At 37.9% G+C, this 285,704-nt stretch overlaps 19 protein-coding genes, 4 long non-coding RNA genes and 1 pseudogene across 44 annotated transcripts in view; 16 read left to right on the top strand and 8 right to left on the bottom strand.

The window, feature by feature from the left end:
- The window catches only part of LOC127987971 (ubiquitin carboxyl-terminal hydrolase BAP1), a 7,556-nt gene extending 1,875 nt beyond the window's left edge, over positions 1-5,681 (top strand). Inside the window, exons 6-17 of one of the 2 annotated variants that reach the window (XM_052590436.1) lie at positions 343-404; positions 524-666; positions 750-828; positions 1,154-1,292; positions 1,671-1,815; positions 2,049-2,230; positions 2,311-2,438; positions 3,208-3,701; positions 3,775-3,995; positions 4,084-4,176; positions 4,284-4,356; positions 4,739-5,681. In XM_052590436.1, the coding sequence (XP_052446396.1) occupies positions 343-404; positions 524-666; positions 750-828; positions 1,154-1,292; positions 1,671-1,815; positions 2,049-2,230; positions 2,311-2,438; positions 3,208-3,701; positions 3,775-3,995; positions 4,084-4,176; positions 4,284-4,356; positions 4,739-4,872 (1,893 nt within the window). In that variant the 3' untranslated portion in view covers positions 4,873-5,681. Of the gene's footprint in view, positions 1-342; positions 405-523; positions 667-749; positions 829-1,153; positions 1,293-1,670; positions 1,816-2,048; positions 2,231-2,310; positions 2,439-3,204; positions 3,702-3,774; positions 3,996-4,083; positions 4,177-4,283; positions 4,357-4,738 lie in introns of both variants that reach the window. The other variant, XM_052590435.1, reaches the window with a different exon arrangement.
- A 57-nt stretch (positions 5,682-5,738) lies between these two features.
- Positions 5,739-8,527, top strand: LOC127987972 (protein shisa-5). The gene is made up of 5 exons (XM_052590437.1): positions 5,739-5,857; positions 6,673-6,820; positions 7,629-7,789; positions 7,874-8,035; positions 8,123-8,527. The coding sequence occupies exons 1-5, from the start codon at positions 5,797-5,799 to the stop codon at positions 8,263-8,265; spliced, it is 675 nt and encodes a 224-aa protein (XP_052446397.1). The 5' UTR covers positions 5,739-5,796; the 3' UTR covers positions 8,266-8,527.
- Positions 8,528-8,599: 72 nt separating this feature from the next.
- Positions 8,600-17,124, top strand: LOC127987974 (protein shisa-5). Of its 7 annotated transcripts, none has more exons than XM_052590439.1 (5): positions 8,600-8,741; positions 10,040-10,128; positions 15,717-15,780; positions 15,859-16,023; positions 16,593-17,124. In XM_052590439.1, exons 2-5 carry the CDS (start codon positions 10,087-10,089, stop codon positions 16,745-16,747), a joined length of 426 nt encoding a protein of 141 aa, XP_052446399.1. In that variant the 5' UTR covers positions 8,600-8,741; positions 10,040-10,086; the 3' UTR covers positions 16,748-17,124. The 7 variants fall into 7 exon arrangements, with proteins under 7 accessions (XP_052446399.1, XP_052446398.1, XP_052446403.1 ...); XM_052590438.1 differs by having other exon boundaries at positions 8,602-8,741; positions 16,590-17,114; XM_052590443.1 differs by lacking the exons at positions 15,717-15,780; positions 15,859-16,023 and adding an exon at positions 10,262-10,426 and having other exon boundaries at positions 8,613-8,741; positions 10,040-10,183; positions 16,593-16,762.
- A 7,184-nt stretch (positions 17,125-24,308) lies between these two features.
- On the top strand, positions 24,309-28,198 carry LOC127986864 (protein shisa-5). Its single transcript, XM_052589124.1, has 5 exons — positions 24,309-24,475; positions 24,689-24,845; positions 25,758-25,879; positions 26,776-26,967; positions 27,047-28,198. Exons 1-5 carry the CDS (start codon positions 24,415-24,417, stop codon positions 27,208-27,210), a joined length of 696 nt encoding a protein of 231 aa, XP_052445084.1. The 5' UTR covers positions 24,309-24,414; the 3' UTR covers positions 27,211-28,198.
- Positions 28,199-30,173: 1,975 nt separating this feature from the next.
- On the top strand, positions 30,174-37,086 carry LOC127987991 (protein shisa-5). 2 transcript variants are annotated; one of them, XM_052590465.1, is made up of 6 exons: positions 30,174-30,269; positions 30,414-30,558; positions 31,444-31,603; positions 31,956-32,080; positions 34,147-34,359; positions 35,836-37,086. In XM_052590465.1, the coding sequence occupies exons 1-6, from the start codon at positions 30,189-30,191 to the stop codon at positions 36,030-36,032; spliced, it is 921 nt and encodes a 306-aa protein (XP_052446425.1). In that variant the 5' UTR covers positions 30,174-30,188; the 3' UTR covers positions 36,033-37,086. The 2 variants fall into 2 exon arrangements, with proteins under 2 accessions (XP_052446425.1, XP_052446424.1); XM_052590464.1 differs by having other exon boundaries at positions 30,411-30,558.
- Positions 37,087-38,282: 1,196 nt separating this feature from the next.
- On the bottom strand, positions 38,283-41,054 carry LOC127988589 (uncharacterized). The gene is made up of 4 exons (XR_008161756.1): positions 39,160-41,054; positions 39,016-39,064; positions 38,878-38,935; positions 38,283-38,712 (listed from the first exon to the last, which is right to left on the bottom strand). It is a non-coding gene; the product is annotated as an uncharacterized LOC127988589 (long non-coding RNA).
- Positions 41,055-43,496: 2,442 nt separating this feature from the next.
- Positions 43,497-44,846, bottom strand: LOC127988220 (ATR-interacting protein-like; annotated as a pseudogene).
- A 1,869-nt stretch (positions 44,847-46,715) lies between these two features.
- LOC127988587 (protein BTG1) lies at positions 46,716-48,050 on the top strand. Its single transcript, XM_052591367.1, has 3 exons — positions 46,716-46,888; positions 47,049-47,185; positions 47,448-48,050. Exons 2-3 carry the CDS (start codon positions 47,068-47,070, stop codon positions 47,783-47,785), a joined length of 456 nt encoding a protein of 151 aa, XP_052447327.1. The 5' UTR covers positions 46,716-46,888; positions 47,049-47,067; the 3' UTR covers positions 47,786-48,050.
- Positions 48,051-49,271: 1,221 nt separating this feature from the next.
- On the top strand, positions 49,272-61,604 carry ippk (inositol 1,3,4,5,6-pentakisphosphate 2-kinase). The gene is made up of 13 exons (XM_052591364.1): positions 49,272-49,499; positions 52,438-52,497; positions 53,054-53,149; positions 53,249-53,315; positions 53,499-53,620; positions 55,418-55,507; positions 55,785-55,843; positions 56,273-56,345; positions 57,682-57,961; positions 58,211-58,346; positions 58,760-58,862; positions 58,980-59,059; positions 59,149-61,604. The coding sequence occupies exons 1-13, from the start codon at positions 49,419-49,421 to the stop codon at positions 59,351-59,353; spliced, it is 1,452 nt and encodes a 483-aa protein (XP_052447324.1). The 5' UTR covers positions 49,272-49,418; the 3' UTR covers positions 59,354-61,604.
- A 5,450-nt stretch (positions 61,605-67,054) lies between these two features.
- ecm2 (extracellular matrix protein 2, female organ and adipocyte specific) lies at positions 67,055-77,862 on the top strand. Of its 2 annotated transcripts, none has more exons than XM_052591362.1 (10): positions 67,055-67,325; positions 69,539-69,788; positions 71,433-71,621; positions 71,743-72,465; positions 72,675-72,790; positions 73,908-74,043; positions 74,195-74,352; positions 74,653-74,792; positions 75,105-75,431; positions 76,965-77,862. In XM_052591362.1, exons 2-10 carry the CDS (start codon positions 69,548-69,550, stop codon positions 77,131-77,133), a joined length of 2,199 nt encoding a protein of 732 aa, XP_052447322.1. In that variant the 5' UTR covers positions 67,055-67,325; positions 69,539-69,547; the 3' UTR covers positions 77,134-77,862. The 2 variants fall into 2 exon arrangements, with proteins under 2 accessions (XP_052447322.1, XP_052447323.1); XM_052591363.1 differs by lacking the exon at positions 67,055-67,325 and adding an exon at positions 67,712-67,938.
- A 1,688-nt stretch (positions 77,863-79,550) lies between these two features.
- On the top strand, positions 79,551-84,660 carry LOC127988585 (asporin-like). Its single transcript, XM_052591365.1, has 8 exons — positions 79,551-79,843; positions 80,568-80,850; positions 81,628-81,740; positions 82,456-82,669; positions 83,045-83,155; positions 83,328-83,421; positions 83,490-83,628; positions 83,713-84,660. Exons 2-8 carry the CDS (start codon positions 80,598-80,600, stop codon positions 83,908-83,910), a joined length of 1,122 nt encoding a protein of 373 aa, XP_052447325.1. The 5' UTR covers positions 79,551-79,843; positions 80,568-80,597; the 3' UTR covers positions 83,911-84,660.
- A 4,201-nt stretch (positions 84,661-88,861) lies between these two features.
- Positions 88,862-92,439, top strand: omd (osteomodulin). The gene is given in 5 exon segments (XM_052590850.1): positions 88,862-88,886; positions 91,223-91,278; positions 91,280-91,870; positions 91,872-91,956; positions 92,071-92,439. Coding segments are annotated over 5 exon segments (945 nt in total). The 3' UTR covers positions 92,259-92,439.
- A 2,660-nt stretch (positions 92,440-95,099) lies between these two features.
- On the top strand, positions 95,100-100,281 carry LOC127988586 (mimecan-like). Its single transcript, XM_052591366.1, has 6 exons — positions 95,100-95,565; positions 97,777-97,843; positions 98,046-98,210; positions 98,898-99,100; positions 99,310-99,402; positions 99,490-100,281. The coding sequence occupies exons 1-6, from the start codon at positions 95,413-95,415 to the stop codon at positions 99,658-99,660; spliced, it is 852 nt and encodes a 283-aa protein (XP_052447326.1). The 5' UTR covers positions 95,100-95,412; the 3' UTR covers positions 99,661-100,281.
- Positions 100,282-100,392: 111 nt separating this feature from the next.
- Positions 100,393-115,354, bottom strand: LOC127988588 (uncharacterized). Of its 2 annotated transcripts, none has more exons than XR_008161755.1 (3): positions 115,207-115,354; positions 109,573-112,706; positions 100,393-101,849 (listed from the first exon to the last, which is right to left on the bottom strand). It is a non-coding gene; the product is annotated as an uncharacterized LOC127988588 (long non-coding RNA). The 2 variants fall into 2 exon arrangements; XR_008161754.1 differs by lacking the exon at positions 100,393-101,849 and adding an exon at positions 105,220-109,432.
- A 74-nt stretch (positions 115,355-115,428) lies between these two features.
- On the top strand, positions 115,429-123,339 carry nol8 (nucleolar protein 8). Its single transcript, XM_052591361.1, has 17 exons — positions 115,429-115,557; positions 116,132-116,279; positions 116,412-116,474; positions 116,592-116,670; positions 116,772-116,922; positions 117,020-117,088; positions 117,662-119,848; positions 120,572-120,748; positions 120,835-120,948; positions 121,034-121,124; positions 121,203-121,332; positions 121,411-121,494; positions 121,571-121,863; positions 122,047-122,182; positions 122,463-122,524; positions 122,726-122,808; positions 123,104-123,339. The coding sequence occupies exons 2-17, from the start codon at positions 116,159-116,161 to the stop codon at positions 123,161-123,163; spliced, it is 3,900 nt and encodes a 1,299-aa protein (XP_052447321.1). The 5' UTR covers positions 115,429-115,557; positions 116,132-116,158; the 3' UTR covers positions 123,164-123,339.
- Positions 123,340-134,932: 11,593 nt separating this feature from the next.
- LOC127988114 (uncharacterized) lies at positions 134,933-136,246 on the bottom strand. Its single transcript, XM_052590662.1, has one exon. The coding sequence runs from the start codon at positions 135,834-135,836 to the stop codon at positions 135,201-135,203; it is 636 nt and encodes a 211-aa protein (XP_052446622.1). The 5' UTR covers positions 135,837-136,246; the 3' UTR covers positions 134,933-135,200.
- Positions 136,247-136,694: 448 nt separating this feature from the next.
- Positions 136,695-138,793, top strand: LOC127988115 (uncharacterized). Its single transcript, XR_008161507.1, has 4 exons — positions 136,695-136,916; positions 137,654-137,853; positions 137,943-138,041; positions 138,335-138,793. It is a non-coding gene; the product is annotated as an uncharacterized LOC127988115 (long non-coding RNA).
- Positions 138,794-141,365: 2,572 nt separating this feature from the next.
- LOC127987879 (nischarin) lies at positions 141,366-159,048 on the top strand. 4 transcript variants are annotated; one of them, XM_052590260.1, is made up of 21 exons: positions 141,405-141,707; positions 142,248-142,331; positions 142,438-142,620; positions 143,938-143,986; positions 144,830-144,993; positions 145,161-145,256; positions 145,333-145,428; positions 146,500-146,652; positions 146,744-146,812; positions 146,919-147,104; positions 147,189-147,317; positions 147,391-147,504; positions 148,837-148,951; positions 150,229-150,347; positions 150,434-150,486; positions 151,155-152,468; positions 152,982-153,168; positions 153,913-154,063; positions 156,417-156,545; positions 157,545-157,706; positions 157,825-159,048. In XM_052590260.1, exons 1-21 carry the CDS (start codon positions 141,627-141,629, stop codon positions 158,451-158,453), a joined length of 4,263 nt encoding a protein of 1,420 aa, XP_052446220.1. In that variant the 5' UTR covers positions 141,405-141,626; the 3' UTR covers positions 158,454-159,048. The 4 variants fall into 4 exon arrangements, 3 of the variants coding, with proteins under 3 accessions (XP_052446221.1, XP_052446222.1, XP_052446220.1); XR_008161459.1 differs by lacking the exons at positions 151,155-152,468; positions 152,982-153,168; positions 153,913-154,063; ... (1 more) ...; positions 157,545-157,706; positions 157,825-159,048 and having other exon boundaries at positions 141,371-141,707; positions 148,837-148,959; positions 150,434-150,464; XM_052590261.1 differs by lacking the exons at positions 148,837-148,951; positions 150,229-150,347; positions 150,434-150,486; ... (4 more) ...; positions 157,545-157,706; positions 157,825-159,048 and adding an exon at positions 147,920-148,830 and having other exon boundaries at positions 141,366-141,707.
- Positions 159,049-166,644: 7,596 nt separating this feature from the next.
- Positions 166,645-201,876, top strand: LOC127987444 (stabilin-1). Of its 2 annotated transcripts, XM_052589775.1 has the most exons (70): positions 166,645-166,944; positions 168,226-168,246; positions 168,278-168,414; positions 168,495-168,610; positions 169,757-169,833; positions 170,410-170,479; positions 170,566-170,661; positions 170,790-170,900; positions 171,648-171,835; positions 171,925-172,055; positions 173,315-173,442; positions 173,558-173,634; positions 173,780-173,923; positions 175,134-175,271; positions 175,380-175,451; positions 175,538-175,651; positions 175,777-175,830; positions 177,344-177,424; positions 177,806-177,964; positions 178,120-178,182; positions 178,383-178,481; positions 179,320-179,406; positions 179,483-179,594; positions 179,722-179,908; positions 180,221-180,314; positions 180,492-180,647; positions 181,341-181,436; positions 181,582-181,677; positions 182,187-182,234; positions 182,359-182,486; positions 182,577-182,685; positions 182,765-182,842; positions 183,607-183,708; positions 183,815-183,919; positions 184,197-184,331; positions 184,413-184,541; positions 184,622-184,675; positions 184,761-184,874; positions 185,764-185,959; positions 186,053-186,148; positions 186,235-186,280; positions 186,357-186,436; positions 186,565-186,690; positions 187,061-187,134; positions 187,236-187,307; positions 187,407-187,526; positions 187,633-187,680; positions 187,770-187,850; positions 188,110-188,265; positions 188,927-189,058; positions 189,150-189,209; positions 189,284-189,460; positions 189,614-189,700; positions 189,954-190,100; positions 190,300-190,356; positions 190,752-190,938; positions 191,036-191,185; positions 195,037-195,141; positions 195,282-195,389; positions 196,310-196,503; positions 196,593-196,737; positions 196,817-196,950; positions 197,650-197,815; positions 197,902-198,008; positions 198,300-198,419; positions 198,573-198,722; positions 198,808-198,921; positions 199,389-199,535; positions 199,927-200,034; positions 200,139-201,876. In XM_052589775.1, exons 1-70 carry the CDS (start codon positions 166,891-166,893, stop codon positions 200,175-200,177), a joined length of 7,689 nt encoding a protein of 2,562 aa, XP_052445735.1. In that variant the 5' UTR covers positions 166,645-166,890; the 3' UTR covers positions 200,178-201,876. The 2 variants fall into 2 exon arrangements, with proteins under 2 accessions (XP_052445735.1, XP_052445736.1); XM_052589776.1 differs by lacking the exon at positions 168,226-168,246 and having other exon boundaries at positions 168,284-168,414.
- LOC127987445 (uncharacterized) lies at positions 188,808-193,276 on the bottom strand. Its single transcript, XR_008161209.1, has 2 exons — positions 192,027-193,276; positions 188,808-189,371 (listed from the first exon to the last, which is right to left on the bottom strand). It is a non-coding gene; the product is annotated as an uncharacterized LOC127987445 (long non-coding RNA).
- Positions 201,877-204,787: 2,911 nt separating the features above from the next.
- On the bottom strand, positions 204,788-222,371 carry LOC127988296 (coiled-coil domain-containing protein 71-like). 2 transcript variants are annotated; one of them, XM_052590957.1, is made up of 2 exons: positions 222,273-222,371; positions 204,788-207,067 (listed from the first exon to the last, which is right to left on the bottom strand). In XM_052590957.1, the coding sequence occupies exon 2, from the start codon at positions 207,024-207,026 to the stop codon at positions 206,019-206,021; it is 1,008 nt and encodes a 335-aa protein (XP_052446917.1). In that variant the 5' UTR covers positions 207,027-207,067; positions 222,273-222,371; the 3' UTR covers positions 204,788-206,018. The 2 variants fall into 2 exon arrangements, with proteins under 2 accessions (XP_052446917.1, XP_052446918.1); XM_052590958.1 differs by lacking the exon at positions 222,273-222,371 and adding an exon at positions 222,019-222,202.
- A 2,922-nt stretch (positions 222,372-225,293) lies between these two features.
- LOC127986971 (BTB/POZ domain-containing protein KCTD6-like) lies at positions 225,294-238,240 on the bottom strand. Of its 2 annotated transcripts, XM_052589251.1 has the most exons (4): positions 235,594-238,240; positions 234,416-234,501; positions 233,953-234,062; positions 225,294-226,803 (listed from the first exon to the last, which is right to left on the bottom strand). In XM_052589251.1, the coding sequence occupies exons 3-4, from the start codon at positions 233,977-233,979 to the stop codon at positions 226,117-226,119; spliced, it is 714 nt and encodes a 237-aa protein (XP_052445211.1). In that variant the 5' UTR covers positions 233,980-234,062; positions 234,416-234,501; positions 235,594-238,240; the 3' UTR covers positions 225,294-226,116. The 2 variants fall into 2 exon arrangements, with proteins under 2 accessions (XP_052445211.1, XP_052445210.1); XM_052589250.1 differs by lacking the exon at positions 235,594-238,240 and having other exon boundaries at positions 234,416-234,718.
- Positions 238,241-242,881: 4,641 nt separating this feature from the next.
- Positions 242,882-260,495, top strand: LOC127986951 (pyruvate dehydrogenase E1 component subunit beta, mitochondrial). Of its 3 annotated transcripts, none has more exons than XM_052589221.1 (10): positions 242,882-242,999; positions 243,097-243,156; positions 251,021-251,131; positions 251,216-251,278; positions 251,364-251,399; positions 251,482-251,767; positions 251,845-251,955; positions 252,287-252,528; positions 258,944-259,035; positions 259,315-259,456. In XM_052589221.1, exons 1-10 carry the CDS (start codon positions 242,964-242,966, stop codon positions 259,316-259,318), a joined length of 1,041 nt encoding a protein of 346 aa, XP_052445181.1. In that variant the 5' UTR covers positions 242,882-242,963; the 3' UTR covers positions 259,319-259,456. The 3 variants fall into 3 exon arrangements, with proteins under 3 accessions (XP_052445181.1, XP_052445180.1, XP_052445179.1); XM_052589220.1 differs by lacking the exon at positions 252,287-252,528 and adding an exon at positions 260,075-260,495 and having other exon boundaries at positions 242,895-242,999; positions 251,024-251,131; XM_052589219.1 differs by lacking the exon at positions 252,287-252,528 and adding an exon at positions 260,075-260,495 and having other exon boundaries at positions 242,915-242,999.
- A 3,197-nt stretch (positions 260,496-263,692) lies between these two features.
- On the bottom strand, positions 263,693-283,635 carry LOC127986950 (pyruvate dehydrogenase E1 component subunit beta, mitochondrial). 4 transcript variants are annotated; one of them, XM_052589216.1, is made up of 10 exons: positions 283,536-283,633; positions 283,379-283,438; positions 270,423-270,533; positions 270,276-270,338; positions 270,155-270,190; positions 269,787-270,072; positions 269,599-269,709; positions 264,887-264,978; positions 264,474-264,615; positions 263,693-264,113 (listed from the first exon to the last, which is right to left on the bottom strand). In XM_052589216.1, the coding sequence occupies exons 1-10, from the start codon at positions 283,611-283,613 to the stop codon at positions 263,968-263,970; spliced, it is 1,125 nt and encodes a 374-aa protein (XP_052445176.1). In that variant the 5' UTR covers positions 283,614-283,633; the 3' UTR covers positions 263,693-263,967. The 4 variants fall into 4 exon arrangements, 3 of the variants coding, with proteins under 3 accessions (XP_052445176.1, XP_052445177.1, XP_052445178.1); XM_052589217.1 differs by having other exon boundaries at positions 270,423-270,530; XR_008160999.1 differs by lacking the exons at positions 263,693-264,113; positions 264,474-264,615; positions 264,887-264,978 and adding exons at positions 264,985-266,771; positions 267,176-269,267 and having other exon boundaries at positions 283,536-283,635.
- Positions 283,636-285,704: the final 2,069 nt, after the last annotated feature.

The raw sequence follows: 285,704 nt of genomic DNA, 5'->3' as shown, positions 1-285,704 counted from the left end.
GGGGTTCAAACGTAATTTTACAAAGCAGCGAGAATATTTTTGTGCACCTGGGAATAGGTAGGTCGCGTTGCTGTCTATGTAGGGACAGAGAGCTCATGGATTTATCAGAAATATCTTAACTTGTTTTCTTAAGATGAAATCTTACAGGTTTAGAACGACATGAGGGTGAGAAATTAATGACAGAATTTTCATTTTTAGGTGAACTAACCCTTTAACTATTTGGTTACCTTTATCACTTTAAGTGATGTTTTAAAATGTCTGAATGTCAACAAAGTAGCATTAGCACACTTACATCTTCTCTTTGCCTATTTTAAAACGCGTCTTTATTGTTTGACTTCTCAGAGTAAAGGTTACGCCATTGGAAACGCTCCTGAGCTGGCAAAAGCCCACAACAGCCACGCCAGGTAGAGTCAAGCTTTAATATTACACGTCTTGCCCATTAACTTAGAATTAGTAGATTTTACACTAACAGATCTCAATCTGCTGTTTTGTAGTCATTGTTTTTGTCTTGTTTTCGGTGTAGACCGGAGCCGCGGCACCTGCCGGAGAAACAGAACGGCATCAGCGCCGTGCGGACAATGGAGGCATTTCACTTCGTCAGTTATGTGCCAATCAAAGACCGGCTGTTTGAGCTGGACGGTCTGAAGGCATATCCCATCGACCACGGTGGGAACGTAATGTCAATATAACTGTCTTTTGTGAGTTTCAGGAGAAGAGCAGATTACATGAATCTGTTTGTTTTTCCTCAGGGCCGTGGGGTGAGGATGAAGAGTGGACGGATAAAGCCAGACGGGTCATAATGGAACGAATAGGACTGGCCACTGCTGGGTAAGAGCTAAACTGACCAATATTCACATCTTTGGCCATCAGGATTTGAGGAAAGTGATATATAGAACTTATATATATATATATATATATATATATATATGCTTTAAAAAAATTACAGGAACACTTTCAGTTCTCAAAAACGTAATGTTGGATATCTACACTATACAGGAGTTTAATTGACTTGAAGGTATGCTCAGATTAAGTGTTCCTTTAATTTTTTTGAGCAGTGTCTATTTATATTTTAATATGAATTCAGATTATATAAAAACATTTAATGTAATTAAAATAATATGAAAACTAATGTTTTCTTTCTAATGTTCCTCAGGGAGCCTTACCATGACATCCGGTTCAATCTGATGGCGGTGGTTACAGATCGCAGGATAAAATACGAGTCTAAGCTGGAGACCCTGAAACGGAACCGGCAGATCATTCTGGATGGGCTCCAGCAGGTTAGGGAGAAAAAAGTGAGTCTTTTTTTGTGTAAGTAAAGTCAATATTTTTGAGTCTCAAAGGTTTTGTTCATTGGCACTTTCCATGTTATGGCTCGGTACAGCTCACTTTCAGGAGTTCAACAGTTCCTAGTACCTGGTGCTTTGTTTTTATTACCACCTCAGTTGTAGCGCACACAACTTGAAAAAAGAAATGGCTGTTTCGTGGTTGGTAGATAGGCACAGCTATAATGGTCAGTCTATAATCCCACCCACATTGAAGCATTACTAAACTGCAGTGGAAAAGCAAACCGAGTCAAATTAAAGTTGTCGAGCCAACCCGTAGCACACAGTGGAAAAGCACCATATGTGGTCAGTTGTGAATGTCTCAGTACACCTATGTACATGCTACAGGTAATTCGGGTGACCCAACAAGGTTCAGGCCAGGATCGAAAGCAGCAAGACTCCTCCTCCTCAGAAGACACGCCTCCTGCTGTGAAAAAGGAGGAGGGGCAAGATACGCCGATATCTTTGTGTGCAGAGCAGGCCACACCCACAGGTAACAAATTTGAATTTATCTTAAATTTATTTAAAATGAGAACCTTCTGATTAATACCTGTTATTGCCAACAATGACGTGTGGAGAAATAAGTCAGTAGGAAAGTTCTTGCCTCAAAACATAAAATAGTCAGTGTGAATAGGTTTTCATAGTTATGTATAAATATAGTTTAAACGTTATTCATTAATGAAGGGATTCAAAAAAGCACCTAAAACATGTCCCTTGCCACTTTAGAAACTTTGGAAGGTGCTGCTGCTCTCCCAAGTCCTGCTGGAAAAGTCAGACCTATGATGAAGCCTGCTACCTTACCAACAGGGGGTGGTCCGCCACCAGCCCCTCTACATGTTCCCAATCCCATTGTCCAGCGTCTGCCAGCCTTCCTGGACAACCACAATTACGCTAAGTCCCCCATGCAGGTGAGATTGTTTGCATTTCAGAATATCTGGGATAGCAAGCATGATATGGGCTTTCATTCAGTATGCTTGATGACTGACAGGAAGAGGAGGATCTTGCTGCAGGTGTGGGTCGCTCACGCCTACCTGGTCCCCCTCAGCCCCCATATTCTGATGATGAGGATGAGTATAATGATGAGGAGGAGTGCAGCACGGCAGGTGCTACAAGCAGGTATACAACTATGATAGTGTTCAAATTTGAACATATTTAATGTGTTCTTGCAGTGGTAACAAACCTCCAGTACTCAAGAGGGCGATAAGAGTTCCTTCAAATGTCTGTATCGTTAAACTAAAGTAAACTATAAACATAGTGGAAACGTAACCTTTATCTAACTTGATTGGCAACATTTTCGCTATGACAGTATTAACGCAACCTTTCCACTGCACGCCACATTCGGACACGACTGTCACATTTCTCCCTCTAGTGGCAACTTTCAAATTGGTCATGCAGCAACGTTACCTCGGCATATTTACCATGGTAAAAGGAGTTACTTTGAATGAATATAATTAATGTATGAATGTATTGTCACAAAATAAATGCCTCCCAAAATAAAAACGTAGTAGGTTTTATGGGGCCAATCAATGTAAATAATGATTTAATAATTATTCTGATGCATCATTTTACAGAAATAGTGTTTAAAGAATAATGTTAATGGTAATTCTAACCTTATGCTTATAGTTCATTATAGAATACATTGCATCCGGTCAGGCAGTCGCATGGGGTCTACCCACCTGAAGTTCAAATATTTTAATGCATCCGAAGCTCAAATCATATACGAAATGTCCGCATACGATCGTAACTCCAAGCAGCTACCGCACTACTCTCCACTGGAAATGAAGAACTTTTGTGTCCCTCATTTGTCGGAGATAGTGGAAAGGAAGCTTAAATAGTAGAAAAATTACTGTTTTGGACCTTTATTGGTTGTCTGTGTGATCAGCAGGGTCCGAAGAAAGGTTGGTCTACGTTCACGTACCAAGGGCCGAAGTGTAGTCGGTGCTGTTGCAGCAATGGAGGGTCAGTTAGCACTCAGCGTTTTAGCTGAGAAACTGAAGAAGGAAGTCCAAAGGAAGGACTCCATGGCTACAACAGGTTCCACATCTCTGAATGTACGCACCGAGGGTCGCACGGGTGGGATCAGCATCACCTCAGCATGCCAGCCATCGCCCACACCCAGTAACGAAAGCACGGATACAGCCTCGGAAATCGGCAGCGCGTTCAACTCACCACTTCGCTCGCCCGCGAGATCGCAAGCAGCTACGCGGCCCTCCAGCCCTGTGGTGCCCCACTTAAGTCGTGTGCTGTTTGGAGAAGAGGATGGGCTGATTAGGTTAGATGCCCGACACAATCGAGCTGTCCGGGACTTGGGGGCGCTAGTGAGCTCCACAATGCTGCGACTTCAAGAGGACGGCGTCATGTATGCCTTGCCAGCTACAGGTATGTGTTCACTATCAAAACAATGAGGTTTTAAGGGAATACTTTTTTGGATAACCGCGATCTCATTTGATAGAAATCTTGGAAGGGTTAAAGAAAGCAGGTGGTGTGGAGAAGAAAGAGAATGAAGAGACGACTGGTCCAGGAGGAGAGGAAGAAGTGAAGGAAGGACCTTCAGTGGAGATGAAACAGGAGGACGTCAAAGAATCAGACGACGTCAAACCGGACAAGGAGAAGCTGTCATCCACCAATGCAGAAACCAGCACCAAACCTCCTGGAGAAAAATACACCCCTAAAGTACGACATCAGAAATTAGTTTTCTTGCAGCGCTGTAGTGATGTTAGTGATGCAGCTTTCCATGAACTTGAGGGTTTCTTTTGCACAGGAGTTGCTGGCCTTGTTGAAGTACGTGGAAGCTGACATCGCCAACTATGAAGTGTGTTTGAAAGAAGAAGTGGAGAAAAGGAAAAAGTTTAAGGTAAGAGTTTGATTTAAGGCTACCGATGAACAAGAACGTAATCTCGCAGGACTCTCCGGAATGATTTCAAGAGAACCTGTATAGTGAAGCTTTTTGTCCATTTTCAGATCGATGACCAAAGGAGGACTCATAATTATGACGAATTCATCTGCACCTTCATATCAATGCTGGCACAAGAAGGTAAAAAAAACATTTTGTTTCTTCTGTGGAAAGCAAATTCAGATATTTTTGAGAATCTTCATATGCCACAAAAATGGCAGCGTGAACGTTCTGCTAAACGTCTCCTTTGGTGTTCCACAAAAGAAAGTAAGTCTCATGGGCTGCAATAACAGGCAGCTATTCCTTTAATCCAGTGGTTCTCAACCATGTTTAAACATTGCATGTGATTTTCGTAATCAAACATACTTGATTCAGGACAGCAGCTCATTAATAGATACTCCAAGACGTGAAATGGGTGTTAAACAAAGGAGACATTCAGAATGTGCAGTGCTGGGACGGGAGGGCTTCAGGAACATGGTTAGGAACCACTATTTTAATCAAATGTCCTTTTGGTGTTTTGTAGGTATGTTAGCGAGTCTGGTGGAGCAGAACATCTCCGTGCGTCGCAGACAGGGTGTAAGCATTGGACGGCTCCACAAACAACGCAAACCCGACCGGCGGAAACGTTCACGACCATACAAAGCCAAGCGCCAATAAATGCAAAAAAAGCAGCAACTCGACAACTCAATCTTTTCTGAAGATGAACAACGATACCAAACACCTCATTGACAGTATTAGATATTGACGAAAATATTATTTCTTTTTAAATCAAGCTTTGTTTCACATAATAAACTGCCCATGTACAAGTACATCACCACTTCCAAAGCAAATTGGTGATTCTCACCAGATGTTTAGAGATACCCAACCCTTTTTCATGTTGCCATTACTTCATGTACTGTAACAAGCTAATTATAAAACCAACAATCATTGGAGCACCATTTTGGGAAAATGAGTATCTTGACTGAGTACTGGGCTGGACTGATTCAGGCTAAAAAAAGATCCCAAGAAATACCAATCTCCAGAAATCCCAGATATCTAGTCAAGGTGCTACCAAAGATAATGGCGCTCCAAATTCGCTCAAACAGTGCAGGGCATGTCTGTTGTTAACAAATGGACCAATCGTCAATCCAGATGGGATTTTAGATTTTCAATGTCCACAGCCGTTTTTGTTCATAAGATAAATAGACAAAAAGAATCCAAGAAGTTTTGAGACTGTAAACTTGAGTTGGTTTGTGTATGTGTATTGGTTCATTTCATACAAATCATCTCAGCAAGAGTTAAAGAAGAAAATGTTTTTGGTTGAAGTTCTTCACCATTTTCTTGAAGATTGTTTTTATTGGTAAGGAATAGGCCAGTGGGTTTTGTCTCAACATGTTCTGTTTGTTTGTACATATGTATTTGTGTATCATCTGATGTCCACACAGGACTGTCAGATCTAGACATTGAAATAAATGTTTCGAATTACACTAGTGGCCTTGATTTCGTTTTTAAAAGAGTCTTGCTTGTAAAGGACTAGTTTTCAGACGGAAAAAACATCACCCACCCGGCCACGCCCCCTCATCGAAGGTGAGGAGCATCGCAATGGCTTCCAACATCCTTGGTTTTCTTCTCATGTCCGCAGGATTATTCACGACTACATTAGGTAAATGTATAAGGAAACGTTTTAAACTTGCTTTTCGAGTGAATCAAGTCTTTGAACCACGAATACACGACGGATGTCATGGTTGTTTGGAAGTACTGCGCACGTATTCAAGATATTTTCTAATTATTCCGGTATTCCTCTCTTTTATGTTGCACGTGTTTCTAGTTTGTTAATTATTTGTCATATTTTTCTAAACACCGTTTTTGGGCGTTTTGCACGCCAGCGAAAGCGTTTCTTTTTCCACGTGGGGACGAAGTACATATTAGTTTTGAAAATGTCCCTGTTGTTATAAAGATATTAAAATGATCAAATTGTTTCTGGTGCTTAAACTGTAAAATGAACATGAACGCTCCAAAGCAAAGATGTTCGATCCTTGAAGTTGAAAAAAGGAAGTGTTAATATTAGTCGAATCTTTTTAATGAATCAATCGAACCGATTCGTTTTATCTCTTGTACTGTCTATGGGTTTTATTAGTGTGACCGATTCGTCCTTCAACGTACCAGTTCTTTTACAGATTCTCATTTGGAAACGGCACACTCATGAACGAATACCAGTATTGAATTTTAGTGTTGTTTAATGTAAATGCCAATCTTTTTTTACATGTCTTTTTTTTTCACACATTTGTTGTTTTTATCATTAAAATGCGATTAAATATTGCTTATTTTATAATTATTAGTTAGGGTGTTTCTAGTGTCTCTGAAACACTTGAACAGTGATGCTTTACTCCAAACTTCCAAACAAGTGATTCAAAACACAAGTGAAAGAACTGAATTACTTTTAAAATGGCTCACATTTCCTCTGTTTTATTTGTTTAGGCTATGAGACATGCGGCATGTATAAGAGAGACTCGGTAGTCTGTGATTTTTGGAGATCTGAGTTCTGCTGTGGGACCTGTGATGAAAGCTACTGCTGCTCTGATCCACAAAAAAAATTGACTATTAGAGCACAAACTCACTGTCATTTGTAAGGAATTGCTTTTTTCTTTCTTAATATAAATCAGAGTTAAATGTTTAATATTTCTCCCTCACCAGATGTTACCAACTTATTCTGATATTTTTGTTATAGTTTATATTATTTTTCTAACTAGATTGTAAAAATCATGCACAACCGATCTTCGGTTTATTATTTAATTTAGTTTTTAAATACCAAATACAAAAAATAAATATGATATTCCATAGGGAAACCTGTTATTTATATGAACATTTGGTCACACTTTATTTTATGGTCCTATTCCCGCTATTCACAAACCATTAACTATGATTTTGCCTCAATAAACTCCCAATTTGCTGCTTATTAATAATTAGTAATACAGTTATTAAGTTTGGGTTTGGGGTAGGATTAGGAATGTAAAATATGGTCATGCATAATATGTGCTTTAGAAGTACTAATAAACAACCTATATGTTTATAATAGACATGCTAATAACCAACTAGGTAATAGTGAGAATTTGGCCACTAAAATAAAGTGTTACCGAACATTTTTATTTAATTTTTGGTATGGGCAAGTATATTTAAACATAATAGAGCAACACTTAAAAGTTTTGGACAAAGCTGCCATTATTCTGTGAGATTTGGAGAACAGGAACCCTAGAGGAAATACCTTCCTGCCATCATTTCCCTCTTCAGTCCCTAGACGATAAAGGATTTTTCTAGTGAATGTGTCAAATTCAATTACAACTATAGCTCTGTTTACTCATAAGTGGATGGCTGTTATATTATTATTTCCATTTGTAACCTATTATTTTGCTTCTTCTCCATTATCTGTCCAAAAGCAAAGACATCAGCCATTTGCCTAAACGTTCTCCTCAAAGCGACGCTGTTTCTATCGCTGCTGGTGCCTCCATAATAGGGCTTGTAGTCATCATGATTTTGTTCCTCATCTGCTGGGTTTGTCCACGCTGCTATCTCTATAAGAGGTTCAGAAATCCTAGCCGTAAGTCAATGTTTGCACGTCAAATTGGCCGAATGTTTTTATAACGTCATTTCAGCATCGTTCCACCTTTGATTCTTCACACAGCTGTTATTACGACTGCTACGGTCGTCGCGACACAATACCTTCCCCAGCCTTCAGCCGTCATTCAGGGCAGTCAGTACCTTCCCTGCCAGGCTTTGCCGAATAACCCACCTTATGGAGGCCAACCGATTCCAGCTGGACCACCACCCTCATATCAGGAGACTGGTAAGTTAAGTAAGCAAACGAGACGCCCAAGACTATTTGAGCCAAGATGGCGAACCATCAAAATCATGGCTGTCTTTGGTTTGCCAGTAGGTCCAGGGTATACTTTTCCATTCCATGATGGAGGACAGGCCACGCATCTTCTACAGTCATCGCTGCCCACAGACTACACCTCACCTCAACCAGCGTACAACCCTGCTTACACCGGTTCAGTCGCCAAGACCAGTAGCTAAATCCAGCTACTGTGGACACCATATTGTTCACCATAGTGTTTACACTTGCTTTGAACACTTGAATTTGTTTCTTTCTCTCTACTCTAACCAAAGATATTTCCATCGTAGTTATTGTGGCTCCTAGATCAGTACAGATATTTTGCGATTGTAAATGTACTACTTTGTTAACTTGTCTATCGATTCAACTTAAGCCAATCAAACTAAGCAAGAGTCAAGCTGACTATCAGAGTTGAAAAATAAATGATGCATCTGGTTTACAGAAGTGTGTCTGTGTGCATTTATAGAGTTGTGTATGTAAAATCAATATGATTCACACGTTACAGTGGTGGGTTTTGGTTTTGTTGAGAGTTTCTTGCATATAAGGGGAACTACAGCCAGTTATCAAGAAATACCAGGAAATACGCCAAAGGCACAATCAACGAGCTATTGAAGTGGACTTCTGCTCTTTCATACAGTTATATTCGTGGTGACAGTAGGTAAGTGTCTACATTTTTTGTTTAATCAAACTGGTAAACCACAGTAAAGAGAGTTTTCGGTATGATATTAAGATTTTGACTATAAATACAGAAGGCACTGTCATAGCCACACAAATAATAGATTACCAAATGTTATAATCCAAAATTTGTGAATTCAAGTGATGCTGCCCTCCAGGCCAAAATCAGTGACTTCATTTTATAATGCCTATGGGCTAGCTCCAGAAATTGGACATTTAGAAGATTGAAACCAGTGTCCTCTTCACCAGCTTGATTTTAATTTTTTATCTTTACAGTAAATCTCTTGTGTGTAAACCCCATGGTTAGTCTGACTGCTAGTAAGGAAAGTTAGATGTTCTTCATATTTAGCGTCTGTTACCATTACACATGCAGACTGCTGGAATACAAAATCATTGTTTTAGGTCGAGCTTGATTTGTGAAAACTTTCACAATCGCGTTTTCTCACGTGTCTGTTTTTTTTGCTCTTTCCCCATTTTCCTGCTTGACAAGTGTCATAATGGTGGTGTTTCCAAGCCATTAGCTAAATCATCTTATATATGGCTCTAATAGACTATTGTGATGTGTAATCTTTCACAAAATAATGGTTGTTGTACCCTTCCTTGAGTTCTTTAATGTTCTGATTTGAAGGTTTCACCGTATATTTCTTATCAGATAACCCTTTCCTGAGCCCTTTATTTGACAATTATGATTCAGACAAATTTCACAGTGTAATTTTGGTCAGTTAACCTTTCCCTGTGTCAGTATCACTATACTGATTTGTGAAAACGCTCACAGTTCAGTTATGGTCAATTAACCCTTCTCTGAGTTATGTAGGACTACATCACTATTATATCTAATTTAGCATACGAAAAAAAAAATACTCATGAAAATAATTTCCAAGCTTTAACATCTACTCTAAATGGTTATGTTCGATTGCTAAATTAATCTTTTGAACTGGTTAACAAATGTTATCTGAATGATTTGTTCATAAATCTGACTCGAGAACCATTTCAAAAACATAAGGTTCAAGACTTTTAGTTCTATTCAATGTATAGGCTAAAGATTTTTATATTCTTTGTAAGAACCAATAGCAAATCTCACTGGCTGTAACTCTTGCTGTAATCCTAACCATTTGTATTTAATTAACAGAATAATAAAATAACAATGCAACAAATTCTGACATTTTATTCTGATGTACTAACACTTTCAGTGGACAAACTGGTCCAATCCTTAGCTTGTCATTTATTATACAAAAGTAGAAACACTCAATTTCTAATGTTTCTTATGTTTATTTCCCCTAGTCTGTCCAGAAACAAAACCTTAAAATATTCAAGTCATTCTCCCCATCATGGAAGGCTCATTTGTTGTGCCCATGATCGTGTTTTTCGCAATGGCTGTTTCTATGTTCATCATCTTCTACTGCCTGGCCAAAAGACATGCACAGTGTAAGTGTCAAAATGTGTGTAAAAAGAGCTGCATGTGGGTTTTGTACATATTTAATGCTGTCAAATAATCTTTTGTAGATGTGCAGTCAAATACTACAGTCACGACTACACATCACCCACAATACTCATATCAACAGCCTTTGGCTAATCACATACAGCCAGCGTATGGGGCACATCCCATTCTGACTGGACCATATCAGCAAACTTATGTCCCGGGACCACCACCCACATATCAGGAGGCGGGTAAGATCGGCAAACATCTACCTGAAAGCTTACACCAACAATAAACATACAGCCACATTTGTTTTGTTTTTAGTTTTATTTTATTTTATTTTTGTGTTAAACGATAGGTAAAATAATGTGGAGGCTATTCATTTATTTGCTTTTATATCTGCCTATTTTAATGGTTTTGGGAAGCATAAAGTCTAACCCATTTTACAAGACCAAATGTTGAACTTTACTGTTTTAAGTGTGTAACAAAAAGTTCAACAAATTTGTTATACTTGTAATTCTTAAGACCCGCCTTTGCCTGTGTGCTCCGGCTCCAACAAGCAAGACAGCAACTAGCAGTCAGTTAAAATGCAGAGAGTAGAAACAGAGAGCCAAAGATGGTGGAAGCACTACTTTTTTTCTGTTTAGTGCGAAAACAGACACAGAACTGTTTGTTCACATGCCAAGAATAAACTCTTGTGTAACTACAGTGTGAGGTTTTGAGAACAGGATTGTGGTGACAGTAGGCGAGGAGAATGACTTTGCAATGGCGCGATTGACTCAGACACTGAAAACAAGAAACTTTACATTTGAAAATTGAAAGGACAAAAGATCAATCCTATCTTTCATTACCAAACAGCCAAAATTTTCTTTGCTGGTTTTTGTTTTCCAGCAGGTCTGTTTCCTGCTCCCTTCAGCCAGGCTGCATATGACGGTGGTCAGATCATGTACCCTCCACAAGCACCGGTTCAACCAGCGCTTCCCACAAACTACACTTCGACTCATGTGGAATCGCCAAAGACCAGTTAGCCACGCCCCCAAAATGGCCTGCTATCAATGCTGGATCACAGAGAATTGTTAGTTTCCACACTGCTTTGCCATTGGGTATTGTGCATCTACTACAGACGCTCATAAGACTGTTCTTTTTTTTTTACGCTCGTAAAAGTTCTACTGTCATTCATGTATTTGTCATGGCACTTGTATACTTTTGTTGGTCTGAAAAAAAAGTCTCTTAATGGTATGTTTGTTTGTTGTTGTCTCATACTATTTAGATACGCTGTTGTTTGTAAATGCTACTGCTTCTGTTAGTTTTTATATATGGTTTTAATCTGATTAAAGCTTTAAAACAGCACAGCACAGCAACCATACACGCGTCCATGTATAACGCTTCTCATTGCTATGTGGAAATAAGTGTAATAATGGAACAGTTTGTTGGAGCTGATCTGACGATTTGAATGAGAGAGGGAGAAAGAGAGAGAGAGAGAGATGCAGAGCTATTGAAGCAGTTGAGGAACAGTATTAGGAACTGCTGCTTTAGAAAATTGGTTTTGAAACTTGTGAATCCATTCGAATTGTTAGAAGACAGAATCGCAATTTATATATGAACAGATTTTTATGTGCACACTTAGTTTTCTCTTCCTCTTCTCTAAAGCAGCACAACATGGCATCGCCCCCTTTGTTGCATCTTCCCAGGGGCAGGGTTTATCTGGATTCGTGACAAAACAAAGACAATATCTCCATTTGCATTGAACTTTCAATGCTGCAACTTTGCAGTTATTGTTTATTCTCAAACAGCAACATTGCACACTAACATTAAAAAAGTGAAATTGTAATCAACCACCCCTTTAATACTAGTTTTACTTCCGATTGCTAGTTTTACCCCTTTCTCATTGCTAGTTTTATTTTATCTTAATACTGCTTTGGACACCATAGATCATGACATACTGAAATCATTACAAAACTATACAGGTATTCAAGGGCAGCCTTTAAGATGGTTTAGATCCAACCTGTCCGATTACAAACACATTGTTTATTTAAACAATCATCTCATTTATCACCAGTAAAATATGGAGTGCCACAAGGATCTGTCCTAAGTCCTCTGCAATTCTCAATATACATCTTGCCCCTTGGTAATATTATTAGAAAATATGGGATTAGTTTCCACTGTTATCTCAACGAGACCTGATGAAACTTCTAAATCTAAGCTAACAGAGTGTGTTAAACGCACTTCTAGGTGGTTGTCCTGCATCTCAATAAATAAGCTACAGGTAGTCCAGAATGCAGCAGCTAGAGTCTTTACCAGGTCAAAAATATATGATCATATAACCCCAATTTTACAGTCTCTGCACTGGCTACATATTAAGTTCAGTATCAGTACCTAATTAGTCTTCTACAATGCTACAATCCATCACACTCCCTAAGGTCACAAAACTCTGGAATTTTGGTAATACCTAGGATAGCAAAGTCCACTAAAAGAGGTAGAGCTTTTACGCATTTGGCTCCCAAACTCTGGAATAGTCTTCCAGCTTATCAGGATCAACTAAAGACTACATTTTCAAAAGTATGTGAAATATTTACACCTCGTGGCATAGAATCTTTAAAATATGTCCAAGAGATCTACACATCAGCCCGTTATTGTGGTGACATTTTCACGCCCCAAAACGTGACACAAAACAAAATGTACTGTGATTGGTTGTTTGACATGTCAGTCAAACAGCCTCATGGGTGATCCTTGGCCAATGAAAGCTGCCATCAATTCCAGACCTTTAGTACCTTTATACCTGAAGGTGTAGCAATGCGAGACTAATATGTTATCAAGGATAATGGCGTTCCAGATTTTCTCAAACAGTGCAGGCTATCATCATTGTTCATCATCTGCCGGGTCCATAACCCACCTTGTGGAGGCCAACCAATGTCAACTGGATCACCACCCTCATATCAGGGAGCTGGTAAGATCTGAAAACTAGATCACCAAGACTATTTGAGCCAAGATGGCGAAACATCAAAATGATCGCCATCTTTGGTTTTCCAGTAAGTCCAGGGTATACTTTTCCCATCCATGATGGTGGTCAGGCCACATATCCTCTATAGCAGGGCAGCCCAAATTGGTCCTGCAGAGTTTAGCGCCAACCCCAAATGGACACACCTGAACAAACTAATCAAGCTCTTACTAGGCATACTAGAAACAGTAGTGTTGAGGCAAGTTTGAGCTAAACTCTGCCAGACACCGGCCCTCCAGGATTGAGTTTTGGAACCCCTGCTCTAGAGTCATCGCTGCCCACAGACTACACCTCACCTCAACCAGCGTACAACCTTTCTTACACCAGTTCAGTCGTCAAGACCAGTAGCTAAATCCAAACTGTTGCATTCTGGAGTGTTATATATTTCTCCTCTGCTGTTGTTGAAATTAAATGAAAATGTTGTCATTAAACACTTACCCCCATGTCGTTCCAAACCAATTAAAACTTTGTTAATCTTTGGTACACAATTTAAGATATTTTGGATGAAAAACGGGAGACTGCCATGAAAGTTAAGTCCTGAAAAGTATGAAAACGCATAGTCAGTGATGGCAATGAACAATGATGGCAGATAAACTATTCTGATGATGTCTTTCATACTTTTCTGAACCCTGACAGTGTAATTCACTTGGGACAGTCTCAAGCCTCTCAGTTTTCATCCAAAATATCTTAAATTTTGATCTGAGAATGAACAAAGCTTTTATGGGTTTGGAACGAGATGGGGGAAAAAAAATACGGTAAGTGATTAATGACAAAATTTTCATTTTGGGGTTGAGTATCCTTTTAGTATTGCCATATTTATGATCTCTTGTTCACCATTAAGTTTACACTTGCTTTAAACACTTGAATTTGTGTCTTTGCCTCTCTATTTGAACCAAAAATGCATCCATTGTCTTTTTATTTTGGATCCTAGATTGGTAGAGATTTTTTGCAACTGTAAATTTGTTACCTTGTGAAATGTGTCTATCAATTCATTTCATGCCAATCAAATGTAGCAAGAGTCAAGATTACTAAAAGAGTTCAGAATTGAAGAACAAATTGTTTGTATCTAGTTTTCAGAAGTGTGTTTGGTCTCAGAAATGTTCTGTCTGTGAGTATTTATATGACTCTGTATTTAAAATCAATATGCTTCAAATGTTACACTGGTGGGTTTTGGTTTTGTTGAAAGTTTCTTGCATGGGAGGGGCACTATTGCCACTTATCAGGATTGTTTAGATACAACAGCAAGAAAAACATGGTTTAATTGGTCCTGCAGTCTCCGGAAATACACCATTAGGACGAAACAAGCGACTGAGGAGGATGAGTAGCTCTATGTCTACAACAATACGGTTCTTCTGAACTTTTATTTGTGGTGAAAGTAGGTAAGTGTCTAATTGTTTGTTTCATGAAAGACTGTAAGAAAAATCTGTAGATAATGTAAAAAGGTACTGGTAATTTGTTTCGGATGTTTTAAAAGCTCTATTTGTCACATTATTTCTTATATACACAAGTACTGCATGGCTGTTTAAAACCCCTTAACTGCCACTCACAGTTTTGAACATAGACTTTATAGTGCACGTTCCAAACTTACATTTTTATAATTCATGAATGAAAACATTTTGTAACATGATATTGATGTACCATTTACATGGTAATTCAATGTCTGATTTTAAAATGGGTTTTAAAGGATGAATTTTTAGATTTTAAGTTTTCAGTTGATATATAATGTCTGATGATTTCTAAAATGTGATAGAGAAAAAGGCAATGAGTAAGTCTTTTTTTTAAACAAAGATCAAAACACCAGTTATAATTTAGATTTTTGAGGGTGCACTCTTGTCATAAATTAATCTATTACTTTTCCTACATAATTTTTAACAAAAAACATTGGTAAAATATATATTTTAGAGTCTTAGACCTTTCCATATATAGTTTGTAAAGATTAGATTAGATTTCACTGTAATATAGTGAAGTAAATGTAGGCATCCCGTATACGGGACGGGGTGACAGTTAAAGGGTTAAATTCCTAAAAACCTTATTTATTGCATGCAAAAACGTAGAAATTATAAAGACATGAAGTGTGAACTTTAACATCTACTGCTCGGCTATGTTCTATTCCTGAATGAATCTTTCCAGTCAGATCTTTTCAATGAATCAGTCGAACTATCTGACAAAACTGAGCTGAATGATTTGATCATAAATTCAACTGATTGATGATAGCACACTAGGCCTATATCTGCAAGATGTCTGTTAAAGATCACTTAATCTGGAAGCATCTGATGTGTCAGTTTTGCTAACATTCTAAATCATAAACATCTTAAAGACATTTTCGAAATTTCTATTTGATTGGAAACGTCCTATTGATGTATTGGATACAGCGCTTAGCTTGTTATTCAAAGACTGATGTTATTCAACAGCTGAAACATGCAATTTCTAAAGTTTCTAATGTTTATTTCCCCTGATCTTTCCAGAAGCAAAAACCTATTTGAATAAATATTCAAGTCATACATCCAATGGAAGACATTGTGCCCCCATTAGTGTTTTTCGCAGTGGCCGTTTCTGTGTTGATCATCTTCTACTGCGTGGCCAAAAGATTAATAAGACATGCGCAGCGTAAGTGTCAAAATGTGTGTAAAAAGAGCTGCATGTGGGTTTTGTACATATTTAATGCTGTCAAATAATCTTTTGTAGATGTGCAGTCAAATACTACAGTCACGACTACACATCACCCACAATACTCATATCAACAGCCTTTGGCTAATAACCTACAGCCAGCGTATGGGGCACATCCCATTCTGACTGGACCATATCAGCAAACTTATGTCCCGGGACCACCACCCACATATCAGGAGGCGGGTAAGATCGGCAAACATCTACCTGAAAACATTACAACAATCATAATAAACATGCAGGCACTGAGTTTTATTTTTGTGTTAAACGATAGGTAAAATAATGTGGGGGCTGTTAATTTATTTGCTTTTATATCTGCCTATTTTAATGGTTTTGGGAAGCATAAAGTCTAACGCATTTTACAAGACCAAATGTTGTTGAACTTTATTGATTTAAGTCTGTAACAAAACATATTCAACAAATTTGCTATACTTGTAATTATTAAACTAGCAGCCAATTAAAATGCGAGTGGAAGCAGAGAGACAAAGATGGTGGAAGCACAAAAAACCTGAACTACTTTTTTTTCTGTTTTGTGGGGGGAAAAAAAGTGCAGAACTGTTTGTTCATGTGCCAAGAATAAACTCTTGTGTAACTACAGTGTGAGGTTTTGAGAACAGGATTGTGGTGACAGTAGGCGAGGAGAATGACTTTGCAATGGTGCGATTGACTCAGACACTGAAAACAAGAAACTTTACATTTGAATAATGAAGGGAAACCAGCCAAAATTTTCTTTGCTGGTTTTTGTTTTCCAGCAGGTCTGTTTCCTGCTCCCTTCAGCCAGGCTGCATATGACGGTGGTCAGATCATGTACCCTCCACAAGCACCGGTTCAACCAGCGCTTCCCACAAACTACACTTCGACTCAAGCCCCACAGAACCCTGATTATGTGGAATCACCAAAGACCAGTTAGCCACGCCCCCAAAATGGGCTGCTATCAATGCTGGATCACAGAGAATTGTTAGTTTCCACACTGCTTTGCTTTTGTGAATTGTGCATCTACTACAGACGCTCGTAAGACTGTGTTGAGAGTAAAAGTATTACTGTCATTCATGTACATTTGCCATTTCTAAGTTAATACTTGCTTTCTGAACTTGTTTTCTATTTACTCCAATGACCCGCTGTTTGTTTGTTTCTCTTCATTTTAACCTAATATGTGAGTGTAATTTGTTTAAAGGTCAATAAATGGCATCTTAAACAAAACAAAAAAATTTAAGGTCAAAAGTTGATGAATCATTTCTACGAAATCATGTGAAAACAGTCCTTTGTACACTTTTATTGTGGTTTTGTGGTCAAGCAAATCAACCAGTCACTGAGCCGACTTCAGACTTATGGTGAATAAATAGCAGAAATCTTAAACTCTTCTCTATTTGCACCATCTTACTGGAAAGAGACGTTTTTTTATTGTACATTTTGGACATATACTCTCATAAATAAATGTTCTTCATTGGTATAAATGGTTCCACGAAGAACCTTTGACATATATGGAACCTTTGCATTGCATGAAAGGGGGATCTTTTTTTGGTGGGGTCAATTATTATTTTTATTTTTTTGCATAGAACGGGTCATATTCACAGGTCACTTCCTGAATCTTCCAAAATTACAATTTTCATAATTCGGTTAATGATTGATTTTGACTTAACATCTATGATCTACTGAGGCACTGCACAATTCAGTGATTTCTATTTAAATCTTTTCTTTTTATCTTAATCTAATTGTTGATGTAAATCTTTAAATCGAAACCCTATCTTTTCTAACAATTGTTAGCTGAGGTTCACTTTTCTTGCACCACCCACCATTTCCTACAGAGCGAGGCTGTGGTATTTTTCTCTGTTGTGGTATTTTTCTCTGAAAAGCAGTTTGCAGAATGCATCCCCAGATTGATTCGCGTTACTCTTTGTTAAACTGTCACTTTGTTATTTAAACAGGAAAGACGCTTACCTTTTCCCCAAAGTTGAAAGATTTAGGGGTGCAATGCAAAGGGAATATAAGGAGACATTTACAAGCACAATTATTTAATTTATCAGAACACATAAAGTACTCAAGGTATTAATATTTTTGCTTCAGACTCTGTTTAATAGGCTAATTATTTAATTATGTAGCTATAGTTCTGTTAGACTTAAGTACATTAAGTATTCGACGTATAAAAGTTTCACAACAGCTGTTGAAGCTTTTACAAATTTAGTTAGTAAAACAAATAGTGTTGTCCTTAAATTGAAACAAATAGACTAAAATATATGGTAAGATCATGATAAAAGCATGGACGTAGTGTTCGGGGGAACCTAATGGACCGGATGACTGATTGCCTGTGCTGGATTACCTCCACCCCCCAATTTCCATTCCCTTGTAGCAAAGTCGTGTGTTTATGGTGTATTGATTATGTGCTTTTGTTGCTGAGGTGTTTTTCCTGTTCTCACCATGTGCTCCCAAAGGAGTATAGTCGGGTTGTTGTTGTTTTTCTCCTCACTTGTTATGTAATGGTGTATTTATTCCTCAATTCCCTGTCTTCCTCTCCTGTCTACCCCCTTGTCATATTTTATGTATGTTGTGTATATGTATGTATGGACAGGTTGATGGCTAATTTAGCTGGTTCTTGTGACTAGTGACAAAAGGGCTACTACTACTACTAAAGCAACCTTAGTTGAAGCATTAGGGGAAACCACTGTCATTCGCAGTTCCTTTTCAGATTGTATTGTGTATTTTCAGCTGACGTTGTTGGAGATGCAGCCTATTTAACGGCTATAAATGTTGTAAATATTTAACCGGTGTTATATATGTTTATATCTGGGAAAAATGTGAATTTTCCTTTCCTTTTATGTCAAGCTCATCAAAGTCGTCTAAAATTGCTTAAGAGTTTGGTGCTCTTGCAGCACTTGAATGTGTTAGAAGCCCCCTACTGGTGAAATAAAGACACAATCTCTAGTGTTTATTCTGTTACTAATCATCTAATTGTAATAGAGTATGTTACAGATTTTAGTCTTTTTATTTACATATTTAAATATAAAAAATGCTTTTTAATCTTATTTTCATAGTAGAGACAGATTCTTTTTATTGTTTTGAATATGATGTTAAGCATGTTTTAAATACAATCCCAGTAATCATACAGTAATTTGATAAACGGCATGCTTACTGTATTAATTTACCATAGTATTTGGCACCAGCCCTTACAAAAGCTAACCATGGTTTTATCGTAAGTGTGGTAACAATGGTTTTTTTGGGGGGCGTACTGACCGCAATTTGTATAACCACAGTTATGCTACAAATACCATGGTTAAACTGTGGTTACAGCAAAATCTCTTGGTTACTCATGTAACCTTGATTCCCTGAGATGAGGGAACAGGACATTTAATTACAATGCTTATGGGTTTCCCCATTCCTCCAGATACTACTGAAGCCTTACTGAATTAGCCAGTGAAATTGGCCAATGGCGTTCAAGCACACAACATATGAGGGGATCCCATTCTATATAAGGCAGCGCTTGTACGTTATCCATTCAGAATCTTGACAAGCAACGAGGTTACCTGAGTAGCCGAGATTCGTTCACTTCGACCTTGCATTTAAACTGCCGTGTTACAGCGATGGATCCTGGCTCGACTAAGTATGTCAAGTTTCACATACAGAAGAACCATAATGAGATTGGCACTCTTAACACAGTTCAGTCTACAGGACCTAGTTGAAACCATGTAAAAGTCAAAGAGGACGCGGCGACTAGACGATGCTGACCTCATCGTCCTCCCAGAGCTGCTTCTGTGTATAACTGTTGGCTCAAGCTACATTAATGTGATAATTACGTTTTGAATATGGATATTTATCTGACAAATAAACATTGATTCATACAGGAGGCCTTTGTTCATGCCCCAGAGCCTTGTGAGACATTTTATTTATGGATGGGTGCATTTTATTTAACTTATTGGACCGATGCATGCAACACCTGCTGAGTGATGTTAAACAGCTTAAAAGACCAAATAATTTTTTTTTAAATAACTCTGACTGGGTTCGTCTGAAAGAAGAAAGTCATATACACCTAGGATGACTTGAGGGTGAGTAATTTATTGCCTAATTAAAATTTTGGGTGAACTAACCCTTTAAAGCAACGTACCCTGGACGGTTTAACCGGAGTACAAGGAGACTGCAGCTGTCACATGGATCATGCTGTACCTGCACCACTAGCACATGATGCTTCACAAATGGATGATGTACACTCAAATGACGACATTGCAGAACATCAGGAAGTGTGCAGAAATTAACTGTTTGTTGGAGGAGAACAGGAGACTGAAGGAAGAGGATTATTTTAAAGACAATGATGTGAAGGTGAAGTACTTCAGAAGATTTCTGCTTCTGTTTCTTATGTGTTTTTGGTGCCACTTTTTGTCAAATTCTAGACCCTGAATATAAGACGACCGTGTTTTTTTCAGATGTATTTCCAAGAAAAAAACATTTTACAACTATTTTTTCCGGCTGTTACTTGAGTATTTCTAAAGTACGAATATAATGGTTGTTTTAATTCCTTAAACCTTAAATATTGCATGAAAATACTTACAAATTATAAAGACATGAAGCATGAACTTTAAAATGTACTCCTTGGCTGTTATTTCTGAATGAATCTGTCCAATCAGATCTTTTCAATGAATCAGTCGAACTGATTCCCTCACGTGAATCTCGCTTTACCAAGAAGATATCGATCCGCTTCAGTAGTTTTATTTGCAATAGGTCAGTAACTAGTTGGCATGTCGGTTTTTTTCTTTTTTCTATGTGGAGTAGTGGCTCAAATTAAAGCATTCTTTTCAGTTTAAATGTGCTCGCATGAATGGCCTTTACATGGTTATATTGTGTTTGTTTTATTATTATTCTGAGAATAAACAAAGTCTTTCCTCGCCTGAATTGCTCCACAACTTGTAACATTCTAAATCAACATTTGGAGGTGATAAATACTTCTCCGAGCCTATTAATCAACATTTGCATGCTGCCCGCAGGATAACGAAAGGACATCCCTGCCTAATTAATTTACCTGCTTTTATACCTATTTTTATAGTTTTGGTAAGAATAAATTCTAGCGCATTTTAAGTCTCTAACAGAAAGTTCAACAGATTTACTATAGCCTAGGCTACTTGTAATTTTTAAAGGTGCAATAGGAGATCTTGAAAAATGCTAATATTAGCCTGTTAGCTTCGAAAGCATACATCCTACCCTCCCTACAATCGCTATCCAAAGCCACGCCCCCGAATGCATTTACGCTCACAGACCAGAATACCAGACAACTTTACTACAATAGGCTACATCAGCGGTTCCCAATTCCAGACGATGTTCCAAAATGTAGTAAACCCCTGCTCAGGGAGTAGGGAGCAATGAACACGGTGTAGGGATCATATCGATTGGAACACAGTTCATGCACGTTAAACCACTTAACTTAATGATTGCTATCGGGATGTGAAGAGACTTTCAACCAGTATAACAAAAAAATGTTTCTGAAGACAATCATCTATTGCACCTTTAAGACCCGCCTTCGGGTGTGTGTTCCAGTGTTTTGAAATATTTGTTGTCTGAGATATTTGGTATCACAGAGGGGAGTAAACATGAATATTCATACGTTTCGATACGCTCTGAAACGACTCTGAAAATATTAGTACGTTTTCACCGGTTGACAAAAGCTTTTTAACAAGGTAATTACATTACTTTTCGAATTACATTTCATTTCGAACGAAGTTAAACAAGCTTAGAGTATAATTGTTTGTTTGTGCACAAAATGTTATAAATTGTTTGCGGAGTTATATGTTTATTCAATGATTAGAGCCACTGATTTGCCAGAGGTAGCCTACCGTTAGAACAGCTACAAATAAATGGGCCAACAGCTGTTAAATATTTTCTCAATCTTCTGTTTTGCTATTAAAAGTATGTTGTTTGATAAGTATATCATTTAAAGTGTGCAGCCTGTTATAGGCTGGCAAACCTGTGGGAAATGAGAAATGAGGAACAATATAAAGACTCTTGGGAAGTAACAACTTTAAAAAATGTGTCACATGGAAGTGCATGACAGTTTACATCCAGACTGCGGTTCGTGTGGAGAAGCTGTTTGTTTGTATTTAATGTATCTGTTACAAATATAAATGAGGCCACTATTGCACAGATACATGAAGACATGGGTAACTTTAGTTTTAGTTTTTTTAATCCAATGCAGGGAACGGTGGATTGTGTGTATGATGGCCAACATAATGTACTTTATCACTGTGGTGGTGAATCAAATCAAAAGCACAATATTAATAACATGTATTCTATATGATACAAATGTTGACTTATTTGACCAGATTTAAAGTTTTACTACATACTGTTCCTGAAACCTCACTTTCGGAATCAAGATAATCAAAGGTAATCAAACTTAGCATGAGCTAATAAAACATATTTAATGGATAAAAAAAATATAAGATACAATGTTGGTGGATATTCTACTAATATTAAAAACATGGGGATCGTTCTTTAATGACCTATTCTGCAATGGATATAAATTATCTGTTCCCATTGCATTTTGTCCACTAAATGTATTGATGCAGAATTCAATCCAAAGTCAGACGGTGGGTGGTGGTTCAGTACAAGTTCATAAGAGTACAAAGTATATAAAAATACTAAGTATCTTGAAATAAAATTAAATAATAGTAAATATTAAATAAGACGAGTCAGATGAGAAGAAGAAGCTAAACTCTGAATGGGGAGGGTGTGAGCTGAAGTCATGTCTCAGTGTAGATAAGAGACATTGGTCAAATGCCTCTAGCCTTTACAAAAATACCCAGATATCCCTTGCGGTCTAGTTTCGCTTCCTCTTTCTAAAGTCCAGAACGTTTCTACGTCACTGCACATGAGCAGTACTTTCCAAATTCAGTTTTTCAATTCGATCAAGTGTTTACATGTCCTCTCGGTCGGATTACAAAAGTGATTATCCACCCTTTACAATCCGAATGCCACTTCAATCCGACTGACATGTTTACATGTGACTTTTCTATTCTGATTGTGCTTCTAGTCTTATTACAATCGGATTAGTAGTGTCCATGTAAACGCAGCTAATATTCTCCTAATGAATGTTGTTCAGTTGCTTTGACGCGATGTATTTTGTTTAAAGGGCTATATAAATAAAGGTGACTTGACTTGATTTGACTATGCTCCTCCCAGTGACACCGAATATCTCAGACACCGAATATTTGGTGACTTAGGTCTCTGCAGAGCAAAAGTGGTTGTTTCTGACCTTGTGGATGTTTCCAGACTGCTGGGTGTTTTTAAATCATGCAATCAAAATGATCCCCCTTACCCAACCCCACCCCTAAATCTACCATCACTATGACGTCAGCCAATCAGGTATCATGGCCTAAAAACACCATGATCTGGTAACTCCCATTACTTTCCTGCAGACACCTATACTTGGAATATTTCAGGACACCGGCTCCAGCAAGCAAGACAGCAACTAGCAGATAATTAACATTTGAGTTGAAGCAGAGAGCCAGAGCTCTTAAAAATGCCTAAACTTCTTCTTTTTCTGTTTTGTGCTTAAACAGCTGCATAACTATTTTTTCACATGCCAAGAATACACTCTTGCGTAATTATAGTGTGAGGTTTTGAGAACATTAATTGTGAAATACAGTGAGCAACGAGAAATATTTTGCAATGGGACGATTGACTCAGACACTGAAAACAAGAAACTTATCATTTTAAAAAGTAAAGGGAAAAAAAGATAAATCCCATCTGTTATTACCAAACAATAGAATATTCATCACCTCAAGCACCATACAACCCTGATTATGTGGTTTGAGATTTGTTATGTTTTTAAAGAAGTTTCTTATTGTCATCAAGGCTGCATTTATTTGATAAAAAATAAAGCAAAAAAATAAATAAATAATAATAATAATAATAATAATAATAATATATATATATATATATATATATATATATATATATATATATATATATATATATATATATATATATATATATATACATATTGTGAAATATTAACGCAATAATTTTAAATGTTCTATTTTAATAAGCAAAGCTGAATTTTCAGCATCATTTCTCCACACTTCCCTATCACATGATCCTTTTCTTTTTTTTTTCTTTTTTAAAGAAATTAAGACTTTTATTCGGCAAGTATGTGTTAAATGGATAAAAAAAAGTGAAAGTAAAGATTTTTCTATTTTGAATAAATAAATGAAGCAGCACAAGTGTTTCACCACTGATAATAAATCAGCACATTAGAATGATTTCTCAAGGATCACGTGACACTGCGTCATAGCTTAGTTTTGAACGGCATTGCTGTGTATGTTAGAATAAAACTTCTGTTCTTAAAAAAAAAAAGATTTGGGATATTGTAACAAATCACAAACAAATGTTGATTGCATTGGTTAATGTTTTAGTTGACATATTCAACAAGTTTTTGACCGTTTTCCTTTCGCTTTCGTTTCCTCCAAGTGTTTGCGTGCAGACCGAAAACAGTAAAGAAGTGTCATTGCGTCTCGAGACGCGGACGCTGCGCGAGCAGATTTGGAAATAGGCTTCCTCAGGCACCAAGAGAAAGTGTTTTTATAGAGGAAGAGCTGCGCGATGGCGTCTACTTTAGCGCTTCTTCTTCTCCTTTCTGCAGGTTTATTCACGGTAAAAGCTGGTAAGTTAGACAAAATGTTATAAAAAATTTATAAAATAAAATAAAGTAACACGTTAAACTTGTTTTGGGCCGGTTTACCGATGGCTGCCAGGTACAAAAATCATTTATTCAGCGCTTGATTAAACGGTAGCTACTTCACAATGTTAATGTTAATAGCATTTAAATCCTTTCTCTTGATTGTCGCCTTTCTGCTGTTCTTGTGTTTGGTTTTAGGTGATGACTGTAAGAGCTACTTGAACATTAATAACGAGTTCAAGAATTGGATTAACTGCTATGGTCGGGAGCATTGCTGTGGATCCTGTAATCACAGATACTGCTGCTCCTCTGAATATTTTAAGTTATCCGAAAGTGATCAAAACCTCTGCACTTTGTAAGGACCTTTAAGTCAATGCAATTTTCTATAGCTACAGATGTCCGTTAGACACCTAAAGTTTCTTTTTCTACACCCTCATGTCGTAGGCTAAGATTATCTTACACTTTCTGAACACAAAGGACATTTTTCAAATAACCACCTGACTGATTGAATCATCAAAAATTACAACTTTCATGATTGGGTCAGTTTATGGTTTAATTTCCCTCATCATCCATAACTGTGATCTAGTGATAATTCTGTAAACCGAGACACTGACTGTACAAGTGATTTCTACTTTAAAGTGTCCTATACTGTTAATATCAGTTTTTGATCCTAAGCAGATCACGAGCCTAATCAAACATAAAGCCCTATCTTGAAATGTACCTGGCCTGTTCTTATCTCTGGTTTCCGGATCGTGTTGGCTGAGGTTTTTTTTAATCTTTTCTCGCAACTCCCACCATTTCCTACCGAGGCTGTGTTCTATTTGTGATGCATCTTGCAAAATGCATCCCACAGGTTGGTGTGTTACGCTTTTAGCCCTCACTTTGTTCTTTAAAGAACAAACATTTTAAGTCATTGCTTTAAAAAAAAGGTCAACTTGAAGATAAAGCATGATGCAACTTTTTTGAAGGGGTTAACATGGTGGCCTAGGCAAGACAGGACATGACCAAATAAGGGAAAAAAATGCAGAATCCGGATTTGATATTGTATATTTTTAATAGTCCCAGCACAAAGGAAACTAACCACAGCAGTAACCAATGTGTTTTCATTAAACCTGTGTGGTTTAATTAAATTAATAAAAAAATGGCATTTAAATAAATGAAGTGTTAACAAGATTTTAATATATTCATTAGATTTTATAGATTATACTAGTATATGCTAAAGAGCTTTTCTAATGCTTGTTGCTTCATGTTTTTATCTGTCCTTCAGAAGAAACAAAAATATTGTTATTGGCTCATTAATAACGGGGGGTGTGATCCTTATCGCTGTGTTCATCACCTGCTGCGTCTGCCCCTGCTGCTGTATCTATAAAATGTGTAGAACACCCAGACGTAAGTGTTTTAGTGTGAAAGGATTAGTCCACCGAAAACTGAAAACGTGCTCACCCTCAGGCCATCCAAGATGTAGATGGGTTTGTTTTTGGAATGGGAACAGATTTGGAGAAATGTAGCATCACATGACTTGCTCGCCAATGGCTCCTCTGCAGTGAATGGGTGCCGTCAGAATGAGAGTCCTAACAGCTGATGAAAACATCACAATGATCCACAAGTAATCCACACCTCTCCAGTTCATCAATTAATGCCTCACGAAGCAAAAGCTGTGTTCGTTAGAACAAATTTGTCATTAAGGCATTTTTAACTAGTCAAATATCCATAATATTGCTTTATCCAGTAAAAAACTTTCTTTTCTGAATCAGGAGAGAAATACAGACCACAGACCAGGCACCCCTTACAAGCAACAACAGTTATTTTACAGTTATTTTAAATATGGGTTTTGATGTGAGACGCAAAATGAGATGGATTTTACACTAGAGGACGTGTTATTATGGATTTATAATAAAAAAATTAAAATATTAATTGTTTTGTACAAACATGTAGCTTTTTGCTTCACTACATGTTAATTGGTGGATTGGAGTCATGTGGATTACTTGTGTATTATTGTGATGTTTTTTGATGTTGTGATGTTGACTGTCATTCTGATGGCACCCATTCACTACAGAGGATCCATTGGTGAGCAAGTGATGTGATGCTACATTTTTCTACAAATCTGTTCTGATGAAGAAACAAACTCATCTACATCTTAGACAGCCCGAGGGTGAACAAATATTCAGCATATTTTCTTTTTTTGGGTGATCAGTTCCATTACGGGGATTATATATTATATATTATTTAGGGGGCTGGTAAAATTGAATTGTAAATTGATTTCTGTCTTGTTTTTTCCCCCTCAGCTGTGGCAGGAGCTCATGTGACTACAATCTCAAATGCACATTTCATTCAGCAGCAGCCTGTAATGCAGGCGGGCCAGTACCCACAATACCAACCAGTGCCGACTCAACCGGGTTATGGTCAGCCAATGCAGACGGGCCTGTATCAGGGACAGCCATATGCACCAGGACCCCCGCCCTCATATCACGTGGCCAGTAAGAACACCTAGTACTCGACAGACTGAAACCATGTAGTAGTCTTTTCTGGGAAAGTATCAATTTTTTCTGTTTCCAGTGAGTCCTGGATATCCCACTGGTCAGAGTGCATATGACGGAGGCCAGGCCATGTACCCCATGCAGCCGCCAGCCCAGCCGGGGGTCATGTATATGCCTTCAGAAACATTGAATCAGCCGGCCTACAACCCCGCCTACGTGCAGCCACCAAACATCGCTTACTAAAGCGCGACCGTCTGTCAAACTGCTGGACTGTGGAGGTTGACGCATATTTCGCGAAGCAGTCAGAATGTGGCCAAAATAATGTGGATTATACAAAAATAGTGGATGTGTTAGACTCAGGTTATTACTGGTTTTAAATTGAGTTATTTTGCGTTATTACGTTTAGTAATTTCTTTCAGTTTAGTTTTCACTCCGTGGCAAACTGTGGAAAAATGTTTTTGGGAATTGTAAATAAAGCAAAGATTAGTTTTACAAGAAAATACAATTTCAGTCTTTCTACAAGCAATAAGTGAATTGTTTTAATGCAGTTTTAGTTGTTTTTTTTCTACTTTCATATTAATTATTAGATTATTATTTTAAAACTGAACTGAACTGTTACACAATATAAAATGTAAAGTTCTTTCGTTTCAGTTTACGTAACTCTGTTATTGAGTTTTCATATTTTCATTAACAGTGTTACTCATAAATATGATTGTGTAGGGGTTTACATTTCAGATGACAGTGACGGGGATTCCGTTCAAACAAAGTGTCAACAAGTTTTCTATTTTGAGTTTTTTTCCTTTGAGGGTCTAAAAAAATGCAACCGCACTTGAACAACAATGACTGTCACAAAATTTCCACAATCATGTCACGAGTCCCACTGACTTTCTGTAGCAAGTTTAAATGCACATGAAAGATTTAAAGCACAAAATGGCTGTCAAAGTAGGAAAAAAGTGTTGCATTTTTGATAAAGCAACCTTTGTTAAAGCATTATGGGAAACCACTGTCATTCACAGTTCCTTATTGTATTGTTTCAGGTTACACAGTTTTTTTGAGAAGCAGCCTATTTGTTTAACGGCTATACATTTTGTAAATGTTTAACTGCTGTTTTTTATGTTTTTATGCTTGAAAGAAGGGAAAACTATATTTAAAGGATGTCAAACTCAACAAAGTCATCCAAACCTTGAATGTATGGCGCAACCTACTGGTCAAATAAAAAAGAAACAATCTAGTCTAGTGTTTAGTCTTTTTACTTATGCATTTAAATATTATTTTGTATATAGGCTTTTTACTCTTATTATCATAGATTAGTAGATTATTGTTTTGAACATGATGCTATTAACGAATGACAATTGGGATAATTATGGCAATTAACTGAGCAGTTGCAATTGTTTTACAAAATACACTCATCTCTGCAGCAATGAAATATGTAGCACTTTACAATTTACAACCAAATCATATGAAATATCTAATTCATTTAACTTACACTGGAAACATTTGCTACACCTCTGGGCATTTTTTTAGGCATCCAAAACTAACTCATTTACCATGTACCAGAAAGGGAACCTTATTCTCCTTTAAATTATATATTTCAGCTCTGCAATAATGCTATTTCTTATCCTCAAACTGAATCAAAGTCAGCATACATTGAAAATGTACTCAAAATTATTTTGAACAATTCATTAATAAATGTTTATTTGATTTGGATTCTAAATGACATCTCTCTGTTGACATGTGCCACACTTCTTCTTTTGGTGTCTTGTCCCTCATATCTGTTTTGATGACAGAGCAACAGAATGTAAATAACTTACTTTTTTATTAGTAACACAGCACATGGTTGTGAATGACGCAATGTCTTGTGGGTGGCTGATTCACTATGGAAAGTGAGAACTATCTTTCTTTCACTGAACTCTTCACTCCTCTCATTGTAGCCGCCTACTCTTGTCTACTTCCACATCTAAGATTAGCATATGTGAACGCGTTCATTGAGATGAATTAGATCGAAAGAATGAATCATTAATGCTAAAGATTTAATATAGGCACAAATTTGGAAATTCCCACAAGAAGCATGCAACACTACTGAAATGTCCAAATTGAAGCATGACCGGACTATGAGATGTTCCTTTGGGTCATTAGGGTTACTTGCAAATAATTGATAAAAAAAAAGATGCATATTAACTGCAAATGACTTTAAGAATTAAACCAAACGATTAAAGTTGGTTGCTGATTGGATGGAGGCAGATCTGAATGTGATTGGCTGCATCCAAAACTGCATAGTTTCCTACTATATATAGTATAGGCCAAAAACAGTGGTATGTCCAAATTCACAGTATCTATCTACTAAGTACCTGACCAACTTCTGGTAAGATTGTGAAGTATGCATCCAATTGACACTTTATTGGAAGCTACAGTTATAAGATTTTAATTCGAAACTGCAAGGCAAAAAAGTAAATATGCATAAATGAAATATATAAATAATTTATATAAATAAATTCACAATAACGCACGATGTAGAATTTATATAGAGTAAATATTCATTTCATGCCGACTTTAAAGCTGTGGTAGGTAACTTTTGACGCTCTAGCGGTTAATAAACAGAACTGCTTGCGTCTTGCGGAAGAACATCGTAGCCGGAACTACTTCTCTCTGTTTATGTCTATGAAGAATCACAAAGGTACTGGGTTACTCCGCCGCGGTACCCCTGAAGCAATCTAAAATAGTCCGAATATAAACACTTATTATAGGTGCACCCTAGTGATTCAGGACAAGATAAAAACACGGTTTGGAAAATGGATTCATGGTGTACTCGCTTAATATATAAATTTTTCTACATTTTGAACACAAACAAAGTTACGGACCGCACCTCTGATTCAATTGGTTGTTTCTTAACGGGAGCGGATGAATTTCTGCAAATGGACCACTGGGAGGAGCCAGAGGAGCTTGATTTTTCCACAGATTATCTGTCTCATATTTTACTGTCAGGACATAATGACAGGTTTAATAAATATGTAAAAATATATTTTAACAAAAGTTACCTACTGCAGCTTTAAGTGCACTGGAGACTGAAGTCCTGGTGGTTTCACATGGAATTCATCACAGAAATGATTCATGTCTTTAAGGTTGGGAATACTACTTTTAGTTCTGACATATACAATCATGAAAATAAACGGTGAAATGCATTACTAAACTTTCGTTTTCGTTTTATCCATAAAGGCCCCAGTATGGGAGGGGCATTTATGGATTGTGAGATCCACTTTGTGACAGAATTCCGGTCCGTTATTCAGCCACTGAATCCCATTGTTGTGAGTGCAATGTCGTCTGTTGTGTCTTACGCTCGCAAACATTCATCTTTTATCCCGTGTTTACTCTCTAGACGTCACAGGCTTAGCAGTCTCGTGGTTAATATTTAAACCTGTGCTTTCCCTCTTCCTTTACTTTTAAAGCAGTACGTGGGAGCTGAAGGCGACTTCTCAAATTACCACATCCGCAGATTCCGCACAGAGCGAGCTGTTGAACGGAAGAGCGGAGTTATGGCGTCCACCGGCCCAGTTCTTCTGCTCCTGTCTGCGGTTTTATTCACGGCGACATTCGGTAAGTAAATAAAATACCTAAAATAAAGGACTCTTAGGGCTTAAGCTTATTCTTGTTGACGGTTTGTTCTGGTAAAACTACGTCTGCTTAGTATCTGGATCTACAAGCGACATGAAATGCGCTTGCACGTCAAATGTGTGTTTTTAGCACGTAAGCTATATTTTGTTGTTGTTTTTGCTTTGTGCTAAAGCATGACTTTTCTGTGTCATTTGTAATGTTTTTTTTATTTATTTAATGTTTTATGTATAGTTTTAGTACTAGTTTTTAAATGATAAAAAAAAAATTAAGTAAACAAAAAGATTTTGAAAAAGCACGTTTTGAAAAAGGTTCAGCCTTTCGACTTACAAATTTCACCCGTCATTCAGTGTGCTTGAAATTATTCTTTAAAAAAAATTCTACAGCTATTTTTTCAGTGTATTGAACATATAGATATTGTAATCGAAGTATCCAATGCGAATTTTGCACGAGTTTTGTGTAGGCTATGTGAAATGTTTGATCATTTTGAAGTCTTAGGAAGTTTCCGTATATTTGAAATTCATGTGATTCCCTATACCATTCTAAAATAAAATCAGCTCACAAGTGATGCAATACAGTTAATTACTTAATAAATGTAATTATGTGCATAAAACTCAAAAGATGAACGGTCGCAGAAAGTCTGTGCTGCTCATTTACATAAAAGAAAAACAGACAATTATTTACTCTATTAAACTCTTAAAAGCCATAAAAGTACCATTAAAATAATCTAAATGGCTATGTTCCATGTCATATTCCAACTAACTTGGGTTTGGGTGACGTAACATAGAATAATACATTTTAATTTGTGGTTAAACAAGCCTTATAATATATTTTTTTGTGTTTATTTCTTGTCTTTTTGCTTCTGTTTAGCCGATGATGACTGCAAAAGCTACTTTACTAGCAATGGTGAGTTTAGGCCCTCCATAGACTGTCGGTATAATCAATTCTGTTGTGGGACGTGTGATAACCGATACTGCTGCTTCGATCCATGGTCCAAGTTATCCGAAGAGAAACAAGACGACTGTTTTTTGTAAGCAGTTTTACTTCACTCATGTTTGAAAAAAATGTATTTCATAGTTTCATACTAACAAGAGTGCCCCAGCTGCGGGTTACTCTTTCTGTGTAGCTAGAGTCACCAAACTAGGTTTTGGAAATAAAGAGTTTCTAACCATAACACTTATTTTTGTTTGTCCGGACAAACAGATTGTGAAACCATTGGTTGAGTTAATGTCCCAGTGCAGCAATGTTTTGGTAGTGCCAAGGACTATTATTTACATTTTTCAAGGAAATCCATGTTCAGATCTGGATCTAATCGTGATTAGGTCACATATGAACCAATAAAGTGTGTTTCTAATGTGTCTTCTTCATGATCTGTCCTAAAGCAATGAGAATAAGAATGTCGTGGTCGGCGTGACCGTAGCAGGGCTTGTGCTCTTCATCACGATGTTCATCATCTGCTGCGTCTGCCCCTGCTGCTGCCTCTACAAAATGTGCCGAACACCCAGACGTAAGTGTCTACAATTGCAGATTGGATCCATTCTTGTTCATGTTTTCAAATTGAGACATGACGTAATTGTGACGTAATTAAATGTGAAGCCAATTGAAAATATTTGCCAGTTTCTCAAACTGAATCTCACAAAATCCATGTTAATTGCAGCATTATTTCCATGTGAAATACGGTCAAAAATCTCTAATATTATCTGCTATATTAGTCTTGTATACTATACAAACCAAAGTCTAAAGGTCTGAACGTGTTATAGTGAGAATATTTTCATGCAGAATCTATTAAATATTGGGTAAAAATATGACCTGGGCATGTTTTGTCCGTCTGACCCATGTGTAAGACAGGGTACAACACTTTTGCCCAAATTTAGACTTTCTCTGACCGTTTAGCCTATGCTACGAATGCTGGAATGTTTCTGTTGAGAGTGGAAAAACTGAATACTGGAGCATTCTGGGATTCCCCACCCAGTCTGACTCACTGTGTCCGCAGTAACCACAAACAGGGGGAGGAAGCGCCCATGTGCTACAGGAAGAGGCCTGCAGTGCTACAGCCACTGTTAATGATTGTGTCACAAGATTTTCACATGACAGCTTTAAAGTGCACTTAAAGTGCACTACCCCTTTCTTTTAAGTTTATAAAAGTGTGTGCATCATATGAAAGACTCTGTTAAATTCACTGACCTGCTAAAAAAGGCAACCTGTTTATTTGTTTTCTGCTTTAAGCAGCGTTATTTTAGCATCACTGAGATACTATTTTGAAGTCGTTCTTATTCTTACTTTTTTCCACCTTCTGATTTTAAAGTGTCATTTTTATTAGTTTTTAATCTTTATAGTTTTAGATATTTTAGCCCATTTGAAACTAAATGAAAATGAGAATTTTTATAATTAAGTATTTTAGTTTGTTTAACTTAGTAGTTATCTATAGTAACCCTGGCAGGAAATATGCTGTTGGTTTTATGTGAGGTTGCAGAACCGCATTTCTTCACAGGGTGGATTGGTGTTTTTGTCAGTTAACATGAATTATAATCTTTAGGGTTTTTGTCAAGTTATTTATTTACAATTGTGATATAATTAACCTTTTTTAACAATGCTACATGATATAGCCAGTGCCGATATCTGTAGCAGGGTGGCTAATATAACACCAATATTTATCTAACATAAATAGTTATCTAACATAATAAATGGTGTGGCTTCTGCTGCTTATGTGAGAAATCAATCTAGAAGTCTTGAGGTTTTACATTACATTTACATTTAGTCATTTAGCAGATGCTTTTATCCGAAGCGACTTACAAATGAGGACAGTGGAAGCAAGCAAAAACAACAAAAAGAGCTAAGAAATATAATTGCTATAACAGGCCTCAGTTAGCTTAACACAGTACACGTAGCAAGGGCTTTTATATAATATAATAAATGAAAAGAAAATAGAAAGGTTTTGATGCCAGAAGATTTTTTTCAGATTTTATTTTCAATCAAGCAGAGAAAGTCAGTGTGTGCACACTCTTTTATACAGTTTGTCCTAGGGATGCACCGATCCGATACTGAGTATCTGTATCCGCTCCGATACTGATCTGTTGGATCGGGTATTGTTTAGACGAGACCGATCCAAATCCGATATCCTATTGTGAATATACTATTCTGTGTTGTTAAGCTCCACGAAAATGCACCAAAACATTCTAAAGCCTCCAAATGTTCATGCACTGTATTCCAAGTGTTCTGAAGACGTTCCATAGTTTAATGTGAGTTTTAAATTCTAATTCACAAACTCTTCTGCTGCTGTCTGTCATCCTCCATTCGGCATTTAAACTGCGTGTCGTGTTCGGTAACGAGAGTCAAAACAATGAAACTCTCTCCAAGAGCAGAGTAACTGAAGTTTAACACTGTTGAAAGAAAAGGCTCAATAAACTACATGTATTTTTTGGTCAAATATATGTAGCCTTGGTGAGCATAAGAGACTTCTTTTTTTTAGAAACATAAAAAAAAAAAGCATCAGTCTTTCATATAATGTGTATGTTATGCATCGACTGTGAATCCCTCAACCCATTATTCATGTTCGTTTGATTGTTTCTACAGCTGTTATGGGAGCAACAACAACCACTACCGTCGTAAGCTCACAGTATCCTCAGCAGCCTGTTGCTCAGGGAGGTCAGTACCCACCGTACCAGCCCATACCGTCTCAGGCCGGCTACGGTGGCACACCAGCTTATGGAGGACAACCCATGCCTACAGGACCATATCAGGGCCAGCCATATGTAGCGGGACCACCACCCCCATATCAGGAGACCAGTAAGATAATACCACCTTGCACAACACAAAGTTCAGGCAGATGGGCAACATATATAAAATAATCATGATGATTTTGCTGGAAATGCTGTTAATGTTGCAAGATTTTATTTAGCAATAATTTGTCATTATGTAGTTTAGCAATCCTTGGCTGTCTCATGACTCGTGAGTCATGAGTATGACACTTGTTCAGTTCTTTGATTTCAGAAGAGTGTTTCAGTAAATAAGTTCACAGGGATTCATTTGCGTTGACACAAAAAAATGTTGCTTGTGGCACTTTTGATTTATTAAAGGGGTGGTTGATTGTGATTTCACTTTTAACTTTAGTGTGTAATGTTGCTGTTTGAGCATAAACAATATCTGCAAAGTTACGACGCTGAAAGTTCAGAGTAAACAAAGATATAGTATTTTAAAATTAAGGCAGTTTAATGCCTAAATGGGAAAAAAAAGATTTTATAGTCATGTAAATAGTACAGAAAAACAAATGTAATTTTTACATTAAAAGTTCAGGTAAGTATAATAATTATAATATAAAAAGAGTAAATTCTATATAAGTACTCAATTTTAGAAATAAAAATGTATGTTTACAAGGATTCAAGTAAAATATCAAGTTATGATACTGTTGTTCCCATCATGCACTGGGGCATGAATAATTAATAAACTTACACTATTCACTGTTTTAGAGTTGTATTTACACCGTTATGGACGCTTTTGTTGTTGGGTTTAGTATTGTGCCATCATTGTGTATCAGGTACAAAGGTCTCTGTTTATTTGGGTAATAACTCTATTGAGTAGACATATTATCTTTAAAAAGGATCGCAAGCTGTCTGCTTGCTTACTTAGATGTTTGTAAATAAACTACATGCTCTCATAGCATAATTTTTTTTCAGTACTATATTGTTTGAGTAGCCTAAAGTTTACAAACCGTAACTGTGTGAAATTCACTTGAGTATTCTGGATTTAACATAAAATAAAAAATTAGAAATTAAATGTACTTATTTCTAGAGCTGTCGCCACCTAAGGATAATTCTGGTCAACTAGTAGTCATTAATTTTAAGCATTAGTCGACTAAGCGTTTGTTTATTAATAATCCATTTAAATAATTGTAATGAGCCTTTAATTGCTTACATAGCCAAATAAGCACATTCATAAAGCTTGCCACAGCACACCGGCAGAAGTAATGTTTATGAATGTGTCTGGAAAAAAACAGTAAGGAGACTGCATTAATAATATTAATATTTTGATAAACTAGTGCTTTCCTTGTTCTCGGTTTAAGAAGATGAAGTCGGTGACACTGACTCATCGTCTCCACATAAGTTATGCGCCTGGGCACCTAAGTCGTGGTATTGCCAGCCCGAGATTCGAACCCACAACACTGGGGCTAGGAGTCAAACTCTCTAACCACTAGGCCACCAGTTCCCCCAAATTCCCCCAATTCATCGACTCATAGTGAAGCTGTAATTCTGCATGTGTTTCCAGGAGGCCCAGGTTATCCTGTTCCCTACAGTCAGGCCGTTCCCTACAGTCAGGCTGCGTATGATGGCGGGCAGGCCACGTACCCCATTCAACCACCAGTTCAGCCCGGCTTCGCTCACCCACCCCCACCAACAGACTACAGCTCGACTCAACCGGCTTACAACCCCCACTACATGGAGCAACCAAAGACCGGCTACTAAACCACAACCTGGATCGTTGATGGTTACGTAGTTTTATCCTACAATTGCGCAATGTACATCTACTGTTGACAGCATCCTCCAATCGGAGTTGGGAATTAAATGATCGGGATTCGCTATCAATGTGCGCTTGTGTGCTATCATCGTTTTCTTTACACTTAATTTTATATCAATATATTTTTATTTACTCCTGCTATTGTGCGTGACTCCAAGCCATATAATGTTTTCGTTTTGTTAGTCTTTGTCCACCAAGCAAAAGGGAATATGTTTTACCAGCCTCAGACCGTTTCGACTTGAAATGCCATTAAACGCCTTAAATATCACCAGTTTTATTTAACCTGGGAATTTGCACAAAACATTGACACTTAATCAGTTGGTGCATTTGAACAACGCCAGAATGCTGTTTAGATGTTTTCACGATTCACTTAGCATTCAGGTTCATGAATTTGTGAATGTTTGTATAAGTGTCCTCATGCTCAGAGATCCAGAATATGCCTTATTTAATACAGCTTTTGCAGCAAATTTACATGTGGACACCTTAAACACAATGTTCCCACCGTGTGTTTGGGTAATTTTATGGAATTTGGCTTTTGGCTGTTGTAGAAATTCCATGTTTATGAAGGAGGCGTCAACACGTTTTATATGTTTCCCTTGTGAACTCTTTCTTGAAGGTCTGAAAAGCATTTGAATTTGAGGAACAATGGCCTTAATGCGTTCCTGACTGGAAGCCAAATGACTTTAAATAATGTGAAGCACTTATTTTTAACCAATAAAAGCCACTCAAGGTCAGAAAGAGGGTGATATTGTAAGGCGTTTGGCTGCTTTGTTTGATGCTCTGGAAAATGCAGTGACATGCACTCCCATGTTATGAAGTTAGGTCAGAAGGTATCAACAATCTACAGATTCCTGTTGGGTGTGTCAGGTCACATTCTTGGTTTATTAACTGTATTGTATGTTAAAACTAATCAATGTTTTACGTTAAAATGTTCTATGTATGTAATGTTCTAAGCATCTCAATGTTTGCAACCGCAAATAAAGAAAAATTGTGCTGCCATCACTGTTAAATTGTCAGACATTCTCATTTAATATTTTAGGCAGAACATTTGTTTACCTACACAGGGGAAGTTAAGTGGTTTACAGGAAGTGAGTATACTTGTGTGTTGTTGACTAATTTTAATTAAAAACTACATTTTCGTTTCAAGATATTCGAATGATGCATACTCCATGTAGCATCTTGAAATCACACACTTCTTAATTGGTAAATTCATTACCTTATTTTACTAGGCTGCACTCTTGATGATTCTGATTGGTTAATAGCAGGATTCAGCCATTTCCAAATATTTAATAGCCACGCCATTAATCAAACCCCTCAAATGGATACCTGGACATTTATCATTTATTATCTTTTTTAGTGCGGTCTTTGTGCTGTGATGCGGTCAGAAACCAGATAGACGATTGTCCAGGTATCCATTTGAGTTTCATTAGTAGTTCAGATGATTGAAAACAACATTTTCAATAATCTTGCCTTCAAAAGGAAGATTTGATATCGGTCTATCATTTCTCAATATGTTGTTATCAAGATTGCTCTTTTTCAGGAGGACCTGTACAACTGCAGTTTTCAAGCATTTTGAAAAACGAGTCTGTGGAGTGATAATACGGACTTGAATGTAGGACCGGCTTCAGCCGAAACCTTGAAAGGGACTAAGTTTCCATTTCAGGGGATTGATTAATGCCGTGGCTGTTAAATATTTGGAAATGGCTGAATCCTGCTATTTACATTTACATTACATTTATTCATCCAGAACTTGTTGTGTCAGAGCAGAACAACAGATGACAGTCGTCTACATAAAAGTGGAACCTTGCATTTTCAATATTAACTTCTAGACTTTATATTATATTTATATATATATTAAATAATAATGGCCCCAATACAAATCCTTGGGGGACTCCCGTACCCACATTAAGTCTGATTTAATTCCTTCCACTTGCAAACACTGAATACTTTTCTACAGTAACGCACTTTACAATGGAAGTCTATTTTCAGTAATACAAAAATAATGAAAATTCCACAGGTGATATAGAATTAATTCTTTAATTTGGATCATTGGTCTCAGTTTTTAAAAGAATAACAAAAATCTGAGTAGACAAGTTGAAAATAATGTTTCTGAGCGGAAAAACTGACTTTGTGTTCGATCATTATGACCCCGTATCGTTTTCCATGTCTTCAACTTACTTCGTTTCAAATCAGCAGATCTCCTCCAGAGCAGAGCCAGTTCTCCCCTGATATAATGCAGTTTGATGCACTACAATGGACTAATTTCAAGATAAATGTTTCATATACAGGATGTTAAATGTGCAATAACAAATGTTCAAGCTAATCAAAATGACGTTAGCATCAATTACTTTAATCGAATGTAGAGACACAAACCCACCTTCGCTCTCAGACAGATCTGGGACCAGACAGAACGTGTCTCTAATGGTGGGAATAAACTGATCGTACATGTGCAGGACATCAGTGTTCGGAAATAGACGAGTCCTTCAACAGTAGCCAGTGCAGTAACATCAGAGCTTCTCACAGTACCTGCAATCCAGGACCCGTCCAGCTCTGATAACCCACTGTCTGACTTCCTCTGCCTTTTGTTTTCAGTCATTGTCTGTGTAAAACCACAACTGTCCACACCACCTGAGGACGAGAACATGTATTGTGTGGTCAGTACCAGAGAATTCAAAAGCAATTGTTCTGAAAATGTTTTTGGTGGTTTTACTTCAAAACAAACTGATTTTTTCAAGGGAAAAGGTGTTAATACACTTCTACACTTCTCAGTAATACACCGACAGGATGACTCACACAAAGCCGCCCTTGTTTCTGTTCTCCATGTGAACAGTGTGGTTATTAACCGGATGACCTGTTGACAAAGGAATTAGACTTTTAATACCACTTCTATTCAAGTAATGCATTGCAAATGAAATAATACAAGATAATGACCTCTAGTACTAAGCGAGTCCACACATCCTCAGAAGCAGATTTATCTGGTCTAGAGGTGATTTTGAGAAAAGGACATCGATCTAAGAGAAGAGGGAGGTTAATCATGTTAAATCATGCCAATACAAGACACTTAAAGACACTTACATTCATGCAAGTAGAGTTAAGTGGCCAACCCTTCATTAAAGACGATAAATGACAGAAATCTCACAGACAGATGGACAATACTGTAGGACTAGAGTCAGACAACACTTGACATCACCACCTGGAGTCTACATTTGAGAAATGAGACGGCAGTTTAATTAGTTTGATCATCATTACTATTTACCAAAATAATATTTAAAAATAAATAAAGTCTTTGTTTGAAATGAAATACTGACTACTGCACAAAATACTACATATACTAGCTGTCCCTCCAGAGGTCACATCTGCTGGTCTCACACAGCATTGAGGACGTCTAATTTCTGAAGTAATCATTCTAAAGTTAACTGTTATTATTGGAGGTGTAAATTACTAATTTCTTTCTTTCTTTGGAATATAATATTTACTTTTCGGAAACAAGGTTGCCTCAACAACGTATGCAGCTGACGGATGTGTTCCTCAGAAGACTAAAACGGTTGTTCTTCCGTCTGTTTTTCAAAGTATCATGAGAAACAGAACACAGTATGCAACATGAATACAGTATATAGTATCAAAGAGTAGGATGCTACATTAGTCACACGACATCACTACATTGCACATTTCATTTACTGCATAAAAAAGTAATCCATTTACATTTAATTGTATTATGTCTTATATTACACAGTCTAAGCAAATAATCAAGATAGTACAAATTTTGTTAGTCATAATTAAAATCGACAGATGTTGAGAACGCTGGATTGTACTAGCCAATTCAATCCAAAACCAAAGAATTGAGATAACATCTATTATACATGATTTCTCATTGAATATTTTAGATCACAATCGGCACTTAACCAATATTCCTCATTTTGGTTTAGTTTAATTTTAGGGAGTCCAAACACGCAATGAACTAAAACTAATAAGTAGTAAAAAATATAACAATAATAATAAAAAAGAAAAACTATAAAGAAAAAATAACTCATAAAAAACAACAACAATATTACTAAAACTTTAACTAAAATTACATTTCAAACAGAAAACAGAAAAATAAAATCTAATTCAAAATGTGAACAAAAAGTATGACAGTATATGGATGATCCTTAACCTCAAGAGCTGGTTGTCCTGTGCTCTCTCGACTAGCGAACTAAGCGTTTTCAAACAAGCGCTCTCTAGCGCCCGCCTCTGGCCAGCGATGGTAGTGAAGGCCGGATCTGCCAGCTGTAGGATCCTCCTGAGAAGAGGCAGCTGTGTCTGCGTCTCCCCGTTCAAGTGTTCAGAGGCACTGAGGAGATGTCCTCCTGATGACACAAAACCCCTTTCAGAGCCTCGCTGCTGTAGCACACCATATGACAGAGCGCTTTGATGTCTGCTGAGAGACTCCTCCAGACTGGAGCCAGACCATCCCGACAGTGAGCTGCCGTGGAGCGAGGTCTTTCCCTGAGCTCTCCAGCGACTGAGGGTGTGCGGATGTGGAAGCTGAGCAGGGGCAGGAAGTGCACAGCGGCCGGACAGGAGCGCTGGGAGGTTTGGAGAGCAGCATTTGGGTTGTGTGGGACACTATGGGGTTGATGGAGAGCTAATGCGGTCAGAGCAGACGCAGCCAGACTCGAAGCTTGAAGCAATCTTGATGGTGAAGCCATCTGAATTCTGTGGAGGACGAGCTGGAAGTTGCCAAAGATCCCCGAAAGAAAGAGGGAAGAAGAAAGAAATTAACTTTTTTTCAAGCTGATATTTAAAGACACTATAAAAATTGCCACAGGTTTTCTACCCCTGAAAATCTGCCAATTTAAGATTTTTCCCCCTCTATTACCTTCCTATTGTTTTTTTTTTTTTTTACTTTCAGAAATGAATAATTTATTATAAGTATTAGTACTTTTTTAAATAATATTTAATGTAATAAATAATAAAATAACAAATTATACTTTAATAAATTCAAAAGTATTATTTCAATTGCATGATGTAAAAATGAATACTAGTACTACTAGCAATAATAATAATAATAGTTATTGTAATTAATACAATAATCTACAATTAACTTAATAAAATTAATTTCACTAACAAAATGTTTTAATAAAAGCAAGGACATGATGTAAAAAGATCAATAATATACATTCTAATAATGGTTTTTATTATTATTAATAATACAATATTCTATATTTAATTTGATAATAAAACAACAAATCATAATATTTTAAAAATGAAAAAGTTAATATTATATAAAATATTATCATTAATACGAATTACTGTTAACAATGTTCTATATTTAGTTTAATAATAAATGAAATACAACAAATATTTTAATGTTTAAAAATGCATAAAGCAAATATTATGTAAAAATGACTGCTATGAACACTACTAGCAATAATAATACTAGTTATTGTTATCAGTACAGTATTATGTCCTATTTAATTTAATTAGTACATCCTTCAAATACAACCTTAATAATAAAATAATGTTAATAACAATAATATGTTAATAGTTATATAAAAATCTGCAAATGTCATGATGTAAAGTCTTTAAAAATATATTCTTTGGTAAAAAACAAAGTGTTCTGTATGGCTTTGTTAATGAACCATAGCAATCTCTGCTCATGTGACTTAAAAGTATATTTGATCAGCGTTTAAGAAGTTGACATAGTTCAAACCTTCCACTGGAAAATACCCCCCAAACAAATGATGCAATGGAAATTTCCGTCCTTACAGCATTGTATGATGAATGTTGTAAAAGTGGGCTGACGATTTCCCAAAATAAACAGCTGTATGTAATGGAAACTGATGTTTATAGTGGGTTTCTCATGTTTTCTGGACACTCAGAGGCGTGATGTGTTTAATTCGGATGCTCCTGTGGTTTACAGGACTGATGGACAGCAGGAGACACAGACACAGAGCGCTCGGCAGCAGCTTCAGTAACACACAGCCTCACTGCAACACACTGAGATAACAGAAACAAGAAGACATCTGATCAGCGGTTCACTTCCTGTTGGTGACCGGCGCCCAGGGTTCAGTCCAATCGTGCGAGGGAACGTTTGGACCGAGCTGGTTTACCATCTGACAGATGATATTAAGGGTCAAATGAGAATGGAAATACATCAGCAGACAGGAAATGTGCATGTCTCTGCTTTTTGCATTTGCCCTTTGTGTTTGTTTTCCTAGTTTGTTTTTTCTTATGTTTCAGCATAAAAAAATAAATCCTGCCCTCTGATAAATGGCCGTTTTTGACAGGAGATGTTTTCTTGGAGAATTCGGCTGAGAAGTTTCCTTTAGTCATGAACGCTTAACTCGCAGGAGAGTGAACACTGTGTTAACACAACAAACAACACCACGTAAAATAAACTCATATTTGTCTAGATCAGAATTTAGGTAACATTTTACTGCCAATAAATGTTTTTTTTTTTTATTAAAAAAACCGCTACAATTAATGAGCTCTATGAACAATGCATGGCAAAAAAGAAAAAAAAGTCCCTGTATACAGGTTTTTTACATTTTTTTTTTTTTTTTTGCCACAAGTCTATACATTTTTTTTACATCTTCACTATAGTGATAATTTTGACTTATGTCTGTTCTAGAGATGTTACAACTTGATAAAGCTCTGATTGGTTTTCTTTTGGAAATATGTTTCAAATTAATCCTGAATGCATTTATGACTGTAAAAGCACAATTGCAAAATTGATCAAAAAAATCGTTATAGTTTTTTTTTTTTTTTTTTGTCCATATCGCACAGCCCTAGTTTATTCAATAAATATAGTTTAAAATCTAGCTTCTGAGTACTAAGTTATTAACCCAACAATAGCGGGGTCAGTTAATTTTTTTGAAGTGGGCCGCGCAAACATATGTGTTTGGTTGTGTGGGCCGCGAGTTGAAAAAGGTTGGGAACCACTGATTTATATTATATTAAAAAGTATGGTGTTTACTTATTTAATATTTATAATAATTTTAGTAAATACAATAAGAATTATTATCATTACTACTATTATTAATATTAATGTTATTAAAAATGATATAGTGTTACTTTTCATTCATAGTAAATAATTAGAATAATGTAATAATAATTTAATAAACAAGTATTAAATAATAATACAAATTAATTTTAAATAATAAAAACTATTACTTATTTTATAATATTAATAATAATAAGACATTACATATATACAAATAATAACAGTACAATAACAATAATAATTTCTTATTTTTATAATGAAATAATATTATTATTATTATCACTATTAATATTACTAATAACATTGTTATTATTATTAAATAAGATTATTATTATTTAAATAAAAACAATAATAAAGTGTTTCTACTACTTTATATATATATATATAATTCATATTTTTACAATCTGTAGTATTATCACCATAAATATTTATGTTGCTATTAAAATAAAGTATTACTATTAATTATTCTTTATAATAATAATAATAATTATTATTATTTATATTATTATTGATAATATAATTTAAATATTTAGTACAATTTAATTACATTTAATTGAGCAAAAATAACCAAAAAGTCCAATGTAAGATGATGTGCATCATGTGGAGTGGAGTGTGTGCAAAGAGACGTACTAATATGAGCAAAAAGACACGCATAAATGAACACAATTTTGTAGCAGACAGTGCAGACCACAGAACAACCGTCTCTCATTACTGTTTTCTCTCATTACCATTCAACTCTGGCTGCAGCGACTGCACCTGCAGCGAAACAAGCCTTTAGCTGGATGTCGTCAATGTTTCAGTGGCTCTGTGGAGCTCTCTGTACCTTCCTGGACAGCAGCTCCTCGCGTTCGCTCCCAGCGTGAGCTTTCTCCTTCTCCAGGACCAGCTGGGTCTGCCGCTGCTGTTCCTTCTCCTGAATGATTGGCCTGTTTCAGGGAGCCGCGCAGGACTCGGATCTCTCCGTTCTTCATCAGGATCTCCTCCTCTTCCTCCTTCAGCTGAGAGTCAACAGAAATGCAGAGTGATAAGAACTGGCTTTTAAATCTTCAGTCATCAAAAACTAAATGACAGCAGTTTTGGCGACCCAACCTTGACCGAAATTTAGGAATAACCTGTATGATGAGGCATCTATATGAGCACAAATAAAGCATTTTTCTGCAAACTACAAAGAACCGATCAAATGAAGTGCATGCACCTTTTTCTTCCGGTCTGCTTGCTGCAACTCTTAACTGCTTACAGGTCAGATCTTCTCCATCTTTACTGGAACGTCCTTCCCCTGTAAGAGACCCAGAATTACACATTAAACTTCAATTTACCTTTTAGTTTAACCCATTCAGAGTCCACACAATGCAAAAATTAACTATGCAAAGAAATCAAATTTCAATCATTAGTTTTTATTAATACTATCCACTGTGTGAGACACAAAATAACACACAACTTGTTAAATTTCTAGTGTAGCCCATCCATATAATGCAGAAATGAGCTATGCAATATTACAAAAATGGTTGGTCTAAAATCAGACAGGGTAGAGTTTGTGAAAGGAGCATCCGAAGTGTCTTCTACTAACCGAACGCATCTTTTCTTCGTGCTTCTTTACTGTTGTTTGTGCTGCTGCTGATGTAATCGTCTCTGAAAGCAAATGTCCGTTTAAGGCCTGGGGCGCGATGATGTCAATCTGCTCCAGGTGGTCCTGGGTGAAATCCATGTCTTCGTCAAACAGGCCGGGTTCAGCTGGGACCTGATGGCCTTTCACTCTCTTGTTTGGCGGGAAGTTCATGTCAACGAGGTGCTTCTGGGAAATAAATGAAGCATCATCCATGAATGTTCAGTGGATAATTAATATGAAAATAGTCACAATAAGGAATAAGTATGTGTGTTCACATGTTTGTACATATTAGGATATGGTGTCATGGTTTTCAGAGAGTTCCTACGTTTTCAAAAATATGTTAATAATAGTAAAGAAAAACTAAAATAGACACTTATGTACAATTATGGCAGAGATGTTTACTAAAATGTGTATGTTTTTCTTTTTTAACTTTAAGATTTGATATTACGCCGCAGCTTTTTACGATGAAACGTTTTAACGATTCACTGCATTCTGAATAACAACAATATTAATTATATTCATTTTCATCTTGTGGGACAGAATAAACACACCATGTTACGTCAACAACCCATGAATACACAAACATACACACTGTTGAAGTTTGGGCAGACTAGGCTTTTAATGTATAAAATACAGTTAGTGCCATTTGAAAAATAAAATGATATCAGTAGTATAAACCAAAGACCCAGCTGACAATATGATAGTGCTACTGGTCAAAAATAATACCTAACCTTCATTCAACGGTCGTTTAAACATTACATACTGCGTTTACCATGGGACAAATGTGCTCAGATTTATCAGTTACCTGATGCTCGACATGCACGACCAAACTGTAAAACCTCCAAATAAAGTGCTACTCTAAACCATTAACATAAACACGAAATAGTAAACAAATAAATAACAGAAAACTGTGTGAAGTTGGAAACATTTCTGAGCTTTGCCTCTCATTCTGTGTTGGGGGAGGGTTCGTTCGGTTGTAAAGCCTCACCTGATTGGCTGAAGAGCGGCCCTGGTGTGTCACAACGCGCTCTGATTGGTCTACTGACCAGCGCACGTACGGAAGAACTGGTGGTGAGACAAGTGTCCTACACAAACGCGTTTCATTTAGAAAAAACACTCGAAGTAGTGATTTAAAAGTTATTATATTATCAAGTTTCCCTCAATGAAAGGTGTGTGTGGAAAGTTTTGGCATTTTGTTCATACACAATAAAATGTGGACGCTTGTTTCCGTCAAGGAAGGAAGGAAGGAAGGAAGGAAGGAAGGAAGGAAGGAAGGAAGGATGGATGAATAGACAGATAGATGGATGGATGGATGCCACTTTCTATCTCACAATTCTGACTTTCTAAAATAGAAACTAATAATTTTAAAGTGCATTGTGAGATAGTAATAATAATATAATCTCAAAATCGGGACCAACAAAGTCCGAATTGTAAGATAAAAGTACCACTAACATTAAAACTACCCCGTGGCGAAAAAGTGGCTTAATAAGAAACATAAACCATGAGAAAAGTAAATCGGATTGTCGTAATGTTATATTTAGTAACCGTGCATAAAAACGTAGACTTATAGTTGTACTAAATCTAAAAACCTGACCTTAAGGTTAAGCTACAATACACACTCTTTTATATTTTACATGCACCAATAGATATGCAACAAAACAGCGTTATAGACTATAAACACATTAAACACACACAATTAAATAGTTTTTGTTGTTTTGGAGTTTGAAGAGCCACTAAAAATGTCGCCGTAATTACATAAAATCTCTTTAATCTGAAAACCTTCACAATCAAGTCGAGTGCATGAACTTGTTCAATGCGAAACAATTTACTGAGACACACAGGAAGAAATGTAAATAAATATACATATATAAATTGCTAATATAATAAACTATGTGCAACATACTCTACAAACAGGTAAGTAATATAAAATGTAACAACTACATTGTACTTTGATGCGTGATACCCCGTCATGTTATGGAGGGTGACGTCACGGCGAGGTCGCGCTCTGATTGGCTGAGGCGCGTGGCTGCTGAGTGTTTACCATCAGAGCTCAGCACTGAAGCTGCACGTACGAGCTCGAGCCACCGACGAAGGAGGAAGTTCGTGGTCGAAAATATTGATTTATTTGTTCGTTTTCATCACTGCGTCGCTAAAAAGCACTCAACAGCCACTGTAGAAACACTCTGTGACCCTACTCTGAATCACTGGAACAGGTCAGTGGCGTTTATGTGGCGCTTTTCCGTGTTGTTTTGAACAAAGGAACGTGCCAAAGACCGAGACTAGGCCTGTTGAGTTCAGCTGATTGATCTCAGAAAACTCGTTTGTTTTCACTTTTGCTTGTATTTCACGGTTTCCTTGCGTTTCCCCTTTCAGCTCATGCGAAAACTTCACGATGAAAACCGAAGTGTCTACTGCTGCTAACTTTGTGACACGTCTATTGAGAGGAACACGGCTGCTTTCAGAAGAACAGCTGCAACAGTTCAGATTCTCTCTGGAAGAGGCTTTGGGGGGTAAGAAAGGATTGGACGTGATCTTTCCATTGTCTAGAAGTAACTACAACCGCATTGTGGTCCAAAATTTTGTGGTTTATGATAAAAACCGACCATTGTTTTGAACAAAGCAGATGAAGGTTTATTGCAGTACCAAAGTCCATTCACTGAAACTTGATCCATATTTTGCCTTCAAGCACCAGAGGCTTTGCCAAATAATTGCAAACACCAAGTCCATGTTTCATTGCACCAAAACCTAACATATATATATTTTAAATTGCAGATCATTATCAGCACCACTGGTTCCCAAATGCACCCTACCGAGGTTCAGGTTACAGGTGCATCCGGATCAACCACAAGATGGACCCTTTGATAGGCAAAGCCGCCTGTACGATCGGAATCGCCAAAGAGCGACTCTTTTCACTGCTGCCAAGCGAACTCACCATGTGGGTCGACCCTTACGAAGTGTCCTACCGGATCGGAGAGGACGGGTCCATATGTGTCCTCTACGAGTCCGCGCCTCCGTCGGACACAAACCAGCCAGACAGCTGCAAAGATGAACTGAGAATTGGACGGGCGAGTCCGTCCAAATCCTTCAGCATGATGACCTGCTCCAGCTGAAGAGCGGTTTTGTGTAATTAATTGCTCGTGGGCACAGTAAATCAGGCATCGCTCACGTTCGATTTATTTTTAAACCTTGTTTTTTTAAGAGATTTTTTTTTCTTTTTTTTTAATCAACGGTGAAATCTTACTCATCTTCTTGACCTCATGGTGAAAACAGATGTATTTTGATTAAATGTGTTTTCAGCTCCCTGTACAGTCCTGTTGAATATGTTTTTTTACAATTTCTATTAAAAGTTTTCTATGAATTTCTTAAAAAAATAAATGGGCTTTTGTGGTTATTCCATGTAAGTATATTTGATGCATCGATTTGATCAAAACATAAGCCATACATAAGACTCTCTATACTTACAATGTGTAGTCTTCATTTTTAATACTTTACAAGCAAGCACTTTACTACAGTTAGACAAGCTACACATTTTGCATCTTTCTTAAAATGGATTAAAACATTTACTTTTCTTAAAGTTTTATTTATATGGGATTTACATTAAATAATAAATTAGTATGAGTTACAAAGAAATAGGCTTCAAATATCACGTTATTAACTGAAAAATAACAACACAAAACAAGAACAAAGAATTTGATAAGAACAAATAAAAACATGTATCAATGTTATAACTTTTTGCATGGCAGTACTTTTTATGGATGATCTTAAATGAGATGTTTAATTTTGTTTGTATTTAAATATTTATAAGTCCTTTTAATTTCATTTTCTAGGTCTCCTTACATGTACATTTGAAATCATGCATAGTCATAAATGTATTACTTTAGTAGTCAATTAATTATTAAAAAACATGTATTGTCTTGACCAAATACAACAAACTTCGGGCTTTTTTTGTTTTTTTTCCTGTTCTTTTTATTATTATTTTTGGATTTTTACCTAATTTAAGAATTTTATTGTTATTGTTTGCCAATAAAAAAACCCTACAATCCCAACCTATTAAAAATATTTTCTTAAGTTCTTTAAATGCAAATTATATACAACAATTATACTAATCCTCACAAGGTACACAATTTTAAAAGTATTCAGGTTAAAAAATATATATTTATTTGCACTATTTATAACTTATGAAAACAAAAATAAAGTTTTTCTGAGCAAATAATCTACAGGCGAACATAAAAAAAATGTAAAAAATATATAATAGTATATCATTTTTCATAAAAGATATACATTTTGAAAAGTTTTCAGATAAAAATAAATGTAACATATTTTCAGTAATTCCAAAGACTGTATATACATTTAAATATATAATATAACTTGTGGTTTAATATGATAATACTTCTAAATCTCAAGTTTTTCTGTTGTTTTTCTCTGAGCACCTCATGTGTAAGCGAACAGAAAAAGGGAAGGAAAACAGCAATCATGTGTTCATGACGTCAACTGCCTTCAGTAGAGGACGACCATTTGATTGTCACTTTCAACATCCAACCAGCGGACGAGTTTAACAATGACAACACCTTCTGGCCAATGACAGCGCAGAGGGGGCGTGTCCTCGCGAAAGCGGTAGCGGCGCTACACCCGTCGGTGTGTCAGACGCGGATCCTCCAGAAGTTTTGCGCCTGACCCCGATCCTCTCGCCCGGAGCATCAAACCTGCGCCAAAACCCCCAGCAGCTCACGGTTCCTCTGGGTTATGGAAATGGATAAAATGGACGAAAACGACTGGAAATATCACGGGGAGGGCAACAAGAGTCTGGTCGTGTCTCATTTGCAGGTTAGTGTTCAATAGTTACTAGCTTTTAGCTTAGCCAAGATTCATTTAAACTCAATCAAATAGGAGTCAGTCAACAGGAACTCAAATCAAACTACCTGGAAACGACCTATACAGAAAGTTTGGTAGCTTTATTTTCCATCAGTTGACGGAAATAAACCTCTTCCTTGTCTTAAAAGGGTATTGAAAGGGCTTTAAAGCTAATAGCCCTAGCAGGCTAAACCAGGTTTCAATGATAAAGTCAATGTAAGTTACTACATGTGTGTGTTACCCATGCCACACCCACTTTATGAGCTCGAAAGTTTATTAAACTCTTTAATTGGCATATATATAGGAAATGTAATGCTGAGAGCCATTTAAATGAATGGATGGTCGGAGGAGATGTTTTAGTTTCTGGATGGTTCTTCTGAGCATCTAAAATTGGGTTTCTGTTGGAGAGAAGATCACATAAACTTAACATCTTCCTCATCCAGGCTTCAAAGTTCAGATTGGAAACCTTTAACAGTTCCCCCTTCATTGGGTGAATGATAGTGCTGGTCTAAACCGGTTTTATACCACCATGCTGAATGGGAATATAAAGGTTTATCCCTTTCTTTGGGGGAAAAAATACAATTAGAGACTAAAAAGATTTGCGCGTATTAATTTTTAACAATGTCATACTGATTTAAGGTATTACTTTGTTAGAATTTGGTCTGAGCGCTCTTGAACTCTTGTCTGAAACTCTCCTGTGTTTGGACAAAGTTGAGAAACTCTAAATGAAATCTGTTGCGCAGTCACATGTATTCTAAGTCATGGAAACTATATGTAAATGATTGATTTATCAGTCGGTTTTATCATGTAGTTGGCTCCTTTTGTCACTAGGATGGCAATATCAAGGTCCTGTTTTGTTAAGATCAAGGATATGCAAACGGATTAACCTTTGTCTGATTTCCCAGTTCATTTGGGATCGTCTGTACCATCATACGAGAAATAAACCCAGAACAAGCTGGCAGAAAAACGTGTGTAGTCATAAACACGCTGGATTTATTTTAATGATTACAACACGGAATTGTGCGTCCAATCACAAGAAGCTGCCGAGACAATGTTGATGTCATCATGTCAAAACTGGGTGTGGGGGAAAACGGGAGACGCTTTGATGCAGTTTTCCAACCAGTTTTAGAGTCCTGCAAGGGCTTGTCTGTCTCTATATGCTGTTTACAGACATTCTTTCATGCTCCCACACTCTTGTGTGCATTTTTGTCTTTCTGCCTGGTCTGGTTTTACATTCTTGGAGTATGAGCTGGACCACATCATTTTAATCAAATCAGCCTGAAAGAGTTAGGTATCTTATAAAACTATTTGTAAAGGCATTTTGGATGCACACTGACCGGGATGCTGGCATTTCACAAGAAATTCTTGCCATTTTTTTTTTTCATTACAAATAAAAGTTGTATACAAGTAATATTTTCTAATGTCTAATTGTAACCATTTTTAATGTTTTATCATCATAAAAAATAATTGTCTGGACAGGATGGTTTTCATTCTTGTATTATAGTTGGGTTATTATAATTAATAAAATGTATTATTACTACAATTAAACAATTGTTTAACAATTGGTTATTAAACAATAATAATAATACAAATTGCTATTTGAAATATACTTTAACTCAAATAATAATATATGGAAAACTTAAAGTTTGTGTAAAATGTAAAATCAATTCTGAGAATTGTTTTTGAACACATGAATGTTTGAAGGGCATTGCGGAAACATGTTACAAAGACTGTGAGCTATGTAGTAAATGTGGAATTTAACAGGTTTTCACCATTTTCGTGTTCAGGAATTATTTTGGGCGGGGCTAAAATCATGACTCGATGGGGAAACTGAGTCGTATGGCCCCTCCCCTACAACTATAAGACGTGTGTTTGAGTTACTGCCGTTTGTTACAACAGCCTAGAGCTTGCTAGCTAGCTTTCGTCACGTAAATGCATAATACCTGGATGCAATGATTAAAAAAACAGCTTGGTCTCCTCATTTAAATAAGCTGTGAAGGAAGACCGTTGAGAGAGACGTCAGCTTTTCCACGAATGGGCGTGGTTTCAGCACCCCCAGTTGACACGCCCCCATCAGAGAAAAGTGCTTATTTTTTTAAAGATTTCAGTAACTTAAATGATTCACATGGCGCCTTTTTTTCCATTTTTTTCAGCATACAAATATGTGTGGGTGGTTAATTACACATTTTCCTGTGCTGTGATAAACTCAGAACACGCATTTAATATTGACTTTACATGGCTTTTACGTTTCTTTTTTAAGCTAATGTAATTTTCTTTTAATTAAAATGCAAGTACGAAAATAACTAAAACTGGAGTCAAAATTAATAGAAACTATGTAGACTATTTTACAAAAACACAACAAAGTAACTAAAACTTAGGAAAGCTAAAAGGAAAGATAAATATTAAAAACGGATTAAAAAAATAAAACAATCTTGAATTACTTTTTTTTTTTATTTAGAGAAATTGCCCTTGATTGTTCTAAACGTGTACAAAAATGTATTTTCTTTATATATTTGATGTGAATTCATTAAATTCTGAGCGTCATCCCTTTATGTTTAACATTTTGAGAGGCAGAAGTAAGTTTTGTAAACATTGAGCAAGTGTGTTTAGAAACTGCATTTGCGTTTAAGCGGCCACCGGTTGCATCATTTCATAAAACAAACCGCCAGACACTGCCATGATGTCACCTTTACCTTTGTGGACCTATTTATGCCTAAAAGCATTCTGGGAAAACGTAATCTGCATTCAGTTTACAGCTGAGTGGATGTAATATTTGTTGTACACACAGGCAAACCCATTTAAAAGAATTCCCTTTTGAACTCAAGTAAGACAGGGATACATACAGTTTTCGAAGTCTTTGTGAAATGACTCGTGTGATTTCTGTTTTTAAACGCATCACTTCCTATTACAGCACTGTCGAGTTCTTCGTCTGCTGAAGTTTCCCTCCGAAGACTCTGCACATACACGACAGGTAAAACTTCCCCAAATCCACACCACCGAACATTATTACTTCCCAAATTTCTCTGATATGCACTATATACCAGTTACCTTTTCATACACTGTGAAAGATACCATACTATTAGAAGCCAGCTAGAGAACTGGAACATGAACACGAAATCATATTGTGACGCATATTGTGAGCAATATATATAAAACATGGCGAGAAAGACTTTCATTAAGTCGACAGATGGATAAATATTTGCAATAATGGATTGTGTTTGACTCACCATAGTATGATTTGACATTTCTATCAATGTAACTGGTATTGATGCACAAATGAATGTTTTATCAAGTTCTGTTGACGTAAATAGTCAGTCAATTTCCACAATCCTTAAGGTTAAACATAATATTTCTGTGTGTTTTCTTGCACTGCATTGTAAGTTATTTGAGTCTCTTATGAAGAGCCTGAAGTATGAAGAGTATCTGCAACAGTGTAAATGCAAATATGCTTCAATTGTTTGGTCTTGGTCTCTTTGCATTGATAAACGGTGTAGTGTCAGCTCATTTTCCTACCTCTTTCCTGCCAGACTGCAGAACAAGCTTTTCGACACATCCCCAACATCGTGGATTATAGTAAATATGTCATGAAGCCTTTACTGGGGGAGAAATACGTTCACAGTGGAGTAAGTCACAGTTTTAGACCTTTATGTACTTTATTACATTGTGATGCTTTAACACGAGCCTAGATAATGAGATGAAAATAATGGTTTGAATGTTCACAGGAGGTTGTTAAACTACCGCTGGACTTTGTGAGACAGCTGTCGCTAAAGGTCCAACAGGAACGACCTGGTACAAATTATTATTTATTTCTTTGCTTTAATTACATGACATGGCAGTGACATTGTAATGCCCCCCAAAAACCAACAGTGTTATGATAGTATTTTGATGGCAAAATCCAAGTAAAACGTACTGGTCCATTATGGTAATGTCCATTTATTGGAATAATGGTATTGTGATCTTTCTTTGACACAGAACTGCGCTGTGATAAGGTCATGGACACGTTCAGTGGGTGTGGTTTATGCCTTCCCAACCTGACCCAACTTCCCCTCCACCATCTCAGAGACCACAGACCTCCAATCTGCGTTGAGATTAAGGTAAACTCCACATTCGATTTGACGTGGTCTGAACAGATCACTTCTGTTGTGATCGTGTAGGTGGGGGAATTTACACATGCGGTTGCGATGTTTACCATTTATTCATCGGTTTTGAGCGGAAGGTTGGGCAGAGTACAACAATCTTATCACAAAAAAATCAGCTTAATTTACCACTCATTTAAATGCAAAAAATTGAGCTCAACCATATATTATAGTTATATATATTATGGTTGGATGTATGTCTGGTTTAAAGGAATTGTTCACTGAAAACTGGAAATATGCTGAAAATGTTTTTCCCTCAGGCCATTCAAGATTTAGAAGAGTTTGCTTCTTTATCAGAAAGAAATGTAGCATTACATCACTCAGCAATGGATCTTCTGCAGTGAATGGGTGCCGTCAGAAACAGCTGATTAAATACATCACAGTAATCCACAAGTAATCTCCAGTCAATCAGTTAACATCTTGTGAAGTGAAAAGCGGTGTGTTTATAAGAAACACACGTCTTTAGAGCGTCATTTCCAGCCAAAATACCAGCCCATAATCCATAACGCTTCCTCCAATGAAAAAGCATTGTCAGAATCCACCAAAATATTGTTTTTGAAAGGAGTTCTATTAATAGAAGACTCATACTTTAGCCAGAAGCAACCATTTTGCTTCCCAATGGAGGACGCCATGCGCTGAGCTGTTTTTGTTGTGTGTCATGGGTTTCATGATAAAGGAGGATGTTAAGTAAACGCGTAGTTTACAGGATTGAAAGACCATGAAATTCTGACTACATCTCCTATGACGACTTGTAGTGTTATCACCGAGGTCTGAGAAAATAGGTTAATGCCGTTATTACTGTTTTTCATGTTCGGTAACATTTTTACTCAGCTTTTAAAAAATGCCAGATAGTTGGCATTTCATAAGCGTTTGTCCAATCAGCGTACACTTACCTCACTGGTCGTTCCTACACAACCCTACTCTGAATAAGAGCTAAATGAGTTCCCCAAATGGAGTTCCTAGAACTAAAACCATTCTTAGATCATGAGGTGCGAAACACACCTAAAAGCCATAACTTCCGCCAGTAGTTCTAGGAACTATGAAAAGGTTCCTCCACTGCGAAAGCGCCCGTTTTGACGGCACCCATTCACTGCAGAGGACCCATTGGTTCATATAAAGAAACAAAACCTTCTTTATGATCATTTGATCAATAAATGAATAACTGCTACCATGGTCACAAGAAAAATGTATGTTAAATCTCATTGTAAATAAAGCATCTAAACTATAAGAAGCCTAGTTTACATAGTTTTTCTCAATTATGACAGTGACAGAATAGTTATACCCACGTTTAGAAAACATTGACTTTGGAAACTGTTCGCAAGTGTGCCAGGAACCTCGCCTTGTCTTTGGTGTCACATGTCTAAGCACGTCTGGTCATTGAACTTGCTGACAGTTGTTAATAAGTTTTTCTGTATCTTCATGGTGTTAAGAGTGTAAACGCTCTTGGGTTGGATTAGTGACAGTTGTTAAACTGCAAGAGTCTCACAACAAAGAACTGTTTTTTTAGGGGCAAGTATGAATATCTGTTCTTGGGGAAGTAGACCACAGTAGCTGAATGACTCGTTGGATCTATTTGTGTGGATTTTAATCACATGGTCAGTCAAACAACAGAGGGAGGTGGTGTGAATCTTATCTGAAAGGCTTGTGTTCATAAAAACAACTAAACTTCTGTATATAAAGCTTACTCACAACACTTCATCGTGTAACTCAAGATGCAAAGATACAATTACTTACATCTCCTTTCCCCTCCCCCAGCCAAAATGTGGATTTCTACCCTTTTCAAGGCACATAAGCAAGGAATGCAAGCGCAAAGTTTGCAGATTCTGCATGCATCAGCATTACAAGGCAAGTACCAATTAAACATCTAGTCGTTGCCAATTTTTTAAAGAAGTGAAGCTAGATTTATTAAAGCTAACTTCTGCTTTAACAACGACAAAAAAGGATGGTGCATCCTGCCATCTGTTTGTACTCTACGTCATCAAATAATCAATTCTTTGTGAGGCTCGGCTACAGAAGAAGAGCTTATGTTGCTGAAAATACAAGAATCCGTTGAATTCCCAAAGTTTCATTATGAAGCGACACGGTTTGTAAAGTTTACACTAACAGGTTTTGTTCTTTACAGTTAGCCAATGGGAAGTGGAAGCGATTGAGCAGATATTGCCCTCTGGATCTCTTCTCAGGGTGAGTAACTGCTTCAGTCACTCAAAGCAGGAAATCAGAGCTGGATTTATATCTTTCACTGATATTACGACCTTTAGCCAGCATTGTTAACAAGCCTAATTGACTGCGGCTAAGACATTCACTAAGCTGGTTGCGTCACTGCCCTGTGTTAAAGCAAATAATTTTTTACTTGGAAAAAGGAGCACGATCAACACATTTCCACTGTGAGACCAGCCCTACAATCTTTGCATGATGGTTTTGTACTGCTGCTTTAGTCACAGAAATGCTAGAAAACAAGATTTAGTTTTGTTGAACCAGATAATCTCTAATTTTGTTGTCATGTCGAAATCAAGATGAGTGCATGAACCCTAACCCTAACCCTAAATGTAATACCAAAAGTGAACTAATCTTACACACCTAAATCTTAATCATAAATATCTTGTATTCCAGGAGCAAACAGCGAATGTATGTTGCATTGAAGAATCTGTTAGAGGAACCACAAAACAACTTGAAAATCTTTAAGGTAAATATGAATTTCTGTAATTAACATTTAATAAGTACACTTCAGATTGAAGTCTGTAAATCTTCCCTAGACTTCCGTTGACAGAATGTTCAGAATTCGAAATGTAACTGACGGTGATGATGTGAACGAATTATATTAGCGTCCACACCAATGGACAATAACATTTTTCAGTTTTGACGTCTGCTGCCTAATATGTTTTATTTATTTCTTTTTGAATTTCTTTTTTTAAGTTTAGTGGATTCTGATTTGCTGTCAATTATTATTATTTTTTTATCATTCATTTGTTGGAATAAATCATTCTGAAATTGATTCGAACAATAACGTTATCGTTGTGGTGTGAACTTCCCTATTCTAGAATTGGAAAAAATATTGAAACATTTATCGTTATGCTTATCATCCTTGGTGCGAATGGGCCTTAATTTTTTATTTATCTTTATTTCTTTAACTTGGAAGTACAACTATCATAGTACTAATAAGCAAAATTAGTTTACTTTAGTTGGTTTACTGGTCTTAACTAGCCTCCTAGCCCAGTCGGGCTGCTTTTCAGAGGGATTTTGGCTAGTTTTTACCTGGAAACTAGCTTTGCTGACCATCTGATCACCAACTTAACCTGTTTTTTAGCTTATCTTAGACTAGCCTAAACCTCCAAAGACCAGCAAACCATCTGAAAAAAATAATAAAAATATTCACACTCCAGCTACTACATTTATATTGGTTTAATACATTAGAAATAGTTGATAAATAGAGAAGTTGCATTAAAGGGCGTCATTTGATGTTTTTTTTTAAAGATCATTATTTTGTGTATTTGGTGAATATGTTGACATTCTTTAATGTTCAAAAACACATTATTTTTCAAATACTGTACATCATTGTAGGTTCTCTATGCCCCGCCTCTCTCAAATGCGTTGTTTTCTACAAAGTCCCTCCTTCCGACAAGGGCAGTCTGCTCTGATTGGCCAGCTGACCCAGTGCATTGTGATTGGTCAAACACCGCAAGCACTCATCAGAATTGTAACGCCCCTTTACATAATCGCGAGCTTCAACTATCAAAATAAATGTAAAGACAGTTAGTAGAGTTGCGTGACTGACATGTGACGTAGTCATGTGTTTTTTTTGGGGGGGGGGGGGGGTTGGGGGGCTGAATGAGCTGTTTTAGGGGGGCAGAGTCTTAACTTTGATAAAGAATGTCTCTTTGGATTTGAGACTGTAGTCTTTGTAACTTTACAGATCTTCTTTATGCACCAAGAGCTTGTAACACTCTAAAGAGAAAAGGAAAAATTTAAATCCCATCATTATGACCCCTTTAATTCATTGTTTCTCTCATCTTTTTTTTCAGGGTGGAGAGTTGATATTTAGCTGTAAAGATGATGCCAAGCAGCAACCCGACTTGAACGATCTCATTCAACACCTTCGGCCTTATTTCCCTCATAGTAATGGCCTCTATAACAGCCACCAGCCTGGCAAAGTGGTCCTGAATGAGTTAATTCGGGTGATCTGCTCCGCTCTGCTCAGCGGCGGGGACTCGAATCGCTCGGGAGAGCCCAGGAAGGTGCACCTGTCCGAGAGCAGGCCGCACTGTGAAGCCAGTCCCTTCCCAAGAGACCTGCTCCGCAACGGTGAGGATTTAACCAGTGACTGTGAGAAAACATGGTTTAATGTCCTTCAAAATATTGCTAAACAAGTGCAATGGAAATCATTGATGAGTCACGATATATGCGTAGGTGTGTGAACTGGCTTGACACAGTTTACCAAAAATAAACTGCATTTCAAATGACACGTTAAGGGATTATTGCGTCATAGAAATGATGGTACTCATAAATCTGTTACCAGTTGAACACGTTGAACTAATCTTCGTGTGTTCACAGGTAACCACAGCCTCCCTAAAGACAGTGTCCTTGCAAAAATCCTCCAAGTCCAGATGATGGATAACCTGGATATTGAAGGAATCTACCCTCTGTACAAACGCGTGGAGCAGTATCTAGAAGAGTTCCCGAGAGAAAGGTGAATTTTTAACCGGGGATATTGAGTGCTACGTTACTAATCTATCAGATCAGTACTCCAGTGAAAGAACGTTTTGTTCCTGCCGAGTAAAGTTTATATTAGGCAAATACTTCAGATCTATGCAGTGCTTGCATGTACTGAAAGAATGTAATAAAAATTCAGAACAGTTGATGAATCCTAACCAGTTATAAAATAAGACTTCTAACTTTCCCTGAAAGACTGAACAGGCACTAGATGGTGCAAAAGACACATTTGTGAACATAAGTAGTTCAAGACGAGTCATGAGGCACCGCGGCCACATGGTGGTCCAGCATGTGGTCATAGCTGATTTCCATGCAAAGCCATATCATCTTAATGAATAAACTTGCCTAAAGCCGCTTTAAAATCCAATCAACACTTGTTTGTATCTTCAGAAACCGACTGCAGATAGATGGGCCTTACGATGAGAGTTTCATGGACACTGTGAAAAACTGTCCTACTGAAGATGACGGCTCTGTAGAATATGCAGTTGGGAAGGTAAGGCTGTGAACATGTGATGCTGAGAAGTTTAAATTTAAATGTATTTTGGTGGGAATTAAGAATCTTTTTTCCCCAAAAAACTATTTAGATTAACTCTCAGGTGTTACTTTCCAGGTTCATCAGTATAGAGTCGCAATGACTGCCAAAGACTGCTCAATCATGATCACGTTTGCACCTTGTGAGGAAGACGAGGAGTAAGTTAGATTTCACCCTTTAAAATCACTATTATATTATCTTCCTTGACATTTGCCATCATTGTACTTTTCGTTTGCTTTGTTTCCAGACTCCAGTTGAATTTGGAGAAGCCTCGTTTCACGTATTCAGTCTCCATCCTGGATCTGGACCCCAAACCGTATGAAGGCATCCCTCACCAGTACAAGCTGGACACCAAAATCGCCAACTACTACCTGCGGAGCACGCAAGCTCCGCCCCCCTCCAGCCTATATAAGGAAAGGCAGGAGTGCACGTTGCTCTTCCATGCTGTATGAGAAACCTCTACAAGTGCTGCTTGGGAAATACCTAGAAGTGAATCTGAAATAGTGATATAATTTAGTTTTTTTTTTCTGTTTGCTAGTCTGTCTAGTTGTTTGCCCTCCCAAAGTGTTCTGCCACGTGAAGTTGTCGTTCGCAGTTGTTGCCAGAGCAAACCTGATGTTTATCTTTTTGAGGGGCTGGTCTCCTAAAGCACAGAATATCTGAATGAGTCAGTCATTGGCTGTAAAAAGTGAGGACATTGAGGGTGTGTGTGTGTGTGTGTGTGTGTTTTTGTGCAGTGCTGTTGGGTGTTTCTCGCACGCAGTGGCGCTACTGTGGTCTCCAAGTGCCAAAAGTGGCTTACAGCGATTTTCCCTAATGAACGTTTTACCGCGCATCAGCTTGGCCGTGTCTGCAGTCGCTGTACAGGCAGTTTGGAATTCAAAAACAGACAAGTACTTGAGTTTTTTTAGGGCGGCTTCATCCCTAGAGCTCCTCAAACCTCTGACCTACAGTAGCAGGAGTAATACTGACAAGCAGACCTGTTGCATGCTAGCGAATGAGGTCGCGATAACACCGTCACTACCCGTAAAATAGATTTTATAAATTAGAAGATAAGCCTTATATTACTCGCTATTGAAATTTTATTTTTGTAATGTACCCTCAGCTAGCGTAACCGCTATATACAAATCAAAGTGTCTTATTAAACAGTAGTTCACAATAATATAAAAAGGTACATTGGTTAGTAACCTTCATGTCATCGCAAACCCATTTGATAGCATCGTTACGCAGCTCGTCAGTTCATTCTGACCAGCTATTGTGAAAGAACGCAACAATTTTGAACAATCTTAAGTGAATAACGACTGAAATTTATATCACTTTAGAAGACTTTGGAGCTTTAAAGCCTTTGGTCACAACGGTTGTTTTATGGCAAAAGTTATGTAACGATTCTTCAAATGTTTGGAAAACATTTTTGGTTGAACTACTACTTTAAAGTTAGTCCATCATCTCAAACATAAAACACCACCGTTTTCCCCAGAAAAACTGCTGTAAAATGAAAAATCGTCTGTGTCTGTCCATCAGCGACGGCTTTGTCTCTGAATTTGACACTGATATGCTTGGTTGTCATCTGTTTTTAAATCTCAGAGCAGAAAACAACCAGAGGAATCCATCCCCAGCAGCTTGAACACTACTACGGTTACATTTGGCTTTAGTTTTAATGGCTGTAATTGGTTGCAGGGCCAGACATTTTTCAGAAGTCGACCAAAGATGGACAGCACGCCAGTTTTTGTTAGCACAATAAAAAGGATGATCCAGCAGTTTTTCCAACAGTGATTTTTTTTTTCAGAGAAGAAGTATAGGCCACAGAAATGGTTGTGTTGAGTTAACGTTATATGAGTTGCGAGTTTGGCGTCTTTGATTGAAAAAACCACAGTAAGACGGTTTGTGCAGATTTTATGGTGTAACTAACACTAAAGATGGCACCTCAAGGTTGCCTTTCTCTGTTATGGGGAATATTACTGTTACAATGTACTGTGACGTGAGTAATGCTCACGCTTCTGTTTACCTTTTTTAGCGTGATGCAAACTGCGTCGGCTTTATTAACTCAAAAGTCGTCAATGCAGTTCCAGTCAGGCGAACAGTGTTTGCATTTTACATGGATGAACATTCAACATTGCCAAACTGTGTTCACACTCCCCTTTGTCTTAATGTGAACTGGTGTCAAAAAAAAGTATTAATACGCCTTCGCTGTGAGCGCTTTCGTTGTCGAACTGATGGCATTTGTTTGACATGTTTTGATGTGTCATGATGTAACTGATTGAAAAGTGCAGTTTCTCCTCAACAGACATTGTGGTGTATGCCTTTGTTTTAACATCATCTTACCCCTTTTGAACCAGAGAAATTGTGAGTCTGAGGTGTGGACATTGTGTTATTCTATAGAAATAAAGATCTCTAATCACTATGTAGGTAGGAATGGACATTAATTCTGTTATTAAGCAAGAAAAGAAAAGAAGATCACAATTTCTGTGATGGAATCTAATGTTAAAATGTAACTATTTGAAAATACAAAGTGGATTTTGCTGTCGAACATTTTGTATTCAAATTATTTATTTTTCTAGCTCTTGTCTAATGATGTATATTTCCTTACAGTGAGGGCATATCATGCTTAAAATGATTGACACGTACAGGTGACATCAATATGTAGTTCCTAATGGGTGATTGTACAGGTGTTTATATTGAATAAAAAGATTAGATACGAAGCTCCCACGGTGTGAATTTTGGCATATTTTTTGACTTCTCACGAACACACAGTTCTTTTCAAGCCTTCGATAGATGCTTCCACCCCATGAACCCACGGGAGGCTCTGAAAGTAATTTGAACCATTTTTCATCACTTTTTTTAGTGTCAAACTGAAAAACAAAATAAAACATTTTAGATCATTGTACTTCATTCTAAGACACTATTATGAATTGTACAAGTGTAAAATAATAAAATACTTGATTCTGTCAGTTTTGTATTACAAACAAGTCTTATGAGGCCAGCGATTTTTTTTTATTTATTCGTCTTATCATGATCCAGACTTAATTTTCTTGTGATCTTGACAACGAAAGTTGTTTTCTCGTCACAACTTAATTTTCTCGTGATCTTGACACGTGTTTACTATTTTTTTTTTAAATATTCTCATCAAATTTAACAAAATAAGTTTTTTCTCATTATCACGACTATAAAACTTTTTTTGTGATATCAACATAAAAGTTATGCTGTGATCATGATATGATTTTCATGTGATCTCAACGATGTTATACCCCATCAGTTATATTAACTGCTACCTAATGCTTCAGTAGTGTAACTTTCAGATAATAACTTATGTTAAAGATCAGGAGAAAACGTAGGACTTCCGTAATATTTTAACCATTCCCATGACTATTTTCATGTTTCTCCTTTAGAGTAGCTAATTGTTGGCATCATGCTAATCAAAAAATGCCTAGTTTATGAGTCTAGTAAAAATGGCCTTTGAAGACAAGCAGGATAAACTGGTTAACCCTGATGCAATATTATCCCTTACATACTGTATTTTTCACTCATCACGCAGTTAATCTTACCCTGGTCTGGCATTTTCAGCAGGAGCTCAAGCGATGGCTTTGCCACTCCTTCCATGGACACATCGATCTTCCAGACTATGGTCATGGCGATCCTGAGGGACATACAGCCATTGACTCTTTCTATATCCCAACCATGTGATCTGGATATATCAGTCGTGGTCACCAAAGAAAGATACAGGAACTTGTAGTCACTTGACATAATATATGTTTCATGTGCCTTCAACAGATGGAAAACAGCAGAAGCTACGTACCGCAGTTTCCATTTCACTTTCTTTGCTGATGCAACCTCCCCTAAAGGTTGAGGACTTCTTCTAATCATGAGCTCGGATCCGCGTCCCCCTGGAAGGCTGACCACATCTGGGTACTTCTCCTGCCAAACAAACCACTTTGTTTGTTAAAGGGATCAAAATCCCGACAGATTCCATCTGACCCGCAGCAACCTGGTTTCAAAACACCGGCCAACAACGAAACAACATATGAACAAAATATGTGGAGAAATTTACATATTAGAGATTTGTGTAATTGTAGGCTGAATTTGCTCCATAACAAGGCAAGAATACACTGAAGTCACAGTCTGCGACTGTCTGCACAGAGCTTTGATGTCTTACAGGAATAAATGACTCAAAAATGTTAAGATCTATTCCCCCAATGCCAAGGGTTTTGACTTTCTTTCATGTGACACAAAAAGAGAATTCGTCAAGAACGTCCTGGCTACTACATAATTAAATATTCAAATACAGTCAAAGTTAAAAAGGACAAGGGCTTTTAGTCTCCAAAATCACCAAAATAAATTGGTACATACTCTTGCCGAATAGCTTTTTTTCTTCCTCTTTTATAAATGGCCATGGACAAAAGTATCTGCTAAATGCATACGTGTAAATTCAAAAGTCTTCTGAAGTAATATTCATTTCATTATTCATTGACAATTGAGGCAGTAACTTGAAAACTGGATCAACCTAATTCATTAATGAGTACATCAGATCAGTTTCATAAATTAGATCGATTCATTGAGTAGATCTAACTCCGTTATACTGAGAAAGAATCCAGAATATTCCACAGAAACACACAGACATTTAACTATTCCTTTAATACACCAAGTGTTTTTTAATAATTAGTTGAGTTGAAGACATTTAATAGGCCTGCCTTCAGGACTCTAAACCACAGAAGAGAAGATTGAATACACAGAACCCTTTAAAACTGACAGTAAATAATAAAATAAAAGAAGAAAAAATGTTTCCATTTCTTGCACAAACCACTAAATACAGTTAGAAATTATACCCTTACTTACCCTGTCCCTTAATTACATATTAAACATGTAAAGGTACTAAGTATGTTGAAGTAAGTAATTAAGACATCTAATTAAATCGCTCTTAAATTTAACTCCTCATTTGTCTGCATTTCAAACTAGGTCATTAAAAACATATGATAATTCACACCATGTTCCTACAACCAACCAACAAAGACGTCAGAAAATCCCTTAGACAAACCCATCAGACTTTCCAGAAATTTTTTCCCAATTGCCACATAACACAGTTGGGAAATGCTGTCGGTTACACCATTAACTTGATGTTTCCTCTGGTAAACACCGAGACTTTCTCTAAAAGAATATCTCGAAACCTGTCTGAGTTTGTGATTGCGATGTTCCTTACGGCCTTGTGGAGACTAAACACTGTTATGTTCTTAGAGCGAGGCATTTACATTTTTGCATATGTTTATTTTTACACGTTTACGCATTGATCCAGGTCAGTCGATGAGTTGTGTAAAGAGTATTTACTCACAATGACTATATTCTTTCCAGTTTATTTCTTGCACACCTTTAGCACAGATTAAATTCATTTAAAAAAAAAAAAACATTTTCAAATATGTAGTTATAAATAGGCTCTAATGCAAACCCTTTTTTGTTGTTGTTGTTGCATGCTTTTACAAATCTTATTTTTGCTAGCTTTTTACATGAAAGATTTTGAACCTGTTTGGGAAAACTAGCATATAATTAAAGCATTTGCCACCCCCACCCCCCAATAAATACTGTAATAAGTTCATGAAGCTTTTTCTGTCAACGTGTTAACCTAAAACATTTAACAGTTATTTAAAAGACACCACCACTATTTTCGGTAAACGTGACAGAGGTCTGACCAAAGGTTTTCAAGGCTTCTTTGAACTAAGCCATTAATTTAGCATCCGTTTCACAACCCAACCATTATTTGAACTCTATACCTCTATTGTCTGATCCTGGAGCGACACGTTATACTCCCCGCGGATCTCTGTCAACAGTTATTAAAACACCAGACAGGACAACCAGAGTCTCTGGGCCTTTTTCAGAGGCCAATACTGGATTGTTTGAAAACCTAACCAGAGAAATCTGAAAAGCTGCAATCCTCAGACTCCGAGAACATTTTCGGAAACTTTGGAGTTGAATATTCAATCATTATTTAATTTACACCAAGGTTTGTTAACAGTAGATGACCCAAAACTGAATTGTCAATCGAAATGCCTCGAAGGTGAAATTCGAGGTACCCAGCAAAAAGGAAAGAAACACAAAACCGCTGACTACACACATGCCACTGCTGAGTGCTTTAGCTCTCTTGCAAAACATAAAATCTTCCATTATGTTAAAAAGTTCCATAAGGAAATATACTGAACCAGATGCTGAAGCAAACCGACATTACCGCAGTGGAAAGAGATGTCTGAACGCAACGAAAAAACATTATCGCGGTGCAAGGCATGTGTGTGAAACAGTCTTCTGGGTCTCAAAGTACATCTCAAATGGTCCTTGATATTATACAGACCATTCTAACCAAATGGAGTTAATCTGTGGAAAAAGTGATATATTTTTTAAAGACATCCTAAATTCAACATCCTCTGGTGAGTTTCTTCAAGAAAAGAACGTCGTGTTGGTTGGGTCTACAACCAAACAGAAACCAGAAGAACGTCCAATCCTCGTAACTCACCAAGATGTGAACAGTAAGTGTGGAAATGCATGGGGAATCCATTTTACTTCCATGAAAAGAGTAGATAGGGAGGGACTAGAAGTCGAAAAGTGGTTTCTGTAGGGCAGGTAGTTTATTAAAAGGATGGGATTGTCTTGCTAGCGTCATCTGAACAGGAAAGCCATTTGAAAGGCGGAGCAAGTACATTTATTTTGAAGATGGTATTTTTCCTTTGGATTCAAATACACTAATGAATCATTCACAATTAAGACAAGGAAAATGTATAAAGAAAGTCGAAGTATAAAGAACAGTGGCAGCTGTTCATTCCAGCTGGCTGAGTCACTAAGCTCCGGTCATTACCTGATGGCAAGTCAAAACATCCTACGGTGCTGAAACATCTTACACCATTCATTGCACACTTCAGTTAAACTCTCGTTTGATCTACGTCTCATAAAACTCATCTATTTATAGTTCTGTCGCTAACATACACATTACAACTCATAGGTTACTTGCACTAGATGAGATGTCGCAAGGAACGACAAAACATTCGCTCGTGTAAGAGTGATATCCGCCTTAATCAAAGGCTGGATGTGTTTGCGATTTAGCATCTCAGGAAATCTGGAGGTTGTTTAATTCTGAAAGCTCTGGAAAATGTCTAAAACTCATCTGTCCATCCGCTAGTTTGTCCGCGCTGAACCCGAGAATAAACAAGTATGGAGTAATTTCTGCTCATTAAAGACTATGCAGGGTTTCTTCAATGTTATTTACAAAATGTCAAACTTTTAAGTCCATAAACAGTGTTTGCACCAGTTTTAAACTTTTAATACTTTCATTCATAAACAACGAGTTAAATTTAATTGGCTGTCTGATTTGACAAATCTTCATAACGCATTGCTATTAAACTTGAGTTTAACACATTTGTCTACGGACAATGAATCAAACCTTCTAGTCACAACAACCAAACAGTTTGTTTATTTGTCAAATGATCTAAAATATAAAACGTTAATGTGATAAACGACTGAAATAACAATGGCGTATCTGTTGGGAGAGTGTAATATTTCCAACAGTAAAAATACACTAACTAGTAATCTTCACTTAAATCTTGTATTCTTAAATCTTTTACACAATAGTTAGGTCACGCAAAGCATGACTAGCTTCCCTCGGAAACATTGTCATTGGCAGAGGAAAGATATACAAACTAATTGGCCAGATTTTGTCTAAATCTTAAATTGGTTTGTTATCAGCTTCTGTTTTTACCGTTTATTATACAGACACTAATTGCCTTAATATATCCTTCAAGAGTTTGGTTTCTTTAAATAATGGACCACAGAAGAAAACTTTTGAGCATACCAATCTAATTATAGCACATGGCTGTTTGACCACGACCCCTCCATACAAAACTGAAAGACCAGAAAGCGGAGATTTTTCTTCTCGGCTCAACATGCCCACCCTCTGAAATGGGAGATGGGGCCGTCTTATTGGGCAGTAGGGGGCTGACTTGAAGACCCATCCAGAAAAGCTTGAAAACCAGTCCAGACGTCCTCTGATCAGCTTATTCAAGCAACACTGTGTGCATTTGCAGCCCATTTTCTGCACTTACACAATGTTTTTACAGAGACGTTAATGACAAGCCAGATGCTACCTCTTTGTTTGAGTACAGTACCCTTCCTAGCCTAGTAATTAGGTCACACAAAATCACCAAGTTCTTTCGCCTGAGAGAGGCAGTATCTTGTCACGACCCTCATTTGACTGAATCTTTCAGAGACAGAACTGGAGAAGTTCTGCTCGAGCAAGTCCCGACTAAACGCTAGAGCAGCCCCTGTCTGTTTTTGACATTTATCAGCGTCCTTGCTGCGGAGCAGACGCACACACACTTCTTGCGTTGCTGGCAAATCCCACAGCTTTTGCGGAAAGAGCGGAAATATTTGGCCTCACAAAACCGCCCGAAACCAGTGGTAACGTACAAACCAATCTCTCCTCTCTTTCAGCTCTCACCCTCAGTAATGTCGTAAAACACTTTCTGTATAACACGATAATTGTTTGCTTTTTCCATCCGCGGGGTGCATGACACATTTTTACGGGTTTATAGATTAAAAATTCTCATTGCATGCAGTTTGGAACTTTCTTCGCTAAACATTTGAGACGTTTGCAGATGGAGTGACGACAAATGTCTTTGGAAATAGGTCCGTCTCCTTGCTGAAGCGCTAGCGTACAGCTGCAGGACTGTGAAAGTGCTTATGTCTTTACTGTACCTGGTTTTCATTACAGCGTTGAGAGAGCGGGACCCCATATCATGCACCCCCCGCTAGGATGTTTTTACTCATGGCAGTATATTTCAGCCCTCTCGTTCTCTGTCTAAGCTGTGGGTTTTATTGAGTCTTTCCATCTGAGCCTGGTCATCCTACAGAGCTTAATTAAAACGTTTTTTTCTTTGCTTCATCTCACCGCAGTTCTGATTTAATGCTAACTGTATGACTTTGCCTCAGGGTCGGACTGACGCTTGTAGACGCCCCCTGCACTCATATCAGCGTTGCTCAGCTGTTGATTTTATTCTGGTTTCCCATTACTGTAAGTCAGGGTAACCGATGTCGTCATCTTTTCCACGTCTGGCTCGGACTTTTCTGCAAGATATTCAAACTTTGTTATGCAAGTAACAGATCTATACAAAAACTTCAGCATGTAAGCTAAAAATCTTTCTAACAGGAGGCATGATGCACTGATATATTTTCAAATAAAATACGATGGAATGGTAACAAACTCTTTGCTGTGTTTAAAACTTCAAACCTGTATTTCTGAATTACGAATTTATTAGTTTAAGTCTTGTGAACTGACAAAAAAAACCTATTCACAGAAATAATAAGATTTAAACTTATAATTTCTTACCATGTGAAAACAATGTAAAGAGTTTCTATTAAATTTCCACTTAAACTAATTACCAATAATTTAAAGGGATAGTTCGCCAAAAAAATGAATTTGTTGAATAAAGTTGAATAAAGAAACTCATGTTTCTGGGTGTTGCTGTCTATGCAGGATCAGAAAGCTCTCGGATTTCATCCAAATCAAAAATATCTTAATTTGTGTTTTGAAGATTAATGAAGGTCTTACGGGTTTGGAGCGATATGAGGGTGAGTAATTAATGACAGAATTTTCATTTTTGGGGGAACTAATTTAAACTAAAAACAATTCCATTACCATTCCACTAATAATTTTAATGTAAAATATGCCTGCAATTAAAAAACTGCTACCAGCTTTTTGTTTTGAATACAATGTAAAGAGTTTATGTTACTATTCTACTAATAATCGAAATTTTTACTTAAAATAATAACCATTCCACTAATAAACTAATCATTTGACTTCAATTTGGAAACTACTACCAGCATAAAGAGATTCCATGAACATTCAGCTTATTGAAATGCAATGATCCCGATTAATAACTCAATCTCAAACTCGATTCACTAAACCAAGAAACATCTCTTTCAGACATTTGACTGAAAGACCTGACGCATATAGGATTTTAATGATATTGCTACATCATCCAAAACCTTTTTTCAGCCAAGTCTTGCAAATTATATTTAAGTTCTAAATGACTGTTTTAATGAGCTGAATTGTGGCTGCAACAAACTGAACTGAGTGAACTGACCATAAACACTATTAATAAAACATGAAACAACCCAATGAACAGCAATATGTGCGCACATATGGCTTTATTGGAACGTTTGAGATCATTTAATATGGCACATTGGAATAACTTGAGTCAATGATGTGGAGCCAAACATTTACACAAACTTTTCTAAAAAACGAAATTTGCTCAAATGAGCTGTAGTTCCCATCACTACAACCCTAAATGTCATCAAGACCAAGTCTGTTCTTACTAAAAGTGGTGCTATGATTGTTACATTTGAACACAATACTTAAAACCTCCTGCAGTCCTCTAAACACCACCCGTCACACATCCAAATAACAGTTTTACTCCTTACTCTTACAGTAAAGGTGTTAAAGGCTACTATTCCATCAAAGCTGTCTGGCTCTCCAGGGTCAAGCTTTTAAAGGCTGGATCACCTGTGATGCCGTAACTTATCATTATGGAAATATGTACGCTGACAGTATACATTAACAGAGTTATATGAGGGAACACGTAGGGCTGAAATGCCTCTGTTTTATCCCACAGGCTTCAGCCATGAGACTAAACCTGATTCTGGCACTGTCATTCCTCGCCTGTCTGAACTTCAGCCTCGCAAATGATCAGAGACGTCCCTTGGCACGAGGTAGAAGACGAGGTGTTGGACCAAAACGTGCACGAAAACAGACATCTAATACCGCCTTGCAGCAGGGAAGAACAGCAGAGAGCAATGCACAAGATGGATCTATTTTCATTGAGTCGTACAAGGAGCCAAAACCAAACTACGAAGTGACTGCAGGTCAGTGTAAAGAAAGTTACAGTTTGTCAACTTAGAAACTATTCATAATTTAAATAGGGCCATTCTACAAAAAGTTGAATAATGACTAGTGGGTGACTTTTTAGACATAAAAATCAAAGTAATAAATCAACTGTGTGTGTATATACATTGAAATTTAACTGACTTGCCTTATATATTGTGCAATTGAACAACAAAAATCAACAAAAGCATGACATATCATTCAACCAGCAGTATTATATTCATCAGTGTAGATGTCAATGAAGTCTATTATAAGCGAAGGATAAGCAAGAGGGAGTTTGTATAAGAGATCTATTTATTTTTTTAAGAGTAAATGCTTTTTTTTGCAGTAGGTGCTGTGAAAGCATGATCCTTACTTCAACAGGCTGAGAAAAAGTAATACAAATGAAAGTATACATTGAGAGTCTTCAAACCGCCTTCTAGCTTAGGGTCACATTGGTTAGTTTATATGCTATAGTACATGACCATTCTGCCCAAGGTGGTAACAGTCAGTTCTGAACACGGACCACATGATTATACACTGACAACATGTGACAGTGTGAACGTGCAATTCTGTAAAAAACAAACATCCACTTGCACCACAGCGAAAACACAGATGGTGCCACCAGCTTTCATTGGTAAAAACAACACACTTTAAGTGTCTTTAGCATTAGAGTCAATAACAGATCTGTAATTAATTCTTAGCCTAAGAAGTGCGAGTGAAAGACAAAACATATGTTGTCAGTAAGAACCCAGAAAACAACAGAAATAAAACACTTCTTCCCAGCAGACTCATTTTACTACTGTATTACTAGCATGTGTAAACCATTGACGACTAATGGCTCGTTTCCACTGAGCGGTATGGTTTGGTACAGTGCAGTACAGTATGCAATCATTTCCGTTTCCACTGTCAGAAGTTGTGAACGGTACCAAAATAGCGAACCGTAGCGTATCACTTTTTTGTACCCTTCTGTTGGGGTCCCCAAAGGCTACCAAAAGGGTGGAGCTAAACTCACAGCAGAATGTTGATTGGTTGACTAGAATCGTCACTTTTTTTTTGTGATACAAGGGGATAACTCGTTCCGCTCTGCCGTGTGTCGGATTCTGTTGTCAATCAGTAGCAATAAGTTTTACTCATTATTTGAAAAATAATTAATCAGATCAACATAGAAAGTGGCAGCCTTGAGACATTTTCAAGGTATCGTAATGACACCAAAATTTAATCAGAACAATTCATTGGTCTGAACTGATTCTTTGTAATGATTTAGTCGCAACGTTTCCCAAACTTCACTCAATTTCACCCCAAAATTTAAATTGTTATAATTTGCTCACCCTTAGGATGCTCCACTGATGTCCTATGTTACTGATGTTACACAGACTATTTTAACAAGGTCCTTGTTACCTTTCTGGGCCTTAAATGTGCTAGTTGTGTCACTGTCTATGCTGGGTCACAAAACCCTCAGATATGTTTTCTGAAGATGAACGAATGTCTTACAGGTTTGGAACGACATGAGGGCGAGTAATTAATGACAGAATTTACATTGTTGGGTGAACTATCCCTTTAAGCAAAGCTAATTTTATGCTCCTGAAAGGTTGTATATTGATCACATTTCTACATTTCCTTCTTTTTTTGTATAACTATTCCAGCTAAATCAGAGCACTGTATATTTCGAGGCATCACCATGTACGATAAAACGGTGTGGTCGCCAAAGCCATGCGTGAACTGCCTGTGTTCCAGCGGTGAGATGGTCTGCGACCGAATACTTTGTCCCGCCTTGCGGTGCCATCTCAAATTTCAACCAATCGGAGAGTGCTGCCCAATTTGCATTGACCCAGGTTTGTAAAAGCAGCATTATTGAAGTTAAACCAAAGCATGGCATTAGAAACGCAAGTTTATTTTATATATAACTTATGTTTAATTTCTCCTTGTTTAAACTCTAAATTGTCACATTTTTAGTTGTCGATGCCCCTGACTTTTCCGGTGACCCTCCTTCTCCCATCGATCTTGGCGATCCCTATACTGAAATATCACAAAGCCAGAGAGATAAGAAAGAAAGACTAAAACAGGATGAAGAGGAACGGATTCGCAAAAAAGACGCTGAGCGCAAGCAGAGGAAGAAGCAGAAGAAAGAAGAAGCTGAGAGACAGAAAAAGTTAAAAGAGGCGAAAGAAGCCCGAGAAAAAGAGGAGGAGCTAAGGAGGCTACGAGAGGAGGAAGAGGAAAGAGCAGCAGCGGAAGAGAGGAAAAGAAGGATGGAAGAACAGCGGAGGGTTGAGGAGGACAGGGCTCGAAGACTGGAGATGGAGCAAAGAGAGATGATAAGAGCAATGGAAGAAGCAGCCGAACGTGCCAAGGAAGGACTCCGTGGAGATGAGGCCGCTGAAGACGAGGACATGGTTTGGTTGAGGGGGGACGTTTTCCAAATGCCACCAGTGCCACCAACGAGAGCAGCAAATTCTCCTTCTCTCTTAGCTCTTCAAGAGCCAACCGAACCAGTCGAGGAGGACCGCGAACTGGGCGAAGAGGAAACGGATGTAGTCGAGGAGGATTCGGAGATGGTTACCACATTGCTGCCTCCAGGTTGTTCGATCTCCGATGTCACTGTCACCTGTGAAAATGCTAAACTGACGGGTATCCCTCCACTGTCCATCCCTGAGCTCAAATCACTCAGCCTACAGGGTGAGGAATGTCACATCCCTGTATAATCCGCTTGACAGCTTGTAAAGAGATACAGGCGCTGCATTGGAACTTAGATCACTTACCTAAGACACATGCAAAAAATTAAATCTAAATCAGTGCATACGCCAGTATTTACACAGTGCACGTACATGTATACACATCCCAGTGAGGCTAATTTTGACAACTTGTCATGCATTATGAAATTACAGGCAATGAAATCAAAACCATCCCTGCTGGAGCATTCAATGGCATCCCCAACTTGGAGTGGATAGACTTGGGGAAAAACAAGATTGTGTCATCTGGCATAGATCCACAAACATTTAAAGTAAGTTCAGAATACTAGTTTACCACATACTGCAAATAACAAACACATAAACATCCTTTTTGGCAAAAGAAACGTTTTGACCACCCAAATGATCCAACTGCAATTTTCTTGTTTGTTTGTTGTTGTTTTTTTTAAATGCCACACATGTGGTGCGATACTTAATGGCTGTGGTGCAAAAAATTTGTCCATGCCAGTTAATCGCGTCAGACTTTGTGTGAAAATATCATAAAGGACCCCCAAAACATGTGAATAATGTCTTGATGTGATCTGTGAGAATGAAATATTGTTGCACTGTTTCTGGAATTAAAGTCTGCTTAACGTAGACAGATAATAAATAAGAAGTGTAAAGAATCTGACTGTCGACATGAAATGGACCCATTCTGAGTATAAATTTGCTCAGACTGACATGAACATCATTTTTTTTTAAGAATCATGCAGCATTCTGGAAGTTGAGATAATGTACTTTCCTCTGCTGCCCCTTTGTTGAGAAATTCATATGAATTACTTCATGTCTTCCAGCTGAACTTTAGGTGAATTAAAGAAGCAAACGTTTCTTCCATAACGGTTTACAGCCATGCAAAAACAGTACCATCTGCAAACCTAGCATTGATGAGCTCCAACAATTTCCTCTGTTCGTAGCCATATGGCTTTTACAGAAGTCACAAATCCTGCTCTAATACACTATACCAACTCGTACCTGACATTTGTAGTCATGCTTTTTTTGCACAGACTTTCATACAAAAACAAAATTCCATGGCATGTGTTCAAGAGAAACAACAGAGGGTATGTTATGCTAGTCTTTCCTATTTTCGCTGGGCTCTAACCAGTAGAACTATGCCCATCATATGAACAGATGGCAAATTATTGAAAAATGTGTAATATTTATACAGTACCCAGAATGTGTCAATTCATCAGAAAGGTCGGAGTTACGATCAGATATACAATAAAGACATAGATTTGGCATATGGATATGTATTACTAACAAAAGACAAGTATCCAAAGCGTTGGCAGAAAGTGGAAAACTTTCACTGAAGGATTCGAAAGCATATTGCATGTGACCTTTATTTTTCACACCTAAAGATTAATGACGTGATTTTTATGTAACTTTCTTTTAAAGGGTCTTAAATTCCTGTCTCGACTGTACATGGATGGAAACCTTCTGGAACAAATTCCCTCTGAGCTCCCACCAACACTCCAGGAGCTCAAGATAAATGAGAACAATCTAAAAGAAATTGAGGAAAACAGCTTTGAAGGTAAAAGAGTTACGCTAAATTGCTATGCATAATTAAAACATCTATAAGATGCTGACACTTAATCAACTAATACTAGCATTAGATGTTCCTTACCTAATGTTGTACTATGAAAGCACAATATTTTCACAAACTGCTTCATAATTCCTGGAAGGTCTCAGCAGTCTGGTTACTTTGGAAATGGAGGGGAACTTGCTCAGTGAAGGTAATGTGAATCCACAGGCCTTTAAGCCCCTCAAAGAGCTGAATTACCTTCGTCTAGGCAGAAACCATTTCCGTACCATTCCTCAGGGCCTACCTGCATCTCTACTGGTGAGTTTCGAAATGGAGAACTACTTCTCGAGTCAAAGAACATCAAGATTTCTGTCAAACAATCTTGTTCATTTAACTGCGTCCAAGTTTGTGGGCTATAAACCAGCACTGGTTTTACAGTATTTTTGGGAAACCAGTGGCACTTTATCAGCAATTATGACAAAACGACCCCACAACTTTACCACAAAGTAATCTGAAGCTGCTCAAGTAAAATTTAATTGCATTCTCAAGTAACGACAGTATCTATATATTTTATTCAATAAAGCAAACCGTTTACTTCATCCTCTCTTTGACTTTTAGGAGTTGTACCTCGAAAACAATCTGATTGAAGACATCTCTGAAACGGCATTCAACAACACCACAAACATTCACGTCGTTGTGCTAAGACATAATAAATTAGACGAGTCAAGCATTGCACCTTTAGCCTGGATTAATCACAGGTGTGTGTTCTCAAAAAGGTTAACAATGAAACCATTGTTTAAGCAAATATTGCTCTCTTTTGTTTATAAAAATTTGGCATAAAGAATGGAAATTGAAGTAGAAGACATTTGGTTCCAATGAATTTTTAGTGGTTAGTAAATATGTTTTTGCACTGAAAGATTGCATGCTAAAGTGGCACAACAGTTTAACACAATAGCTCTGTGGAAGAACTGAAAGGTGGTGTATTTTACAAAAGTAAAAAAACCCTTTCTGGATTTCCCCCCTTTTTTTAAACACATGAACACTTAGCCTTTTCTCACTGTATCTAAAAGGAACCTGGAATCTGTAGATCTCTCGCACAACAACTTCTATCTGGTTCCATCCTTCCTTCCAAAGTCGCTGGTTCACCTGGTGCTGGCTGGAAACCAGATCGAACGCATACCAGGATACGTGTTCGCACACATGGAGCCTGGCCTGGAGTACCTCTACCTCTCTTACAACAAGCTGGACGGTGATGCTATTGAGCCAGAGTCCTTCTTTGGCACCTTCAACACTATGACCGAACTCTGTCTAGACCATAACCAGCTTACGTCAATTCCGATGGGAATTAATGAGATGACGGGGTTACATTTCCTACGACTTAACAACAACAAAATAAGGTACACTGCTTGCCTCCTGCAAAGAGTAATGAGTTTGTCATAATTTCCTGTGAAGCAGTGGTCTATGATTTTGAGTAATATCTTAGATTTATATAGCACTTGACAATTTACATAGCTTCAAAGCAACTTATTTATTTAATTTATCTTGAAAAAGAAGTTTATTTTCCTTGCCAATTGCCAAATGATGTTTTTTTTTATTCAAAGGGATAGTTCATCCAAAAATTAAGATTACCTCATGAATTACTCACCTTCAAGCAATCCTAGGTGTGTATGACTTTTTCCCAATCAGAATTACATTTTAAAATGTCCTGGCTCTTTATAATGGCAGTGAATGGCTATTTTTTTTCATTAGTCCAAAGGAAGTCCAATAAAGTGCATCCATCCAAAAAAGTGCCTAACATGGCTCGGGGTTGAATAAAGACCTCCTGAAGTGAATTTATGCGTTTGTGTAAGAAAAATATCTATATTTAAAACTTAATAAACCATAATCTCAAACTTTCACTAACTATCATACTTATGTTCAGAGAGTCTAGCGGGTGATGTAGGCATACAAAAAGCTCCGCTGAGAATATGCTAGTCTCACGAAAACCAAGTTTTGTTTACAGCAAAGGAAAAACTCCTCCTGGATATTTCTGAAATCCTACAATATTTTTGTTTACAATCCTCCTAATTCATGAATTTTTGTTTTGTTTTGCTCTCTCCTGGGTGCTTCTGCATTCGTAACTTCTCAGGAGAGCTGGCGCTACACCTTCATCCAACATCATCCACTGGACATCACTCTCTTGTGAATGCACCTATGACAGCGGAAGCTAGAGATTATTGTTTATAAAGTTTTAAATACAAATATTTTTCTTACTCAAATGCATCGTTTTGCTTTAGAAGGCCTTTATTCAGCCCCTGGAGCTCTTTTTATAATGAATGGATGCACTTTTTTGGACTTCAATTGGACCATTGAATATCAGCAGCCATTCACCGCCATTATAAATATAATTCCAACTGTATTTGTCTGAAAGAATAAAATCATATGCACCTAGGATGTCTTGAGGGTGAGTAAATCATGGTGTATTTCTTATTTTTTGGGTGTACTATCCCTTTAAGGTTCATTATAAATATAAATAAAAAACTACTTCCCAATGTGGTAAGAAACAAGAAACTGCATACAAGAGTAGGGGTGCAATCCAATAATTAGCCAATAATTTGGCCAATAAATACTATTATCTGCACAAACATCGGACATTGGCCAGTTATTTAGAAACTGCCGCTATTATAAGGCTGACTATATCATGTCAGTCAAATGGTTGGGAAAAGGTTGTATGTGAAGAAAAGTTTTTGTGTGGTGTAATTCAAATTAATTATCATAAAAAGCAGAAGCACCAAACTACAGTATCAGCAGATTTTATTCTTAACAAATGGTATCAGTGCAGAAATTTTGTATTGATGCACCCCAATTCAAGATACATTTTCTGAAAATATAGATTCTTCTTTGTGATGTATGCAAATCTTTGAGATCCTGAGTGTTTTTTTGTCCAACAGGCACATATCAGAAGATGCCATCTGTGACCCCTCGAATGACGATGACTCTCATCTAGTTGCCCTTCGCCTCGAGAACAATTTCCTTGACCCCCGGAAAATCCCACCAACAGCTTTCTCCTGCGTCCGCTCCTACTCTAGTGTTGTTTTAAAGCCTCAGAGGATTAAGTAACTGCAATCTTGTGTTCCATTATTATATTCGTAACAACCACTAAAGACCATAAACATAAAGTTGATACCTGTGAAAAGTGCAGTTATCATGAAAATATAACTTTTTTTTGTCCCAAAAAAGAGAAATTGTCCCAAAAATGTCATTGACTCTCTAATTGGCATGCTTATGCTTAGGTCTTGTTTGATAAACTTCCATTTATAAGTCAGATAAGACTGAACATGATCACCAGCTCAATGCTCATAGCAGAACGCTGTCGTTGTTCGCGCCTGTCTAGACGTGTCTTTGTAAGATGCATGAATCAACTGTATAACAGTTCAACAGGAAAAAAAAAGTAGCAGACTATAACTTTGTATTCTATGTTGGGATGTATCTTATTCTTGTCATAACAGTATTAAGTTTGTCTGTCGTAGTGAAGAAAAACAGAATGCATGAGTTTTCTTAAGTGTTTATAAAAGAAAGCAGCCAAAATCAACATGCTTACATAATGGATTTTTTACTTTTTTTTATTTTACTAAGGCAGGACCAATAAAGGACGTTTACTACTGAGAGAACTGTGATGCATGATTGAAAGATATCTACATGGTTCAAGTTTTGCATTTGCCTAGTTTAGAATTGAGTGGGAAAACCAATACTGCTTCAATTAAACATTTTCCTATGTATTTTTCTTTTCACGTAATCACTTATTTTACCCAGATGTTAGAGTTAAATTAAACTTATCACATCAACAGATTTCCTAAAATGCCTATTGTATTTCTTTCTCAAAATATCCTAGTATAACGCATCTGTGCTCAACAGAAGTCCTGAGCGAATGGAATCACTGCAGACCGAAGCACATTAATGAACCCTGTAAATGATCTGCCTATGACATCATAGTCTTCCGTTCCTTCCGAGATTCTTCTAAGATTCCGAGTTCTCACTCCATCATCGCCAGTGAAAAGGGGACGACTGCTGAAAAATGCCTCTGAGGTTGAATTGGGGTTTCAATGATTTTAGGCTACGACTTAAAAGAGGGGAAAGAATAAACAAACCCTGGAAAGGGGAATCATCTCAGAAGCTTTCCATGATTCATGTACTAGTCACATGGCTTTTATCCAATCTTATTTCGAGGGGTAAATAATCAACAGCCGAACCACCCTCTCCTGGTGTCTGGGTACTGTTAGAACTTGCTGTATATATTTTGAGGACAAGCAAAACCTTTGGAAAACTGCCAACATATCTCAAGTATTTGCAAGGTTGAGACATTACCAACGAGATCCTACACATTACAACAAATGCAATTGAAGGCGTGAATGGCAAAAGAATTAGAGAAAGATTTAGGGGAAATTATTGGTATTTCATCCTCCTTCCTGAAACTTGTAACGCCATTTCTACCTTTCCTAAACCAATTCTCTTTCACATCTAGATAACATAAGCCATAGAGACACAGCTTCACTGGGGGAAAAAAAGAGAGAAAGATACATCAGCAAAGCTGTGAAACCGCCAACATATCTCAAGGCTGCACAAGTTTTTGCAAAGTTGAGATATTTCTAACATGGTTTTGCATGTCATAACTTTACAACAATTAAGACTGAGGGCATGAAATATAAATAATTAGAGATAGATTGAGCCAAATTATTGGTATTTTATCACTCTTTCTGAAACATTCTTGAACCGTTTCCCCCTTACATCTAGCATATGTAATAGTGTCTACATTATTTTAATTTACGGCACCAACTTGACACCACAAACATTTACTGGTTTGAGGTTGGTTATCATTTCGGAAGGAATGCCGGCCAGTGAGACTCTGAACGGAGAAACCATGAGACATAGGAACTTCCATCATCTCAAAACCCCCAGCCAAAACCAAGCATATGTGGCGCCACCAGTACTGCCCCGTGAATAGAGAGGGGTTGCGTTTTGTGCTGCTGTAAGCAAACAGCACCGTCAAGTCTGGAAAAGCTATTATCTAACATTTAGGCCGAGATTAAAGGTCCCCAACGACATGGGAATTACAAGATTTTACACCGATTCAACAATGATTTAGTCAGGATAACATGCATTTCCCTTCCAAAAAAAGTGAATGTGAATTATTGCTCTTTCTGGCAGTTCTTGAATCAATCAATCATTCTAAATAATCTGATGGGATTCATCTCAAGTAAAGCAGAATTATCTTTAATGCCTAGCAATTTAAGTTAATTTATATTTCTCACTAAAAACCCCATTTTCATCTGGAAATTTTATATCACAATCAAGCCATTACATCACCAAATTGAGTGTTTTATCTAAAATTAGAAACTCAAGAAATAACCTCACCAATTATGCAATATTATGCACTCTAAAATATTTCAATACGTCAAAAGTCCACCCACTGGCAATGTAAAGAGTGAGAATACCCCAGTCTGGCCATTGAAAATTTAGGCGTACAGAATTGGCCCCGTTTCAAGTGCTGATGAGAAACATACGGCCGGTAACAATGAGAGTTCAGTGCTTGTTAAGCATCCAGCAGAGCTGCGTTGAGTTCCTACCCCTTATTCCCAATCTGCTCCTTGATCCAGCAGCATCTTTTCCATCCCCATTCATTCAAGGATCTCATGCTTTGACGAGTGTGATCTCCACCTTTCGGCTTTTGTGCACGCTGCATTTAAGAACCTGTGCCTCAACAAATCCTGACGACAAAAACTGATCTCACCCCTGGAGGCTTACTTGAAGCAGGATTATACAGATTCAGCAGGTAAATTGCTTTTATCTGATTCTAGATTTAGTGATTTCACCTCATTAAGTTAGCTCAATTTCATATTATGTTTGAATTGAAAACCAGACTTTATCAGAATTTATCTGTGACTTGTTTTAAAACAATATTTAAGTTTTATTATTCTTTACTAAAGGGGTTTCTTTTCTATTTTAAATAATAAAATGGTTGTAAAATATGAAAATCATACCAAATCCAATTTCAAATGATTAGTCGCCATTAAATGTCATGTGGATCGCATCAGAAATATCTATAAACTGTGAGCCACCTTCTCATTCGTTGATGCCTAAAGGCGTCTATAAACTAGATTGCTCTATAAACAATTGTTCAAGTGCAGCTGGTTTATTGTAACTTCTCTTGCAAACAATTACAGCAGTCATTAACATATTGTCCTCTTAATTATTAATGCAACTGAACCGAATCGGATTCAACATTTTGCAGCTAGCGAAAAAACAACAACTGAAAAACAATCAAATGATGCCCAAAATATAAAGTGCTATGCAATTCATTCAGTGAGGATATAACTCTCTTTTAACCTGTGATCAATTCCTATTGGCCCATTTCATTGTGATGCTAACTACTAATCCAATCAGGTGCCTTTGGATCCAACTTACTTTTTTTCAACCTGTGGAACATACAAAACAATGTAACATCTGCATGCCAAAATGTGAACAATTTGTCAAAGCGCTTGTGCTCATGTTCGCAGGGCTAAAGCATTTATGACTGAAGCTGCACCATGAAGGTACTTTTACTACTCACCCTGCTGACGTTATGTCACGCCAAACCATACACGCATATCAACGTCATGGATTTCATCAAGCATCATGATATCATGCAACAAGATGTGGGTAATTTTGACGATGACGACGACGACGACGACGACGATGATGTCGACGATGACGATTACGACAATTATGATGATAACTTTGTTTCGGACTGTCCCGAAGGGTGTCGGTGCTCAAAGAAAGTTCTGCAGTGTTCAGATCAGGGTAAGAACTACATGATACTACTTTAAACAACAAAGACAGTTCGAGTCTGACTCGTCATTTTAGGACGTCGTCTTGTATCACATAGCTACGATTTAGATTTTTTTTTTTAATGTTTTATTTAATGTTTATTTTATTTTTATTTAACAGCATACTGTATTTTGGCTGTTAGAGGGTTTGTGGCGATGCACATTAAGACGGACGTTTTAAGATGCATTAAGAAAGTATGGATGTTTGTTTCGGCTGCGTGAATAAATAAAAAAGTGAATCTCGCAATTCTGAAGTCGCAATATTGAGAAGAAAAGTCTGAATTCTGAGATATAAACTCGCAGTTGCAAGAAAAGGTCAGAAGTGTGAGATCATTTTTTTTGTTTTACAAAAGTCTAAGATGTAAGCTCAGAATTAAGAGCGAAAAAAAAAGGAGTCAGAATTGTAGCAAAAACAAACTTTCATAAGAAAGCGACACATGTATTACAAAAGTAATTTTAAAAAAAGCATTTTAAGAAATTCACGTTCCGTGTCAGGTCCCATTGAGCTCTGTCTTGGTGTTTTTGAATGCAAGTAGATGACTAAGAAACACATCTGATCTGGATTATAATGACTTATTTGTCAGCTAGTCCCTCAGGCAACCCACAAAAATGTGCATCTTTGCACATCACTATAATAAAGAAGAATTTATAGCGTATAAAATCTCACTCAATCAGATCATTCAAGAAGGACAGCCTGATTGAGGTAATGAACATTTTATATCAGTTTTTCATTTTCTTTCTGTTTTTACAGGTCTGACCAAGGTGCCAAAGGACATTCCTGCAAACACGCTGCTCGTCGATCTCCAAAACAATGACATCACAGAGATCAAGGAAGATGATTTCAAAGGCCTGGATAATCTCTATGTGAGCAGTTAACACCCTAGTCAAATGCTTCTAGGAGTTGTGTGTTTTTATACTGGGTTTACACAAGGACATCTGGAGACATGCAGTGGTAGAGGGATTATGTGGAAGTCTGGACACATATTTGAGTGTTATTGATATTTGCATTTACTGGGGACTGTCCCATACTTGTGGTAAATATTTGCTCATGATTAGTGGTAAAACGGTTAAATGTTCTTGCTAAGCAAGAAAGCTAGAAAGGGAATGAAATACCAAGAATATAAAAAACAGAAAGAGCCCACATCTTGCAAACAACAAGACAAAATTTGTTTCAGATTTTCCAGAAAATTCCAGAATATATAAAACTGATTATCCAATAATAAATTAATTAAAATAATCAAGTTGTTGGTTTTTTTTAATGGTCAGGACAAGACAAAACTTTATTAATATTGTTATGGTTATGTCATCTACAAAAAATACTTCAAATTAATGATATTTAATTTGCAATAATAGCTGGTCCATCTTCATAAACTTAGCCAGGTAGAAAGACACAAATGTCCACCTTGGACATTTATTGTTATATGCAACAACATGCAATACATCCCACAAAACCACTGTTTAAATTCAAAGTCATAAAAAAATTACAATTCTGATTGACTGGTTGCAGAATTCTGTTTTAAAATGGCAGCTATAAAGTTTGTGGTTAAATATCTCTTTTATTCCCTTTCTGTATTTGCAGGCCCTGTTTCTGCTCAATAACCAGATATCAAAAATTCACCCAAAGGCCTTCCGCAACATGAACAAACTCAAGATTCTCCACCTGTCATACAACCTGCTGACACAAATGCCTGAGAACCTTCCCACGAGCATTCAGTCCCTGCGACTGCACGACAACAAGATCAGCCGACTTCCAAAAGGAGCGTTTAGAGGAATGCAAGACCTAAATGTTTTAGGTAGGTCTCCTAAGTGACGACCTTAAATAAACACGGTCTGAGTCATGCTAAGCAGTTAGCGCACATGCTACAACACATTGAGATGTTCGTCATGACCTGGTTAAATCTGGTTTTATAATGAGATAAATTATCTTGTGCTCTATGTCTGACAAGAACAAGCTTAATTCAATCTACTGATCTCAGGTGACTTTCAGTTAAAGAACATTATGATCTGCATGTACAGATTACATCTGAATAGATTATACTTAAAAATATGACTCTGGGTATTGGTTCAAACCCAACATGGAGTGATCCATGACTTTATAAGTCACATTTTCCAATGTAAATGACTTATTTGCTTGGAAAAACAAGTGGTTCTCTTCCTTGCATCTCTAGAACTGAGTGCAAATCCAATCGCAAACAGCGGGATTGACCCAGAGGCTTTTGACGACATGGCGACCCTCTACTTGAGAATAGCTGAAGCGAGGCTTACAGCTATCCCTAAAGGTATGTATTTACAAAAAAAGGAAGACTTCTGTACCTGAAAAAAAGTCTTAAAAAGTGCTTACAAATTTCTTCTTCAAAACTAAATGTTAAAAGTGCCATTTATGAGCAAAAAGGGTTTCTAAACAACATATAAGTCTCATAAAAGAGATGTTTATTCATCTAAATCCCACAGATCTGCCATCCTCCCTCACTGAACTTCACTTGGACTATAACAAGATTGCCAAAATAGAGTCGGAGGATTTTTTGAGACTGAAACGTCTACAGAGGTAAGGTAAACAAACTCCATCTTGTGGTCCAAAAGAGAACTCGACTTAAAGAGCGGTGTCTTCTCCAGGCTGTGGCTCGACTTCAATCAGATCAAGTCTGTGGAGAACGGGAGCCTCAATGCCATTTCCAAAGTCAGAGAAATTCATCTGGATAACAATAAACTGAAGAAAGTTCCCCCAGGCTTGAACAGCCTGAAATATCTGCAGGTAAAACACAAATACGCACGCAGTTGGCTCATTGAGTACACATGAAGTGCATGGAGATTTAATCACCTTCACTTCCTCTTTTAGGTGGTGTACTTACATGCCAACAGCATCAGTTCTGTTGGAGTAAATGACTTTTGCCCTTTGAGAACCCGGGTTAAGAAATCCCTCTACACTAGGATCAGTTTATATGCAAACCCAGTGAAATACTGGGAGATCCAGCCGCCCACTTTCCGGTGCGTTTCCAGCCACAATTCGGTGCAACTGGGTAACCACAGAAAGTGAGAGAAACTCTACCGATGTGCACCATGTTTCCACTAGAGGGAAGCATTATAACTAGTCATGAACTTCATCCTAATGTAATAAATGATCATTTCATGTCCTCATGGTGAAGTACAGAACGTAACTTATCCAAAATCCAAGAGTACGCACAGTGGCTACCGACTCGTTACTTGAATTTGGTGGGGATTTCGAAGACTTTGAATTCCAGTAAAGACAGAATCAACTACGCTGTGTGCAATAGTTACAAAGGCTTTCATTATTAATCGTTTACACTGAAATCTTTTCGATTCCTTATAATGACTGAAGAACCATTTTAATTCAGATCAGGTGCTAAATAAATTTCTTCCCATGTATTGAAGGTCTCAATTTTTTTATTTTTTTTGCTTGGCTGTCTAGAATCTAAGAAAAATAAATCAAACGTACAAGGCCAGCGTGTTTATTGTTCTACTTCTTGTATTTTAGAGAATGGGCATTATTCATTGGTGCTTATTAACGGTTTTAGTGATAACAAATCTAATATTGCATGCTAGAGTTTCATTATATAACTTTTTATTCATTGCCAGTGTTTTCTCTGAAATATTGGACGTAGACATTGTCATCAGATCTCAGAAATCTTACAGTTTACACAACAGCGTCCCTGACATTTGCGAAACTGTACTTAAAGCAAGTGCTTTCTTAGCCAGCGGTGCTGTGTTATTTGTTTCCAATTCAGATATTGTTTCCTTTGAAAAATAAAGAAAGTATAAAACAGTACATCTGTTTGGCCTCAGAATGTGTACGTCTGTCCAGCAATAAGACAGAATACCAGCAGATGGAGACTTGTGTATAAGGATTGGGGGGAAAAAACACTGCAGCAACTGGATAATTCAGTAAAACCAGCAAAATAATGACTCCATGGAGGGATACTGGGCTTAATTTAGGCAATAGTGATGTTTTGTTTGTAATCAAGTTAAATCGTTATGTTATATAACTATACAAGTATACAACTGAATGAAGCATGCCAACCTGTAAACGCTTTAGTCCTACTGAACCAGTCCTGGATAATACAGTTTTGTTCATCATGTATGCATGTTAATCGGACAACAAATTTGGACTTTGCATTGTGCACTCGCTCTAAAAAACTAATGAGCATGCACAGCGAATGCAACACAAGCAAAGTATATAATCACTACGGTATTATTTAATTTAGCATTGAGACTATAGCTCAACTACACAAAAATTCTATTCCCCAAATTCCGTCTTATTTTATTAGATTATTTTTCTTCAAAATTAATTATTCTCTGTTTTAATTTTTCTGGATTGCATTTTTTCAATTAAAAATTTTCAGACTCAGTTTTAATGGTCCAGTTAAAGTTAATTAATCAAAAAGCATGTCTAATGAATTTAAATCATAAAACTCTTTTACACTTTATTTTTTTAAACTAAATTCTGTTTTCCATTAATTTTCTAGATTCAATTATAATAATTTTATAAAATTGTAATAATCTAAATAATTGATTTTATAAAAAATAATTTATTATTTGATATTTTAAAATAAAATACAGCATTGTGTATTTCTATTTTTTTTTTATTAAATAATCCTTACAAAACTGTAAACAATAATTTTCGTAGTAGTAGTCCTATTTCTGTCAAAATTTCTTTAAGTTCAACAAAACTTTTATTTTGAAAGTTTGCTGTGAAGACCTGTAAGTTTTTGTTTCTATATGATTTGATGATAGTTTTTCTCAAAAGAAATGGTAAAATACTCAAGACGAGACTCATAGAGCAGTTCTAGAGATTGTTCATGTGTTCCTGTTCTCATATCTGAAAACTCATTGAGCATCAATCATGCGCACTTCAGTATGTGTGTAGTTCATGAAAATCTGTGTCTGCAGCATTCATTCACACAGAGACACACAGAAAACGCAGGATTTATATTTAAATATTATATCTGCAGCTTAATATTCAGACACTAATCCACATTGAGTTTTGACTTGAGTGTAATGACCTACTTTTCATGTCTCCATTCTAAATACGGCATATTCAGTGACATTCAGTGTTACACAGTAAATTCCGTTTTTATGACTGGATTCCATGATTTCGTCTGCGTTTTCTGCACTGCAGAAATAATAAGACCCTGGAACTGTAACTGTACATGTAAACATACATAATAATACACTCATAAAGACAGTTACTTGCTGCCACCTACTGGTAGAACAACATAAGGTACAGACGCATAAACAGACAAATGGAGTAATAAATAGTGGATTAAATAGTGGAGTAATATTACATAATTTATATTATTTAATTAAAACAATTTCTTGTTGTTTTGTATCCCTGGGATTTAATTTGGGTCTGAATGGGTTAAGAAGTGGGGGAAAAAACAACATAGAGGGGTGGAGGCTAGAGAGAGAGAGGCTCTGCTCAGGAAACATATGGAACAAATCTTCAGGTTGGCCTGATCTTCTGCTGCCACGTCTTGCATACCGCCGTCTCCAAAAAAAACTCACAACAGGTTTGGATCATTTAGATCTTTGAGCCCCAGAAAACACCTGAGGGATTCGGACACACACATTTGAAACGCTTTAAAGCTAGCCCCGATACATCACAATTAGCGTAAAACCCTCAGATGTGAACAATTCTGCACAGTTTCCACTTCTGTGATGAATCAATCATCATTACATATGTGATATTTTCAAACATTATTGTAGTTTGAGCCATCGGATTAATCAAACCTATTTTTCAATGTTAAGGTTTGTTTTGAGCTAGTAATTGGTTTTGGGGTCTCGAACTGTACACGTCTTGCAAACGTGAAGTCGACTTGTGTAGAGTCTGAGCTATGAAGAACTGAATCTAGGTTTAGTTTAGATCTTTCTTAAACACACCTCATGCTTTTTTCCCTCCAGTCAATTTCCCTTCGGAGTAAATACCTTTGAACTAAGGCAGAAAACCACCACCCAGCTTGTTTTTATCAGCCAGACTTCAAGAGCGCCTCCAGACGACTTACCTCCGTCGGAACATTTTCCGTAAAACTTCTGAAACCCTGTTTTGTTCAGTCACACATTTGTGGATTCAGGGTTTTTTAAAGTTTCAAATGATCCATAAAATACAACTCATGGTACTTGTATGCAGGTACAACTATAACAAATGAAGACTACTTTTTGCGTCTGTCAAGATTGAGACACTTATTTGACTGGAAAAATATTCACCACATCGTACCTTAGTCATTAAATGAAGAGCGCTTTCACACTTGGTCCGCTTGCCTGATCCGAAACTGAGTTTGCTTACTCCCCCTGCCCCCACTGGACTGTGTTCATATTACTATATTTGGGAACGAACCACAGTTCGTTTGCGTCATCAAGCCAGAAGCTGTTTACCCTACTGCTTAATAACGACGGCGCTGGAGAAGGCAGCGCACAGTTGCGCACTTCTTTCTTTAAATATATATTTATGTTTTTGAAACGTTTGTTTTGTGTCCAAATCTTCAGTACATAATAACAATTACGTCTGTCTTACAAATGAACTTCAAATGCTCTAAAGAATGCTGAAGGCGAACAGAAATGAGACATAGCAGCACATCAGTCACGTCAGCTTTTCACACACAAACACTCATGTTTATCGACTGCATTCACATCAGCAGCGAACAGTACCGGAGTTCACTCTACTCAATCTTTTTAAGCGGACTCGGGAACGAACATCATCCAAACTAACCAAACTCTGACGACAATCAAACCGGGGTGCGCACCAGAAGTACTAGTGTGAAAGCACCCAAAGTCTCTTTCTTCAATGCTTCAACTTTAAATACAACTAATTAGAATCAACTATAGAATTACCGAACACCCATCATTAAGATTTACAGGCATTGAAGCACTGCAGTAAAAACTCAAATGTGATTGCAAACGTATATTTACAATTCCTAGTCAAGAAAGCACAAGTGTGACAATTAAAATGCAATGCATGTGTGCATTTGCATATTTCCCAGAAGGAATAGCTGTTTTAATATTTGCATATTGCTAAAGAGCGTTGCCCATGCTTGTGTAGATTGCACGCAATTGCTCATCTTTCCCAAGCCTGGGATGCTCTTTTAAAGTCACGTATTTACAACCAATAAGCCCAGGCTGAAGTTTATCAAAGACCGAGAAATATGGCTTTCCAACACAATAAAGCTTTTATTTCACTCAGTTTTCAGCCCCTTCCTCACAAAAACGGCCCAAAATAACCTCTTGGGATCGTAATCCTGATGGTTCTCTTTTAAGTGTGTCAACCCGCAGCAGCGTTCATGCTGCAGAGACTTCTCAGCGTCTGCCATGTGGGCAGCAGCGAAAACAAATCTTCCAGCTGACAGAATGAGTGCTGAGGGGTCTGTCTAGCCAACTCTGAAAAACCAAAAAACGCCACTCTGTAGACGGGTCCTGAGAGACCGTCTGTGGTTTAACTCCGATACAGTACAAGCACTGGAAAAAGTAGTCATGTTGCAGAAGGCCTCCATAAAGCGAGCTAGAAATGTCTAAACCAATTAAATTGAACCCACTTAATTATCGCCAATGCCTTTCGGGCCAGTTTTGCCGACTGTCGTCTTCCTTCTCACTTAATAAATCATTTTTGAGGAATACTAGCTAGTTCTGGTTTTCATTTACTATATACATACAGTATATTCTATAATATTTATTATACAGAGACAGAGAGAGTAAATGTAACACTTTAACATCAGCTGCAATAGCGCGACACCTGTAATGAGTCTGGCCTTAATTTTGCGGGTTCAGTTTTCACTGTTCAATGGACTGGATACTAGGCCATTCCTTCCTGAACAATGTCTGGAAACTTTAACCTCACCTCAACGCAACAAAAGGCGGAAAAAGAAGAATCAGATGAGACCACGAGGCTTTACTGAGGCCACCGAACACATGCAACCAAACGCTTCCAGAATCATTTCCACAGTAAAAGAGGAAGATCTCGATCTCTCCCCAAACGCCTGATGCTGCTGCGGGGGAAACCACAGAGTAATCGTTCACGCTCGTCCCAGGAGAAAATGAGTTCAAGCCGAAGGGGTCCTCTGCTGCTGAAACATCTTGGGTGCTCGGCCTCCCACTGAGAGAAAAACGACCCCACAGGTATGACATCACGATTTTAAAGATCGTACACTGACACTGAAATAAGGGGACTACTTTAAGACCGATTTTATATAATTCAAATTCATGTCTGCAAAACGAACTGCTTTAAGCATAAATATAAATAGATATATTCATCTTTCTCTTAATTTTAAGCAACCTAAATTCAATTAATGTAAAATCTATTTATACCTAAAACTTGGTATGAGAAAGCACAGTTCATGTCAGCATTATTTTTTTTATCACATTCAAAAGGCCAATTAAAATCGAAACACTCCTCCAGATGTCGTTTTCAACTATGAAAGGGATTACTTTGATTGCTTAATGAAAATGAACTTCACATTATTTAATGGAGAAATGTTAAAATCATAGCCAGCACAGCAATCAAAGTTCTGCAGAAGACAAGGAAATGGCTACAGAGAGAAACTATGTCATACTGAGCAGTTACAGAATTTAAATTAGATTTAAAAATAATTTTTAACCCGCTGTATTTTCTGGATCACTTTTCTAGCTGCTTTGCCAGCTCATATTATAACTATGACCAAACTGAAAGTGTAGGAGAATATTACATCAAATACAAAAAAATAAAAACAAGAAGACAGAGTTCTTTCATATTGCAAGGGTGTGTCCGCCTCTCCAGAATGGTTGTTTTTGTTTAGAAGGAAAAAAAAACATAAATATCTATTAATACTAGCTTAGTCAACCAGTGAGGTTTCACCTGCGGTAAAACCCCTGCTGAGATAATTGATCCCAGACATTACAACGCTAAACAAATATCAACATTTACAGAAAAAATGTCATATTTCCCAAAGTATGCGCAATTAGAGGTGTTTAGTTTAGTTTGTTTTAGTTGAGCACCAAACCGCGTAAGCAGAGCAAAAACGTGAGTCTTGAAATCTCATTTTGGATTATTTCAGCTGCAATCACTTTCTATTCACATTTCTATTTCAGTTTTTTTGGTGAAACCCAGTCCACATTAAAGAGTAGTGTAATATAATATTGAAGATATTACTATTATATTGATTATTTCAGTCATTTAAGACTAGTGGTCAACCGATATGTGTTTCTTGACAGCCGATGCCGAAGCAGGGGGGGAGGGGATAGCCGATATCATTTTTTCTATTATTATTATTAATATTTAAGAAATTTGAAATCATTTGACAATGGATTAAAAATTAGATGTGTAAAAGAAACATACTTTAGATGACAGTATTTTTCACAAATAAATAAATATTTAATAAAATTATAATACAAAAAAAAAGGGCACTCAGTATTCTGGGAAGTTTTTGTGCATAGGGAAATATTTTTCAAATAAAGCCAGGGTAACACTCATTTTACATACAGCACACAGTGAAAATGACCTAAATATGACAGTGGGCGAATGCATAAAGTGCAGCATAATTTGAAATCACAAATTTAAAGCATTCAATTCACACGGACTGAACGTCACACAGAAAACTGGCGATCATGCTGGATAAAAATGCAAACTTAAGAAGATTTCACAGCTGGAGTTTTGCAAGGTTTGTGAAGCTAAATGTTCATTAGTCATTCAAAGATTTGTTTAAACTATATAAATGCAAATTTACTTAATGCTGACGGCAAACGAGAAAGTATGCAAATGTTTGCCTTTCTATTACTAATAGGCCTAATATCAAATAAATTGTTATACTACTTTCTGTATACATTAATTCCTTTGTTTATCTGATCATTAGACAGACTTCTATCCGCATTAAACAGAACTGTTAAAAACGACGAACAAGAGAAACAGTGTATGCACTGTGTGCACTCAGACGCTGCCGCTCTCAGCGCCGTCAAAATAAAAGTCCAGCTCGAACACATAGAGCAGAAAAGCTTATCGGCCAATGCCGATATTTAAAAAAAATCAAATATCAGCCGATATATCGGTCTCAGCGATATATATCGTTCGACCACTAGTTACGACTGTTAAATCAATGTTACCAATGTTAACAAAGTTTAGCATTAGCATTCCTAATAACCGTGTTCTAATTTTCAATATACAATAAATTTTTGTGTCTGTCCTAAACAGGTTAAAGGGAAAAACCAACTAAACCATGAAACCATCACACATCTTGACAATACCATCTCTGCTTTTGCTTTCTGGAGTTCTGGTACATTCTCAAGACTTTGAAGTTGTCTTTTTGATCACAGATGGCTCTTCACCTGAAGTTCCTCAACTTTCTGTATTTTAACACCTTTCTGTGCTTTAGCGAGTGTTTCTGCCTATCCTATTGCCATGTATTGCAACCAAAACCCCAAGGCGATTGATTCCCAACATCCCTAGACACATCCGCCACTTGTACATCCAGCATAATGACATAGAAGAGACAACTTCAAAGCCTTTCATCAATGCCACGTCCCTGAGGGAAATCAACCTCAACTACAACAAGATCCAATCATCTAAGGTGGATAAAGATGTCTTTAGTGTACTCCTTCAGTTACACCTTCAGCATAATAATCTGGAAGACATTCCTACTCCTCTGCCAAAAACTCTTAAGAGGCTTCATCTCGGCTTTAATAAAATTTCAAAGATGCCAGCTGACGCCACACGCAAGCTTATGAAATTTACAGTGCTGGATTTGTGCAGCAACAGACTAACAGATGCAAGTATTAAATGAAAGATCCTATCTGGCATGAAGAGCCTCATGCAAATCAACATGTGCAACAATAAGCTCAAGTCTATGCCAGCAGACCTTCCAGAATCGATCCAACAGATATAGCTGGAAAACAACTCAATCGCCTCCATACCGGAGGGCTACTCTAAGAAGACTCCTAATCTTTTATCTCTTCGCATGTCGCACAATAAACTCAAATCGATTGCATACAGTGCCTTTAACCTGTCCAAACTGATGGAGCTCCAAATTGGGCCATAACCAGCTCTCCAACCCGTTTTTTGTTCCCAGGACCTTGGAATATCTTTATCTAAACCACAATGACTTTAAAGGTAGGATTAAACTTAAAGGCACAAATGCTGTAAAATAAAACAAAAGGTCTCTTCAAGAAATGTTAACCACCACATCCTTAAATCACTCAAATAACGAGATATGTCTCTTTGCAGATCTGAATATCTCTCTGATGTGTCCATCACTGGATCTTGGGAACCCTACGATGCTGACCTATATACGTCTCGACAACAATAAGCTGAGAGGACCAGTAGACTACTGTGCTTACAGATGTTTCCCAAGGCTGTAAATGATATTTTATGGAAACCAAAGAAAGGACGATGAAGAGGACTCAGAAACTTAAAAAATATGTGAAACCCGAATGACCAAAGGCAACAAGGCTATCGACTTGATAGATTAGATTGATTTTTGAGATGCGTCCTACTTCAACACACCAAACTACTCAGTATTCAAAGAATAAAGGAGGATTTATAATATTGAAATATTATTGAAGATACAGGTATTAGTAAACATTCCGTTCATTGCTGCTTGAACTTTCTATTTGATTTTCTGCTTGCATGGTTATGCATCTCACTCAGCAGAAAATCTGGGCAAACCTGAATTGCAACGTATGGAAAGTTCTGATTTAAAGATTGCTTTGTTTTGCACACTGTCACTTTTCTCTCCATAAATACAATAAGCAGCAATGCAATGCATGTGAATTCCAGCAAATGTAATAAATAACAAAGCTACTCTTTTTTTATGGTGAAATGACTACCAAAGCTGGAAAAGTATAAGGATCCGACACAAAGCAAAAAGAAAAATAAACAATATAGCAATGAGTTTTAATTGAATGAAATAAACATCCCGTTAAAGACCTTGGGCACTATAATTGAAAGACTCGCCCAAATGGTGGCATTTATTAGTAGATTAATTTAAAGGGATAGTTTACTAAAAAGTTAAAATTCTGTCATTCACCATCACATTGTTCCAAACCTACACACTACACACGATGCGACAAGATTCCAGTGACAAATAATTTGGCTGTCCACACCAGACATAATATGAAAATGTGATGCAACAGAATCTATAAGATATCAGAGCCAATAAAAGCATGTGTGGGAGGGCACTTTCTGGAAGATGGTAACAAAATGGATATGTTTATTTATATCCCATTTCATAAATATTAAACCTTTTTAACATCATTAAATGCACATACTGACCGATACCATCTTTGTTTTGGATTAAGGTTGTGGAATCGCTTTGAGTTCGCAGTTTTAACGTACATGTTTGCTTGAATTTGTTTTCAAGATCTGAGGTAAACTATGTTGTGACTTTTATTATGACAATAAATGTGATGAATATTTTCAAACTCACATTAGACACTTTTAACATTGAATAAAGAATGTAATCAATACCTAGTTTGTTTGTTGTTGCTCCAACCATGACATTGCAGAAATATAAACCATTTCTAAAATATACATTTTTGGTGTCGTCGTCGTGGCTGGTTAGGACAAAAACTGTGATTAACGTGAAAAAGATATCTATTATCGCGTGTTTCGGCATGTGTGTTTAGGACATGGTGTAAATCCTTTGTTAATTTTTGGAACACAAATTAAGATATTTTTGATGAAATCCGAGAGCTTTCTGACCCCGCGTAGACAGTGACACAACTACCTCATTTAAGACCCAGAAAGGTAGTAAGGACTTTGTTAAAATTAACCATTTGACATCAGTTGTTCAACCTTAATTTTATGAAGCTACAAGAATACTTTTTGTGTGCAAAGAAAACAAACAAAACAAAAACTTTATTCAACTATTTCTTCTGTTCCATGTCATGCTCCGCTTTAAGTCTGACAAAGAACCCAGATGCATTGTGGTATTGTTATGATCACACGTCGGATTCTGACATGAAAGCCCATAAATTGTTGAATGAAGTAATTATTTTTGTTTTCACCATACACAGAAAGTATTTTCGTACCTTCATAAAATAACGGTTGAACCACTGATGTCACAAGGATTTTTTTAAACGATGTCCACCTTTCTGGGCCTTGAATGTGTCAGTTGCATTGCTGTCAATGGAGGGTCAGAAAGCTCTCAGATTTCATCAAAAATATCTTCTGAAGATGAACAAAGATCTTACTGGTTTAGAACAACACGAGGGTGAGTAATTAATGAAATCAGATTATTTGGTAATAAATAAATTATTGCTTAGTTTGGTTGATCTCTACTAATTATTCAGACTTCTATGATGAACTAGTGGTTAAACTAATTAATTATGAAAATAAGTATTTTTGCACTTTCTTTTTCTTTTCTTTTTTGTGTACAGGGCTTATGTTTACATTTTTGTAATGCTCCAAATCAAGTCATGTGGTGAAGAAACCACCTTGACAGAGAAATTAACCACAGAGGACCAGCAGTTTAAAAACATCTGGCCGTAGCAATATCTGGCCCCTTTCCTAGTACAGTAACTTTTTACAGGTTGGCATAATTGTTAACACACCTGTAATGTTATTCATACTCTATTTCCATCTCTTACAAGTTTATTTCGAGAGGGGCCAAGGTGCCTTTCGTCTTGTCTTGAGGTGCAAAAAGGAGACTAAATAACTCACATGTTTCCTATTAAACATGTTTTTCTTCACTTTAATCTTCAAGTGTCTGTTTTATAGAGGGGCTTTGTTGTACTTTTGTAATGCATTGTATTTGGTTTTAATGAAATGTATCTAGGCAAATGTATCTTGTAAATGACACAAACAAACTGAAAATAAATCACTTTAAATCACAGTTGGGATATGTAGAGATGGAGAACTCGTAATTAAAGAATTTGTTAAATCCGGATCCTAAAGTCCCACAATCTATCCCAATTACCACTGTCCACCCATTATCTTGTTGCAGATTCCTGCAAAACTAATCCAGCTACTCTATTTTCTAGTGAATGCGCTGTAAAATGCTGACAAAGCTGGATCCAACACGAAGCCAAAATTAAAATTAACAATAAAGCAAGGCTGTTGAAAGATGGACAACTATAATCAAAGAATCTGGATCCGATCTATCCTGATGTCCTGTCAAATTTCTGTGCAACCATTGTCCTCCCACTGTCTCTAAGCTTCTCTGAGAAGCCTAAAGATTTATTAGAAAAGCAGAGAATGAAAGAAGAGCCAAACATGCCTCAATATTCCAAGAGATCAGCAAACTGAGCTACAAAGCAAAACTACCAGTCCTTTTCATTGCCTTCTGCTCTGTTTTACGAACTGTTTTTTTTCCCAGTGGACCACAAACATGGCCAAACCCTGCAGGCAACACAGTGGTCTGATCAGCTCAGATGGGAATGCAAAGGGTTAAGGTCTGTTCCATAAACTCCCACTTAAGGATCTCCTCTGGCAGCCTGTGGTGGGGCTTAAAATCCTGATTTGACAGATCACATTTTACTCACAGGCACCAAGAAAATAGCCAACCACTGCCTGCACTGCGCTTCTGCTCTTTAACGTGGCAGAACACATCCAGAGTCTTTAGATACAATGGGGACGAGGCAGCGAATGCTCGTATCAGCAGTCATATTTGCATCCTGGGTGCTCTCAGCATCTGGTGCACACTATCACACTCACAGGCATCACAGACTGCAGGATGTAGCACTTACTGAGGAAACCGATGTGAGGGCACAGAGGAATAAGGTAAATGTTGTATTTTTATTCCATGATTTATTGTTATTTTACACAGGGGCTGACAGAACTGATTGTTTAGAAATGGGTTTGTTTTTGTCTACTGCTTTTCCAATTTATATATGCTGTTTTAAAAAAGCTTGTTAATTTGATTTCATTTCCATTAAGCTTAACTGAACTTTCACCCATTTCAACATTCAGCTAAACCACATATGACTCATTAAATCTAATGCAATATGTAAAATGTATATTTAAAAAAAAAAAAAAAAAAAAAAATATATATATATATATACCAAAAACAAATAATATAATATATACTATAAAAACTAACCAATTAACAAACATACATGTCACAAAATTTTTATTACTAAGATTATTTATGCCGTTGCAACTGATTTATTTATATATATATATATATATATATATATATATATATATATATATATATATATATATATATTATACTGTTCAATGTAACTAATGATTCAAAACTACATGTATATTCAAATTTCCAGTAAACTGTTACTTTTAAAATTTATTTGCTTTAGCTTAACTAAATTATACCGCACATTTACAGATCTACATATGTTACAATACCACCATAAAACCAGATTATTTCCGTACACTGACAGGTTTGAAACCATACAGTTTCGTTCAAATAAACAAAACTCAACAGCTGCCCGGCACTGTGTGGAGGCTCTGATTAGTCAGCGATCTGTTCTGGAGGAGTTCCCTCAGGCTCAAATTCTCCCACCCACTGCTTCACGCTAACTCATGGGGTCAGACACTGTCAGGGTGATTTAACAGACGCCTGAAGACACACAGGTCCAAACAGATGCTCGTCCCAACATGCCAAAAGAGATAACAGTTATTCATGAACAGGATGTAAAAGGAGTAGTTTTACTCAAAAAATAAGTCATCATTTTCTCACCATCATGTCATGAGTTTCTTTCGTCCATGAAACACAAAATATGTTTTTAAAGCTTCCAATCTTTAAAAAGCATGCAAACAAATATGCCTAAAGTGCCATAAATATTTCCCTTAACACTCATGTGCTTTATTGCACATCTCCTGATGAAAAGATACAAATTAAAGTCATTACTCAAAAAAAATAAAAAAATACTATCTGTTCACTGGAGGGGAAAAACAGTTCCCTGGAGGGGAGTGTTGTCAATGAATAAGATAAATGTATTTTTTCATGTAAAGTTCTCAAAATGGCTTAAAAAGACTTAAAAAGCTCTCTAGTCACTCTTTTTAAACTTTTATGGTCTTATGAAACTTGATGACTTCAGTTAGGCTATCCTTTATTGTATCTGGATACACAGGAGTTTCTCCATCCATGAGAATTTCTACAGAAGAAAGTCATACAGGTATGGAAGCATTTCCGCTACTGAATAAAAATAAAAAATAAAAAGGTAATTGTGACTTTCTATCTCACAATTCAGACTTTTCGTGACTTTTCTTCAGAATTACGAGTTCTAACGTCAGAATTGTGTGATATAAACTCTAAATTTAGAACACAATTCTAATTTTTTCTCAAAATGTTGAGTTTTTATATCTCTCTATGCTTGTGAGATATAAACTCACAATTGTAAGAAAATAGTCTTTTTTTCAGCTTGGTCTATTTGGACTTTATATCTCACAATTTTGAGAAATGTCATCAGAACTGTAAGGAACAAAGTCAGAATTGTAAGATATAACCATGCCACTGCGAGAAAAAAGTCAGAAAAACCTCTTTTATTTTGTGGCTAACCATATACAGGTTTGCATACTGAATTAATTATATATTTTTTTATACAAAAAAAGGTAATTGCAACTTTTTATATCAAAATTCAGATTTTTTTCTTGCAATTCAGATTTCTTCTCCAAATTGTGAGACATAAGATTTACGAGATACAAGATTTATGAGATATAAAGTCCAATTCTGAGGGGGAAAAAGACTAACGATTCTGACTTTATTTCTCATAATTGCGCATTTATATCACACAATTCTGACTTTTTCACAGAACTGTAACTGTAAGCCACACTTACCTAATTAATTTTTTATTCAGTGGAGGAAATGGACTTCCATATGTTTGAAACAACATTACAGCAGAATATTTATCTTTGAGCAAACTTTTTGTCTTAAATTACTAATTCAAAGGCTAGGAAGCAGATGTTCTACCTGAATGTGTTATTCTTGTCAAAAAACCAAATGTACCAACTAATGAAGCCATTTTACAGAGAGCCCTTCTGCCTGCCGACACCCCTGATGACTCTACCCCATTGCCGCCTGGAGGAGACCCTTCAGGTAATGAACAACTGACGCCTGGTAAACTGTCGGAAAGGAATGAGTGATGGGCTATTTTTAAAAACCACATGTTGCTCACAAGAGGCTTTATTTGTTCATTGAGTGAGTGGGAAGTGGTAAAGAAAAGAAGCAACATGTGTTTGCCTATCCACCTAGTTTCATGAACTTCCCCATTATGAATAAAATCTTGTACACGTTCCAGACCTTCCAACTTGTCTACTGTGTGTGTGCCTAACTGGATCTGTCTACTGCGAGGAGGTCGACCCAGATATGACATCGGTGCCTACTCTGCCAAAGGAGACAAACTACCTCTACGCTCGGTACAACAAGATAAAAAAGATAACAGCCAAAGATTTCGGAGATATCGGTGAGTTCTTCCTGACTTGACTTGCTCTGGCATTCCTGTTGACCGCCCTTTTCTGTTGGGGGAACAAATACAATTCTTGTGGACAGGATAAGGGATTACCCCGGAGGAGAGCAGGAGGCAAACAGCTGCTTCTTTTCAGAAACAACCCAGAATCCTTTTCACCCAAAAGATTTCCAAATGTTAAGGGACATGATATACAAACCGCAATGTGGTCGCATGAGATTGCGAGCTCTTCCGTTGCATACAGACATTGATAACAAATCTGAACCACAACATCCTTTACAATATGCGTGTTGACTAAAACATACACATGTGCTATACTAATCAGTTTGCAGCAGTGCATCATGGGTACGACAAAGTTAGCTAGAGGGACAAGTAAGAGCTTTCAAGGGTCCCATGCATCAAAGGCTTTCAAAACACTATAATATTATCTTATAAACCAAAACGAACAGAAAACCACTATAACTAAGAAACAGAAGTGTAGTCCTCTACTGCCAAAATGTATATTATAATTTGTTGAATATATATATCTATATGATATGCACACTTGACGCTAATAAAACACACAGACTTTGTAAAATTTTGTAATTTCTGAGCCAAACTGTCCAGTTGTTTAAAATATACTTTGCTTAACCTTCACATTATAAATGAAATGCTCTTCTGTCCATTTCCCTTCATCTACTGTAGTGACTCTGAAGAGAATCGACTTCACTGGAAACATCATTTCTGAGATTGAAGATGGCGCATTTGCTAAGCTTACCATGCTAGAGGAGCTCTCGCTAGCCGAAAACCAGCTGGTCAAGTTACCAATGCTTCCGGCCAAATTAGTCTCCTTCAATGCTAATCACAACAAACTGAGGACCAAAGGAATCAAGTCAAACGCTTTCAAGGTAAAGAGCCACTGTTTGAAAACACTACTAGCCAACCCAAAACCTTTTGTTTTTGGGCTTAGACATTCTGAAGTGACTTTTTAAAGGCCTTCATTTCTAGAAAGAACACCTTCCTGAATTGAATTAAGCAAGACAAAAACAGCCTTATTTGCCAAAACCCTGTTGCTCTTAAAATTTTGACTTAGAATCCTGAACTTCTTTGCTTCCAGAAATTAAGCAAACTGGCACATCTGTATCTTGCTCATAATGAACTGGAGGCCGTTCCTCTCATTCCAGAGACTGTCCGCACACTTCACGTTCAGGTTAGAAAGCTGAAAATCATACAAAGATTATTACACAATCCACAATGTCTTGAAAGACTCTAAACCTCTGTACCGCTGTGTTTTCAGAACAATAACATTTCAAGCGTGACCCCGGACACCTTCTGCAAAAGTAACAACACGTACTACATCCGCCCCAACATGAACGAGATCCGTATGGATGGAAATCCCGTCATCCTTGGCCAGTACCCCACCAGTTTCATATGCCTGCAGTCTCTGCCAATTGGGCGATACCAATGAAAACCAAATGGAAGGTAGTCTGCAGTGAGAAGTCTTCTGATGGCCAATGATGATGGCTAAAACCGAGAAGCAAAAGTCATTCAATCTCCTGGTGCCTGAGCACAGACGAATGTACAAAAAGTTAATACCATGAGAATCTGTATTATATATCTAATTATGTAACAGCTGCCCAAACACTTAGATTTTCTTTTGATATTGACTTTGTAGATGAACCTAAACCACAAGTCTTTGAAAGAACAACTTTATATCCATTGTAAATAACCACTGGGGGCTACTGCTTAGTAAATGTGAGATCATGAAAAGCTGCAGTCAAGCTTCTAGTGTTCCTCAGAACTCTGTGAATTTCTGACACTTTCTAGTACTGTTAAAATGTCTTACTTTGGCTGAAATTAAGATGCCTGTTAAATGAAATAGAGGGCGAGGAACTCATTCCAAGTTCTGAGTCACTGTTCTTTCCCAGCTGACTTTTACTTTAAAATTCTGAATATTATTTATATGCTAAATTTGTAATTACTACCTATGTGTGAATTAAACATGAATAGACTGTACAGTAAAAACATTGTATGAACTCAACGTGTAATGTTCACTTTAGTTGTTCAAATACACTTTTTTTTTCTAAAACCTTGTGACTGGTTTGCTTTTATCTTTTATAACAGCTATGTCAGACAGCAGTTAAAGACCAGAACAACTGTCTGCAAAATTGCAAACCAATCAAACCCAAAGATTGTGCATGCAGAAAGTTCTGGAAAAAGTGGGGTAATATTGTTCCATTTAACCGGCCAAATTGGCAGCCATTACAGCACAATGGTCCAAGCAAATAATGGAATGTTTTTCATACTGACTCAAAGGCTTCATTCCCAAACTTTCACTGCCATCAAGTCATGGAATTTGTTCCCAATCTTGCATTCAGCAATCTTTCTAATACTTATGAAAGTCTTATTAGGGGGAAATATGAATACAAATCTTACAAATTAAAAATGGAGAACTTTGTTATTCCAGGTAGAATCTTTGATATATATATATTTTTTTTTTTCTCAAAGAAATTAAATAAATCTAAGAAATCAGTTGTCTTTGTTTTGGTTTTATATCTTATTACAGTATTAAAGGCCCTCTGTATTCCAAAGATGTCACCCTTAAAACACATTCTTCTGAAAATAATTTGCTCATACCTTAAAATACTTAAAATGCAACTCTACAAACTTGTCTCATTTACTCTATACGTGGATGTATGAATATGCAAATATTCAGTTTCACCAGCCAGGGCCTCCTGATCCATGGATAATGACTGATAAAACTATGTTTTTACTATTGGACAATACAGTGGAAACTATCAAATTTGTTAAAGTTACTAATTGACAATGTTGTGTCTTCAAAATGCCCTGAAGAAACGAATAAAGCCAAGTTTTTGATTGTAATTTGCTAATATGGGAGAAGTAGGTCTGACTCCGGGTTACTTTTACACTGTTGCAGCAGGTTTTAATTCAAGTTAGTGCTTCTAAATTCCCATGAAACCATGGCTTCATGTTTTTTTTTTGCTCAATTTTATTTTTGGTTTTGTGCTGGTTATATTGGTATATTTTGCATGCGATCTCTATGATAATGTTTACCTTGAGGCAGTTGGTGGGGAAATGGCTGCATTTGTACAAATACAAACACATCACTGCTACATTACCACAATAACACTGGCTAAATAATTGTGCAAATATCAAAAAAGACACACTATACTGATAAAACACAAGAGAAATAAACTTACAAAGAATCTATCCCTTGACATGATTGGCTTTTGAATGTGAATTTGTGACATAGCATAAAAAAAGCCAAAATAGCATTACTCAAAATGCTTCAATTGAATATAAACTTTATAAACAGCAACAAAAGTCTGAATACTACGCCGCAAACAACTGAACAAATAACGCCACAACCAGTTAGAGAAATTTAAGTCCCTAGAGTCCCCATTTTGGTAAGTTTGTGTGTAGCAGCCACTGGAGTTTGATAAAAGTCACAATTACTTTCATGATCAATCACTTCAGATGCAGAATTGTGCCCATACATAGTTGGTTGAGGACCTTATTCCCTGCTTCTATTGCTGGTTACCTAAAAGTGCTGAAAAGTTTGACACCTCTCCTCACATCCCTCAGAGAAAATTCTCAAAGTCCCGAAGAACGAGAAGATCTTTTGTGTCCTCCACTCTGCAAACAAAACATTAGGTATATTAATACCCCAGAGAACCCATCATGGTGTTGCTCACTTTGGTAAATGATACATTCTAATTAGAGACTGTTATATTTGATTATTTGATGAAAAACATGTTAATATAAAATTCAGCATAAAATAAAGAAGGATAAACTGTGTATTTGCGTTTAATCCCCTTCACAGGCTGACGTTACGAGACATTGTGAGTTTTTCCATAGATTTACTAGGGGCCCAGAAACAGTGGCACAGCACACAACTTTCCATGACTCTCGAGTCTTGTCTGTGAAAGGCCAGTGTTGTAATGAGCGATGGAAAAATGGTAAGTCTCTCAAAACTAAATGGATCTACTCCAAGAGTAAAAGACAGCAGCTTAATGGCAAGAGTGGGAGAAAAGGCTCCCTGAGTACATCTAAACACCAGACAATTAATGTACGCCTTAAATTTTTTGAATTTGGGTGAGCTGAAAGTATACAAACATTAATCAACCATCTGGTTTGACTGACGTCTAACGCTGTTTAAAAGAAACCACAGACAAATCACCCTCGCCGACGGATCTCATTTTGTAATGTGGGCAATTTCCATCGTATGCATTTCAGATTTGTTGATTGGGGACCTTGAATCTGACAAAGTCATTTTAAACCACGCTTTCCTAGAATGCTAACCTATTAAGTTCGATAGACTAAACATACTGAATGCCAGGAGCAATCTACAGACCGATTAATGCAAAATCAATGTTTGGCTCCTTTGTATAATTTCACTAAATCTGTCCCTTCAGTTTTCTCATTTGTCTGGTTAAGCAGACAAAAACCTGTGGCATGTACTAATATTAGACGTATAGGTTCCAAAAAACACATTTATTATGTCTACCTGTGTGGTTGTGCTTCATTTCAAACTTCACACTTGACAAAAATCAACAGAACAAAAGTTGTAAACATGGCTAGGGCACACAGTAATGATAGCACAAAAACTCAAAAGTTTTAGCACATGCCTGAATCCACTTATGTACCTGACCACAAGATTGCTCATAAAATTCTTCTTAAGTTTACATGAACCATAATGGTTATAAAATGCGTCTTCCTGAGACGCAGAGACAACTCAGACTTATGCGAGAATCATTATCTCCAGTATTTTTCCGACTCTCTCGTGCCAGGATAGACTCTCAGACCAGACAATATGATCCAGATGTACATTCAGCGACCAGGAGGCTGGCTGCACTTTAGAAACAGACCCAAACAAATTGCCGCCAGAACAGCAGCATTACTTCAAACTGTAATTTGTCATCCCAGCCAAAAAATCCTGCAACTAAGTGGAACAACTGTAGGAGATCTTATATTATGTCTTCAGAAAACAAAACTCCAAATTCATTAGCAATTCAATCATATAAATCTAATGCATTCACATTTGAAGTAATATTAAATAGACTGTGAGATCTACAGTGGTAACCAGAGGGTTGTTGGTTTGAATATCTGGGGGAAAAAAAGATGAATTAATGGGATAGTTTACCTAAAAATGAAAATTACCCCATGATTTACTCACCCGCAAGCCATCCTAGGTCTATATGACTTACTTCTTTCAGATGAATACAATCAGAGTTATATAAAAAAAATGTCCTGGCTCTTCCAAGCTTTTTAATGGCAGTGAATTGCTGTTGATATTCAACAGTCTAATAGAAGTCCAATAAAGTGCATCCATCCATTGTAAAAAACAAAACAAAAAAAAGTACTCTACATGGTTCTGGGGTGTTAATAAAGGCCTTCTGAAATGAATAAATATGTTTGTGTAAGAAAATATCCATGTTTAAAACTTTATAAACCATAATCTCTAGCTTCCGCTAACAGTCATACGTGCGTTCACGAGAGCGTGGCGTTCCAGCAGACGTAGCATAAGCTCTGTGGGAATATGCTCATCTTGTGAGAACCAAGTTTTGTTTACAGGAGCAAAGGAAGCTTTGTTTAGAAAAGGAAAACAAGTCTCCTCTTGGCTTATATCAAAATTCTCTGACATTTCTCTTTACAAATCTTCATTTTGTACTTCTAATTCATGACAGGTGTTTTGTTTTTCTCTCTCCTCTGTGCTTCCGGCAATCAGCACTTCTCATTGGAGCCTACGCTACACCAATGTCCTACGTCATCCACTGGAACGCCACTTTTTCGGACTACATTCACTGCCATTATAAAACTTGAAAGAGCCATTACTCTGATTGTATTTGTCTGAAAGAAGAAAGTCATATAGACCTACAATGGCTTGAGGGTGAGTAAATCATAGGGTAATTTTAATCTCTGGATAAACTATCCCTTTAACAGCTACCAAGTACAATAAAGCTACACATACTGTATGACATGAAAGGATAAACCTAGCAGCTGGATAACAAATTGACCATAAGCATGAATCTTTCCCACTAGAAGTCACAGGTTCAGACCTCAGCTCTCTTATTTCTTCAAGTATATAGCAAGTAATAACACATAATCTAAATAAGCTAACCTTCTAATTATCTCAGCTGTGTTTTCTGTGGATAGCTGGAAATGTCAACATCAAAAGGTGTTGCACTGATGGGAAGTGTTTTGTTGAACTTGTTCTTGCCTTGCACTGTGTTATTACAGATTACACTTTAATCCCAGAGGTGTCTGGTGGAGTTGTGCAGACTCTCCTGCTTTACACAATCCAGAGTGACCTACAGGTGGTCCACATGCTCACTTTTTACAGTGCACACACTGTGGGGTACTGTTGGCTGTCGATGTCTTGCTGGTGCCATTTGTTGACAGTTTAACGAGCGGGACATGTTACGGACCGCCACCATAGCACTTTTAAACAGTAAATCCACACATCATTATGTTGGGTGCAGCATTCTTTTGGACTCAAATGACAATCTCATTACAGTCAATAGCTTGCCTTGAAGCTGCTCTGTAGGAACTTTACCACAAAAATAAAACAAAATAGAATGGAACAAAAATAACAATAAACAATAAACTGCCTGTTTCAGAAAGGAGGTTAAGTGAAAACTCTGAGTATGTTAAACCTGAAATGAGGGAAACTATGGGTTTTCGATTTCAGAATGGGAGGTTTGTCAAACCTTTCTGAAAGAGAGGTAATTTATACTCAGAGTCAATTACCATGGTTACTTACTCTATGAACCTAACCTGGTCAGGAGCAGGTTTTCTTCGGTAAACCCAGAGTTTTTTTTTCCCCCTTTTTAAAGCGCAAGCAATGTTTAAATACTTCATTCATTCATGCACACTGCAAAATACTTTCCTTACTAAGTATTTTTTTCTTATTTCAAGTACAAATATAAAAAGATAATCTTAAATCAAGATGGATTTTCTATATAAGAAAATTATATAAGATATTTAGTCTTGTTTCCTGGGGGGATCTAAATTAAGTGCATTTTACTTAAGTAAAATTACAAACCCGATTCCAAAAAAGTTGGTACACTGAACAAATTGTGAGTAAAAAAGGAAAGGAATAATTTACAAATCTCATAAACTTATATTTTATTCACAACAGAGTATAGAAAACATAAAATGTTGACATTGTGACATTTTGAAATGTCACGCCAAATATTGGCTCATTTCGGATTTCATGAGAGCTACACATTCCAAAAAAGTTGGGACAGGTAGCAATAAGAGGACATAAAAGTTAAATGTACATATAAGGAACAGCTGGAGGACCAATTTGCAACTTATTAGGTCAATTGGCAACATGATTGGGTGTAAAAAGAGACTCTCAGAGTGTCAGTGTTTCTCAGAAGTCAAGATGGGCAGAGGATCACCAATTCTCCCAATGCTGCGGCGAAAAAATACTAGAGCAATATCAGCAAGAAGTTTCTCAGGGAAAAATTGCAAAGAGTTTGAAGTTATCATCATCTACATTGCATAATATCATTAAAAGATTCAGAGAATCTGGAACAATCTCTGTGTGTAAGGGTCAAGGTCGAAAACCATACTGGATGCCCTTGATCTTTGGGCCCTTAGACGGCACTACATCACATACAGGAATGATACTGTAATGGAAATCACAACATGGGCTCAGGAATACTTCCAGAAAACATTGTCGGTGAATACAATCCACAGTGCCATTCACCGTTGCCGGCTAAAACTCTACAGGTCAAAAAAGAAGCCATATCTAAACATGATCAAGAAGCGCTGGTGTTTTCTCTGGGCCAAGGCTCATTTAAAATGGACTGTGGCAAAGTGGAAAACTGTTCTGTGGTCAGACGAATCAAAATTTGAAGTTCTTTTTGGAAAACTGGGATGCCATGTCATCCGGACTAAAAAAGACAAGGACAACCCAAGTTGTTATCAGCGCTCCGTTCAGAAGCCTGCACCTCTGATGGTATGGGGTTGCATGAGTGCATGTGGCATGGGCAGCTTACACATCTGGAAAGGCACCATCAATGATGAAAGGTATATCCAAGTTTTAGAACAACATATGCTCCCATCCAGATGTTGTCTCTTTCAGGGAAGACCTTGCATTTTCCAACATGACAATGCCAGACCACATACTGCATCAATTACAACATCTTGGCTGTGTAGAAGAAGGATCCGGGTACTGAAATGGCCAGCCTGCAGTCCAGATCTTTCACCCATAGAAAACATTTGGCAAATCATAAAGAAGACCTAAGACAGTTGAGCAACTAGAAACCTGTGTTAGACAAGAATGGGACAACATTCCTATTCCTAAACTTGAGCAACTTGTCTCCTCAGTACCCAGACATTTGCAGACTTTTATAAAAAGAAGAAGGGATGCCACACAGTGGTAAACATGGCCTTGTCCTAACTTTTTTGAGATGTGTTGATGCCATGAAATTTATTTTTATGAAATCAACTTATTTTTTCCTTTCAATTATGCATTTTCTCTTTTTAAACATTTGATATGTCATCTATGTTGTATTCTGGATAAAATATTGAAATTTGAAACTTCAACATCATTGCATTCTGTTTTTATTCTCAATTTGTACAGTGTCCCAAAGTTTTTGTAATCAGGTTTGTATATGCCAGTGTGGTAATAAAAATAATCTTAATGCAAATGGTAAGCAAGATTAAAATCTACCATGGCTCCGCCCTACAATGTCACACAAGGTTAAATACAATGCATGTGAATAACATCTTCAGTGGTGTAGGCAGTAACGTGTTGTGCAAGGAGAACTAGCTTGCAACGCGATTGATCGGGTTTGAGTCCAGCTTTTGCCGAGCTCGTTCTTCTCACTTTTCCCATCACATATCACATTGGAATTTATTTTCAATAAAAATGAAGAAAATGTTCTAAAAGTGGAAGTAAAGTGCCTAACGAGTGTTTAATAATAATACAAGTATTTGTAATTTTAATAAATATAATAATTTACAATATGTTATTATTGCATCCTTTTAATGTATAACAATACTGAGGTGCAAATAGGTCTAGTATGTATCTGCAAGTATAAAGCATAAATAGCATCTAATTATTATTTACACTTAGCATATTGCCAAGAACTGCTACTTTTACATGGTAAATACAATATATCACAATTTTTACTAAGTGTAAACAGCATCTACAGCTATTTGCACTTAGCCCACTGTAAATAGGATCTATTTTTTAACCTTTATTTAACCAGTCAGAGTAATTAATAACAAGTTCTTATTTTCAAAAACAGCCTGGCTAAGAAAGTATTTTAATTCCACTGAAAATAAATAGCCACTGACGTATTCTTCTTACTCAATTGGCAGATCATTTGTAAATGTCAAATTGTAAATTATTATTTTTTTTTTTGCCCATGAGATACCATGAAAATTAATAGCCTATTAGTCCAATAACCTACTGTTCTGCCAGTTTTCACCTGTGATATTATAACAGTGATATAAGAATTAAACTTGTATTGAGTCTTAAGTATGCAGACGGCTTTTTGGCGGGAGCTGTTGCCACGGTGAATCGTTATATCAGAATTAGGGCTTAAGTGCTAATGGGTAATTAATAATTAAAACCCCCCAAAAAAGCCATTAAATTCCATGTGCACCTAAAAAGCAGTCATAATGAGACCCTCCACCATAAAGCCTTAAACTACCAGAAACTGAACCCAGAGAAAAAAACCCTCAGCCAGCTGGTCTCAGAACTGACTTTACAATCCAAAAACCCTAAATCAAATCATTAAAACATCTGATGAATATCTACAACATTGGACAGAAGCAACAGCTCAGCAAAGTAAATTAAAATGCTATCTGTCTCCAAACAGAGAATATAAATTGGCATAAACACAGTGGCAGACCCTAAACTAAGAAAAGTCCTGACCATGTACAGACTCATCAGAAGAAGACAGATTGTGTCCACACTGCACATGATATGAAGTGGAAACAGAACTGCACAACATTTAACAACATGCCCTAATTATACACAAATTAGGGAAACATTCTTCCCCAATTCACAAACCAGCACAAAGACTTCAGGTACAGCAAAAAGGACAAACTGTCATACATTCTGGGAGAAGCCTCAACAAGCTCTAACCTGGCTGCAAGGTACGTCAAGTCCTGCCATGATAAAAGGAGAAGCAGTAGAACAGAACCACAAGTCACAGCCGGAAGAAAACACTGTACAACACACAAACTGACATGACAGGATTTAGTCCTTCTCCTGTCTCTTTATTAAAAATTTTATTAGTACTTTAGTTTTACTGTATACAGATATATAGACTCTATACGATATATAATTCTACTATGTTTATTTAAAAGTGTCTATGCTTTGGTAATGTTAAGATACTTTTTTACCATGCCAATAAAGCTACTTGAATCTTGAATATCAGAGCTCCATGATCATGGCTTTTCTTAGTCGTGGTGCACGTGATAAACTCAGAGTTAACCTACTCAGAGTTGACTGAACTTATATAATTCAGCTATTCTGAACTCAAAAACTCAGTTTCCCATCTCAGATTAAATCAACTCAGAGTTCAAGTTTCAACTAAGAGTTAGTTGGACCTTCTTATTGAAACGGGCCCCATAATGCAATGGAACAACAACAAAAAACTCAACAAAACAGAGTACTATAAAGAATACAAAATAAAACCGGACATACAACATTTTTTATAGAATACAACAGAATATAGCAGAAAATAGAACACAACAGAGAAAAAAGAACAAACAGAATACAACAGAACAGAAGAGAGAACAACAGAATAGAGCACAACATAACAGAACAATAAAACAGAACATGATAGAATTTCATCTTTCACAAATGATCTTTCTTCAGAGATGAAGTTACCACAGATATGGACCACATGCCTAATGATCAGAGACATTTATTTGTTCATTTGGCCTGGACCACGAATAAACAAATCTTTCAGCTACAAGTATAACAGAAACCCCTCAAACACATAAACAAAGCCCTTATTCATCTAACGATGGAATATTTTTGAGGTTATATTGAATTTTGCTAGTACACTGACTCATATGAATAATTCTCAAGCGTATACTGCCGTCAGTCAATCAGCCAGCAGTGGGATCTAACCTGATCTCGCTGCAACACTTGTTAATCAGTCCTCAATGAGAAAATCAGACCTCTGCGGGAACTCTCCCACATCGCGCTGACAACAGCTGGTCCGTGTTCACTCAGCATCTTGCTAATGAGCCACACAGATACATTTATTTCCCTTGTATGGAGTTTGTTTGGATTTGTATCTTTTTACAAGACTAACATAAAGCAGAATGCTCTTCTTTGTTCTATAATGTCTGGGAATTCAATTGTCTCATGTTTACTTACACTGTAGGTTTTATGATGTGTAACCTATTGCGCAACCTGGATGTTCTCCTAATGGGATTTCTGTTGTTTTTTTTATTTCTGCAAACAAACAAGATACCTCATTTTGTGAAGAGTACAAATTATACATGGAATCTGCTTATTTTTAAATGTGAAAAATAATTGCATTAAAGGAACATTTTGTCCAAATATTAAAATGTACTCACCCTCAGGTCATGCAAGATTTAAAGTTTTACCAATGGATCCTCTGTAGTGAATGGGTGCTGTCAGAATGAGAGTCCAAACAGTTGATCAAAACATAATAATCCACAATTAATTAACAGTACACCAGGTAATTAGTTAACGTCTTGTGAAGCAGAAAAAGGCATCAGTGTTTCCCATACATTGATTTATTTGTGGTGACCCACCACAATTTCAACACTGACTGCCACAAATAAACATGTTAACAAGAGCTCATCACATTTCAAAGTTAAAAATATTACATGGGTGTTTTTATATGAATGTATCTTTGAAGGGAACCAACTCTCTTCAGGAAAAGTTGATTAATTTTCATTTCATTTCTCCTATTATGCTTGATAAAGTAGATTTCGCTGTGCTGCTCTGTGTACAACAGTTACAAGGGAAAACGCTGTATTTCTGCCACCCCAAAAGCGCCACCTGCTGGCAGAGAATGAATTTCTGTTCTCAATAAGCCCGTCTGCTGTTTTATTAATACATATATATTTCCCTCTGGGAAAATGCCATCACATGGAGTGTAAGTCTGTGGCAAACACTGATGTGTGTTAGTAAGAAACCATCATTATGCAATTTTAACCTAAAACTGTTGCTTCTGACCAAAATATGATCCATAATACGGCTTCCTCCAGTGAAAAAGATCATCCCATTTTCCTCTCACATCAAAGTCCACCAACATATTTGTTTAGAAATGTTTTCACCTGTAAACTGTGCTAGATCTGTGCATATTTCTCTCCGGATTCAGACAAGACCATTTTATTACTGGAGAAAATATTATGGTAGTGGACGTTAATTGGTGGACTGGAGTATTGTGTATTACTTGTGCATTATTGTGATGTTTTTGTCAGCTGTTTGGACTCTCTTTCTGACGGCACCCATTCGTCTTGGATGACCTGAATTGAAATACAAACACACCATTGATATTAACCAGCTACCAATCATAACTCTACCTGGACACAAATGCAGAGAAATCTTTGAATTCAACACCATCCACGATATTGAGCTCTGTAACTCTCATGAGCAGTGCATCATCCTCCTGCAATACAACACAGAGATTAGACAAGATCATAAATAGTCTTGTTAAATAATCTTGAACTTATCTGCATTTTTATATTACCTGTCATGAGACTGATGGTTTATGGGATTTTCTTTTCTTCAGGAAAAATATTTTTTGTTGTGAAGACTGGAGCACGAAACTGCTTTTACTTCTTGATATGCTTTATATAACACTTCTCAACTATTCTCATTGTAAAGATTTTCACTCTGACTCAGCTTTGGATGTTCAAACACAAACAAAACCTTCATTAACCGTCATATTGATCTTCCCCACAGGCTGCCAGTTTAAAATAACTCACAGAGTGCCATCAGTCACCAACCAACAATTCTATTCTAAATCATTTAATGCGACTGTGTAAATATTTGTGCTAAGGAGGGCCCTCAAAGAGTTGGATTCATGCTTGTCATGAACATTTCAGAGAAACAAGGAGAAACTATAACTATAAATGGCAAGTCTAAATAAGAAAAGTTTTAAGACTAGTGCACAAAATCTCAGATGTTGAAAAGAAATGTCATTGTTAAAATGGAAACATGCTGCTCTCTAGTGTTGAGTATAAGAATTATCATCACAGTCTTCGCTGGTTCAGATAACCTTGAACTGCATGGAGTTTAAATTATTCTAGGTGATATGAGAGAATCTCAGCACTTTACCACATTTTCTTAAGTAAATTTAATGGCACTTTATAATACATACATGTCATGATGCTGATCACTTACCTTTCTCCTAAACATGGTTTTGAAGAATTGTAGTATAAAGGGTTCAGGATTTAAACAAATCCCAAACCGTATGAACGAAAAATCTTTGCAATCACTGCTAATACAAAATAAAACCAAGTAGTAACTGATTTACAGCATCTTAATATGAACTTTTTAAGCTTTGAAGCAATACTAAGTAAAGTGTGGCGCTCTAGCGGTTATTAAACAGAACTACACGCATCACGCGGAAGAACATGAAGTGACCGGAACTACTTCTCTAGGTTTATGTCTATGGCGATTCACGCAGGTATGTGTTACTCCGCAGCGGTGACGACCCGAACAGGCTACAATAGTCCAAAAATAATCACTTATTATAAATGTACAATAGTGATCTGGGAAAAGACAAAACGTCAGTTTGGTGTATAAATTTATGATGTACTCGCTCACTATATTTAGCAAATTTAGAAGACAAAATTACATAGTGGGGCTTTAAGGCCATGTCTTGTTTGCAACAAACCCTGACTACATGTTTGTAAAAAAACAAATCCATCATTAAGGCATTTTAACTTCAAACCAATGCTTTTGGCCAAGAACTCCATAATCAATAACACTTCCTCCTGTGAAAACCTCCATATGCTTTTCTCTCCCAATTCAGCAGAGAACTTTTTCACTGGAGAAAGCAATATGAGGACAGAGAACTAACAGAGGTCTTAATGACTGATTTGTTTATTACAAACACAGCTTTCTGCTTCACAATTAAGGAAAGGCAGTCATGTGGATTACTGTGATGTTTTATCAGCTGTTGCTTCTGACAGCACCAATTCACTGCAATGGATCCATTGGTGAGCAAGTGATATATTTCCTCAAATCTGCTTCCAGAAACAAACTCATCTACATCTTTGATGGCCTGAAGGTGAGTACATTTTAAGCAACTTATTATTTTTGGGTGAACTATTTCTAAGAAAAACCCAAAATTTATAAAATAGATTATTACTAATGGTTTTCTTAAATTAACGGGTTTGCTGCAACCAGCTGCGATCCCATTCATTTCTGTCTGTTGTCTGAGGTTTTTCTTTCCGGCTCTCTGACTTTTGCGATCAGCTTTGCAAGAGTGTTTTTGTGCTCCTCCTCTTTCCTTACAGACTGACTCTCTGAAAGAAAAATGTAATTCATTTCATCCATTCTTCAAGTAAAACATATGCATTACAAATATGCATTTTCATGTCACAGAAAGACATATGTTTTGCTCAGTTTAGAGAAAGGTCGTCCAAACTACCAGTATAAACTAACCAATATATAACATTATATAACATTTCAACAAAATATAATTTACAATAAACAAAAATTAATTTCACTAACGTTACATACATTATTGTAGGAGATTTATATCATAGGCTCTTTTATAAATTGTCACTAACCGACAGATTTTCCTAACAGCTGTCCATATGTTATTTATTTACCTGTATATTGCTTTATATAGTTTCATAATGTGTATGGAGTGAGTTTTGGTTCTTTATTACATGCGAGAAAATAAAAGATCTGAGAGAAAAAAAAAAGGTTGAGAGAAAAAGTTATCACACTGATAGCAAAAAAACATTTCATGAGAGAAAAAAGAATATTTGAGAGAAAAAGTTTTCATGCCAATAGCAAAAAATAATAATATTGAGACTAAAAAAAGTTTTGAGAGAAAGTATTTTCTCATAGAACATAAAAAATATACATTTGAAATTTTTAAAATTATTTCTGAGAAAAAAAATCTCTCTCAAAATACTTTGAAAAAAACTCTCAAATATATATGTTTTGCTATCAGTGTGAAAATATTTTCTCTAAAAAAAAAAAGTGTTTCTCTCGAAACGCTTTTCTTTGCTCTTGATGCAATTTCTTGCTCTCGTGTCAGGATTTTGCTTTCACTGTGAGAATTGTGTCATGGGCGGGGCCACGTTCCTATTGGCCAGTCGGGTGAGCATCGTCTCGTCTTGGGAGTCGAACTGATTCATAACACCACTGTTCGGTTCACCTGCATAGATGCCGCCTCTGCCTTATGGCTAGTTAAGTTGAGCACAGACACTCCAATGTTTGGGTAAGATGATGACACACAGCTGGCTGAGCAAGTTCAGTATCACTGAAGATTAAACATTAAAAAATAGCACTCATATTCATGAATGAACGTGTATTATATTATTTGCTTGCTAATCGCTAGTAAAGCTAACCAGCCATCATGCTAGGGAAACTTGCAAACTCACCTGGTTTATACTATGTTTAAATCAAATGCCAAATTAATGTTTTGATTTAGATAGTTTCACGCCTTATTTAGTGAGTAGTGAGCTAGTTTCTACCTTTGCACTTGCTAGCCTCAAAGCACCTGAAGAGTAACTGCTTGTTCTTACAACCTCCCGCACAACTTTCAACTAACGTTAGTATGCATGGAAGGTGGCAACCCTACAACTAGCTAACGTTAGACAGTGATTGACATACCGTTTGAAAGATTTAAAAGAAAAAATAATTACCATGACAGTACAGGCACAAACATATTTGTGGGTTGCTAATGTAAGAGTTAGTCCTAGACCTGCAATTTACCTTGTCAGCTCTAGACCTCAGCTAGATGGTAAAAAATATTTAGAATAAGCCCCGTGTAGCTGAGTTTGCGAGCTATACATGCAGTGTAGCTAAACATTTGCAATTAATTTGGCATTTGATTTAAACATAGTATAAACCAGGTGAGTTTGCAAGTTTACCTAGCATGATGGCTGGTTACTAGCAATTAGCAAGCACATAATATAATACACATTCATTCATGAAAATTAGTGCTATTTTTTAATGTTTAATCTTCAGTGATACTGAACTTGCTCAGCCAGCTGTGTGTCATCATCTTACCCAAACATTGGAGTGTCTGTGCTCAACTTAACTAGCCATAAGGCAGAGGCGGCATCTATGCAGGTGAACCGAACAGTGGTGTTATGAATCAGTTCGACTCCCAAGACAAGACGATGCTCACCCGACTGGCCAATAGGAACGTGGCCCCGCCCATGACACAATTCTCACAGTGAAAGCAAAATCCTGACACGAGAGCAAGAAATTGCATCAGGAGCAAAGAAAAGTGTTTCGAGAGAAACACTTTTTTTTTTTTTGAGAAAATATTTTCACACTGATAGCAAAACATATATATTTGAGAGTTTTTTTCAAAGTATTTTGAGAGAGATTTTTTTTCTCAGAAATAATTTTTAAAATTTCAAATGTATATTTTTTATGTTCTATGAGAAAATACTTTCTCTCAAAACTTTTTTAGTCTCAAATATTATTATTTTTTGTTATTGGCATGAAAACTTTTTCTCTCAAATATTCTTTTTTCTCTCATGAAATGTTTTTTTGCTATCAGTGTGATAACTTTTTCTCTCAAACTTTTTTTTTTCTCTCAGATCTTTTATTTTCTCGCATGTAATAAAGACACATTTCTAACTCCATACATAATGTTGAGTGTAAATCAGATGACAGGAGCTCGATTTGACGAATCAAATAAAATCATCAAGAGGTAAAAAAAACCATCTAAAGTTATAAATATGCATTTGATTTCTTATATGGATTTATTAATCTGTGTAGAACTTATATAACTTATATCAAGATTGAAAACAACGTTTAAAGGAATAAACTTACTTTAATGTTCTTCTGAGGTAAACACTGCAACTTTATGATGACTCCCGCGTCAACACGGAGCATACCACATGAGAACTGCAGGGGAATCGTATCCTAAAACATTTGATTGTTGATCATAATAAGAGCATTATTATGAAGTGATAATTTATTCGTATAATTATCATCGCGTATGGTAGAAATTGAAAAGTTGTCTAATATTGCGTTTCTTTATTCCGTGAGTACGTTTCGTCGATGGAACTTTCCACAGCGTTGCGTTACATTCGCACGCGGAACCAAAAACACGTCCACGGTGTCCCAGCGGAACAGTTACCGTGTAACATCAGTGTCTACATGTGAATCTTTGGCGTGATCGTAAGTCCGTTTTGAGTTTATGATAATACCTTTTTTTCTGCCTTATGGAATATTTTAAGGATCTGTTTAACGTTGATATGTTGAAGTATGACTCAGAAGTATTGAGAAATTAGGATCATACCGTGTGTACTTTTGTAAGAATCATATGTTCATGAAGAAAATAATTTAACAGAATTTTATACTTATTTTATGTCTTTTGCAATGCAGTTAAAATGTTATATTTTAATTAAATAATTGGTGCTTATATTTGTGTACAAGGCAAATAATGATACGTACAGTACTGCATAATCTTTAGGAATTTATGTATGTACAATTATATTACTTTAAAAAAAACATGATCATTTAATAATTATCTTTTTTGTAAAAATAGAAGTGGAATCATAACATCATGTGGTGCCCCCTTGCAGCAATTATTGTCTGCACATTTGACCCCTCAATAGTTATATATAATATTGAGTCCATCTTTGTCACTCTCAAGTGTCCGTTATGTTCACAATACTATGATTTCATTTTTTATGCATTCCTATATGGCGACCTCGGTGTGGTTCATTATATGTGTTTTGATGGTACACAGAAGGGGTTGTTTGCATGAAATCTGGCCATGAAGCGGTTGTACATCGGCGGTCTTGGTCACACAGTGTCCGAGAAGGACCTCAAAGACAGATTTGGAAAATTTGGGGATGTGTCAGATGTGGAAATCGTTACAAGGAAAGATGAGAATGGTAAGAATTCTATTAAAAAAAATACATCTATTAAAATGCAAACCGAATTCAATGTAATATTTCTATTACATTAACTGGGTACCTGTTAAATGTTATTCACAAATGCACAATATCTTTCTGATCTTTTTGCAGGAACTCCTCTGAAAACATTTGGCTACATCAACATAAACATCACAGATGCTGAATACAAAAGATGTACGTATAGTTATTTAATAAATTGCCAAGCTATTTAATAAATAGCTATTTAATAAATTCTCTCTTGCTTTCTTTGTCATGATGCAAATCAATCTGTACATTTGCTTTTTTATACAGGTGTAGGCATCTTAAATAAATCCACATGGAAAGGTGGAACCTTGCTTATTCAGTTGGCAAAAGAAAGCTTTCTACACAGGTAAAAACTTTCTTCAACAAGTCAATATTTTGTTACTTATATATACACACACACACGCACACGCACAGATTCTGTATTGCTTTTTTTTTTTTTTTTTAAAGACTTGCTGAGGAACGACAGCAGCTGGTTGAAAAGGCCAAGACACCAAAGATCATCCCTCAGGAGAAATTAGTGGATTCGTTTAAAGCGGCCGGCGTTGAGAATTTCCACATGAAAGCTGCCGTTCCAGGAACTGAGATTCCCGGCCATAAGGTCTGTGTGATTTTCTTTTGCTAATAACTTTTGTCCAGTTGTAAAAATGGCCCAGATGCTGATTTAACATTGGTTTCGTGTTTATCCACTTTTCCAGGATTGGGTCGTGAGTAAATTTGGGAGGGTACTTCCTGTCGTGAATCTGAAGGGTAAAGGAAAGAACAAGATATCCTTTTCCATGTCAGAAATTCTTGGAAGATTTACTGAAAAGAATTGACACAGATATGCTTGCAAGTGCACTTTTGCTTGGAGGAACAAGTCATTGAGATGTTCGTAATCCAAACTAAATTAGTTTTTATTGGAACATACTTTTTTTTTTTGTTTATTTTATGTCCTCATCTCCCTTTCTTTTCTGCTGACATTGGCTTTTTGTAATGAAGTGCCAACTTTTTTAAAATATTTATATCTGGTATCATTATGAAGAGCAGAATCACAATAAATCAATAATATAAAACTACCTAATTTTGCTTAATCGCAATATATAATCAACGCAGTTAATAGTGTTCACAGTCTACTTGATTATGTGTCATTTGTAACTAACTGCATGATTCTTACTGTACATTTCTGTTATAGTCACCACTAATAACGTACTCCTAAATATGTCGAAACTTGAAATTTTCTGTAAAGCTGCTTTGCAACAATTGGTATCGTGAAAAAAGTGCTATACAAATAAACTTAAATAGTATTGAATCATCATAGTTTCAATGTAATTCAATATCTACCCTTAACTCTTGAATACGTCTTTAAGTATGATCCATCCAAGCACTGCCACAACATCAAGAGACTGGAGACTGTGGATGACGTCACGTCAGTGTCCAAGCTGACATGGGAGATTAAAGGTGGAGATGATGAAATCAGTAAGAAGAGGCGAGGGGAGTTTCCTAAACAGAACACGTGCCCCAAAAAATCCAAAATAGACTTGAGTTTGTTTCTTAGTAATTTGGCTCAAAGAAATGGAATGAATGCGGCTGCCACTGGAAACAAAAACAAAGTGGCGATCCAACAAAATGGACTGTCTCCTGCAAAGAAAGGAAAACAAAAATCAGTTCGTGTTTTCGACAACGACTCTGACACTGAAGATGAAATCAGAATGTTGGTTGCTCAAGAACATTTGAAGAAGCCTAAACAGATCTCCATGGAGGATGACGACGACAACCTGGAGGTGGTGGGAGATGATTTTGTCGTCAAGTCTAATGTTGTCTGGGGTGGAGTGGAACAAGATGACGTGAAAATGTCCCTACTGACTTCAACAAAAGACGATGAGGACTATGATTCTGCGGACACTGATGAAATACTCACTCGGAGAAAGACCCAAACACAAGTTGAATCTGCACCTGTTACTCAAGATTCCCCAACAGGATCCAGTAAAAACCAGTCCGCATCTGAATCTGATGATGGGAGCTATGAGGCAGATGATGATGACGATGATGATGATGATGTTAGTGTTGATTCTGATTATGAAGCCATGATGGGAAACTGCTACCGTTTAGATCTTTCCCTAGCAGACTTGGAGCAGCTAGCTAAAAAAGCAGAGGTGATTTCAGATGATGAAAGTGTAGAAGAATCCAAAGGCGAAGCCAAGACCCCAAGTGCACCACCCAAAAAAACTGGCAATAACCCAGAAGATATTCTCGCTTCTCTTCTTGGAGACGACACCCCTGAGAAAGAAAGTAAGAAGAAGAAGAATCAGGTCAACACTGTCTCTCTTCCTGCTTTCATTGGAACGAAGGATCTCTTTGGAGATCCTGAGCCAAGCCTGAAAAGAGTCGCTCCAAATATAGACAGTGAATCTCCTAAAAGACTCAAACATGACCTGAAATTGAAAGAACAAAGCATCCCAGAAGATAAGCAGTCTTCAAACCGTCGATCTCAACAGAAATTATCCACTTTAAATGTACAAACAGCCTCAAAAAAACTTGAAAATAAAGCGTCCATCTCAAAAGAGGATTCTTCTAGTGAAGAATCAGAAAGCAGTGATGATGAAGAGGTCTTCACTTCTAAGACATCTTCAGCGTCACAATCGGTAATCCCTGAAACCGAACTAAAGACTGTTAGCTCTAATTCAAAGACTCCAGTCAAACCCAATCAGACGAAGACCTCCAGATCCTCCAGCAGTGACTCTTCTAGTGAAGAATCAGAAAGCAGCGAGGAAGAAGATAATGAAGATAGTGCTGGAGTTTTGACTTCTAAAACCCCTTCAGTTGCACAATCTGTAAAAACCATCTCTAAAACCAAACTAAAGACTGTTTCCTCTAACACCTCAAAGACACCAGTCAAACTCAAACTCAAACTCAATCAGACAAAGTCCTCCAGCAGTGACTCTTCTAGTGAAGAATCAGAAAGCAGCGAGGAAGAAGATCATGCTAAAGTCTCCATTTCTAAAAGGTCTTCAGCATCACAATCAGCGAAATCCGTCCCAGAAACTGAACTAAAAACGAGTAGGTCTAGTAACTCAGTCAAACCCAAGCAGATGAAGCCCTCCAGATCCTCCAGCAGTGACTCTTCTAGTGAAGAATCGGAAAGCAGCGAGGAAGAAGATAATGCTAAAGCCCTCGCTTCAAAAACATCTTTAGCAACACAATTGGCAAGAACCATCCAAGGAACTGGACTAAAAAGTGTAAGCAATAATAACTCCGTCAAACCCCAGCGATCAAAGACCTCCAGATCCTCCAGCAGTGACTCTTCTAGTGAAGAATCGGAAACTAGTGATGATGAGAAGTCTAGAACTCCGACAAAAGATTCTAAATCTTCCAGTTCAAAGAACGTTCAGGAGAATGTTGTTTCACATCAAACAGTTCTTCACCCAACTTTGATAGATGGCAAGAAACAACAGCAGGACAACCAAAAACGTCTTGCGGCACTGGAGCAACGACAGAAAGAAAGCGAGCAACAGAGGAAACTCATTCAAGGTGCTCTGTCGAACGTGGTGAGTAGAGGTAGTCCAAGGTTTGAAGTATTTTAAGCGAGGATGCACAATGAATCAGTAAAATGTTGGTTTTTAGGATGTTTTTAGAAATACTTTTTCTTTTTATTTAAAAGTATTATTTGTATCGTATATTTGTTAGTTTTCATGCTTGTTACTTCTGTGAACATTTAACTCTTTTAAAAAGTTAATCTATTGTACTGTACATTTATAATGCTGTGATGCTTAAATTCAAGTGTAGAATTTAGAAAAAGTAAAGTAGAGTTTTATTTTTAATTTTTTCCAAACAAAATAGTTTCAAATTTTAACATTGGCTATTTCTTATTTGATGCCATTATTCATAAATTAAATTGTAAAGAAAAATCCTGCACCGTACCAAGGCTTGCAAAAAATTTAAAATAGAAATGTTTACGATTTTTCGGTCACTTGATCTTCATCATAATTATGTAATTAAAACTTTGCTAATCGTAAATACATATTTTAGTTTTGTAAACTTTAGTTTTTGTCTCTGTTGGCCTTTGTGTTTTTAGTATGTTCTCATTAAGTGAAGTTCATTGATTTATTGTTAAATAAATTAATTCTTCCGTTATTATTGGCTTATCTGTATTGGTCTAAATTTTAATATCGTGTTACAAATTCAAAGTCCTGAATCATTGAAAATGTAAATGGTCTAGTATTGTTTTGAATCTTTTAGTGTTACTTAGTCTTAAACATGATGTTTTTCAGGATGCGGTGAAAGTGGACAAAAGCAAACACATTGTGTTTGATTCTGATGATGATGATGATGAAGAAGAAGAGGATAAAACCACAAGCAGACCAGAACAACCACCAACAAACTTGAAAAAAAGCCTCTTTGAGGATGATTCAGGATCTGATGAAGATCAACAAACGTCCGAAGAAAAGGCAAATATGGGCCAAGTTTGGAAATTGGAAGTTTATTTTCTTGAATTCTTTGATTTGTTCTTCATGTTTCCATCATAATTCCACAGAAGAACAACCAGCCAGGTGGCAGCAAACTGTTTGACAGTGAAGATGAAGACGATGGTTCTGAGGATAAACGCTTCCAAATCAAGCCCCAGTTTGAAGGCAAAGCTGGACAGAAGGTTTGGATTGAGAGTCTTTATCAGGATCGAGAGAGATTTAGAGTTTGTTTGGTTTCTCATTCATCTGTCCTCATCTTTATTTCAGCTCATGGAGCTGCAGGCCAGATTCGGAACCGATTCAAGATTCCAGGTCGATTCTAGATTTCTGGAAAGCGATGGTGAGCCTGAAGATCAAGGTAGTTTATTTATATTAACTATATTCTTGGGTTTCATTGTATTTGGAAAGAATTGTTCACCTGTTACTAATATTTCAGATGAAGCGGCTCCAGAAAAAGATGCAGAAAATGAACTTCTTGAGGAGAAAAATAAGAGTCTAGACATCCTCCAGAGCATCTTAAACACCAACATACAACCACCAAACACCAGAAAGGGAAAGATGTTCAAGTATGCCGACTTTGGATGTTCTTTGAGCATTTTTTGCTCTTTTAACTTGTTTTTCAAGGTTTATGTTTGGCTTTGCAGAGATGTTTCCAGCCTGCATTACGACCCGACACAAGAAGAGCACACTGCTTTTGAAGCCAAGACAGAGGAACCGAAGAAAGAGAGGTATTACATCAACTTATTTAGGGATTTTAGACTCGTTGTGACTTGGTTAAACATTTGTGTTTTTGTTGCTGGACAGCAAAGCGGCGAGACGAAAGAAACGCATAGAGGCTGAAAAACTCCCTGAGGTTTCTAAGGACGTTTACTTTGACATCTCGGTGGATCTGAAGGAGGTCTTTGGGACGTCTAAAGAAATCCAGGAAGAGAAGGAAACCGTTTCATGGGATAAAGAGGAAGAAGATACAGGAGATCTAATGAAACAGATGGAGGTTTCCTTCACTTCTAATGTAGAAGCAAATGAAGATACTTCAGGTGGTTTCAAGTTCTCCTTCTTTGAAGAAGACACAGCTGCGGAGACGACCACTAAAACAGGTGCACTGATCATTTATGTCATTTTTCATTGTAGTTAAAATATTGGGAGTCCCTTTGCAGGATTGGTTTTTCAAACATTTTCATTTAGGATTTTCATATATTTATTTATGCCTTTTTTTTATTTTTTATCTTACCTTATTATATCGTGTTGGAGTATAACATAATAATTTTTTTGCTAATCAGATGAGTACAAAATCGAGACTGTAAAAGGAGCCAAGTTCTCTTGGCAAGCAGACCCTCGTTTCCAGGACAGCAGTTCAGACGAGGAAGGAGTGGACGAGGTTGAAGAGGACCAATCCGCTTCCAACAAAATCAACGAGTAATTCTGTTATCATTTAAACTATAATGTATTTATGAATCATTTACAGTTAGTGCTTGGTTGCACAAGGGATGTATCACTAGAAACATTTTTACATGCCAAACCAGCTTAAATGTATTGAGTTTCCTTAAAAGATAATAACAAAATCCGCTGATTAGTCAATATCGAAAATACTGATGGAAAATCTTGGATACTAAATTTACGTTTAGGATTATTATGTAAAATACAGAAATGTTCAAATGAAATAAGTCCCTAATCAAATAGTTTTCATTTTCTGCAGGGAACCGGCAACATCAAAAAAGACCTTTTTCTTTTTCTATCAAAATGACGAGCGGTTAAAAGGTGAGATTTAAACCATTCCTCTTGACAAATCAAAACATTCATGATCAATTAATCAATCACTAATAACCACGTTTTTAAATGCTCAATCAAGCCTGTGTGTGAGGTTTAATTCAAATCGATTTTTAAGGTTATTTTTGTTTTTTTCTATCATTTTTCCTGCTTTCTTTTCAAACACTCTGTGTACAAATCTCTTTTCTCCAGAGGGGCCAGGAATGTTTTGTAGAAGTATAAAATTACAGGACCAGAGGGACGCCTGGGAAGAGAAGAGGACGTCGCTCAGAGAGGTACCACAGATCTCAAAACTGATTTATATGGAAAATGATTAATAAAAAATCCTAATTTCAGTTCAACCAAAGCTAAACGTTTCATTATCCCTCCTACTAAAATATGAAGTAATCTGTAAATGCACTAATAGTTTGTGCATATTATTAAAACACAAAATTTTATGCTTTAGCTTCTAACTTATAGCGAATTCCTAGTTGAACTGATTTTCGAAATTGTTTTGTGACGTTTAAAAGTACTGAAATCTGGTTTGCATTTTTTTATTGCATGAATTAAAGCTGGTTTTCGTCCCAACAGGAGTGTCGCAAGAAACACAGAGATGCCAAAAGACGCCAGAGGCCTTCGCTGAAGACCTAAACAATTTCAAGTATTCAAAGACATTTCTTTACAAGGAAGATGACCAGTTTTCAGAGACATTTTTGCCTATTCTGTTTAATAGATGTAATTTATTATTCAAAATGACAGTATCTAATGCATATTCTCTTTGTATGATTGAAATGATTTGAGAGAATAAATGCTGGTTTGTACCACTAGAGGGTGGAGTGATAATACTTTCGTGACCGTTACAGTTGGCTTTAGTGTTTGTTTTCATTCCCTGCTCACTTTCTCCAAACCACAGGATCAGCCCACAAAGTTGTTTTCTAGAAAATCTACTCCGTGCTTTCTACATGTTTGCACGTGCCACATTAAAGCTCTTTTAGTAAATATGTTTTGCACATGAAAATGCTAACTTTTTTTGTTATTTGTTGGCGATTCTTGCATGTAGGCGCTCAGAAAAGACACGGTGTCTGCACAGTGTCGACAGCTACGAAGCCTTTTTAAATTTGGGGAGAAAATGCATGCATTTGTATGCGCAAAATTAATTACAAAAACTCATCAGCCTTGTCCTAGATAAAGTCAAGTCAATGTCAAGTCAAGTCAGCTTTATTTATATAGCGCTTTAAACAAAATACATTGCGTCAAAGCAACTGAACAACATTAATTAGGAAAACAGTGTGTCATTAATGCAAAAGACAGATAAAGGTAGTTCATCATTGAATTAAGTGATGTCATTTCAGTCCAGTTTAAATAGTGTCTGTGCATTTATTTGCAATCAAGTGATATTTGATCTAGTGATATTTGACCTCTGGTGTTTATTCTTACCCTTATCTGCAGACTCAAGCAGTTTCCACTAACTAGGGCAGAAGGTTAACTGAAGCCTTTACTATTACTTTACTCTTATGCAAACATCCAAAAATGCTTAAAGATTTAAAGTTATACATGAATGTTTTGATAACAGACATTTTTGTCATTTTTGAAATGTGTGTTTAATATATGAAATGCATATATTGTAAGAATTTAGGTTCAAATTCGCATATGTACAGGTAAAAAAAAAAATAAATTATATATAATATACATACATACACGCACATATATTTTAGGTATTGTGACGGTTCACTTTTTTAGCATTTGTAAGCATTTTTTGGATGTATTGTAGTTCAAATTAATGTTTTGGATGAATTGTAGCATGTCTCACTTATAACGCAATTTTTATTAGACCATGACATTTTTTAAGTCACTCAAGCTCAGGCCAGTTGGCAGTAAATGTGTTTTAACATAAGCCTGTGCAAGGGTCAATAATGAAACGTGCAGTCGCTCAAGGAGCAAAAATCTTGCACTGTTATTTTCGTCTACTGATGAAACCCTTAATAAATCTACAGGATCCATTCAGCTTTCCCCAGCTATCATTGTGTGTGTATGTTTTCAAGTATATCATTGTACCATTGACTCTTTGCTTGATTGACGGTGGTTTTGATCACTATAGGCAGAACTGCACGTATGGGGTTCTGAACCATAGTCATGAACACTGTGTTCTCTGCGTAAACAGGACGCTGTGGTTTCCGATTTCACTGTGACATCACAGCTGTGTGTATAGCTCATGAAGGAATAAAGCAGCTGTTCTTCAGTGACACAAGTCCCCCAAAACTGCCATTTTGTGTTACTGAGTCCTGTTTTTGGCCATAAACTTTGGGTTTTTTTTTTTTTGCTGGAACTTTCTATATTTAAAAAAGGGGGCTTTGTCATGATGTTAATATGTTTTGAGTCATTATTAAGCATGTTGCTAAAGCTAGGATGTTAGAGTTAGCATGTTGCCAATGGGTTTTTAAAAAAAAGTGTTATTCTGGTTTCTAAATATTGCTTGTTCATTCTTCAATGTGTGTTTGTGTGAGTTTTTACTCGCTTTTCAAAAAACGTAAGTTAACTTAAATCACTAGGTAAATTAATAACACCTCTCCTCAACAAAACACACGATCTGAGGGATAATTAATGTTCCTATCACAAATGTACAAGATTTGAGTTGCTATGTGATTCTGTGGAGATAAGAAATTTGATGTTGTTCCTCCCCACATAAAAAAATATTATAGTAATTTATAGTGTTTTTGAAACGTATAGTAAAGTACTTGAATCACTTTGTTCTGGTTATATAGCAACCACACTAATATAAAAAAAATTACTTTACCCAATGCTTCAAGCTTTTAGTTTTCTACAGCTATAGCGTATAATATACTAAACTACACTACAGTTTACTGTAGTAAAAACTAAAGTATATTACAGTATGTATTACAGTTTATCAGTTCACTATAGTAATACTACAGTATGCTGTAGCATTCATTTGCAAAGTGCTGTAAATACTATAATATATACAGTATAGTACACTTGATTATGGTATGGTTAAAAAACTTACTATAAATAACTAGTATTTTTTCATGTGGGTTAGATTAGCATTTGGTGTCTTCATCTGTTAAAGCACTAGTAACAGATGTTTTCCTAAAAAGCTAGCAATTAGTCCTGTCTGTAAGTTGAAACAGTTATGTAAAACCAATTTTGGTTCTACGAACTGTCTTTATTTACGAAAGCCTCACATTTAGGGTTTGTGATGCTAGCTGTAATGCTAATGTGTGAATTGGGGGATGGTAAGCAAAAGCAGTTCTTCATTCTCCATTTTAACATTAACTGAGGACAGTCTCCTTTAATTTTAAAGTCTCATTCTTGTTTTGTTCCCCCCCCCCACTAGTTTAACGTATGTTAGAAAAGATTAGCAAGCTGTTTGACAGATATGAACGAACACTGGTTGTTCTTACGACATAGGGAGGCTATTTCTGAGCGGGAAGGAACCAGAATGTGTGCTGGTATTAAATATTTACATTTTACTCTGTAAATTCCTGTCATAGTGGGAATAATTTCCACAGTTACCTGCTCCTAATGCCAGCTCAGAAAGACAAAAGTCATGTGGCCAGCCTGCATCTGACTAGAATAACAGCCCTTCCCCCAAATGACACACTGTGCCTACAAGTGCAAACTGAGAGGTTTTACAAACATATCGAGCTGCTTTAGACTTCATATCTTATATAAATACACAAATTGTGGATATTCTTTCACCAAAATATTAGCTTTGGCATTGCTGGAATTTAATGATTGATTTAAAGCTGCAGTCTGTAGCAACAGATGCTATTGTGCAAGATTTTCAATGATCGGTCATGCGTTAACTCAACAACAACAAAAAAAAAAAAAACTAAAAAGTCAGTACTTTTCCATACTTAAAGGTCTTGTGTGTTTTTCACCCCAAACACTCCTCCCTCTGTTCCTCAAATCCCACCCCGTCCTGCCTCCCAACTTCTCAAAGAGGACTTGTTTGGATCTCTAACTAGTAACTATTACTGTACTGTTCACATCCAAGCGTAGGGCTCGGATAACAGCAGCGTCATCCATGATAGGACGGCGCTAATATGAGAGGCTGTCATCAACGGCCATTTTAAAGGCTTCCTGCCCTCTGATTGGCTGTTGCTTTGGCTAATCAGGTTAGTGTGTGGCAGGCAGGGGAAATCAAAGTACCCCCCCTTCCAACCCCCCTTTGATTTACACAAACACAAAAAAATGAGCTATGGGACAAAATATAAAAAAGTAGGAATTAACGGGGATGTGTCGACTGGCACTAAAATTAGCAGTGTTTCAATATGCTTGTTGCAGCAGGATGAGGTTTATTTACTCAAAGGCGTATAGTTAGTTAAGGGGAGTGCACTGTACGGGTGGATCTTGTTGCACAGTAAAAAAAAAAGTGTCTTAATTTAAGCTTCAGTCCTCGGTTTCATGTGTAGCCTATGTGCTGTGTAGTTCACAATGGAAAAACTCATTCTTGAAACACAAGAGGATGATTTTTGTGAAAAAAGTTGTACTGAATGTTTGTGTTAGAGATGCAAACAGTGTGTTCCAGAAGTTTGAGACTACTAGTAAAAAGTCTTCTATTTTGCATAGTTTTCATGATTAATCATGTTTAAACCATATAATTTATATTTAAAAAATGCATTGAGTTAGAATTTAGTTTAGTTTCTTTGTGTTTTGTAATATTTTTATTTATAGCTGTGATTACAGTAAATCTAGTAAAGATACTCAAACTTTTTACTACAAAAGACCAAAAATTGAGGGATGTGAGTTGAAATGTTGCATTATGTCAAATGGTATTATTGTATTTGTAATTTTTGTAGGTAGTGGTAATTGGTAGTGGTAATATACATTTTTTTGTTGTATTAAATCTCAAATTCTCTACATTTCCATGCAAAAAAATTAAAAAGAAAAGAATTATGATCACCCATGTACATTTTGGGGGTTTTACAGTAAGGTTTCATAAATGTTACTTTATAATTTTACTGTAAATATTACAACAAGTTAGTTTGTAAGCATTTAAAAGTGTTGAAATGCCTTTAAATTGATGCTGATTTACTGTGCAGAAATCATATTCTGACTGACTTTAAATAACTGTTATGATTGTAATAAAGCATCTGTTTCCTGTGGAAGACATTAGATGAGTCATTTCGAAAACGCCTTGAATATCCAGGAGCCACCCAAAATAATACAGACACTGGTCTGTTAGGGAAACCATTTACAGTAAAACTAGTTAGCGAGCAGTAATGCACAAAAATATTTTGATTTACTTTACATATGCAAAGTAAATGTTCTCCAACCATGATTTAATTGTATTTTGCCATTTAAAGTTACTTTCTCAATGCAATACTGTGTTGTGGTTTCGCTATATGCAGTTGCTAAGATGTTCTGAAGGTTTTTAGCATGTTGCTACCTGAACCATTTTTAGCTCTGTAGATATGGCTCAGGCCAAATCAAACTAAATCTGAGGAACAGTATGCTTCCCTTAACACTGCCTAGGAAAACACCTAAAAATACGAAGGATTTACCTAACAATACTGTTGATGCCGTCAGATTGTCTTCTTGGAATCAAAGTGGTTAATTTAAAGAAGTGAGAATCACATCCATAAAATGACATCAAGCATAACTGCAGCATGGGTACAGTCACAGGGAGAAACCAAAATGGCAGTGTTGACACGACAGTCGTATTGTTACACAACATTTATTAATTTATTCATGTTCTTTTGGTTATTGAAAATAACAAATTTTTTTTTCTTTTTGGAAAATATAATAAAATAGATCTAAAACATGAGAACATAAAACTAGAAATGTTACAGTATAATTACAGTAGAAACATTACAGTAGCATTTTTTTATTAATTCATCACGATTATTTTAAATATATATATTAAAATACACAAACACTTAACAAAATTAGTCCATTTAAAAATAAGTCTGAAAATCTAAAAAAATAAAAGCTAATTAAAAATAGGATACATTTTTTCTATGGATTTTTTTTTCTTACAGTGTATCAATAATTGTAAAATAACTAGTCTTGTTGTAATGTATAAAGGCTACATACAGTACTTGGATATCTATGTTTTATTTAAAGTCATATCAAAGTTTTTTTTAATCAGTGTTCATCATCAAACTCTCAATCTAATAAGAAGATATTTAATCGGGGATTCCCAAAGATCAACAATTTATTCCTCTCTGACAATGAAAAACCCCATTTTACTTTCAGAAGCTGGTGCATTTCTGACAAAAACAGTCCCGCTGATCCAACACCAGCCCTAAAAACTGCTTCAGGCTGACAGAGACAGATCATCGGCATGAAATGGGGCCATTTCTGTCGCATGATTTGCTCAATATTGAGGGTAGGAGGCACTTTATTGTTAGAGACGTCTGTGAAGGAGAGGAGAGGAGAGGATATAGAGGGAAAGGGAGGGGGCGTAAAACATGAAGCACAGCCTTTGGGCCTGTTAGGCGATTAAGCTACGTGCGAGAGCAAGAGAGTCGATTGGGATTGAGTGTTCTCTTATATCATTATCTCGCTGAGTAATCCTGCTTGCAGTGTCTTTGGCAGCGGGGGAAGGGAACGGACCCACATTCACAACCTATGGGTCTTGCCTTCACCTTATCTGCTGCATTGCTCAATGATGCTTTTGTTGCTTTTTTAGAAAAATAGACCTTGTTTGCTCTGCACTGAATGTTGTTCAGCTAAAGTCATTCACATTTACATCTATATGTATTTGACAGACATTTTTGTCATTGGGTTGAGTCATTCACAGTGCATTCAAGCTACTTGTTCGTTAGCAGTTAGCATTAACTGTTAACAGGAAAATATTCTTAAAATGCCAAATTCATTGAGTTAAACAATATGGTACTGTTTGCCATGCTGAGAAAATGGTTGATTCTTCTGGTTGGCTGGTTGGTTTAATCTTGTCAGGCCAGTGTTACACCGGTTTTATCTGGTTGGTCAGTTGGTCTTCTTCTCTGACCAGCTGAGACCAGCCCGGCTAGCAAGTGGTCAAAAGCCTTCTAAGAGGCCATTTACGCAACAATGTTTTAAGCCGAAAATAGGAAACTTTTTATGCATTTTGCCTGTTACACAACAGTGGCGGAGTACACGGTATTGTTGTTAGTACTCAAGAGTTTGCTTCTTCAGCAAAGTGTTGATTTACTTCAACAGTATTACAACCAACAGTGGATACGCATCATATACAACATATAATCGTTTTGAAAACGTTGTGGTGTGTACGTGAAACTTTTTAAAAATGCAAGGGAAGAACTTTTCAATTTTTGACTACACTATAATCATTTTTATTCTTAACTGTTTTAATTCATTTTAAATAAATTTTAAAATCATTTTAACATTTTAAACATTGTTTTTAATGATGTGATTATTATTAGTATTTCTTTCATGATTATTTTAAATCCTTTGTATATGTAAAGCACTTTGAATTGCAATTGTGTGTGAAATATGCTATGAAAATACATTTTACCTTGCCTGTACCTTTTCCAGCTAAGAATGTAATTCCCCCAAAATTGAAAATTCTGTCGTTAATTACTTACCTTCATGTTTTTCTAAACCCATCAGACCTATGTTCATCTTCGGAACACAAATTAAGATATTTTTTATGAAATCTGCCAGCTTTTTGACCCTCCATATATACAGCAAACGAACTACCACGTTCAAAACCAATAAAGGTAGTAAGGATATCATTAAAATAGCCCATGTGACATCAGTGGTCCAACTGTAACATTATGATGCTACAAGTATATTTTTTGTGCACAAAGAAAATAAAAATAGTGACTTTATTCAACAATTTCTTCTCTTCCGTTTTTTTAAGTTTAAGCCGCTCATTAACTGTGTGAATATTGTGAATATATGTCGAAGACTGACGCGGTATAGAAGAAATTGTTAAATAATAATCGCTTTCTTATGGACTTGTTCTATGGCGTTTTTTTTTTGTATAAATAGTTCAAAAAGTGCGTTTACATTAAAATTTCACAAAGAAAAACTGCACTTTAAATGCCTGGATGTTACACTGAAATAACCGAAAAAAACTAATGGTATGTCCCAATTTGCATATTATGCAGTATGCTATGCTGTTTTGTTGAGTAAACAGTGTGAGTAGTGCTTTCACACTGAAAATTCCGAAAAAGAAAAAGTGCTCTTAGAAATGCACAGATGATGCACTTAAATAACTTTTAAAAAAGTTGAAGGAGAGGGGGAAGGGCTATCAGACTCTGATGATGAATGACAAAATAAACGTATAAAATTCATTCACTACACAGTTGAGTACATAGAACATTGTACATAGTGCATGTTTAGTGCGTCATTTGGGACGCACCTTGTGAGTAAGTTTGGATAAAAGTTCTCTCATATGCATAATGTAAATGTCAATGACTTTAGCGAAACAACATCTACATAGTGCAAAACAAGCAAAGATTACTGATTTCAGCAATAAGGTCTCAGATGGCGCTAACTGCTAAAAAATTATTCAAGATCTGAGATCACTTTACATAAAAGTTTCTGTCAAATATATATATATATATATATGTAGATGTAAAGGTCAATGACTTTAGTGCAACATCTATTTAATGTGCAGTTACTAATTGAAGCAAAATGTACATATTTATGATGTTAACTGCTAATGAAATGCTAAAAATGTATCTTCAATGCATGGTTAGTCTCTTTGGATAAAAGTGCATGTCAACAACGGAAATGTAAATGGCTTCACGCAACAACATGTATTTGACAGACAGTTTTATCCAAAGTATGTTTAGGATACATTGTCACTTGTCAGCAGTTTATTAGCAGGTAGCACTATACCATTTTAAGCTATGCTGTATTGTGAATATAATCACAGCTAAGGGAGGTGCTAACTACCATAAATATGTACCTTACTGCTTAAATCAATAACATTTTCATATCCAAACAACCATATAGCCATTTTCAAGGAATAAAGTTGGGTGACTTTCTAAAATGCTTTGTTTTTAAAGCACACACTTTACATTGCATGATGATTCAGTGACATTTGATGGTGTGAAAACACTCTGGATCATGACAGCATGCTAGTTTGTATTGATAACTCGCTCGGCCTGTCAAACAGTTATGAGTCGGTCTGACATGCCTCTGGTGTTGCAGGCCATGACATGTCATTGAGAGAGAAAAAGAGGACGTGATTGTGCACCTATTCCACCCAAAGTTTACACCACAGGTCACATATTTGTTTCTATAGCAAAGGCCTTTGAGAGGAACCCATCCCCCACAAAACACACAAAGATCCAACCCAGCCCTCAACTGTTGCCAGGCTCTCTGCATTTAAAGGTACAGTGCACATTTTAGTTTGCATGTTAGAAAGCATGTAAAGTTTTTCCATTTCTACTGTAGTATTAGCCAGTGCATATTTTTGCATTTTCCAGTCTTGACCACTTTTGGAATGATCTGTTATTGATTTAATGTTTTATATGCAACCAAAGTACAACTAATTACAACTAATTTCTTTGGTGTCAGTCTCCACTGAGGCTTGTTTTGCTTTTAATTTCTTGTTTATTCAATAATCATTAACTTATAATATATTTTGCCAATGACAAATGTCTCATCAAAATCTTGACACATTTATCTGTAGGAGACACTGTTATTTAAAACAGCTTATTAATGATTTGTTACGAAATTGCACAAGGTTTACAAATACTTTTTTTTATTATTGAGTAATGTCTACTGATTATTTATGCACAACAGCATGAGGAATGGGTATTAAATAAGGTCATTGTTCATTTAATGTTGGCTTTCAGTATATAAATTTGAAGTACTTTTATAAAAGATGAAGAAAAGGAGAACGAGGCATGCATGGAGAGCCAGGTTTAACCTTACAGACAGAATCTTGTGTTGTTTACTAAAGTTCCAGCTTGACTGTTAGCAGCCGTTATCTTGTTCTTCCCCTCCTCCCACCACCAGTGTCATATGATCAAGATATTCTGCTTCTTTGCAACCTTATCCTTCCTTATTTGAGAGTTTCAGTTTGAAATCTATATTGGAATTCTTCATTTCCTCCGAAAATGTCATTTACATTTTGTGTTTGGCCCAAAATAAACTTTTATATTAACTTTATCAAGTACAAGTATTTCATGCAGTTCCTGAATCACTATGTGGTCACAAAACCAATGAGGTCATTATAATTATACATTAATTATAAATATGATGCAAAACACTGCCCAGATATGTCATGCCATCTGCCCATTTTCAGAATGGGAGCGTCCTTTCTTACAATGATCTACATGTTATATCATATTTATTTTATACTATTTTGTTTGGTGTTAAACCGCTTTGTTTACTGATTAACTCTTCCGCCAACCTTGATCACAAACTACCACACACATTTGATCTAAGACCTTGAGCCCTGGTCCAAAGGGCGGCGTTGCCTCATTCGACACATACATGTCCGGTCCCAAAATCTTGTTCCTGGCATAAAAGCTTGTATAATCTTGAACCAGTTGGATAATGCGCATGTGTTTGAATAGAACAATAGAGGTAAAAAGTTCAATGTACTGCACTGAGAAAGTGTTAAGGTTTAAGATTTAATTATATTATTGTTTAAGGGAAAGTGTACATAGGTGCCGTAACCAAAAGTGACCAAATGTACTTTAAAAAAAACTATTTTAATTACTAATAAGAGTACAATTATGAATGAAATCCGTCATTCATGTCCATTCACATCTATCTATCTATCTATCTATCTATCATGGCAAGTTAACACATTTCTTCACAATCTTACGACTGTAATGCATGATAATTTAATATTATAGTATTTGTTATACTGTCTTTTTTTGTGGAGACTAATATTTACTCATAGTTTAAATAATTATTTATTTTTACATTTTAGTAGATTTTAGTAACTTTGTTGTGTGTTTTGTTTTTATTGTGTAACTATTTTTAAATGTCTATATAGTTTTAATTTTTGGTTTAAGTTATTCATTATATTTATTTTTAGTTAACATTTATTTCAGTTAAATAACTTTTCTTGGTTTTAGTTATAGTTAACTATAATAACTATAGAACTATAATAACTAATAATTCATAACAATAAGATGATAATGTCTTTCTGAAATTCATTCAGTCCATTTTAATGGAGCCTATATTTAGGATCATTAAGTTTCACACACACACACACACACACGTTTGTTTTTGTGGAAAGTGGATTCATCCCATAGGCGTAATGGTTTTTATACTGTACAAACTCTATATTCTATGTCCCTACACCAACCCTACACCTAACCCTAACCCTCTCAGGAAACTTTGTGCATTTTTACTTTCTAAAAAAAAAAACTAATTCTGTATGATTTATAAGCGTTTTGAAAAAATGGGGACTTGGGTTATGTCCTCATAAGTCACCCTCTCCTTGTAATACCGGTGTCATACCCATGACATTATACAGAGTTGTGTCCTGATATGTCACAAAATCATGCACACACACACACACACACATATATATATATATATATATATATATATATATATATAGTAATTTTACATGAATATTAGAAACATTTCTCTGAATTATTGTGAGGTCATAAAAATAATACTTAATAATATATAATAATATCTATAGTTTTAAATAGATCATGTCACACCTGCCACGTCAACTACTCAATAACACTCCATACTTCAGTAAAATCTTCTTTTTTTTTTTTTTTTATCTGCAGTTAATTGGCTTCAAATGAAGCCAGTGAATTGAACACACAATACTGCTGGTTTGGACCTGAAGAAGTTGCACCATAATTATCTGACATGGAGTTGGCAAGCTGCGCAGGAAAGGGGCTGAACCGCTGCTGATCAAAACACTCGGGTCTCTATTCACGAGAAAGATTTCACTGGAGCCTTTTTGCATTTTTATTGACTATTGGGGCTCTAAATTTCCTTATTAACACCGATATCTTGTCATATACAAAAGACCAGAGATGATCATAGGTCTCATTGTGTGCTGTAAAAATGGAAACCTAATTAGTGACGCAGATTATGTGCTTATATAGACACTCTTTTGCACACACACACACACACACACACACACACACCTTTTCTCATGAGCTTTGCTATTGTTCTTGTGTCAGATCTCTGAAACCCAGCTCTGCTGTACTTGAAGGGTGTGTGTGTGTGTTGGAAAGAAGCTTCTTAAATGTTACACAGGCATCATATTTCTGTTACGCCTCTACCTTTTTACCCCAAAATATTTTGATTACCGTCTCATCCTTTCTAACGTTATAAGGCGCAGTACATTGATTTATTCAGTTTTAACATCATTACAAACATAAACCATGCCAAAGGTTGAGAATAATTATCTCTGACAACTCATTCTATACATTTTATAATTGCAGGTCATTGTCCACCGATCAAAGTATACCCAAAATGAATCACGTAATAAAAAAAAATATATAGACCAAGTTTAGCAAAATGTCGATTTATTATGAAAAACATTCACATGGGATTTAGTTTTGCAGTACAAACCACTGCTATGTTTGTCAAGAGTGATCAAGTGAGCTCGATGGTGATTGGCTGGCTGGTCACACTCCTACTTTTGGACCCTTTCCCCATCCCCCCCAATAGTATAACACATCACAGAACAAACAAACAAACAAATGCCTCTCACATTGCAATCCACAGACTTAGATGTTAAAAACAGTGATGTAAACATGTTACCTGTGGCAGGTGTCTAAATACATGGTGCCACAGAGTCACAGAATTCTTTGAAGTCCCTTTGCATGAAGTCTTCGCTTTGCATCATATCGTCTTCCGATGGGAAATACTGCATGCTCTCCTCCTGGTTGAAGCTGAAGAAGGAAAACGGCTGGCATTGGTTCATCTGTCGGGCGTAAAATGTGGGCGGCGAAGGCAGATCTGGACTGTCCAAAAGTGCGCCTCTAGCGTTCTCCAGAACGCACAGGTACGAGTCCATATCCGCAAAGTCCATTTCGCAGTCGGACCCGCTGTCGGTGCCAACAGAGTCCGATCGCATGTGCATCATCTGGTATTTCTCGTGCATGAGGAACTGGTTGGTGTTCCTGGGCGCTCTCATGCCAGGCGCTCGGTTGCCTTTCACATTGGCAGGACGCAATGAAACCAGAGTGCCAGACCACCGAGACAATCTTGCTCGATGCCTGCGCATTTCTGGATAGTGCGCCCTCCTTCCTGGCCTCTTTCCCCATTTGTGCCACTTCTGTTTAGCGGCGCCATTGGTTCTCCTCGACTTGCTCTTGGGTTTCTCCGTCTCCTTGATGGAGGGTCTGTTGCTGTAGACCTCCCATTGGCATATCATGCTCCTTCCGCACATTTTCTCAGGTTCTAGCATCAGCTGTAGTGCGCTCTCACATAATCTGGAGGGCAACAAAGGCTGTGTCTTCTCCTCGCTTAAGGGTTTTGGTTACTCGTGCCTCTCTACACGAATCACCCCCTCGGTCGTCTACCTTTTTACAATCTTTTCCGATTTTTTCTTTGTCACTGGCTTTAGATGGCACATAGCCTGGCGCAGTGCCCTCTGTATAGGCAGCTTGACGGCTGATCTGAGATCAGTCACACCCCTCCTCAGCTTTTCCGAGTAACCAGTGTCTTTTTTTGCTTCAGATTGAACGCAGAATCGTTGTCTAAATGTCTGAGGAGTGGAAAGATATGTGTGTAGTTTGTTTTACTTTGGATAAGTGCCAACAAACTACGTTTTCTCTCCGTCTCAAACTATAGTCGATCACGAAATGACAGTTGACATCTACAGAAATCCGCGGCTAGTGGCTTATTTATAGTGTTCGGGCGCGTCAAACTGCTTCGAAGGGATAGGGGCGTTTCATTCTTTCTTGAGGTGAAGTATTTAAAACATGACTACAGTTTTATCTAGCAACATCATATATATATATGCTAATTTGCATTTACACTTTATGTCTTAAAAAAAGCTTTCCTTTTACGTGAAGAGCAGCGACAACACCGTTTTTCGTATTGCAAAAACCCTCCCTCCGTATTGCACCCCTCCGGGAACAGGATGGTTCGGTCCATCTCGTCTCCGCAGCCTGCTGTTCCAGGATCAGTTTTTTTCAGTCATAATCCGCGTCTCATATATCGTCAAGAAAGCACAACTGCTCTTAGATCAGCTGAGAGACGACAACACGACAAAGAGCGTGCATACGTGATGTATGTGAAAGATGTGAGGACAACAAACTATGCAGCAGGGGTTCAGATAAAAAATCGGCAGCTGGCAGCAGGAAGTGGCTGCCATTGACAGCCGGAAGGCAGTAACTGACAGCCGGAAGGCAGTAACTGTCAGCCGGATGGTAGGCGGGACCTGCCATTCGGTGGAAGCCAATCAGTATCGACCAACGTGGGCGCAACCAATCAGATATAACTGCACCCAAACGCTTCAGTAATGGTTGCGATTGATCAAACGGTAAGTTCAGAAATTGGTCATCGGAGTAATTAATGTTTTTTTGCGTTGTAAGTTTGATTTTAATTGGTATCTTGGTGAACGACTTGGTAGACTTGGTGTCTACTTTGGTTTAATTGTTCAATGAAATCTAATTAGTGGTAGCAACGTTGTTTGTGTACCTTGTTAGGGGCCTACCATTAACTTCAAATTACGTTTGACGTACCATTAAATATTAACGTTTGTTAGCGTGTTAACAGTCTATTGAATAATATAAAAGAATGTTGTTTGACTGGAATGATAGAAGATACATTTGCAACACTAACCATATATTTTTGCATGTTAAGTCTTTCAGGAGATTGTGTGATATACATTAACTTAAGAGTTCTTAAAATAAGTTTTTTTTTTTGCACTATTGAGGTGTGTTTTCTCTAATACTATGCATGTGCAGAACTGTTCTGTGTACCAGTTGAAGTTGTAAGCATGTGAATGCAAAACAATTATTTTTTTTATTTATTTTTTATTGTTATCTATACAAAATATAATGGACCGGTTCATAATTCCTTATAACTTTTAGGTCTAGTTTCACAGACAGTGCTTGGATTAAGCCAGGATTAGGCTGTAGTTAAATTTAGAACATTGAAGTAGCTTTTGTAAACATGCATTTAGAAAGAAAAAAAAACACATTACTGATGTGCATCTTGAGACAAAACCATGGCACTGACACCTTTTTTTTTTATTTTTTTTGTAATACCCAATAGTTGCCAGATGCTGTCCTGTTGAAAATTCTTCTTTACGTGATCCTGGAGGAGGGGTGATGCTACATTACGAAGTCCGTCTTTGGTTTGTTCCAAATTCAGAAGTCTGCTGTACTGTATACAGACTCCTTTCGAAAGAGGGCACAATCCAGCTGGCTTGACTGAGTATCTTCTTTTACAGATTTGATTAGAGGTTTAAAAAGGTGCCATAACATTACATTTCTCAGTTGCCATGTCTGAATGTTTATCTTTGTAATAATGCTGTTTTCATGCTCCTCATCTCAATATACAGGTGGAACAAAATGGAGAACAAGTCTAAGCCATGTCAGGAATTCAACAAAATGTACACCCTGCAGACACTGCGACGAGGTTTACAACAACTGCTTACCAGGTGTGCAAATTATGCTTGAAAATGTAATCACTGCTCTGTACATGATGACAAGATGCAATGGGAATAATCATTAATATGGCTGTGCATGCATGTCTACTGTTAATAAAGCAATTTAGGTATTAAAGTCACCATTTTCTTATGAATAGTAAAATGCAGCAGCTAGAGTTCTTCCTAGAATCAGGAAGTATGACCGGATTAGCCCAGTTCTGTAAACCCTGTACTGGCTCCCTATCAAACATCTTATAGATATTAACATCTTCAATTATATTAATCTGTTTCTTTCTTATTCGAAGGTCACTGCAGTCACCCGGATCCAGTACGTATCCAGACCAGATGGTGGATCGCACCTAGAAAGGACCTCTACAGCCCTGAAAGACAGCGGAGACCAGGACAACTAGAGCCCCAGATACAGATCCCCTGTAAAGACCTTGTTTTTTTTCTCCATTTTGTCACCGGTGGAGTTTTGGTTCCTTGTCGCCTCTGGCTTGCTTCGTTGTGGTCATTCATTTACAGTGATATCATTGACATGATTGCAAATGATTCCACAGATACTATTTAAACTGAACCGAGCTCAAGGATGACATCACTGAACTGAATGATAAACTGCCTTTTAAACTGACTACAAACTGAGTTTACTAATGTCCTTCTGCATTATTGACTGACACACTATTTTCCTATTTAATACTGTAAAGTTGCTTTGCTTTGAGCTGTATTATTAAAAGCACTATATAAATAAACGATGCTTGACTTGACCATGTTGCAAGAGGAAAATGAGGGGAGATGCACATCCACCCTGGGTTTTACAGTGATTGGTGCAAGATGCTGGAGAAGTAACTCTGTATACCTCATCGGTTCTGATCTAAGAGTCTTGAAAATACCTCCGGATTGTTGTTAGTGATTCTGATTGATATTTTAGTCTGCTTGCTTACTGGATATATTTTATACGGTTTACATTGTAAAGCACTGACTTTGACAACTTACTAACCCAGTTACAAATTTAACAGCTACTTTATACTATATATATATATATATATATATATATAGTTGTTTCTTGAAATGCTACAAATATAACCGCAAATTATGATTTTAAATAAAGGTCTCTGAGAGACTCCTCTCTTTTCAGTCATTTGTGTATATAGCCTATAATAAATATACAACATACACCCAGTAAGTGCCACTCTCGTATATAAATATAAATTGTTTTATTTCACACAAACAATGATACATGCATAAACATTCAGCTGGAAATTAACGTTTAGCAAAATGATCTTATTTCTTTGTTTATATTTGATCAATATTTTAAATCAAATAATATACAATACTGACCTTTATACTTATTTTAAAAAGTATTAAACATAATCATAAGTGTATATAATTATTTATTTGTCTTGTTGCCGCCGGCAGCCTCCTCCAATTTCCAGGTATTAGCGACAGCTGCCATCCGGTTTTATTGGCAGCCACTTCCTGCTGCCATTGACAGCCACTTCCTGCTGACAGCTGCCGATTTTTCGCTGAACCCCCTCTCAAACTATGGCTGTTCTGTACGGTTATGTCGTTGTCGATATGTTAATTTCTCAGTTCAGTTTTGGACTTGTACGAAGACGCACGCTCGATTACCTCATTAAGATATTAAATGCACAATAAAACATACAAACTCAATTTCTGATTATTTATCCATGATATGGCTAAGATTTTCCGTCGATGTGGCATTTGTTTAATCAAGTCTAAAAGCGAACGATTTAGCCGCATGAGTGATTATTATTTTAGCGGATAAAAATGCTTACTTTATGACATAACCGCATATAAACACACCTGTCGCTTTGTTGGAAGAAGTGACACTTTTTTTCCATTCAACCAACCTCGAAAAACCTTTGAATAACAATTAAAGAGGTATGTTGCTTAAATATAGTAATGAGTTGCACCCACTGCTCTAGATATAAAGACAATCTCTATTATTGTGGTTGCTCTGCGTTTCCGTATGAAAAAGGGAAGAAAAAAAAAAACGAGATTAAAGACCCGTTTTCCAAAGATGGTTGCCTTCGTAAGACAGCCTGACTTGAATAAATAAACAAATAAATGAACGAGTGAATGCATTTAATACACTTTCTCGAGTAGCGGTGAAGTAGTGAGGAATGAATTAACTCACATAGATAGATAGATAGATAGATAGATAGATAGATAGATAGATAGATAGATAGATAGATAGATAGATAGTACATTAAGTCTATTTTAACTTGTGGAGGGTCCATCCCAGTAAACACAGAACGTGCCCCAAATGTTTCTGTTCCATATGGTTCACATGTATTATTATTATTATTATTATTATTATTATTATTATTATTATTATTATTATTTTGTTTTGTTTTGTTTAAAGAACCGAATAAGAACATTTGTGGGAACCAGAACATTCCGAAAAAATGTTCAGTGTGGTTTACCAACCTTCAATTGTTACTGAATTTACATATGGGAACAAATGGTCATATAAGTTAAATACATATTTTGTGTAACAATTGATAGCATTCTATGCAGTCATCATGGCTTAATTATTATCATTATTAATGTTTTAGACTATTTATAATAATACTTGACCGATAATTTATTTACTTTATATACATATACATAAGCCTACATACATACATAGCCAACATATAATTAAAACGAATTTATTTGAATCAAATTTACAGAATTATTACAGTTTGTATGTTACAATTCGTGTTATTTTTGATTATTTATTTAGGTTTTTTTTTATGCATTAATTGGTTACAATCAATTAGTTGTCTCTGAAGCCCCTAGAGGATCCTTGTGAAATTGCAAGGGTTTCGTGTGATTGTGATAGACTGACAATACCCTATGTTCTGTAAACGTATGCATTTTGTGTATGTATCTGTATGTGTATTTTAAAATGTTAAATAAAATGTGTTTAATATTAGAATCTAGCAAGTATTGCTTTATATATATATATATATATATATATATATATATATATATATATATATATATATATATATATATATATATATTTTTTTTTTTTTTTTTTTGACTTTTATGAGCTGTAAGCTCAAACCATCAAAAAAAAAAAAAACTTGAATGTATTACTGTACATCTAATGACTCTAGAATATCTGAAAGTTTACATTTTTTTATGTATTATGTCTGTCCTCAGTGTGTTTCCCTACAGTCTACCACAGTGACCCTCAGCCTGTGTGTGTTTACATCTTAAACACTCTGGTATGAAATGTTCACATGTTCTACTTTGTTTCTATACATTTCATTTGTTATACTGTTTTCTTCTATTGTCTAGATCTTTTCATTGCTATTATTATATTTCTGCACTCATATTCCAAGCTCTGGCAATATTGTATTTTTTTTACAGTCCTGCCAATCTGAATCTAATGGATTGAGTAGTAACACCCGCACGCGGTGAGGGGCGATAAAGCTCTCTCTGAGCGTGAGCTCCGCGGTGCGTGAGTGATACGAGAAGGCGGTGCTTCGCTCCCCGTTGACCACAACAAAGATGGAGGAGCTACATGACAGCTAGCTCTGCATTTTTCATGGCGACGCGTTCAAACTCTGAAGTGAAGTGAAGATGGACGCGCCGCATCTACCGGAGCCGTGCGCGGAGAAACGCGTCCGTATCGTCGGATCCGAGCTGGTGGAGAGTTACACGGTCAGCATCATGCGATTCATTTGGCTCGCGCGTTTAGTGCAAATTCATCTTTATGATGATACCAGTTTTTGAATAAATGCATGAAAATTATTTATATTGTTAGTTTTGGTGGTTAAAATATATTTATTTGATCAAAAGATTACTTGTGTAACGTTAACCTTTAAGATAAAGTAGACGTTTTAATTAAGAATCTGCGTTGCATAAGAGCGAATTTTGGTTTATAACACATAAAATATATATGTGAATCATGTATCAATGTTTACATTAATCCCGTGCTTAATTGTTAGTAATTAATAATAATAATAATAATAATAATAGTGGTTAATACAGTGTCAGGCCACTTTAATTATTTGCATGCTTATTTGCATAATGCACAATGTGAGTTATATTGTTATGAATTGCATGACAAAGTGGAGCGGTGCTTGTTGGTTTGCAGAGATTAGTTACCCATTTATGAGCAATACCAGTTTATAAAATCATATTGATTATGAAAAACAAAGGTAAAGATATTTGGTTTTTAAACTCAAATCTATTTTTCAGGTTTACATCATAGAGGTGACTGTTGGAGATCACAGTTGGACTGTGAAGCACCGATACAGCGACTTTCACGATTTGCATGAAAAAGTGAGTTACGACCCCTAAAGCAACAGATCAGACCACAGATATTAACATTTAGTTGGTAAGTCGGAGCGAGTGACTGATCAAACTGATTAAATGTTGTTGACTCCAGCTCACCGCGGAGAAGAAGATCGATAAACATCTGTTGCCGCCCAAGAAGATCATCGGCAAAAATTCGAAAAGCTTCGTGGAGAAGCGACAGAAGGAGCTGGAGGTCTACCTCCAAACGCTCCTGAGCAGATTCCCTGCATCCACCCCCAAAGTCCTGTCTAACTTCTTACTCTTTCACTTATATGTAAGTTTTTATGCTCTAAGAAGCTGAAGATTGTAAACCGAAGATTCCTTTGCTTTGTATCTGTCACATGATGGTTAAATGTTAACCGGAGTTTGTTTGTAGTCCTTCTAAAGCGGTCACATGCAACTCTTGCTCTGTTGCTTTCATCACGTGAAGATGAATCGTGTTGCACTGCATGCTCTGATCTCAGCCGTATAAATGGTTTTAAGAAACAGCAGGGCCTGTTATCTGGCTGGAGGCGATGACAGTCGAGTTATTGATATTGATCTCTGAAAGGCTTTAGTGTTGTTGAATAGGCACGTGACCGGAGTGAGTCGTTTTGGAGAGCTGAAGTGCTTTATGTGTGTGCATTTGTCCTAAATTGGCTTTCGTGTTGAATTTGTGCAAGTCAACATCCATTAGTACTCATTCACTCAATATACGTAGACCGAGAAACAGGATATCATGAGGTGATCGGAGTTATTTCTGCATTTCTGGCGAGATCTTTCAGGAAATGAGTTGAAGAAGCACCACGGGTAGTTCAACCAAAACTAAAGACTTGTGGAAAATGTCAAGATTTGGGGAAATGTAGCATTATATCAGTGGCTCACCAATGGATCCTCTGCAGTGAATGGGTGCCGTCAGAATGAGAGTCCAAACAGCTGATAAAAACATCCCAATAATACACAAGTAATCCACACCTCTCCAGTCCATCAGTTAACATCTTGTGAAGAGAAAAGCGGGGTAAATGTAAGAAACCAACCCATCATTATGAGATTTTTAACTTAAAACCCTTTCTTCCGGCCTCTATCTATAATTTTGCTTTATCCAGTGAATACATTTTCTCATCTGAATCAGGAGAGAAGTATGCACAGATCAAGCACCGTTTACAAGCTAAACCCATTCTAAACAATTGGATTATTGTGATGTTTTTATCACCTGTTTGGACTCTCATTCTGACGGCACCCATTCACTGCAGAGGATCCATTTCTCTAAATCTGTTCTGATGTGGAAATAAACTTGTCTACATCTTGGATGGCATGACAGTTTTCATTTTGTGGCCGAAAAGCTCCCTTTAGACAGGATGTCTCGAGGAAATCAGAGTCATTTCTGCATTCCCCTGATACAATCTTTCAGGAAATGAGTTGACGAAGCACATGCAGATCATTAAACTCATTCCAGTGACGTTGCTGTTTCAGCTGGAGCAGTTTTTGCAGTTTAGTCAACGAACAAGGCCAGTGGTTATTATTTGTGGACGTTTGAAATGAGCAAATGTAATAGCTGAATAAGGTTTGTTGTGAGAGTTTCCATCTTTGACTTGAACTTCATTATTTTCAGGAAATCAATGGAATTGCCGCTGCCCTGGCTGAAGAGCTCTTTCACAAGGGTCTGTTTTTATTCATTCCTAGAATTGTTATTATTGGAACATTTCATGCATTGGCTGAAAAACAATGAAATGGGCAGTATTATAAATCTATGCTATTATAATAATGCTCTGAATGAGACTTAAGCATGCATAAGTGAAATCGGGCATCAAATATTTTAATTTAGAAAAGGTTCATAACTGCACTCTGATGATACCTTTAAAAAAAAAAAGGTATCACTCTCAGTGATGTGCTATAAAAAAAAAAATGCAAAAAAATTATAAAATAATCGTACATGCATTTTGTTCTGCAGTCCCCATGTTGAAATTAATTTTTAATTAGTGTTTTTATTTACATAATACATAATATGAGCAGCTTTACACTACAATGCACTTAAGTTTGAGGTTGGTAAGATTTTGTTTTTTAAATCTAACAAAGACTGCATAGATTTGATAAAAAAAATCTGTAAAACTAGTAAAAATAACTAGTTTCTATTGAAAATGTAAAAAAATAAATAAAATGTAATTCACTCCTTTGATGCAAAGTCTCCAGTGACACATGATCTTCAGAAATCATTTTAATATGCTTAATCGCTGCTCAAGAAATATTTCTTATTATTTCCAATGGCTGAAAATGGCTTAACATGCATCATTGCATTTATTATTAACAGGATTCTTTAATAAACAGTAAGTGCAAAAAGAAATCTTATGAGTTCATTTGAAGTAGAGTTTCTTTACTTTCACTTTTAATCAGTTCAGTACATCCTCATTCAGTGATTTCTGCGTATGTGTATGTTTCTACAAAAGTTTTGCATGCCATCAAGCATCAGGATCTCTCTAATGTAGTAGTTTTGTCTCTTCCTCTAGGTGAGCAGTTGTTGGCTGCAGGCGAGGTGTTTCTCCTCAGGCCGCTCCAGTTGTACGCCGTCACGCAGCAGCTAAAACTCGCCAAGCCAACCTGCGCCAACGGAGATGCCAAAGCTGACCTGGGACACATCCTGGACTTCACCTGCCACCTCAAGTACCTCAAGGTTAGAGTTTGTCACTTAGCAGTGTATATATAAACTGGTTCACTGTTGCTATCTCAATTTTTAGTGTCTCTACTGAAAATATAGTAGTGGAAGTAGAAAAAAAATTCAGGAAAAGTGTCAGAACTCTTATGTTTTATCTGCTTCTGACGTTAAATCTTCACTCTCAGATCCCTGGAATGAAAGCAGCGGTGGGGACGAGTAACATAGAGGAGCAGAGCCTCCCGTTTGACCTGTCCATCTTTAAATCGCTGCTTCAGATCGAGGTGAAGAGACTCACGTTTTGTGTTTTGTGAAGGCCCGTGGACGGCGAAGTGTCTAACACTTGATGTTGATTCTCAGATCAGTGATTGTGAAGCTGGACAGATCAATGGTCTGCCTTCCCTCAAGCCCACCCTGGCCACACTCAGCATCCATCGCTCAGCCAGCAGTATGAAGGTACGCTAGAAAATGATAAAAAAAAAAAATGCAGTAAAGAGTATTAAGAACTAAGAATGGTCTGTTACAAGGTTAAAAGGATGTTTTAGTTTTTGCAAGGACAAATTCTTGAAACCAACTAACCTCTAAACTAGGGCTGCACGATGTGTCATTTAAGCATCGATATCGCGATGTACGAATCCACGATAGTCACATCGCAGGATGTGCGATGTAGGCTGTCGTAGTTGATCCGTTATTCATTAACTTTAAGCTATTTGTTCCCGGCCCTTGACGAATGTGATTCGCGGAGAGCGCGCGCGCGAGAGAGGGAGAGAGAGAGAGAACGCGCGAGCGCGCGACAGAGATAGAGAGAGAGCGTTAGAGAGAGAGATAGAGAGAGAGCGTTAGAGAGAGAGATAGAGAGAGAGCGTTAGAGAGAGAGAGAGAGAGAGCGTTAGAGAGAGAGAGAGAGAGAGTGTTAGAGAGAGATAGAGAGCGTGCGAGAGAGAGAGCGCGAGCGCGCGACAGAGATGCAGAGAGAGCGTTAGAGAGAGAGATAGAGAGATAGCGTTAGAGAGAGAGAGACAGATAGAGAGAGAGCGTGAGAGAGAGAGAGAGTGCGCGACAGAGAGAGAGAGCGAGCGTGAGACAGATAGAGAGAGAGCGCGAGCGTGAGACAGATAGAGAGAGAGCGCGAGCGTGAGATAGGGATAGAGAGAGAGAGCGAGCGTGAGATAGGGATAGAGAGAGAGGGCACGCGAGAGAGAGAGAGCGAGCGAGCGAGCGAGCCCCGACCGCACGTTCACCGTCTTCAAACAACACGAGCGCTGTCTTGCTCTCTCTCCCTCTCGCATATTAATCAATTGACACAATGGTGTCGATGTTTAAATAATTTAAAATGAGAATATAAGTGTGCTGACCCCATTTTTGTTTGTAAGAAAAAATTAGATTAGATTTCATATCACAATATATATCGCAGAAAAATAAAATATCGTAATGGCATTTTTTCCCAATATCGTGCAGCCCTACTCTAAACCATTTGATTGGTGCTTAAAGTTATTCAGATGACAATGTACGCTTCATCTTCAAAAGGAAATCTTGGTTCCCGAAGCGTCTGAATTTGCGGAGTGGGAACCTGAAGGGGTTGATACTGAGAGTCCTGTGACGGCGATCATTCCCATGTGGAAGATGCTCACTACTTTAGACATGAGCCGAAACTTCATACGCTGCATTGACGAGTCGGTGGTGAGCATTATATGAAATACATACCAGTTTTCATTCAGCTTTCCCTGTTGATCGCAAAGATTTGAGCTTTTCCTGTTCTTTTTTGACACAGAAACTGATTCCTGAAGTCGAATTCCTTGATCTCAGCTATAATGAGTTGTCTCTAGTGGAAAACCTCCAGGTGTGTTGTCTCTAGATAATTTCCTAATATTATTTTTAAGGTGCAAAGCAGGATTGATGTTTAGAATCCAGTGAGTTTTCAGTATTTCTTATTATTTTCACTGCAGCATTTGTACAACCTGGTTCATCTGGATCTGTCCTTCAACAAGCTCACGGTGCTGGAGGGCGTTCACACTAAACTGGGGAATATCAAGACTTTGAATCTGTCTGGGAATCAGCTGGAGACCCTTTCCGGCCTCAGTAAACTTTACTCCTTGGTTAACTTGGATTTAAGCAGCAACCGACTAGCACAGGTAGTTTACTACAGTGTTTCCTCAGACGTTGGTTTCCTGACACCAGCATAAGTTTGTCTTCTGGTTGTTGTTTTTTTTTTGTAGCTGGATGAAATTAAAAACATTGGCACTCTTCCCTGTCTGGAGAAACTGTCTCTGGCTGATAACCCGATGTGCATCATCCCAGATTACCGGACTAAAGTTCTGGCTCAGTTCTGCGACCGGGCCTCCGAGGTATGGGTCTAGAGCTTTTCATCGAGGGTTCGGTCGGTTTTCTGTTTGCTTATAATTCATGTTTGTCATGCAGGTGTGTTTGGACGGCACAACCACCACAGAAAAAGAGCTCGACACAGTGGAGGTGCTAAAAGCCATTCAGAAAGCAAAAGAGGCCAAAGACCGAATGGCAAACAATGAGAAAAAGGTATTTTTAAGATTTTCTGTTTGCTTTTATTTTTATTTTTTGATGCAAATTAAATGGATAAAGGGTAATTTAGTTCTAATATTATAATAATCGTTACAATATCATAAGAACATTATTATTCATTATTACTATGAACATTTATTGTTAGTCATTTTTGCTAGTAACATATTTTCTTCGTTTTGCTTTTGCTTAGAAGGAATTAAAGAAAACCAATTAAGGAAATAAAAATTACGTAAAGTCAAGTTGACAATGGAAACAAATTCACGTAAAAGCTCTGCTGAATAAAAAGTTATGTAAGAGGTCCTAATTCAGTCTGGCAGGTTAATGGTTTTCTGAGTAAAGTAATTATATTTGTGATATATTTATAGCGTTTTAAAGGAGTGTGCTGATTGCTTTTTTTGATTAATTGTGACAGTTTGTTTTAGGTGTGAATCGGCCTAAACCTTGATATCAGACATGAGAAATCACCAAAGAGATGATTCATTGCCTGGCTTTATTTGCTCACATTGATGCACTGGTGTGTCAGCATCGATTACATAACACATATTTTCCAGTGGAGTGAAAGACACGAGTTGTGGCGCCTTCTCCTGGCCAGAATCTGATAGTGACTGGATGTCATCCACGAGTCACATGTCTGCAGTCGTGCTGTGTTAAATAAATGTGATTACGCATCAACTTAAAATGTGCATATGCTATTGTAATATTATAGTATATCTTAAACATTGCAGTGCACTCATGACTCTACTTTTGGCAGAAAAATACTCACTACATCAGTAGAGCTGTTCAGTTTCGAGTATTATTTATTGTTGATTTAAATCATTTTGAACTATTATTCACATTATTTTCTTTTAAATTAAATTTTAGACTCAAGAAAGCATATCAGGCAGAATCATCTATAATAAAACGGCATATGTAATGATTGCGAATATAAGAGAATGGCAGTGAAGCTTTGAACTGTTTGAACTGAACTGCTTTATTAAATTAAACATACAAATAGTAGTTATGGTAATAACACGACTGTACTACTTTGGAAATACTAACATTGTGTCCTAACCCGGCATGATGTTATGATCACCTAGGAAGCAATATTTTGCATTTAATGTTGCAACAAGTTTTTTATGGAGCAGGATTTGGACCATTGAAATATAAGTGTGGGTAGAAAAACTGATTAACGTGGTGATTTATGGCTTGTCATTCTGGTTTAGAGCTGTTGTAAGATTTCAAATGAACATTAAGATGTTTACGATCCCTCACTATTACCTCCGGGGGTCTTGAATTAGTCACACTGTGTTTTTGTGACTAAAAGAGGAGCCTTGATGTTATTCTTGTCAGGTGAGTGACGTCCCGGGACAGGCGGCGGGCGGGTCACAGTCGTCTTCATCCTCTCTCGTCGCGCAACCCTCGTCTTCCTCGCCCTCTCTGTCTCGTTCCTCCTGCTCCAGTCAAGGTAATCATGTATGTATCGCGCTGCTGGGACGAGGTGGGGAACACAAATGGAGAATTAAAAGTGAAGTGTGTGGTTTCAAACACTCCCATCTGTCATTTTTGGGATAAAACAAAATAGGGTTAGGGTTTTTTTTAACCCTAGCCTAAACTTCTGCATATAAAAATAGCCTAAAAATCTGCATATAAAAATGGGAGAGGAGAAAGTATTATCAAAAATAAACAAATAAATACACACTTTACCTTTAATATGAAAAAAAGGCATGACGTATTTAGATAATTAGCATGCTCTGTGTTGCCATCATTTGATTGGATTTTTTTTTTTGAATAATCAGACAGTATTGAATTCTTATGACGAATCTGAAGCTATTGAATTTTAATTCCTTATAAAAAGGTTTTCTTTGCACCAGTGGATTGTTAAATCTCATTTCATTTACATTTCTGTTCAGTTACTCCTGCATACTGACTTATTGCAGCTCTGCCGCCCGTAATTGCGTTTCAGAGATTTGGTGCATCCGTTCCTGCACTGCAGATGAAATAAATCACGTTCCATCAGCATTCCTCAATGATTTTTCTCATATCTTTGCTTTGAATGAGCATAATGGGCACCCGTTTCTTTCCTTTGCAGTGTTAAACTAGCTTAAAAGTTGAATTTTGTGGTGGTTAATTTGCATGTGTTGCTCTAATAGCGATTGGGCCTGATTTATAAAGCATTGGATCCGCATTTGTCTCCTGAGTGTTAGTTACTAAGCAACAGCCTCGGGTTGTTTCATAGACTTTCCGTTTTAGCAAACAACATCTAAATATTCAGCGTTACGCACTACTAAAAATGTGATTGTGAATGAAGTTTCTCAAATATTAATGGAATATTATTATACTCGTAATTATCTATACATTCGTTCGTAATCTATATATTCCTTTTCATTTGCATATAAAACACACTCTATATGGGATTGTATAATGTTTAAGAATGTAATTAATATACATGCACATATATGTGGGGTATGTATGTATGTAGTGTTTGACTATTTTTAATTCTTAATTCAGTATGCATCCATATATGGTCTAATTAAAAGCCGATCTAGTTTTCTTCACGCTATTCTGCTTTTTGAATTTTAATTGTTACTATATCACCCAACATTGATACAGCATATATTGCCTGAACAAACAAATCAGATCACCACCATCCATTTTCATCATCGCCGCATCAAATTGTGCTGTGTGAACTAAACTTTATTGACTAAAGAATGATTTTTTGCTTTCCATCTATCTCCCATTCAGAAATAACTACTTGTAAAGAAAAAGCTTTTATTACCAAAGAGATATTAACTCCTGTGGATTCTACATTTACCCAGAGATGCTATGATGTTTACAACTCAGCCTGTGATATCATTCCACAGGTTGGTTTGTATTATGGCACATTTAATTAATTGATCAAATGGTTTAAGCAACCAACAAGAACACAACACTGGTCCTTTTTTTGCAGGTGAAGACTCAAATTGATTCCAGTTTGTCTTTGGAGGTCACCTTTGAAAGCAGGTCAGTTCTTATATATAGATTTTTTTTTTTTTTTGCTATACCGAAGCATACTTGTATCCCATAAGTCTGACCCTGGACCACAAAACCAGTCTTAAGTAATGGGGGTATATTTTTAGCAATAGCCAACAAAACATTGTATGGGTCAAAATTACCAATTTCTCTTTTATGCCAAAAAACATTAGGATATTAAATAAAGATCATGTTCTATGAAGATATTTTGTAAATTTCCTACCGTAAATATGTAAAAACGTAATATCTGATTAGTAATATGCATTGCTAAGAATTCATTTGGACAACTTCAAAGGCGATTTTCTTAGTATTTAGATTTGTTTGCACCCTCAGATTCCAGATTTTTAAATAGTTTTGTATAAATCTCAATTGAAAAACTGACACTTAAGACTGGTTTTGTGGTCCAGGTTCACAAATGTGGTTGCAATAAGTTGACCGAGCAGTTTTTTTTCTACGTTTATGTCCTTAATTAGAGTACATTTTTGGCCATTTAACTTATGATTGACAGGTAGTAATAAAAATGTTACTAAAATATTTCCCCATTGATGCAACTTCCAGTTCATGAAGAGTAAGGTGTTGAAATGCTAAAAGGATGAGCATTTATGGTTTTATGTTCAATATTCCAAAGCTTAACCCGAAAACGCTTCCTTCCTCTTTAGCCCCTGTTGCTGTGAAGAGGAATGGAAACCTTGGACATCAAATCTTTTGAATCTCTTTGTACCTCAATCCTTACTGTCCTACACTACCACCAACCAAGAGTTTACCAATCAGCTTTCTGCTCACATCAACCAGGCTAATAGAGAAGAATCAACTCCGATACCTTGCAAGATTGTGTCTCTTGAGGACACCGACCGAGGCAGTCCTCAAACTGGAGATGGGTACTTTGAGATGACAATAGATGATACCAACGAGGTCATGGGTTGTTCCTCTTCGTCTACCATTCAGGAAAAAATACCAGAGGATGAGAAGAAGGAACCTGCTATTGATAATGTAAAAATGGTGATTTGGTCTCTTTGCATCAGTGTTGGAGAAGGTTTGAGTCAGCGGCCATGTTGTTTGGTGGCAACGGACAGCTCACTTGTGGTTTTCCACATAATGTCAGAAGAACCAGTGAGTACTTTGGAAGAATTAATGGAGAACCTTGAGACAGACTTGGCTGTGCCGTACAACAACATTGAGACCTTTCAGTTTGATATTCCAGAGGTTTGTTTCTCCGTGAAGGTCAAGTCAAGCAATACACGATGGTTCTTTTTCTCAAACGCCCAAAGTCTGAAGGAGATGCACTCTTGCATTGTTTCACATGTGAACCTAACTAATGAGCAAGTTTTGAACCTCTCTAACACTCAAGTGTTTATCCGACAGTTTCTGAACTCTTGGGACTTTGAGGAAAGCGAGGACCGCATTAAAGGTGGACACTTGATCCATTTCCTTGATCTAGAATCATCTACCTCTGACAAGAACGTAGCAAATAACTCACAGCTCCCAAAGAACTCCGTAACCTTGGATGTATTATCCCAAGTCGGCCTGTTTGAAAGCAGTCAGAACCAAACCTCCAATCCCATGATTCTTTTCCTGACCTCTCGGCACCTCTGCATTCTCATGGTAGACTTTGTCACTGTGGCGTCCCGGGACCCTTCGGAAGCAAGTGCGATGCGGAGCTGCTCCAAAGTAACCCGTATCCCACTCTCCTTCATGCTTCTCGACCCAAAGCAGTGCTGTTCGTGTAGGGCTGTCTCAAACTCTCGCCGTTTCTACGATGAGCATGTTGTAGAACTGATGGCAGGTCACGAGCGCCTGAGGGTTGTTTTTGCCCTTCCAAAAGACAAGTTCACATTCCTGAGAGACTTCAAACAGCTTCGCTCCAATCTGAGGGAAATTAAGACCATCGCTCTCCAGCACACCAAGAAAGGACACTTGAAAGTGCACAGTTGTCTCGCTCCTGCAACAACCATGGAAAGAATACCTACCTGCAGGTAATGGGGCTAATTCATTACCAGTATTTTCAAAGATATGAAAAGATGCCATTTTAGCTCCAGTCCTAAGCTGTAGACTGGAATCTATCTGAAAAGTTTTAGGATCAAACATTGTAAAGGCTTTCAGCATATGTGCCTTTTAAAAAGAGACTTTCAGAAAGAATATACTGGTCTATATTTGACTACATTAGCATTTTACAGACAATAACTTCATTGTCTGCCAGTTGAGGTTGGGAATTGGCACCATCATATTGTTTAAATTGTAGCTATAGCTGTTAGCATTAGAATTGTCAAATAAATCTTAACCAGAATTTCATTGGACTAGACAAGAAATCCCAACTCAAAAAGTGTCGCGACGTACAGCAAAGCAATCTGGCACATCACATTAAGGAGACACAAAATGGGGGCAGGTCTTTACCAATTGTCAAAACGTATCCCTAATCCTTAGTTTACAGATCAACCATCTTTACTGGGTAATACCAAATGCATATTGTACTTCTTTTTTTCCCACAGCGTCCCTCAGGAGGTGTCAAGGCCCCACCTGACCCTGTCTCTGCTGTATCCAGCCAAATCCCTCATTCAGCAGCTGATGGAGGACAACCAGTGTCCCTCACACCTCTCGCTCTCCTCCTCATTACTCCTCATCTCGTCTCTCAATGGAGACCAGCTCGTTCACTTCTTCCATGACAATATTGCAGAGGCAAGTCATTTGCGCATTTTGCAGATTCAGATCCTACAAGGAAATTTCCTGGATGTATGTGCTGTACAATGTTCCCTATTGAGGCAATATCTCAGGTTTTTCCTGTGGTTCTGTTGTTGTAGTTACTCTATATATTCCTCGATTTGTCCTTCCGGTCAACCCCTCTCTTCCTGTGTGCGCTCTTGGTTCCTGTGCAGTTGTTTATTTACTTTGTGTTACATTTGGCCAGCTGCCTTGTTTTCAAGACTGCTATCTTAACCTCTTTTTCACTCATTCCTATTAAACCAGTGTCTTGTTTTTATAGGATATCCTACACTGGATCTAAACTGTAAACAAACACGCCTAACATTCAAAGTTTGTAACATGATCAGTAACCCTCAATAGAATCCTTAATGTCCTACACTTAAAGTGTAGTTCACCCAAAAATGTAAATTAACCCATAATTTACTCACCCTCAAGTCTTCCTAGGTGTATATGACATTTTTGGGTAAACTAACCCTTTAATTTGAGGTTTTATAGATTATGTGGCTGTTTTCATGGACCTGTCCTGTATTCAAAACGATATATTGCATGGTTCAAGTTATCATATCATGTTCACAGCACAGAATGCATGGAAGAAACAATTTTGACAGTACATTTGAGCAATTGTAATCCTTGACTAAGCAAATACTGTTAAATAATCTGCAGTATTATGCAATGAAGAGAGAGAACACTTAGGGTGCTTATCTCACTGTTTGCATGCAGATGGAGAATGAAGAGCTTAAACAGATCCTGTGGACGTCGGTGCTCTTCTACAGATCTCCTGATTTGGAGACGAGTGCCTGTGTCCTGCTGTCCAACAAAGCCATCTACTTCATCCTGGATGATACGGCATCCTCACTCACCAACCAGTCAAGTGAGAAAAATATTTACTTATGGTGTCACTGATGATCCTCCTGGCTTTCCTTATACACCGGCTGTTGTAGATGTCCTGGAGGGAGGGAAGCTCACCACCAACAATGTGGCTGGCAGTTCACATGACCCTTTGCAGAGCTTTGCAGTTGCCAGCGGTACTGTTTCCAAACCAAGTAGTGATGTATCCAGTCAGGATACTCTACAGTGCATGTGTAGAATGTTCTGAGGAAGAAGAGGCGTTGATGTGCCTTCTTCAGCACTGCATTAGTGTGTATGTAGACCATGTGAGATCCTCATTGATGTGAATGCAGAGGAACTTAAAGCTGTTTACCCGCACCACAGGTGTCTTATCGATGGTGATGGGTGTGTGTTCTCTGCTCTGTCTCCTGAAATCCACCACCAGCTCCTTGGTCTTGTCGATGTTGAGTGAGAGGTGGTTCTCCTGACACCATTTATTCAGGGTTCTTACCTCCTCTCTGTAGACCGTCTCATCGTTGTTGGTGATCAGGCCTATCACTATTGTGTCGTCAGTGAATTTGATGATGACGTTGGGGCTGTGTGGCTGCACAGTCATGTGTGTACAGCGAGTACAGGAGTGGGCTGAGGACACAGCCTTGAGGAGCACCAGTGATGAAGATCAGTGGAGATGAAGTGTAGTTGCCCATTCAGCTGGATCCTGGACTTCCTGACAATCAAAAGTCAGGCGGACGTCTGCCTGTCAGGAAGTCCAGGGTTCAGCTGCACAGAGATCTGTTTAGTCCCAGAGTTTGTGTAGGGTGGAAGCAATAACATCGTCTGAGGAACGGTAGCAGTGATATGCAAATTGTAGTGGATCCAGTGAGGCAGATAGCACAGAGCAGATGTAGTCTCTGATGAGTCTCTCAAAACACTTGCTGAAGATGGGTGTCAGAGCAACAGGCCTCCAGTCATTCAAGCATATGATTTCATTTTTCTTTGGTATGGACACAATGGTGGATTTTTTGAAGCATGAGGGGGCCATGGACAGAGAAAGGGGAAAGGTTAAAAATGTCTGTAAAAATGTCCGGCAAGTTGGAATGCACATGCTCTGCGCAGCCTTGCAGATATTCAACTGTTCGAAGGATTGGGTTACATCTGCGACATAGACGGAGAGAGTGTGCAATCACCTCTTCTTCAGTAGCCGCGGGAGCACTCTCTGTATGGGCGGTGTTGTGAGACTCGAAACGAGCATAAAAGTGATTTAAGCTCATTCGACAGAGACGGCAATGTTCACAGTAGCTGGTTTATATCCTTTAAAATCTGTTATGTTATTGATGCCCTGCCACATGCTTCTTGCATCATTGGTGTTGAATTGTTCTTCAACTTTGTTTATATATTGTCTTTTTGCGGCTTTGATGGATTTCCTGAGATCATAACTGGCTTGTTTGCGAACGTCAGTGTTTCCAGATTTAAAAGCAGTTGTCCACACTGATAAGGCTGCTCGAACATCGCTATTAATCCACAGTTTTTGGTTGGGGTAGATGCGGATTGTTTTTGCCGGCACTACATCTTCTACACACTTCCTGATGAAACACATTACAGTTTCGGAGTACACCTCTATGTCGTCATCAGACGCTGCCCGGAACATGTCCCAGTCCATGTGATCGAAACAGTCCTGTAGTATAGCGTCTGATTGGTCTGACCAGCATTGGATTGTCCTGAGGGCGGGTGCTTCCCGTTTCAGTTTCTGCCTAATGAAAGAGTGATCCAATTTGCCAAAAGGTGTGCTGGGGAGGGATTTGTAGGAGTCCCAGAAAGGAGAGTAGCAGTGGTCCAGTGCACGATCACCATACCTGTGGATGGTGATGTGTTGAAAATATTTTTGAGATATTGTTCTGTAGTTGGCTTTGTTAAAGTCCTCTGTACCAAAAAAAAAAAAGCCACATCTGTGTACACGGTTTCCTGCTCCCTTATATTCCCATACAGTCCCTTAAGTGCCTGATCTGTGTTGTTTGAGGGGGAATGTAAACAGCTGTGATAATAATCGCTGTAAATTCCCTCGATAGGATGGTCGACACAGAAGCATATGAAATTCCAGATCAGGGGAGCAGAACGATTTAATAGAGTGTAGGTTCCCCTCATCACACCACAAATTGTGGTCCGGTTAGCATTGCGTTACATGGGTGTGTCTATTGTAGACAGTAATACTAACAACATCCAAAACATAGAACAACAAAATAACAAGTAAAACATATGAAAATATGCAGAGTTTACTAGGAGCTGCCATGCTCGCCGCCATCTTGGAGAGGTGTTCTATATGCTATTCTTTATGCTGTTCTAGTCAACAGTCTAGATAGACCATTAAAATCTATTCATTAAATTGATTGATCTTGCAGTGATGTGGACCTGGCACCCGTCCGAGCACAAGGACACCGATTTCCTCTTCTCCTTCTGCTTCACCCTAAAATTAAAAGACCTTCAGAGCATCAATGTGGGCTTGTTCGATCAGTACTTCAGAGTCGTGGGTGAGTTTGCTTTGACCAAGATCTCTTCTCTACACATTTTTCATCCCAAACGAGTCAAAGATATACGTGATTGGATGACATATTTATGAAGCTGACACCAATTGTAATCATCAGCTTAAAAGATTAGTTACATTTTCTAGATCTTTTTATTCTGGGAGTGAACTAATCCTTTCAACAGAAGGACGGCAAATATATAATATATATATACAGTGGTGGCCAAAATTATTGAAGAAACATGAAGAAACCGAACAAACTGAGACAGACTCAATCCAGAAGAACTGTGGCAATGTCTCCAAGATGCTTCAAGAAACCGTTCTGCAAAACTACAGTACTGTGAAAAGTTTTAGGCACTTGTGGAAAAATGCTGTAAAATGAGGATGCTGTCAAAATAATGTCATAAATAGATTTTCCTTATCAATTACCTTCTATTAACCAAATTAAATCAGCATGTGTGAGCATCCTTTGCGTTTAAAGCAGTTTTTCTAGGTAGATTTACCGATAGGCTTCTGGAAGCGTCTTTGTTCGGCTTCTTCATGTCCCTCCAGACAGACTGGATGATGATCAGATCTCAGACCACTGGATGTTGTCGATGTTTAGAAATGTAAACTCACGCAAAAGTTGTAGTGCGCCATTTTTAAAACCATTTTTAGCTGAAAAATACAAGTGTTCTTATAATTTTGGCCACCACTGTGAATAAGTTACACCGAGTCAGAGTTTGGCTGGTTTGTTTTGTGCAAAAGCTTCATAAATTCAACTCTGCTAAGGAACTAAATAGCATTTCATATTGCTGCTTCTCTCCGGAGAAATTGTGAGAAGATCGCATTTTTGGCATTTGTTCGCACCAGACCATTTTGTGTATGTTTGGTTATACAACCCAAATCAGTTTCCAGTTTTAACTTCTACTCTGAATTAATTTATGCTGCAATGAACCTGAGATCGAAAACACTTGAAGTTGAATAGTTTATATAACCTTAATAAGAATGACCTTTCTCTCCAAAGGGCCCTCGGCTGATCAGATCATTTCCTGTCTGACCCGTGACGGTTACGGCACACACCGGTTCCTGCAGCAGCTGATGATGGTTTTGTCCTCGCTGGAGAAAGTTCCCTCTCCAGAACCATCTGAGCTGGATTTCTACTCGCAGTTTGGAAACAAAAGCACAGGTTTGCCTACTTACACTGTGAATATTCAATATGTCACTCATGCTTATCTGAACATTTTGTCTGGATGTTTAGTAAACTATTTTTGATGTTGAAATCTTTGCATTTCCTCACAAATCAGGTAAAATGGAGAACTATGAACTGGTCCATTCCAGCAAAGTGAAGTTCATATATCCAAGCGAGGAAGAGATCGGAGACCTCACCTTCATTGTAGCGGAGAGGAAGACCCCTCAGGCCCCGTCTCATTCCTTCAACATCCTTTTGTACGTGCTGGTATTCCAGGTCCATGTTGTTCCAGGCCAGTCGGCCCAGAACCAGACTGTCCTACAACCCAAGACTCTTATACTTACCAGCACGGATGTCTTCCTCCTGGATGAAGACCACATCAGCTATCCGCTACCCGAGTTTGCAAAAGAGCCTCCACAAAGAGAAAAGTACCGCCTCACGGATGCCCAACGTATACGCGACCTGGACCGTGTGCTAATGGGCTACCAGACTTACCCACAAGCCCTCACGCTGGTGTTCGACGATGTCCCCGGCCCAGATCTTTTGTGCCACCTTACCATGGATCATTTTGCGGAGAGCGACAGGAAGGGCGACAGGACTCAGGGGATTGGTGGAGCTGAGGGGGAAGTGCACTGGTGTATTTTCGTACCAGGAGCAGACTGCAGAGAGCGGCTAATATCGCTCTTGGCTCGCCAGTGGGAGACGCTGTGTAGCCGAGAGCTGCCAGTTGAGCTAACAGGCTGAAGTTGGGGGAAAAAAAAAATGGAGAAATTGCAATATTCACCTACACAGTATGATGATCATTTCTTTTAATGAACGTTTTTTTTTACAGCTTTGACACAATGCATCCTGGGAAGCTGTATTGTAGAATCCACACGAGTGTAATATATATATAATTTTTTTTTTGTCTCAGGCTTTAAACTTAGCTTTTTTTTTTGCTGCTTTTCAGAAAATGTATCCGCTGCTGTGTACAATCGGCCGTGCATCATGAAATGTGAAACGTCTGTTATAAAGTTTTGTGCAGTTCAGTGTTATTTTAAGCAAATTTGTTGTTCTGTGGCAACAAAATGATTTTCAGATGGCTTTGAATGAATGGATTATATATATTAGTCTTTCATTTTCTTTTTATCTAAATGCTTCTAAATTTTAAAGCGTTATTTAAATTTTAGAAATTACTAATCTGTGCATTTATTTGTACAAATTTGTACAGATATTCAAATGGAAGACCACCGAGAACCTGTTTACAGAGTGCTTTTAACTTCATGAGATTATTCACCATGGGAATTCAGACTGATCAAGCACTTAGAATTTTTTTTAAATAAATGTGAGTAAATGTAAATTGGTTTTATTTATCCTGTTTTTCTTTTCTTTATTTAATGTCCAAATATTTAGTTTCATCAACAAAATGGAACAAAATCCTAAAGCAGAACATGACCCACCTCACTCCCAAAAAATAAGCATAATGGAAATCCCAGTATGTAAAAACACCAAAACAAAATCTGGAGAGAGCTATATATATTCAGGCTGTGAATTCAAAAACCGTTTTTGTTTGTAAAAGTAATTTCTGTTTATGTATCAGTTTAAATAATATTTCATTGTCGTCCTGTCAAGAACACAAATTCTACATCCAACACACGCACATACAGTAAGGTTCATATATATTTGGACAGGCACAATTTTGATAATTTTAGCCACTGACCAAAACCAATTCAAGTTAAAGTTATACAATTTAATATATAATAAATACAAAATTGAGTGTTTTCACTATGTCGGAGACACACTAGCTTTCCCAAGGCAGATGAACTTAGACTGGTTACAGTCATCCGGGTTTATATGGCCGTTCAGTGCTGCCAATCACAACACCCACTGACCCAGCTAACCAATCACAGCGCATTTGGTATTTCAGAAGGCGGGCCTTCATTTGATACAGGAACTATTTGAGCTGTTCTTGCCAGACTGGGGAGAGAGGTGTTGTAATAATGTCAAATATGTGAATAATTATGTGTTTTTCGAGCAACCTAATATAAGAGCCTGTTCTAGTACACCACTAAAACAAAATCAAGACTTTGTAAAAGAGCCTAATAGGACAACTTTAACGAATTACAGATCTTTAATATGTACCTCCCCCCTTTTTAAGGAACCATAAGTAATTAGACAGTTGACTCATAAGCCATCTCATGGACAGATGTGGGCTATTCCTTCATTTTTTCTATGTAAATAAGGTAAAAGCTCTGGATTTGATTCTAAGTGTGGCTTTTGCATTTAGAAGCTGATGCTGTGAACCCACACCATGCAAGTGAAACAGACTATTAGGAATCAAAAACAACAAATCTATCAGAGAGATAGCAGGAACATTAGAAGTGGCCAAATCCAAAACAGTTTAGTACATTCTGAGAAAACATAACGCACTGGTGAGCTAAGCAACATAAAGAGGTGTGGACGTCCACAGAGGACAACATTGAAGGATGATCGGAGAATCCTCTCTGTGGTAAAGAAAAACCTTTTCACAACATCCAGCCAAGAGAAGGATTCTCTCCAGGAGGTAGATGTGTCACTGTCAAAGTCTACAATCAAGAGAAGACTTCACCAGAGCAAATACAGAGGCTTCACCACAAGGTGCAAACAAGACCAGATTAGACTTTGCCTAACAACATAAAAAAAAAAAGCCAGACCACTTTTGGGAAAGTATTCTTTGGACGGCTGAAATTAAGATCAACCTGCACCAGAATGGTGATTACTGATGCCGTGACAGAGGACAGAAACAGCCGGAAGAATTCTGAAGTGTACAGAGATCTATTCTCTGCACAGGTTCAGTCAAATTCAGCCAAGCCGATTGGGCAGCGCTTCATAGTACAAATGGACAGTGACCCAAAACATACAGCTAAAGAAACCCAGGAGTTTTTGAAGGTAAGAAAAGTGGATTATTCAGCAATGGTCAAGCCAGTCTCCTGATTTCAACTCATCTGAGCATGCATTTCACTTACTGAAGAAAAACTAAAGGCAGAAAGACTCACAAACACTCAGATTCTGAACAATATATATATATATATATATATATATATATATATATATATATATATATATATATATCAAAATTATATCATTATATTTATTTGTACAAATACATTTGAGCCTCTGGAAATGGGGAGAATTCCTAAGCATTTTATGTAAGATTTTTGTTCAACCCCTTGCAAACCGGAGTGGACCACCCAAATGCCGTCATTCTACACAGTATGTGTGCCGGAGCAAGGTGCTGGATCTTGACCAGATCTGAGCCAGTTCTGCTTTATCTGGTTTATTCATGACTGACATTGGGCCTTCCTTTGGCTTGCTTAAGGCCCATATTTAGCAAACAGGAGCGGACCGCCAAAGTGGCATCATTCTTCACAGTGTGTGGACTGGAGCAAGGTGTTGGATCTCAGAGGTGGAGAGTCCAGGGGTCAGAAAGTAAAAGTCCTGCCACATTTTTGCTCCACCCATGAACTCAGCAGCTGATTTCACCAGAGGAGGAAACAAGTCATTCCTTCCAAGTCACAAACTAGTCTCAACTCAAATCCCAAGTCCTCAAAGAGTTAAAGTCAATGAGATAATTAAGAGACTAATTAAATGATGATTGTGCATTGGTGATGAACACCTGCTGTTATTGTGCGTTACAGAGGATCAGATGCTGATGTTTTATTGGTTAAAATTATGCCACCATCATGGAGATCAGTGTTTGCTTCAGTTGGGCTCTTGACCTTTGGTTTCTTATGTTAGATATTTCTCTGTAAAAGTACATGTGCTGTTATAAAACAGTGCGATCAGTGCTGTGCAGAAAACCGTTACTAGCCGGTTTTACATGATGAAGTAATTATTAGGCATCAGCCTGTTTATTTCCAAAACGATTTTATGTATTTATTATTAACAAATGTTCAGTTTTTAAATAACCTACCTTGTGGAACCGTTGGTTTAATCACTATAATGAATACATTTCCTATTGTATGTAATAAATATACATTTTTCAAAATCTTTTCCTAATAAGACGCACAGACATCATGACCCAGCATATGAATCTCAACAATGGTGACAATCAACAAAACGCTTCAAGCTGAAGTGCATGCTGGGTAACACCATAGTAAAAACTCTGATTATGCACTGTAGCATGAATAATTATTGTAACCACTGTTGAGGATCATATGATAAGTGCTCATGTCTAAAATCCCGAGCCTGTACAATTTTTTCCCCCAATATTTAAGCATTACAATAATATTTGTTTAATAGGACTTTTTTTGTAGTTCAGTAATTGCTGAACATAATTTAACAAACCAAAGAGAGACACCTTCATGAAGTTAATTAAAATGTTTTAGATGAAAAAAGGGCAATTAAATTTTCTACTTCAAGCTTTTAATTCAGCAATGTGTTAATGTTTACTACGTAACACAACAGCAAGCGTTTAAAAGCAAATTACTTTGAATTATTAAAAGGGTCAAGAGCCCAACTAAAGCAAACACTGATCTCCATGATGGTGGCATAATTTTAACCAATAAAACATCAGCATCTGATCCTCTGTAACGCACAATAACAGCAGGTGTTCATCACCAATGCACAATCATCATTTAATTAGTCTCTTAATTATCTCATTGACTTTAACTCTTTGAGGACTTGGGATTTGAGTTGAGACTAGTTTGTGACTTGGAAGGAATGACTTGTTTCCTCCTCTGGTGAAATCAGCTGCTGAGTTCATGGGTGGAGCAAAAATGTGGCAGGACTTTTACTTTCTGACCCCTGGACTCTCCACCTCTGTTGGATCTGGGCCAGAATTAAATTCAGTGTTGCCCAGATTGGGCCAGTTTTGGTTTATTTTATTTATTGTCATGGCTGACATGTGGCCTTCTTTTGCCCTGCTTGTGGGCCAAATCTGGCAAACAGGAACAGACCGCCCAAGTGCTATCATTAATGTGCGGCAGATGAAACGGTCAGGAGTTGGCCTGATCTGGGCCTGGGAATTTTGCTATCTGGGTATAGATAAAATTTATTTAATTTAGGAAGAAAAATCATAATCCTTGGAATTTGGTAGTAAAATCGGGCTTATTTGTTATTATTATTTGTGTTCCTGTAGCTCAAGTGGTAAAGCATTGGTTGTGGGTTCGATTCCCCGGGAACACATGATAGGTCAAATTTTATACCCTGAATGCACTGTAAGTTGCTTTGGATAAAAGTGTCTGCTAAATGCATACATTTAAATTTAATTAAATACATTTCATTTGCAAAAATAAGAGTTTTGCAAAGAGTACTTTTGTATTGTAGTGTGTATTTTTGTTTGTTTATTTATTTCTTCTTTTTGACGTGACAGTACTGATTATAAGTTCAATTAAAGAATATGTTCATTTATGGCTTCCAATATAAATATGTATTCCTATATATTTATGTTTTATGTATTTTTAATGTTCTTTTGTTTATTTATTTGAATATATTTATTCCAATATATCAATATTATATTAATGCATTATTACAATATATTTCATTTTATTTACTGGTTTTAAAACCTCTTCTTTAATCAACAAGCCCATGTTGTTCCCTCAAAGAAAGAGAGTCAGCAATATTCCTGCTTTGAAAGCCAGTGTGCACCGGGTCTGTTACTGAGACACTGATGGTCTGATTGACCACCAGCAGATCGCTTACGAACAAGCACACAGGGTCACGCAAAAGAACAATGCTTGGGGGAAACTGACAAAGCTGGTATTTTTCAGCACTGTAATTAAGAACACGACGTGTCTTACACAAATAAAAAAAGGGCAGGAAACATTTGCAATGTTGCTGAACTGTGCTGCTGAATTAATGTGTCCAGCGCTGGTATTGTCAGTCTGACCCCTTCACTTCCTGTTATTTCTTGGTAGGCAAACTCTGGCCTGGGTGAAGGTCATGCTGGATTCACTCAATGCTTTGTTTCTGGGAAATTTTCAGTATTAAAATACTGGCCATTTGCTTAGTAGCATTAGCTTTGAAGCACTCTACTAGCCTTACGACTTCGTAATGTTTTCTGTATGTTATGTTTGTTTGTGTCAAGCTGAATGAGTTTGACAGATTAACCCATCATTAACTCATCTCCACCATTGAAAAAAAGTGGTTTTATATCATAATGATGACTTTTTCTTGTGTGATTAAAAGCTCATAGTAAATCTAGATTTAAAACACATCTCTTTCGCCAAGCATTCGGATAATGCATCTCATAATTTGTGACTGCAGTTGTAACTAAACAAATGTGCATTATTATTCTTTAGCTTTGGTTAAACAAATTCATTTTACTTCGTTGGATCAGCAGCTATGCTAATGATGTCTCTATTTGTTTTTGTGTTTTGCCACTGGACTTAAATGGGTTAACTAGGATTTACACAAGCTCCAGTCTAGATCCAGAACACCTGAGAAGAGATGACGCTGAACCTCAGAGGACTTCAGAGGATGCCAACCCTGAAACAACAAACAGAACTAACAATTATTGCTACTTATGCAATCACATTATAATTGCTGTTAATAATGTTCATCGTCTGGCTGACTACGTCTTGTATAAATATTTCTGAAAATTCCTGTCATAAGCACATAAACTGACAGTCACCACTTATAAGCTACTACTAAATATTGTAGAAACTTAATTTTCGGTAAAGTTGCTTTGCAATGATTTTTATCGTAAAAAAGTGCTATACAAATAAACTTGAATTGAATTGAATCTAGGCTCGTGGACCTCTCTCACTTCCTTTCATTACACTGTCCTATCTAAATAAAGGCAAAAAATTAACAAACAAATAAAAAAAAATGTAGTGGTTTAAGTGCATTGCTATGCATTAATGTGGTTGCCAGGTTGTTGTTATGTAGTTGTTAATGAGTGGCTTAAAGCATGTTGCAGGGGTGCTGTTGGACTTGCCAGAGCAGTGCTTTATTGTTGCTAAGGTGTTTTGTGGTTTCAAGGGTGTCCTGGTTGTTTTTTTTGTATATTGTGGTTACTTGGCTAGTGTTTTTTCTGCTACGCCATTGCTGCTTCTAAGGTGTTGTGTGGTACTGCTGTGGTATTGTTCTGCTGGAGCATTCCAAGTGTTTCCGTGAACTGCCGTGGAGCTGCTCGAGGTTTCCACATGGTTGCTAAGTTGCTGGATTTCTTTGGGTGGGGGGTTGCCAGGGCAGTGCTTTATGGTTGCCTGCGTGATTTTAGGTCTTTGCAATGTGCTTACTATTAGGGATGCACGATAATATCGGCACAATATCGGTATCGGCCGATAAAAGCTTAAAATGACCATTATCGGTATCGGCCGATATGAATATTTCTGCCGATGAGCCAAACCGATATTCTCCAAGTGAAATAATTGACCTGTTTTTCAGATGTGAAAGTCTGTCTACATTTGTAAAATAATAAATTTATGGTAGAATCAGTACAGAAGAGATACATGGATTTCTCTTCAGTAAAATTAAAGTTTAAATATATCAGTATATATTTGTATATATATCGATATCGGTATCGGTATCGGCATCGGCCAAAATTATTTTGAAAATATCGGCATATCGAATATCGGCCAAAATCCAATATCGTGCATCCCTACTTACTATGATTTAACTATGTGGCTGCTAAGGTTGTGTGTTTTTTTTCATGCTCTGTTAAGTAATTGATCAGTTGTTAATGTGTTGGGATGTGGTTGTGAGGGGTTGCTATGCTGATGTTCTAAGATCTTCTGGAGTTTTCGGATTGGTTTTAGTGCATTGTTATATGGTTCCAAGGGTTTAACTTGCTATGAGTGACTTTTCATGATTTGCTAAGCTGTATTCTGAATAACTTGCAATAATAAAATGCAACGTTATGCAGTTTCTAGGGTGTTATAGGTGATTGCCAGGGTGTTGCAAGTTTGTTCTCCATAATTTTTAGTGCATTTCTACCAATTGCTAAGGTGTAATGACTGTTTTTGTGCATTATTGTGCATTATTTTCTAGGTTGGCTGCATACCGACATAGAGCTCAAACCCAAGACTGGTCTCTAGATATGGCCTGAGTCTCTCTTTCTGCCTGTTTTATCATTTGCTTTAAGGGCTAAACCATTTTATGTCAGGACAAGTTAATACAAAATGAGTTTAATATTTTACAAACATCCCAAATTATTATGTGGCAAAAACAACAGTTAACTAAATAGTTATAACAAAAAGCAATATAATGACCATTTTAAACCTGATGCCCTTATAATTCTTTTAAAGCAATTTTTTTAGATATATCTGTCAATAGTATCACTATTCAGCAGACAGACACAATAGCAGGAACTCTCAAAGTCTCAAACTGATGACACAGCAGTGCTGCAGGGTGAACGCTGCTGTTTTTTTCCTAACTATATAGAATGTCTGCTCTCCAGTTTCTATCTACTGTAATCTAACTGAATTGAGCCATTTGAATTACATTTGTTTTTGTTTTGTTTTCTACAGCTGCATTAAAACTATAATTGTCCAAAGAACACCTTTCTTCAGGGTAAAAAAGGAGATATAAAAGTTTATGATTGTTCGAACTTCACTTTATCATTCCTGTAGCTCAAATGATAGAGAAATGTGCTAACGACTTCAAGGTCATGGGTTCGATTCCCACAGAGAACGCCAACTGATTAAATATTTTAGATAAATGTGCTACTAAATGTTTGAATGTCACTGTTTAAATGTCTTGTTTTTTTCCACAGGTTTCTCACTTTTGATAAGAAGTCGACTTCAACTCTTACCCTAGTGCTACTGGCACTTGCTATTTATGTGACCCTGTGAAGTAAAATAAAAAAAGTGCTAATTCTCAGTTTGCCATTATTAAATTCTGATGAAATCTACAATCTTGTCAGCTGACAAACATGGACTTCCCAAACCTTTACTGAGGCGATGCGGTAGAGGAAATCCGGAGATTTTCCTGTCAGGAAAAGATGTTTTTCTCACCCCTTCTCTTGCTTGAAGCCACTGTGTGGTCACATCAAACCTCTCTAGCTCAGTGTCAAGCTGTACGACATGCAAATCCTTGAAAGTACATGAGTGAAAAGATCTGAATTAGGTTTCTCTGGAAATGTTAGAAATCGAATACATCCTGTTGTGTACAGTGACTGGTAATAGTTGTCCGTCTCAGGAGAAGCAGTTCTGTTTGTGTTGCATGTTTATCTGACGACTTTTCAGGTTTTTTTTTTACTGGCTTTGGGGAAGCAGACATGCCTTATCTTCTCATTTTGGGACTCATGCTACTGTGGACTTCAAACATTCAGGCAAGTTGCACGAAAAGCAGTTGCTGACATGTTTAGGTAACTTTTTACATGATTTGTTAAAGGTTTTTTTTGGACATGTACCGTGGTAATACCAATGTATTCATTGAAGGACCATGTAAATACTATACTATGTGAATATGGACTAAAAATTACTATGGTATTGCCATTACAAGTACTAACAAAGTGTCCAAAACATATTGATACTTGCATGGTACCATGTCAACTTTGTAGTATTTTTTTAGCGATTGATCACTGTACCATGTTACCGACCCATTACACTTTTGTAAGTGTGGTATCATTTTTAATTAAGAATATTTTTTTGGACATGCATTATGGTAATACCGTTGTATAATATGTAAATGCCTAGCAAAAAGTGGTGGTACTATGGTACATTGCTGATAACAGATGGTAATAAAATGGTACTTTGATTTATACTATAATTATTTACTATGATAGATAGTAAGTTTGACCGATACATTGAGGGAAAGTTGCACGAAAAGAGGTTGCTTTCGTCTTTAAGTCAGTATTTCAATGATTTATTAAAAGATTTTTGTACATGCACAGTGGGAATACCATGGTGTTTATTTAAGGGCCATGTAAATACCATACCATATAAATATGCAATTAAAAAAATACTATATTTTTGTATTTGGACTTTTTATATGGTACTCCCATGAATACAATGTTGCACTACAGTACATACCCAAAACAAATAAAAATACTCTTAGTCCCATGCATAAATTTTGGTATTTTTTTGTAACTGATTGCTGAATTGATGGTACTGGCCTAGAATGTGGAATGGTATAATTGTTAATATATAATTTTTTTTGGACATGTACTGAGGTTATACATATTTCTTTTAAATGCTATTCAAATGCCTTACAAAAAGAGGTGTCACCATCGTACATTGCTGAAATCAGATGACTCTTGGATTTTTACTATGGATATACCAAGGTTTTTAGATACAAACATTAGTAATTAATGATAGTAGCCTATTGTAGGCTACTTTGGTGCAAGTATGGTAGCCTACTCTCAGGGTACATGTCCAAAATACATGGTAGCCTACTTATATATGTTTATGGTAGGCTATATGATATGAATATTATATTATCTAGTTTTTGGACGTGTATCATCACAATTCCATGATATTGTGATGCTATTAAGTACTTTTTACTATGGCATAAACATTTAAACTCGTGACTAAAAATGGCAAGCTACTTTACCACAGAGTATATTCGTGTTTAAATAATATTTTTTTTGCTTACGTTTTTAATACATTAGTGCACATTCTGCACAGTAGCGATATGACATGCTTGTTTTTGTTTTTATGTCGTTCCAGGCCGGTTCTAATCGCTGCGATGAGCCCGTAACAGTCCTTCACAGGACTCCCTGCACGTCCTGCGCCGCTTCCGCCGCCGTCGTCTGCCCGCGAGGGTTCAGGAAGATCACCCAGAAGCCCGAAATCTGCAGGTGTGTGATTATCCAGGCTTTGATTATCCAGGGCGTTCGCTCAGAATGCTTTGCGTCTAATGTGTTCTGTGCTGTTTCAGGTACGTTGTGGAGATCGGCAGTCGTCCAGTAGAGCTGTCAGGGTGCTCTCATAGCTGTCAGGTTGTTACGACCGTCCCCCACTGCTGTCCTGGCTTCTGGGGACCCCTGTGCTTGCGTGAGTTACCATGACTTAAAAAGTATTTCTGCACTTGAGATTTTAATGAGTACTTTCAAACAATTAGAAAAGTTCCAAAATCCAAAATAAAAGTTTTCGTTTACATGAGTGTGTATTGTGTAGCCTATATTTATTATGTATCTGTAAATACAAACAGATGCATGTATATATTCAAGAGCAATTTTATGATTATACATTAAATATATTTATATATCATATAAGATATAATAATATAAATACATAAATGTATACATGTAAGTATTTTCCAAATATATACGGAATGTTTGTGTATTTATATATACATAATAAACCATACACATACATACATAGGCCTATATTATGTGATGTGATGTGATGCGATTAATTGTCGTACATTTTAAGCATTAGTCCACTAATCACATGTTTATTAATAAACCATTTAAAGGGATACTGCAACCCAAAATGAAAATTTGTCATTAATAACTTACCCCCATGTCATTCCAAAATCATAAAAGCATCATTCGTCTTCGGAACACAATTTAAGATATTTTGGATGAAAACCGGGAGGCTTGTGACTGTCCCATTCACTGCCAAGTAAAATACACTGTCAAAGTCCAGAAAAGTATGAAAGACGTCATCAGAATAGTCCGTCTGAATTTTATAAAGCAACAAGAATATTTTTTGTACACAAAGAAAACAAAAATATTGACTTTATTTAACAATTTGTCTTCTCTGTGTCTCTCCCCATCACTGTAGCGCCATGTTGGAGAGTATGTGCTGAACGCAGACAGCTTATGCTCATCTGTGTCAGTCGTGCCACAAGGATTTTGTTTTTAACGTGTATTTACGATTTGATTTGAATTAAAACAGCACATCCTTGTGGCTCGACTGACACAAAAGAGTGTACGCTGCCTGCGAATAGGATATGAAATATGATTTATTATGACAAATTAATACGAAATTCAAAATTCATTCAAATTTATAAGATGTAATTGTCCTAACATTTTTCAGACCATCAGTTTCTTCTGAACTTCAGTTAAGTGTGGTTATATGGTTGCATGTATGAACAGGAAACCCTGTGATTGCTGCTTCAAATCTACATTGCTTTAGGTAAGAAAGTATCTACTAAATTACACATTTTCTAATCACTTCTGTATGTTTTTCCAGCTTGCCCTAGCTGGTCCGGAAAGATGTGTAATGGTTATGGTACATGTGACTCTGGAAATGGCACCTGTGTTTGTAATGTAAGTGTTTATGAGTTACGTTCTTTTACTGAAAGTAAATTTTAAAATATTTTTTAACTAAATTTACTTTTTTCAGTATAGATGCACATCTATTTATTCATTTGTTTACCTTGTTTTCGCAAGTAATAACACAAAATAAATAAATAAATAATATGTAATAGATAATACTAATAATGTAAATTAGAATTGCTTTTAAAAACATCTGATATATTATCTTAATTTAAATGTTTTTGTTGAAATAGATGCATATTTATTAAAGTTTTATTAAAGTGATATAAAATAATAAAAATCTAAGGTTTTTGATTTCACAGTTTTTTTTCTATTATTTATTTAAGCCTTTTTGGGGCAAGTAATATCACAATAAAAAATAATTAGCAAATAAATAAATAAATATATAATCTGTTCTTTTACTTACATTTTAGGTTAATTCAACTTCAATTGAATTTTTTTTAGTGAAATTTATGTTTATTCATTTATTTAAATAAGCTTTACTCAATGACATTTGTATCTAATACTATCTACTACTACTACTACTATTACTACTACTAATAATAATCATAATAAACCATCTTTCAGGAGGGATATAAAGGTTTTGCATGCGAGAGTTGTTCGAATGAGAATACCTATGGAGACCACTGCCATTCAGGTCTGTTATTTGTAGGGATTTCTGATATCACAAGCTAATAATCCCATGTTTGGAGACAAAATTGTCTAATTGTAAAACTGTTGTAGAGTGCAGCTGTGCGCAAGGAAAGTGTAACTCAGGACCAGACGGTGATGGTGAATGTTACTGTCAGCCGCCATTTTCAGGACCAAAGTGTGATAAAGGTAAATTAGAGACTCTTTCTGTAAGCTTATCTACCCGTGGTGCAAAAAAAAAAAATAAATATCCGGTTAATCTTAGTAAATATCATCATGCTGGTTTTGTTGAATCACTCTAATTGTTTCCTGTGCAGTTTCTTCGTCATGCTCAAACTGCCCGGCCTATTCGTATTGTAAGGGAGACAACACAAACGCTGTGTGCGAATGTCTTCCTGGATACAAGAAGAATGGAAATGCATGCATAGGTACTTTAAATGTTTAGCGACACGTAAAAAATATTACATTATATGTTTGTTTTGTGTCACGTTTTGTAAATGTTGGTTCATATTCAGCTCATTTTAAGGCAGGACGTCCCAGGTGAACAGACAGCACCATATTTCCCCAGCCGATTTATGACATTCTAAACTTCAGTTCTCTGAAATGAAATTTAATTAAATATTTGCTTACATTTTCCAGAACACTGGATAAAGCCAGTTCAAAATAGATTTAATTTATTATATAATTAAATAAATTTAATTTCATAGACATACTAGAGTTAAAACTTTTTACTGAGGGGATTTTGGATATCTCTTTTTATCACTCAGAAGATACAGTCGACCACCAGAAAATATAGATTTTAACCACGTTTTTAGGAATAAAGTGTTATATAAAAGCAAACGAATGATATATGAACAAACCCCACGGTAAAATCCTTCAGAATATAGATGGGAATAAAACTGTAAGTTTTGGTGTATGTGAGTGCTACTGAAGTGGAGGAAAAACTTTTTTAGATAAAACGGCTTTTAATATATGTGCTGTAATAGACACAAATAGATCAACTGCAATAACATTTTTGGATGTTTTCTTTCTACTAGTCTGAAACAACATGTTATGAAGAGCCAAATAACGCCAAAATCTCAAAACTGAAAACAAAGCTGTTTCCTGTTGTGTCTTGACTTCAAGTTTCTCAATCCTAGTTCCTATATGCCTCATCAGTTTCTATCCTGTTCCAGGCGTGTGTTCGCCAGGAATTTGCGATGCTAACGCGAAGTGTTCATTTAGCGGTGGGAAGTTTCAGTGTGAGTGTGAAGAGGGATTCAAGGGAGACGGCCGACACTGCCTTCCCATCAACCCCTGCGAAACTAATAACGGGGGCTGTCCTGTAGAGTCCACTCTCTGTGAATTCACAAGCCCAGGGAAGGTGAGCAGTGCACTGTGGGATAGAATCTGAAACTAATGTTGAATTCAATGCATATTTGTATTATGAGTTCTGTGTGTGTTTCTCTCCAGTCGAAATGTGTGTGTTTGCCTGGAATGGTATCGTCCGACCCGTCGAAGGGCTGCACACAAAAATCGGCCTGCGCACCGGGTTCATGCCACGTCAGCGCCCACTGCGAGACCAAGTCAGACGGCATGCCCAGGTCTGTCCTGCTGCTTCCCTCATGATGACATGTCAAAGGCAGCTTTCACTTCCTTCAACGCCACCACTGTAATGACTGAGAGAATCTTACAAAAAACCTGTCCAACTCCATCTAGGTCATATTTCACCCCCAACAATAAGATTATTGAAAATTATTCATATTTTCCATAATTTCAATATTCACATTTTTTATGATATTTAAACCATTCCCCCCACACTTTTCCTCCTGCATTGTCTTTGTTGAATAACTAAATAAGCTTTAGTTTTATTTTTTTAACAGCATTACAACTACAATGAAATACTCTTTAGCATCAAATATTTTCTGGATCTTCTCTGTTTTTGTGTTCTCCATCTGTCAAAGGACATTTTAAATTTTTTATATTGTAATTTAATGCTGAATTGTATCATTACAAATTTATTTATTAAAGTAATTACAGTCTAAAGATAATTATTTAAACATCTGGATGCATTACAGTAATGTTAAAAGCAAATAATGTAGAGAATTTTTTTTAGTTTTTGTCAGTGCTGCAATCCAAAAATAGTCCTAATTTCGAATAATGTTGCAATGCAAAAATGTATTTAAAAAATTTGAAATTAAAGACCATTACTTTGTCTATAAGGGGAAAATGTGGCAGTAGTGAGCAAAAAAGCTATTTATATGGGCTTTATTACCTTTCAAGTACTAGTAGGCTACTAAACATTATTATTATTATTTATTTTTTATTAAACTTGTTCTTAAGAGAAGTTTCTTAAACATGAAAAACTGAACATCACTTCGCTGAACATTATGGAATTGTTATGTAGATGTTGCATTAACTACTCAATGGCTCTCCTTGGAAGAAACATTCATGTATGACATATTTTACACACATATGTGTAGTAATATCCTGAATCGTGTTGATTATGATATTATTCGTAAAAAAAATAACCAAATCCCTTATGAAAATGAACCATGGTTTTATTAGAGTAAAAGTGTAGTAACCATGATTTTTTTTTGACACATTGATTACCATTTGTATAACCACAGTCTTACTACAAATACGAGCGTAGCGTAGCAAAACCATGGTTCATTTGGTTTTACTATAGTAAGCATGATTTCTTTGGTTTTATCTGTCATAAAACTATGGTTGTTTTCATAAGGGATGACCATGTCACGAGATCACTACTGAGAGGTTCTGTCGCGTCATAAATAGCTGGGATGTTTCTCTCAGATGCTCGCAGAAGGCCAGGGCTATAAACCGAGTCGTTTGATTCTTTCAGCTGCAGCTGCAATGTTCAGCAGATCGGCGATGGCAGACGTTGCTATGGTAACCTGATGGAGCGAGTTCTGGAGCTGGACAGAGAGGGCGGTCAGGCAGGAAACCTCACTGGAAGCGTTCGGTTCTTTGGTGCGTCTGCAGAGAGCCCCAGACCTGCTTTCCCACCCTTTTTTTTCTCATCCAACATTGAGTGAACAATTGAGTTTGTTTTATCCGTTTGACAGCAGTGTGCTGTGTTTTTCAGAGCAAGCGTGTGAGTTCACACTCAGCCAGCACGGCCCGTTCACTGCGTTCATTCCTGCGGGACAGAATCCTTTCCAAGTGGGTTGAAGCAGACTGAAAAACACCCAAACAGTGGCCTGGCAGTTTGTGTTTCACATCCTCATAATGTTTCCTGTTTTTTTTTGTGTGTGTGACAACTTCCTGTTTGTTGCGAGCAGATGTTTACATGTGCTGTGCTCTTCAGACGCTTGCAGGAAAGTCCTCGACCGGCGTCCTGAACGCGGTGTGCAAAAATCACCTCATCCTCGGACAGAAACTCTACACCGATCTGGAGGGGAAAGACATGTGGATGTACGGAGGAGAAAAAATCAGATTCAAAACAAAAAAGGTGTCCATCCATGCATCCATCCATCCATGCATCCATCCATCCATCCATTCATGCATCCATCCATCCATGCATCCATCCATCCATCCATCCATCCATGCATCCATCCATCCATGCATCCATGCATCCATCCATCCATCCATCCATCCATCCATGCATCCATCCATATCCATTCATCCATGCATCCATATCCATTCATCCATGCATCCATATCCATGCATCCATCCATGCATCCATCCATCCATCCATCCATGCATCCATCCATCTATCCATCCATCCATGCATCCATCCATCCATCCATGCATCCATCCATCCATTCTGATCCATTCTATCATTCTATTATTATTGATATCATTCTTTAATTGTCTATCATTCTGTCTATCATACTAGTTACCATTCTACATCAGTCATTCTATCTATTCTATCTGTCGTTCTGTCATACTCTCTTTCATTCTCTTTGAGGTGCTGTCTATCACTGTATCTACCATTCCACCTATCATTCTATCATTATATTGATCGTTCTGTGATTGTCTACTGTTTTAGCGTTCCAACTGTCATAATTTACATTGTTCTATCTGTTGTTCTATCATTCTTTCAATCGTTATATCATACTATCTATCATTCTTTCTATTGTACTGACATTTTGTCATTCTACATCAGTCATTCTTTTGTTCTATCACACTATCATTCTTTATAACATTCTATCTGTCGTTCGATTATATATACTACCATTCATTTTGTTGTTCTTTATATCATTCGATCTGTTGTTTTATCATTAGGTATATATCATTCTATCAATCGTTCTATCATTCTATCTTTTATCGTTTGCTCTGCCTATTGTACTGTTTATAAATATCTTTCTTTTCATTCTTTATATCGTTCTATCCTTCTATTGTTCCATCTGTCAATCTGTTGTTCATATCATATCTTAAATTTTTTGTCAATCTGTTGTAATATACTATTTATTATTCTGTCCATCATTCTGTCAGTTTGTCTCTCTATCAAACTCCACATTGTTCTATTTTACAATGTATCATTCTTTCTATTGTGTTATCTAAAACGCTGTCGTTCTGTCTGTGGTTCTGTTTTTCTTTCTATTGTTTTGACACTATCTGTGTCTGTCTATTGTTCTGTCCATCTTTCTCTCATCAGTCTATTTTTCCTGTCTGATCTATTCATGTATTCATCCATTGATTTGTGCACGTGTCTGCAGCACTTTATCCTGATGAGGGATCCAGACGTGTTGTTTACTATACTTGAGAGCGATATCCCAGCATCCAACGGAATAATTCATATAATTGACAAGCCCTTTACTCTTGCTCACATCGAGTCTTCAAACAACAACATAGAGGTAAAGCCGTTCAACCTGTTTTACAAGCAGCTGATCTAATAATATCTGGTGAATGACATACAGCACCGACCTCAACACCCTCTAATGTAGATGTTCTAATGTGTCAAGTTCTCCTCAAAGACCATCGGGGAGATTTTCAGAGAGGATGACAGGTTCAATCGATTCCTGTCTCTGGTTGATGTGAGTGATCTCCTCTCGTGCTCCTTTTCTGCATTTCTCAGCTGAACCCAAGCATTGAGGACATTTTTTTTCTCTTTCTGCTGCAGAATTGTGGAACTCTGTTGCCTTTCAGAGGTTCAGGTCCACTTACAGTGTTTGTTCCAACCAACACAGCCATAGACAAATCCAGAGATGGAAGTATTATGTACATGCTGAACGACGTGAGCTGCCATTATATAAATAACATTTAGAACAAATGTTTACTCAGTGTTTTAATCAAATCTTTAGGATATTCATATATTTGCTCATATAACACACACTGATCGTTCATCTCTTTGTTTTAAAGGCCAGACCAAAGCTTCAGATGCTTCTGAAGCACCATGTGTTCTCCCAGGCCGCTGTAAGTCTCCTTTGACATACAAAATCATTTCCCACAGTTAATTTGACTTTAAAATGAGGCATTTATGAACGTTGCTTCCTATGAAATGGTTTGACGAATGCAATTTCCTTGAAATTGGAAATTGGGGAAGCACATATTTGCTTTTCGTCACACCTCCAAAGCTTTGATTTGCTACATGCTTTTCGCAAGAATGAAGTTAGCATTTAGACAGCAATACTTTTGGACCATTTTCCAACCTCTTTTTCAGAAGGTAGCTGTATTTGTCAGTGTCTAGCAATGCATGCTAACAGGAAAAGCTAATGGACATTAATTCAAATCTTTCAAATCTTTAATTAAGGATGTAAGTGCAATATAATGTTTAGGTCAGTGAGTTTTAAAGGGGTTATAGGATGCCACATGCACTTTTGCAAGTTGTTGAACGCATGAGCACAGTCCCTGAGAGAGCAGCTCAGAAGAGAGGGGCGGGGTTAGCAGAGCTCATTAACATTTAAAGGAAAATGCTACAGAACGACTTGCTCTGAAAAGAGGAGTTTTTGACAGGGTAAAAAGGTGTTTTTTACACTACCAATGGGAAATTTTAACCAAACTATGTCATAGACTTTTCATTAAAGTCCCCGTGAAACGGAAGTTACAAACGTCTTTTCTCCAGTGTTGTGACGTATTTCCGAGAGAAACGGAATAATAAATGAGGAAAATAGTGGGCGTGGCTTATTTTCCAACTAGCACCTGATTGGATCTAGATAAGTAGGTGTGTTCAATTGCATGAGACATGGTTCATTTCAACTCACCGTCGTCAAACTTTGTGAGGTACCAATGGTGTACACTTACGGGACAGCGTTCTCGGTTATTGACAGATATCTCACAAACCCCATTTCGTGTTCTGTACAATTTTTGAAGCATTCGTGCGTGAAGTGCTTCGAGCACATCCGGGACCAATCTGTTATCTCTCCTTCCTCGAAATGTAAAAAATCGAGCCATTTGGACCATAACGAGGGAATTTTGGAAAAGGGAAAAGTGTTCCGTGAGTTCCACAACCAAAAATGCACCTCCTCGCCATCACTCCTTTACGCGCTGTCAATGCTCGCAAACACACAGGCAGCCTGTCTACTGTCAGTTGGAGGGGCGTGGTTACGGATTAAGCAGACACCCAATTCCTCAAGCCTATGTCATCAGTGAAGGTCCTCCAATGCAGAGGGGAGGGGCATTTTCAGATTTTGATTAAAGATTATGAAGCCAAACATTTTTTTCGTGTGGATTGACTCGCATGGATGAATTGTTCTGCACAAAACAATCAATTTAGGCGAACAAAGTAAATATAGTCAATTCTGATTTCATGTGGACTTTAAGACCCTAAAGAATCATACCAACCTGTGGAAAATGGGCATCCGATGACCCCTTTAAAATAATATTAAATGTATGTTTTTCTTAAACCAGCACATTTGGTGAAATGTTTGGCCCAGTTTCATAGTTGGGAAATTAATAACATACATCATGTCAAATATCTTTGCATTAGGTCACTGTGGACCAACTTGCTAGCATGTCTGGGATTACAACAATGGCCAATGAGATCTTAAGGATCAATGCCTCTGAGGATGTAAGTGAATGTGCTTTTATTATTGCATTGGCTGTAACTCCTGATGAGAATGAGACATTTTTATGAAATTTGGTACAATTATGTTGGGCCTCATTCTGTTTTTAAATTTAAATTAAAATTAAATTTATGCATGTAGCAGACACTTTTATCCAAAGCGTCTTACAGTGCATTCAGGCTATACGTTTTTACCTATCATGTGTTCCCGGAGAATCGAACCTCCAACCTTTCACTTGATAAAGCAATGCTCTACCAATTGAGCTACAGGAACAAGATGAAATGAAAAATGAAAATGAAACATTTGGTGACATAGTGACATTGTAATAATGGGAAATTTAAAAATGACAGAACTGTTGGTTTTACGCTCTCTCACTCAATCCACAGGGAAGAGTCTTCCTGGGCGATAAAGGAATACCTCTCGAAACGAAAGATATTGTCGCATCTAATGGAATCATTCACCTAATTGATGGACTTCTTGTACCTTCCTCTATAGTTCCCATAATGCCCCATCGGTGTGACCTTAATGGGAGCAGAATCTCTATTGTAGGTGCTCTTTTATGCGTGACTACACATAGTGCTTGCTAGCAAAACAAATATTCAACACCATAATTCTATTCAACATAATTCTATGGATAATAAAACATCTGTGCAACAAGATTCTCTATGAATTCTGTGAAAAATTGTGCTTCTTTTCATAGGGTACCTGTGTTAGATGCAGCCATATCCATGAAACACAATGTCCGCCTAGAAGTGTTGCTCTGGTATAAGATTTTTCAATTATTTATAAACTATATAAGCAATTACACATTTATAATCGATACATACTTATTAAATGACTTTTTAAATGAATGTATTTTCAAAATTACAACAACCAATGGAGAAATTTAAACATCAGCAATGTTTACAGCAGAGCTGCATCATTTATTGTCCCGAACACTGCATCTGGGCTTTTTTCACCTAGGCAAATCATTTAAGAGGCTGCGAACCAATTCCTGATCGCCGATGGTCGTATTCTTCACTTGAGGAAGGCTGTGCCAAATACTGCAACATTACTGAGAGGGTACGAAAACAAGGTCTCACATTCCACATGCAAACACAACATTCCATAAATGTCTGCAATTGTTGTAAAATGTTAAAAACTCCATTAGTTTTCTACAAAATAGTTTTTTGACTGTAACTTATAAACCTTTCAAGACAGATCTATACAAAATAGTTTTTTGACTGTAACTTATAAACCTTTCAAGACAGATCTTTACAAAATAGTTTTTTGACTGTAACTTATAAACCTTTCAAGAGAGATCTACTATATGCTACAAGGTTAATCATCTATCGTATATACTTCACATGAAGCTATCAACCTGCATTTTTTTTAAGTAATCCCATTTAGCAGCAGAATTCATGATGAAAAACTACATTACCCATGATTCTGTACAAAACATTCCACAAGAATTTGTACATAGACGCATTTTTTGCAAGAATCTCAAAATATATTGTTTCTACTGATATAATCAACAACTTTAAATGAGTAGTTTTAGATTTCAGTATTGTTTAATTTGATTATGTCATTCGCAGTGGTTCATGGGATTGTAGTTCCGTTAAATACACAGTCTTGTACCTTTTTACAGTCTTTTTGCCCATTTATTATTTCTTAGCTTCAAATCAAAGTGTGTAATGTTGTGATTCTTCTCGTGGCTAGCTGGCTTGGTTCTCGGTTTGTAACTTTTTTTAATGAAGACTTATGACTTTTAAAAAATTATTTTGGGGAAAAATAAATAGCAAAAATGCTTCTGGAACCAATGCCACTGAAAACGTGGGCGGGCACTAACGCACTCATTTCTAAACAATTATCTGTATGAATACGGAAGTTTGTGAGACGTGTGACATCTTGTTTATTTTAGACACCACAGTGTTGCAGTGGTTTCTATGGGCCAGACTGTAAACCGTGCATTGGGGGTTTCCAGCACCCTTGTTATGATAAAGGGACTGTAAGTATACAAATATGTACTCTATACTGTCATGACTGGATATTCGGGCGTTTATTTGTCTAATGTCTGTTCGTAGTGTTTTGACGGCATCAATGGGAACGGCTCCTGTAAATGTGAACCAGCGTTTACGGGTGTAGCCTGCCACCTCTGCTCAAACCCCAACAAACACGGAGAGAACTGTGATGAAGGTGATGTTATATACCTTATATTCTTTCATAATGCCTCCTTCTGTCTCTTTTTCCAAAGCGTAGCTCTACTAGTACAGTACCATTGCCGTGACCTTCTCCTCTGCTCGTGCTCTGTTTGCTCCTGTAGACTGCCGCTGTGTCCATGGCGTGTGTGATAACAGACCTGGCAGTATGGGGGTGTGTAGGAGAGGATCCTGTCAGGAGGGCTTTTCAGGGGAGCTTTGTGACCAGACCCCCACACCCTGCAATTCAGACGGCGTCCTCGAGCACTGCCACATTCACGCTAAATGTGTCTACAACAACGATCAAACCATGTTAGTGTCACTTGAGCATAGTGTGTAGATCGTTGTAGACTGCAATCTTGTATTTTATTTTAATTTGAGCAAATATAACTTTAAGTTATTGTACATGCATTTGGCAAATATTTATTAGTTTCTTTCTAGAAGGTAATTTTATTTATTTAGTTTAGTTTAGACAAAATGTTTAACAAATATGTAACTTTTTTTAAAACTTTTACTCTGCAATGCACATGCATGTTTTGTTTTGTTTTTTGTCTCGTTTTTTTTCTCTTATTAATCTGCATCAATCTTTGGCATGTTATTGATCTATCGTCCATTGTGCTATAGGTGTGTTTGTCTGCCTGGATACGATGGAGATGGTTACACCTGCACTAAAACCAATCCCTGCCTCCAGCCTCAGAGAGGAGGCTGCCACGTCAATGTGAGACAGATGTTAATTTCCCTTTTCCAGCCTTTAGCCCTCACATGTAGAAATCTGAAGTGATGTCTGCCTATTTTTTTCATATGAAAATGATTTCCAGCATTGGCTAGGCCAGTGTTTTTTAACCCTAATAAAAATAAAGATAATAATTTTGAGTTTAACATTTTTGTTTTATAGGCCAGATGTATGTATGATGCAGGAGAGGTGAACTGTGTTTGTATGGAAGGATGGACAGGCGATGGACGTCTTTGTGTGGGAATCAATAACTGCTTGAGTGAGAGCCGTGGTGGATGTCATAAAAATGCAGAATGCACATTCACTGGACCAGGACAGGTAATACTGAACAAACTGTGAGGATACAGTTAACATGTAGGACAGAAAAATCACAAAAATATCACTGGAGCTCCTGTTTGAAAGTCTTTTGCATCTTGGAGTTTCACACATGTCTTCTCTAGCCCTCATTATGCTCTTCGTCAATTTGACACAAACACATTTATTAGTTTTGGAAAATTCTCATTATGTTTTTCTAGAAATTGCGTTCCTGTTTTCACATTTACGCACAATAATTTTGTTATGCCAGTTTTTCAGATACGTACCTCAGCATTTATACTATCGATAGATGATTTTATTTGAATACATTTGTCAATACATACAAACATTTATAAATATATACAAGCTGTGTTGACACATCCATTTTTATTTGTTCTTGCATGCAAATTTTGTTTGGAATCAAAACAATGATCCCATGTCTGAGCAAAAGTATATAAAATTAATAAAATAAAAATTGATATGCTTTTTATAATTTTTAACAGTTTTACAGAAAATATTTTTATTTTCATTTTTGAAAGGATTGATTTCAAAGGTTTACTATTTTTTTTTCTCCAAAGGAATTTTTATAGAAAAATCTGAGCCTTCAGTTATTATCATTCAATTATTACTTCAATAAAACTGAGAACTTAAGTATGAAAGAAACATTACTATTATAAACCCAGAACTGGGTTTTGTTAAACCTATTTCTCTGTTTAGAATGAATGTAGCTGCATGAAAGGCTACATGGGAGATGGCGTCGTCTGTAACGTCGTCAACCCCTGTTTGTCAGATAACGGAGGCTGCCATTCTCTGGTCTGTATTTCATGCTTGCAGATTAATCTCTTAAATACATCTGTACATCTCTGAACAACCTGTCAAAATACGGATGCTGGTGAAATTATATTTACATGCAAGAGCTAGCGTGTAATGTGGCGTAACAGTATGATAATGTGTTCAGGCCACGTGTAAATTAAAGAGCCCAGGAATACGTGAATGTGTGTGCCGAAGCGAATATGAAGGCGATGGACTCACATGTTACGGAAACATGCTTGTGGTAAGATGACGCTTTAATGCATTTAATTGTAAAGATGTAAATTAGTTAGCAACAACATTGTTTTAGGCTTTTAAAAATGCATAAAAAAGGTCTAGTAATAAACATTAGCCATTTTTTTTATTTTTTACATTTTATTTAAATTATTAAATGTTAGTACGAAGAAGGAAACTTATATAAAGCAAGCATAATTGTTTTCCATTATTTTTCAAATAAACACACCATACACAAACCATAAACGTTCAAAATTATATTTTGACTGAAAAACAGCATACAATTCTATCAGTTAGAATGAGAGTTCATTGAAAAAGGAGATTTTTTAGTTGTTATTTTTAAATGAACAACAAAAGCTCAAAACACAAATAAAATATCTTCAATACTTCATATATTCAATTTTCAAACACAAAACATTTGAATATAACATAAAGACTCATACACAACTATGATTTGTTCCTAAAAACTGATTTTGATCAAATCTTTGATCATGTTTTCATTATTGTTTTTATTTTCAGCAACTAGATGGAAACGCTGAGTTTTATAATTTCAACAGCTTACTTCTAGTAAGTTCATCTTTACCCCAGTAAACGGTCCATTAGTTAATTTACAATAATATTTTAGTAACAATGAGAGTATGAAAACAAATAATATAAAAATATAATACAACATTTCGGTGTTCATCTGTAGAGGCACAAAGTGATTGACAGCGACAGCAGAGTCACGGCTTTGGTTCCATCTAAAGCTGCTTTCAAAAACCTCAGCAATTCAGAGGCATCGTTTTGGTATGACTATTACAGGCTTCCTCACCTTCTGAAGTAAGTGTTTGGATCGATATCACAAACTGATTTCTGAGGTTTTTAAAAAACATCTAATAAATGCATTTTTCATTTGCAATTTCTGTCTAGAGTCCATTTTTTAGATGGGATATACACCTCTGAAGCCTTACAGCAGCTGGTTGGTAAAACGGTACAGACTCTAGGAAAGACTAAATGGGAGGTCAATAGCAATGGCAAGGTAACTGTCCCACCACTCATACCTTAAAGTGGCCATTTTTAACTGCTCTGATGTGACCTGTTAACCCTCATGTTCCCAGGAGCTCATGATCGGCAATGCTACCATCCTCGCACCGGACCTCAAGACAATAAATGGGTGCATTCACATCATTGACACGGTAATTTTACTTAAAGCAAATATTACAACTTTTTTTTTATTATTTTTTTATCAAAAGTTTTAAACTTTGTTTTAATTTACAATAAATGAGAACGTTTGTTGGAGTTGTAGTCACAACAGACAGGGTCAAACACCAGCAAGCAATAACATCCGAGGCACAGGCAAAAGAATAATCCACAATACAGGCGATGGTCAGGGCAGGCAGCAATAAATCAAAAACAAAGGTAACAGTCCAAGGATCAAAACATGAGGAAGGCAAAATCTAGGAAACTTGGAAGGGCTGAACATTTAATCACCAGTGAAGACAGAGAGTGTGTGTGCTACTTCTTGAAAGTCTTTCTAATGTGAGACGGCTGTGAACTGATGATAAGATTTAATGAGTGACCTTTTTATCATTTTTATTTGCAAGAGTATTGCAAAAAACATCTAGCGAGTAATCTAGAGTGAGTAATGCAATGCAAATATTCACGTTTGGTTTTAGGTGTGAACACACAATAAGAACATGTACTGTATAACACCTTAGTAATTGCATAGCAACAACAAAACTTACATTAAAAACACGTAGAATGCCTTTGCAACTGCATAGCAACAATCTAAAACATTAGAAAAATTATTAGCAATGCCTGACATTTTTTATTTATAAACACTCTGATTTCCTTCTTAAAATTATCTGGCCTAGTTTGGCCATATTAATACCCTTTGTCTCTGACATATGAAACATTTCTTAATTGTCTTAAATTTTTACTGTAACAAATTTTCTTACAGGTTCTTCGACCTGCTCTCTCTGATGTCCCTCCACCTCCTCCTAGTTTGATGGAGTTCCTGAACAAAACACCAGAATTTAGCCTTTTCAGGCAGGCGGCTCTGGTGTGTTTGATCTAGAAATATAACTTACTCTGTTTTCAACAACAAGAGTTACAGAATAACTTTGTTGCATAAACATAGTTGCCTCTGTTTTTTTTTTTTTTTTTAGCTCTACAACTTGGAAAAAAATATCCCAACTAGAGAATACACCATTTTTGTCCCAAATGACAGTGCCATGCAAGAGTACCTGAAAAAAACCAACTCAACACAACTGGTGAGTGGAACGTTTAAAATAATGCTAGACATTCATACTCTAGGGCATTGGTCTTAAACTCATTTCCTGGAGGGCCACAGCTATGCACAGTTTAACTCGAACCCTAATTAAACACACCCAATCAAGCTCTTCAGAATTACTAGAAACGTCCTAGCTGGTTGGAGCTAAACTCTGTAGAACTGTGTTCCTCCAGGAATTGAGTTTGAGACTATTGCTCTAGTGAGACACTTTAGTCTCACTCATAAAATTAACTGATGAAAGTGTCTCTTTTCAACAGAGCTTAGACGTCGTAAAATATCACATAATTCTAGGCGAGCAACTGTTTCCTGAACACTTGGGCAATGGACTTTTCAAAAACACGTTTCTGGAAAATGGCACTCAGATCATGTTTTTTGTGGACATTGATAATCAGGTATTGCACAACCAACGATAGCTCATATTCTGTACAACACTTAGATGAAACTAGTCAAGACTAACTAGTCCTAAACTCCAGACAATGGCCAATGACGTTCCCATTAACGGAAGCTTCACTGAGACGAGGCATGGCACTGCGTTCGGGATCCCACGTGTCTTAGACCTCCACAAGAACCACTGCAGTAAAGATGTGATTTTAAAGATTTCTGTAAGTTTCTATTTGAATTTTATATGGTGAATCTCAAGTGGCATATGGACAACGTTAAGGAACGTTTGCTTTCTTTGCAGGGTCGCTGTGGAGATTGTAACACTGAACCTAAATGCTTCTATAATGCCAAACCTGTAAGATGACGTAGAGTTCTTTTTTTTTTTATTAGTTTAACGTTTATGTGAATTTTATGATGCATCTTTCTGTTTGTTTCTTCAGATACAACCAAAGTACCCTCAAAATATGAAGTCAAACTGTAAATACAGGACACGAGTTGGGAAAAAGAGAGTGAGTGTGCCAGGTTGTCAAATTGACTGCTTGAGAACAACAAAGGTACCTCATTTTCTACTTTTTGACATAAAAAACATACTAAACAAGTTCACAAACTAATTTTCCAATGCTTCCCAACATGCATTGTCATGTTGTACATACTTGAGGGAACTCAGACCTGAGTTCCGTTTCAGATCCTTCCATTTCAAATAGGAATGAAATATGTTGAGAGGTTTCTGTCCCTCCACTGAAGTCCAGGATACCAAATCTTTGAAGATCCAAAAAGCCCAAGAAGGCGTCATAAAAAGAAACCATATCAAGGAGTTTAGTCCAAGTCTTGAGAAGAAATTTGAAAACTTTTTAAATCAGGGGCATCCAATCCTATTTCCAGGGCCACTTTCCTAAAGATTTAGCTCCAACCAGCCTCCAAGACATTTTTTTCTGGAAGTTTCTAATGTGTCTGAATTAGAATAATTAGAATAATTAGGTTCAGAGCTGAACTCTGCAGGAACAGGTTTGGACACCCCTGCTTTATATCTTCATATATTTTGTATTCATTAAATTAACAATTTTTCATCTCGATTTCAAACTGACCTAGATCTATCCACAGCCTCATAAAAAAATCTTACAAAGTTGCTGTTAAACAGTTTATTATTCAGGTAGCAATTAACACGCTGATACTTGCACCTCAAGATATCTTTCGAACTGTTCCTCAGTCTGGACAAAAACTGTATAATATTATATACTATGTCTTTGCTACAGCGCCCGCCTGAAAATGCAAGCCATTCTTGCTCTCTGAACACTACAGTGTGTTAAATCAAGATTGCGTAGCTAGAGATTCCTGCAATTATGTATTTCAGACCAGAGTGTTATGTACTGGTAGTGGGTTTACACTTCAAAATTCAGATTCAAAGCTGTTTCAGATTCAAACCTCATGATAACTTTCTATTAGGACCATTCCTGCTGTCCAGGATACTTTGGGAATGATTGCTCCAAATGTCCTGGAAGTGTAAATAACTGGTGCTCCAACAACGGTCAATGCAAGGATGGGTTGTCTGGCAGTGGGGAGTGTCTCTGTAATGAGGGCTTCCACGGAACAGCCTGTGAGATGTGTGAACCTGGGAGATATGGAAAAGACTGCAAGTCTGGTAACCTCTACCAGCAATATTTTCATTATACAGTCTTTGTGTAGGCATCCTGTTGAAGCCTTATTCAACAAACTCTTGGTTTTCATTTGACAGAATGCCATTGTGAACATGGCAAATGTTTGGACGGTTTGGACGGAAATGGGCAGTGCATTTGTTTCAAAGGTTGGAAGGGAGTGAATTGCTCTGTTGGTCAGTATTAAGGTCAAACTTATTTTGTCAGTTAGCATGTTTCTCACCTCTGTGCACTTGACGTCATAAACTTTTCTCAATTTCAGTGGTAGTTAATGATGCCTGTGGTGGAGTTTGTGATGTCAATGCCAAGTAAGTATGGAAAACAAATATAAGAAACATTTTTAACACATTCATCACTGTTTGTAATGCAGCATTTTTCTTCCAGCTGTATCTCAGGAGGTTCAGGAGCTCCTCCAACTTGTTCCTGCATAGCTGGTTATAAGGGTAACGGGACATTCTGCAAAGGTGTGTTTGTGGTTCTTTGTTAAGTTTGTCATTTAAGTTTTTTTTTGCCCCAGTGAAATCAAAATTCACCTTGTTAACTTTCCCAAAACACATTCCGGGTCTTATTGTGAATTATTTGTGTTCCACAGAAATTGACCCTTGTACCACAAACCACGGAGGATGTTCCGTAAATGCAAACTGCAAAAAAACATCACCTGGTGAAAGAAGCTGTACATGTAATGCTGGCTACATTGGTGATGGGGTTATGTGTCTTGGTAAATGTGTGATTTACATCCTTTAATATCTAAATGGGTAGCGTGGTCTAGTGGATGCATGGAATTGGTGTTTAAGATTTGATTTATAAATCATCGCTCAAAGCATTTGTGCAACATTTGTCAGTTTAGCATTTAGCATCTTCATTGATCCATCCTTTGTGGTGTTTTTATTCAGTTGGTCTTAGCCTGCTTTTTATTCTTTCTTTGATTTTAATTTAGTATCATAATCAGCCTTGATTAAGATTTTTTTGTACTATGTGATATGTGCTTAGGGTGTCCCTCAGGGCTCTGTATTGGCCTCAATTATCAGTTTTGCATTGTATGTATGCATTTACTTGTTTAAAGCAGTGTAATTGTGTTTTCACTACAGAAATGGATGCCTGCTTAGTGGACAATGGAGGATGTGACAAAAATGCTTTATGTATGAAAACTGGACCAAACAGGGTTTGTGTCACTGATTTTAGCACATGCTTAATAACAGATGTTAACATTACAAAGATGTAAAGATACAAAGATTAAGATGTTGAACATTACATTTGTTTCAGGTTGCATGTGCATGTAAGCCTGGCTTTATTTCTCAAGGTCATAGATGTCTGTCAGTTAATCCTTGCCGGAAGGTAAGAGAATTCAAAAACAATATTACAGCAAATAATTGTATTAAATCATCATCTGATATTAGGTATTTTTGTATGCAAAACATTTATATTTTATAACAGAATAATGGCGGTTGCAATATTAATGCTGTTTGCAAATACCTCGGAGATGGGGAACGTAATTGCACATGCTATATTGGCTACAAAGGGGATGGTTTTAACTGTGCAGGGACTGTGAGTAGAGTAAGTATCCTTTGAGATTAATTTTAGGCTAATTAATAATGACTGACAAAACATGAGAAACAACAACTTCTGCTTTTCAAATTAATCTTATAATTGTTTATTCAAGGAGCTTCTTCGTATGCCCGAGGCAGCTTGGCTGAGAAGAAATATTGGTGTAAGCACAGATTTAAATTTGTGATAGAGTATTATAATTTTTTTGATATATTTGAGATATATTAACAACAATAATAATGTGTGTTATAGGTAATGAGAGTCCGAGATCTGTACAGTAAAGGCCCTTTCACTGTATTTGTTCCTCATGCTGATTATGTGGCAAATGTTTCGGTATGCTGCACTGAATCACACCAAAGTATTCTTACATTATAAGTATTATATTGGTATTTATTGGATTGTAAAAAGTAGGCAATACATAACAAGCATTGTTTTTCAAAAGTTGTGTTTAAAAGTAATGCTTGCAAGATCGCGAAGGCAGATTTCTCTTAGAAATAGCATAAACCATCGAATCAAACATTTGCACAAATTGAAGATTTTGTGATGACTTCATTACTTTTTTCTGTTGTCATATAATTTCTTGTCATGACAGACTCTGGAGATTGAAAAGTGGACGAATTCAAGTCACAGTTCAGAACTGCTGCGGTACCATATTGTCAGTTGTGAAGAACTGCGCGAGTCAGACCTGAAATCTGTTAAAGAAGTGGTTACCAGTAGCGGATATAAATTACGCTTCAGTGTTAGAGATGTGAGTCACATTTTATATTTTCAATATTGGATATTTATCTGAACCAGAGTCAAAAAATTAAAGGGATAGTTCACGCAAAAAAGAATAATCTGTTATCATCTCAAGGTTCAGAGAAACCTCAGTTTCTTCTGTTGAGAACAAATACTTTGAAAAATATTGGTAATCAAAAAGTTGACTGTAGCTATGGAAGTCAATGGCTACTGTCAACTGTTCGGTTATCAACATTATTCAAAATATCTTCTTTTTTTTTGTTTAGCAGAATAAAATACTCAGTTTTGGAACAACTGCATGGTGAGTAAATGACATAATTTTCATTTTTGGGTGAACTATCCCTTTATTAATGGAAAAAATAATTAACAAAAAAAAAAAGCCTCCCAAATTCAAGATACTGGGGTGAAACACACAATTATTCGATCTAAGAAAATAATAAAACACTGCCAGATGCAGCTTCTGCGCCACATTGCAAGGAAAAGATGGCTTCTGGTATTACTCTGATTATATAGGTTAATTGAAGAAGTATAACAATTTGACAGTATGAAAGACACAGTATGAACAGATCCATTTAATAAGTTGATTACAAAAGTTCCCCTTGTAAATCAGTTTCCGAAGTGGAAAAGTTATTTTCTGACTCTGATCTGAAGTGTCTACTTTTGTCTCTCAGGGCATTGTGTACATCAACGATAAGACAAAGATCCTCACCAGTGATGTTGCGTGCTCCAATGGAGTGATACATTTCACAGACAATGTCCTCTTTCCATACGATCTAACGGGCAAGGCAAATATCTTCACCAATGTATGTAACTCAACCGATGTCCACCATTTTGTAAGTTCCAAAAAGTCATAAAAATGTCATTCTACAAACTAAAATTCAATTTATGTTGCAGTTGACCATAACCCAAGCTGCTGAACAATATGGCTTCAAAATCTTCAGCAAGCTCCTTCAGGTAATATTGATTCTGCACTTCCATTTTTGTTTTTGGACTACATGCCATTTTCTTACAAAAAATCTTTCAAACAGGATGCAGAATTGATGCATGTGGTGCAGCATCGACCCTTTCACCCATTCACCATGTTCTGGCCAACGGATGATGTTTTTAACAGTCTTCCTGAGGACAGAAAGAAATGGCTGTACAGTGAAGACCATCGTGATAAGTTACAAGCCTACCTCAAAGCTCACATAGTCCGCGACCAGAGGGTATGAGACTCCAACATCAGTGTAATTCATTTAACTGAAATCAGTTAGGTTCAAAGTACCATGGTATTACCATCTGATAGCATCACCGTACCATGGTACCGCCATAGTACTTTCCTTAAGATTCACAAAACGATTTTGGATGTATGTTTCCAGATAGTTGCTGTTGCTCTCCCTGCTGAGAAAAGCATGGAAACACTGTTTGGATCCAAGCTCACCTTCAGTTGCAGCAAAAATGTAATTGTAAGTATTGGCAAGTTGGAAAAAATTTGAAATGTTAATGATTTATTTATTGTTTTTGGTATCAATGTTTTACCTGTTATAAAGGTATTCATAATGTGTGCTATATCGAAGTTAAAATGCATTATAAAGACTCAAATCTAAGATTGGAAACTACATCATGCATCGTCACATATTAATTTGATGCGTTCATTGTCATTTTAGTGATTTACAGTTGGATAGTAAATCTGCTCACGTCTTATTGGCTGATTTTCAGGGCGACATATTAATCAATGGAAACAATGCCAGAATCGTAGCGCGGAACATGTTGTTTGATTCGGGAATCGCTCATGGAATTGATCAGCTTCTGGAGCCGCCAAGCATTGGTGCTCGCTGCGACAACTTCACAAGCATAGAGATAAAGGTACAAAACTTTAAAACGAAATCAGATTTTTTATATCTTCAAAAACTGAACAAAATAAACAGTAAAGCAAAAGGACCAGCTAGTTATTGATCAATTCAGTTTAGTTCTACTACTGCTGCAACTGGTGTTTTAAAGTGATTTTAATATAAAAACAAATGAGCAGTCCTAATGTTGTTGTCATACTGTTGTCTGTCTTTAGGGACTCTGTGGTTCTTGCGATATGCCGCCCAGGTGTCCCCTCGGATCAGAGGACTCAGTGAGTGGATCTGCGTCTTGTTGATTTATGGTTATGTTTTTTAATCAAACTTTAGCAGCAGCACATTATTGAACTTCTTTTTGTTATTTTTGGGTTCTGTTTCATCAACAAAACCTTAGCAGCTAGTGCTTTACACTACATTTTAAGCAGTCAGTGCTCTATTGACATACTTTTTGTTCTGTTTTGGCTCTGTTGCGTCACACAAAAAACGTTAGCAGTTAATGCTTTATTGACTTACTTTTTATGTTTTGGTCCGGTTGCATTAACAAAACTTTAGCAGTCACCACTTTATTGACTTACGTATTCGCGTATTAAGTGAAAGTGTTTTCTGTGGTAATCAATCACATTTATCCACACATAGCATGCCTTGATTCAGACTGATCTCTTTTTTACAGAATAGAACTGGCATATGTAGACGACTTTATACGCCTTACATGTACAGACGGCCCAGTTATCAAAGGTTGTACTCATTTGGTTATGGATACGACTCATACAGTGATTGGATTGGCTGTAATCGGGTATGCATGAAAATGTCGTGGACTGCTAAATGCTGCAAAAACCACTTTGGAAGAGACTGTCAAGGTGAGAATTTAACACACAAAAAGCAATAATTTCCTTGAACGTTACATGAAATGATGCAGCCAATAGGTCTTAAACTGTTTGTTGGTTTGTGGTTTAGTGTGCCCTGGCGGACTCGAGGCCCCATGTGGAGAGCATGGAGACTGTGATGACGGGCGCACTGGCACAGGGACGTGTAAATGTCACAAAGGTTTTAAAGGCACAGGCTGTGAACTGTGTGAAAACAATCACTTTGGGCCCAACTGCACAGGTAACCTGTTCAAAACATGAATTTTTCCTAAACGGTTCCCAATTCCTTATCCACAAGTGTCAGTGAAGACTAAGTGAACAGGCAAATCAAAACAACTCAACTGTAAGAACAATTATGCAGGATCCAGGTTGAAAAGAAATTGGCTTTGAGAAGGAGACAAAATGGAGTTTCGGCCAGTTGGGTAGTGCTATTTTGACTGCGATATAAAACTATCCCTTTAAATTAAATTAATGTAGTGTACTTTTTTTTTACTCAATCAAGATTCAAAAAATTCACCCTGTCTGTCTAGGTAAACATGTCTGTTTGATTTTTATCATTTTAAAATGAGCTAGACCAGACATGAATAAATAAAGAAAAAAATTCTAATATTTCAAGGTAATAAATTAGTTTATATTTTCTTCTCTATTTCTTTCCAACTTTATTTTTTTAAATATATAAGTTTTTATTAAGACATAAGTTAGTCCTTGAATGTTGTGTTATGTTAGAATTTACAAAGGTTTCTTTTATGTTGGTTTTGTAGTGTTACCGTTGTGGTGAAGAGTAGAGCTTGTGATTAGGTTGAGGATTGACGACTAAATTTGAGTGTATTTGCCACATTATATCAGTTGAAAAATAGAGAACATTTGAATTACTCTCTAATTTTAAGTTGAGAAATATCAATATTCATAAGATATTGAGGTATGAGATAATTTAAGGCAAATGGAAATGTAATTTAAAATTTTATGTAGACTTCAAACATCACTTAAATGTTTTTGTGTAATCTGTTACAAAATATTTTTTGAGTTCTGTGAACTTATTAGGGTTTACAGTGTATAAGTTGATGGACGTGGTTAAAGCTCACCTGAGAGGTGTTGTTAACGGCAAGTGTCCGGGCCACTTTCTGCAGTTGACGCAGTGCCTTGTCTAAAGGATTGGTTTGGGACGGCTGGTTGACTTTTGTGGATTCTTAATCTGTCAGAGGAGGTAGCAGTCTTACAACATACTGAATCTCCTCTGCCTCCTAGAAACACCACAGAAACAATGAAGATGCAATTAGGACAAGCCCTGATCGCATAAATTAAATCACAATCCAGTCTGTTATAAACTGTCAACATTTATAAGAGATATATACATTTTAAAGTTGTCATTTTTATCTGGTATATGAGGGTCACATAACAAGAGACAACCAATGAAATAACAATTACACATGAACCAAGAAACCAATCAGAACATAACATGCAGACAAGGGCATCACAAGACTGTAGAGGAAAACAGATGATAGGAAAATGAAATAAGGAAGATATAAAAATGAAAGACATGAAAACCTAAACCAGAACCAAAAACAGACCATACAGAGAATTAAATGGTTGCAAAAAAAAAAAACAAAAAAAAAAAACAAACGTCACAATTTTACTGTTTGTGGTTAAAAATGGCCACATTGAAATTTAATGGGAAGCAAATTTTATCTAGTGGAATCATTTGATACTGCATCCAAACTAAATTTTACTTAAAACTATTTTTTTTTTGAGTTGTCAACCGCCACTTCTTTTCACTCAGCCCTGATCTATCTTGAATACCAAGGGAGCTATGTGAGGATGCTCTTCATATACTTTCGTCATCCTGGGCAGACTGATCTCTAAACTAGCTGACTTAGGCCTTTCCCAGCCCATATGTCACTGTATCAAGGAATTTCTTACTAACTGCCCCCGCTTTTCCACTACACAGTACCAGCTTGACTCGCCTCGCCTCGACTCGCCTTTATTTGGTTTTCCACTTTGTAAAAGTTGTACCTGTACCTGCTTCCAGGCACTTTTGTGACATAAAAACACGGCAGACTGCTGATTGGTCAGAGAGAATCGTCACTATTCACTGTGTCATAATTGCACGATCCAGACGGAGTAAACTCTCCTATTTTTTTCAGCAGTTTTTCATTTTGCTGCCCTCAGCCTCTCCTGAAACAACATTTGTCTTCTTACTGTGAGAAACAGCCACATCCTAAGTATCAATAACAGCATACACTCAATTTACTCCATAGTCCTGTGTGTGTGGGTATTGGGTGTGTGTCGGGTAGAAGATGATTACGTCATGGCAGTTTCCTGCGGCGTCGCTATGACGACCATGTGTCTTCTCCAACTTAACACTCAGCACTGGCGTCCCACAGGGCTGTGTGCTGAGCCCACTTCTCTACACCCTCTACACACACGACTGTGCTCCCACTCACCCCACCAACACCATCATGAAGTTTGCAGATGACACAACCATGGTTGGACTTATCTCAGGGGATGATGGGACAGCCTACAAGGATGATGTCCAAAGACTGACAGCGTGGTGTTTAGTGAACATTCTCATCCTGAACTCCTTAAAAACAAAAGAACTCATAATAAACTTTCGTAAGAGCATTGCAGTGCACTATACACCAATGGGGACTGTGCAGAAAGGGGTTCCTGTTCCCAAGTTCTTGGGCACACACATCTCTTCAGATCTCTCATGGACTACTAACTGTGTGTACACACCACCACTGTTGAGAGTGTCAAAGTGGCCAGAAGTCATTCATTTCAATGTGAGCTGGCATCGAGCAGCGGCAAGCAGCGGCGCGGTTCGACTTGGCCAATGAGAGCGTCGAGGAGAGTTAAAATCAGGGCAACTTTATGGTAATGAGCTATGATGTGGTTTGGCAGCAACCAATCAGAACGTAGAAGTCCATCGCTTGAGACGATTCCAGAGAACGCAGCTCCGACCACATCAAGCAAAATAGAGGACAGGTTGTTTATTGCTGTGGCGGGTTTGCAATAATCTATCACGTGTCCCTGTTTGCGTACAGGGACATAAAATATAAAATAAAAATTATACGTGGACCAAAGTGTCTGAGATTGTTCATGTTCCTGGTGAGTTGCTGATGTGCATAATGATATAGGAATAATTATCTAATAATATAATAAATAATAGTACAGTAGTCCCAGTTTACTTTTAAGCAGATTTCCCTGATTATACTTACATTAAGTAATCTTTATACTTTATTACCTTTATGGTGAAGTTGTGGCCTAGTGGTTAGAGAGTTTGACTCCTAACCCTACGGTTATGGGTTTGAGTCTCGGGCTGGCAATACCACGACTGAGGTGCCCTTGAGCAAACCCCCAACTGCTCTCCATGTGCCGCAGCATAAATGGCTGCCCACTGCTCCGGGTGTGTGTTTACTTTGGATGGGTTAAATGCAGAGCATGAATTCTGAGTATTCTTTATATTTACTTAAGTAATATTTTTAATGCAGGACTTTTACTTGCATCAGAGTATTTTTACAGTGCTTTATACATTATTAGGTAAAGGATCTTAATAATTCATCCACAACAATATTTAATGAGGCTAACTTATAACGTTACTCTCATTGTGGTTAGTCTGCACAAGATCAACAAGCTTGTTTGCTTTGCGGCCACTTTAAATACAAGACAAACATTCGATCTACATCAGAGCATCCACGAATCTTTCTGCAGTGTTGTTAGCAGGGTGGCTAGAGTGTGAACGCACAGTAACACCACTCCAGTGGTTAAGAAGGCACAGTAGAGACTCCAATTCCTCAGAGTCCTCAAGCAGAACCACCTGCAAGAAAAACTGCTGGTGTCCTTCTGTCACCGCTCCATAGAGATCGTACTGCATCTCTGTGTGGTATGCCAGATAATAAACAAATAATAAACAAAAAAATAAATATATACATAGAACATTTTACTAAAATGACATTACATGTCCATATTTACATTTATTGTAAGATCAGTATACATTTATACATAATTTTACATAAAGTTTTTTTTTTTTTTTTCAGTACTGCTCAACATTGTGCTAACAGCTATAATGAACAGTTTATTCATCTTTTCTCACAGCATGTAACTGCACCAGCAATGGCAAGTGTAATAGCGGCCTGGACGGTGATGGCAGCTGTTTCTGTCTAGAGGGGTGGACGGGTAAATACTGCGAATCAAAAATCGGTAAGAGCAGGCCTTACATGGAAAACTCTATCAAATGTACTACAACTATAAAATAGATGCATAGGATTGTAGAAAACCATAGAAAATATTTGAGACTTGTTCAGTAGTGAATACACTCTCTTTTCCCTGTTATTTAACAGAAGTCAAGCTGATTTGCTCGCCAGCATGTGATCTCAATGCAGTGTGCCTCCCTGAAAATAATTGCGAGTGTGTGCCGCCCTATGGAGGAAATGGCATTAACTGCACGGGTATGAATCGTCTGTTGTATTGGACTGATTGTGAGATGCCTGTCCTGGATTCAGATGGCCTGTATATTTATATATAAATATAAAAGAAGAGAGAGCTTCCAATAGCAGCTTATGACATGTAACCTTAATGCACTTCAGAGGGAGATACATTTACTTAAGAAGCACAATGACTTGAGATTTTGAGACTTGTTTTCTGAAGAATGTATTAAAATTACATGAGTTTATGGTTGAACAAATAAGTATGTCGATGGGGTAAAAATGTTTTCTTGTTTTTCCTTTGAATGAAGTATATTTTTCTCACCCCCTAACGGAACAGATTTGAATGTTTTAGCCTTTTTTCAATTAAATGAATGTACTGTATTTCACTTAGATAATGTTTTTTATTTAACATTTTGGATTTTTGGATTTTACGATATGGCAATTTTATGGAATGGTAATTTTAAATTGGAAATTTAATTTCAATCTACCAAGAGCAGTGCTTGAAGACATGCTTTTTTGGACATTAAATAATTGCGCAAATCATTTTAATACTCTCCTCCTATAAATTTTGCGTTTGTAAGGGAAACTCCTACAAATGCATATTCAATAAGGTCCTGTGCAAAAAGAATTGTGTCCATGCCTTTCTAGCGCTAATTCTTCACTGCACATATTTAGTAAATCCTGACAGTACTATTTTACCGCCAAAAAACTATTTGCGCTGGTTTGCTGATTTGCTGTTCGTAAATCTGGCCTTTTTTTGACAAATATATCAATACTAAATAGTCAATTTTTCTTTTTAGGTAAATATATCTTGATTTATGAATTCTTAGATTTGATTATATTAGAATTATATTTTGGGGTGTGTAAGTTCATAAAAGTCTTATTGTGAATGCTTTCAATGTATAAAATCCATTTTAATTGTGAAATGTATGTGTTTCTAGCCCCAGATTTTTGCAGTGAATATAACGGAGGCTGCCATGAAGCAGCTGACTGTTTGCAGAGCGGTATCAATGTTACCTGTTCCTGTCAGGCCGGATACTCTGGAGATGGCTACGTCTGCTCGCCCATCAACCGTTGTGTAGAGGAGGCGAACGGTGGCTGCAGCGATTTCGCAGAATGCATTTTCACTGGACCTGTATGTGGAAATTCTACTTTTTGTTAATGTAATCTAATTTGACAAGAGTTTTTGGATAAACAAAATATGTAACATTTACCTTGTGGCAGAATGAGAGGCGCTGCGAATGTCTCGAGGGGTATGTTGGAAATGGAATCCAGTGTTTGGAGAAAGTGGTGCCCCCTGTTGACCGCTGCCTGGAGGACAACGGTGGCTGCGACCCCAAAGCCACATGCAAAGACCTTCATTTCCATAGTATGACTTCACAGTGATTTAACTGACAGCCAAATATTTTGAGTATTTAAAAACAAAGGCTTTTATTCTTACGTTTCAGCGAAAACAGCGGGTGTTTTCCACCTGCGCTCACCTGAGGGGAAGTATAAACTGAACTTCAGCCAAGCACAGGAAGCTTGCGAGGCTGAGGGAGCTACTCTTGCTACATTCAAGCAGCTCTCTGAAGCCCAACAGGTGACTTTTTAACCCAAACTTAGCTGTACATACCTTGCATTTATGCTACTGTGGTGAATAAGAGCAACAGCCTTGGAGCTTATGTACAGTCACATTAGAGAATTTCACTGACAGAAAAGGTCCACTGTTCATAGTCAATAGATTGGCAATGTATAAAGCACAGCTCACACTAAAGTCACTTTTAAGCCAAGCAGAATGGTTTTGTTGGTCAGTGTGGTGAAATTTCATGACCAATTTGAACATGAGCAAAATCTGCAAGATGAACTTTGTCGCCCTCACACACAACTCCCAAATGCACTGATTTTTATTGAAAATTTACTGGATTTTACCAACAAAATTTGAACAAGCAATGGTAAATTTTAACGGACCTTTAGTCATTAACAATTTCTCAGTTGGTATTGTTGTTGGTATCAGAATGAATTTATTTCTATCCAGATCTTAAAGTATTTATTTTCTTCACCACAAGTCTATTTTTCTATTATACATTGCATAAAAGTTTGTTGAATTCAATTTGGTAGATTAAATTATATTATAAAATAAATATTTTTGTATCTTTTCAAATTTCTATTCATTAAATAATAATAAAAAAAAAAATATTAAGCAGCACAACTGTTTTCAACACTGATAATATTAACACTTGAGACTGAAGTAATGGCTGGTTAATTTACATGATAAGACAAAGCTTTTTTATTGTTCCAGTTGGGAATGCATCTATGTGTGGCAGGATGGATGGACGGGAAGAAAGCTGGCTATCCGATCCGGTTTCCTTCTGTTAAATGCGGTGATAATCATGTTGGTATCGTGCTGTACAAAGAGCCAGTCAATGCCAGTTTGCCGTATGACGCATACTGCTTCAGGATGAAAGGTATGACCCTCAGGAAATGTAATTTGAAATTTTACTGTACCTGAACAGTCTTGATGTAAAAACGAGAGCCATTTTTTCTTATACAGAGGTGTCTTGTGAATGTAAACCCGGATACATTGGAAATGGAGAGTTCTGTAATGGAGACTTGGCCTCGGTTGTTGCCACCACTTCCAATTTTTCTGTGTTTTACACAGTAAGTAGCCTGTTTCCCTCTAAAAAATAATGCCACTTCCTGCAGAATGATGTCATCAAGGAACTGGCTTTGTACTGGATGGAAAGATAGCACGCAGGCAAAAACTGGCATAAAGTTATTTACCAATTACAATATATTCCCCCAAAACATGTTTTGTTATAAATATTCTGATTAAAGAATAGGGAAAAAAAACAAAGCTGAAGTGAGTTTTTCACATAATTGTTGTCAATACAAATGTAGTTCTGTTCAAAGAGGAATATCCACGCATTTCCTGTTGGTTTCCTTCTACAGACTTTACTGAAATATGCAGAGGATGGTGAGGAGGGCAAGAACCTGCTGAAGTCTCTGTCAGATAAATCATTAAACATCACAGTCTTTGTACCTCAAAATGACGGCTTCTCTGCAAACAAGGTGATTATCGATATAAGCCTAAAATGAATTCTCATATGAACATTTTTGAATTGCATCTGAGTCAGAGAAAGAAAACCTACAAAGAAAGTGGGAACCTGTTGGACACGCTCTTTCTCCGCTGGCCTTGAGTCTAACGTTTGTTTCCTTTTTTAGACCTTGTCATGGAGGGATTTGCTGTATCATATATCCAGCATCAATAGTCTGCACTTCTATGAAGACTTGAAGCACAACACCGTAATCCCGTCCCGTCTGGGTTCTGATCTAGTCGTAACAATTCCCTCCAATTCCACTGGTCAGGCTGAGGTAAACTAACAATAGCAGCTTCACACCACTCAGGCCACATTTACTGTACATAGTCAAGAAAACTATATTTTTATTGGTTTCACAGAACTCACAACCTCAAAAATTGGTGAATAAGAAGGTCATATTGGCCTGGAACATCCCAGCCATCAATGGTCTGATCCATGTCATTAATGGGCCTTTCAGAGCTCCAGCTTTTCAAGTAAGTGGCCGCTTTTGTAGAAGTATAATAAACAATAGAGCATATTTGAGAACTGCTTTGCTTTATGGATGTACAGGCAGAATATATATATATATATATATATATATATATATATATATATATATATATATATATATATATATATATAAATTAATGGGTAACTGCATTAACACCAATGGATTAAATTGCAGCATTTATTTTTAGCTAAAAAGCACACTCCCAAGCCTTCTGTTAAGCAGTGAATTTATTGAAAGGAATTTTTGCTCATCATCAGTCATCAGACAAAGATAACACCTATGACACATCAGACTAGTTAAAGCACGTCTACATCCTGTTTGACTAACATGGACGTTTGTCTGGTCTTTTCAAAGCAGTAGTAATAGACAGACACGCATAGCTTTGCCAAAAAGCTGGACCTCGCTTACAATTCCCAGTGAATTTTTTTAAGTCATCAATGGTGTTTTTAGGTGCCGGCAATTCTTCCAATCACACAGTCCAGCGGGGTCGCAGTCACCACTGTGCTGATTGTCTTTGCCATTGTTGGCATTGTTGCTGGGCTCGCATACTACGTCCTCAAGCACAAGAACGACGCCTTCCGTTTCCAGTATTTTAAGGTTTGTTCATGTAATGGAGATTCGGATATTTAGGTTGATGAATAAAGACACTTTACCATCAAACAAAATGTCTGACTTACTCGTCTGGACTTTTCTACATCCATCCCTCCATCCCTCCATCCATCCATCCCTCCATCCATCCATTCATCCATCCATCCATCCATCCATCCATCCATCCATCTATCTATCTATCTACCTATCTATCTATCGTGATCAATCGGGATCAATCTGTCTCAAAATTGATTTTTCTTGTCAGTTCCAAAGTTCTGGACTGTCTTTATAATTAAACTTTATATTGTGATCCCACAAAACTAAATGAGGTACATTTAATTTGTGATGTATCATAATCTACTTTCAGAGATGAATGAATGTCTTGTTTATCATTCAACAGAATGATGATGAAGATGGTGCTTCCACAAAAGGTGGTGGAAACCCCGCTTTAGTATCCATCCCAAACCCTTTATACAGCGGCTACAGGGCATTTGCAGAGCCATTTGGGGTAAATATAGAAAAATATCCTTCTGTGTGCTTGTAATTACATGCATTTCTTTGATTGTTACCACTGGTCAAACACAGTTGTCCTAATCAATATGTTTCTTTCAGGATCCAGCTGCTACAGACACACCCAACCTGATTGACTAGCACAGACATCAGCGCCGACCTCCTCTCCCTTTCATTAACTGAAATCAGCTGGCTGGAGGAGGTGGTACAGCACCTTTGTATATGGTTAAACCTAAAAATAAAAGACTCAAAAGCCCTAATTATGTTCTAGACAACACCAGCCAACTGTGGTGCCTTCAGTTCAACAAAAATATCTGATAAAAACACTGGGTGCATTTGTTAGTTTACCTGTTGTTGGCCAATCGCAAAGGAAATCAGCTGTCCAGGGACTAAACCTGGGGTCTAATTAATGTCTCCAACTGCAATGCATAATCCCAAAGGTCTCGTCAACATCATAGAAGGGTATTTTTCTCTTGTTCGATCATACTAAAGATGACTGAAGCGTAACGCAAGAGGGAGATGGGTGGAAATTTCCCTAAGGAAAAAGACCACCTGTTCATACTACTTGACAAGAAAACAACAGTGTTGATTTTGACCTGCTATGGGAATGGAGAAAAAGTTTAGTGTGGAATTTGATGTCATTTTGTATGTATGAAAAATTAGTCAAGTTTGCATGGTTTTTCTGCTCAAATAACCCCCCACCCCCGCTAAAACAAGTTTTATCTAAAGTAGGTGCACATTCAGAGCTCTAGTTCTTCATAAATTAAAATGACATTCACACTTTGACATGTTAGAAAGCCAAGACCAATCACAACCAAATATGCATATTGATTCAAGAAAGCAGACCAATCACGAACATTGGTTTGCTTTTGAATTACAAACATTGCAGTCAAAAAGAGATTTTGAACTAGCTAGTGTTACAGTTGCAAAAACCACAAACAGATGAGGCATCTACAATAGAAACACTTACCAAATACAGCTTAAAAGGACTGTGTGTTGTATGTTAAGCAGCTCAAGCTAATTCATCATAAAAACTGTAGAGAAAATGTAATAAATTATGGGGATGTTATGTTTGATTATTAGCAATGCAGTGCTGCATTGCAAATACTGTAGTAATAATGTAGTCCATCAATCAATGACAGAGTGTGTTATGCCTCATACAGGAAGCCTTTTTGGGATACAAAAACAGACCTTACAGCTTTATAGTTCTTAAAATGGATTGTAGACTGATTTTTAAGTAATTTTATGAGCAAATTTTTGTAATTTGGGAAATTGCCTGGGGACTTTAGGACCCAGGGCTAATGAGGACTGCAGTGAATTCACAGCTGGGCTTTCCTCCACCATTTTTCCAGTTCCACTCATCTCCCATCCCCCATTCTCATAGCGCTCTTTCTCAACAAAGCACGACACCCATCCCCACTCTAGACAGAGCGTCTTCTGGGTCACAGAAATGTGTCGTGTCGCACCTTTCATTGTGTTTGCTTTGAAATGTGTGAAAGGAGGAGACTACAATGTAGTCAAGATAACATGTGGTGCTTGTCTGTAAGATTAAAAAAAAAAATCTTTGAAGTAAATGTTGAGAGGGGATCAGGTGTTAAAGAAGAATTTGCTCACTTTGCGTGAGCTAAATCAAAATGCACCTGTTGTTCACTGAGAAAATGTCAACTTTTGAAAGAAAAACTAAATATTTGGCCCAAAACGAGTTACGTAAAAGTCTACAAACACTACACTGAGCAAAGAGGTAGAACAAAATAACTTGTGTCTACGAAATCTTGCAGATAATGACCAGTATTGGTTCCAAAACGTCTTGCCAATTACATGATAAATAGTTAAAATTAAATTTGTTGTTCCAGTGTCTGTTTTTATTACATTCGCCATCGGTTTCTATGAATGTGGCCAGAACTGGCTGTCCACCAAAACCACATGCCCAGAACAGACGTCCCAGAGGCCTTCGGTAGCTACCGAGAGGCATATGTCTGCTCCAAAAAGAAGTTGCTGTCAGTAATCTGAAGTTCCCCCATGCCAACCAGAATTCTTCAAATGCCAAAGAATGAATGCGGTGATGAGACCAGACGTTTAGGCCTTGTGTTGGTTTGATGGAGTTGGTTCAGTCTCTACATATTTATTGTGTCCCAGTGCTATTTTATTTTTATTTTTGTGAAAACCCAGGACCCAATATTTTTTTATTATCTTTCTAGACAAAAACACATCTTTGAGCCTAAACAATAGGTCCTACAGACAGAAAATTTGGTAGAATGGAAGTACTCCCAAACCAGTGGATTGTTTCGGCCCAACTGGGAATGCAAGGGCTTAATGTCAATGGATTCATTGAGTAATTTTTTTTTTTTTTTTTTGCAAATGTTACTTTTGTAAAATAATACAAAATTTAAGCACAAACCCCACCCACAAACGATTCTAAAGACTTCATTGGTTAACTCAATCACAATGTTGACTAGACACAATGCTGAAACAAATACTTAACCCTAACCCTGACATTAACCCTAGCATTACTGTTCATACATGATCTTGATGTTTGGTTGACCAGTTGAATGTTGACCAACTGAAGAGAAAGGGTTTGTGCTTACCTGTGTTTTTTTTTGGGGGGGGGGGGGGGGGGGGGGGGGGGGGGTCATGGAGTATGTTCAAGGCTATTTGCCAGATTGTAATCAAACTACATTTAAGTATCCGGTATAAGCTTTGGTACAACCAAGGAATGGTTCACTTTGAGAACACCTGAAAGATTTGATGGGACTCAGCCACTTGTTGGCAGTAATATGGTGCTAAAACATTTGTCCAATCAGTTTGAAATGTTGTATCCAATTTTGTTTTGAAATATAGCGACTGTTAACAAATTCAGTTGATTATCAATGGTTTGATTATTAAGAACTATTGGTGTTCCTTATGAAAATGAAATTTTCTTTTTAAATATGGACTCACAGTAAAAAATGAGGCACTACAGTAAGCATCATTTATTAATTCTTGCAGCTTTATTTTAATCTGGCCAGACAGGGATTTCTCCAAATTCACATGCTCATTCCAGAAGAAGCAGGGAAATCGAGGCAGATGACAGATGTTTGAAATTATACACAACACAACAATGTCCCACCCATTTCAAAAATGTAGCAGAAAGATTTTGTTAAAACTCTAATGTCTGGAATTTGCCTAGTGGCATGTGAGATTTTAAATTTGATTTACTGAAACGTTGAAACTGTGCGATAAGAACTGGGCCCATATTCACAAAACATTTTATCTTACCACTAAGAATTCTCCAAAATAGCAGTGAACATTTTTGCGTAGGGTGTTCGCTCAAAACCTGTTCCCAAAGATGCACAATTTTTTTTTTTTTTTTTACTAAGGAATAGAGAGAAGTCTTAAACTAAGAGCAAGGCTGGGGTTGACCTCGTTGCTATGGATGATGTCAGTGTGCTTACTAACTATGCACACAGTGATTGGCTGATAGGGGAGGGGTCAGATTTATTCATAGAAATATTGTAAGCATGATATTATGTTGACATTCAAATAAAGGTTAGTATAAAAAAAGTATATGTTCAGCTAATTGTCAGCCTCTTACATTTATGCTTTTCGTAAAAAAACAATTAGCGGATATGCATATAAACAGTTTTTTTAATTAACAAAGAATAATCATGGCTGATAGTACTACATGCACACATTAAAGAAAACCAAACTTGTTTCAAGAACAGCTGTTACTTCTTGCCCAACTGGTTAATGAAATCAAGAATATAATCAAAGGGAAATTTAGAGTTGGGATAACCTCCAAAACCAAAGGCGATATCTTTTTAAAAGCTCATTATCATCAAATGTTTCTAAAATGTTTTTGTTTCGAGGCAGTGGATACAGGCCCAGATTTTTAAAAATGTCCATGCATTGAAGGTAAGCTCTACATTGCTTGGTTTGGTTTTGTGAAAAGAATGGTGGTGGCAGCTTATGTCTCAGGGAAATTTCCACTGATTGGCTTCATTACTCTGTCTCTCATCCAGGTGGATGCTGCACACTGGTGGAGGATTCTTCTAACGCAATTAAATTCCAATTTTTTTGAGCATAACTGTGAAAAAAAAAGACCAATTCAAAAGGATTGAATAAATGTAATCGTTTCTGACTTTTAATGGATTCATGGGCAAATATTACATAATATGGTTGAATTAAGAAACGGAAATGGTTTAAAATATTAAATATTTATAGGTACTATAAAAAAAATATCTAAAATTTTCAAAGATACAGCAGTAAAAATAAACAACAATCTTACACTAATTATTCTCCGAGTTTGCACAGCAATACGGCAGGAAAAACTAAGCATTACTCAGAGGTTTTAACGCTTAAGAAATGCTGTTCGGCACATGAAACAGTGCCCAAAACCCCTCTCAACTGTGGCAGCAACATCAGTATGGCAACACACCAATGTTCAAAAAACAATGAAATATATTAGTAACAGTAATCACAATAAGCAATTAATCTGCTAAATAACATCTGCCAAGTTCATTAGCCAAACAGCAAGTCATTTACGGTTGCCAAGCAACTTGGCTTATTAATATAATATTGAATTTGTGCGGTTTGTTGGTGTGTACATTAGATGTTTCAAAAGTGCTTTTAACATGGCTTATCCAGTCAGAATTTATTGCAGGAACTACTCATTTCTGAAATGGGATTTAGCGCCATTGGCCAAACAAAATGCAACTATGATTTTTTTCCACCAATAATGTTGCCCTTAAAAAACACTGAGACTCCAGACCAAACATTTTTCAAACAGATTTTAATTCACAACTCGATAACAGTAACTAAAGATACAACACTGACATTTACAGTTTTTGAGTGTCACAGATTCAACTGGATGAAAATAAAAACTGGTTGACCGGAAACCAAATTCTCCTTGTATTTTGCATGTGAATGAAAGGGTTTTGTTTTAATGAAACCCATATATTGGTTAATTCAAACTTAAATTTATAAAAAAAAAAAATTAAATGTTTGCCTTGTGGCACCAATAAACTGCTGCATTGCCATCTTCTACTTTAGTTTGAATGAGACCTTATGAACCAAAGGCCTTAGGCATTGCGGAACGCAAACCAAACTCCCATCTCTCTTCATCCTTGACCAACCAACTTATGGATGTATGGAATGAACAACACGAACTGCAGAATTAATGACGACAATATTTTCATATTCAAGTGTTTGAGGTACGTTCAATCAATGGACAAGCTCGTCCACTTCTTGACGGGATGCTGAGAAGTCATAAAATTAAGCATTTAGATTTTTTTGCAATTCTTTGTGGTCATGGCACCAACAAAACTGTAAAGAAATGAAAAAAAAAACAGGGTTGGCACATTAAAAGAAACACTTGAGGAATTTATGAGAAGTGGAGTGCAGAAAGAAACAAGTACATTAAGAAGGAAAAGTACAAAGATTCAGTTAAATTTCACTCTTCTCAGTCTAAGGCCATTTATTTTGCCCTGAAATTAAATTAATATACAAAAGTGCCCCCAATTTGAACATTTTAGAGTCTAAAGAAAAATATCATATGCAGTCTATGCCGGCAGACTAAACATGTTATACAAAAAAAACAAAACTGGGTGACACTGACATTAGCAGGATCCAAGGACTCTACAAATTCAGTCTGTTCCAATGATCCAGTGAGACGTCAGTCCATGCCCACAGAATTCCAACACAAGAAACATTCTAGGAACTGCATAGTCATAAATAAGGGTTTGTACATCAGTCCAATCCTTCAGAAGTTAGATAAAAATACACAAAAGAAAGGTAGGTTGGGATGTGTTGGGAAAACAAAAATACTGTGAGAGTAGAAAAAAAACATCCCATCTTTGGATTATGATGTCAGTAACTACTTAATTTTGGAGGTAACTGCAATGTTTCCATCCAGAGAGAACCTAGGGTGTGTGTCCACAAAACGCAATTTGCAAAACAAGAAAAGTTAACAAAAGAGGAAACAAAAAACGATTTCCCACCAAGAGTCTATACAGAGTCAACAAGGGGATGGATCTGTATCACAGGCGACAAGTTAACTTGCAAGATTTTTTGTGCCTTCCTTCTCACCTCCTCGTCTGTGACCGAATCGTCTACTTTTATAACCTTCCATTCAAGACCATTACCATTCAGTCTAGAAACGTCTTGGCCATTGGTGAGTGTAGACTGGGACCAGTTATAGCTTTGGAAATGGAGTCTCCTCACCGAACCACTGGTCATCACATCAGCTTTACCTTTATAAATGCTACCATCTTTAAGAGCGAAACCATTTTGACAGACGACTGGGGCAGAGTCTCCAATAAGGGCATCGTCTACTTTGAACGGACATGACAAAACACGTTTGTTGTCCAAGGCAACTACATTTGATATCTGACTGCCATTTTCCGTTGGAGAGTGTGGGATTCCAGAGAGATCCGGTGGCCGTCCCAAAGCAAAACTGGGGGCGCTTTTAGAATCCGAACCAAAGTGAATTTGCAACCTTGCGGTGTGGCCTCCGGTCAACCCCTTTATGTTTGTTAGCTTGAGGCACTGCTGCGCTTGAACAGAATGTTTATCTAGCATTGCCGATCTAACATTCTGCTTAAGACTGTCCACCGAGAGATTGGTAAGCAGAATCTTGGGTTGGTTATGAAGAATGTTCTTTGCTGCTCTACTGAGCATCGCGTAATTCACATCCTTGGACTTGCTCAAAACTTTCCGCCCTCGCTTCTTGGAAGGTTTCTGCACTCTCTGAACCTTGCTGCCAATTCTGGAAGAGATTGGCTCTGTGGTGCAAGACGTGTATCCATACACATCTTTGCTCCTCAAAATCACAGGCTTGGCTCCCTCTTTCCTCAGCTCTTGAAGAAAGGACCCCATTTGTCTCTCGGTGTCCGAAAGATCCTTGGACATGGGGTTAAAGACCCTCAGGGCCTCTTCAAGGGCAGATTGTCCAGCTGGGGCAAATCTGGCCCAGGAATGGACTACCCTCCCCATGCCCTGCTCTTCACAATTCATGGTGCACCTTCACAGCTGGTATGCATAAGGACTTCAGGTGTCTGTGAATATGAAAAGGATATTAAGGTGATGAATTTAAAAAAAAAACACACATGAACTGCAGTTTATATTATCTAACACAAAGAGCAGTGTAAATTCTGCAACACTAGCACCAAATGGATTAACAAAAATATTAGTGTTTGATCAAAAAACAGGTGGTCTTGTTCCAAGCACCCAATAATGATTGAGCTAGTAGTCCAACTGGGTTATCCATAACTTGCTTGTCTGAAAAGTTTGCTGATAATTTTGATTGTATCTTCCTAGATGTAGACCTAGATCTAAACAACTTACTCTGGATCAGTCAAGATTGGCTGGGATAATTTAGTTTGGCAAAACAATGTTTTTTAGTGTTTGCTTTGGGTCAAAACAGTACTATGACTAAACTAATCACAACATTCTGGTTATGCAGTTTGAACTGTCAGTTTTTCAACAGTTCTTCAAAAGTGTACTTCAACTATAATACTCCACTAAATAATCAGTAGCTGGTAGGGCTTTTATTCCATACAATCAAAGTTGCATGAATAACCATCTCGAGAATGTTTCGCGGTTATTGACTTCAACTGTGAAATGAGCATTTACAGGTGTTCAGGCAGTTCAGGTATTAGCCTCAGGCTTAATTTCTTACAACAACGTTACCTACAGGAAGACTGGCCAATTTTATTGCAAACTGTTCTAATTCCCTTAGACATAAGAATCTCTCTAGCTATCAATGGGAAATGGATCTGAACTCACTGCTTTCCACTTCAAAACAGTTCTACAATTTCAATCAATTGCTTATTAAATACTTTGTCATGTTGTTAAGAGCAATGACTTTTGATAGACAATTTTCTGTTGTAGTTTCAACATTGCATCTACAAATGCTTAGTAATTTTTATAATTTAGGTTGTTGAACAAACATACACAGGAAATAAGACTTAACGTTACTTTTAGTCATTATTTTATTTGGGTAGCACACATATTCTGAATGTTTTCGGCAGAATTCAAATGAGCCATTTTAATCTAGATTACTTCCAAGATTACAGTGAGATTAATCTAGATTAAAGAAAAATTAATCTATGCCCACCACTAATATATAAATATTATAGTTTTAAAAAGGGAAACTTCTATATTATATTCATTTATTAAACACAGACTGATATATTTAAAATGTTTATTTCTTTTAATTTTGATTAACTAAGGAATATCCCAAATTCAGTATCTCTGAAAATTTTAATATTGTGAAAAAGTTCAATATTGAAGACACCAGGTGCCACACTCTAATCAGTTAATTAACTCAAAACACCTGACAAGGCCTTTAAATGGTCTCTCAGTGTCGTTCTGTAGGCGACACAATCATGGGGAAGACTTGACAGTTGTCCAAAAGACGACCATTGACACTTTGCACAAGGAGGGCAAGACACAAAAGGTCATTGCAAAAGAGGCTGGCTGTTCGCAGAGCTCTGTGTGCAAGCACATTATTAGAGAGGCGAAGGGAAGGAAAAGATGTGGTAGAAAAAAAAAAAACGTGTACAAGCAATAGGAATAACCGCACCCTGGAGAGGACTGTGAAACAAAACCAATACAAAAATGTGGGGGAGATTCACAAAGAGTAGACTGCAGCTGGAGTCAGTGCTTCAAGAACCACTACACACAGACATATGCAAGATATGGGTTTCAGCTGTCGCATTCCTTTTGTCAAGCCACTCTTGAACAACAGACAACATCAGAACCGTCTCGCTTCAAAAAAGGACTGGACTGCTGCTGAGCGGTCCAAATTTATGTTCTGTGATGAAATAAGAGTCCGGAGGAAGAGAGGAGAGGCACTAGAGCTGAAACAACTTATAGATTTAAATAAATTAAAATCAATTATTAAAATCGTTGTCAACTAATTTAGTCATCGATTAGTTCCTAAATAACTTTTATTTGCCGTAAGCGGCTCATTTCGCTTCTGCCCGAGCACTTTGGAAAGAAGGAGATAGCGGTGCGCCTAGCGTTTTTTTCCACGCATTTTTAGGCGCGATATGTGAACGGCCCATAAGACTTTTATTTGTGCAGATTCTCCAGTACAATGTTGTTTGCAAATGTTTAGTCGTAAAAGCTGATAACATTGCTTTTTAACAGTAAACATTTAAAGCTTTGCAAACATGTTCTGTGATCAGTTTGTCGTTTACCAGTTCATAATTCAGTCTTGCAGCCTAATTGACTGAATGAGAGAGGTAAATGTTTAAATGTATTTGAAATGCACTTTTTTACCCTAAGTATTCACTGCTCTTTTTCACACAGCAGTTTTTTTGTGTGTGTCCAATTATTTTTTCTGGACAACCTTCTGATGGATTTTACTTTAAAATGTGAGTTCCATTCAGGTTTCATGCCATTGTCACTTTTTTTTTAAGGATTGTTTATGCAGCGTAAGCTATAAAGCTGTTTCCCAGTAAATAATAAAATGCAATGTACAGCAATTTTATTCTGTTTTATCCTTATTCTTCGTGAAAATATGTTCTGAAAGATTCCTTAAGCACATTCCTTCACCACTGCCATGGTGAAAACTAGTGCTGCAACAACGCGTCGACGTCATCGATTACGTCGACTACAAAAATGCGTCGACGCGTCACACTGTTTGTTTACATCTTGCGTAATGGCATACTGGGAATGGAGAAAGTTGCATTCTATCACAAAAACTATTGAGACCATTGTTATCAAAAGAATGTGAATACTTTAAACACAGGACAAATAAAATGGCCCTTTGTTCCCTTTGTAAAACCGATATGGTGAACCACGGCAGCACAACTGCGATGTGCAAGCACCTCAGAGGAAAACATCTTGGCGCTCTCCGGTGTTGAGATTATTTAACTGGTTACCGTGTAATCTGGTGACCAACTTCCTGGTATTCCTGTGCTTGCGGCATTCTGAAAAGTTGAGATGTTTTTAACTCGATGCGGTGCGGACGCGCCTGGAAAACGACCGCGTCGCTTCCATTATAAGCGCGCTTATCGCGCTCCTACACTGGAAATAACGAACTTGAGCGTGCAATAGACGTTATATGTGAACGGCCCCTTAAAAGACAGCGCGCTGCGAGACAACAGTCACAAACCACCGAGCCACCCCGAATCAGCTCCAAATCTCTGGAAACCATGCTAAACCATAGCAGAACCCTGACTACATTTTATGGTTTGTGATGCTAAAGAACATTTCATGACGCCTCAGACAACTGTAAATTTATGGCTACTGTGGTTTAATTATAAATGCGATCATAAGCTCATATTTACCATAGTAAAATAATTTTCTTTGCCTCTTATTTTATACTGCAAAAACTTCAACCACATAAGTTGAAAATGAATAAAGGTTGAAATATTATATTAGAAGTTAGGAGTTAGAAGGAGTTTTGGTTCCTTACCGCTGTTGCCTCTGGCTTGCTTAGTTGGGGTCACTTCATTTACAGCGATATCGTTGACTTGATTGCAAATGAATGCACAGACACTATTTAACTTAACAGAGATGACATCACTGAATTCAATGATGAACTGCCATTAACTGTCATTTTGCATTATTGACATACTGTTTTCCTAATTAAATGTAGTTTAGTTGTTTTGAAAATCTTTTTTTGTTTTAAGTGCCTTATAAATAAAGATGACTTGAATGATGACACTCAACCCTACCTCTCATTCCATCCTGATGATTCGAAGTTAGCTGCTCGCTTCTCAGTTTTTCTAATAGAAATTTGATGCTGGATGAAGGACCATCACCTTCAGCTCAACCTTGCTAGACCGAACTGCTTGTGGTTCCATCATACCCATTGTTTCATCACAGAAACAGCCAGAATCCTCGGAAATATGACTGATGATCAGCTGACTTTGTCAGACCACATTGCTAAAACTGCCCGGTCCTGCAGATTTACTTTATTCAACATTATGAAGATCAGGCCGTTTCTTTCTAAACATGCTGCTGCTTTTGTTGATTTTGATTGCTTCCATGGATGAACTATGCCTTTACACGTTGAAAGCATACCAAGACAAAATATTGCTTTCACCTTTGAACAACTGATGGAAAATGAATTCACAAATATCTGACTAAACCTGAAGAATGACAGACACAGGTACTCGCACATGCTTATTTGATATTTCTGTCCATTTAGACTTCAAAACGTCAAAATGGTACACAGATTTTTAATAGGAATTAAAAATGCAGTTCATCACCTCTTAAATTATAAAGTTTCTATGAATGACCCTTTTAACATGAAAATATTAGCATGACTTATGACTCATTTCCCCAAAATGTGTCTTTAATACAAGTACATTTTGTCTTACAGCAGTTGGCAGATTTTTAATTTGTTTTCAGGCATAAACAAGTTAAAGTGAAAAGATCTGCCAGTGCAGTTCGACAAAACACCAGATACAATCTATAAAGACAAGTTTTAATATCCCAAGCAGCATTGCTTCTCAAGTAAGTTTATGAAATCCATGATGATTGATGATTCAAATCATAATGTCTAAGGAATCCATTTGGGACATGATACTCAAAATTCTAAGAAATAATTCACAATACCTACATCACAGAGACTACTTCATTATTAAGCAATGAAGAAGAAAATCCACACATTGGTGTTGCCTAAACACTAGGGTGACGAAGCCCTTACCTAGAGTAATCCTACAGAATATAGGTTTCAAAGAACAGATAAATTTTTCACTTTCAAAAATAAGATCTGTCTGTCTGATGAATTCACTCAATAAAAATGGATGACCAGACAAAAACACATTGGCACTGAAGAACAATGATATCCAAAGTACGAATACTCACTTTGCTACCAACCAATATTTTATATCAAGACAGACATGTCACCATCGTATTGATGAAATAGAACTGTTTCGCTCTTGGTTTTAATAAAGATCTTTTGCTGGACCAATTGTTCTGCAGCTCGCGTTATTACCAACTTAACCAATTAAATTCATGCAATTCACAGAATGACCACAAATGACAACAATCAGCGCCATGCTCTGAATCTGCAAGGTAAAAGTATCAGACTAGACTACTTTTAGGTTAAAGAGCCACACAGATGTGAAATCAAAAATTACCTGTATTACAGTGTATGATGTAGCTGTCCATCAGTGTAAACAATGTTCAAAGTAATTAAACCAAAAAGTACACGATTTATAAAGTTATTGGCTTCTAAAGTAAGGAGTCGACTCTGAATCGCTGAAACAAGTCGTTATAGATTTCAAATCTTTTGCCCATCTCTATGTACGTCACTAGGAACACTTTGCATAATAATCTCCACCTACCTTCTTGGGAGAAACAAAACTCTGACCTGCCCCACCCCCACACACAGACGCTCTGGTTGGTGTGATAGCATCATGTCGGGGAGACAGTGTGTTTTTAATTGTAAAGGCAAGTTTGTTTTATTTTCACTGCCAAAGAATGAAGATCAGAAGAACCAATGGCTAAAATTCATTTTCACCACAATACCAGAGCAGTACAACAAATCCCTTTTGTTCTGTTCACAACATTTCACTGATGACTGCTTTTCTAATCTCGGTGAGTACAAGGCTTGATTTTCAAAGCGTTTGGTCATAAAAGAGGGTTCATTACCAACTTTATTTAGACCAACGAGCATCTCCGAATCACAACGCGAAGTATGATTATGAAGTTATGTGTTTGTTTTCTCCCGAGCATCTTATCAGTGTGTGTGCTGTCTGCAGCCTTTGTCTGCGCTGATCTTCATTTACAAACACGTCATTAAAATGAAGTGTTACTCCGTGAATACTCAACGAAGAGACATGAGAGAGATATCTATAGAAAGCTTGACATGTCTTCTTTAAAACTAAATAAGTGCTGCTAACAGATATTCTGTGATAAAGTAATCCATATGAAAACAACGCGATATCCGTTTTTCACATCTCCCTTCATTATATCTAATGTGACAATGCCCCCGCGCTAAACGCGCTATTCAGATTCAAACTGAAGCGCGCAGTTTCAATACACCCACACAGAAGAAAAATCAGCGAGACTGTTCAAGTTTTTTATTTTACTGTTTGCTTTGCGATGAGAGGAATAAGACATAATTCACCCCAGAAAGATGCTAACGCATTGTTTACCATGGAGGTGTGTACGGAACAACCAATCAAACCTGACTATGTTAGTTGACCAATCAGAACACAGTATGCTACCGAAAGGTGGGGTTTAAGGAAACTGAATCTTTTGAACAGCTTCCCGCGAACTGTTTTGGGATCTCTGAGAATTGAGTTAATTTTAAAATGATATTTTGACAAAATGACAATGTTTTTTAACCTTGGATGGATTTAAACCTGTTGTACAGGACTTATAAACAGTGATAGGAAGCTTAGAATTTCATCTTTCTGGCTCTTTAAAGAAAAAAGGTGACCATTTATAGGGTTGTGCTTATGGATAATAATATTGTATATTGATGATAGGGCTGGGATAAACTATTATTTTTTAAACGATTAATCTAGCGATTATTTTTTCGATGCATCGATTAATCTAACGATTATTTTTTCAGACCGATTCGATTTCGATTATCTCCCCATTAATTGACTACTAACAATTTATACAAGTTTATTTACATATCTGAATGAAAAAAACATGAATTCCTTAACATTGCAATATATGTTTATTGCTCTTAAAATTGCAAAATAAAAGACTGACTAAGAATGCATTACTTTGCACTTGTATAGAGAGATAGCATTCAATAAAACCTTGAAGCCTTGAAAACACATAGCTTACTGAAACAAGCTTACTGAACACATAGGGCCTAGCTTACTGAAAAAAAGTTCTTCTTTCAGATGAAAATAACAACAACTTGATGTCTAGCATTCAATAAAAAAGGTCACCCAAAATACTTGTTTAGAGCAATTGAAAGAATACAGTAACCAATGTAAACTTGAGGGCTTTAAGCTAATACAGAGATTGCTTTTCCAAAAAAAAAAAATATATATATATATTAACAGTGTGAGCCAGCAGCCTGTCATGGAGAAAAAAAAAAAATCTCCAAATGCTCCACGTGAAACCTTGGCATTCCGCTCTTTTTCTATCGTGTCTAATGATTTTGGTTAATATGAACGAGGTAGAGATATAGAGAGAGAGAGAGAGAGAGAGAGAGAGTGCAAGACAGCGCTCGTGTAGTTTGAAGACTGTGAGCGTGCGTGAAACTTTGGTGTTTCGCACTTTTTCTATCGTGTTTAATGATTTTGATTAATATGCACAAGGGAGAGAGAGAGCAAGAAGCGCTTGTGATGTTTGAAGACTGTGAGTGCGCGCTCAGCCGGGGCTCTCTCTCGTACGCGCCCTGTCAGGCGCAGCAGTCATTCTATTCTACATCACTCATCGATCAAATAAGGCTTTGACAGCCGCCAAAAAAAAAAAGATCAATGCAGAAAAACCACTGGATTGGTTATATAATGTTGGACAGAATGTTGATCCGGCCATCGCGTATATTCAGCGCACATAAAGTAAACGTTTTGCAAGCGTTTTTTAAAGAAATATATATTTTTTTTTTTACAAGGTTATGCGTTATATAACCAATCACACACAATTCCGTTGAACTTATGAATTCAATGGCTAATCAAAGGCATTCAGATGAGTCATCACTGAAACACCGGAGTATTGTAGTTCAGTGTGCACTCACTGACTGAATTCTGGCCTTTCGCAAATTCTTTCATCATAAACAAAGTGCATGCAATGTAAGTATAATAGATAGCTTCACTGCTTAGCGGTGTGTTCTATGGCTGTGACGGTATCAGATTTTTACCACCGTGGTAGGTAAGGACCAAGGTGCCTTAAAATAAATATTAAAATAAAAATAAAAAACATTAGTTGCAAAAACTTGTAACAATAGCCTGGCCCTTGTCCGACAGCTTCTCATAATTACTGGCCCAAGTCCGACCTGAGTCTGAGTCTTTTCTCTCGCTCTCTTTCCCATTACACACAGCTGTTGTTCCAGCCATTAAAATAGCTCAGTTTTCTTTTGAAAGCAAAGTGGTTATATTTCTTTTCGTTTCTTTATAGAGTTAATTTAGAAATATATGTTTAGAACATTTATTGTTTGTAAAAGGTTTTTAAGTAACGACAAAGCAGCCAGGAGAAGACATTGAGTTAATCATAGCCTCTGTTCTCAAATCATCACGACTTGCCTAAAATAAAATAATCAAGCATATCACAATTTGTGGCCGACTGATATGGGTTTTTTAGGGAGCTGATACCGATGCCGATATTAGGGAGCAAAAAAGATAAATACCGACATTCCTCATTACGGAAATAAGGCCCTACTTATGTAGCAAACTAGTATGATAAGCTCACTATGGGAGTTAAAGACGAGGACATTGTTGTTTATTTACTTGGCATTGAGTCTTTCTAAAAAGGGGACAACTTAGCGTTAAATCACCATTCAACAGACTCAAGCCCCCACTGGACTGCCATCTATTGGACTGCAGAAAGATACTATTCTATCTGCTACGTTACTTACTGTACTGACAAACTGTGCCTGCGCTGCAACAAGCCACAACAAAGCGACCATTGAAAATCATTTGAACTTTGTGTCAGCGTGTCATAAATAGAACAGGGCATCAGTTTACTAAAGCCAGTGCAGAAAACTATTTGACGAACGGCGTGAGAAAATACAATAGAATTCTATTGTATTTTGTTGCGCTGCGTGATGTGATGTGATGTGACTGATGTGATAAATTCTGGGCAGCGGCACGGCCGGTATAAACACCAGCACTGACTGAGTGGTCGTGATCAGTTCCGATGGCCATAATACAGACTTTAATGTGCCGCAGACATAAGCAGTGATGTGCAAATCAGCTGTAGTCTCTAACGTAACTGAATCTGCTGTTAAAAATGAGCCATCTATTCATCATATCATCAGGCAAAACTAAGAATTGGAATCACTGTTATGTGACGATCGAGTATAGGTGCAGGTGGGTGGCAGGCGGATAATTTGAAGCAGCGGACTTGTGTGAAGTTTGAGCTTATCTGCGTATCTCTACACTACAATGGAGTTCAATCGCAAACAATGAAGCAGACTCTGCTGGACAAACTAAGTAATTACCCCATTCATTCATTTAATCTGCATTATATGTTCTGAGAAACAAAATAAATAATATTATATCAGCAGCATATTCGCCAACACCGATATATCGGTAACAGGCTCAAACTGGCTGATAATCTCTAATTTGTGCTCTAATCAAAATGTCAGTTTAAATGTTTAACCTAGATGTCAGCTATTAGATGTACTCTACATTCTTTTGTGCAGAAAGTAGAAACCAAGTGCGCATTGATGTACATGGAGGCGCCGGTGTGATCACTTGCAAACAACTTTTTGTGCTCATAAAAAGGTAAGAGTAATATATTATCCGGAACTATAAAGGGTCTATATTTATTTGTATGCATTCACAATATCAGCAAAACATTGTGCTTCTATAAAATAAAGAAAACAGAATGCGCTTTCTGAAGTCTCTGTGTTGAACAAGAGCGCTTCACAAAAATGAACTGAAATTCAACAAACTGCCTCACAGACATGATATAGGCTATCTATAGAAAACTTTCATTACTTTACTTTATTGCTTTAAAACAAAATAATTCAAATCGAAAACAAAAACCCTTGATGTAGGCTAATCCATAAAGATGCATTTTTCTCAAAATATATCCAATGAGGAAATACCATGTCAGGATTAACAACATCTTTGGAAAATGGACTCAGAAAATATTTTTATAAATAATTTAAATAATATCAAGAATCAGGAATAAACTCATATAACATCGGCTGGCCTGTTTTCTTGCTTTCCTGTAAAAACAACAAAAAACATTGGATTGTCAGTATGCAAATGTTTGCACCTGGTGCGAATGGAACCGCTCACAAGTGTTCAGTCAGTGTTGCAAAAGTGTCTTGTTTAACCACTTCAATTTTCAAAGGTTTATGTAAATTGTGTTTCTGACATGTTTTGACAAGATCGAAAAACATTTTGGATCTTATTTACACTTGTTTAGCCCCATTCAACAAATTAATGTTAATGCTAGGTGTTAACCATCAATGAAGTACACTAGCTAAAAGACTCAAGTCGTTTGCACCCACTCCATTCAATTTTCAAATGTAAATGAAGTTCAAAACTGAAAGCTGGTGAAAAATCAGATTGCAAGATAGCTTAATATGCATCCTTTGTTATCTTAGCGTACTGACTGTTTTTAAGTATAGTAGACTACCTATCACACTAAAATGAATTTTCCCCAAACTAAATGCACATATTGTCCAGACATGTAGGCTAGAACTATCGGGGAAGAGAATGAATCGATAACAAGAAATTACTGGTCAGTGAGGTTTGTCTATTTGCAAAAATTCATACTGTACTCTGTCATCAACAGAATGTTCATCCTGGGTGTGAATAGTTCCTTTGTAATACATTGTTCCTATTCAAAATTTTGTTTGTGGTGAAAACAGGGCTATTGAACTCTAGTCCTGAGTGCCAAACACACCTGAAAAAATAAACTTATCAAAGTCTTCATGATTAGCTGAACATAAGAGGCAGCTGTTTTTTTTTTTTAGATGAGTGTTGGAACTAAATGCTGCAGAAAATTAAAGTATGCAAGCACTTCTAGCTATGAAAGCTAGTTGCTTTTCCATCAATACTACTTACTTTTACTGTCATCTTCCTCGTTTGACGAAATTGATGAGAAAGTTGAAAGTTGCTACTTACTGGGGAAAATGTAAAAAAAAATAATTGTACGTTTTGTAAAGAGATTTTTTTTTTTAATCGCCACAAACAACCCTCTACATTGTGAATAAATCACTTGCATATGCGACTAAATCTTTACTTGGGTGACTAAATGATGTCTAATATTAACCAATGGCTAATTAATTTTACAGATTTTACTCACCAGTATGAGTTTGAGGCTAAGTGAAAGTTTAGCACTGATATATTTTCACTCGCCAAACACTGTCCGTCAGGCGATCTGCAATATTTTTCAGTGCAACACGCCTGTATTTGATGTACCATAAACTCTAGTGTAAAGGCGCAAGACTCGCCATTGTCGCATTGTCTCACAAACACACACACAGAGAGAGAATTGACGCGCTACATGTAAACGATATAGTCTATTGTATTTTCCTGTAAAAAAAAAAAAATGGTATTCCTTTGGATTTCTTCAGCCTAATTAAGACCTGCCGGTTTCTTTGGTAGTGGGCAGAGCTAATGCACAACGGCAATCTCTACACACAAGTCTACACACACAGCAGTGAACACACACCCGGAGAAGTGGGCAGCCATTTATGCTGCGGCACCCGGGAAGCAGTTGGGGATTCGGTGCCTTGCTCAAAGGGCACCTCAGTCGTGGTATTGACAAGACTTGAACCAAACTCTCGAACCATTAGGCCACAGCTTATACCTGAAAGTACCATTAGGTGCTTTCATATACATTAGGTACTTTTGATCTCTGAAAGTACAATCAGGTACTTTCAGATATTTAAAAAATACATTTTATAAACTGCAAACTATATTATATACTGTACATTATATGGCAGTCGGTTGAGTAAACAAAAAAATTACCAGCCAATGGAGATTCAACTGCCAAGGGTGTCCGTAGAGGGTTGTAAACACAACAGCACCTTTTAAGTGTTCAACAGAACTCACAATTTTTTTGGCCAAACATTAAAGAGGTCACATGATGTTGCTAAAAAGAACATTATTTTGTGTATTTGGTGTAATGAAATGGGTTTATGCAAAGTAAAAAAAAAAAAAACATTTTCCACAATGTACATTATTGTTTCTCCTCTATGCCACGCCTTTCTGAAAAGAATAGATTTTTACAAAGCTCAATGGTCTGAAAAGCGAGGTGTGCTCTGATTGGCCAGCTATCCAGTGCATTGTGATTGGCCAAACACCTCAGGCGTGTGATGAAAATGTTATGCCCCTTACTATACTGTGATGTTGTGTGTCCCTGAGAATGCCGCTCCACCTGAACCAGTGTTGCCAAATCCGCAGTAGTTTTTCCATGTCCGCTGGTCAAAGCGACCCCAATCTCGATAACATTATATTTAGCCCCTAAAATGCCAATGTTACAAAGGCAACCCTGCCAAAAAAAAACGTGTATTTTAACCCAGGGACACAATTTTTATCGGGGAACCTCCTGGAAACGCGATTGGGCTAGTTTTGGGCTAGTTTTGAGAAGAAACTGGGCAGGATTTGTTGTGAAAACCTGGCAACTCTGATCTGAACGCACATGCTGGAGAGATACACTACTAATGACAGGAGTGCCTTTACTGAGGAGATGCACATGAAAATCGCATTCTATTTTTTGCACAGTCCTAATCCTCACACACGGACAAGTGTGACATTATATACCTCTGTAAATAAATGCAATTTAAATCCATGTCTCACACGCTTCAATGCACTTTGAATAGAACATATACATTCGCTTCGAACTGGAATCATGGTGGAATATCCGGTGATGTCCACTTCTCAGGGCACTTACGTTCGAATAGAACAAATGTCTGAAGCGATAAGAGGAACATACAAAATGTGCAGAGCAGTGCGGGGTGAGTACTGGAATTGAGAACCACCGACTTAACTAAACTGTATTTTTATGCTTTGCACCTCGCCGTACTGTCTAGACCTAAAACCATGTCTGCATTTGTGATCGTAGAAACGACCAACAAGGGCTACTCTACACGACTCAAAACTTGCGTTTGAATCATCAGTGCCAAATCTTTTAAATATGTAAATGTACTTACAGACTGTGAGTCAGAACAGCCGGCAATGTAGTCTACTCTCCCAAGATCAGGAGAACAGTACTCCATAAAATGCACTGCATTTGAATATTTGTGTTGAACAGTGTTGTAAATTAGGGCTGTGACTGTTGCTATGACAACTGCGGTTGTCAACCGCCGCCAGCAGTAGTGTAAGCTTTATAGCAGGCATAATATGAAGTTTTTAGGTTGCGTATTTACTGACGGAAGTGCTAAAATAAACACGAGCTGATGGGTTAAATCGGGTGTGTTAGAGGAGTCAGCCAGTCATGGGTTTCAGAGATGTATATAAATATATAAATATGCACATAGTTTATTTTGCGGTCTGATAAGAAAAGATAAGCACAAGGGTAGCGCAAAAGCGCCTTTAAGCATGTAATTGAAGACCACGCGCTGCAAGCACAGGAGCGATTCCACACTCGCTTGACTGGCGCCTAGCACTGAAGTGAAGTGCGCGTCTGAAATGTCTCTCATTCTGCGTCTAAATAAATTAACTTCTTGTCAAGAGAAATTGACAGAAGCACCAGTTGTGAGTGGGGTCTATGCAGAATATGCAGAATCTGGAAAAAATGAATCGCCTGCATTGACGTGCTAATTTTGACACCACTAATATATTTATACATACATTTTTTATATATCTTTATACAAACATATATATATCTCAACCACCGGCGGTTTACACCCTACTGTAAATACAACTTAACCACCTGATTTCTAGTCGTGACCTCTTTTAGAAGATCAAATAAAGTAATTTCGTTTTCACAAGGAAACGCACACAACATGGCGGCAGCAACAGCAAGAATAAAAGTTCATTCAATCATTTTAGTGTGTATTATCATCTGTAAAATCTAGAAAATGTAGCTAGTTTTCAGAAAATAATCAGATGTTAAGAGATGTTCACACTCAATGCACTGCAGCATTATAAAAACTGGAGTGCAACACAAGGTGAGTTGAAAGGCTTTTTATATTTGTGATTTAACGGAAGTAGCGAAAGATTTTTTTTTATAAAGTAACAGACATTTGAACAAATTATTTTCCAAAAAGAAAAAAAATTTTGGTTAGGGATAGTTCTATCTATTGTTGACTGGATGAAAGCAGGTGTGAATCAGTTCGCAGTCAATTGCAAGAAAGGGGTGTGGTTTAAGTACACCAAACGATTTGAAGTTTCATTAGGTCTATTCCACTGGGAAAAAAAATTAATAAAAAACGAAGCAAAAAACAAAAACAAACATTAATTGTTCACCATAAAGATTCATTTAATTTAGAAAATATATAATTTTGTAAACTTCAGCTTCATTTAAATTTCTTGCCGACTTTAACTGCCATTCTGTTATATGTCAACATTATACATTTTACCCAACCTCCAAATTCATTAGATCAGTCCTTTGTCTTAAAAATTACACTGGGCTGCCATGTTGGTTTTCAAAACATCCAGCATATTGTGGTGCGAAATGCTTTGTAACGGCGAAAAACGAATATTTGCGGCATAAAAGTATAAAATTATAAAATATAACACTTCGTGAATAGACTCCTAAAACCCTCTAATCACATGTTTTCGCGATGTTTACAGATTAGATAAAGCAAATTTGTTATTTAAAAAAAAATCATCAGATAGTTATTCCAAATAAGAATGCAGCTCTAATTTTTTTGGCAATGGGATATTGCTATGAGTGATCACTAATTAAGCTAATTGCATCGAAACACAAAATTATTGTAAATTCAAATCTGTAAAAAAGTAATTTCCCTACATAAATAAAAAATCTGGCAAATTATAATAATTTTACACCGTTAAACTGAAAAATAGGCATGCCTTTTGTTTCAAGGTTGTTGTTGTTATTTTGTAATGAAATCTATACTTTAAATCTATGTCTGTGTTTAAATTCACAACACACACTTGAATACAGACACCTTTTTCTGGCAACGTTAGCTAGATCGCGCAGCGCCCTGAACTGCGATACTTCACGAGGTTTGACGTAGTCGAGCGCATACGAAAATACACAGATCCGGTCTTTACACGCTAAATTAATCTTCCTTAGCAACCAAAGCGTTAAAGCAGATCGAGTGATATGCAAGAGGCGAAGTGACACTGCGAAACCACAGGTTTGTAGCAGCAAACGTCGATAATTTAGAATTACATTCAATAACATTTCAAATGGCGATGCAACAATACAATAGAGGAACGTTCAGCTGGCGAAAATGGGAGATAAACATTCGTCTTATACTTACCGGTTGAATACTGCCTCGCATACGGATTGAATAAAAACGTTTCAAACACAACAGATGTATTTCAGCCCCACTTAGGGTGTCTAATGTTACTTGAGAAAAACTAATACGCAAAAAAGCAGGCTAAAATGTAGTTGAGGATAAGCCATACACGGTACGTGTCTTAATGGCGAACATGCTTGAAGTAAATGTCACACAGCAGTGAGACCGCGCTTTCTCCTACAAATGAATAAATATTTTTTTAAAACATGTCTTACCTTTTACCGAGTCCCTTCTGCGAGGATTGAAATGAGAGCTGCCGAGCTCTCTGCCATGAAACAAAAAATGGCTCTCAAAGCTTCAGAGGGAGCGTTTCGGAGTGGCTGACTGAAGAAGGGGCGGAGCCATCGCGAAAATAGCTAGCTAGCTAGATTAAAAATTGTTTAGGTGCAAAAGAAGATTTTCATGTTGTTGTGGACAATGGTGCAGAAATATTTATGTAACATAAAAGTAAAAAAAAAACAGACCACAGACCATTACATTATTAAACATTTATTTATAGTGTTATTATTAATATAGCCACGAACTGTCATAAATAACTTGATAACATATGTATAAAATATATGTAAATATATATTTAATAATAATAATAAAAAAACATCACAAAAGGGTGATTATATTCCTACAGGATTTGCAGTTGGTAGTGGGGGATGGGTGAGCAGGAGCCCAACCCCCACAAATGGGATTGAAGTATGCTCGACAATAATGATAGGAATGTTGGTTGGAATTTACAACGATGTACTTGGAAAATACAAAAGAACACCACTAGAAGTTGGACTTCCAATCACGTTTTTCACATATTTTGCTGAAATGTGGTCATATGACATCACATTAACATGGCGGCTTTCTTGAGCACCAACAATAATTAATCAAACTTCCCAAACACAACCTCTTCAGCCAATATTTGTAAAGCCTTCTAAAAGAACCACAACAAAATATCCCCCATATTGAAAATTGTAGACCTTCATGCCATACTACCATTGCATCGTTTATCCTCAACAATTTGGTTGCTAGGTTTTTTTTAGGTTTTTTTTTTATGATAATGAACCGCAATGCTAATGATAGCATATTGTTTTCTTATGCAAACATTTAGCGGATAATAGAATGTTTTTATGTTCAAAAGTTGGAAATTTCAAGAGGGAATATCATATAGCATAGGCCCTGTCCACACAAACATGGTTATCTTTAAAACTGCAGTTTTTCTACGCAGTTTGGCTGTTTGTCCACATGTGAACGCACATGTAAACACAGTGCCAGGTCACTGATACCGAACATTTTTGAAAACTCCTGCCAGGTTGAGGGTTTCCAAAAAATCTGGTTACAGAGTTATCGTCTAGACAGCGAAACCGAAGTTTTTGGGTTTTTACATCAGAGCCTGCACTTTTATCTCCACCTACTTGAAACTTTTTCAGGCTTCTGATTGGCCAACATGGCTTTACCGTTTAGATTATAGCGCCACCTGTTGGTTTGGCATGCTCTTGACAGTGCATCATAGCATGTGTTTGCGTTTCCATGTGGATGGAGATTTTTTTAAAACAGAAGAAGGAAAAGTTCTGTTTATAAAAATACCCATGGTATGGAGTGGTACTAGTCAACTAGAGTTTTTCTAGTTTATGCAATACGGAAGCTAACTCTGGCTTTATTAGAAGATTCTAATTCAAATTATTTTTATCTTTGGTATGGAGGGACATCCTCTCAGTCCTTCTGATGGCGGCCATTTTATGGTTTGGTGAATGGGTCAATGCCAGTCAACACAGGACATGCTCTGCAATGAAGAAAGCTTAAATAATATACACAAGTGAACAAAACGAAACACATTTAATTGTACATGGGATATTATAGTATTCGCTGAGTTGTAATGAACATGATACTGTATCTCTAAGGAAGCATTAGCACCTTAGCATTAGCTTTCTTTGCTCCTTTTGCAGGCAGTTGGTGTAGTTGCAGCATCTACCAGCAGGAGCTGATGCCACCATGCTAACCAGCTCAACCTTGGCCATTTAGCTTGCCCAGTAATGGCAGAAAGGCATCACTGGTGGGGTGCACAACATTCAGTAACTGGATTATTCTAATCATGCTGTTTGTTGAGGTGTCCTGCCAATTTCCTTAATTAAGACCAGCTAGGCCAAAGATGAAAAGAGAATAGTGGAAGAGGATAGTTTTACAGAGGATAGTGAGAAACCGACTAGCAACCACACAGAGCACCCTAGCAACTGCACAGTAAAGTGCTAAAAACAAAAACGTTGCAACTCCATGGCAACCACCCTAGCATAAAACCCGGTGACTTTTACATGAGTAAACACCACTTACCTTTTCTTCAGAAAAAAACAAACTGCTTCAACATAGACACAATATATTAGAGAACACCAAAATAGAACTAGCACACCTGCATGCACACATTACTGACATCACTTTTAGATTTGTGGCAGCAGCACATATCCTGAGTAAATCATTAATAAAACCACAATGCTAGCTAAAATAAATATGATATAGCTGTCAGTCAAAATAGGCCATGCTAGTTAATCTAGTATTGGTGAATACTGATGCTAATGGCCATTGTACAAAGTGTTTTATGATTAATGAAAGGGGAAACATGACTAATGAGTCACCAGTTTCTTTAGTGGTCAGTAACCAAAATTCTTTAAATACTGATACGGTTGGTATTTTTAAATGCTAAAACTGCTGTATTGCATAAAAAGGTAATTTAAACAAATTTCCATATTTATCATTGATCAGAAATACATCCCTCACTCCGAACTTACACCATTGGTTGGGTTATTGTTGCTATGCAACACCACTTAAACAAATGGACTGAAATTTAATTTGGCGTCACTGGTGGCACAGAAATACATACTGCCGCTTTAAATGCCATGTTCACTAAAAAATAAACATGTTTATAGATGCTTAGATGTAAATTCAAGATTGTGACAAATACACTAAAAATAAATTATACATATATTAGATCTGCCATTTCCATTATCTTAAATGTCATGCTCAATAGACAAGATGATTCCCCACAAAAAATAAAATAAAAATAAAATGTATTTATATATATATATATATATAAGCAAAATCAAATATATTTAGATAATAGTTATTATTTATTCAATTATTGCATTTGAAAGAGTGGCACAAAAAATTTCATTAGAATAATCATTTAAATTAATTCCATTAATAAAACTAAGTGTTCTTCCAGTCAAATGTTATTCAAAAATGTCTACAACCAAATTAAAACAAAGTATGATGAAACGCTTGTTTTTAATGTTTAGGTCAAAATTCATTACACACACGAATGAATTCTTACATTTTAATGGATGTTCTCAGCTTTAAAGATGCTAACCTGAGTCTTACATGCATTTTGAGACTAAGCTGTATTTTAAATGTGACATTAACTCCAAAATTTGGTCTGGTCTGAAAGCTGGTCATAAGAGGTATTGTTTTGCTCAAAGCTTTTGGCAACAAAACATTGAGCATCATGCGAATTACATCATTTTCAGGTATATCAAAGGGGAAATAATACTGAATCAACAATAGTGCAGATACCACAGAATCATGCAAACCATTTACAGTTGAAGGACTCAATCACAGGACAAAATATCTGCAGACATACTATAAATACAACTGAATACTGTATATTAAATACTGATGCATTACATATTAACATTTCAGATATATGCAGATTTAGGTTGCATATGTGGATTTGGAAATTAAGAAAATATTGGGTCACTTTTTCCAGGTATATGAGGTATATAGTAGTTCTAGAAATTGTTCAGTTTCCTTTTGTCTATAAACATCTGAAGTGGGTGAGAAGATGCATAAAACTCAGTAGGACAAGTTCACCCAAATACAACAAAAACATTTTCATTGTGCATTTTCATTACTGGCTGCCTCAAACGGACCTGCAGTGGAGATGTGGTGTGTACAGGTAATTTCAGAATTACCTTAATTATGAGTTTGCAACTATTAAAAATCACTTATATCTTTGTTAAACTCGTAATTGCTAAAATTTCTTTGAATTTTACCAATAGATATTTTTATATTCAGACATGACTGCAGCATCAATCAGTCTTCAACCTTTTGCGCAACTCTACAAAATGTCCAGTGATGTTCTACCGTGTTCTCATTGGCGCGTTCACTCATGTGATGCACCCGCGTGTTGCGAATTGTGAAGCCTTGCTTGGAGATGTACTCCACCAGATGCACCCGAAGGGAAACCTCTTGGTGGTAGTCACATGGTCCAAAGGTAAAAGACACTTGAAAGTCTCTGGTGTCCATCATGTGTTTATTCCATCTGGTGAAGTTGTTGGAGATGCCTTCAAGTAGCGCGTGAACTTTGGTGGTGATAGTGAGTTGGGTGATAATGACCGCCACCGGGTTTGAGTACTTGGACAGCTTACGAATACTTGAAAGTTCTACCACTTGCTCAAATGTGTCCAATGGATAAAGAGGTTTGGTGTCTCCTAAACAATGGATCAAGGGCTCGATCTGATAAAAGTCTGCTTCCTTCCGAAGGAGCTCTGTTTCTTTGAAGTCACATGGAAGTGTCAATTTCGAGGTTCGTAAAAAGTTCAAGATGTAACGGAATAGAGGACCATCTCGATCTATGAAATAGTTGCCCTGGGCATCTCGTGTGGTGGGAAAATCACCACGAAACATGGCACCCAACATTGAGTCCGGATAACGTTGGAGGGTGGAAAGCGATGTGGTGTACAAATGGCCACCAACATTTAGGGTAACCGTATCCATCATCTACAACAAAGAAGAACATAAACATTACATGCATTTTGTTCTTGCTGACAATGTCAAGATGGTGCTTGTACTGATGCTACAAACACTCAACAGATTACTGCTGAAAAGACCACTTTAGACTGGTATAAATTGCCACAAAGATCCATTGATTTGGTGTTGTTCTTGTTCCTGAGCCTTCAAACTTACATTGTTTCCCAGCAGAACTTAAACCCGCTTGGTTTTTCTAGTGAACTGTTTGACCATGGAAGATTTGTTGGGGTCCAGCCTCAAAAACAACATTTGCTGCTTTCAAAACCCTTAATAAGACTGATTTCTATGGAAACTCTAGTATGTAAACTAAAGCCTCATTCAGACTGTCAGCCTAATGCCAATTTTGTGCATATCCAATTGGAACCCAATCTAGATGACTGACTGTCCAAACAGTGTACCTGACTGTCTAAACAGTGTATCTGAACTGTTCATATTATATTTGTGTGTCCAGATGTGCTCTTTCGCTTTACGGAATGTGCATGGGTTTCTATGGCAATGATATTGCATTGTTATCCCTATGCTAAAAACAATAACACCAATACAATTTGCAAAACACATTGTCTTGCGATATGACAACATGTTGATGTCACCGTGTATTATATTTCGCTTTTTGAGGCATTGGCAGAAATGCAGGAAGCTGGAATGTGTGACTTTATTCTTTGCTGCCGTCTCCGTTGGGTTTCAAAACTCAAAGAGCACCGAATACTAACAGTATATTTAATTTTTGTGCTTGACTTGCACTTCGCAACAACACAAGCATGTTTTCTACAAAAGCTTCTAATGTGTTTTTTTTTACGTGGCCTGACCGACCTGATCGCTATATCCGATTGATTGGTCAGACTGAAACAGATTTCCAGGAATGAGATTTGAGAAGGACTCCAAACCACATATAAATGCACTTTAAAATGGATTTGCAAATTTTTTATTTCATGTAGTTTGTTGCTGTTCAGACCATCTAAATATGCACAAAAATCAGATTTGGGCTGACAGTCTGGACAAGGCTTAAGGCTACATTTACACTAGTGCATTTTTGTACTAAATAATAGTAGTTTGAAAACTCTGGGTTAGCATTTCAGTATAAACAGACCAAACTGACATTTTTTGTAAAAGATGACGTGGCTGCCCACATTTGCTCTGTGTATCCTTGACGACCATGTAAACAATAACATCATGCCCACTGAGTACCTGCCAGTGACTAGCAACCAGCTTCCTGTTTACACTTTTACACGCGTGCCCAGTATGCATGAATGTCATAGTCATGTGATATGCAACATACAAGGTTCTTTAATATGGACAGAGATTGTTTCTGAAACACAGTGAAAACACCATTGTAAATGAGGATCAACATTTTAAAAATGAAAACGCAATAGTGTAAACAGGGCCTAAGCTTCAGGAGGTATGGATTAAATCACCACATGAGTTTGGAATTCAACTATGTTCTTCATAAAACCTTGTTCTCAGACAAAATTGACCAATGGGATAGGACAAAATGGCTGACCCTCCAAGCTTGTTTTCATTTTATTTTGAGTCATTAGAGGTCGTGTTCTTAAGGTGGTAAGCAACCATTTAATAATGTCCTAGCAACTACCCAGAACACCCTAGCGACTGCCTACCAACAGCTAAGCCAGTGGTTCCAAATCATAGTCCTCATGTGAATATGCTTTTGAATGGTGCAAATGAGGTCTGATTTCACGTTATTTCACGTGAACCGCGCAGCTGTCATCCGGACTTTGGCTTCAGTCCAGAGTCTGCATTTATTTAAAACTTTTGCAACTACACCGCCTCAGAATGATTATGTCCACTATTTTATTTTACTAAGAGTTTCATATAGAATCTAGGGGGAAATCTATTAGACTGTGGCTGTCAAATGCGGCTTTACTGAGGTCAACTAGCCAGGCTCAAGCAAACCTAATCAAAACACTAGTAGCTACTTTAAAAAATGGGGTGGGGCTCAATATGTCCCGCCCTCTCTTCCTGTTTCATTTGAGATTACATCACCACATAGAAAAATGTTGCTTGTTTCATGGCACTTTAGGGGACCTATAAGTCACTGTCTTTTTTCATGATATGTCAATTATTTTATTAAAATATCTAAAAGCCACTAAAACAGCATTATATATTTTGTTGACTTGTATACTTACATTTACTCAAATAAAAAAGACAATAGAATACCCAAGACATGTCACTCGTATAGTTTTGAGTGGGGAAAAATGCAATGCTCAATATGGCCGCTCATTTGCAGGAAGCCTCGCGTTCTGAATGAAAGAGCCAATTAGCCTTTCGCCGAGCCCCGCCCCCTTAGTTACTGTTGCTACCTCCGACAAACAAATGGTCAAACACTACCCGCGCCACATATTGCCATGACGGGAAGAGGTATACCAGTGCATGTCAATGACCTTTTTTGGAGCAATACCTCCGCGATATCCTCCAGATTGAGGCAAAAGGGGTTACAGTATGCAGTGGAGGGATACATTCAAAATATAAAAATACGCAATGAAGGAGACACGTCTACTATCGAGGCTAATGCTTACCGGCCGGTCTCAACCGAAATCTGAGAAACCCCATGACCTGTACCTCAAATGCAACAGCACAGCCTTGTGGACCAGTCATGCTGGTCATTCTCTTTCATATGTTATGGTTTATTATTGTCTATTGTGAGTAGCGATTTTGTTCAAATACAAGGGTATGTTAGCTAGCTAAACCTACATGTGTGTCAAAGCCATTCAAAGCCAGCTAACATTTCTCTGTTGTTTTGAGAATCAGGATCAGAATGTTTTATTTCCATTGTTGATGAACAGAATTCACAAATAGAAAATTGCTTTTGCTTAAAAGGTGCATAAAAGATAAAATAATATATAAGGCATTCAGATATCCATTTTCTTTTATTTTTATTATCTGTAATGTTCGACGCATTTAACTGGGAGTGGGGCCGTCCACACTGTTTTATCCATTGTAGGCACCGCTCACGTTGTGTTTTTGGATTTGGGAATGGAAAGAACACAACTCCTCCAGACAATCTCTCGGGGTGTCTAGTGTCCGATTTACAAACGCCGTGGGCGCACCTCTTCACCATCTTGGTTGGAGTCAATGTTTGTCGGAGCTGCTCACATAGTAACGGTTGCTATGATGTGTGATTGGACAATGGCCGATCTGGGGGAGGGGCTGGAGAAAGGCTAATTGCTAATCGGTAAAGTCACTGCAGCTGCCGTTAGAAATCCTCATTGCTATAAATACAGTCAGCGCTCAGAGACACGTCCATAGTGTCACCGTGCCACCTGCCAATGATGTCATAACCCCTTGATTCTGTTTTTTTGTTTTTTTAGAAAACATCAAAAACCCCAAAGACGCTTTAATATGTTGTGCGTTTTAATTAACACATGAAAACCGAGCAGAGTAGCATTATAACAGAACTTTAGAACATCGGCTGTGGGGATGAAGACCACAACTCCCATGATTCCACACTCAGTCACGGTGTCATCAAACTACGCCTTTGTCTGTTTGTTTATTTTGAATGTGCCCTCCTGGAAAAAATAACATATTGTGCCTTTAACATAGAGGCTAACTTTATGCAACTGGTCCCTGATTCAGATAACCGGTTCGTTAGAAGAGAGCTACATACATGAACTGTGTTCTGATTGATATGATCCACTTCGGAATTTTCATTCATGGATTTCCACTACACCACCGCTTGCAGCGTCTTCACACACAGACGAGTGTGACATCATATACCTCTGTAAATAAATACAATTTTAATTCAAGTCTTGCAAACTTTAATGCCTTTTGGAATGGAACATATACACTTTTTCCGAACTGGAATCATGACAGAATATTCTGTGACCACTTCACAGGTCACTTACGATCAAATAGAACAATTGCCATACGTGAAAAGAGAAACATACTAAATGTGCATTTGGAGGTTGCAAGGACTGGAATTGAGAAACGCTGAGCTAAGCAATCAACATAAACAACGAGTAACTGTATCTATCTTCAACCCCCAAGAACATAAATATTTGATGTACAAAGCATTGAATGTGATTTTTTTTGACTAGAACAAGTTACCCCAAAGATCCATTGATTCAGGGCTGTTCCAGTTGTTGGACCATCAAAACAAAGCTGCACCGAGCAAAACGTCAACCAACTTGTTTTTTCTAGCAATGCTAGATGGCCACAGATGCCTGGAAAACAACATTTGCTGCTTTCAGCAGCACTAAAAATATCTTAGTTATATTAGAATATTAGTTTCTATGGTAACTCAAATATGATATACTGAGCTTCACATCAGTAGTATGGTAAATGTCACATGACAGGTTTTCAAATATCGTGTAACTCTCAGAAAAATTGAACCATTAGCTTAAGACAAAATGGCTGACTCTTCAAGCTTGTTTTCATATCCTCTTTGAATTATTGAAGGTCCTGTTCTTAAAGTGACAAGCAACTGTTCAGTAACTTCTTAGTTAACTACCCAGAACACCCTGGCACCTGTTTAACAAAAGCCCCTTTCACACATAAAGTCTTTATCGGTAAAGTACCATAACGATACCATGTGTGAACAGTAACTTTTCAAAAATATTGGTAAATTCCTTTCCAACAATTTATCAGTAATGGAAGTTGTAACATTACCAGTAAATTACCTAAATTATTTGTGTGTGAATGCATAATGAAGATTACCGGTATATGTGCATGTACAAGTTCAAAATGCGACGTAGGATGCCTACTCTGGGCCAATCATAACATTCTGATGCAGATGACACATTTACTCCGCACTGTGTAGTTCAGTTTGAACGATGTCTTTGGGCCAAAAGTGCTGCATGAATGTTTGGCACAAAAATTAAAACATCAAAAATGTTGACTGTGTTTACCCATCCATGTTTACACACACAACACTGCCATTTAGAGGTAATTTGTCTGGTTAAGGATGTCACAGAATTTACCAGTGTTTTTAAATGGATGTCTGAATGGTGCTTTACCGGTAATAAGACAGAATGTTGTTGGCTGTGTGAACAGTGCATTTTTGTATTTACCAATAAAGTGGTTCAGGTAACTTTATGGCAATATTCTAGTATTACTGTGTGAGATGAGCTAATATGTTGAAAACTATCGACAGCCTAGAACGAGGGTGACAAGACTCGGTCCTGGAGGGCTGGTGTCCTGCAGAGTTCAGCTCCAACTCAATCTCAATACACCTGCCTGGGAGTTTTTAGTATGCCTAGTAAGACCTTGATTAGCTGCATCAGGTGTGTTTAATTAGGTTTGAAGCTAAACTCTGCAGGGCACCGGCCCTCAAGGACCGAGTCTGGACAACCCTGGTCTAGCAACACCCTAGAAACCACACAAAACACTCTAGCAACTGCACAGCCATTAATCAACTTAAGGCGGGCATACACTGTTCGATTTCGGCAAGGTACCAACTCACACTGTAGGAGTAGATCGCTTGCCATGTAAAGTCAAAGCTCACGATTTTTATGCGGATGACACTTCAGTCCACACTACACGCCGTGTCACCATGGTTTCGTTTATGGTTTCGCGCACGCGCAGTGAGGTAAACGCGGAAAACGGTTCGTAGCCCTTCTTCAACAGTGCGATACCTCACAAGAGGCGACCAAAATTTCTAACATGTCAGAAATCCATCTGACCAACTGACTGCCGGTCGGGAGAGGTTAATCGCCTCTCATTTCCCCTTATACACTGCACGAACATTGCACGACAAACGACGCACGAAAATACTGAAAATCGGACCGACCCAAAAAAAGAGTCGCACGAGTCAGAATTCGGCTCAAAATCGGATGAAAATCGTACAATGTATGCCCGCCCTTAGATAACTGTGAACATGCAAATGTGATGTTAAATTATTGAGATATTAACTTAAAATATATCACATTAATATTTTATATCAAAAGGGGTCGGTTGACAAAAATATTTGTGAATACTTGCACTAGAATATCATAAAGACATGGGGGGTTTACTTGAAGGCAGGAAGCAATTATTTAGTAATACCCTAGGTCTTGCGTAGCCAGGCCTTCAAGGCCCACCCAAGAGGCTGTTTAACCGGCATGTCCAACAACTACTCACAGTTCGTTTGTTCATCATCAAGTTCCGCAGCATGGAAATGTTGCCACAATAGCAGACTGGTGTGAAAAACTCTCGGATGTATTTTAAAGATTATATGCCGCAGATTTTAAATATTTAACATACTTTTGAAAATCCAGTGTTAAATTGATATTCCTGTTCGTCACAGTTGTAAACATAACGGCTTTCTACTTTCGCCGTGGGTTTTGGCGCCACAGTATCTTTGCTTTCCAGACAGAACATTAAAGAACGCGGCAAACACATCTCACGGAAATCCTGTACAATTCAACCAATCCAATAACGACTTAAACACTATTCATCAGACAAACGTTTGTGGCCGTGATGTCTGAGGCTGAGACTAGTAATACCCTAACCACTACCTAGCAACACTCCAGAAACCAACAAAATAATTGTTTTTTTGTAATACTTTCATATATATATATATATATATATATATATATATATATATATATATATATATATATATATATATATATATACATATATATATATGGTAACACTCACTATACTCACTATTACCTAATTGTTTATTAGCATGTCTATTATTAACACATAGGTTGTTAATAATAGTTATAATGTAATTATTATGCATGACTGTATTCTACATTCCTAATGCTACCCCACACCCATAACTACATTAATAACTATTAATAAGCAGCAAATTGGGAGTTTATTGAGGCAAAATCATAGTTAATGGTTTGTTAATAGCGAGAATTGGACCATAAAATAAAGTGTGACCTATATATATATATATATATATATATATATATATATATATAGGTCACGCTTTATTTTATGGTCCAATTATATATATTGGTCCAATTATATATATAGCAAATATATATATATATATATATATATATATATATATATATATATATATATATAATATATATATATATATATATATATATATATATATATATATTTATATATATTTGCTCATAATTCTGTTTGTATTTATACAGTAAACAATTTCGACAGGGTTTGGGTTGAGAACCGCTGCTTTATTCCATCCGTTTATATATTTACCATGTCTGCCCAGTCTCCATTCTCCATGTGGCCAATGGTCCTTTTCAATGATGCAATGAATGACGCTCTCAGCAGCCTTTTTGGGGTAGAAACACTTCACCTGCAGCAAACTAAAGAAATATACACACTACTTTACAGTATAGACGACATTCAAGAGTAGTTGTGATGAAATCACCGTGGAAACATTAGAATCGTGAAATGAATGACGCACGTGAAGGACACCTAAGGATTTCCCAGCATCCCAGCACAGATTTTTACAACGTCTCAAACAGAAAAACATAAAACGTAACTAGCTACAGAAAGCAGCAATCTGCAGATACGGATGAAATTAATGATGATTAAAAGATGATGCACCACGCGCATAATTTATAGCCGCTGCGTGACGTCTTAATCAACACAACATGCGTAATCAACAATCTATCGCTTAATGCGAATAAAAACGGATAGCTTATATTTACGTTACCTCGTTGCAAATACGTTAAATCTCAGGGATTTTAGTCTCTGCTCCTCGTTCGATGGACTTCAGTTGTTTCTTCTCGTTTAAAGCATCTGGATTATGGAGGATAGGGGAAATAAACAGGGATAGTTTAGGGGTTTTTCGTTACTTTTTCAAAATAGAAGTAACATCTTGAAAGCCTTATGTTAAAAAGAGACTCGTTTGATTGAGTAAAGGCTGCAAAATAGCTGTATTTGTTTATGGATTCACACAGAGCAGGACGGATGAGAGGGACATCAGTGTGGGATGAGCGGAAATGACACACCCACGAAACAAGCCACGCCCATTACACAGATACCCGCCCTGTTTAAATCTATAACGGTCACCCAAAACATATAAATCAGCAGAATTTATACTGGAGAAGTTTATTATGATTATGACTAAGTGTAACATATTTATAAATATTTCCTTTGCCAGATTTGTTCCAGTATTTCACTATAATAAATAATAATAATATAATAATTATATATATATATATATATATATATATATATATATATATATATATATATATATATATATATATATACATATATATATATATATATATATATATATATGGTTACACTTTTAAGATCTAAATTGGTTTTGAGTAAATTAGATATAAACCATTACATTTCTGTGGAAATGATAATCAACTTTTTAAATAAATAACAACTGTAACAGACCTCAACTGTCATTATTTCTACCAATTTCCTTATAATCACATGGACTGAGACTGATCTCCTAAGATATATTTACGCAAAACAAATATCCAAAAAGTTCGAGGTCAATCAAATTGGATTGTTATTTTTTTCATTATAATTACTGTTTGTGTATTACTTTCAAGTAGGCAAAATATTACCTTACAAAACGGTAAATAAAATGAATTTTATGCAACTTTTGGTGTGACAGTTTTACAAAGCTCTCTTTAATGGCTATGCTTAATTTCAATACTGCAAAAATGTAAAAATATGAAAGAAATCACAAGCATTCTTACAACCCTTTTTGATAAAATGTTATTACTTTAGTTTACAGTATAGACTTTACAGCATAATACACATGGTTGGTTGTTTACAGCCATAATAAACACCAAAACCTCCTTTGGGGGTCGAAATGAGTAAATCATTTTAATGAATGAAGAGCCATGTAACAGAAAGACCTACACAAACATTCAAAGTCTTTTTGACGAAGGAGATGATGTCCTTGATTTGTGGTAAGGTATTGTCCTCCAAAATCTTGGCGTATGGCATTGGAATATCTACACCCATGACTCGGACTGCAGGGGCGTCAAGGTAACTGAAAGCGGGACCGACCTTGAATTAAAAAAGAAAAGAAAAGAAGAAGTAATAAATCACTTTACTGAGAAGAAAACGAAGATGGGTATGTTTGGAATGTCACACTCCCTAATCTTTATGAAAGTACAGGTGCTGGTCATATAATTAGAATATCATCAAAAAGTTGATTTATTTCACTAATTCCATTCAAAAGGTGAAACTTGTATATTATTTTCATTCATTAAACACAAACTGATATATTTCAAATTTTTATCACTTTTAATTTCGATGATTAAAACTGACAACTAATGAAAATCCCAAATTCAGTATCTCGGAAAATTTGAATATTAAGACCAATGCAAAGAAAGGATTTTTTGAAATCTTGGCCAACTAAAAAGTATGAAAATAAAAAGTATGAGCATGTATAGCACTCTATACTTAGTTGGGGCTCCTTTTGCCTGAATTACTGCAGCAATGCGGCGTCGCATGGAGTCGATCAGTCTGTGGCACTGCTCAGGTGTTATGAGAGCCCAGGTTGCTCTGATAGTGGACTTCCGCTCTTCTGCATTCTTGGGTCTGGCATATCGCATTTCTATGGGGTTAAGGTCAGGTGAGTTTGCCGGCCAATTAAGAGCAGGGATACACTCTAAAAAATGCTGAGTAGAGACTAATGCGTAGGACATTGGGTTGTTTTAACCGAAGTTTGGGTTGAAAATCGGTCTGGATTATAACCCAGTGGAGCTGGGTTGGGAACGTGGACGTGAAGGAGAGCATGCATGTCACCATAAGATTTTACCTTATCTGCACTTTTTGAGGTGTTAATAGACGGTTATGGTTATGTTACACTAATGCTAATTTGTTGACTTATTTTTCGCGGTTAAACTGAATGTACGTTAGTCTCCTAAAGGAAACGGCATTGTGTAGTAAAGACTATCATAATTATTGTGAAGATGTTGAAGTGGTAATTGTTAAAAGTATGTTTTACATATGATATTTCAGACTTGTTGAGCTCGTGTCTTCATTGTCCTCGAGCCGAGGGTTAAAGCAGGTGGGCAGGGTTTCATATTTTATTGAAGCACCCCTGGGCGCCGCCATTGGCTAGCGGACCCCCACCTGCTGTTAGTATTCCATGGACTCCCATTCATTTTGGCGTCACTTTGACAGCGAATAACTTTACATCTGAGGCGTTTAAAGACTCCATTTGTCCTTTAATTATTTCTAAAGAAACACGAAAATATATAAAAGGCTCCATTACGTTGTATCTTACGTTATGGTCCCATAGAAACAGTTTTGGTAAAAAAAAAAATAGGCTAACGATTGCGTCATAACCAGCGACTCTCTGTCGCACAGTAGAGAAATTACTGTATGAACAGGAGGAGAAGCTCGCAGGCAATCTTTAACTGTCTATGAGGCTATCGGGGGGAGGTGGGGAGTAAACTTCAGAATTCCTTCATGTTCTTTTTTTTTTTTTTTACTAAGACTAAATAATGTTGGTTTTGTAGATTTTGAAATCCAGAGACAAGATAACTTCATTCTGTTGTGTCCTCCCTGTTTACTCCACAATCTGATGCAACAGTGTGATTATATGTTCATAATGTCACGGTTGGGTTTGGGAAAACACAAAGAGAGGGTAGATCCAAATGCAGGTAAGGGTTTTTATTTAAACAGAGGGGTAACTACAAAAATAAACAGTCATGAGAGACAAACGTAACCAAAAGAGGGAACCGGATGAAACGGGGAACTCGGAAGAATGAGAAGGTAGAGGAAGTCTCGGGGGAACGAGAGCATGAGACACATAGGGTAAGGACTCCATGATGACAACAGAGAAAGACAGCTCTATATAGGGAAACTAATGACAGAGTATTGTCAACACCTGTGCGATTCTAATTGGAGTGCAATTACTGTGAAGACACAACCAGACTAGCGGAATTAAAGTGCCTATGGTGAAGTGCCTAAGGGGAAGTGAGCTCACTAGGGAACACCCAGGAAAACAAAGACTGGCAGCGTGACATTACCCCCTCCCTACGGAGCAGCTACCAGATGCTCCACCTAAACCCAGGAAAACCCCAACAGAAAAAGAGGCAGGAGGGAGGTGGAACGGCGGCGGACCAGGGGGAGGGACGGAGGGACAGAAAACAGGGACAGGAGCAACCAGGAGGAATGGAAAGGTGCAACACAAAACAAGGAGTCCAGGAGGGAGGCGGACAGGTGGAGGCTCAGGGGGAGGGAAGGAGGGCCAGACTAAACTAAAAGGAACAGACAGAAACAGAACTCAAAAAACACAAAACATAAGTCCATGAAGGGCATGTTGAGGCGTCCACCAGGACGGAGCAGATGACCACCACATCTTTGTGGTCGAGGCCGGAGTCCACCAGGGCGGAGCGGAAGACCACCACGGCCTTGTGGTCAGAGTCAAAGCCCTCCAGGGCGGAGCGGAAGACCACCACGTCTTTGTGGTCGAGGCCGGAGTCCACCAGGGCGGAGCAGAAGACCACCACGTCCTCATGGTCACCGCCGGAGTCCCCCAGAGCGGAGTGGACGACCACCACGTCCTCGTGGTCACCGCCCGAGTCCCCCAGGGTGGAGCGGACGACCACCACGTCCTCGTGGTCACCGCCAGAGTCCCCCAGGGCGGAGTAGAAGACCACCACGGCCTTGTAGTTACCGCCTCGGGAACTGTATCAGGCACCGCCTCTGGAACAGCCTCGGGCACCGCCTCGGGAACTGTATCGGGCACCGCCTCAGGAACAGCATCGGGCACCGCCTCGGGAACTGCATCGGGCACCGCCTCGGGAACTGCATCGGGCACCGCCTCGGGAACTGCATCGGGCACCGCCTCGGGAACTGCATCGGGCACCGCCTCGGGAACATCATCGAGCACCGCCTCGGGAACAACATCGAGCACCGCCTCGGGAACAACATCGGGCACCGCCTCGGGAACTGCATCGGGCACCGCCTCGGGAACATCATCGAGCACCGCCTCGGGAACAACATCGAGCACCGCCTCGGGAACCGCATCGGGAACCGCATCGGGCACCGCCTCGGGAACAGCATCGGGCACCGCCTCGGGAACAACATCGGGCACCGCCTCGGGAACAGCATCGGGCACCGCCTCGGGAACTGCATCGGCCACCGCCTCGGGAACTGCATCGGCCACCGCCTCGGGAACTGCATCGGGCACCGCCTCGGGAACTGCATCGGGCACCGCCTCGGGAACTGCATCGGGCACCGCCTCGGGAACAGCATCGGGCACCGCCTCGGGAACAGCATCGGGCACCGCCTCGGGAACAGCATCGGGCACCGCCTCGGGAACAGCATCGGGCACCGCCTCGGGAACAGCATCGGGCACCGCCTCGGGAACAGCATCGGGCACCGCCTCGGGAACAGCATCGGGCACCGCCTCGGAGACTGCATCGGGCACCGCCTCGGCCTCCGGAACATTAGCGGGCACCGCATCGGGAACGGCCTCGGCCACCGCCTCGGCCTCCGGAACAGCAGCGGGCACCGCATCGGGAACAGCCTCGGCCACCGCCTCCGGAACAGCAGCGGGCACCGCATCGGGAATGGCCTCATGGACGGCAGCCGCCCGCTCGGGAACGTTCTCCGGGTCCTGAGGAACAGTAGCTGCCTGTCTCCTCCTCCGCCCTCTACGATGGAGAGTCGGTGGCGTTGAGTCGGCCATCTTGTGCTGTGGTGCTGGGCTGGCGGCCATCTTGAGCTGTGGCGCTAGGCTGGCGGCCATCTTGGGCTGTGGGGCTGGGCTGGTGGCCATCTTGGGTTGTGGGGCTGAGCTGGCAGCCCTGTCTGGAAACTCTGGTGTGGTTGTTGCATTCCACTGAGCACGATGGTGCAGGTAATTGGTAAACCCCCAAAAGTCCAGGATCTCTAACCCCTTCATCTCCCATTGAGGTAAAGGATCATCCAGGCAATTATTAAACCAATCCTTTAGTGCTGCATCATTGTAACCTAACCCGACTGCCAAAGTCCAAAACAATTGCGCCAGGCCACCCACCTCCCTTCCCTCTTGATGAAGGGTGGTTAAGTTCCGGAATCTCCCCCTCCGTTCCTCCATGGTGGCTGGGGAACCGATTCGAAATCTCACACCGCTGGATCTAGGCATGATGGAGTCCTTCTGTCACGGTTGGGTTTGGGAAAACACAAAGAGAGGGTAGATCCAAATGCAGGTAAGGGTTTTTATTTAAACAGAGGGGTAACTACAAAAATAAACAGTCATGAGAGACAAACGTAACCAAAAGAGGGAACCGGATGAAACGGGGAACTCGGAAGAATGAGAAGGTAGAGGAAGTCTCGGGGGAACGAGAGCATGAGACACATAGGGTAAGGACTCCATGATGACAACAGAGAAAGACAGCTCTATATAGGGAAACTAATGACAGAGTATTGTCAACACCTGTGCGATTCTAATTGGAGTGCAATTACTGTGAAGACACAACCAGACTAGCGGAATTAAAGTGCCTATGGTGAAGTGCCTAAGGGGAAGTGAGCTCACTAGGGAACACCCAGGAAAACAAAGACTGGCAGCGTGACACATAATTTATTAAAACCATTGATGTCCCTCTTTGCAGAACTCAAACTAACTTTGGAGTTAAAGACACAGAAGTCTGCTTGTGTGAGGAGGCTTCTTTGGAAGAGAGGGAAAGATAGTTTAAGGCAAGTAAACTTCATAATTCATTGTTATCAGTTTTTTTTTTTACTAAGAGTAAAATAATGTTTTTTTTCTTTAGATGTTGAAAACCAGATACATAGGAGAGCATCATTCTTTTGAGATTTTATGTAAGTTATTTTTAGAAAATTAATGGTTCTGTTGACTCCTGTCGGTGTACTTCACATTTTGATGCAACAACAGCATGATTACGTGCTCATTTCATTAAAACCATTGATGTCTATGTTTTTCATTGCAGAACTGAAACCAGCTTTGGAGTTGTCTGATTTGGAGAGTCATCATTCTTGGTCTTCCTTCTTAAAGGAAAAGTAACTTGTGAAGATGATGATCACTTGCTGTGTACAGACCAAATGTTTAGACACACCTTCTCATTCAAAGAGTTTTCTTTATTTTCATGACTATGCAAATTGTAGAGTCACACTGAAGGCATCAAGGGCTATTTGACCAAGAAGGAGAGTGATGGGGTGCTGCGCCAGATGACCTGGCCTCCACAGTCTCCCGACCTGAACCCAATCGAGATGGTTTAGGGGTGAGCTGGACCGCAGACAGAAGGCAAAAGGGCCAACAAGTGCTAAGCATCTCTCGGGGAACTCCTTCAAGACTGTTGGAAGAGCATTTCAAGTGACTACCTCTTGAAGCTCATCAAGAGAATGTCAAGAGTGTGCAAAGCAGTAATCAAAGCAAAAGGTGGCTACTTTGAAGAACCTACAATATGACATATTTTCAGTTGTTCCACACTTTTTTGTCATGTATATAATTCCGTATATAATTCCACATGTGTTAAGTCATAGTTCTGATGCCTTCAGTGTGAATCTACAATTTTCATAGTCATGAAAATAAAGAAAACTCTTTGAATGAGAAGGTGTGTCCAATCTTTTGGTCTGTAGTGTATATATCCACAGAAAGAGGCAGCGAACAGTTCAGTTTGTGCAAATCCAGCGATGAATAACACAAAGTCATAACTGCATAAAATGTAGTGTCCAGTGTCCAAAACAGCAACAGGAACACGACAGTGTGTTGAAACAAATGTGACCTACCGATACAAAGAGCGGAGAAGGCTTCATCCTCATAAAATTCAATTCATGAAACACCCAGAGTATAGCAACAAACAATAACTATATAATAAAACCAAAGCTAAGCAAACAATACTAGTAACAATTAAAAAACAATAATTCAAATAAAAATGAATCTAGGAGCAGTGGCAGTCAGGCATGCCAGCATCACTGTTCCCAGCTATTTTTGCCTACCATCAAATGTCTGACCTCTTTAGAAAGCCGAGACCCTATAGTTTCTTAGGAAATAATCAGAATAATTGTGTGAAGTACTGGCACAGAGCTATAGAGCTAGAATATTGTTTTTTCTTTCTGTCGGATAACAAGCATCTCAACTGACCACATTTCAGCCCTCTAGGTCACTTGATATGATTTTAGAAACACGACTGAGCCCAAGCACCAGGTCTTGTGAAACTGTGTGCAAAAGAAGATCAATATAGAATGAAATATGAGTACTGTAGACCATTTATTTGCCAAGGTATGCTCATGCATTGTGTAAAATGCCCTATGGAAACTCCCCACATGACCTTTGGTAACCCAAAATGCATTCTGACAATAAAAGGCTTACTGTTTGGCAACCTGTTGGTGTAGAAGCATAATCCTGGTATCAAAGGGGTTCTGTCAGGGGTTCTGATATAGAATCACTACACAAAATATGGAATAATTACACAAAGGTCTTATAAAAGTGACATTTATTTGAAATAAAAAATAGGTACAAGATTCCCCATTACAAATATACATAAAGAAATGCTGCATGTTGAAATCCCCACCCTGTAGAGAGAACTACTGTGTAAAAAAGTGACCTAAAAACATAGCTTGGGCTTATTCCCTTTGAAAAGGATGGTTTTATTGAGCTTTTGTCGCATGTTGTTGCTCTGTAAGGTAAGGTTAGTCATTTTAGCAATGTGGTGCAGCCTTAGCTTAAAAAACAGGGACACAACTAATGTTAACAGCGTATGGTGGTGGCTGTCTATGCCATACTGCGTTTCACAGATGTGCTCCGATATACATGACCTCTCGCAGTTTGCTGGGCTGTGATCGTCTGGTACTGGCTGATGTCTGACGAATGACCCTCTCTGCTGCCCTGACGATCCTCACTGTGCCTCCTGATGGAATCACCAGACCTCCATTGGGTTTTAAAGTCAGCAAGTGGTAGCTCTGGTCCTTGATAACAGATGGGGATGGGGAAGATCTTCTCCTGCTGCAGAGGACATATCTACAGCTGACAGGCTTGTTGAGGTGTTGATGACAGCTGGTAGTGTCTCTGGGTGACAAGATGGCCGCCGGGGATGACATTAGACACCGCTGTAAGACATTTAACCTTTATGTAAATCTAATTTTGATATAGTCTATAAAAAGATTGCCCTTGAATGCCCAATATCAGTATGACCGCAACTTCCGATCTGTCATGTTTCAGCTTCACTGATTGGCCGCTGTCCTATTCTGATTTCACAACTCGCCCTCTGATTGGTTGAAACCGCTTGCAAAACAGTCTAGCCCCCAGACAGAGGACACAGTCAAACATGGCTTATCTGAGATCTATCCTGCGTTCAGGGAAGGTATTTGTGTGGAAATATGACACATTAGCAACATATTACGCTCATAACAATGAGATGAGGGTTTTGAGACTGATATGGCATTGTGTTTATCTTTCAGAATGCCGTTCCAGCGGTTTTGCGGCGGGAGTTTCACAGGACGCTGCCGGCTGCGGTGCAGGTCAGAGATGCTGCTCTCACCTTAAACAGATGCTGCATGACACTAAACACTAAAGCTTCAGAAAACACCTGTAAGTTGTATTGAATATTAGTATGTGTTTGGGTGTGTGCTGTGGTAAAACCATAGACTGTAAAAAAAAAAAATTCACCCCCTCACAGTTGTAATGAAGGATAAAATTAGCTAAAATCTTTTTAAAACAAAGCTGTAAACGTTTTTTTTTTCCTGCTGTAAAATTGGGCATTTTAACATGGGGAGTCTATGGGACTGACTCCCTTTTGCAGCCAGCCTCAAGCGGCCAGTCGATGAATTGCAGTTTTAGCCACTAACTGCAGAACCAGAACACTTACGTCACAGCAGTCTCAGGACAGCAGCGTCAAGCTGGAAGTGGGCGGAGCAAAAGTTATCATACTAGGCATAGCGCCTCGTAGTGTTTTGGATAGAAATGGCAATTGTATTTATATAACACTATTTACTACCCAGAGTTGACCAGTGTGCTTTACAACATACTATCTGAAAACAGCAATAACACAATGAAAAATAAATGTTAAACCAAGAACAAGGAGAGAAAGAAAAAAAGTAATTAAAAATTAAGTTAACGTTAATCTACGTTGATGTCAAGTCAGCATATTATTATAAGGATTTAATCAGATGAGAGATAGATGAGGTAGATAGACAAGAGGAAGCTTGATGATTTTAATATTTGAATTTTTTTATATTATAATTACAGAATACACATTATCATAAATAATTAGCAAAATATTTTAGAAAAAAAAGAAAAAAAAGAAAATAAAACAAATGTTAAAACAAAACATCCATCCATCCATCCATCCATCATCTTCCGCTTATCCGGGGCCGGGTCGCGGGGGCAACAGTCTAAGCAGAGACGCCCAGACTTCCCTCTCCCTAGCCACTTCCTCCAGCTCTTCCGGGGGGACCCCGAGGCGTTCCCAGGCCAGCCGGGAGACATAGTCCCTCCAGCGTGTCCTAGGTCTTCCCCGGGGCCTCCTCCCGGTGAGACGTGCCTGGAACACCTCCCTGGGAAGGCGTCCAGGAGGCATCCGAAATAGATGCCCGAGCCACCTCAGCTGGCTCCTCTCGATGTGGAGGAGCAACGGCTCTACTCTGAGCTCCTCCCGAGTGACCGAGCTTCTCACCCTATCTCTAAGGGAGCACCCAGCCACCCGACGGAGAAAGCTCATTTCGGCCGCCTGTATCCGGGATCTTGTCCTTTCGGTCATGACCCACAGCTCATGACCATAGGTGAGAGTAGGAACGTAGATTGACCGGTAAATCGAGAGCTTTGCCTTACAGCTCAGCTCCTTCTTCACCACGACAGACCGGTACAGCGACCGCATTACTGCAGAAGCTGCACCGATCCGTCTGTCAATCTCACGTTCCATCCTTCCCTCACTCGTGAACAAGACTCCAAGATACCTGAACTCCTCCACTTGAGGCAGGAACTCTCCACCAACCTGAAGTGGGCAATCCACCCTTTTCTGACTGAGAACCATGGCCTCGGACTTGGAGGTGCTGATTCTCATCCCAGCCGATTCACACTCGGCTGCAAACCGTCCCAATGCACACTGAAGGTCCTGGTCTGAGGATGCCAACACGACAACATCATCCGCAAAAAGCAGCGACGAAATCGTATGGTCCCCAAACCGGACACTCTCCGGCCCTTGGCTGCGCCTAGAAATTCTGTCCATAAAAATTATGAACAGAACCGGTGACAAAGGGCAGCCCTGCCGGAGTCCAACATGCACCGGGAACAGGTCTGACTTACTGCCGGCAATGCGAACCAAGCTCTTGCTCCGGTCGTACAGGGACCGAACAGCCCTAAGTAGGGAGCCGCCGACCCCATACTCCCGGAGCACCCTCCACAGGATGTCGCGAGGAACACGGTCGAATGCCTTCTCCAAGTCCACAAAACACATGTGGACTGGTTGGGCAAACTCCCATGAACCCTCCAGCACCCTGGAAAGGGTATAGAGCTGGTCCAGTGTTCCACGACCGGGACGAAAACCACACTGTTCCTCCTGGATCCGAGGTTCCACTATCGGCCGAATTCTCCTCTCCAGTACCCTGGCATAGACTTTTCCAGGGAGGCTGAGAAGTGTGATCCCCCTATAGTTGGAACACACTCTCCGGTCCCCCTTCTTGAAAACAAAACAGTAACTCATTAAACAATAATTATAAAAATTTATAAAATAAAAATAAAATAAATAAAAACTAAAAAAACATGCAGTTTATTTTGAGGCCCCTTTTGTCCATGTACTCACTGAGAAAGCTGTCCATGTTATCCTTGTATTGGAATTGAAAACAAAAGGTTATTTGGCCAATTGTAGGTCATTTTTTCATACCCAAATATAAAGAATTTGTAGTCTGGACAGAGAAAAACTTATGCAAGAAAAAGACACCTTTCAAGTATAAAATCTTTCAAGACACCACCATTTTAGTATTATTGCCGGCAGCCATATCACCCTGGAGTCCAAGACCGGTTTCCCACTGAAGCTTAGCAGGGCTGAGCCTGGTCAGTACCTGGATGGGTGACCTCCTGGGAAAACTAGGGACTTTACCCAGGAACTAGGGACTTTGGCCTGATACTCGGTGTGTTTCCACTGCAGGAACCAGAAACTGAATAAAGTTCTGGGTAAAAAAATGCCCCTAAGAAAGTCCCTGCTGGCGAGGTGGTACTTTTTCAAAGTTCCGGAACTTTCTGGGGCGGGACTTGGGCGCAAACATCCTGATTGGTTGAGTTCAAGCAGCATTGGTTGCGTTCAACCACCATTTATTTGGGTTCATTTTCAAAATATTACTGTTATTGTGTCATGAAATGTAATTTTAAAAGTATTTAAGGCGAGAATGTAGTTGTTTAAAACTCAAATCTGTGGTTTATTTATAAAGAAAGCGCCTATTTAAAAATGTGTTTCGCCGATCTCGGTGACAGTGAGCTCCACGTGATCAGCGGGAGCTCAGTGATCATCTATCCGCCAAAAGCAGCCTCACCTCGGTTAGACCTTTTGATATGTGCCGCTGGCTCTTTAGTGGTTAAACATAACATATAATTATGTTTTGGGTAAATCTAACAGGTAATCTTTGGTCTGTATTGATCTATACATTAAAATTAAAATAAAAAAGGGAAATGTATATAATATTTTGTTTCATTGTAATGGCTGTATATATACACATATCCCTGAACTAAGAACATTTCTGCAGTTGTTATTATGCTTAAATGAAAACGAAAGGGGTGATATTTGATATCATATTCTGTTTTATTGTAAATATACAGAGAGGAAAATTGCAGTAGACAATGCGAGCTGACTGATGTTATCAAGTACGCTGCAGTTTGCAAATTTACCGGTTTTGCGTCGTCGTGGACATCACACTCCCGAGTCGAATGCACAAGTCCAAGTCTGAACTACCGAGGATGCACTTCCAAAATCATCACACATTGTACTGAGAAACGCACGCAGATCTACGTCACCAGTCTATTTGCCTAATCTTCCCGGTACTTTAGACCGCGGTGGAAACACAGAGAGCAGCAGGTCTGGGGGGGAAATAGTTCTTGAGGAAAATGTTCCTGGTACAAATGTTCCTAGTAATTTCGGTGGAAACACGGCATAGGTTGCTGCTGTGTGCTTACCCTGTGGTCTGTGTGGGTCCTAGTGCCCCAGTGTAGTGAAGTGGACACTATACTGTCAACAAGCACCGTCCTTCGGATGAGACGTTAAACCGAGGTCCTGACTCTCTGTGGTCATTAAAGATCCCAGGTGTGACCTCGGCATCCTGGCTAAATTCATCCATTGGCCTCTGACCATCATTGCCTCCTAACAATCCCCATATCTGTTGATTGGCTTCATCACTCTGTCTCCCCTCCACCAGTAAACTGGTGTGTGGTGGACGTTCTGGCGCACTATGGCTGCTGTCGCATTATCCAGGTGGATGCTGCACACTGGTGGTGGATGAGGAGATAACCCCTGACAATGTAAAGAGCTTTGAGTGTCTATAAATGTAATGAATTATTATTATTATTATTATAAGACACAAATCAAACTGACAAATAAGGAAAACCAAATATAAATATATCATTAATTTGAATTAAGTCCCAATTATCTTTTTAAACAACAACTTACAACTGTGAAATCAAAGGGCATTTCAAGGACCATATTTACAGAGCATATTTTAAAAAGAATCTACTTAATACAGAGGTCAAGGAAAGAACTTTTGTTTTCCATTCTAATGAAAATGAAGTTTTATATATACAGTAGTGGTGAGCGAGACTGCAAAATTTGGTATCGATCCGATACCAAATACATATATGGTGAGTATTGCCGATACCGATACCAATACGATAATTTTTCCTTAAAAAATACTTTTGTATAGGGATGGATATCCCTCCTCATTTCTTCAAATTTTTAGCTCAGCATTTTCTTTGTCATGTGTTTTTAAGTGTTTGCATAGGTTTGTAGTTTTGCCACAGTATCGAACGCTCTTTTTACACGTATCACAAGTTGCAGTATTATCATTTAGTGGCGTAAAATAGCTCTACACAATGCTTCTCTTCCTCTCGGCCATCCTGATCTCTCATTCATGTTCTATCAGTTTCGCTCACTCAGTTCGCTGCTCCTCGGTGCGTTGTGTCAGTGAGTCACGTGACGACACAGCAACGAATCACAGCAGAGCAGCAGGAGGGGGAGTAATAGCAAAGTGGGCCAGGATGTGAACGAAGCGTTTGCTCAGGATTTTGTGGATTTTGCTCATAAAATCCAAGATGGCGCTGAGCATGGCGGCTGTGTTGCGAGCTCCGAGTAAACTTTTTTGTATGTTTTACTTGTTTTTTTTTTTGTTCTAGGTTTTGGATGTTGTTTGTATAACTGTCTATGACAGACACACGCTTCTAAGCATAGGTTTCTATGTCGCGAAATGCAAACCGGACTTTGAGTTCTTGAACGCTGGCGCCTTGTTTACAGACACCGCATCAGAGCCCTTTGTCTGGACTGAGGTGGGGACGTTTGTTTCTTTATCAACAACTTGTGGTGTGGTGAGAGGAACCTACACTCTATTATATCCTTCTGCTCCCCTGATCTGGAATTTCAAATGCTTCTGTGTCGACCATTCTGGCTACCGAGGGAATTCACAGCGGTCATAATCACAGCTGTTTACATTCCCCCTCAAGCCAACACAGACCAGGCACTCAAGGAACTGTATGGCAATATAAGTGAGCAGGAAACCACATACCCAGATGCAGCGTTTATTGTTATGGGGGACTTTAACAAAGCCAACTTCAGAACAATACCGTCAAAATATTTTCAACACATCACCATTAAGAAGCGTGGTGATCGTGCACTAGACCACTGTTACTCTCCTTTTCCGGGACGCCTACAAATCGGATCACTCTTCCATTCTGCTGCTGCCTGCTTATAGGCAGAAACTGAAGCGGGAAGCACCCGCCCTCAGGACAATCCAATGCTGGTCGGACCAATCAGACGCTATACTACAGGACTATTTCGATCACATGGACTGGGACATGTTCCGGGCAGCGTCTGATGACGACATAGAGGTGTACTCAGAAACTTTAACGTGTTTCATCAGGAAGTGTGTAGAAGATGTAGTGCCGACAAAAACAACAAGCATCTACCCCAACCAAAAACCGTGGATTAATAGCGATGTTCGAGCAGCCTTATCAGTGCGGACAACTGCTTTTAAATTCGCGAGCGCAGATGATCGCAAACAAGCCAGTTACAATCTCAGAAAATCCATCAAAGCCTCAAAAAGACAATATAAAAATGAAGTTGAAGAACAATTCCACACCAACGATGCAAGAAGCATGTGGCAGGGCATCAATAACATCACAGACTACTGCTACTGTGAACATTGCCGCCTCTCTACCGGATGAGCTAAATAACTTTTTTGCCCATTCCGAGGCTCACAACACTGCCCACACAGAGAGTGCTCCTGCGGCTGCTGCAGAAGATGTTAGTGCACTCTCCGTCTCTGTCGCGGATGTAACCCCATCCTTCCAATGGGTTAAATATCCAAAAAGCTGCGGGACCCGATGGCATCCCAGGCTGTTTACGCGGTGGGGGCTTGAAGTCCGTAATGGTCTGTAATCCCTGCCACAGGCTCAGTGTCTCTGCTGTCATTGAATTGATGGGCTGTCCTCCTGGAGTACTGTCTCTTAGCCTCTCTGATGCAGTAGGAGAGGTTGGCCCTGGCTGTCCTCAGGCCCACCTCATCTCCAGCTCTTAAGGCAGCATTCTGTGTCTTCAGGGGTCTGTAGACCTCCCCTGTCATCCACAGCTTCTGATTGGCCCGGACAGTGATAGTCTTTGTGACCATTACATAATCAATACACTTGTTTATGTAGGCAGTGACAGTCTCTGAGTACTCTTGGAGGTATGTGGTATTATTGTATGTGGCAGCCTGCTTAAACATATTCCACTCAGTGGTGTGAAAACAGTCCTGAAGAGCCTCTGACGACCCTTCCAGCCACACTTGTATCCTTTTTGTGAACTGGTTTGGCGACTCTAATGAGTGGTCTGAATGCAGGCATTAGCATGACAGAGCTCCTGCTAACTGATGTGCTGGTACAGTTAATTTAGCGCATCGTTCCTGTTGCTGTTGTTCTGAGAAATGTAAACAGAAACGAGCAGTATGGCAGTATATTCCCTCTGCAGGTAGAAAGGCTGGCACTTAATAATCATAAACTCCACCAAGGGTGAGCAGTGTTTGCAGATCACAACACCATCATGGCACAACGCATCATTGATGTAAACACAAAGCCCGCTGACATGGGTTTTTCCTCCCGCGACAAGAGCTCTGTCCCCTCGATAGCATGTCAGCTGATCGAGTTGAATAACGTCGTCTGGAATGCTGTTGCTAAGCCATGTTTCCTTTAACACAAAAACACAGCAGTGTCTTACAGTCCTCTGAGTTGAGTGTAGTAATTGGATGTAGTCCATGTTTATTGTCCAAAGAGCATATGCTAGCCAGTAATGCGATGACTGGCTTGTGTCGGTTAGCTGTTAGCCTAGCCTTGATACCTCTAAACTTACCCCTCTTCTGCTTCATCTGATGCCGCTTGTGGCGCCTCCACTGTGGACGAGATGCAGTAGTGGGGGTCAATGATGGAGTAGGCCTCCGGAGCAGACAGGGTTCTAAACTAAACTTCTCTAACTAAAATGTGGTTCTGGCGACATCCAACAGAAACTCACGGGCTGTATGCACTCTTAAAGAAAAGTTGACGTGATGAAGACGTACAAAAAACACTGTGACTCATAAGACAAAAAAACATTTGGACGTGCCGACATCGTACCATGCACATGGTAAAGTCATGTTTTTGCCACCTTATTGACTCTATTTTAAGGCATATTTTGGACCTTTCACAAGTTAAAACCATTTTAATTTTTTCATGGGCAACTGATAAAGAAATAATTGCTTTTTGTTTTTATATATTAAATACTTCTCTTGCCCTTGAATGCAATATTATTTATTTGGTTTTTACCAATGTAAAGCCATGTATAATGATAATATCTTGTTTTTGGACTTCATAGGATTACCATGGCACTTTACTATGTATATTTACTATGTTTTTACTTTGTCTCCATCTACATTGGTATATAATGATTTTATGTGGATTTTGTAATGACACCATACCGTGTTATTTTTTTTACGATTTTTTTTTTTTTTTACATTGCGTTGCTATGTTTTTTTGGACATGTACTATGGTATTTCCATGCTTTTCCTTACAGTGTATTGGGTATCAAGTAAATCTCATTGTATATGAATACAATAATTACTCAGTAGCATGTTTTATATTAGAGTATCATGTGATATATGTATAATTAATAGGATTTTATTGTCGCAGGTAACAGTCCGAGATGCCATCAAGGAGGCCATGGATGAGGAGCTGGAGAGGGATGAACGGGTTTTCCTCCTCGGAGAGGAAGTCGCACTGTTTGAAGGTGCATATAAGGTTAGAAGCAAATATTTTTATGATACTTCAGTTATCAGTAATGCCCAAGAATATTTTTCTAAAGTTGCTTGTGTTGGGTTGCAGGTCACCAGAGGCCTTTGGAAGAAGTACGGAAACAAACGCATCATTGACACACCAATTGCAGAGGTGAGAATGATGATAAACTTGTCCAAAAATCATCTATATTTGTTTTCAATTATGTTCAATAAAATTTCCTGATTTTTCAATTCAGATTGGCTTCACTGGCATCGCTGTTGGTGCTGCCATGGTGAGTTTTCCTGAAACAACATTGATAAAAGAATGTGAAACTCCATCATGTTCTCAAACTATCCCATCACATCCTTTTTCAGGCTGGTTTGAGGCCGGTTGTTGAGTACATGTCCTTCAACTTCTCCATGCAATCAGTCGATCATATCATCAATTCTGCCGCCAAGACCTACTACATGTCTGGCGGCCTGCAGCCCGTCTCGATTGTGTTCCGCGGGCCCAATGGAGCTGCGCCCGGTGTGGCGGCTCAGCACGCCCAGTGCTTTGCAGCCTGGTATGGACACGTTCCCGGTCTGAAGGTGGTCAGTCCCTGGAGCGCCGAGGATGCCAAGGGCCTTCTGAAATCAGCTATCCGTGATGACAACCCTGGTGAGTTCCTCACTGTCTGAAGAAGATGATCACAGCAAGTGAAGGCTGCTCTGACTATCATATCATGTCTCTTTCAGTGGTGTTTTTGGAGAATGAGATAATGTACAGTGTGCTGTTTGAGATGTCTGAAGAGTCTCAGTCAAAAGACTTCCTCATCCCAATCGGAAAAGCTAAGATTGAAAGAAAAGGTGGGTGATGTTTTGAGTTTAGCAAGCTGAGTATAAAATAGTAGAAGTAATAGTATTATATCACATATAAAACTATTTTAATCTTTTACCGGATTTCAATTATTCGGACATTTTACTGAACGTTGTTGTCGGTTGAGCAGCAGCGCTGATCAAACGCTTCAGGAAGCGCAGACGGGGGAAGCGAGTCCGGGGCACTTGTCAGACTCAGGAAGCGTGGTTGCCTAGCATCCATCTGGCAAATCTCCGCTCTCCACCAACAAAAAGGACAAACTCCTTCTTCTCTCTCGGACAAATAAGTGTTTTCTCACAATCTGCTGCTCTTGTTTCACAGAAACCTTGCTGATTGACGCCAGTCCAGACAGCGCGCTCCATCTGCTGGACTTTCCGCTGTTAGAGCAGATCGAGACGCAGAATCATCAGGGAAATCGCAGTGACGGGACATGCTTTTACATCAATGAAAGGCGGTGTACAGATGTAACTGTGTTAAAGAAGATGTGCTGTTCAGATCTAGAAGTGCTCTTTGTTAACTCGAAGCTGTTCTATTTGCCACAGGAGTGTCACTCGTTCATTCTGGTGAGTGTTTACATCCCTCCGCAAGCGCACGTAAGCCTGGCTTTACAGAAACTCGCTGATCAGATCACAGAGACAGAACAACAACACCCGGACTCTGTTTTAATCATTTACGGGGACTTTAATGAAGTCAACCTCTCCCATGAACTGCTAAAATACAGACAGCATTTTATACATGTCCCAGCAGAGTCAATAATAAATCACTATTACACCACAATAAAGAATCCATATCACTCTGTTCCACGAGCTGCTTTGGTGCTCTCTGATCACTGCCTGGTTCATCTTATAATGACTTGCAAGCAGAAACTTAAATCTGCTGAACCTGTAGTAAAGACTGTGAAGAGATGGACCAATGAAACAGTCCAGGATTTACAAGCTTGTTTTGACCTCACTGATTGGAGTGATTTTGAAGCTGCTACCACCGATCTGGACCAACTCATAGAGACTGACATGCGACATTAGTTTTTGTGAGAATATATGTATTCCTACCATGATTTATTTAACATTCAACAATAAGCCATGGTTTACAGCAAAACTCAGACATCTTCGGGCAGCTGTGGCCTACTGGTTAGAGACTTTGACTAGTTAACCGAAGGGAGCGCCGGTTTGAGTCTCGGTGCTGACAGGAGTTGTAGGTGGGAGGGAGTGAATGAACAGAACTCTCTTCCACCCTCAATACCCGAGACTGAAGTGCCCTTGAGCAAGGCACTGAACCCCCAGTTGCTCCCTGGGTGCTGGATATATAGCTGCCCACCCACTGCTCCGGGTTTGTGTTCACTTCTCACTGCTGTGTGTGCACTTGGATGGGTTAAATGCAGAACACCAATTCTGAGTATGGTATACCATACTTGGCAAATGTCACAATTTTTTTTCTTTTTCAAAGAGGATGCCTACAGAAATGGGGACAGAGTCTTGTACAATCAGGACAGGAACACACTGAGCAAAGAGATTAGAGCAGCTAAAAGGACCTACGTTAAAAAGTTGGAAGACCAGTTAACTTCCAACGACTCAACTTCAGTGTGGAAAGGGCTGAGAGCCATCACACACTACGAGACATCATACCCCTGCACTGAGGCAAATCAATGACTTGCTTATGACCTGAATGAGTTTTATTGTAGATTTGAAACCACCCACACCCATTCTGACCATCTCCCTACACAACGAGACTTAGGTCTCTGCAGAGCAAAAGTGGGCGTTTATCACCTTGTGGGTGTTTTCAAACTGCTGTGGGTGAAAAAGCCTTGTCGATGCTAGAGGTCAGAGGAGAATGGGCCGACTGATTAAAGCTGATAGAAGAGCAACTTTGACTGAAATAACCACTCGTTACAACCGAGGTATGCAGCAAAGCATTTGTGAAGCCACAACATGTACAACCTTGAGGTGGATGGGCTACAACAGCAGAAGACCCCACCGGTTACCACTCATCTGCACTACAAATAGGAAAAAGAGGCTACAATTTGCACAAGCTCACCAAAATTGGACAGTTAAAGACTGGAAAAATGTTGCCTGGTCTGATGAGTCTCGATTTCTGTTGAGACATTCAGATGGTAGAGTCAGAATTTGGCGTAAACAGAATGAGAACATGGATCCATCATGCCTTGTTACCACTCGGCAGGCTGGTGGTGGTGGTGTAATGGTGTGGGGGATGTTTTCTCGGCACACTTTAGGCCCCTTAGTGCCAACTGGGCATCGTTTAAATGCCACGGTCTACCTGAGCATTGTTTCTGACCATGTCCATCCCTTTATGACCACCATGTACCCATCCTCTGATGGCTACTTCCAGCAGGATAATGCACCATTTCTCAAAGCTCAAATCATTTCAAATTGGTTTCTTGAACATGACAATGAGTTCACTGTACTAAAATGACCCCCACAGTCACCAGATCTCAACCCAATAGAGCATCTTTGGGATGTGGTGGAACGGGAGCTTCGTGCCCTGGATGTACATCCCACAAATCTCCATCAACTGCAAGATGCTATCCTATCCATATGGGCCAACATTTCTAAAGAATACTTTCAGCACCTTGTTGAATTGCCACGTAGAATTAAGGCAGTTCTGAAGGCGAAAGGGGGTCAAACACACTATTTGTATGGTGTTCCTAATAATCCTTTAGGTGAGTGTATATATATATATATATATATATATATATATATATATATATATATATATATATATATATATATATAAGTATTTATATTAGGGATGCACTGGTATTGGGCTGATACTGAGCTCCTGTACTCGTACTCGTTAAAATGCCCCGATTCCAAACGCCAATACCACACAGCATGTGATAAGTGCCATATTCAGACAAAGAAACACCAACAACAGAACAACAGACAGCAGAATAGAGTTATTAGTGATTAAGTTAGGATATCTTTACATTAAATATAATGTTAAACCTTCAGTATTAACGCCTGTATAGCTGACATGTACGTGCTGATAAAGCACTCTAAGTGGATTGGGTGCGTAGCAGCGGAGATGCGCGAGCTTGTCCGTTGAATATACATTTCATCACTGGAAAGTTTGTAGTTTGGTCAGATATCTCAAAAACAAGTAAGTAAAACAATGCACAAGTTACTTAAAGGTAGGGGGAGAGAGAGAGAGATAGAGAGAGAGAGAGCAAGCACGTTTGTGCATTTCTGTTGTGATCATTGATGTTCACTTACTTAGCACACACATTTAGAATAAAACCAAAATCGTTAAAAAAGATAATTTATAGGGGCATTCACTATAAACATAATTTATTTTCAACCTTAGGCATACATGACTTTCTGGCAAAAGGGAATCTAGCAGCCTGTGTGTAAAATGCTAGGCAGGACGCTATTACTGTCCCTCTCGTTCTGCACCAGTACAAATACATGCACGCGTTGCACTTGTTTTGCTTGCTTGAGTGTTTCTGCATTATATGATTGGCTTTGGAATATAAATTGCAGCACATTTCAGATAATAAAAAAAAAAAATAATAAAAAAAACGCAACTTCTATTTGTGAAATGTATATATATATATATATATATATATATATAAAAGTATGTATATATTAGTGGTGGGCCGTTATCGGCGTTAACGTGCTGTGTTAACACAAGACTCTTATCGGACGATAAAAAAAAAATTGCCGTTAATCTATTCTCAAAGTTGGGTTGGTAGCTGGATCTATACTAAGCAAGCTATGATGACTTTCACCTTGATATTTTATATAACCGACTGGCTGAGGCCAGCCTAAAAAGATGCTCAGGACAGTTGACGGGCCACTGCTGTGCATCGTCACGAAAGCGTATCTTTCTCACGTTATGTTAAGCCTTACCGCTTGTCGATTTAAACATTAAAGCATCCAAACACAAGACACGGAAAAACTGAACAGAGTAGCTGGTTACTCGCGCGCTGTGTTCGGTGCGGAGAGAGAGAGAGAGCCGCGTATCAAGGACAGAGACAATGAACCGAGCTCTATTCTGCAAAGTTCTCCTCGAAGTCCCTCCTGCACCTGAACGAACAAATACAAATCGCAGTTTGAACAAACAAAAAGATGTGAAAGAGCCCAATACAGTACTCGCGGTGTTCTGCTGTTCAGGGCTCACGCAGAGAAAGGCGTCTCAAAACACTTGAACATCGAATTTGCTTATTTTAGCTCATGTGCTTTCAAATACATTCAAAATATGTCAAAATATCCACCTTGGAAATTATGCTTGAAAAAACTGTCAGTTATTTCTTAAGTGAAAGTAAACAGTTGAGGAACAAAATGGGGTGTGTATTATATTGGATGCGTTCATCGTCTTTTAAAGTGGCCGCGCCTAATTTAGCTACTGGCTGCTGTAATGTTAATCCAAGAAAATGAGCACTCACTGCTCTTGACTGAATTACTTTGTAGTTTTAACAGTCAAACCAAAAATTATTCAGACACCAGATATAATTTTTGATATATATAGCAAAACTGTAATAATGTGAGAAATGTTGAAGGTATCTGAATAAATTTAGGTTTGATTGTATATTTCATTTTTACATTGAAGACTATCCAGTGCTATTTTACATTTAATTATTTGGTTACTGTACCTTGACACCTACAAACTTGAAAAAACTTAAACATTGGTGTGAAACAGGCATAAGGTTTAGATAAGGTTTAATTTCAAGATCACAGTGAGATTAATCTAGATTAAAAAAATGTATCAATGCCCACCTCTAATATATATACAGGTCCTTCTCAAAACATTTGCATATTGTGAAAAAGTTCAGTATTTTCCATAATGTAATGATAAAAATTTTACTTTCATATATTTTAGATTCATTGCACACCAACTGAAATATTTCAGGTCTTTTATTGTTTTAATACTGATGATTTTGGCATACAGCTCATGAAAACCCCAAATTCCTATCTAAAAAAATTAGCATATCATGACAAGGTTCTCTAAACGAGCTATTAACCTAATCATCTGAATCAACTAATTAACTCTAAACACCTGCAAAAGATTCCTGAGGCTTTTAAAAACTCCCAGCCTGGTTCAATACTCAAAACCGCAATCATGGGTAAGACTGCCGACCTGACTGCTGTCCAGAAGGCCATCATTGACACCCTCAAGCGAGAGGCTAAGACACAGAAAGAAATTTCTGAACGAATAGGCTGTTCCCAGAGTGCTGTATCAAGGCACCTCAGTGGGAAGTCTGTGGGAAGGAAAAAGTGTGGCAAAAAACGCTGCACAACGAGAAGAGGTTACCAGACCTTGAGGAAGATTGTGGAGAAAGACCGATTCCAGACCTTGGGGGACCTGCGGAAGCAGTGGACTGAGTCTGGAGTAGAAACATCCAGAGCCACCGTACACAGGCGTCTGCAGGAAATGGGCTACAGAGAAGCAGCACTGGACTGTTGCTCAGTGGTCCAAAGTACTTTTTTCGGATGAAAGCAAATTTTGCATGTCATTCGGAAATCAAGGTGCCAGAGTCTGGAGGAAGACTGGGGAGAAGGAAATGCCAAAATGCCTGAAGTCCACTTCATGCTTCCATCTGCTGAAAAGCTTTATGGAGATAAAGATTTCGTTTTTCAGCACGACCTGGCACCTGCTCACAGTGCCAAAACCACTGGTAAATGGTTTACTGACCATGGTATTACTGTGCTCAATTGGCCTGCCAACTCTCCTGACCTGAACCCCATAGAGAATCTGTGGGATATTGTGAAGAGAAAGTTGAGAGACGCAAGACCCAACACTCTGGATGAGCTTAAGGCCGCTATCGAAGCATCCTGGGCCTCCATAACACCTCAGCAGTGCCACAGGCTGATTGCCTCCATGCCACGCCGCATTGAAGCAGTCATTTCTGCAAAAGGATTCCCGACCAAGTATTGAGTGCATAACTGAACATAATTATTTGAAGGTTGACTTTTTTGTATTAAAAACACTTTTCTTTTATTGGTCGGATGAAATATGATAATTTTTTGAGATAGGAATTTTGGGTTTTCATGAGCTGTATGCCAAAATCATCAGTATTAAAACAATAAAAGACCTGAAATATTTCAGTTGGTGTGCAATGAATCTAAAATATATGAAAGTTTAATTTTTATCATTACATTATGGAAAATAATGAACTTTTTCACAATATGCTAATTTTTTGAGAAGGACCTGTATGTGTATATATATATATATATATATATATATATATATATTAGAGATGCACCGATACCAATTTTTCAAGGACTCTCCCAATACCGATACTTTTATTTCTGGTACTTGTCGATACTGGTTACCGATACCGATATTTTTATTATATTTGTAATAAATGGGTCGTGTATGGCTTTAAACATTTTTTTTTATGTTATTAAAAAGCATTAAATTAGATTTTATGTTACCTGTAGAAATCATGTTTCAATAAAATCCTTGCAAAAGTTAATATCAGATCATTTTAGATTACGGTATAGGATGTAATGAATATTCTTCAGTTTTATGCAAAACAGAAATATGTTGTACAGCGGCTGTGACAGTGAAACTCTCCAAAATGGCACAAGGGTGATGCAGAGAAGACTAATTGTTCAACAAAGTTGTGAATTTTAGTTTTCTATTGCACACAAAAAGTATTCTCGTAGCTGCATATAAATACGGTAGTTTCTTTGCAGTCTATGGGAGGGCCAGAGAGCTCTTGGAAATATCAGAAATATCTTAATTTGTGTTCTGAAGATAAACAAAGGTTTAATGGGCTTGGAACGACATGATTTTTGGGAGAACTATCCCTTTAAACAGACATATTTCGTGAAAATATTTATATATGTATATTTAGTTGAAATGTTTACTATTTTAAAAATGTAACTTTTTCGAGTATTATTTTTAATTTCTACCCTGGGAAAAATCTGTAACTGCTATTGTTAATTGACATTTAATTGACGGACATGAATATTATAAATTAAATTGATTTCTGCAAATGAATGTTATCATTTGATGCAGGAAATCACGTCACGCTGGTGTCTCATTCCCACGTGGTCAGTCGGTGTATGGATGCTGCTGCGGTATTGGCCAAGGACGGGATCGAATGTGAGGTATGACGCTATTATTTCATGTTGAAATTGTTTTAAGTGCCATTTCCAGTTCGGGTAAAATAGACACTTGATACACATTTTAAAGGATTCAAAAGAGCTGCTTTAATTTCATTGTAAATGAATGAACCAGTTTTGTGTTTATTTAAACTGGAGTGAAAGAAATTCTCCAAAAATTTGAGACATTTACATATACTCTCACATTTAACACGATTTATATATACTTATTGAAAGAGCTAAGACGATTTTTAAATTAAATCTTGTCTGTGTTTTCTTCTGTAGGTGATCAACCTGCGCACAATCCGGCCTATGGACATGGAAGCCATTGAAACAAGTGTAATGAAAACAAAACATCTCATCACTGTGGAGGGTGGCTGGCCTCAGTTTGGAGTCGGGGGAGAGATTCTTGCCCGAATTATGGAGGGTATTTTTCTTTTTATATTTTTGAAATGTCTTTTTTTGTTATTTATTTATCAATCAATATAACAAAAATGCTTATTTGAAGTCAATTCCAGTTCAGAATGGAACACTAGCATACTGTACACTAATAGGGAAGTCGTGGCCTAGTGGTTAGAGAATTTGACTCCTAACCATAGGGTTGTGGGTTTGAGTCCTGGGCTGGCAATACCACGACTGAGGTGTCCTTGAGCAAGGCACTGAACCCCTAACTTCTCCCTGGGCGCCGCGGCATAAATGGCTGCCCACTGCTCTGGGTGTGTGTTCACAGTGTGTGTGTATGTTCACTGCACTTTGGATGGGTTAAATGCAGAGCATGAATTCTGAGTATGGGTCACCATACTTGGCTGAATGTCTCGTCACCTTTTTTATTTTATTTTTTATATCTAAACAGCATGTAGTGTACACTGCTTTGCTTTTTAGTATGAAACATATTTAAACATCAGTATGCTGTATTTTTGTTGCATGACCTCATTGTGTTGGAGGAAAAATTTTAAATTAGGAAGTGTGTCATTCCAAGAATACCCATCGCTGTTTTCTCCTCTGTATATGGATTCATAATTTCTTTTTTTTTTTTTTATTCAAGGTCCCGGTTTCGGTTACCTTAACACCCCTGCAGTCCGAGTCACGAGTGTAGATATTCCAATGCCATACGCCAAGCATTTGGAGGAAAATACCTTACCGCAAATAAAGGACATCGTCTTCTCCGTCAAAAAGATGTTGAATGTTTAACATAATAGATTTTCCTACCAGGACGTTTTAAATGTGAAATAATACATGTTTTCTCCCATTTCTGCATCAGTGTTTTGGGAAAAAGGGTTTCCTGTTTCAGCTTGTATGGGTCTTTTTGTAACATGGCTCTTCCTTCATTAAATGTACTAATTTACTCATTTTGACTCCAAAAGGAGGTTTTGTCATGATGGTAACGTCTATGGCTGTAAACAACCAAGCATGGGTATGATGCTTAAATTCTACTGTAGGCTAAAGTAATAAAATGTTATCCAAAATTGTTGTAAGAATGCTTGTGATTTTTTTCATCTCATTACATTTTGCAGTATTGGAAATTCAATTTGTATTGCATTTTTTCCGATACAAATCATTCCAAAGCAACTCTAAAGAAAATTACGTTTCTACAATATTTAGTAGTAGCTTAAAAGTGGTGACTGTCAGTTTATGTCCATATGACTGGTATTTTAAAAAAATATAAATAAATTAATAATAATAATAATTAAGTGTAGCCATTTAAGAGAGCTTTTTAAGATTTTATTTCCAGTTTTGTAAGGTAATATTTTGCCTACTTGCAAGTAATACACAAAAAGTAATTATAATAATAATAAAAAAACATTCTAATTAAAAAAATATTATTTTGATTGACCATGAACTTTTCGAATATTTGTTTTGTGTAAATATATCTTAGAAGAGCAGTGTCAGTCCATGTAATTATAAGGATTTTAGTCTTAAATATTAAATTGTTATGAATAAATATTAGAAATTATGACACACGGTTTATGTTTGAAAAGTTAATGATAATTTTGACAGAAATGTAAAGGTTTTCAGAATGTTTCAGAACACAGAATGTTCTCCTAACATTAGTTTTTGGTTTCCGTTTGGTTATTTTTTTTAGGAACCAAATACTAACGTTAAGGAAACATTCTTTTTAGGTTATATTTTTTGTAACCATAAAATAGCGTTCCAAGAATGTTGCAGGGTGGTTATTTTTATAATAACCTAAATACGTTCCCTTATGGTTATTCTCAGGTCATTTTTATAACCACATAAAACTATCTTTCCAATGAAAACGTTGCATACATTAATGTGTAATGAGATGACCTATAAAGAGCCCTGAAATTCATTTAATGCAGCATTTATTAAAATACAGACATTAGATCAATCAAAGCCGTCTGATAACTTCTGTTTTACGAATGGACAGAACAGCAGAGGCCAGTAAATCCAAAGGTGGAGGAGTGTGTTTCATGATTAACAAGAAATGGTACACCGGTAAAGTTAATTTGACGTTTGACATTCATTAGACGTTCGACTAATGATAATCAAGAATATATGTCCTTTACGTTGCACAATGTTTAATTTCTAAAGGGGTTAATTACCATTTAAATTAATTAAACAATTTAAATACATGACATTATAATAAAAAAAAAAACAATATTAAAATGTTCAGAAAAACATCCCTGTTATTGCAAAAAAGGTCAGTTTTATAATAATTGCATAACTTTTAACATATGCAATAATATAAATATATTGAACTACAACACCTTTTGATCTTAAGGTATCAAACCAACTGCAAAATATTCTGAATGTTATTCCGTATAATGCACAAGCACTGAATCCATATTTTTCAAATGTTTTATATACTGTACCCACTGAAATGAAATAAAAGCTGACACTGTTTGAAATAAGGCTATATCAAACCAGCTGTATAATAATAATAATAATAATAATAATAATAATATATATATATATATATATATATATATATATATATATATATATATGTGTGTGTGTGTGTGTGTGTGTGTGTGTGTGTGCATGTATGTAAGGGTTTCACGACTCTGTCAAAAACTTCAGTTCAAATGTTCAGTACTAATCATCAGATTAATATACAGTGGGTGTGATAACTTTAGGATAAATGGTTTTCAAGTTTCATGGATATAAATGAGTTCAGTACTGTAAAAAAAATTATAATAATTGATTTATAGGGAGTAATATTCTGAATATTTTACAGTTCTTTTGCTACCTTTACCTCAAACGGTGTCAGAGGTTAATTCATTTAAGTGGGTCCAGTACATAAAACATAAAAAATATGGATTCAGTACTGTATATATAAATAATAAAAGCATAAAATGTAAAACCAACTTGTGCATTATATAGATATTTTTACAGTTGGTTTGATACATTTATCTCGAACAGAGTCAGAGTTTAATTTATTTAAGCGGGCGTAGTATATTAAACATGAAAAATATGTTGTCATGATTCTGCCCTCATGTCCTTGATTTCTCTCTAGTCTTGAGGCAGGATCATGACAGACCCGTGTTTTGTATGCAAGCACATGGCCTTGTCTTTGGGTCATGTGCTTGTGTTGTCTTGTTTCCTTGCCCCGCCCCCTTGTTATCCTTGTTCTGTCATTGTTGCTTTACCTGTGTCACCTGTTATCATTAGTGTCCCTATTTCAATCCCCTTGTGTTTGCTGTCTAGTGCGGTTCATTGTTACACTTTGACCTGTGATTGTTTTTCTGTAGTGAGAGTTCCTGAGTGAAGAGTCTTTTGTTTTGTTTGTTTCTAGTCTTAGTCTTGTTAAGTTATTTGTCTACTCCCTAGTCATTGTTTTCCCCCTCGTGGGTTTTGTTTTCCCCTTTTGTCATTAATAAACCCTGTGTGTAGTGCATTCTGTCTGCGCCCGAGTTCATCCCTGCACCCCTTCGTGACATATGTGTTCAGTATTGTATATAAAAACAATAAAGGCATAATAAAATAATTAAAAAAGACTTGTGCATTATAGTGAATACTATATAGATATTTTTACTATAATATATAGATATTTTTATTTTGATAACTATATCTCAAGCTGTGTTAGAGTTTAATTAAAGTGGATACAGTGGATACAGAATATAAAAAACACTAAAGGCATATTTTGAAAAACCAAGCCAAGGGCATTATAGGCAATAATATATATTTATTTTACAGCTGGTTTGATACCCTTATCTCAAACAGTGTCAGAGTTTATTTTATTTAAATGGGTTCAGTATATAAAACATTTGAAAAATATGGATTATAGGGAATAACATTCAGAATATTTTAAAGTTGGTTTGATACCTTTAGATCAAATGGTGTTGTAGTTCATTATATTTATATTATCGCATACCGGTGTACCATTTCTTGTTAATCATGAAACACACTCCTCCACCTTTGGATTTACCGACCTCTGCTGTTCTGTCCATCCGTAAAACAGAAGTTATCAGACGGCTTTGATTGATCTAATGTCTGTATTTTAATAAATGCTGCATTAAACGAATTTCAGGGCTCTTTATAGGTCATTATCTCATTGCACATTAATGTATGCGACATTTTCATTGGAAAGATAGTTTTATAGGGTTATAAAAATGACCTGAGAATAACCATAAGGGAACGCTTAATTTCAATACTGCAAAATGTAATGAGATGAAAGAAATCACAAGCATTCTTACAACAATTTTGGATAACATTTTATTACTTTAGCCTACAGTAGAATTTAAGCATCATACCCATGCTTGGTTGTTTACAGCCATAAACTTTACCGTCATGATAAAACCTCCTTTTGGAGTCAAAATGAGTAAATTAGTACATTTAATGAAGGAAGAGCCATGTTACAAAAAGACCCATACAAGCTGAAACAGGAAACCCTTTTTCCCAAAACACTGATGCAGAAATGGGAGAAAACATGAATTATTTCACATTTAAAACGTCCTGGTAGGAAAATCTATTATGTTAAACATTCAACATCTTTTTGACGGAGAAGACGATGTCCTTTATTTGCGGTAAGGTATTTTCCTCCAAATGCTTGGCGTATGGCATTGGAATATCTACACTCGTGACTCGGACTGCAGGGGTGTTAAGGTAACCGAAACCGGGACCTTGAATAAAAAAAAAGAAAAGAAATTATGAATCCATATGCAGAGGAGAAATCAGCGATGGGTATTCTTGGAATGACACACTTCCTAATTTTTAATTTTTCCTCCAACACAAGCAGTTAGGGGTTCAGTGCCTTGGTCAAGGACACCTCAGTCGTGGTATTGCCAGCCCGGGACTCAAACCCACAACCCTATGGTTAGGAGTCAAATTCTCTAACCACTAGGCCACGACTTCCCTATTAGTGTACAGTCTGCTAGTGTTCCATTCTGAACTGGAATTGACTTCAAATAAACATTTTTGTTATATTGATTGATAAATAAATAACAAAAAAAGACATTTCAAAAATATAAAAAGAAAAATACCCTCCATAATTCGGGCAAGAATCTCTCCCCCGACTCCAAACTGAGGCCAGCCACCCTCCACAGTGATGAGATGTTTTGTTTTCATTACACTTGTTTCAATGGCTTCCATGTCCATAGGCCGGATTGTGCGCAGGTTGATCACCTACAGAAGAAAACACAGACAAGATTTAATTTAAAAATAGTCTTAGTTCTTTCAATAAGTATATATAAATCCTGTTAAATGTGAGAATATATGTAAATGTCTCAATTTTTTGGAGAATTTCTTTCACTGCAGTTTAAATAAACACAAAACTGGTTCATTCATTTACAATGAAATTAAAGCAGCTCTTTTGAATCCTTTAAAATGTGTATCAATTGTCTATTTTACCCGAACTGGAAATGGCACTTAACAAATTAACAAAATTACGTCATACCTCACATTCGATCCCGTCCTTGGCCAATACCGCAGCAGCATCCATACACCGACTGACCACGTGGGAATGAGACACCAGCGTGACGTGATTTCCTGCATCAAATGATAACATTCATTTGCAGAAATCAATTTAATTTATAATATTCATGTCCGTCAATTAAATGTCAATTAACAATAGCAGTTACAGATTTTTCCCAGGGTAGAAATTAAAAATAATACTCGAAAAAGTTACATTTTTAAAATAGTAAACATTTCAACTAAATATACATATATAAATATTTTCACAAAATATGTCTGTTTCAGTCTGTTTAAAGGGATAGTTCTCCCAAAAATCATGTCGTTCCAAGCCCATTAAACCTTTGTTTATCTTCAGAAAACAAATTAAGATATTTTTAATGAATTCCAAGAGCTCTCTTGCCCTCCCATAGACTGCAAAGAAACTACCGTAATTTTACGAAGCTACGAGAATACTTTTTGTGTGCAATAGAAAACTAAAATTCATGACTTTGTTGAACAATTAGTCTTCTCTGCATCACCCTTGTGCCATTTTGGAGAGTTTCACTGTCACAGCCGCTGTACTTGACTACTCCTTCGGCCGTGTTTTGTGTTCCCTCGACAGGAGAGAGAAAAAAAAATTGTGACTGTAATAATAAAAACTTCCTATTCATTGGGAAGAAGGAGGCGGGAACTGGCGCACAATCAAATAGAAACTTTAATAATCACAAATAAACACAAAACAGCGCACCAGCCCCTCACGGACGACTGGTGCGCATAAATAAAAAGCAAAACATAAAATAATGGCCCAGGTCTAGTCCTCTCTCGTACTTCATGGTCGTCGCTCCAGTTTTATATCCTTCCATCTCCTACGTGGGACTCGTGACCGGCGGTGGGGCGCAGGTGCAGCACATCTCCAATCACTACACCTGGCCTCACTCCTCGTGCCCACGTCTCTCGGCCCCGCCCCACTCGTCACATACTCCCATCGCCCCTCGCAGGCCGGGGGGGTACCCTCGAGACTGCGCTCTACTCCCCCCCCTCCCTCCGGGGGGGACCGCTCACGGGGACCTGCAGAAACCCGGGGGTAGGACAAACGATGCAAGAGAAAAGGAGATGGAAGGAGGAGCGACAGGGAGGAGAGAGGGGAGAGAGGAAAAATAAAAAAATTCCGGTTCCCAGACACACTGCTGCTCAGCCCTCCACCAGCTGGGTGATCTCCTCCGCGGTGCCTGGCGGTGGCACTGGACGGTCCTCGGCGGACGGCACGACACTCTTCCGCCGCCCGGTGGACGGCGACGGCTCCACCAGTTTTGAGCAGCCGGCAGGAGTCCCCTGTTCTCTGCTCCTCCCCATTCAGGCGGATGGCAGCAGGCTCCGGCTCTCTGGCGAATGGCGCCGACTCCTCCGCTCCCTCACGGACGGCAACCGGCCCTCCACATCGCAGGCGGCCAGCAGCGAGCTCGCCCGTCCCCGGCAACTCGCTCCAGCCCACCGCCTCGAGCGTCCATGGCGACCCCCTCTTCGCCAGCTCGATGGCACCGCGGATTCACCACAGTGGGGAGGGATCTTCAGCAGCGCGTCCCTCCTTCTCCCGGGCTTCAGCACCACTGTAATAATAAAAACTTCATATTCATCGGGAAGAAGGAGGCGGGAACTGACGCACAATCAAACAGAAACTTTAATAATCACAAATAAACACAAAACAGCGCACCAGCCACTCACGGATGACTGGTGCGCATAAATAAAAAGCAAAACATAAAATAATGTCCCAGGTCTGGACCTCTCTCGTTCTTCACGGTCGTCGCTCCAGTTTTATATCCTTCCATCTCCTACGTGGGACTCGAGACCGGCGGTGGGGCGCAGGTGCAGCGCATCTCCAATCACTACACCTGGCCTGACTCCTCGTGCCCACGTCATTTTGGAGAGTTTCACTGTCACAGCCGCTGTACTTGACTACTCCTTCGGCCGTGTTTTGTGTTCCCTCGACAGGAGAGAGAAAAAAAAATTGTGACTGTAATAATAAAAACTTCCTATTCATTGGGAAGAAGGAGGCGGGAACTGGCGCACAATCAAATAGAAACTTTAATAATCACAAATAAACACAAAACAGCGCACCAGCCCCTCACGGACGACTGGTGCGCATAAATAAAAAGCAAAACATAAAATAATGGCCCAGGTCTAGTCCTCTCTCGTCCTTCACGGTCGTCGCTCCAGTTTTATATCCTTCCATCTCCTACGTGGGACTCGTGACCGGCGGTGGGGCGCAGGTGCAGCACATCTCCAATCACTACACCTGGCCTCACTCCTCGTGCCCACGTCTCTCGGCCCCGCCCCACTCGTCACATACTCCCATCGCCCCTCGCAGGCCGGGAGGGTACCCTCGAGACTGCGCTCTACTCCCCCCCCTCCCTCCGGGGGGGACCGCTCACGGGGACCTGCAGGAACCCGGGGGTAGGACAGACGAGGCAAGAGAAAAGGAGATGGAAGGAGGAGCGACAGGGAGGAGAGAGGGGAGAGAGGAAAAATAAAAAAATTCCGGTTCCCAGACACACTGCTGCTCAGCCCTCCACCAGCTGGGTGATCTCCTCCGCGGTGCCTGGCGGTGGCACTGGACGGTCCTCGGCGGACGGCACGACACTCTTCCGCCGCCCGGTGGACGGCGACGGCTCCACCAGTTTTGAGCAGCCGGCAGGAGTCCCCTGTTCTCTGCTCCTCCCCATTCAGGCGGATGGCAGCAGGCTCCGGCTCTCTGGCGAATGGCGCCGACTCCTCCGCTCCCTCACGGACGGCAACCGGCCCTCCACATCGCAGGCGGCCAGCAGCGAGCTCGCCCGTCCCCGGCAACTCGCTCCAGCCCACCGCCTCGAGCGTCCATGGCGACCCCCTCTTCGCCAGCTCGATGGCACCGCGGATTCACCACAGTGGGGAGGGATCTTCAGCAGCGCGTCCCTCCTTCTCCCGGGCTTCAGCACCACTGTAATAATAAAAACTTCATATTCATCGGGAAGAAGGAGGCGGGAACTGACGCACAATCAAACAGAAATCACAAATAAACACAAAACAGCGCAGCAGCCACTCACGGATGACTGGTGCGCATAAATAAAAAGCAAAACATAAAATAATGGCCCAGGTCTGGACCTCTCTCGTTCTTCACGGTCGTCGCTCCAGTTTTATATCCTTCCATCTCCTACGTGGGACTCGAGACCGGCGGTGGGGCGCAGGTGCAGCGCATCTCCAATCACTACACCTGGCCTGACTCCTCGTGCCCACGTCTCTCGGCCCCGCCCCACTCGTCACAGTGACATTTGCCAAGTATGGTATACCATACTCAGAATTGGTGTTCTTCATTTAACCCATCCAAGTGCACACACAGCAGTGAGAAGTGAACACAAACCCGGAGCAGTGGGTGGGCAGCTATATATCCAGCACCCAGGGAGCAACTGGGGGTTCAGTGCCGGGCACTTCAGTCTCGGGTATTGAGGGTGGAAGAGAGTTCTGTTCATTCACTCCCTCCCACCTACAACTCCTGTCAGCACCGAGACTCAAACCGGCGCTCCCTTCGGTTAACTAGTCAAAGTCTCTAACCAGTAGGCCACAGCTGCCCGAAGATGTCTGAGTTTTGCTGTAAACCATGGCTTATTGTTGAATGTTAAATAAATCCTGGTAGGAATGCATATATCCTCACAAAAATTAATATAGCATGTCACAGTCTCTATAAGTTGGTCCAGATCGGTGGTAGCAGCTTCAAAATCACTCCAATCAGTGAGGTCAAAACAAGCTTGTAAATCCTGGACTGTTTCATTGGTCCATCTCTTCACAGTCTTTACTACAGGTTCAGCAGATTTAAGTTTCTGCTTGCAAGTCATTATAAGATGAACCAGGCAGTGATCAGAGAGCACCAAAGCAGCTCGTGGAACAGAGTGATATGGATTCTTTATTGTGGTGTAATAGTGATTTATTATTGACTCTGCTGGGACATGTATAAAATGCTGTCTGTATTTTAGCAGTTCATGGGAGAGGTTGACTTCATTAAAGTCCCTGTAAATGATTAAAACAGAGTCCGGGTGTTGTTGTTCTGTCTCTGTGATCTGATCAGCGAGTTTCTGTAAAGCCAGGCTTACGTGCGCTTGCGGAGGGATGTAAACACTCACCAGAATGAGCGAGTGACACTCCTGTGGCAAATAGAACAGCTTCGAGTTAACAAAGAGAACTTCTAGATCTGAACATCTTTAACACAGTTACATCTGTACACCGCCTTTCATTGATGAAAAAGCATGTCCCGTCACTGCGATTTCCCTGATGATTCGGCGTCTCGATCTGCTCTAACAGCGGAAAGTCCAGCAGATGGAGCGCGCTGTCTGGACTGGTGTAAATCAGCCAGGTTTCTGTGAAACAAGAGCAGCAGATTGTGAGAAAACACTTATTTGTCCGAGAGAGAAGAAGGAGTTTGTCCATTTTGTTGGTGGAGAGCGGAGATTTGCCAGATGGATGCTAGGCAACCACGCTTCCTGAGTCTGACAAGTGCCCCGGACTCGATTCCCCCGTCTGCGCTTCCTGAAGCGTTTGATCAGCGCTGCTGCTCCACCGACAACAACGTTCAGTAAAACGTCCGAATAATTGAAATCCGGTAAAAGATTAAAATAGTTTTATATGTGATATAATACTATTACTTCTACTATTTTATACTCAGCTTGCTAAACTCAAAACATCACCCACCTTTTCTTTCAATCTTAGCTTTTCCGATTGGGATGAGGAAGTCTTTTGACTGAGACTCTTCAGACATCTCAAACGGCACACTGTACATTATCTCATTCTCCAAAAACACCACTGAAAGAGACATGATATGATAGTCAGAGCAGCCTTCACTTGCTGTGATCATCTTCTTCAGACAGTGAGGAACTCACCAGGGTTGTCATCACGGATAGCTGATTTCAGAAGGCCCTTGGCATCCTCGGCGCTCCAGGGACTGACCACCTTCAGACCGGGAACGTGTCCATACCAGGCTGCAAAGCACTGGGCGTGCTGAGCCGCCACACCGGGCGCAGCTCCATTGGGCCCGCGGAACACAATCGAGACGGGCTGCAGGCCGCCAGACATGTAGTAGGTCTTGGCGGCAGAATTGATGATATGATCAACTGATTGCATGGAGAAGTTGAAGGACATGTACTCAACAACGGGCCTCAAACCAGCCTAAAATAGGATGTGATGGGATAGTTTGAGAACATGATGGAGTTTCACATTGTTTTATCAATGTTGTTACAGGAAAACTCACCATGGCAGCACCAACAGCGATGCCAGTGAAGCCAATCTGAATTGAAAAATCAGGAAATTTTAATGAGCATAATTGACAACAAATATAGATGATTTTTGGACAAGTTTATCATCATTCTCACCTCTGTAATTGGTGTGTCAATGATGCGTTTGTCACCGTACTTCTTCCAAAGGCCTCTGGTAACCTGTAACCCAACACAAGCAACTTTAGAAAAAGATTCTTGGGCATCACTGATAACTGAAGTTTCATAAAAATATTTGCTTCTAACCTTATATGCACCTTCAAACAGTGCGACTTCTTCTCCGAGGAGGAAAACCCGTTCATCCCTCTCCAGCTCCTCATCCAAGGCCTGCTTGATGGCATCTCGGACTGTTACCTGCTACAATAAAATCCTATTAATTATACATATATCACATGATACTCTAATATAAAACATGCTACTGAGTAATTATTGTATTAATATACAATGAGATTTACTTGATACCCAATACACTGTAAGGAAAAGCATGGAAATACCATAGTACGTCCAAAAAAACATAGCAACACAATGTAAAAAAAAAACAACATGTAAAAAAAAAATAACACGGTATGGTGTCATTACAAAATCCACATAAAACCATTATATACCAATGTATATGGAGACAAAGTAAAAACATAGTAAATGTACATAGTAAAGTGCCATAGTAATCCTATGAAGTCCTAAAACCAAGATATTATCATTATACATGGCTTTACCATGGTAAAAACCAAATAGAAGAAAAATGGCATTCACTGAGCAGCTACTGAATGATGCTTTTCTCCCTGATGCTTTTCTACAATGCCCTTCCCCTCCCCTACCTTCGTGCCTCAGACCACATCATTGTCATGCTAATGCCTGCATACAGACCACTCATTAAAGTCACCAAACCAGTTCAAAAACAGAGACAGGTGTGGCTGGAAGCATGGCCGTAGCCAGGCTTTGAAAATTAGTGAGGTCCAGGGTTTTTTTATAATAACCCCCTTATTATAGCATTGTGCTATAATAACCCCTATAAATACAACTAATTATACAGTATTGTTCAAAATAATAGCAGTACAATGTGACTAACCAGAATAATCAAGGTTTTTAGTATATTTTTTATTGCTACGTGGCAAACAAGTTACCAGTAGGTTCAGTAGATTGTCAGAAAACAAACAAGACCCAGCATTCATGATATGCACGCTCTTAAGGCTGTGCAATTGGGCAATTAGTTGAAAGGGGTGTGTTCAAAAAAATAGCAGTGTCTACCTTTGACTGTACAAACTCAAAACTATTTTGTACAAACATTTTTTTTTCTGGGATTTAGCAATCCTGTGAATCACTAAACTAATATTTAGTTGTATGACCACAGTTTTTTAAAACTGCTTGACATCTGTGTGGCATGGAGTCAACCAACTTGTGGCACCTCTCAGCTGTTATTCCACTCCATGATTCTTTAACAACATTCCACAATTCATTCACATTTCTTGGTTTTGCTTCAGAAACAGCATTTTTGATATCACCCCACAAGTTCTCAATTGGATTAAGGTCTGGAGATTGGGCTGGCCACTCCATAACATTAATTTTGTTGGTTTGGAACCAAGACTTTGCCCGTTTACTAGTGTGTTTTGGGTCAATGTCTTGTTGAAACAACCATTTCAAGGGCATGTCCTCTTCAGCATAGGGCAACATGACCTCTTCAAGTATTTTAACATATGCAAACTGATCCATGATCCCTGGTATGCGATAAATAGGCCCAACACCATAGTAGGAGAAACATGCCCATATCATGATGCTTGCACCTCCATGCTTCACTGTCTTCACTGTGTACTGTGGCTTGAATTCAGAGTTTGGGGGTCGTCTCACAAACTGCCTGTGGCCCTTGGACCCAAAAAGAACAATTTTACTCTCATCAGTCCACAAAATGTTCCTCCATTTCTCTTTAGGCCAGTTGATGTGTTCTTTGGCAAATTGTAACCTCTTCTGCACATGCCTTTTTTTTAACAGAGGGACTTTGCGGGGGATTCTTGAAAATAGATTAGCTTCACACAGACGTCTTCTAACTGTCACAGTACTTACAGGTAACTCCAGACTGTCTTTGATCATCCTGGAGGTGATCATTGGCTGAGCCTTTGCCATTCAGGTTATTCTTCTATCCATTTTGATGGTTGTCTTCCGTTTTCTTCCACGTCTCTCTGGTTTTGCTCTCCATTTTAAGGCATTGGAGATCATTTTAGCTGAACAGCCTATCATTTTTTGTACCTTTTTATAGGTTTTCCCCTCTCTAATCAACTTTTTAATCAAAGTACGCTGTTCTTCTGAACAATGTCTTGAACGACCCATTTTCCTCAGCTTTCAAATGCATGTTCAACAAGTGTTGGCTTCATCCTTAAATAGGGGCCACCTGATTCACACCTGTTTCTTCACAAAATTGATGACCTCAGTGATTGAATGCCACACTGCTATTTTTTTGAACATACACCTTTCAACTAATTCAACTAATTGCCCAATTGCACAACCTTAAGAGCGTGCATATCATGAATGCTGGGTCTCATTTGTTTTCTGAGAATCTACTGAACCTACTGGTAACTTGTTTGCCACGTAGCAATAAAAAAATATACGAAAAACCTTGATTATTCTGGTTAGTCACATTGTACTGCTATTATTTTGAACAATACTGTATAACACTTGAAAAGTGACAGAAATGTAGATGTTTTTGGACGGATGTTAATTTTTAATCAATGCACGCAAAGCTCCGGGTCCTGACAACATTCCTGGGCGTGTACTGAGAGACTGTGTAGCACTGATGTCTTCACAGACATTTTTAACATCTCACTTAGTCAGGCTAAGTCTTTCTTTCAAATCTTATCTTTCAAAGCTAACACCATCATTCCAGTTCCGAAGAAGCCCTCTCCATCCTGTTTCAATTACTACTGTCCTGTTGCACTTACTCCCTGTAACGATTCGACGACCAGTGAAACACAGGGAGACGAGAGATCCAATAGCAGGTATTTTTAATAGAGGTAATCCAAAATCGTAGTCAAACATGCCATGGGTCAAAACCAGAATTCAGTCCAAACAAACAAAATAACAAAACAAGGAAGGGAACAGAAAGGGAAGGAAACATAATGGGAACTCATAATGTGAGAAAGAGGAATCTCGGGGAACGAGAAGACAGGTACATCGAAGGGTAAGGACTCCATACAATCAACAGGAAAAGACAGGTTTTCATAAGGAGACTAATGGAAATAGATTGGCTGCACCTGGTGCAATTAACTGGAGTGCAATTACTGTGAAGACAGGACCAGACTAGAGGAATTAAAGTGCCTATGGTGAAGTGCCTAAGGAGAAGTGAGCTCACTAGTGGACACTCAGGGAAATAGAGACTGGCAGCGTGACATTACCCCCTCCTCCACGGAGCAGCTGCCAGATGCTCCATCCGAAACCAAGGGAAAACAAACAGACAAAGAACTAGGAGGGAGTTGGAGCAGCGGAGAACTAGGGGGAGGGATGGAGGGCCAGATAACATGGTACACAGAGACAGGAGGACCAGGTAGAATGGGGAAACAGAGACAAGACAACCAGGTAAAATGGGGAAACGGAGACAAGACAACCAGGTAAAATGGGGAGACAGAGACAAGAGAAGTGCAACACAAAACAAGGAGTACAGGAGGGTGGTGGACTGGCGGAGGATAAGGGGGAGGGACCGATGGGCAGGTCCTAGAGGGAAACGGAACGACAGACACAGACTAGAAACCCAGGAGGGAGGTGGACCAGCGGAGGATCAGGGGGAGGGACGGAGGGCCAGGTCCAAAGGAGGAAACAGACAGAAAAAACAAAAGAAAACAAAAACATAAGTCCATGAAGGACATCACGTGATGCCCACCAGGGCGGAGCAGAAGACCACCACAACCGTGTGGTCAGGGCGGAAGCCCCCCAGGGCGGAGCAGAAGACCACCACAGCCGTGTGGTCGGGACGGATGCCCCCCAGGGCAGAACAGAAGACCACCACAACCTTGTGGTCGAGGCGGGAATCCCCCAGGATGGAGCAGAAGACCACCACAGCCGTGTGGTCAGGGTGGAAGCCCCCCAGGACAGAGCAGAAGACCACCACATCCATGTGGCCAGACCGACGGGAGGACAAAACTCTGGTAATCCCATGGTGTTTATACTGGATTCCAGAGGATCGGTGCTGACTTGACTCTGCTCATGAAGATTATTGATGACATGCATATGATCATGAAGATCCCCGGTGACTTGACTCAGTCCTTGAAGATCACCAGTGACTTGACTCTGTCCTTGAAGATCACCAGTGACTTGACTCTGTCCTTGAAGATCACCAGTGACTTGACTTGACTCTGAAAGGTCAACGGTGACTAACCCTGACTCTGGAGGATCAATGGTGACTAACCCTGACTCCGGAAGGTCAACGGTGACTAACCCTGACTGTGGAGGGTCCACGAGCACCGGACTCGACTCTGGAGGTTCAACCGGAACCTGACTCAACTCTGGAAAGTCAATGGGCACCTGACTCGACTCTGGAAGGTCAACAGGAATCTGACTTGATTCTGGGTAATCAACTGGAATGTGACTTTACTCTGATAGGTCAACAGGAACTAACCCTGACTCTGGAAGGTCAACGGTGACTAACCCTGACTCTGGAAGGTCGACGGTGACTAACACTGACTCTGGAGGGTCCACGAGCACCGGACTCGACTCTGGAGGGTCAACCGGAACCTGACTCAACTCTGGAGGGTCAACGGGAATATGTCTCGACTCTGGATGGTCAACAGGAGCCTGACTTGACTCTGGACAGTCAACTGGAATTTGACTCAACTCTGGAAGGTTGACAGGAACTAACCCTGACTCTGGAAGGTCGACGGTGACTAACCCTGACTCTGGAGGGTCCATGAACACCTGACTCGACTCTGGAGGGTCAACCGGAACCTGACTCAACTCTGGAGGGTCAACGGGAATATGACTCGACTCTGGATGGTCAACAGGAGCCTGACTTGACTCTGGACAGTCAACAGGAATTTGACTCGACTCTGAAAGGTTGACAGGAACTAGCCCTGACTCTGGAAGGTCGACAGTGACTAACCCTGACTCTGGAGGGTCCATGAACACCTGACTCGACTCTGGAGGGTCAACTGGAACCTGACTAAACTCTGGAAAGTCAACGTGCACCTGACTCGACTCTGGAAGGTCCACTGTAGTTGCCATCCTCTGCAGTGGCTCCGGGCTGGTGGCCATCTTGTGCAGTGTCGTTGGGTTGGTAGCCATCTTGTACTGTGGCCCTGGCTCAGCAGACGTGACGTGAAAAGTTTTGGGAATCTCTAGGATCTTTGACAGCATGGAGAAATAATCCAAAAACGTCTCTGCGGCCATCTTGGGCGTTGGCGCTGAGCTGGCAGCCATCTTGGACCGAGGCGAGGGTCCATGAACACCTGACTCGACTCTGGAGGGTCAACTGGAACCTGACTAAACTCTGGAAAGTCAACGTGCACCTGACTCGACTCTGGAAGGTCCACTGTAGTTGCCATCCTCTGCAGTGGCTCCGGGCTGGTGGCCATCTTGTGCAGTGTCGTTGGGTTGGTAGCCATCTTGTACTGTGGCCCTGGCTCAGCAGACGTGACGTGAAAAGTTTTGGGAATCTCTAGGATCTTTGACAGCATGGAGAAATAATCCAAAAACGTCTCTGCGGCCATCTTGGGCGTTGGCGCTGAGCTGGCAGCCATCTTGGACCGAGGCGCTGGTCTGGTGATCACTTTGTACTGTGGTGCTGTGCTTGCGTCCATCTTGCCTCGTGGCGCTGGGTTGGCGGCCATTTTGTGCTGTGGACTGAGCTGCTGGCCATCTTGTGCTGTGGTGTGGGGCTGGCCTCCATCTTGCCTCGTGGTGCTGGGTTGGAGGCCATGTTGCCTCGTGGCGCTGAGCTGGCGGCCATCTTGTGCTGTGGTGTGGGGCTGGCTTCCATCTTGCCTCATGGTGCTGGGTTGGCGGCCATGCTGCACAGCAGCGCTGGGTTGGCGGCCATCTTGTGCAGCGGCACTGGACTGGCGGCCATCTTGCACAGCGGCGCTGGCTCAGCCGATTTGCGCCTCCTCTCCCCTCTCTTTCCATAATGGGGAAACGCCGGCTCCCATCCGAACCCCGGGTCAACGGGAGGCCACAGTGGAGATCGCTGCCGGACCTCCTCTCGATTACTCACTCCTGAGCGACCTCCCCTGGTTCCACGGAACACTACCAGGCGAGTACCCTCAAAGCCATTCCTCTCCTGCTTGATGGCTGGGGAGGATATGGGAGCAGATATACCGCTGGATCTCTTTCGATGGAGTCCTTCTGTAACGATTCGACGACCAGTGAAACACAGGGAGATGAGAGATCCAATCGCAGGTATTTTTAATAGAGGTAATCGACTGATGATGCCATCACAAATGCTGTCCACTCAGCACTCGCACATCTAGACAAAAAGGACTCATACGTCAGAATGCTGTTCATAGTATTCAGTTCAGCATTCAACACTATCATCCCTGAACAGCCCATTCACAACTTGTCCAGCTGGGGCTCAACACTTCGCTGTGCAACTGTCTGTTTGACTTTCTGACTGGATGACCTCAGGTAGCGAGGTGAGCCGCCTGGTCGGGTGGTGCAGTGACAACAACCTCTCTCTGAACGTGGAGAAGACAAAGAAGATTGTTGTTGAATTCAGGAGAGCACACACTCAGCATACTCCTCTAACCATCAACGTTATGACTGTGGAGAGAGTGAGCAGCACCAAGTTTATGGGTGTGCACATCACAGAGGACCTCTCTTGGACCAAAAACACTGCAGCACTAGCCAAGAAATCACAGCAGCGTCTCTATTTCCTCAGCAAACTGAGAAGATCCAGAGCCCCTGCCCCCCATCATGTACACCTTCTACAGAGGCACCATTGAGAGCATTCTAACGAGCTGCATCACTGTGTGGTATGGCGCCTGCAATGCGTCCTGCCGAAAGACCCTTCAATGCATAGTGAAAGCAGCAGAGAAGATCGTTGGTGCCTCTCTCCACTCCCTCACACGCAAAGCCCTCTGCAGGTGATCCCACACACCAGCCACACAGCTTCTGAAGGACAGCTTCATTCATCAGTAGGGTTGGGTATCGAAAACCGGTTCCATTTTAGAACCAGTTGCAAATTTCCAAGAACCGGGTATTCGATAAGACGCATGCATTTCGATTCTGCTTAACGATTCCTGCATTTGCATTTCAGTTTGATTAAACACGATTAAGTGCAGGAACAGAAATAATTTGCGCCCTGTTTGTGCGCAGCACAATTTACAGAAAACTACACCACACTGTTAAAAATCGCTGTAAAAAAACGGCCAAATTTCGACAGTAAAACACTGTTTTTCATTAAAACAGTGCATTCTGGGTAATATTCATCGTTTTCGAGAAGTAGCCTGCTGCTATATATCGTAAATTAACAACGTTCAAAGTCGACACTCAGCGGCTGTGTTTCAAATCACACCCTACTCCCTCATTCACTATTCCTTACATGAGTTTACTAATATAGTCCACCTGACAGAGAGAATGAAAATTAATGAGTGAATTCAGACACTGATCAACAGCTGCTGTTAATGAGTAGAATCACTGAAGAAAAAAAAACATAACAAGACAAACACATGAAATACAACTGACTTCAGCCACAGCCTTAGATGAAATCAACTGAAGATTTAAACGATCAACAAACAGCTTCACCAACTTCACTCATTACTAACCAGACTGACTTTATTTCTGTCAGATCAGAGAACAGAGATCAAAAGATCTTATTGAGAATTAAAGAGATTTAGATGATAATGTTACTGTTTTGTTTAGCGTCACCATTGTGGAGATCAGTGTTTGCTTTAGTTGGGCTCCTGACCCTTGACTTTTGCACTTTAAATTTTGTTTTATTGCTGTATTTGTATCTTTATGATGCATCTGTTACAGCAGTATTAATTTTGATAGTCAAGAGATTATGGTTGTTTCTAACAGACATGATCTACTAGACTGACTTAAAGTGTTGCTATAATAATCAAATATTAATTTGGTGTTGAAATATTTGAGTGAATGACACTTAAATTTTGTAAGATTGAAAAGTAGTGTGAGGAACCAGTATTTATGGATTTAACGACTAGTTTTAGTTAAAAAGTATTTCGGGCAGCAGTCCCCACAACACTCAAAGAGAGAAATCAACAATCAGCATATGAATCTCAACAATGGTGACAATCAAAAGGTTCATGATGCAATGCATGCTGGGTACCAGCACAGGATAAAACTCATCCATGATTCCCAGCATGCATTGCGGCATGAATAAATTATGCCCCTGAATTGTTCACTTATTTTCTTGAATTCTTATGTGCTTATAATTTTGCATTTGTTTTAAGTTTTAGTAGCATGTGTTGTGATGTTCATAACTGATCTGTTCATTTATTTTGTGGATTGTCACCATTGTTGTGATTCATACGCTGATTCTTGATGTTTCTGTCTAAATTTCAGCAAAGGTTTTTTTTTATTTATTATGAGTGAAATTTTCTTAACAGTCTTTCATAACTTATGGCTCAGCAGTGTTCCTTCTCATGCTGTAGTATCAATATTCAATAAGAGAAGAGACACGAGATTAGATCAGAAATAATAGTATTTGTTCTTGTCAATCTATAAACAACAATATCAGATTTTTTTTCTTCTGTGTACTTTTGTTTTGCTATAACAGGTTCCAAAGGCGCATTGTTACAGCATGAAAAAAAAAAAAAAAAAAAACCTTAGTTGTTGAAAAGTCACGTTCAAGAGCCCAACTAAAGTAAACACTGATCTCCATCATGGTAGTGAAAAAAAACCCACCTAAACCTATTTAACTCTCCATAAATTCTTCTGTAAACATTTGACAGAAATAAAGTCAGTCTGGTTAGTAATGTGAATCTGGTGAAGCTGTTTTAGTAGTTGTTTAATCAGATCTTGAGAGATTTTATGTATTCTTTTATTCAGTTGATTTCATCTAAGGCTGTGGCTGAAGTCATTTGTAGATCTTGTATTTCTCTTTCCTTCAGTGATTCCGCAGGTGTTTATCACTAATGCTCAATCATCAATTAATCACCGAATTATCTCATTAACTTCACTGATTCAGTGTTACTCTAACACTCTGTAGTGTGCACACATTATAAGTGTTCATTTAAAACTGAGGATTTTCTTGTGGGGTTTAAAGGGTTAAAGATTTAAGATGAAGAAAAAACAGCATGAAACATAATTTAACAGTAATAAACTGTAATTAATTTACAGGAAACAAACAGTAGAAAAACAGTTATTTACTGGCACCCCTGCTGCCAGTAAATAACTGTTTTTCTACTGTTTCTTGCCGTAAATTAATGGTTGCCAGCAAAAATAAGTGTTTTTCTACAGTTTTTTGCCGTCAAGTCAAGGAAAAACAGTAATATACTGTAAAATGTAAACGTCAGATTTACCAAATGAAAAAAAAGTTAATTTAACTAAAATATTTGTGAACATTCATAGAAAAAAAATTAGGCAAAGTCATACACTGATAATGAGAGTAAATACTGAACTTGACTGTATTAATGTGTGTTTGCACAAGAGAGATCGTTTAGTTTAATGTAGTTTTGTTGTTCACCATTGTGCTGGAGAGTAGAGCCGGTGCTTCAGTCAATGATGAGCCACAAATTCTGATCTTCTGCTGTTTTATATAAAGGCAGTGAATGTGGAGTCGCTGATACAGTGATGATCTCTGTGTTAATTACTTCAGCACATACATGTGTGCTATAGCTGACAATGAGCTGCAGTGATTTGAGTAAAAGTCATGTATTTAGTTACTTTATTACTGCACATTAAGTGTAAGAAATATTCCTTCTCAGTGGACTCAAATGAAATAAGTTCCTAGTACTAACATCGTAGGAATGCTAGTTTTAAAAACTCGAACTGTTTGAAGCAGTGGGAGTGGAGTTAATTTCCATGGTAGAATTTACGGTAAAATACTGTTAAAAAATAAGAGTGGTAAATTAATGGTTAAGAGCTGTAAATTAACAGTACTTTACTGGCACCCCTGCTGCCAGAAAATTACTGTTATTTAACGGCAAATTTTTTTACAGTGCAGTATACCATAAACACAGCCGTTTTTGTCTTACATGAACGTAAACAGATGAGAAAGAAGACATACATGTACAGTATTTTTGCTTAAAGAGACAACAGCCTGTCACTAATGTTAATCAAAGAACAAAATAAAATCATTCAATGATCTTGATTGAATATATTTAATAACTTTTATTGATTAATCTTTATTCTATTGATAAAAAGCAAACTATGCAGTGTTTTTAAACTTTTAATTACAGTTTCTGTACCTGAAATTTTGTTTAGTTGTATTTATTTATGATATTGCAAATTGATTTGTTTGTTCCTATGTTATTACTGGCTTTTTACTTGTCTTAAACACTTTAATATTTGAAATTTATATTAATCTAGTTGTTTTTGTATGGTATTTTTTTTTAAAGCACAGGCAAAATTCCTCTTGCAGTGTTTTGTAGGCTGCTGATTTTTGCTCATGTTATTCAGCTGCAACAGGATGCTTTGTATAAAGACAGAACACATGTTTGACATCTAAATGTTTGACTTATTTTTTTTTTATATTGGATTTTTATCTTATTGGAATCTAAACTATGACTCGATAAGAATCGGAATCGATAAAATTAAAACAATACCCAACCCTATTCATCAGGCTGTCATGAAGCTGAACTTGCTCTTGACCCCCCCCCCCATTTCCTCTTCTGCCCCAGACACCACAGAACCATGACCAAGAAGATCCCCATCCACAATCCTTCCACTCCCCCCTCCCACTAACACACGATGACATGCACCAGTCACTTGTGCAGCATTGGTCTGCTCACTACCTCATTCAGCATAGAACTGACGTCATTCTACTGCCTCATTAGTCAGTTTAAATAAAAGAACTGCTCTTTGAGCCCTTTGTCACTTTAATCAGACTGAATAAGTTTTTTTTGCACTAAAAATCTTTTTATCTATCTATCTATCTATCTATCTATCTATCTATCTATCTATCTATATATATATATATATATATATATATATATATATATACTGTATATAAAACTTAATTTTCATTAGAATGGAAAACAAAAGTACTTTCCTTGACCTTTGTATTAAATATTTTTTTTTCAGTATGCTCTGTACTTGGTCCTTGAGATGTCCTTTGATTTCACAGCTGGTTAATTCAATTTGATGATATATTAATATTTGCTTTTCCTTATTTGTCAGTTTGATTTTTGTCTAATACTAAAATGGTGGTGTCTTGAAAAAAACTTGAAAGGTCTATTTTTCTCGCTTAAGGTTTTTTTTTTTTTTTTTTTTTTTTTTTTTTACAAATTCCATATTTTGGTATGAAAAAAAAAATACAAGGATAACATGGCCAGCTTTCTCAGTGAGTACATGGACCAAAGGGGCCTCAAAATAAATTGCATGTTTCACGAGTTTTGACAATTAATTAACATTAGCTCCAAAGAAACACTCAAATAACACTCAACATCTCACAAGCTGTATTAAGATACCGTGCAGATCTTAAATAAACAATGTCAAGATATGATACAGTCTATTATACTGTAAATGAAGTTGATTTTATTAATATGGTGTTCATTGTGTGTTATAAATAATCATACTTAAACTTATAACCGGAAATATCTGAGTATTATGATGTATTATAATTGTTGTTATGATTATTCATGAGTTGGTATAACATATTATAAGGTTTTTTATAATGCATTATGCATTCATTATAATGCATTGAGAATACCCTTATAATATATTATAAATACAGGCTTCATAGAAAGTGTTACCTTTTTTTCTTTCTCTCCTTAATTGGTTTAACTTTTATTGCTTTTATTAAGTGTTATTGCTGTTTTCAGATAGTATGTTGTAAAGCACACTGGTCAACTCTGGTTGTAGTAAATAGTGTTATATAAATACAATTGCCATTTCCATCCAAAACACTACGAGGTGCTATGCCTAGTAAGATAACTTTTGCTCCGCCCACTTCCGGCTTGACGCTGTTGTCCTGAGACTGCATTCTAAAAAATCCAACTCACAAAAAGTTAGACTAATGATTATATTTTAGCTAAATGGACAATTAAATGCTAAAATTTTGGCACAACTTGTGAAAAGACATTGGTTCAACAATCGTTGGACCAACCTAGAATTGATTGTAAATTCAATTTTTAAATTCAAGTTAACAAGCATACAAGTTGGGTTGGAGGTTGGAGCATCATGTATCGACCATGAAATTGGTGCATGTGCAATGAAGCACGCCAACACCGAACAGACAAAGGAGCCTCACCCTAACTGTGGTGGATACAGTGAATAGGCTAAAGCCCCAAAAAGTCAGCGTACTCATTTAACTTGCACTTATATTGCTCGTTTTGTAACATGTTTTGTGTTAACAATTTAAAATGGTAAACATAGAACATTTAAAGTATTTAGGACCGGTTGAATGAGATAACACTTTGCATGTTTTTGCCTACTCTTTTGATTACTTTTTTTTAAGAATGAGTATGGCTAAAGTTACCAATTATTTGCTGCTGGGTTGAAATAAAACCTGGACCAAAATACCAAGCATGTAGTAGTTTTTTTTTTAACCTTGTGATGCTGTTTAAAAACACATTTCTAGTCAACTGAACGTACTTTATTAAGTCAAGTGAAAATAACATTAAAAGTTGAAATTACATAACAAAAGTTTTTTTAACTATAAAAACTAAATCAGCTGAACAAAAGATCTTAAGTTGGGAGACATGTGACCTTACTCAGTGAATTGAGTTAAGAGAACTAATTCGATTAAAAATGGGGATAAATTCAAAAAAGCTGTGCAGCAAATTACCTTGTAATTTTACGTAAAGTCAACTTTACTTTTTTTACAGTTTGCTGTGACGTAAGTGCGATTCATCGACTGGGCTCTTGAGGCTGGCTGTCAGTCCCATAGACTCCCCATGTTAAAATGCCCAACGTTTACAGCTTGGTTAAAAAAATGTATTTAGCTAATTTTGCCCTTCAGGGGGTGAATTTTATACAGTCTATGGTTTTACCACAGCACACACCCAAACACATACTAATATTCAATACAATTTACAGGTGTTTTCTGAAGCTTTAGTGTTTAGTGTCATGCAGCATCTGTTTAAGGTGAGAGCAGCATCTCTGACCTGCACCGCAGCCGGCAGCGTCCTGTGAAACTCCCGCCGCAAAACTGCTGGAACGGCATTCTGAAAGACAAACACAATGCCATATCAGTCTCAAAACCCTCATCTCATTGTAATGAGCGTACTATGTTGCTAATGTGACATATTTACACACAAATACCTTCCCTGAACGCAGGATAGATCTCAGATAAGCCATGATTGACTGTGTCCTCTCTCTGGGGTCTAGACTGTTATGCATGCGGTTTCAACCAATCAGAGGGCGAGTTGTGAAATCGGAATAGGATAGCGGCCAATCAGTGAAGCTGAAACATGACAGATCGGCAGTTGCAGTCAGACTGTTATTGTGCATCAAAGGGCAATTTTTTTATAGACCATTTCAAAATTAGATATACATAAAGGTTAGATGTCTTACAGCGGAGTCTAATGTCATCCCCGGCGGCCATCTTGTCACCCAGAGTCACTACCAGCTGTCTTCGACACCTCAACAAGCCTGTCAGCTGTAGATATGTCCTCTGCAGCAGGAGAAGATCTTCCCCATCCCCATCTGTTATCAAGGACAAGAGCTACCACCTGCTGACTTTAAAACACAATGGAGGTCTGGTGAATCCATCAGGAGGCACAGTGAGGATCGTCAGGGCAGCAGAGAGGGACATTCGTCAGGCATCAGCCATCACCAGACGATCACAGCCCAGCAAACTGCGAGAGGACGTGTACATCGGAGCACATCTGTGAAACACAGTATGGCATAGACAGCCACCACCATATGCTGTTAACATTAGTTGTGTCCCTGTTTTTTAAGCTAAGGCTGCACCACATAGCTAAAATGACTAACCTTACCAAAGGGCATAAGCCCAAGCTATGTTTTTTGGGTCACTTTTTTACACAGTAGTTCTCTCTACAGGGTGGGGATTTCAACATGCAGCATTTATTTATGAATATTTGTAATGGGGAATCTTGTACCTATTTTTATTTCAAATAAATGTCACTTTTATAAGACTTTTGTGTAATTATTCCATATTCTGTGTAGTGATTCTATACCAGAACCCCTGACATACAATCCAAATACTATGCAAGAAACTTCCGAGTGCTACTTTTCATTTGAGACCAGGATTATGCTTCTACACCAAGAGGTTGCCACACAGTAAGCCTTTTATTGTCAGAATGCATTTTGGGTTACCAAAGGTCATGTGGGGAGTTTCCATAGGGCATTTTACAAAACGCCTGAGCATACCTTGGCAAATAAATGGTCTACAGTACTCATATTTCATTCTATATTGATCTTCTTTTCCACACAGTTTCACAAGACCTGGTGCTTGGGCTCAGTTGTGTTTCTAAAATCATATCAAGTGACCTAGAGGGCTGAAATGTGGTCAGTTGAATTGCTTGTTATCCGACAGAAAGAAAAAAACAATATTCTAGCCTCTATAGCTCTGTGCCAGTACTTCACACAATTATTCTGATTATTTCCTAAGAAACTACAGGGTAAATGGGCCAATCCTGAAGAAGTTAAAATAAACATGTAATAATTCAAATTATTATATTATAATAGTAATATATTATAAAAGTGTCAGACTTCGACCTCCATTGGCCAGCAGCGATATCCTTTATTGTGTATATCTATGATTTCAAAGACGTAAACGATCACAAAGGTGTTGGAACACTACTGCGCATGTGTGGTCCTGAAGCATTTCCTGTAGCGCCATTTTTAAATCTCAGCTCGGTTGAAACAATCATTTACATTTTAAGTCTAGCAAAAACGCAAAAGCTGCGGTATTTAAAATAATAAAAATAATAATAATCTGTGATTGGAATGACACTTTTAATGTGACTGAGGTGCAAACTTATGAAGAACATTAAAAGTAGTCTTCCGGTCGCTCTAACTGATGCTGCATGTTCACAAGACATGGCGCTGAGTGCATTTCGCAGTCTGGAAGCAATTAGCTCCTTAGCAGAAAGGTTGTGGTCATTTTTTCGTACAGTAGATGACAACAGCTTTAATTCTGGTTAAACTGAAGCAAGACAAACAGTGTCACTTACGTACTTCTCATGGTTTGTCGCCAAGATGTCCGGGAAGGTTTTTAATGGACATTTCACTTGCTGGGTTAGTCTGTATCTCTACACAAATATCCATTTTCATATTTATTTTCACAGCGCTTTCCACAATACATATCGTTTCACTGAAGCCTTACAGAACATGTGTAGGGCTTAGAATAATATTCCCTGTAATGTTAATGTTTAGAGAAAGAGTACGCCCCCCCCAAATATCTTTATTTCTTTTAAATATTTTTTTTAGTAGTGGTCGCTGAAGGTAAGGACATGATAAGCCGTG

This window comes from Carassius gibelio, chromosome B22, assembly GCF_023724105.1.
Source record: "Carassius gibelio isolate Cgi1373 ecotype wild population from Czech Republic chromosome B22, carGib1.2-hapl.c, whole genome shotgun sequence".
Lineage (NCBI taxonomy): Eukaryota > Metazoa > Chordata > Actinopteri > Cypriniformes > Cyprinidae > Carassius > Carassius gibelio.
Note: the sequence above shows the minus strand (reverse complement) of the source record. Positions and strands in the feature narration are given on the sequence as shown.

Bases quoted from the DNA above. Each gene is read 5' to 3' on its own strand.
- LOC127987972 (XM_052590437.1), top strand. From the start codon at position 5,797: ATGGCTTCCAACATCCTTGGTTTTCTTCTCATGTCCGCAGGATTATTC. The intron at 5,858-6,672 runs GTAAATGTATAA...TTATTTGTTTAG, and splicing joins ATTATTCACGACTACATTAG to GCTATGAGACATGCGGCATG. The intron at 7,790-7,873 runs GTAAGTCAATGT...TTCTTCACACAG, and splicing joins GAGGTTCAGAAATCCTAGCC to CTGTTATTACGACTGCTACG.
- LOC127987974 (XM_052590438.1), top strand. From the start codon at position 10,087: ATGGAAGGCTCATTTGTTGTGCCCATGATCGTGTTTTTCGCA. The intron at 15,781-15,858 runs GTAAGTGTCAAA...AATCTTTTGTAG, and splicing joins ATTAATAAGACATGCGCAGC to ATGTGCAGTCAAATACTACA. The intron at 16,024-16,589 runs GTAAGATCGGCA...TTTGTTTTCCAG, and splicing joins ACCCACATATCAGGAGGCGG to CAGGTCTGTTTCCTGCTCCC.
- LOC127986864 (XM_052589124.1), top strand. From the start codon at position 24,415: ATGGCGTCTACTTTAGCGCTTCTTCTTCTCCTTTCTGCAGGTTTATTC. The intron at 24,476-24,688 runs GTAAGTTAGACA...GTTTGGTTTTAG, and splicing joins TTTATTCACGGTAAAAGCTG to GTGATGACTGTAAGAGCTAC. The intron at 26,968-27,046 runs GTAAGAACACCT...TTCTGTTTCCAG, and splicing joins GCCCTCATATCACGTGGCCA to TGAGTCCTGGATATCCCACT.
- LOC127987991 (XM_052590464.1), top strand. From the start codon at position 30,189: ATGGGAGGGGCATTTATGGATTGTGAGATCCACTTTGTGACAGAATTC. The intron at 30,270-30,410 runs GTGAGTGCAATG...TTACTTTTAAAG, and splicing joins AGCCACTGAATCCCATTGTT to CAGTACGTGGGAGCTGAAGG. The intron at 32,081-34,146 runs GTAAGTGTCTAC...TTGTTTCTACAG, and splicing joins AATGTGCCGAACACCCAGAC to CTGTTATGGGAGCAACAACA.
- LOC127988587 (XM_052591367.1), top strand. From the start codon at position 47,068: ATGAAAACCGAAGTGTCTACTGCTGCTAACTTTGTGACACGTCTATTG. The intron at 47,186-47,447 runs GTAAGAAAGGAT...TTTAAATTGCAG, and splicing joins TCTGGAAGAGGCTTTGGGGG to ATCATTATCAGCACCACTGG.
- ippk (XM_052591364.1), top strand. From the start codon at position 49,419: ATGGAAATGGATAAAATGGACGAAAACGACTGGAAATATCACGGGGAG. The intron at 52,498-53,053 runs GTAAAACTTCCC...CTTTCCTGCCAG, and splicing joins ACTCTGCACATACACGACAG to ACTGCAGAACAAGCTTTTCG. The intron at 57,962-58,210 runs GTGAGGATTTAA...GTGTGTTCACAG, and splicing joins AAGAGACCTGCTCCGCAACG to GTAACCACAGCCTCCCTAAA.
- ecm2 (XM_052591362.1), top strand. From the start codon at position 69,548: ATGAGACTAAACCTGATTCTGGCACTGTCATTCCTCGCCTGTCTGAAC. The intron at 74,044-74,194 runs GTAAAAGAGTTA...AATTCCTGGAAG, and splicing joins TGAGGAAAACAGCTTTGAAG to GTCTCAGCAGTCTGGTTACT. The intron at 74,793-75,104 runs GTGTGTGTTCTC...TGTATCTAAAAG, and splicing joins TTAGCCTGGATTAATCACAG to GAACCTGGAATCTGTAGATC.
- LOC127988585 (XM_052591365.1), top strand. From the start codon at position 80,598: ATGAAGGTACTTTTACTACTCACCCTGCTGACGTTATGTCACGCCAAA. The intron at 81,741-82,455 runs GTGAGCAGTTAA...CTGTATTTGCAG, and splicing joins AAGGCCTGGATAATCTCTAT to GCCCTGTTTCTGCTCAATAA. The intron at 83,156-83,327 runs GTATGTATTTAC...TAAATCCCACAG, and splicing joins GCTTACAGCTATCCCTAAAG to ATCTGCCATCCTCCCTCACT.
- LOC127988586 (XM_052591366.1), top strand. From the start codon at position 95,413: ATGGGGACGAGGCAGCGAATGCTCGTATCAGCAGTCATATTTGCATCC. The intron at 95,566-97,776 runs GTAAATGTTGTA...GCCATTTTACAG, and splicing joins TGAGGGCACAGAGGAATAAG to AGAGCCCTTCTGCCTGCCGA. The intron at 98,211-98,897 runs GTGAGTTCTTCC...CATCTACTGTAG, and splicing joins CAAAGATTTCGGAGATATCG to TGACTCTGAAGAGAATCGAC.
- nol8 (XM_052591361.1), top strand. From the start codon at position 116,159: ATGAAGCGGTTGTACATCGGCGGTCTTGGTCACACAGTGTCCGAGAAG. The intron at 119,849-120,571 runs GTGAGTAGAGGT...GATGTTTTTCAG, and splicing joins AAGGTGCTCTGTCGAACGTG to GATGCGGTGAAAGTGGACAA. The intron at 121,125-121,202 runs GTAGTTTATTTA...CTAATATTTCAG, and splicing joins TGGTGAGCCTGAAGATCAAG to ATGAAGCGGCTCCAGAAAAA.
- LOC127988114 (XM_052590662.1), bottom strand. From the start codon at position 135,836: ATGCTAGAACCTGAGAAAATGTGCGGAAGGAGCATGATATGCCAATGG.
- LOC127987879 (XM_052590260.1), top strand. From the start codon at position 141,627: ATGGACGCGCCGCATCTACCGGAGCCGTGCGCGGAGAAACGCGTCCGT. The intron at 146,653-146,743 runs GTGAGCATTATA...TTTTTGACACAG, and splicing joins GCTGCATTGACGAGTCGGTG to AAACTGATTCCTGAAGTCGA. The intron at 152,469-152,981 runs GTAATGGGGCTA...TTTTTCCCACAG, and splicing joins GAAAGAATACCTACCTGCAG to CGTCCCTCAGGAGGTGTCAA.
- LOC127987444 (XM_052589775.1), top strand. From the start codon at position 166,891: ATGCCTTATCTTCTCATTTTGGGACTCATGCTACTGTGGACTTCAAAC. The intron at 168,415-168,494 runs GTGTGTGATTAT...GTGCTGTTTCAG, and splicing joins CAGAAGCCCGAAATCTGCAG to GTACGTTGTGGAGATCGGCA. The intron at 168,611-169,756 runs GTGAGTTACCAT...ATGTTTTTCCAG, and splicing joins CTGGGGACCCCTGTGCTTGC to CTTGCCCTAGCTGGTCCGGA.
- LOC127988296 (XM_052590957.1), bottom strand. From the start codon at position 207,026: ATGAATTGTGAAGAGCAGGGCATGGGGAGGGTAGTCCATTCCTGGGCC.
- LOC127986971 (XM_052589251.1), bottom strand. From the start codon at position 233,979: ATGGAGAATGGAGACTGGGCAGACATG. The intron at 226,804-233,952 runs GTAAATATATAA...TCTTTGTTGTAG, and splicing joins ATGGAGACTGGGCAGACATG to ATGATGGATACGGTTACCCT.
- LOC127986951 (XM_052589219.1), top strand. From the start codon at position 242,964: ATGGCTTATCTGAGATCTATCCTGCGTTCAGGGAAG. The intron at 243,157-251,020 runs GTCAGAGATGCT...ATTTTATTGTCG, and splicing joins CGCTGCCGGCTGCGGTGCAG to CAGGTAACAGTCCGAGATGC. The intron at 251,400-251,481 runs GTGAGTTTTCCT...ATCCTTTTTCAG, and splicing joins TCGCTGTTGGTGCTGCCATG to GCTGGTTTGAGGCCGGTTGT.
- LOC127986950 (XM_052589216.1), bottom strand. From the start codon at position 283,613: ATGCATAACAGTCTAGACCCCAGAGAGAGGACACAGTCAATCATGGCT. The intron at 264,979-269,598 runs GTGGGTGATGTT...CATTTGATGCAG, and splicing joins AGCTAAGATTGAAAGAAAAG to GAAATCACGTCACGCTGGTG. The intron at 264,616-264,886 runs GTATGACGTAAT...TTTCTTCTGTAG, and splicing joins AGGACGGGATCGAATGTGAG to GTGATCAACCTGCGCACAAT.